Source organism: Dipodomys merriami, unplaced genomic scaffold (assembly GCF_024711535.1).
Source record: "Dipodomys merriami isolate MVZ:Mamm:240054 unplaced genomic scaffold, mDipMer1.0.p SCAF_3, whole genome shotgun sequence".
NCBI classification, from domain to species: Eukaryota; Metazoa; Chordata; class Mammalia; order Rodentia; family Heteromyidae; genus Dipodomys; species Dipodomys merriami.
Window position 1 is genome coordinate 35,552,858 of NW_027204492.1, and position 288,358 is coordinate 35,841,215.

General features: G+C 37.6%; 1 protein-coding gene across 4 annotated transcripts; it reads left to right on the top strand.

Annotated features, from left to right (window-relative positions):
- Positions 1-49,652: 49,652 nt before the first annotated feature.
- On the top strand, positions 49,653-170,912 carry Chrdl1 (chordin like 1). Of its 4 annotated transcripts, none has more exons than XM_070039904.1 (12): positions 49,653-50,054; positions 53,776-53,924; positions 85,469-85,581; positions 88,332-88,425; positions 127,084-127,229; positions 128,471-128,564; positions 145,167-145,234; positions 151,862-152,030; positions 156,107-156,316; positions 162,105-162,272; positions 164,750-164,839; positions 168,439-170,912. In XM_070039904.1, the coding sequence occupies exons 2-12, from the start codon at positions 53,828-53,830 to the stop codon at positions 168,567-168,569; spliced, it is 1,380 nt and encodes a 459-aa protein (XP_069896005.1). In that variant the 5' UTR covers positions 49,653-50,054; positions 53,776-53,827; the 3' UTR covers positions 168,570-170,912. The 4 variants fall into 4 exon arrangements, with proteins under 4 accessions (XP_069896005.1, XP_069896007.1, XP_069896006.1 ...); XM_070039906.1 differs by having other exon boundaries at positions 156,107-156,301; XM_070039905.1 differs by having other exon boundaries at positions 127,087-127,229.
- Positions 170,913-288,358: the final 117,446 nt, after the last annotated feature.

A 288,358-nucleotide genomic window follows, 5' to 3' on the forward strand; every position in this document is an offset into this window, starting at 1 on the left:
GTCTCATCTGTCACCTTCAATCTTATGGGACTGGCTGCTGAAGACTGAGGAAGCTCTGGACTCCTGATCCCCAACACTTGCATCACCACACAGAAGCCCAGAGTAACCCTTATTTCACTTCCGGTGGATATAGGTGCTAGGTAGGTATTCTGTGCTTATTGAGTTCTGGGGCCCAACACAACTAGCTGAGACCTCCATAGTCGGGATGGAGGGTAAATCTTACAGGTCGTGACAACCCCCTCCCATTGTCTTTCTTAAATATGCTGATCAATATAGCTCTATGCTTCACTTATTGTCTCCAGAACCCCCTATAAATGCTGGGGACTTGGTATACATTTCTCTCTTTTTTTGGTCGTGGGGGTTGAACTCTGGGCTTGGGCACTATCCCTCAGCTCTTCAGCTCAGGGCAAGCACTCTACTGCTTTAGCCACAGCGCCACTTCCAGGACTTGGTATACATTTCTAAACCTTATCTGCCACAGGTACTGGGCACCACTAAGTTTTCTGCTAAGCAAGAAGGACCTTAACTGGTAACTCTCTCTATACCCTTGGCTGTGCAGGTTCACATTCATCCTCACCAAGCGTCACCTGGCCAACCAACCTTCTGAGTCCAATAAACTTCTGACAAGGCTATATGTGACTTGGTGTCCACGTGGTCTTCAGGGCTGGAACTTTCAGTTATAGCAGAAGTGACAAAGCATTTGTTTTCTTTTGTGGTTGTTTTTGTTGTTGTTGTTGTTGTTTGTCCTGGGTGCTGTCCCTGAGTCTTTTTGCTCAAAGCTAGTACCACAGCACTTGTACCACTTCTGGCTTTTATGGTTATTAATTGGAGATGAGGCTCACAGACTTTTCTGCCTAAACTGGCTTTGAACTGTCATCCTCAGATCTCAGCGTCCTGAGTTGCTAAGATTACAGGCATGAGCCACTGGTGCTTGGACTCCATCTTTTATTTTTTTGAAGGGAAGAATTTCTTATTTAATTTAAATTATCCTATCATTAGATAATTTTAAATTTAATTTGTATAATTGATATTTAATACTTTCATTTGACATATATTTAATTATATATGTATATATATACACATATATACATATATATGTATATATGTACATGGTACCAATCTTGATAAAAATCCCTACTTTTCATATTCAATATATTAGCCAAGTCGCTTGATTAGTATTGTTTAAAGATATCAATCTTCCTGGGACAATGTTCAATACAATGAAATTATCTGGCCAACAACTTCCTGATTTTTTTCTTAATTCACTGTATTGTTGTTATAGCTGAAGTGACAAAGCATTTGTTTTGAAAACACAAGGATCTGATTTCAATCCTCATTGCTGCCAATGGGGGAAAAAAAAAGAATAAAAGAAAGGTCTGTTTTGCGTGACCTTACATTATTTTTATTTTATTTTATTTTATTTGTGAACATACTGTACAGAGGGGTTACAATTACATGGGCAGGATAATGCGTACATTTCTTACAAGCATTGCAGCCTCCTCCTTTTGTTTGCCCTTCACGTCACTTCCCAGCCTCCCCGCTCCCCCCCAATCCCAATCCTTCTCCTTCCCCCCCATCGCCCCCCCCCAGCACCAACATTGTAAAGCTCCTTTTGGACATGACAACTTGTACTTCTCATTGTTGCAACAGGTCCACCTGTATCCTTAAACAACTGGTTTTTCCCCATCTCCTCCTCAAGTTATACTGACATCAAATATAGTGAAAGCAGGGGTTATACTGTGGGGGAGGGACATACAAAGCAACAAAGAGATAATCTTATAAATGCGTTAGAAACACATGCATGAAAGAAAAAAAACATTAAAATACATATCTAAGGGTTCATTTTCCTGACATCACATTATCTGACCTTTTCCACTTGACTCATGCATATACTAGATATTGCAAATAAGGGAAACCATGGGACCTATGTTTCTTTGGGCCTGGCTTACTTCACTTAATATAATTTTTCCAAGTTTTTCCATTTCCTAACAAATGGGGCAATGTCATTCTTTCTGATGGAGGCATAGAATTCCATTGTGTATATATACCACATTTTCTTGATCCATTCATCTACTGAGGGGCATCTGGGTTGGTTCCAGATCTTAGCTATGGTAAATAATGCTGCAATAAACATTGTTGTGCTGGTAGCTTTAGTGTGGTCTAGTTTGTAAACATTTGGGTAAATGCCCAAAAGTGGGATTGCTGGGTCATAGGGCAGTTCTATGTGAAGTCTTTTCAGGAACCTCCATACTGTTTTCTAAAGTGGTTGAACAAGTTTACATTCCCACCAACAATGAAGTAAGGTTCCTTTCTGTCCACATCCCCTCCAGCATCTGTTGTTGTTAGAGTTCTTGATTTTTGCGGTTCTAACTGGAGTGAGGTGATATCTCAATGTTGTTTTGATTTGCATTTCTTTTATGGCTAGGGATGTTGAACATTTCTTCATGTGTCTATTGGCCATCCTTCTTTCTTCTTCAGAGAAGTTTCTCTTTAAGTCTTTCGCCCACTTATTTATTGGGCAGTTGTTTCTTTGAGGATTTGTTGTTGGGTGGTTTAATTTTTTGAGTTCCAAGTATATTTTAGATATGAGACCATTGTCCGTTGTATGGCTAATAAAGATCTTCTCCCAATGCGTGGGCTTTATATTGATCTTGCTAGCTATGTCATTTGCCCTGCAGAAGCTCTGCAACTTTATGAAATCCCATTTGTCCAACCTTTCTTTGATTTGTTGTGTTTCCGGGTCTCTATTCAAAAAATTTCCGCCTGAGCCAAGGAGACCTAGGGTTTCTCCTATTCCATCCTGTAATGTTTTCAGAGTGTCTGCTTTGACTTCAAGGTCTTTGATCCATTTGGAGTTGATTCTGGTGCAGGGTGATATATAAGGATCTAGCTTTAGTTTTCTACATGTAGTTAACCAATTTTGCCAGCACCATTTACTGAAGAGGCTGTCTTTGTTCCATTCTATTGTTTTAGCTCCCTTATCGAAGATTAGATGGCTATAGGTTTGTAGGTTCATTCTGGGTTTTCAATTCTATTCCATTGGTCCTGAGGTCTGTTCTTATGCCAATACCAAGCTGTTTTGATTACTATGGCTTTATAGTAGAGTTTGAAATTTGGTATTGATATTCCTCCAGCAGTGTTCTTTCCACTGAGGAGCGTTTTTGCTATTCGGGGTCTTTTATTGTTCCATATGAATTTTTGGATTGCCTCTTCTATTTCCTTGAAGAATGAGGGTGGAATTTTGATAGGTATTGGGTTGAATTTGTAGATAGCCTTGGGAAGTATTGCCATTTTCACGATGTTAATCTTGCCAATCCAGGAGCAAGGGAGGCTTTGCTATTTTTTTAGTTCTGTGTTGATTTCCTTTTTCAAGATTTTAAAGTTTTCATCATAGAGGTCCTTCACTTCTTTAGTTAAGTTAATTCCTAGGTATTTTACTTTTTGTGGGGCTATTACAAATGGAGTTGCTTTCCTAATTTCAGCCACACTTTTCTCATTGTTGGCATACAGAAAAGCCATTGATTTTGGGGGTTAATTTTATAACCTGCTACTTTGCCAAAGTTTTGAATCAGCTTGAGTAATTTGGGAGTGGAGTCTATGGGATTCTTTAAGTACAAGATCATGTCATCCGCAAAGAGGGAGAGTTTTACTTCTTCTTTCCCTATTTGGATCCCCTTTATGTCTGCATCTTGTCTTATTGCTGTAGCTAGGCATTCTAATACTAGATTGAAGAGAAGTGGAGAGAGTGGGCATCCTTGTCTTGTTCCTGAGTTAAGAGGAAATGGCTTTAGTTTTTCACCATTGAGTATAATGCTGGCTGTAGGTTTGTCATATACAGCCTTTATTGTATTGAGGAATGTTCCATGGATTCCTAATTTTTCCAAAACCTTCATCATGAAGGGGTGTTGGATCTTGTCGAATGCTTTTTCTGCATCTATTGAGATGACCATGTGGTTCTTATTCTTGCTCCTGTTGATATGATGAATAATATTAATTGATTTGCGTATATTGAACCAGCTTTGCATCCCTGAAATGAGTTCTGTTTGATCGTGGTGTATGATTTTTTTGGATGAATTTTTGAAGTCGATTGGCCAAAATTTTGTTGAGAAGTTTTGCATCAATGTTCATCAAAGAAATGGGTCTATAGTTCTCTTTCTTTGATGAGTCCCTGCCTGGTTTTGGGATGAGGGTTATGATGGCTTCATAGAATGTGTTCGGTAGTGAGCTTTCTCTTTCAATTTCATTGAAGAGTTGGAGGAGTATTGGTGTGAGCTCTGCTTTGAAGGCCTTGTAAAATTCCGCTGTAAAACCATCTGGTCCTGGACTTTTCTTAGCTGGGAGGTCTCTTATTGCTGTTTCTATTTCAGTGCTTGATATGGGCCTGTTAAGATAGTTTAACTCATCTTGGTTTAGTTTTGGCATGTCAATATTTGCTAGGAAGAGGTCCATTTCTGTCAAGTTCTCAAACTTATTAGCATAAAGTTTTGAGAAGTATTCCCTTATAATGTTCTGAATCTTGGTTGTTTCTGTGGTGATGTTTCCATTCTCATCTCTGAGTTTATTAATTTGGGTGTGTTCTCTTCTTTTTCTGATAAGATTTGCTAAGGGTCTGTCAATTTTGTTAAGTTTTTCAAAGAACCAACTCTTTCTTTTGTTGATTCTTTCTATAGTTTTTTGGATTCTAATTCATTTAATTCTGATTTAATTTTGATTATTTCTTTCCGTCTACTGGATTGGGGTTTATCTTGCTGCTCTTTTTCAAGGAGGTTTAGATGTGTCATTAAATTGCTAGTTTCAGATCTCTCCAATTTGTTGATGTAGGAGCTCAGAGCTATAAACTTGCCTCTGAGTACTGCCTTTGCTGTGTCCCAGAGGAGCTGGTAATTTGTGTGTTCATTTTTGTTGAATAGCATGAACATTTGAATTTCCTTTCTAATCTCTTCCATGACCCACTCTTGGTTCAGCAGTGTGTTGTTCAGCCTCCATGTGATACCGGACTTTCTTTGGTGGCTTTTGGTGTTGAGTTCTAATTTTATTCCCTTGTGGTCAGAGAGAATGCAAGGTATAACTTCAATGTTTCTGAGTTTAGACAAGTTTGCTTTGTGGCCTAAAATGTGGTCTATTTTAGAAAACGTTCCATGTGCTGCTGAGAAAAACGTGTATTCTGATGCTGCTGGGTGAAATGTTCGGTAAATGTCTGTTAAGTCTAGTTGATCTATGCAGCTGTTTAGATCTGCGGTTTCTCTGTTGAGTTTTTGCCGAGTTGATCTGTCTAGTGGGGAGAGTGGTGTATTAAAATCCCCAACAATTAATGTCTTTGAATCTATATGGGATTTGAGGGAAAGTAGTGTTTCTTTGATAAATTTGGGTGCTCCATTGTTTGGCGAATAGATATTTAGAAATGTAATATCCTCCTGAAGGAGAGATCCTTTAATTAGTATGTAGCGACCTTCTTTATCTCTTCTCACGATTTTTAATTTGAAGTCTATTTTATCTGATATTAGGATTGCAACTCCCGCCTGTTTATGAGGGCCGTTTGCTTGGTAGATTTTGTTCCAGCCTTTAACTTTGAAAATGTGTTTGTTTTTATGGGCAAGATGTGACTCCTGCAGGCAGCAGATAGAAGGGTCTTGTTTTTTAATCCAACTAGACAGTCTATGTCGCTTAATTGGAGAGTTCAGTCTGTTAACGTTAAGAGATAGGACTGAGAGGTATTTGGGAGTTCCTGCCATGTTATCCACCTTCTTGGGGACTGCAAAAACTGGGTTCTTCCTATGGTTCTTGGATTCTCAGTTTGGGTGCAGTTTCTTGGCCTTTGTTGCGGTCTTCTTGGTTTTCTATGTGTAGGACATCTTTAAGAATCTTTTGTAGGGCTGGTTTGGTGGAGATGTATTGTTTCAATTTTTCTTTGCTATGGAAGGTTTTTATTTGGCCTTCAGTTATGAAGGAGAGTTTAGCTGGGTACAGTATTCTTGGTTGATAGTTGTTTGTTTTTAGGGCATGGCATACATCATTCCAGGCTCTTCTTGCTTTGATTGTCTCTGCTGAGAAATCTGAGGTGATTCTAATTGGTTTCCCTTTGTAGGTGATTACCCTTTTCTCCTTGACAGCTTTAAGGATCTTTTCCTTGTTCTGAATTGATCCTGTGTGGATTATAATGTCACAGTCCTATTCTGGTCTGGTCTATTTGGGGTTCTAAAAGCTTCTTGTATCTGAATAGGCCTATCTTTTTTTATGTTTGGGAAGTTCTCTGCTAGGATCCTGTTAAACAAATTTCCTAGCCCATTAACTTCTGTTTCTAGGTGCTCCTCTACACCCATTATCCTTAGATTAGGCCTTCTGATGGTGTCTTCCAGGTGTTGGATAGATCTATCATATTTCTTGGACTTGTCTTGGATGGTTGTATGTTCTTTCTCTATAATATCTAGGCTGTCTTCAATCCCTGAGATTCGATCTTCTGCATGGTCTAACCTGCTGTCAGGACTCTCTACTTTGTTTTTTATCTCTTTTCCTTCTAGTTGGTCAGCTTTGATGGCTTCAAGTTCTTTGTTGAAGCTTTGTTTTAGGTCTTGTATGAATTTCTTTACTTCCTTAATTTGGTGTTCAGTGTTTGTTCTCAAATCACTTAGTTGATTGGTTATGGTTTCTTTGGACTCCCATTCCTTCTGTTGGGTTCCATTCAGCATTCCCTTTGTGGTCTCCCTAACTTCCTTCAGCTCTTTGTTAATGGATTCCATGAATGCCTTTAGTGATCTTTGTATGTTCTCTACCTGGTCTCTCAATTCCTGTATTACTCTTTGATTAGCTTCTTCCCATTCATGGGATTCCTGTAGTTCTCTTTCCTCTCGTTCGTGGGATTCCTCCAGTTCTCTTTGAGTGTTCTCAGCCTGCTCATGCCATTCCTCCCTTTCTCTTTGAGTATTCTCAAGTTGTTCACGCAAATCCTGTATCAGTTTTTGAGTAGCTTCCTCACGTTTATGATATTCCTGTATAAGCTTTTGGGATGCCTCCGCTCTCTCCCTTTCACGCTCATACAGAGTCCTTTGTAAGTTGTCAAACTTCTCATTTATCATGTTTGCCAGCAGTGTTTGTAGAGCTATTTGAGAACTCTCTTCTGGATTATTCATTATCTGTTCTGACCCCTGATTATCAAGATTGGGACTTGAGATATCCGGATTTGCCATTTTTCTAGTGTTTTTTCGGCTTACTCTGCCCATTTGAGATGAAAATAGCACCAGTTTTGTGCTAGAACACTATCTTAAGGCAACCATCAATCAAAGTTTGCATTTGTACAGTCAATAGTCTACAGATACAATCTAGTTCAACAGATACATCTATTCAACATCAAACAACTATATGTTAATGGGCTTCGAAACGCAGAGAAGAATTTGGAGAACCAGAAATTATTAGGGTTAGGGAGAGATGTGGGTAGAAAATAGGAATAGATTGGTGTGGGGAGGCACAGGGAGAGTTAACTATGTCCTAATCCCAATGCAGGTAATAGGTTGGGTAGGATGCATGTAGAGAGAGAGAGAAAAAGAAGAATGGGAAAGGGAAATGAAAAGAGACCAGAAAAAAAATAGAAACGTAAAAATTAATATTATTATGGAGATTAAAAGACCATCTATTTAGAGAGGAATGTGAGTATATTAATAGAAGGTTAGGGACATAGAGGAGAAGTGAAAAACTTAAAAAAATGCTTAAAATATTATAGAGGCATAAAGAGGTAGTACTGCTATTAAGGAATTTAAGTCTCAGAGGTTTTGAATTGAGTAATAAATTTGTGGATTAAGTGTGTACACAATGGGGGATAGGGTCTACTAGTTAACTACAGGTTTATCTGAGGATGTGCAGGACAAGAGTTAAATCACACACAGAAGATCAAAAGAGAAGAAAAGGTGAAAAGGATTAGAAAGGGAGAAAAAAGATCAGAAGTTCAGTAGAGCTAGACAAAAAAACAAAAAGATAGTTAAGAAAGAAAAAAAAGGAAAAGAAGACAAGAAAAGAAAGGAAAACGCACATTCATGTGTTCCTAAAATAAAAATTATAAGAGGAAAAAAAGTTACTGGAAAACAATTATTTTTTCAAAAAAGGCAAAAATTAAAGATTAATAAAATTTTTAGAAAAGGAAAAAAATTATATATATATATAAGGTACCCAAAAAAAAGAAAAAAAGAAAAAAAATGAAAAGAAGAGGAAGAAAAAAAAAAGTTCTTTGATTTTTTTTTTGATTTTTTTTGGAGGGGTGGGAAGAATCCTGTATCTCCCTTTTGTCTGTAACCAGCCTCTTGTTGGAGTCTCTGGTCAGCTTGTGGTCCTGTGGCTTGATTGGTTTCTTAAGTCAGTTTGTTCGAACAGGCAGAAAAATGCTCTGCTTTACCCAAGATTTTGAGATCCCCCTCCCAGATTAGTTTACTGGGAGGGTGATCTGCTTTGAGAATCACAAAAGAGGGGGATGCAGTGGTGAGGCTAGATTCTGGGTAGAGTTGAGGCCTTTCAACAATCAGTAGTTTTTTTCCTGGGGCTAACACAGAACCCAGCCTGGAGCCGTTCTTAGGGTTTCTGTTTTTCAATTGATTGTGGAGGCTGCTAGAGGGAGGGGCAGCCTCTGGCTCTGGTTACCCAGTGAGGGAAGCCACTCCAATGGCTGGTGCCTGAGCTGGGTGACTTTTCCCTGGATGGAGCCGAGTCTGGCAGGTCACTTCGCCGTTAAGTTCTTGTGACTCGTTTTATTCCAAGGCCTGGGTTGGAGCTGGTAGCTCCTCCGAGCTTTGTCGGTATCCAAGATGGAGATCACCGGTGCTGGGGGGGGCAGGGGTGGCCTTCCCTCCTCTGCTCCCTGAGAAGGAGTGAGGACGTCGGGCTTCTACTCACGTCGAGTCTTGGATCCTGGGTCGTCTCTGGTCTGCGAACTGCAGGATGAAGATGTCCGCTCCTTGTCGGTTCTTGCTGGTGTTGAGTAGAATCCGCTCGCCTGCTGCGTCTGGCTCCTTCATCCCGGACTGTCTGTGTGAGCGCTCAGTTATGGCCTGGGCTGCGGACTCCGCCGCGACCCTGCCGCTCAGATGTGTCTTTTTGCCTTGGCTTCCCCTCTCTTGTCTAACTCTCTGTCCTGTGATGGCACACTTGGTGTGATTCTCTGGCTTAGGACTGTTCACTGGAACTCTAAAACTGCTTTCTATGTGAGAGCTTGTTCAGATTCCAGCTTCTCCTCCGCCATCTTCCCGGAACTCCCCGTGACCTCACATTTTTAATCATAGTTAAGCACTTTATTTGCTTGCTATTCACCAGATGCCATTCTAACTCCTTCACATATAATAAACCATTTAATCATTACCATGATTCTCTGATATAGCCAATATTTCTAACTCCACACAGAAATGAAAAAACAGAAGCACAGAGAAGTAAAGTAATTTGGCAAGGTGAATCGGCTAGTAAATGGTAAGGGTTCCAAACCAGATGCCACCCTCTGGGGCATACACACGGTGGTTCAGTCAGTATGCTGTAGTACTTTGTCATATGATGGCACATATGAGACCCCTTTTAAGTTCTAAAGTATAATTTCTTTTTAAAATTTCATTTGCTCCATGTATTCTGGATAAACAGCTTTCCTACAAAACCCAGCCACTAAGACTATACTCAGACAAAGCTCCAGGAGACTTGGTCGTTTGGTTATCTGCAAGGGATCCAAACACAAGAAGGGTAGAGATGGTGGAAGGATAACCTGGAAGCATGGGCAGTGTCACAGGATTACGACACACAAGTAAAAGATGTCTGACATCAGCTTCTGGTTTTTGGTTTGGATGACTGAGCAGGTCAAAGAGGCACAGGCAACCAAGGAAGGAAGACAACAGGGAGTATAGTAATAATCACCACTAGCCTATACAGTGCATGTGCTGTGAGCCAGCACTTCCTATCATTTCCAGTGTCATTGGTGAGACTACTGTGTGAAGGAGGAAGTGGGTATAAGGTCTGAACAGGGACACCCCCTTACCTCTTGGTTAAGTTTCCGCCCAGTATCTGTTACCTAGGTAACTGGCAGACCTGGAAGCAGTCACCTTCCCCTCCTGCTAGGTCACATCCTGGGCCACCTCTGGTCACATGCCTCCCATCTGACCTTAGGAGGGTCCCAGACCCTGAGGTCACATCCCGATCCAGTGTGGCTACACCTTTCCCCCACCTGGCCACACCTCTTCCTGTCCCTCGCCTAGATAAGTCCTGGCCCAGGGGTGGGTCACCTTTCCTTTTTCAGCCATGCCTCTCCACCATGCACGATGGGGGCAACAGACTGGTAAATAAACTTCTTTTCCTGTCTGAATAGTGCCTTGTGTTATCTTCATCGGCTACCTAATGAAACCTACCTATATAATATACCTTACAGTGGGCACTGACAATATTGTCTGTTTACACATGAAAGGCATGGAGGAGGCTGAGACTGGTACGTGAATGATTCCCACCATCAGCAGCAGAGCCAAGGTTTGAATCCAGGTCTATGTGACTATAATTCCAGCTTGTTCCCAGGTGACTGCAGGTTCCCTGTTTATGTTCAGACTCCCATTCTTTACTCCACTTGTGATTCAATTCTAGTTGTTGTCTGTTGCCATGGCTCCCAATCTGCTTCATTTCCAGAGCTCTAATCTAATTCGAGTCTGGGGGATTGATCCCTCAATGCTTCCACCCAAGCCAGTCTTCAATATTTGTATTCTGTCCTTCCTGCTACTGTCCTCACCAGTCTTCTGGATTCCATTCTACTCCTTCCCTGTATGTCTCACCAGAATCAAAGCATCATGACACCTTCAGGATTATTTTTTGTTGGTCATAGGGCTTGAACTCTGGGTCTGGGCGGTGTCCCTCAGCTCTTCAGCTCAAGGCTAGTGCTCAACCACTTGAGCCACAGCACCACTTCTGGTTTTCTGGTGGTTTATTAGAGATAAGAGTCTCACAGACTTTCCTGGCTTTGAACCTTGATCCTCAGATCTCAGCTTCCTGAGTAGCTAGTATTACATGTGTGAGCCACTGATGCCCAGCAACACCTTCAGGTTTTAAGGCCCTTCTCCATATCCACTCATTGCTCAATGTCCATCCTAGTGTTCTTGTCTTCCATGTTGGCCCTAAAACAAATACTGAGTATCTGAATCTATAGTTTTTGCTTTAAACTTTGTTTCTATATCTATCTAACTCAGTGGTCTTGTACGCACGTAAGTGTATATGAGGCAGAGATTAGTTCTAAAGGTCAGGCAAATACTTAATGGACAAGAGACCTGAGTAGGCTGGATGGCCCCACACAGTGTCCAATCTTTGATACCCCTGCCCAGTTATTCATGCTGTTTAAAAAATCTATTAATAATTATGTGTCCACAATATAATTCTGTTTCACACATAAACACTAAGAATTTTATACTATTTTAGTATATGCTGCAATTTCCAGAAATACAACTACCATGTAAATTGAAGGAAATCTGGGCTTTGTTGTGTTCAGAATTCCCCCAAGAGTTGTTTAACATTTTTGAAGACCACATTACCAACAGCACCACTGAGCATGGTAATTGAGTGGGTAATTAAATATTCTGTGATTGTATTTTTCATGCTTGTGTTCAGGTGTTTCTATATATTTATGCCTATTTCCTTAGGTCTTTTAGTATGGAGGGCCCAGAATCTTTGACAACTCATTATCTTACAAATAATTTCTTCTTATTTCTCACTCCTTATATATTTTTTCACAAAGTACTTATTTAAAAATGTATACTTCCTTAAGTGTCCTCCAGTGTTTGGAAGGCTTTAGGTACGTATCTCACATCATGTCCATGAAGTGTGAAGGAGATCAGTATTATTTTCTCTCTTGTTTTACAGGTGAAGAGTCACAAAGAGGTTAAGTAATTTGCTAATATTCACACCATTTGTGACTGACAGACCAATTGGAATCCAAACCTGTGTAACTACACATGCAAAGCACATTCAAAGCTAGTAATGTTGTTGCTTGTTAGTTACTTTTCATCACCATAACAAAATGTCTAACAGAAACAACCCAATACAGAGAAGACTTATTTTGGTTCTTAGTCTAAGATGTTTCAGTCCAGTTACATGGTCCTATGCACTTGGACAAAATATAATGGAGCTCGATCTTGTGGTGGAGGAGCTTTGTGATTGCATTAGGAGGCTGAAGGAGGGAACAGAGGAAGGCTCCACAGCAAGATACAACCCTAAGGACTACTTCCACACTACTTCCAAATAGACTTCACTTCTTACCTTTCACAATCTGTAATAATGCCATCAAACACTTTATCGTGTCAGGATTCTCGGTCTCTGGAAACACGGTCACACATAATGAGTATTAGATTTTTCTAAACTCCTAGGGCTTTCTCAGGCCAGTCAAGTTCACAATAAAGACTAACGATCATGGTAGGTTGTCTGTAATAATTGTTACTGTTGTTATAACAGAATCAGGAATATTTCAAAGTCAAATAACTCTAAATGTCCTAGCAGAATCTCCAAAAATGTATAGATAACCCCAAGATAACTTAAAACACATAGGTACACAATTGAGTATATTTCTTTAGTATACACAGCCAGTCAATGCCATGAGTCAATTTTAATTATGGCTTATTCCTAAACTGTTTCTTATGCCCAATTAAATTGTACAACGCGTAGAGGTAGATCTAAGCCAACTATGCTTCCCATTTGAAAAATAAGGTGCAATGCTTAACATTGAATGTGATAGTTGAACTACATGAAGCCAATCTAGACTATTCTGGAAAAGCCTTCTTCCCCCATCAGCAACCAGCCACTTCAGTAGGACTTGTTACACATGTTTTATGTGGGGGAAATTGGACATTCATTTTTCCCAGTGTAAGTGCAGCCTCCTGGGTTTCCTCCATGCTCCAAGGAGATAGAACTTCAGTTCCCATGCTCAAGCATTTCTAAATTTTATCACTAGATGGCACTGTTCTCCAAGCTTCTCTCAGCACATAATGGCTAGTTTAGTGCCTTTTTTCTCTTGAGTCAAATCAATCATCTTTCCTTCAAGCAAACGAGTGCCCAGATATTTTCCCTCTTCCCTGTTCATCTCCATTGACTCTCAGTTATTGAATGCCAGACACAAAGAATTAATAATATATAAAACTGAGTGAATGGAGAGTAGATTAGTGAGTGAATACAGTCATATCACTCAGTGTACATCCATGCAAATGAAACTAGGAAACAAGGGGATGGATGAGATTCCGACAGATGTGGGAGAGAATGATGGAGGGAGAAACATTAATTGAGATGTATTATAATTATAAATTGACATTTTGAATTGAAACACCTTTGCACAACTACTTAAAAGTAATTTTTAAATGATTTAAAATTATCTGAAACAAACTTAGTAAGAATGTTAATTCACAAATACTGGGTGATGAGTAATTAGATGACTTTTGTATTATTTGCATTTTACAAGTCTGTTTCCTATACATAGATATGGTCTCTGCATCCTCCTCCTGAATCTTGTGAGGCAACCTTGCAACTCATTGGATGCTATGGCAGTAAGTGTAATTTTTGAAGCTAGATCAGAGAAGGCAATTTCTGTTTCTTCTTTGCTTGTTAGAACACTTTTGCTTAGAGCCCTGTGCCATCATGTAAAGACTCTCAATAACCTGAAGCTACTGGATAGTTGAGGTAGTCAATTGTGTGAAAAGGTCACATGTAGGCATTTGGTTTGATACTTGATATTTCTGGTGCTTGTATCCTCTCAGCCCAGGTACTCAATATGTTCTTGAAGAAACCTTCAGATGACTCTACTCCCCAGCCCTCAGTCAACCCCAGACTTCAAGTGTTCCCAGAGTCAAGACCCACTGTGGAAAAGAAACAACTGTCATCATTGTGCCTATTTTACATTTATGACCCAAGGAATCTATGACCATGGTGAAATCATGGTGGTTTTCAACTATTCAATTGGATGGCCATTTGTAACAGTATCTTTGAAATATTTCAAAATTCCAGGATCACAACCCCATCATTCTACTGCCACCGATTCAAGTTTGGCTCATGTGTGCAAGAGTTGAGATCTGCCTTGTGGCATCATTTAAAGACATTGAATCTCCTAAACACATCACACTTTTTGAAGGTCTACAATCACTCCAATCAAGATTTGTCTGACAGATTTTATTTCTGAAAATCCACTAATATAAATAACCCCTCTCCTCAAATTTATAGAGGTGGGGGAAAAGAAAAAAGGTCATTTGTCCTGGACATCCTATTCATAAAATGTTTTAGCTTTAGCCTTCTGAAATAATCACCAAGTGAATTTTACAACATATAGTTTAAAATAATGCAAAAAAGTTTATCATCATATAGCTTTAAATTTATAACCTGTTCTGTCACCAAGCTAACCATATGTCCTACACTGTAAATTATATATGGTAGAACACTGCCATTGTAGTGAGCTATTTAAATTAGAATTAGTCTATATATAGCGGTCATTGGCCAAACCTGTAATGGCCAAAATAGTCTCTTTTGATACTATATTTGTAATCTCAAAAATCCAGTGACATTGTGCAGCTGCAGTAATACTTACCAGTGGTATTGCTAAAAAAAAGTAACTATTAATAGTTTGTGGAGATAAAAACACACTGAATCAGTGTGTTGGAAGTTCAAGGTGTAATTTTGTCACATATTAATGTTGAAAATATAACATTTTGAATAAGTGTTTTGATATTTAAAATATATATATATATATATATATAGTCTCTTAAAACTGCTCTTATTATCTTTAAATAGTTGTACAAAGGGGTTCTGATTCCTCATGTCAGTTTCTGAGTACAATGCATCTTGATCAGTGTCTTAATACCTACAAATGCCCCTGTGTGTTCAATTCTCTGAGAACTCCCAAGTAAGACTAAAACTGTCATTTTAGAGGGGTATAGTGGATGAAATTTAATGATGGAGTTTTATGCAGGAATATCACTGGAATCCTTTCCAACATTGAAGGGCCTCTGAGGAGAAACATGGGTTTAGGAATGGTAGAGCTATTGATTAATAAATCTCTTATGTCTACTATTCCTCTCTTCAAGTTTTGCCTGAGACTCCCAGGGGAAGGAGAGATAGGGGGCACAGGGAGACTGGATCAGCCTTTTCTGAATGCAAGTGTAATGATGCAAAATTGAGCTCCCCTCTGTGAATTCAAACAGGGTAGCAGCACACAGTTACCATGGCTACTGCTTTATTGTGAAAGTTCTTGTCTGATGCCAGGAAAGGGTGCATGGCAGACTGTAGCCAGCTAACTCCCTTGGAACACTAACACTGTCTGGAAAGCACCCTAATCTCTGCAAGGCTGGCCAGCAAAGGACTGTATGGCCTACTGTTGGAGGCCTCAAAGACAAGCAGAAGGCCTTCACAAAGAGGTGACAGCTACTGTTGTTCCTGTTGTTGCTGCCACCTGTTGTTCTGTGAAGAGGAGGGACCCAATTGTTTCTCAAGTGAACACTACCATCGGAGGGGAAAGGACTCTCCCAAGACATCAGGTAGCTAGCTCAGTAGGCCCAATCTCATTCAGAATTAGCCCTGCATTGTGGATTAGAGGCTAGGCTCTTCTGCTTGCCCTTCTCTTGTGCCCATCTGTGTTTTTCTTGTCACTTTTCCATTCTCTACCCCGCATTGTTCCTCTTCCTCATCTTTCTTCTTTCTCAGTTCTCCTCTCTTTCCCCCCTAGCTTACAACCTGTTGGGTGTTTGATAGTTTTACTAATCTCTGTTCTCCCTCTCTCCTTATTTTCCTCCCCCCTACTCAAGTACTCTTTATCTGATCTTTTGCTCTTTTCCCATTTTAAAAATATCCTGCTTTATCTTCTCTTCTTTCATATCTCTGATCATCATTTATTTCTCTTTATTCCTTTTTTTTATCTTCTCACACAGTCTATCCACTATTGTTTATCTTGAGGTTACAAGCTGGTGACTGGTGAATGAAATTTGGCTGAAAGTTGGATTTTATTTGGTTCACAGCATGGTTTTTCTTAATAAATTATTTGCTAGCTTTAAATCATCAGTACATTTCCTATTTAAAAAGTCTAGTTTTCCAAATTTACTTGAAAATTACAGTCTCTAGTAACCCTGGCTCCTGTTCCCTTCAGGTGATAATCATGCAGAGATCAGCTGGGCTGTGATGAGTCAGGCTTTCTTTGGTGAGGCAAGTTCTTTGCCATGTGCTGCCAGCCCACCAAGTCTCCTTCCCTGATTGTATGCTACCACTTGCTCACCTCCCCATACATTTAAAATCAATGATTCATATTCTCTCTTCAATATCTTTGCTTTCTTCAGTTTGTATCTTGTGATGTTGAGAGGCAGTAAAACCATAGATTAATCTCTTAGTCTCTGAAGTCACTTAGAACTGGGGTCCAATTGTGTTTTTTCAGGCTGGACAACCACAGGTAAATCTCTCAACTAATTTCAAGTTCATTTATGAAATAAGGGCTTGTTAATACCTACCTCATGGGACTCTCGGAGGAATGAAAAAAGATAACGCTTGCAGTATGCTTGCTGCAGTATTTTCACAGAATTGATCCTCCCTTAACACTATGTATTATCTTTCTGCTCTTCCTGACATCTTCTGCACTGCTTTCAAACACTCTTCTTTCCTTCTACCATCTCCCCTTACCTCTTGCCTCTATGCCCAAGTTTGTGCATCTAGGCTGCATTATTCTCCTTTTCTGCTCTTATTTCCTTTCACTGTCTCAATTATTTATTCTAGTATTCACTTTTCTTTTCTTTTTTTCTTTAAATATTTATTTTTTTATTGTGAAACTACTGTACAGAGGAGCTACAATTACATGGGCAAGATAATGAGTACATTTCTTATCAAGCATTGTAACCTCCTCCTTTGTTTCCCCTTCCCATCCCTTCCCTTCCTTCCCTCGCCCCCCCCAATCTAGTATTCACTTTTCTACTAGTGCTTCTTTTGTTGGTTCCTTCTCCCTAGTTCCCTGCCTTGCTCCCTGCCTCCTCATGTACAGTTTTTGTAGGATTGTTTTGTTTTGGTGTTAGTACTGGGGCTTGAACTCAGGGATTCACACTCTCACACTGCTTTTTAAAAATATACCACTAGAACCCCACCTCCACTTCCAGGTTTTTACTAGAGATGAGAGTATCTTGGGCTTTTCTGCCTGAATTGGCTGTGAATTGTGACTCTCAGATCTTGGTCTCCTACGTAGCGTGGATTATAAGCATGAAGCATATGTGCCCAGCTCCTCTTAGGTTTTGAAATCTGGAGCCTCGAAATGAATGCATAAAAGAATATGTAAAGCTAAGTTCCTTTTCAGTGTCAGATCTTAAAATGATTGCAATTGGCTAAAAATGATGTATCTAGTGGTTGTCGTTTATGAAAATTCTAGATTTTTCAAGCCTTAATACAGCAAGCTGATAGGCTGAAGCTTCCCCTCTGCCTAAAATAGTCAAATCCCCAGCAGTTTTTAAAATTGTGAAGGGCTATTGAAATTGCCTTTTATTATGAAACATGAATGATATGTAAAAAGCATATATACCTCCACTATCCTAAGTCTAGGAAAATTGAATATTTAGCAATGCAGTTGGAATCTCCTCAGTGCCTTTCTGTCATCCCACCCCCTGCTTTTCCTCCAGAGGTTACCTCCATCGTAAATGATGTTATTATCATTTCATAGGATTCTTTATTGTTTCTGTAGGTATGTAGCAGCAGGAGTCCTTTCAAAGTCTTTGCCAACTCCCTAGCAGAAGATTCACACTGCTCTGTCACAAGTCATGGAAAAAAAGAGGTTCTGATACTTTTTTTGCACACACAACTTTTAGCTTCATGCTAAGTTGCTAACAGTGTGGTAGTTCAGAACATGGACTCTCCAACTACACTGACTGAGTCTCAATCCTGATAGTGCACTTCTTGACTATTTAACCTTGCAAAATCTTTAGTGCCTGGCATATAGTAAGTGTTCCATAAATGAAAACCTTTTCTGCTTTTTTCCCTTTCTTTGAGACAGTGTCTCCTTATGTAGCTCAACCTCCCTCATCAACTTTTTCACATACCACAGTGATACCAAGCCCCACAACAACAACAACAAAAAGCAGTAAAAAGGAAAAAAAAGAGGGAATGGGCGGGGGGGGGGGGGAAGGAGACAGCAAGGAAAAAGAGAGGAAAATGAAATGAGTAAAAAGGAAAAGAAAAGAAAAAGAGAAGATAGATTCATCCTAGTTTGTTACTACTGAGTCTAAGGCTTAATTGGGGGATCCTGTGACACTCATGGTATCACTGTGGTATGTGAAAAAGTTGATGTGGGAGACTGTTCAGTGGAAGAAGAGTAATTTTTGACACATTAGGTGAAAGTAACCATGAGTTACATAAGCCAAAAAATGTTTATAAGAAACCCTATCAGTATGAAAGTAACAGCTGCATAGGCTAACTGAGCAAATAAAGAAAAGGACACTGGTTCTTCAGTTTTAGGTATTATCAATTGGTCTTCATGGCATGTTGGAATCTGCATTTCAAAAGTATTTAAAGTGACTCTGCTAGTGTTGGTCTTAGTACAGGGCACATTTGGGAAATTTCTTGTCCATGATGTGCAGAAAATGGTAGAGTTTCAGGATGAGGCAAAGGGAAGAAGATCCTGGTGTGATCTTCACCAGTGTTTGTGAACATTCACAATGTTCCACAACATTGTGAGTGCAGAGCAATCTTATGCAATCAGGACTTTAGTTGATAAAAGCATCCAGCCCCTTCCTTCCATGGGGCCCTGGCTGGGAAATAAATCACTTTTCCTTGCATCCTTATATCATCCTTTTCTCATACTTGGATGTTGGCATCTGGCTTGGGGGAGGTGGAGAAGAATCAGTACTATAACACAGGGTATAGCGTGGATGGAAATGGAGAGGGACATGTGGCCAGGGGCGGGGGGTGGGGGGCTCTGTGTTTTGTGCCAAGGTTTCACCATACAACTTGAATTGAGTTACTGTTTTGAGAGACATCAATGGATGACATGGAACAAGAGACTAGTGCTCTAACAATTAAGTTATTAACATAGATAATACGTTATAACTATTACATGAAAGGAAATAATGTGCCAGTCATTTTGTTTATCAGTATGGTCATGTGATCTAGATAATTCAGGCCATTCACTAATGATTAGAATTACCAGCTCCCCATCTCACTTTATGATATTGTATGAATTGTTCTGGTTACCAATTGAGAACCTTTTCTTGCAAATGATCAAGAGAGAAATGAGGCCATCCAGATAAAACAAACTATGTCTAAAGAGTCTCAGAACTGAGCATTGCTGTGAGATTGTAAAATCAATTAAAAAAAAACACTTGGCTTCAGAGATGCATGGAATGGGGGAAGACAGATTGAAGTTGTTTAAAATTCTACAGGGACCAATAAAAACTCCTCCTCTTCTTTGCAATCCACAAACAAGGCTTTACTCAATAAAACCAATAGCAAATAAACACAAAATAAATAAAATGAATAATATTTGTATGTGTGTCACTCCTCTGTGGAAGTCACTACTGTAGGAAGCTGTAAATGGAAGTATATGAACCATGCTTTAAAAATGGATGGGCTAAATTCATCCTTAATTGCATTTGCATCTTTGTCCCAAGTAGCAGAGAATTCATCTTTATACTTTAAGTATAAAGCCCATAACTTGGTAGAATTGGGGAAGATGGAACTTCAGAAAAGACTCTTGGATCCTAGAAAGAACAAATACAGATTTACCAGAGACCAAGGCCTTTTGAAAATTAGTTTGGGTTGGTGTACAAAAGTCTGGATGTATTTTGCTCTCATGTCTTAGAGCCTTTTAACTCTGCTGAGTTCATGATTCATAGGTCTATACAATTTAAACTTCCAATTTCCTTAAAGAGAACCTAGTTTACCTCTGTTATTTTTCAGATGGGAATCAGAGCCAAGAAATAAGTCGCCTAAAGGTTCAAAGCCACTTATGTGCATGCATAAAGGTAGAACTGTACTGGTGCACCTGCATGAACTACAAGGTTATATTCACCCCCCCCCTAAAAAATCATAAGATAAAAAAACACCAGAATATGAAAAAGGCATTGAATACTCTGAGTGTACTGAACATCCACACTTAGCAATACAGTCCCTGCTGAGTCACAGTTGCAATTATGTGGCTGACAGGAGCATGCCTCACTTCATCCTAGGAGAGTATTGTTCCACATATTGTTAGACTGAGAATAAATATAAAATTCACAGTTTCAGTGTGATTTCTACTGAATATATATAACCTTGGTACCATCATTAAGCAGATTTTAGTGATTTATTAGACACTCAAATCACCATAAATCAGACACACTGTCTAATTGAATAGTTATTTGGTGGTACAGAGAAAATGCTCCCATGGTATTCTGAATTGACTAGATCAGTGGTTCTCAGCACCAGCTGCAGACGTGGTATTCAAACCATTTCATAATGGGTACAGTACTGGGCACTGATTAATTAGAATGGAATCTGGCTAACTGCTGAAGCAGCTTCCTGGAGGACTCCTGCTAGGCCAACAATTAACCCTTTAGTCACTGACTAGGCAAGCTCTGGGGGTATTGGTGAGGAAAAGACAATATATCTAGAGCACTTGTATCTCAGGATATTTATTAACTTCACCAAACTATTTCTCCATCCTTTCACTTCGTAGCTACAATGTGTCCTGACTAAAATGTCTACTGGTTTGGCTTGTAGACTAGATTATGTGGAATGTCTTTATAATACATATCAAAGTATAGGCAATTTTAATGCATAGTCAAGATCAGGACCAATTGATTGGATGTTTTGAGCATTATGGAGAGGTGTTTTCTGTTAAGTTTAACTCACAAATATTATTCAGAAACAGGTATAAAATAAGAAAACAGATTGGGCTTCTACTAAGACTATGGGACATAATCTTGTTTCTTATGCAACATTACCATAGGTTGTTGTAGAAGGCCTTCATGACACTGCCTGAGCTCCACTGTCAGTATAAATTATCACTGCAGTACACAGAAGTTATTATATTTGATCTAAGTATAAGGTAATAAAACTTGAGCCCTGTGCTGGTGGCTCATGCCAGTAATCTTACCTACTCAGGAGGCTGAGACCTGAGGATAGAGGTTCAAAGCCAGCCCAGGCAGAAAAATCCCTGTGAGACTCTTATCTCCAATTAATCACTCAAAAGTCAAGAGTAGAATTGTAGCTCAAAGTGGTAGAGTGCTATTCTTGGGCAAAAAAAGAGCTCAGGAACAGTGCCCAGGCTGAGTTCAAGCCCTACAACCAGCAAACAAAAAGAATAAGAAACTCCACACAAGGTCAAGTTGAATTTCATTGTGTGTCCAGTGCAGTTTTCTTTGTATGTTCTGCAAATGATGGGGCCAGACAATAATCTGTGTTGGCAAGAGCAAGTGAGAGATTCTGGAGTCTGGGATAGAAGATTCCATTACATGTGTTGAGTCCCTTGAAGAAGTCTACCAGAGGGACTGACTCCATCCTTTATGAGAATACAATCTGAAAAGGAGTTTGAATGGGGATGGGAGTTATGGGGATACTTAGGACATAAAAGGGGTGAAAAACAAACAATAACTTGGAGAACAAGATAGGAGGTGACATTCATTGGAACCTTGGAGAAAGCAGACATAGGAAAAGCTAAGGAGCACTTCTGAAGGAATGAAAACATTATATTGTTATCTCCATTTTCATCAGTGTTTTCAAACATAGAAAAGTTGAAAGGATTTCACAGTGATCACCCATATACTCAACACCTAGATTTCAGTTTCCAGTTCATCTTACTTTGGATTATCATATGCTTCATTTCTCTATCCCTGTACTCATTTATCAATCCATTTTTCTTTGTTTTTTTTGTTTGTTTTATTGGTGCTAGTTGTGGGGCTTAAACTCAGGGTGTGGGTACTATCTCTGAGCTCATTTGTTCAAAACTAACATGCTACCACAGCTCTCCTCCCAGGCTGGCTATAAACTGTGATCCTCAGATCTCAGTCTCCTTAGTAGCTAGGATTACAAGGATGTAGCTAGGATTACCAGCACTAGCCCATCAATTCATCTTCTTTTTTCTTTTTTTGTGCTGGTTGTCAGGCTGGAACTCAGGGTGTGGGGACTGTCTCTGAGCTTATTTGCTCAAATCTAGTATGCTACCACTTGATATATTTCTAAGGAAATAGATAAAGACTTTTCTTGAAAGATTTCAGCATTACTAAGAGATTTGTAGTACATTTTTTCTTCTGAAATTGTTTACATAAAACAAAATATATAAATTTTAGTTGAACCACAAAAACTTGAAACAAATGAATAGTACAATATATGTAACTCAAACCCTTTCCAAGACATAGTACATTACCTACAATTCAAGTTATTTCTGTCATTTTACAGTGAATCCCAGGCATTACCTCCTGCCTCAGGCAATTACTATTTTCTTTTTTTTTTTTTTTTTACCACAGATTAATGCTGTCTATTTTAGAACTTTATATGAACGGTTTTTTGTGGGATTGAACTCAAAGCCTGTGCTTTCTTGGAAATGAACATAGGAGTGCAGGTGCCTTTACTGTATCCTGATGTGCAGTCTTTTGGATAAATGCCCAAGAGTGGTATTTATCACTGGATCATAAAGTAACTCTATATTTAGGGTTGTTTTGGGAATCTTCCTACTGAATTCTATAGTGGTTAATTTTTTAAAAAGAACTCATACTGAAAAAATGAAATGCTCCCACTACAGATATTATAAGTTAAATTTTGATATTTTTATTGATTTGACAATGCCTTCCACTAAATCTAAATTGAAATATTCAATTAACATTTAATATGAGTATTGATATTGTTACATGACAATATTGTATTCTATTATTTATTTTCTGTTTGTAATTATTATTCCTTCCTTATTGAGTTCTTTGGGGTCATTTCTTTCTTTTTCTAAATTAAGAAGCCACTTTCAGTTCTATATCTTTCCATTACAATTTTAGGGGCTGCTCTAGAGACTGTAATATGCATTCTTAACTTCTTGTTATCTATTAAGGAGTTAGTCAAAAACCTAAAATCCATTGAACATAAAATATGATTTTCTTTTTTATTTTTATTGTAAAAATAGTATACAGAAGGGTTACAGTTACATGAGTAAGATAAGTACATTTCCTATCAAGCATTGTTACCTCCTCCTTTGTTTTTCTCCTACTACCTCTTTCCTCCCTACCTCCCCACCAAGTTGTAAAGTTCATTTTCAACATAGTGTCTTGTACATCTCATTGTTATAATGGGTCAACCTGTATCCTTATTTCAGCATTTTGTTATTTATGTCACTTTACTTCCATTGCATCTACATACTATAATTGTCAGATAAAATTTTATCAAGATACATTTTAAAACTCAAATAATAATGTTATATAGTCTTTACTTTTAAAGTTATATGTATTTTACGAAAATTAAGATGAAATGATTTTAAATTTACTAGACATTTCCCATTTCTTCTTTTCATTTGTTTTGGTAGTACTGGGGATTGAAGTCAAGGTCTCACACCTGCAGGGCAAGTGCTCTTCCATGTGAGTTACACAACCATCCCTGTTTTGCCCTGATGAGTTTTGAAATAAGATCTCATTTTATGTCCTGTCTAATCTAGGTTGCTACCTTCCCACTCATACTTCCCTCTACCACTAGAGATGACAGGTGTGCCTACTGTGCCCAGGTATTTTGCTTTTTCCTTACATGGGATAACAGGCATGTGCTATCATGCCCAGCCATTGGTTGGTATGGATTCTCCAAACTTTAATTCTTGGTCTAACATCAAACCTTAATCCTTGATCTACACCTCCCAAATAGCTACGATTACAGGCTTGAACCACCACACCTGGATATCATTTACCATTTCAGATATTCTTTATTCCTTCCTGAGAATTCTGGTTTTCATCTGGTATAATTTCCCTTCAGTTCAAATAAATCCTTTCTATTATTTTTATAGTACAGATCTGTAGTAGATAATGTTTCTCTGCTTAACTTATAAGTAAAACTATTTTTATTTCACTTTTATTCTTCATGGAAAATTTCTTTCATATAAAATTCTAGGTTAAGAGGGATTTTCCCCTAAAGATATTATTTCACTGTCTTCTGAAGTCCATGTTTCTTTTAATTCTATCATCTGCATTATTTGTAGCTTATTTGAATAATTGTGCAGCTGTATAATATATCATCTTTGGTTTTCCTTAGTTAGACCATGATTTGTCTACATATACTTCAAATCTTACTTGGAGCTCACTGAGATTTTTTTTCCAGTCTGTAAATAATATGTATTTCACCAAATTTATAGTGTTTTCATACATTATACTTTAAAATTTTTCTTTATTTTAGTCTCTCCTTCTGAACCTCCAATCACATACATAATATACCATTTGTATTTCCCTCCTAGTCCCTAAAGTTACCTCAGTCCACTTTTGTTTCAGAATGGGTAATGTGGATGGATTTTTCTTCAAGTTCAGATTGTATTCTTTGTCCTCTGTTTTCTTCAGTTAAGCATAGATGGAATTGCTATTTCTGAAGTTGTCTTTTTGTTCTGTTTTGTCAGATGTAGGTCTTGAACTCAGGCCTAGGCACTGTCCCTGAGTGTTTTGCTCAAGGCTAGTACTCTTCCACTTTGACCAACAGCTCTGCTTCCAGTTTTTAGGTGGTTAACTGAAGATGAGTCTCACACCCTTTTCTGCCTGGGCAGCCTTTGAACCACAATGCTCAGATTTCAGCCTACTGAGTAGCTAGGATTATAGGCATGAGCCACCAGCACCCAACTTGATGTTGTCTTTTGAATGTCTTTTTGTGTGCTTGATGGACTGAGCCTCACATTTTTCTGTGGCTTTCTCATTCAAGACTGGTGCTCGAACCCTTAGATGTGTATTTTAATGTTTTTTTCTTTCATGCATGTGTTTCTAATGCATTTATAAGATTATCTCTTTGTTGCTTTGTATGTCCCTCCCCCACAGTATAACCCCTGCTTTCACTATATTTGATGTCAGTATAACTTGTGGAGGAGATGGGGAAAAACCAGTTGTTTAAGGATACAGGTGGACCTGTTGCAACAATGAGAAGTACAAGTTGTCATGTCCAAAACGAGCTTTACAACGTTGGTGGGGGGGGGGGGGAAGGGGAGGGAGGAGAAGGATTGCGATTGGAATTGGGGGGGAGGGGGGAGGCTGGGAAGGGATGTGAAGGGTAAACAAAGGAGGAGACTGCAATGCTTGGTAAGAAATGTACACATTATCCTGCCCATGTAATTGTAACTCCTCTGTACAGTATGTTCACAAATTAAATTAAATTAAATTTAAAAAAAAGACTGGTGCTCTCTCTACCACTTGATACACACCTCTGCTTCTGGCTTTTTGTTGGTGAGTTGGAGCTAAGATTCTGACAGGTTAACTACCTGGGTTGGCTTTGAACCATGATCTTCAGATCTTAGCCTCCTCAGTAGCTAGAGTTACAGGTGTGAAATACAAGCTTCTGGCTAATCTATTTTATTGTATAGTTTCTTTTACCTCTGAGATTACCAATTTTTACACATTCTTTAAATGTTATTTCTTTCATTGACCATAGTGATAACAGTAATAAGAAATCTCTTGCCTTCTAATTCCAACCTGAGTCATTTCAGACATGGTCTTCAATGAATGTTTTTTTTCTTTTGAGAATGAGTCATATTTTCAGTTGAATCACATTGTTTCCTGCTATATTTCATAGTTTTGGATAATAGTCTGGGCATTGTGAATATTGTTTTGTGGAAACTCTGAGTTCTTTGAATAGTATCAATGTTTTATTTTAGCAGTTAATTAAAATTGGTTGAACTGAAACTGAAATTAGAGGTGATCTGCCATCAGTTCATTCTTTCACCCCTTGTTAAACTGTTTGGAATTTTCTCTGCATATATGAAGTCTAGAGATCAATCAAAGACTGGGAAGATATATATATATATATATATATATATATATATATATATATATATATATAATTTTTGCCTTAACTGGGCACTGGCAACTCATGCCCATAATCCCTGATACTTGGGAGGTAGAAATCAGTAGGATCATGGCTCAAGCAAACATATGAGACTCCTTCTAAGGTAGTACACAGTGGACATTCTAACGCTGTGAATAGTTAAGATCTAGAGGACGAAGGCTTCAGGCCACCTGACAAAACTAAAGTTTGTGTGACTATCTCAATTGAAGAAGCTGGGCATAGTGGTACATTGGTCATGCCAGCTACAAACAGAAGTGTAAGATAGATGGATCATGGTCCAGGAACATACCTGGCAAAAGGGGAGATCCTATCTCAAAACAACCTGTGCAAAAAAGGATTGGAGGCCGGGCTCAGTAGCAGAGCATGTGCCTAATAAGCATGAAACACTGAGTACAAACCCCTGTACTTATTTTTTAAAATGTGCCTCTCTTCTTTGCCACTTTCCTTTCTGAGTATCTCCATTCCCTTCCCAGTATCTGCAGTTGGCCCAAACTCTATTCTTTTGTTACTCAATCATAAAAACTGCCAGTTTTCCATCAGAGAATTAGCTGCTTCCATGGCCTGCCTTCAGGCAAGAAGCTGTAATAAAAGGAAACTTACTCTTTGCTATCTTCTTTGGCCAGCTGTTAACGCTTGCTTTCAGTTGTTTTCCAGACCCTTGAGCATGTAGTTTTTCTAATTTTGCCCAGATTTTATATATTTTATTCCATCTTCAGGAGGACTGATTCAATAGCAACTGGTTGGTTATTACCAGAAGTAGAACACAATTCTTTAAAAAATATTTTATTACAAAAACTATATAGCTATACTTTTTCTATTTTTCTGTAACAACTTTATGGAGGTACAATTTATATAACATGAAATCCATATGTTAACTGTGTACAAGCTAGTGCTTTTTTATATTTATAAGGTTATGTACCCATTAGTGCTATCTAATTTTAGAATGTCTTTGTTAACCCCATAAGAAATCATTAGCAGTCACTTCCCCCTTTGTCCCTTCTCTCCATCCTTAGGCCAATCTACTTTGTGTGGATTTTTCTATTCTACATATTTCATAGAAGGAAGTTACACAATATGTGACCTCTTGTGTCTTACTTTCCTTTGTATAATGTTTCCAGGACTTATATAGCATGTATCAATATACAATACTTCTGGGGGTTTATTTTAGTTTAAAAAAATTTCCTTTTTAAAAATTGAGGGCTGGGAAGATGGCTCAGTAGTAGAGCACTTGCCTTGCATGCATGAGGCCCTGGGTTCAATTCCTCAGCACCACATAAGCAGAAAAAAAAGCCGGAAGTGGTGCTGTGGCTCAAGTGGTAGAGTGCTAGCCTTAAGCTGAAGAGCTGAGGGACAGCGCCCAGGCCCAGAGTTCAGGCCCACGACTGGACCCTCCCCCCAAAAAAATGGGAAGGATGAAGAGGGTGACATTGAATAAGATTCATTGTACTTAAACTGATTTGTTGAATGACAACTCCTTTGTAAAACTCCATAAATATAATAAAAATAGTCAGGTGCTGGTGGCTCATGCCTATAATCCTTACTACTCAGGAGACTGAGATCTGAGGATCACAGTTCAAAGCCAACCTGGGCAGGAATGTCCGTGAGACTCTTATCTCCAATAAATCACCAGAAAATCAGAAATGGCACTGTGGTTCAAGTGGTAGAGTGCTTGCCTTCAGCTGAAGAGCTGAGAGACAGTGCCCAGGCTCAGAGTTCAAGCCCTATGACTGACCAAAAAAAAGATAATAAAAATAAAATTGAATAAATGCATTCTTATTGAAATTTTTCAGGGATTATAGATAGAAAAAAAGTTTCCCTTGGATCACACTGACTCATTCCTGTACCACAAAATAAGCTTTGCTAGTTTGCTCTATCACTCAGATATTTCTGTATGAAATAAAAATATATGTTAATATATACTAATATAAAATCTTTTTTTTAATTGTGAAAATATTGTACAGAGAGGTTACAATTACATGGGCAAGATAATGAGTACATTTCTTATGAAGCATTTTAGCTTCCTCCTTTGTTTCCCCTTCCCATCCCTTCCCATCCTCCCTCTGCCCCCCAATCCTCCCCGCTCTCCCCCCCACCAAAGTTGTAAAGTTCGTTTTCGACATAACGACTTGTACATCTCATTCTTGCAATGGGTCCACCTGTATCCCTATTTAAATTATTTGTTTTTCCCCTTTCCCTCCACAAATTATAACTAATATAAAATCTTGAGGTTTAAAAAATATAAAGGATTTAAGACATATTAAACCATCATTAAATGCTAGAAGTTCAACAAATCTTTTGTTCCTTAATGATATCCTGATTATATATATGAATTTTATTATGCTTCATAGCATTGTGCATCAAGTTTGTCTTGCCCATTATCTTATTGACTTTTAAAAATGCTGACTGAAAACATGTCTCCACATTTTCTTTGTTTTATTATTAAAACCTTGATTAACATCCTAGTATATACTTTTTCATGTGAATAATAGGAAAAGCTTTCCTTTAGGAATACATAACTAGAAGTAAAATCTAGGTTGAATGCATACATACATACATGCATACACACATACATATGTACACATGTCTCAGTTTTATGCAGTGTGTAATAATGCAAATAATAATTCAATTAATACTCAGACTTTATCAACACTGCCATGCTTAAGAACAGCAATTCTCAAGAGATATATGCAAGGTAGGAAAGGTTTAAAAAATCCTGTGTCATTCTGAGTATGAGTAGGAAATTATCTGTTATAACTCATAGGATATGGTACTTCAACAAAGCCACAATAATTAATCCAGTAGTCCTTATTAGTAATAAGGACTTTCATGTGCAGACAGTGGTCTTGAAATAACATTTTATATAGAAAAGGAGCTTTCTTGGAGAAAGTTGTTCTAACAAATTTATTTGGACCAGCAAGCTACCAGGGATATAGCCTTCTCAAGTTTATCACACTAGCACCAGAAAGCAAACTCATCCACACAATAACATTTTTAAGCTTTGTTCCCACAACCTCTGCCAATATTCCAATGGCTAAACTAAGTCTGTGGCCAAGACCAACATCAATAGGACAATATACACTAATAATATACTCAGTCTCTAGTTGAAGAAATGATAAAGTCACATGGAAAATAATATAAATAAATGAATATTCAGAGACAAAATTTAAATACACCTCATTTATTTTAATTTCTCTCTTCCTCCGTTGGTATAAAAATTCACAAAGACATGTTTTGTCCATTGATATAATTCCAAATGCCTACAACAATCCCAGATACCTAATCAGCACTCAACAAGTATTTCTTGAATTGATCTGTGAATAAACTATTACCACAATTAATTATTCCTTCATCTTTCCTTTCTTAGCACTTGGTTTAGATACTCAGCACATGGGGCCTTGTAGGTGGTTTCCTTAGGGACAATATAGGATTGCCATTTGTCTGTTAGTTCATCCAGATTTTCCTTAGCAAGGAGAGAGAAGAAATCTCATGCCTCAGCCTCCTACTCCAGAAGTCATGGGTTTGTGAGAGCAGGTCTTGTTGCATTGCCATATATGCAGCACTCTGCTTGCAATGGCAAGTGAAAAACTAAGGCCATGACAGGCAGCCTGCTGGGAACTTCTGACTCAAAAGAATAACTGTAGTTGTGATAGGGAATCAAAGGAATGAGAAATGCAGAACTGTCCTTTCTACCCCCAAGCAAAAATTTTTATCTATGCCATCTCTTACCTCTGCCAAATCCTCTATTAAGCTAGCTGTCATACTGGCAAAGGTCTGGAACCATTTCCTCTAAGATGTTAATAATTGATAATGGCATATTGTTTGCAACTAAATAGGAGAATAGCTCAACTTTAAGGATCTAAAAGATGGAGAGTTACTAGATGGAGGCAAATGTGACTTTTCTAATGTTCCTGAAATCACCTAGAAGATGATATATTCAATAATAATGATCATCATTCACACCCACATTCTGCTTTAATTGATCTAGAATTTAATATTTTAGAAAAGATATGTTCTAGTAATTCCAACATTGCACATGGTTCAATAAGGTCTGCACAAACTCAAACACTTGGTGGATGAGAACACTAAGAAATTTCTCTCCACTGGACCTTCTCTAATTAACAATAGACTGTAATCTCTCCCATCTTTAAATCAAAATATTCTACTTGATTCTACTTCTCCCTCCAGATATGGTTTTCATTTTCTCTTTAAAAGGATTGCCTGTACTCTTTACTGCCTATTTCTTTCCTCCACCTCTCATTTGAACCCAGTCTAATAAGGTATTGTGTTCCATTACTTAACAACTATTCTTAGTTGACTTAGGTCTGTAATCCTAGCTACACTGGAACCTGAAATCTGAGGAGGCAAGTTTAAAACCAACCCCGGATAAGAAAGTCTGTGAGACTGTTATCTCCAATTAACCACCAAAAAGCCAGAAGTGGAGCTTTGGCTCAAGTGGGAGAGCACTAGGCTTAAGCACAAAAGTTCAAGGACAGTGCCTAGGCCCTCAGTTCAAGCCCAAGGACCAGAATGCACATGCACACAAACAAAAACAAAAGTGTTCTTATTATGATTATAGAAACAACTATATTGTACAGTCCAATGGTTATTTCTCAGTTATGTTTTTATTGTGAAAATACTGTACAGAGGGGTTACAATTACAAGAGCAAGGTAATGAGTACATTTCTTATCAAGCATTATAGCCTCCTCCTTTGTTTCCTCTTCCCATCCCTTCCCATCCTCCTCAGTTATGTTAATAGACCTAAGAGCATACCTTTCTGTAATTAGTCACACCTTCTTCATTTCCTCCCTTGAATTCTGGGATTTTACCATTTCCTATGTGTCCCTTAATTCTATGATTATTTCTTTTCAGTCTCTTTTGCTGGTTTTGCCTCATCTTATCGACTTCTAAGGGTGAAAATGCCCATGGATCGTTCTTCATATCTTTTCTATCTACACTCATTCGTTAGAAGGAGATCTCATGTTGGAACTTAATTTTATACATTATTAGTACAGCAGTCTAACTATCTGGTTAACATCCCACACTTAGATGTCACACATGTTAAATTTGACATGTATAATATTCAGCTCCTGGTTGTCTCCAAATTTGATCCTACTGTAATGTTTCTCACTTTGTTAAAGGTAACTCTATCCTTTATTAAGATCTAAAATCTTGAGTGTATCTAAACTTTGAGCTTATATCTGAGAATGGTGTAAATGTTACTTTAAAGTTGCACTGAGAAACACATTGCTTCTTAACACACCCACTTTCCCCACTGGCCCATGCTACCATCTTGACTTGCATGGAGTACTACAATGGTCTTCAAGAAAATGCTCTTGCTTCTGTCCTGGCCCAGTTTAAATCTGTTTTCAGCACAGAATCTTCTACTCCAAGTTCTCCAACAGCCCACCATGTACATCAAAATTAAAACCAACGTGTGAATTGTGACAAAGTTTTAAATGATCTAGACTTGTAAGGTAGGTCACTGTAACCCAAAATTTAAAACTCCACCTACCCTCATCATATAAACACCCTATTGTCTTTTCTGCTTTGCATAACATAGTATAATAACTTGTTTATATTGTGCTTATTTATCATCTTTATCTGTCTCTTCTATCCCCATAGAAATATATAGCCCCCTGAAGGCAAGAGATTGTTGTCAGCTCTTTTCTATTTTATTAACCAATATTTTTTTTACCATGTAGCTGATACTTAACAAATAAATAAAAACTGCAGATGCATATTTACAGACATAAATTATACCATACTTTCTTGAATAACCTAGCTCAAGTGCAAACTCTTATTTTTTTTCAAGTTAAATCAGTTATCATTGTAGTTGAAGGCTTTGATGATGGAAGGTAATAAATAGTCTGCATTGACAAAGCTGGATGACTTTGGGAAAGTGTCTTAAATTTCTTGACCCTATTTCCTAATAGAAAAGTGAGATTTAAGTGGGACAAGTCAGGGAAGTTGTCAGTTTATCTGGAAAATGTGTCAAAGCATGCATTACAAGTATGAAAAAGCCAATAGCCAAAGTGACTCAAAAACATTAAGACAACAGATTCCCAACTCAGAACTCCAGGTTGAAAATACATTTCTACCCTAACTAGAATGAAATCTGCCAAATGATTCATTAAAATTAAGATTCACTGAGTTCATACATAAAATGAATGGCATTGATTTAGTCATGACATTGATTCAGATATTAATTTCACCATTATAGGATTTTGAATGCTTTGATTGTCTTGTTGGGCTGGCTTCAAGTCTAGATCCTCAGATCTCACCCTCCTGAATAGGTAAGATTAAAGGCAGGAGCCATTGGTGCCCGGGTCTGTAAGGTGATGTTTTGATATAAGTATGTAATGTAAAATGATTGTCTCACTGAGGCTCTTTAACATATCAATCATTTCACATGCTAATCATTTTTGTGGCAATAACATAATATTATTAACTATAGTTGCTATGCTGTAGGTTGAATCTCCAGACCTAATAACTGAAAGTTTGTAACCTTTGACCAAAAATGCTCCCCTGTCATTTGAGACAACTTGGGTTAAATCTGGAGAATAGTTCTTGATGGAGAATTGTACACTTTGATTTGAATGTAATAAAAATTCTGGTTTTTATTAATAAGTATATAAATATCTCTTTGTCTTTTTTCTCTCAAGGGAAATTTCACATATTTTTATCTCATTTGCTCCATCTATCAACTCCTTGAGAAGAATCAAGTAAGTGAAACTTCACTTTCATTCTATAGAATACATATATTCCATATACAGTGATATATACATATATTCCATGTGTCTGTATAAAGTCTGCTTTTATTCTGTAGAATGTATATATTCCATATTTTATACATTCCACAAATATACACATCTATTCCATATATATGGAGACAATACATATAATCCAAAGAGAGAGGAAAAAACTATTTACTGAATTTTAGAAAGCCCTATAGATGTAGTTCAAACTAGAACCGTTTCCTCACTACTGACTCTACACTTGGTCCACTAGACCATGTTCCTTATGCTGTGACTGCTTAACACATTTCTCTGAACTCATCCATCATTGTGATCTTTCTGAAAAGAAAAAAGACTTCTGATGAAATTATCCAAAAATATTGACTCTTTACAGAGCCACCTTAAATTAAAAGCTGCTCTTATTTTTGGTCTCCTACCCTCTTCCATTGCCTACTGTCATTCCTTCAGATACTCATAAAAGCTGCAAAATCGAATAAGTAATGTGCTTTAGGCAGTGAGGGTTTTCTCTCGGGTCTCTCTAATTTGGTGGTTCTCCTCTATTTAAAATATAATTTTCTAAATACAATGTTATATCCTGCATTGAATCCTGGGACAGAAAAAAGATATTAAAGGAAAAACTGGTGAAAGTTTAATAAAAGCCTATGAGTTAATTAAGAACAATGAATCAAGGCTAATCTCTTCTTTTGACATAGTAAAATCATGTAAGAATATATGGAAGAGGAGGGGAGGGAGGTGTTGGGGAGGTGGGGAGAAAAGGGATGGCAGGAGAAAAATAAAGGAGGGTGTAACAATGAAAAAAAATCCTAGTGGATTAGAAGGGAAAAAAAGAATGTATTGGAATTCTATTCCTTGCAACTTTTGTAACTTTCTGTAAATATAAAATTGTATTTGCAAGTATTTTGTAAGTGTAACATTGAACAAAACAAAGGTTTATTAAATATAATTACAAAGTATAGCCACTTTGAAATTATTTTATTATATCTCATACGAACATAGTATTTTCATCATTATCACTATCATATTTGTACTTTCCCCTCATCCTTTTCCCCTCTACTTTTTGTGCAATTCCCAGGTAGGTGGGTGACTGGTAGTAAATTAAAAAAAAACACATTCCCAGAGCAATTTTTTTTACTTATTTTTCTACTTTGAAACAAATATCACAGCTTCCATTAAACATTTCTTCAAGCTGTAAGCCTATGGTGTCTTTTTGAAGAATTGAACTCTGTATTGACCTTGAAGACTCACAGTTGAATTAAAGAAGCAGGAGGCAGTAGCTGACTGCCGACTGGTCTAAGAACTTAACAGTGAGTATCATGAACCTCACTTCCACCTGGCCAAGCTGCTTTATCTGGTTCCCCCATCAGTGTTCATAAGCCTGAAAAATTGAAAGGAAAGAAAGATGTTCAAAGCAAAGTATCTTTAAGTAATTTTGTAAACCATGGAAACCACATCCTTACCTCTTCTAAACATACTTCACACCCAGAATCTCCAGGAAAATTATTTTGTTTTCAGCATTTTACCTCTAAGTGGCACTTGTCAGTATCATGATATAATTAATAGTGACAGAGAAAGAGAAATATGTTAAGAAATCTAGATTTAAATTGCATTGGGCAGTAATGATAGTGTAACTTTAGCAGAGTCAATGTTCTCTCATAAATGAGAGGTAATCTTAAACATGATTGAAAGATGCTAATGGTACTGCTGTGCCAGGAAGCACATTCTTTCTTAACTTTCCCTACCCCACCTATCCTGTTTTCTGAGCAAAACCATCAAGAGACCCAGGAGGAGAAAACAGACTAATTCATGTACTATATTTTTATTATGAAAACATATATGCAAAGAAAAATTTTTGAGGTGGTCTTTCATCCTTGAGCTATATAGAAGGGTGCTATTGTCACTTTTCTCTCCCCAGACACTGCTCCTTTTGCCCAATGAATACCATGCTTAGGGTTTGATTAGGTACATACCCTTTGAGTTTGTATCAGGATAATATTTGACATATTCACAAATATGTGCTTTCATTCCAGCCATTTCCTGTTACTCCATTACCCTTCCCCCAACCAGGCAAATTCATCATAAAACATTCATTGTTCAAAGTAGAACCATTCCAGCATAAATAATGGGAGGGGAAAAAAATGAGTCAATTGCTATCTTTTGAAGTTCAAATATAAACAAACCAAATGCCCATCAATTGAGCCTAAATGAGTAAGCTCTAAAAGCTTCACACAATGGAATAAAATGTTACTATCAAATTGAATGATCTAGAGTTATACAAAACAGTGTGGATGAAGATAGTAATATGACAGTAGGTGCACTAAATGAATACTCTAATAGAATTTAAAACTATGATTTCAAAATGAAGTTTATTTTGTGACTAACATAGATGCTATTAAATGATACAAAAAGAAAGCAAGAGGATGATAAATGTGAAGATTTCAGTATAATCAGGCAGGGTATGGTAGGGGAAAGTAGGGATAAGATGAGCATATGACACATGCTTATCTGTAATTGTTAAGATTCTAAAATTCTGTACTTTTTCTGTATTTTTTCTTAAGACAGAGTTTTACAATGTAGACTAGGCTGGCCTCAAACTTGCTGTGCCCACCAGCTGAACATTAACTCATAATCCTCCACCCTCAGCCCCCTCAGTGAGAAGATTTCAGGCATCCATCGCCACATCTATCTCTAGATTTTGTTTAGGATGAAATGTTTTAGTTGTCAATTAGTAAGAATAAGTTAATCTATACTTAATCATGTATGGTACAGGGATAAGGATATGACTTGAAGCCAGGATTAAATTTAATTCTCTCAGTATATATATGGAACAATTTTAAACACTGAATAACAACAAATAACCTCAACACAGAGAATAAGTTTATTTGATAACAACAGATTTTGAGTTTCCTTAGTCCTTATCCTGTTATTCTGGCCACAGAGTAGCTATGGAGAGAGTCTTCCTCATGCCCACAACAATCTAAAGATCTAAAAGAAGTCAGAAAGTCAGCGAGGAAGGTTGTAGAAAGTGAGTATAGTGACCCATGAGCAGGATTCTTGTCTCTGATTTAAAAATACATAAGGAGACTAATCCTGTGAGCTGGGGAAGGACCAGAACCAGAAGAAATGTCTGCAGATAGGCCTGATTCAATCTTATTGTATTTCCTATAGCTTCAGACAAGTAAGAAGGAAGGATCTTGTGTTCTATGTACTTTCAGGGGCACTCAGAAGTAGACCTGAAGAATCCCTGCGATGGAAGACAAAGGACAATGCACAGTGACATGCTTGAATCCACAGCCAAGGATCAGATGAAATGGGGTCCATTCAAGTAAGATGTCAGTATCCCCTCCCACATCACCCCAACCCCATTCTAGAGAAGCTTTAGAAATTTTCCCAAGTTTGGATAAAACTCTAGAGAAAGGGGAAGGAGCTTAAATTGACCAGAAGTAACCAGGATGGAAAGTATACTACTAGCTTGAAGAAAGTCAAAATATAGAAGTTAGATTTTGCTATGGGAGAATATATTTTATTCCTTACATTACTCAGATAAGTTGTTTGATGGACCCCTAGCATTATCTGAGAATATGACATATGGAGGCTAAATAGATATACTAGCCTTGCTTCAGTAAGTTTCTGGACCTTAGTTCCACCTGCATAAAATTAGGGCTAGAGCCCAGGTGAAATTGTGACCCTGCTCATTGTATGACTTTGGTCACAACTCTTCTCTTCCCCATTTTCTCATCTGTAATACAAAGGGAATGGATGAAACTGACACATTCCTTTTAGTACCAACAATGTATAACTCTGTCTTTTATACTGACAATATGTGCAGTTAATATCCTCTAGGTCATTAACTATTAATATAAAGACAACTTTTATTTTCCTCGGATAAGTTCATTATCAAAATGGGTTGTAGAGAGTCATTTAACCAAATCTATGGCCTGTCACTCAGATGGCCAGAAACAGCTGAGATGTTAATATTTAACCAAGAATAACCAGCAGGATTTCTCTGTAGAGCTAAATACAGACAATTTTTGTTATTTTTGCAAATATTATTGGCTTGGCTGTCTCTGCTTGAGAACAGTTTCTGGGGTCATGAATGTAATCAGACAGCCCTCTTTTCCTAATTCAACCTGAAAACAGAGACGGTGGGTCTATTTATTTTTTTAAGAATCTTTGTTTAATTTTTGGCTTCTGCCTATTTTATTTATTTGCTTATGAAACACTTTGGAAGATGGGAAGGTTTAGGAAATGAAATTTGGTAGACACATGTCTGGTGAGCTAAGAATCTGGTGATATGGAAGCCATAGCTGCCTCTCTCCCTGCACATTCACTGTGGGTCAAGCTGTAGATCAAATATTCTCTGCTCCATTAGGAGTCTGCAGCAAGTATGCATGCCCATGGCTTTGGTGCTGCCTGTATGGGTGAAAAAGAGAAGAGTTGTTGTTCTCATAAAATTATCATGCTGCCACTTTCAGTAACTGTCCTCTCACTATCAACAGCAGTGAAGCTATTTTGAGATGTACTCAGGGTAACATCCAAAATAGTGAACTTCTAGTCCAGCATGGACAATGACATACTAGAAAAAAATACCAGAAAGCCCACTGGAGAAAGGGACGGAAGGCCTTCTGCTACTCTATCCAGTAGGTCTTTCATTGTGGATTGTGGCAAGAACTCTATTTTGTCAGGTGCAATGGAGGGTACAGGGAATACTTGGCGAGGCTTGAGGCAACTAAAATGTCCCCAGAAATGAAGGTATATTTCAGTGTTTTACCAATGGTAAGAAGGGTAAGCTGTGGATATAGTCAGGTAGGTTCAGCCTGGGGCTGCAAAAGGAGCCAGCCAGAACTGAGCCCATTACTATAAAAACTCAAGTGGTAGACAGCTATAGCCAGGCTAGGGTTCTAAGGCAACAAAGCAGGAATTTGAGTCCTCTAAATACTGATAAGTGACCATTTAAAATGATACATTGTTCCCAAAGTCAAGAACTCTTCTGGCTTCCATTGCCTCCATCTTCAAGGTCTGTGATTAGCAAATAACTCAGGAATCATTAGATGTAAAGTACCTAGTGATTGTAGATAAGGTATCATTTGTTGCAATAGATCAAACTAGTATTGCTCTGAATAGAAAGGTAAGGGAAAGGATCTGGTCTGGGGGATACAAGCCACCATTTTAAAAAGTCCAACATTAAGCAAGCATAGAAGATATAGACTTGAATTATTACATCATTCCAAGCTATAATTTTATCCTATCATTGAATTCTATTTTCTTCCATTTTATTAGCATATACTAATTATATAAAGGGGTCTCACAGTGATATTTCTATACAAGCATATGTTGTACTTGGATCAAATTCATCTTCTCCATCTCTTTCTTATCCTCACCATCCTTCTACCTCTCTTTTAAAGTCTTTAGTGGGCTACAGACCATCCTTTCCAAGTGACATTTTGTTATAAAGTCACTTTCCACCTTTCCTCATATATGATAAGGTCCTAAGAAACTACAGAAGCACTGGCTATCCACAAAGACTCTCCAAAGGCATATTTAGACAGTGTTTTGAAAAAAGTAGAGCTTGTCAAATGAGCTGCCTAAAGATGATAATTAAATTAAATGAAATTAATCCAAAGAACTACTATTATGGAACTGGCTGATTACATAGGTAGCTAAGACCCACTAACTATCATTTTCCCTGCTAGACTCAGAAAAGGACATTTTTGTGTTTGTTTAAATAAGTGGTAAGAGCAACACAGCCCTATCCACAGAAGGAACTCTTCTTCATATGCCCAGAAAATCAAGAGTAAGAACAGTCTTCGGGGTGTACACTCTAGCCTGATGGCCTCCCTCCTGAATGCTCCTTGCTGTGCTATGCCATAATTAATCAAGCTTTCTAGGTTTTAGTTAATTTTAGGACCCCAATAAATTGGTTTGTACTGGCACTAGTCCAGCCCTGATAATTTCACAGCCATGTGCTTGGAAACTGCTGCAAGTTTGCACAGGACTTAGCAAGCAGGGAGCTGGGGGAGAAAGCATAAAAGGAGCTCTTGTTTGGCTTAAGTTCCATTAATATTGGAGAAAGCTGAACTCTAAGTGACAGAAAAACATGGTTTAGCACATGGACTTTGTAGCTGGGAGTGGGTTTTTTGAGCTCTTTTAACTCCCTCCCCCTTCAACTCATGGTGGATTTGAAAACAATAAAATTAAATAAACCCAAACCTTTAGTTTGACATTTCTCTTTGTCTGATTGTTCTCAAGTTTTTGTCTCTGATTTCACAAGAGTCCTTGAGGAATAAGCACTGGAGCCCATAATCTAGTAAAAGGTTCATTTGGGTTTATGCTTTTTATTTTTAAAGGTACGATTCTTTGAGATTCTTTTTCATTTTTTTACAAGTTCAGACAGGTTTTTAAAAATGATTTAAGAGGTTATCAGGAAAATTCAAAGGCAGCAAGAAGAGGGGTCCCTAATGAGAATAGATATTTGGGGCTGCCTGTTTATATTCACTGCTGTGGAAATGACTCTGTGAAGAAAGCCTTGCAGCGATTCAGAAGCACATCTTGGGTTCCAGAATTTCCTGTGGCCAGAGAAATATAGATAGAAAAGATCCAACAGACAGTGTAAGGGAGGCATCTGGAACCCAATTTACAACTGAAAATGGGCAAAGCTTGAAGGAATCTGAGGGTCCAATTTTTGCATTTTAAGGATAGAGAAACTTGAGGATCACAGGGAGCAGAAAGTTAGGATATGATCTGTTCAAAGTAAAGACAAAGACAAGAGCCAAAAGTCTTAAATTGTACTTGAAGGATCATTCCAGGTTCAGATGGTGCTTCTCTTGTGGCAAGAACATTATATTTGCTCTAATATGAAAAGGGAAGAAAAAAGACTAGGACACTTCGTTATAGGGGCAATGTGAGACTTACTGTTTAGATTTTCATGTTTTCTTGGCAAAACTCCCTGGACGTGCAGATACTCAGCTAAGTTTTCAAATCATCCAAACACAGAGAAAATTGGAGATGAGTGTTTGACTGTGTCTACACGATGCTTAAACAGACAGTTGATTCAGTCAAAATTATTATTCAGGTTGCTAGTTTGTCAACACAAATTCAGTTGGTGGACTGAATCTTTCACTTTTAACTCTGAATTACAGGAGTAAAAGGCCAGACTGGCTGGGAGAAAACCTGCCATCCTTGTTGTAACCCATATCCCACCCACACCCACAGGCTTTAGTTTCTCCTTGAATAAATTAATCCTAATTAAGCTAAGTTGTCTTAATATCGTTTATAGTTTTTTTTTTAACATTCTAGGGTTCTATACATAATAGTCATTTTATAGTATGGAATGGGTGAAGATGGTGTCCCTCCTTGAAGTCTTTGCTATTGGTGGAGTCACCAGCCCACAGTTCTAGTGTGAGAAGACATTTTCATATGTGATTCACTGCCTGTTTCCAATTCACTCTGAACTTGGCTTCTAAATACACAACTCCTGGCTTACCCCATTTCCCTCCTTTAGTCTAGTCCTCATAAGTGAAAAATGGGTCCAATAACACTATACAGAAAGATCTCAGTAGTATTTTCAGGGGTCCTGTAATTGTCTCCTGACCTCATCATGCTGCGCCAACTTCTTCTCAATCCACACCTCCCTCCCAGATTTCCTGTGCCCAAAGGCTGCATAATTGGCCTGTGGAATTCTAAAAAAGAGGTTAGAGAACAAGAAAGTAGTGTGAATCTAATGATGGGTTCTATGTCAGGTGTTGAATCGAAGTCTTTCTGGTTGATTTCTGACTCCTAGTCTGTGAATAACATCTGGCTCACGTTCCTGACCATTCCATCAGCTTTCTCAAGTTTTCTTGACCTTATTTAAGGCAGTGATGTTTTTTCAAGTTCTCACCAGCTTGTAAGGCAAGAACTCATAACTTTTACCAAGTCCACATTGAGTGACAACAACACTTTGTTAATTGAAAATTGACTGTATTGGGGATATCCACACAACAGAAATTGGAAATGGAGGTTTTTATCTTTCCCTAGAGTGCCAGTTTTAAACTTATCACTATATTCCAGATTTCAGACTCAAAATGCCTCTAGGGACTATCAAGGTAATGAGAATGAGTAAAAGAGGCCTGTAAGTGACAAATGGAGCATAACAGAGAGTGGTGAGGACTGTAGCCATTCGTAAGTAATATGCTTTCAGAAGTTAATTGACATGTTTTCCCACGCAAAGCTATCAGCTCAGTGTTGTCAGTAACTAATTTTTTTTAGAAGAATCCAAGTCAAGGTATAATCTCTCAATAATCAAAATTAAAGATGATTGTTATCTGATTTGTAACCATTTATATTCCAGGTAAACACGTGGGCAGAATCTCCTCAGCGCTTGAGTCAGTATTTTACCATCTTTGCTTTCTGCAATCTTTGGTTCCTGCTTCTGTCCCCCATGTTATAGCTCCCACGTTGAGTTTCTGGCATCTTTCCCAATCATAAACAAGTTTTTCTTCCTTGAAAACAGAAAGAACATGCAAGTGAGATCTGAGCGTATCTAGGTGCATTCTTTTAATTCTATGCTGACTTATGTCTTCTTTTCTAATGCACGTGCCATGAAGCTAAAGGAGAAGATCCTACTTGAATCTATATCTCACACTTTCTGATATTTGCTTGGCACCCTGTGTACCTATATACAATTGTATGATACTTTTCATCTTGGCTTCAGTCTCTTCACTGTTCTACTGGGAGGCATGCTGGCACTCTACTCTCCAGCTCACTCCCTGCTTTGAACTACAGGATGAGAAATTGGGCTTATCATTGGCTTGTCTTCCTGCTTTTTGTTCTCATTTTCTTCTAAAGACAGGCACACAGGAGCTTGAGTCGTTAATAGAGGAGTTCACTGATTCTTGAATAAATAGCTTTCATCTTTAGATTATGTGGCTAGTAGTAGGGAGGGAAGATTGGTAGTGACAAAAAGTAGTTCACACCTACTATGTGCCAGCTACATTTGGCCATTAAATTTCAGTAGCAACATTATCATCATTCTCTTTTACACTCAAAAAAGTTGCATGACTTTTTGGGATTCTAAGCCCAGTGTGTTTGGTCCTGGTATCTTTCTTCTTTGGAGTGCTTCATATTTCTTCCATGAGGAGCACTAGAAACTGTGATTGCAACAACAAAATATTTACTTTCTTGGATCTATTGAAAAATAGTAATGAATTATCTGCTAGCCAGCTCTGGGAATAAATTTGATATACTCAGAGATGTTCATGGTTATTCTAGGGAAATGTACACACCTTGAAGTCCCACAGTAAGCTAGTTAAGAAGCTGTAAATTACTGAAGAGCTTAAGCATTCTATGGCAAGTGTGCTTCTACAGAGGTATTTTCTATTCAACTATATTGTATTTTCCTATGTACAGCAAACACTTGGATATATCCTATCACACATGCTTTTATGATATCCTTCTTTAACAGGTTTGCTTTTTTAACTTTTCAAAGGCAGTTAAAATTTCTAATAAAAAGTGACATATTTTATGCTTTGCCCATGTGATGCATTCATGTAACTATAACTTTGGATGAAGTAAGTCATCTGCTTTTATTGTTTAGATATTTCTTGTAACCCTATACACTACCATACGTTTACCTTGATTTAAGAAATAAATTAGTTCCCTAAATTTCCTGTAAACAAAACCTTACTTTTGCAACAGCCTTTATTATAAACTTGGAGATATGCTTCTTTGGGGAAATAATCATTTTTTTTTTGGTCGGTCGTGGGGCTTGAACTCTGGGCTTGGGTGCTGTCCCTGTGCTCTTCAACTCAAGGCGAGAGCTCTACCGCTTGAGCCACAGCACCACTTCTGGTTTTCTAGTGGTTTCTTGGGGATAAGGGTGTCACGGAAGGGCTGGGAAGGTGGCTCAGTGGTAGCACGCTTGCCTTGCATGCCTGAGGCCCTGGGTTCGATTCCTCAGCACCACATAAGCAAAAAGAAAAAAGCCGGAAGTGGCTCTGTGGCTCAAGTGGTAGAGCGCTAGCCTTGAGCTGAAGAGCTGAGGGACAGCGCCCAGGCCCAGAGTTCAGGCCCCATGACCGGAGCCTCCCCTCCCCCAAAAAAAAGTGTCAGGGACTTTCCTGCCAGGACAGGCTTTGAACCGTGATTCTCAGATTCTCAGATCTCAGCCTCCTGAGTAGCTAGGATTACAGGTGTGAGCCACAGGGCTGGCTGGAAATAATCATTTAAAACCACTTAAATAAATATTCTTCACATACAACACAAAACCCAATCAAAACATATCTTAAGTTGCTTTCCTTTGCTACAAATAAGTGAAAGCCATAAATGGAAACTGGTATAAATACATTGAACCAAAAAGTATCTGATTCTAGGGCTGACCGAAGCTCAGTACAAGAAAATATGCTTAGCTTGTACTAGACCCTGGATTCAAAAAGTACCTGTCTGTATTAACACTGGTTTCAAGATTCCATAAGATACACATTGTATTTATTTTTCTGCTTTTCATAAATTTCCAGGAAACAGAATTATTTTAGGTAGCGATGACAGTAAGGATTGGCTAGGCTAGGCTGCAAAAATAAGCAACCTCCAAATCTCCAAAGTTTAGTACACAAAGATTCCATTACCACTTACTGTACATATCTATTATAAGACTGCTGGGAGTTTTATTTATTTTAGTCACTCAGAAACCTGTACCAATTATTCCTGTGGAAGGAAGAAGGAAACTAGCAAATTGTGCATCTTAAAGTTTGACATCAGTTTCATTAGCCGAAGCAAATCAGATGGCCAAGCTCAAATTGCAAGAGGGAAGAAAGCTGGAAAATTAGAAAGGATTTACACTAATGACAGCTAATCTCTTTTCTAGTACTTTTTAGGAACCATTGATAGAGGAAAATAGAACAGAGACAAAAATTCAGTAATAAAGAATTCATACCAGCAACAATGTAGCCCATTGATACTTAAAAGTGTTAATACTTAATGTTAAAGGTCTTTAAATGAATTATTGTCAACTTCTACATATTGAATATAATATCTGATTATCACACACTTCAGGTTACTTTGATTTTTTCCCCTCTTTTGTGTTAGTATACATTTAATTGTACAAAGGGCTTTCATTGTGATATTTCAATATATGTATATAACATATTTTGATCAAATTCACCCAATTCCCCTTTTCTGATCCTCCTTTTCTGTTTCTGGACAGTTTTTAATTAGTTTCCCTATCCTATTTTCATACATGAATATGAAGTACTTCAATCATATTCAGCCTGATCTGCTTTTTTTGGCTAAAAGAAAACTCATCATAATATATGCATAACTTTATTACAAATCCATTCATTTTTAAAGTTAATAAAATAATCTGATGGTTTCATGTTCCAGTGGGAAAAGATGCATTATAAATGTCCTGGGCACTGATGGTGCACACTGGTAATCCTAGCTGCTCAGAAAGCCCAGATCTGAGAATTATGGTTCAAAGCAAGAAAGGGCAGGAAAGTCAATGAGACTCTCATCTCCAACTATCTACCTAAGAACCCAAAGTGGAGCTGTGGCTCGAAGTGATAGAGCACTAGCCTTGAGCAAACAAGCTCAGGGACAGCACCCAGGCCCTGGGTTCAAGCCTCCAAACTGACATACAAAACAGCTTAAATTTGTGCCATAAGAACATTGTTCAGTAATAATCACTGTAAAATCCATGGAATTCCAATACATAGTAGAAAAGATCAGCACACAACAACAATTTACTAATATACCTTAGCAATGATATCTAGAAAGTTAAATAGAAATGCAAAAGCATTTAAAATTGTTCCAATGAAAATGAACTATGCAGTTATGATTCTAGAAAACTATGGAAAGGATTTGTTTTTACCAGTACTGTGGCTTGAACTCAGGGCCTGGGCACTGTCCCTGAGCTCCTTTTGCTCAAGGCTACTGCTCTACCAATTGAACCACAGCTCCACTTCCAGTTTTTTCTGCTTATGTGGTACTGAAGAATTGAACCTAGGACTTCATGCATGCAAGGCAAGCACTCTACCACTAAGCCACATTCCCAGCACTGGAGAGGATTTTTAAAATTACAAAACAATGATGAAGAAAATAATAAAGACATAAATAATGGGGAGATATATCATTTATTATTTAGAATACCAAACACATTAAAGTTATCAATTCTCCCCAAATTGACGTGTAAATTTGATACAAATCCTATATAAACCCCAGCAGCTTTTTGTAGAAACAGACAGGTTTTCCTAAAGTTTATATGCTAATATATGGGATCCAGGTTAAGGAAAATAGTTTTGAAAAAATGGGAGAAACCACTGAACTTGATATTAAGACCTTGTAGATATCTACAATAATCATGACTGTGTGGTTCTGGTGGAAGAATAGACAAATAAATCAACAGGATATAGAAACCAGAACTCAACCACACAAATGCACGAAACCAAATGACACTAGAGCAAATTAGACATCCATGGAAAAGATATGAACATCAAACACCTTTTATGTAAGAATTAACTGAAAATACATCATAGATTTAAATGTAAAAATTAAGACTGGAATGCTTTCAGGACAAAAACATAGGAGAAAATGTTTTGTATCTGGACCTAGTCAAAGAGATATTAGACTTAATATGAAAATATTATCCATAAAAAGAAATTTTGAGTGCTGGGTGTGGTGGTGCATGCCTATGGTCCCAGCTACTCAGAAACCAAAATAGGAGGATGACAGTTTGAGGACACCTTGAGCAAATAAACTACAAGCAAAACAGTCAGTACCCCTACAAAACCAAAAACAAACTTTGGGAATGGCTCAAGTTGTAGAGTGCTTCCCAGTAAGTGCAAATCCATGAGTTCTATTCCTAGTATCACACAGACAAAAAGACATTTTGAAAATTGGGTATTATCAAATGAAATCCTTATCTTCTGTAGAAGCTCATGATAAGAGGATGAGAAGGTAAACCACAGAATGAGAAAATGGATTGCAAAGGTATACAGAGGATAAATATGTTCATGAGAAGAAGGGAGATATTGTTAGGATGTGGTGTGGTGACTCATGCTTCTTATCCCAGCACTTGGGAGGCTTAATGAAGAGAATTATGAATTTAGGGATAGACTTGTCTACCAAAGCAAGTCTCTATCTCAAAAAGTGGATGAGAAAGAGGGAGGAAAAGGAGGAGGATGAAAATGCAAGAAACAAACAACCAGAAGTTAGGTATTAGGGAAATGTAAACTCAAACCACAGTGAATTATAAGTGTATATCTACCAGAATTATTAAAGTTAAAATATAATAATAACAAATGGTGGCAAAGACATAGAAAATCTGTAGCTCTTGAATATTGGTGACAGGAATACAAATGAATATAATTGTTCTAAAAAGAATAAGTTTAAAATGAAGCACACAACCCAAGAACTGAACGGTTGGACTTTCATCCAAGAGAAATAAAAATGTGTTTATGCAAAAATCTCTAGAAAAATATTCGTTGTAACTTTATTTGTAGTAACCAAAGTAAGGGATAAAGCCTTCAATGGATGACTGGCTAAACACAGCTGTACTATGGATGACCATTTAACAATTAAAAGGAGCATGCTATTAATACCTAGAACAATTTGGATGGTTTTTTTCCCCAGAGGAATATGTTGTGTGAAAAAGCCATTATCCAAAAGTTTCATGCAGGGCTGGGAAGGTGGCTCAGTGGTAGAGCACTTGCCTTGCATGCATGAGGCCCTGGGTTCAATTCCTCAGCACCACATAAGCAAAAAGAAAAAAGCCAGAAGTGGCGCTGTGGCTCAAGTGGTAGAGCGCTAGCCTTGAGCTGAAGAGCTGAGGGACAGCGCCCAGGCCCAGAGTTCAGGCCCCATGACCGGACTCCCCCCAAAAATTACCAAAACAAAAGTTTCATGCAATATAGTTCTGTGCAATATTAAAATGATGGTAAACTGGTGGCTGTCAAGGGTAGAGGAGTAAGGGGAAAATGGGTGTGGCTACAAAAGGCTACTATGGATTCTTGGTGGTGTTATCACATGCTGTGTCTTGATGGGGCGGAGAGCCTACACATGATACAATTATATACATCTCTACACACAAGCAAATGAGTATATTTAAAACTGATGAAATCTGGGTAAGGTAAAGAGATTTTTTATCAATATCAATTACCTAGCTGTGATAATAAGTTTCAGTTATGTATAATGCTCCTTGGGAAAACTGGGTCAAGGGTATTTATTTCTTACAACTTGTGAATTTTTCATTATTCAAAATATTTTTTAAAGTAGCGTGAACAGAGAAAAAAGGCATGATCATCAGTTTTGTTAATATAAGACCTGGTAGGAAGTTAATGTTGGATGTACACAAATTGGATTGTCAATCAAGACTCAGCTAAAAGAGTGACACCATTTACACTAATGGAGGATCTTTCAAAGAATGCCAGCATCCTCCGCTCATATACACCTGCTTGCAAAGCTACAGAAAATCTTTTTTTTTTTTTTTGTCGGTCGTGGGAGCTACAGAAAATCTTAAGCAAGTTTGATTAGACTAATACAATAGAACTAATTGACATTATTAAGTTGCTTTAAGTCACTAGTTTTGGGGATTTCTTATGCAGTACTGTAAGTGTTACATCAACCAATGGGAGTGAGAAGTCATTACTCAAATAGAAAATTGAAGGTTTAAATCTCAATGAGTATTTATTTTAATGCTAGTATCTATGCTTGTCTCAGATTAGTTCTCAAAACTTTTTTTCTGAATATTGTAAGCATGTTGGAAGTGATAATGTGGACTGGGGAAAGCACACACAAAGAGAACTAAACAGCCCGTGTTCTCACAGTTTAGTGAGACAAAATATTAGCACATTAAAGCAGCTGCAAAACAGCTATAAGGCAACAAATCTCCAAGCTCAGACTAATCCATTACAGCCCAAATTGAATGCATATGTCAATGTATGGCTATCTAAGCAGGAGGTAGTTCTTGACATTTTGCCCTGCATACATTTCAGAGAGGCCTTGCTCTCCTTTATGAACAGTGAAATAAACTTCTCCAGCAATGATTGGGCTAGGTGGATGATATTGGACCTTCCGAAGACAGAAACAAGAAGGTAACTTCCAGGGGTTTTTGTTCTTTTCACTTTCCTTTGGTCTCTGCTCCTTAATACAGGATGTGTGTGAGTGTGTGTGTGTGTGGAAGCAGGGGGTGAATCTATAATTTTCTTTTTTTAAAAAAAAATTGTGAAAATACTGTGCAGAGGGTTTACAATTACATGGGCAAGATAATGAGTACATTTCTTATCAAGTATTGTAATCTCCTCCTTTGTTTCCCCTTCCCATCCCTTCCCATTCTCCCCCTGCCCCCACCTTACCAAAGTTGTAAAGTTCCTTTTTCTATATCTCATTGTTGCAATGAGTCTACCTGTATCCCTATTTAAACGATTTGTTTTTTCCCTTCCCCTCCACAAATTATACCAACCTCAAACACAGTGAAGCAGGGGTTAAACCGTGGGGGAGGGACATACAAAGCAACAAAGAAATAATCTTATAAATGTGTTAGAAACAATCACATGAAAGAAAAAACATTTGAATACATATCTTAGGATTCATTTCCCTAACATCAACTTATCTGACCTTTTCTGCTTGACTCAGACATATACTAGTTATTCCAAATAAGGGAAACCATGAGACCTATGTTTCTTTGGGCCTGGCTTACTTCACTTAATATAATTTTTGAATCTACAATTTTCTTGAGCATCAGTATACTGGAAATAGAAAGTAATGGGCTCAAAGCCAGGAAATATGAACTTGTATGTGCAGTCTTTCCTTTAGTAGCTGTGTGACCTGAGATTCATTAGTCCCCACATCCAATTCTCTTTCTGTAAAATAGACTGAGATGAATGGCTTAGAATGTCCCTAGCACCTCACATCTGAGGACACTGACAGTTCAGTTTGTTCTAAGGGTTGGAAAACGAATACAATGTGCTGTTATGAAAATGCTGTATAATTTTATTCACATTTTAGGATGACCAATACCCAGTTCATGTAGAAAAAAAATCATACAGCTCTCTTCAGAGGCTTAAAGTGTTCATGGAGAGTGTCCATAAAGCAAATGCTTTCCTTAGGGAATATTGGGAAATGAAGAGAACCAGGAAAAGGAGGAGGCAGATTTTTAAAAAGGGTAATGGAGATGAATATAATCTAAGTTCTTCTTACACATGTGTAAAAATAAAACCCATTATTCTGTACAAATAATATATTATTTATTTTGTATAGTTACTATGTATACAATTAATATATTTTACTTTTTATATGGACATACAAAAAGTTTTTTTTTTTTAAAAAGATGAAGTGCTATCGTAGGCCTTAGATGACTTTTGATGTTTCTTTGCAAGCATACTTTATGGAATGAACACTTCCTTGGAATAGTCTGTATCACATAAGGCATAAGCAGTGTTGTGATTTTAAGATTGGACTTTATATCAATTTTGAATGTTATGGACCACTAAAACAGTGGTGGGGTGGGAGTATCTTTAGCAGGGTCCATTTCCATGTTGCTTGGGAGCCCTCTTTGTAGCAGAAAATGGATTTGTAAGCCCCCTCCAGCCTCATTTTCCCTAGATTCACCTAGCCCACCAAAGTATTTTCATTTGATATGTTGAGGATATGGCAAATGCCCCTAAATGATACTTGGCGGGTTTATGCTTCATTTACATGCTGCACACAGACCAGGAGAGCAGGGAAAGGTCATTGTCCCACAAAAGAAAGGGTGCAGGGTTTCTGAGCCAGAGAGTCAAGGGAAGGCTTGATCTCCCTGGTGTGCACCAGTGGCAAAGGGCTGTGGGATGCATCCAGTGCAGAGGGGAGGGGCGGGGGACCAGAGCAGCTGTGCGGTCCCTTTAAGACCCCAAGGGTTGCCTAGCCAAAGGAGAGGGGGAGTGGGGGCGCTGTGTGATGGGAAAGTGGCCGGCTGAGCCACACACTTTCTCCTGGTTTTAAACTATCAGGTCGGGGGAGCAGGAATAAAGCTGTATTGTAAGACTGGCCAGGGGTGCGTGCTTGCGGGCTTACCGCCTGCGCAGGGCTGCGCCTCCGGGTTGAAGTGGGGAGCCGGCGGGCTGGCGGATAGGCGGGCAGGTGGCCCCAGGCTGCCGCGCCCGCGCCTAGGCTCTGCCCACTGGAGGGGAGCAAAGAGGGGAAGGGAGGGAGCTGCTACTCCCTCGTGGTGTGAGGGCGGTGATGTTTTTCCTCCCACCCACTTTGGAGTCCCCCCACCTCCTGCGCGCACTCTAACTCCACCACAACCTGCGAGTCTCAGACCTCGGAGGAGCGCCCCGGAGAGTTCAGAGCGCGTGCACGCGTGGCAGACAGAGGCGGCCAGTGATCAGGTCAGTGAGCAAGTGCCCTGCGCCCTCTTCTTCCACTTTCCTTGCCAGCTTTTGCACAGGTGGGGTGTCTTCTGTTGGCCTAAGCAGCTCTGCAAGTTACTCGGGGCTCCTTGAACTCTCTTACACACTATTGCAACCGTTCAAAGCTTCAGCTGCCAGTAACCAGGATGAAGGTAAAGGACAGGGCATTGGGCCTACACAGATTGGGGGCTTTAGATTCGAACCCACTACTGGTCATTCTGCCTGGCCTGTAGTTTTACATACGATCTTATGCTTTAGGAAGCCGATCTATCAACTTACCTAAGGGACTTGGCCTCCTTCCTTTATTACAGCCTGTGTCCAGGAGCCTGTTTTCTCATTAACTGTAGTGCTTTGGACCAGTAGCTGATTAATACGAACTAAAGTTAATGAAACAGGGTGAATGGACCTGAGGCTCCTCTTACCTCTGGGAATCTGCCACATTCTCTGTCCAGACTACTAGGGACACAGTTTGAGACTCAGAAAGTGGTATTGCCAGAACACAAGGCCTGGAAAACCTGCCTCCCACTGCCCCAAGTCTTGCCACTAACTCAACTCATTTGAGTTCTCTCTCCCCTCCCCCACTACCCATTTATTTTGAAGGCATAGTTGTGTGAAATGAAGTGAAATTATAGGTAGGGATGTGTCTTGCAAGTGAAATGCAAAGTGGGCATTGTTTGCCAATCATAAGGGGTGATGAAGGCATTACCTCTGACAAGATATACCTAGTGCTAAAACAGCTATTTTTAGTGACAACCCACCAGGAATTAACTGAGCTTTTCTTGTTGGGTGGTAGTGTGGGGAGAGAATTTGAGCTGATGGACAAGAGCTTGAGACTTCGGTGTCTTCTGTATTGTTCGTCAGAAGGAAATTGCTACTTTAGGGGCTATTGGACAGATGATAGTGAATATGAGATTACAAGGTCAGTCAAGCCTCTGAAGGCTTAAACAGACATCATTGGGTGTGAAGAACTGGCTGACATATGCTCACCCTTTAGCTTTGTTTTGAGATACCGCTGATCCAGTTCTACCCAGGAGAACTGTTCTGAGAGTGGGTGCCTGTCACTTGATGGCTCAGATTGCTTTGCAGTTAAAAAGAGCAGTTGATCTCTTTGCTGGATGCAAAGAAACAACATGAATGTTATTATAGGCATAAGTGAATACCTTTTCCTTGGCATCCAACACATTTCTTGCAAAGCAGAGCACACATGCTCCCATCCAATCCTCACTCCTACTGTTAGTTGCAATTTTGTTTGTTGCTTTTTGGTTCCCAGATCTCCCCCAAAACATGTTGGTGGCTACATTTCTAAGTATCCTGCAAAAGACCTAGCCCAATTTCAATGGTACAATGGCTTGTGTGAAGCAGACAGAGTTAATGCCGAAATAACTCCAGTTAACTGGGTCAAAGTATAATTTGAAAAATTTAGGACAGTTTGGCTCTTTGCAAGAATAGAGTCGGATGTTTCCTGAGCAATGTTTGCAGTGTTTATTGCTGCTGTCCCGACAAATATCTCGAACCACCCCAATGCCCCCGAAATTAAAAGGTAAAGAAGAGAAACTGAAAAATGGTGAGAACTGGGGAAGAAACTCTTTGTGGTTCCTATTTCTGCAAGAATACAAAGGCAGGGCTTCAGAATCTTGTAAATCAAAAAAATGAATATTTATAACATGATTCACTTTCTGATGTTCTCTATCACCACCTAGGAGGCCACACAAATGACAGGAATGCCAAAAGAGATTAATTACTCTAGTCACCAACTTTTCTATTTGCTCATAAAATTAGTAGGGACCCAAGAAAAGCAAAAAAAAAATCTAAGGGCTATTTTCTTGCCAGCTTGAGTTATGAAGCAATGCTACTGTTCACTGAATCGCCCAACCATTGTACAAGAATAACAGTCCTGTTGATCCTGTTGATCTAAAAGCCACCTTGAGATCTATATATGATTGTAATAAATTAGATTTTAGAAGTTAAAAATTCTGTCTTTTAGGGGCTGAGGGAACAACCTTAGTAAAATAATCTCAGGAAGAAAGTTACTGAGGTGGTTAGCTGTGTTAAATTGTTCATGCAAATGCCTTGCTTCAAAGGAATGGTAGCTCTCAGAGCATAGAGACATTCTGAGAGTGGATCACAGACTCACAGAACTGACCAAGCTATCAGAACTCAGGCCTTTGAAAGACTAGGAACATGCACAGGGAGAATCGGATCACTGGTTAAAGTGCCAGGAGATGACAGAGGAAAGAGGAGAAAGAATACTGCCAGGTGCCACAAATTCTCTCTGATAGCACAAATTATCTCTGGGATCAATTTGCCATCAGTTATGTACTCATAATTTTAAACAATTGATTTTGACTGGTCCTGGAAACTTTATGGCATTTAACAAATCGTTTAAATAGGGATATAGGTGGACCCATTGCAGCAATGATATGTGCAAGTCCTTATGTTGAAAAACCAACTTTACAACTTTGGCAGGGAGGGGGGAGGGAGATGGGAAGGGTTAGGAAGGGGAAACAAAGGAGGAGGCAACAATGCTTGATAAGAAATGCTTGATAAGAAATGTACTCATTACTTTGCCCATGTAATTGTAACCCCTCTGTATGGTACTTTCACAATAAAAACATAAATAAATAAATTGAAGCTGTAACATCCACTTCATAGGCAAATGAGAATTCCTTTTCCCAGTTGGGCATCTTCTTTCAAATTCTTGATGTTTGCTGTGTTCCTACCAATTCTTAATTCAGATTGGACTCTGAAAATATCACTGAATTCAGTTCCTGACCCCTGATTGAATGCGGTATTTTTTCAAATATTTAAGAATTTTCCAATCTCTTGTGGGAAGAGCTTTGCAAATCTATGGAAATGACTTGTGTCTAGATACATCATTTGTGTGTGTGTGTGTGTGTGTGTGTGTGTGTGTGTGTGTGTGTGTGTGTGTGTGTGTTCAAGGATCTAAAGGCATAAGATTTTTTCTCCTTAGCCTGCAAATGCCAGTGTTACATTTTAAAGAATTGTAGTTGCTTTAGCAGTCTTTTGCATGGTGGTGTCAGAGAAACAATTTCCATTAAAATAGCTCATTTTAAATTATTTCTCTATGGACTTGACGTAGAGAAGTATGTCTGAACCTTTTCAAGCAATAAAACTTTTCAGGTGTTGAATTACATCCACTTGCTAATTACAGCTATCTTTTATAATATAAGACACATACTGGAAATCCATATAGATCATTGCTAGGACACAGGAGAAACTGATCTCTGACACAATGCATGATGGCAGTAGTGTGAAGCTAGTTGTCTAATTTCTATTTAGACATTACTTTTGGCCTCTATTACTTTTCACTCTGATTGTCAAAATAACCCTTTTGCAAAGTTTAACACCCCCCCCCTCCATCTCTTGAGAAATCAACATTCATTCCCTTAGCAGGGAGGATTTCAAATTTTATTTTTTGTTTTCCTGTTACTTGCTCATAAAGATCTCCCCCTTAGTGTTCAACAGAAATACATAGTCACTCAGTTGAATTTTCTCTTACAATCTTTGCAAGACAGGAGAAGCAGGTCCTTTCTCCTAAGCAGGCAAATAATGCTTGCAAGGAGGATCTCAATTCTCCAGCATTTTTTTCCTAGCAAGTTAGAAGGCTATGTGTCAGTGAGGTCCATCAGTTCCAAGGACTCTTTTTTAATTCTTTTTATTTCTGCTTTTTTTCCAACAGCTTGAGTCCACCATACCTTGAAGGCTCTGAGTTGTGTTTTGCAGTAGCCCAAATGTGGAAAAAGTTCAAAATAGGAGGCATGAAATATATCTTTTCTTTGTTGCTGCTCTTGGTCTTTCTCGAAGGAAGTAAAACAGAGCAAGTGAAACGTAAGTGTCTGAAGTTTCAAAACTGAGAAACTGTCTGCTAATTTCTTTGTAAGTGTGATTATAACCAATAGATATGGTAATTTAACCCAAATATGGCCATGCCATTATGCTGATAAGAAAGTAAATGTTAGTGGTTTATGCATGAGTTGATGGAAGAATGAGAGCTTTGAATTAGACCAGATCAATGTGGAGCTATTTTTCTGATTCTCATACAGTTTTCATATCATAGAACACATACTGCATTAAGCCCATTTCCCCTTTCCTGTTCTAAGCTGCACAACTCTCATTCCATTTTACATAACGCTACAAATATCTGACAGATGAGCTGGATTTTTTCCCAAAATTCAGACTCTTCAGCAAAGTTTTTCGTTTCATGAAAACTGAAGAACAGGGGAAAGAGAAAAAAAAGCAGGTTCTGTCTATTCCCTTATGCACGAAAAAGAAGAAGAAATCTACACATTGACTGGAATCAGATAAATCTTTGAAGAAGTTGAAATTCTGAGGAAAGTTAGCAAATTGAATGCAATTTCTTGAAATGAAGTGTTTGCAAAGCCAAGGAATATTGCTAGAAAGTCACTAATCCGAATGATGGGTTAACACATTGGACAAAGTAGAGAGAAAGGGAGGGAGAGAGTAGTTAACTCTCCTTGCTGCCACATTTGGGAAATTTATGAGTAACGCTTATAATATATGTGCTGATTTTGTACAGTGTGGCCTCATGGGCAGTCCATTCTGAGGAAAATGCTTGTACTAAATTTGAAGGAAAACCCAGAGCTCTAGTTCTCCCTTTGTGGCTACATCAAAAAGAAACACAAAGTGAATTGGTCCAAAAGTTGCATTCTCTGCTCCACTGAACTTATTCATGAGAAGGAGCTGTGAAAATGTTCTTGGTAGGTGCTACAGCAGCATCTGAAGCCCATCACTTGAACATTTATGTTCTTTATCAGCCGAAGTTAAATATATGAGACTGAATACTTGCTGACAAAGAATGAGTTGCCAAGCTGATTCCATTTTCAAGTGTATTTCTGTTTTACTATGGTTTTTTATTGTAAGGTGATTTTTCTTCCCATGAGAAAGAGTAGCTTTAATTAGGTATTTAAGCTTGAATATCTACTATAATTGAGACACAAAAGTTTAGCAGGGCATAGCCACATGAAGCCTTCATCAGCTTCTCTCTTCATATTCCTAATACTACCTCCTTCACCTTCCATTTAAGTATAGTCCATGTTAGCATCCTTATCTTCCAAAAATCCTCCTTGATTTAAATGACTATGGTGGCAATATTTTTTATTCATTCTCAGCTCAACTCACAATCATAGTTATTAAAATGATGAAAGGGGTAGCACTGTATTCATAAACTGCTTTGTTGAATGGCAACTACTTAGTAAAATTACTGTGGAGGAAAGATTGTAACTCTCATTAGACCATCTCTTTTGGGAAGTTTTTCATATTTATGAAGAATTGGGGGATAATTTCCATATAATATCAAACCAAGGGAAAGTGTTTATAGACCAACAAATGTAGACCAAATCTAATATTTGCTAATGTTTCCTGGAGCCTATAAGGGTTTCCCAAACCATTTTAATATTTAATTGATACTACAGTGATTATGTGATGGATGGACCAAGGTACCAGTTCTGGTCTAATATTTCAAGATTATAGTTATTAAGAGATGGAGTAAAGGTTATGGATATTCCCTAATCCATGTTGCCACTCTCCCAAACATGCACAAAATCATCTCCAGTGAAGAAGAAACCTAAAGAATACTTCCTATGTATGTTACCCCCCCCCGCCCCCGCCACGGACACAGTATGCATGTGCAGGTATTTATATTGCAGCTCTAGCAGTGAAAACTTAGAAGCAGTCGCTAGGGGACATGTCAATCCATAGGGCAGTAGTTACATAAATTATCTAAGTACTGTAATATGTTAAAAATACTACTCATTAGCAGGGCGCTGGTGGCTCACGCCTATAATCCTAGCTACTCAGGAGGCTGAGATCTGAGGATCGTGGTTCAAAGCTAGCCTGGGCAGGAAAGTTAGTGAAACTCATATCTCTATCAATAAACTACTAGAAAACCAGAAGTAGCGCTGTGGCTCAAGTGGTAGAGCACTCACCTTGAGCTGAAGAGCCCAGGGACAGACAAGCGCCAAGCCCAGAGTTCAAGAACCACGACTGAACCCCCCACCACAAAAAAGATACTACTCATTGAGCTGGGTACCAGTGGCTCATCCCTTTAATACTAGATACTCAGGAGGCTGAGTTCTGAGAACTGGGGTTCAAAACCAGCCCAGACAGAAAAGCCCAGGAGACTCTTATCTCCAATTAACAAACAATAACCCATTGAGCTGTGGCTCAAGTTTTAAAGTGCTAGACTTGAACACAAAAGCTCAGGGACAAGGCCTAGGCCCTGACTTGAAACCCCACAACCAGCCCCCCAAAATATGCATTGAAAATGAGATAGCCTTGGAAAAATCCTTATATTGACTTATTTTTAAATTCTTAAATAGCAAACTTTGTGTGTGCTTCCAATAGAAAACTATTAAAAGTATTTAGACTTCATAAAGTACACATACCACTTAACTCTTTCACTTTCTAGTAGCTTTTTCTGTGTTCTTCCTATCTTTACTCCGTTACAAAACCATACATACAAGTCTGTACTTTTTATCTTTTTCAAAAATTAAATACTATACACATTTTCCTGTAACTTGTTTTACTCAACAATGTGTCTAAATATCTTTCAGTATAAGAACATTGCATTCTAGCAGTGTTGTTTTCTTTCTAATGTTTTTATACTTACCAGTTGTGTTTAAGTGTGTCAAGTTTTATTTAACCAGTCTTTATTTGTAGATATATAGGATGCTTACAGCTTTTGCTATTACAGGTAAGGGATTAATAAACACCTTTAGATATTAATGAAAGTATTTGTGAGAAAGTGTTAGGCACATCAATTGTCAAAGTATGTTAAGTTTTAATCTTGGTCAATGTTGCCAAATTGCTCTTGAAACGTTATATTAGTTGACTTTCCCACTATGTATGGCTGAATGTCTACTTAAAATTCTTTCACCAAGATTATTTTTAATTCTTGTATTTTGGAATCATATTTCACCTTTGCTTTGATATTTTCTTATTGCCATAGTGTCTTTTAAACTGCATTTTAGTTAAACTGAATTTCTTCTGGATTGTTGATTTTTTTCATTCACATTGCATTTCTTTTTATTTAAAAAAGCTTATTCAATTGGATTTTTTGTGATTCCAAATTTTGCTTTAACTTTATAGAATTTGTGCTTTCATATCCACATTTTACATTTTTTGTAGTTAGGTTGTCATTCACTTTCTTTCTTATATTCTTGCAATGGCTTCTGCTGCTGCCATCATTTAGGAGTTTATCCAGGGTCCTCCATTCCATCTGAAATTTATATTCACATATGGTATGCAATAAGGACTTCATTAAAAAAAAAACTCTACATGATAGGTTTTTGATGTTATTTTTGTTCTTCTTGTGCTCCCTCTATCTAGTCCAAAGTTTTCAAAATTGGCAAGAATTACAATAGGGGAAAAGTCCTTTAAAGTAAAAGGACTTATCATTTCTCATACTTTAACTCTACAAATCTATAGAAAGTTATGATAGTTGATAAATAGAGTTATTTTTAAAATTAAAAAGGAACTGGAAAAATTCAGGAAATGTGAAAATGTAGAAATAATAAACCTTTACATCTCTCCTTACTGCCTGTTTCCATTATCTTTAAGGAAGCTCCAGTTTTTAATATTTCAGGGCTGAATAGAATATAAGATTGTTGGTCAAGAGTGCTGTTCTGTGGCCTATTTGCTCTCCTGTTTGTGGCAACAGGGTGGATTTTCAGTCGTGTCTTTATACTGAAAAAATCCAATCTCAGTTGCTGTAGAAATGTGAAAAAGTCTCACAAAAGTTCTTACTTTCCTCCATGAAATGGTCAAGGTTTGTGCTGCCACTTGCTGCTAGCTAATTAGCCCTAGTTCAGTGCTCTCAAGTAGGAAGACTCTAGGTACAACAAAGGAAGAATGAACAATTTGTTGCATATGCAAACTATCATGCATCAACAAGGTTTGAGATACTTAGCCAGGAAAAGATCTTTCTACAACTCTATTATGTTCCATTGTTCAAGTTGTAGTCAATGGGGCCAAAAGTTCTTTTGAAGTTCAAAAGAGCATAACATTCTCAGCATAATATTCATGCAAATATGGGACAAATGGGCTGGCATTTCCTCGTTTTAGCAGACCTAACTTAGTTAATGAATGATTGATCAAAGTGAAATTGAAGAGTTGAGGTTTTAAGAGTATTTAATTTTTCTCTTCGAGCTGATTTGAAACTTTGGCAAAGTAGCAGGGTATAAAATTAACCCTCACTTATTTAAAAAATTTAACCTTCAAAAATCAATGGCGTTTCTTTTTTTTTTTTTTTTTTGGATCCGGTCATGCGGCCTGAACTCTGGGCCTGGGCACTGTCCCTCAGCTCTTCAGCTCAAGGCTAGCACTCTACCACTTGAGCCACGGTGCCACTTCCAGCTTTTTTCTTTTTGCTTATGTGGTGCTGAGGAATCGAACCCAGGGCCTCAAGCATGCAAGGCAAGCGCTCTACCACTGAGCCACCTTCCCAGCCCTTAATGGCTTTTCTGTATGCCAACAATGAGAAGAGTGCAGCTGAAATCAGGAAAGCAACTCCTTTTGTAATAGCCCCACAAAAAACAAAATACCTAGGAGTTAACTAAAAGAGTGAAGGACCCCTATGATGAAAATTTTAAAAACCTAAAAAAGGAAATTAATGAAGAACTTAGGAAGTGGAAAACTTCCCATGATCCTGGATTGGGAGGATTAACATCGTGAAAATGGCAATACAGCCAAAGGCTATGTAAAAAAATCTGTAATACCTATCAATATCCCAACCTCATTCTTCAATGAACTAGAAGAAGCAATCCAAAAATTTATATGGAACAGTAAAAGACCCCAAAAAGCAAAAACAATCCTTAGCAGAAAGAACATCACTGGAGGAATATCAATTCCACATTTCTAATTCTACTACAAAGCCATAGTAATAAAAACAGCTTGGTACTGGCACAAGAACAGACCTGAGGACAAATGGAATAGGACTGAAGACCCAGAAATGAACCCACAGACCAATAGCCACCTAATGTTTGACAAGGGAGCTAAAATATTGAACGGAAGAAAAACAGCATTTTCAGTAAATGGTGTTTGCAAAATTGGTTAAACACCTGTAGAAAACTAAAGCCTATGGATTGGGAGAAGATCTTCACTAGCCATAAAATGGATAAGGGTCTCATATCTAAAATATACTTAGAACTCAAAAAACCAAATCCCCAACAACAAATCCTCAAAGAAACAACTGCCCAATTAATAATTGGACTAAAGACTTAAAGAAAGACTTCTCTGAAGAGGAAATAAGAATGGCCAATAGACACATGAAATGCTCAACCTCTCTGGTCATAAAAGAAAGGCAAATCAAAACATTGAGATTCCACTTCACCCCAGTTAGAATAACAAACTATAGATGAAGCTAAAACAAAATCACAAAAATATATACTACAGTAATTGACAGCTTTTTGTAGTCCCAGGATCCCGGATCATGAGGATAGCCTTTCTGTTTCTTTTGAAAGCCATGAAATCATTAGCACAAACCTCAAGCAAAAGATCTCCCAAACCTTTCCAAGTGGTAATAATGTGGTTCCTCAAATTAGTTATCTCTCTATGTGCAAAATGCACACACACACACACACACACACACACACACACACACACACACACACACACACACACACACACACACCTCCTCAAGCTTTATCTGGCAAATCAATTTCAGATATGTCTCACAGTATGCTCAATCAATTTCAGATATGTCTCACAGTATGCTCAATTTTAAAATTCATGTCAGCATTCTCATGGTATAGATCTATTTTAATGTATCGTATTTTTTACAATTTAATCAATATATATGACTGATAACTTCTATTACATGGGAGTCATTAAAAAGCAGTCTTCAAATTTTTTCTTTAGTTTTGTTTATTTAGTTTTGTGGCTCCAAATTATCACTATTGTACCATTTCCCTACTCTAAAAGAATCTTTTTCCATGCATTTGGTTTGTCCTATTATTGTAAAATATGTTTTTAACAGCCATAGGTCCAATTAAAATTCAGATGCATGTTGTTTATATATATATATATATATATATATATATATATATATATACATACATACATACATATATTCAAGAAATCTAGTAACCACCGATGCTGGAGAGGATGTTGCCAAAACAGAACCTTGTTCAACCACTTTGGAAAGCAGTATGGAGGTCCCTCAAAAGACTCCATATAGAGCTCCCCTATGACCCAGCAATCCCACTTTTGGGCATTTACCCAAATGATCACAAACAAGGCCACCTAAGACTACCAGCACAACTATGTTTATCGCAGCATTATTTACCAAAGCTAAAATATGGAACCAACCCAGATGCCCCTCAATAGATGAATGGATCAAGAAAATGTGGTATATTTTATACACTGGAATTCTATGTCTCCATCAAAAAGAATGACATCACCCCATTTGTTAGGAAATGGAAAGACTTGGAAAAATGATATTAAATGAAGTAAGCCAGGCCCAAAGAAACATAGGTCCCATGGTTTCATTTATTTGCAATAACTAGTATAAGTCTAGGACAAACAGAAAAGGTAAAAAGCTATGTACATATGACCATATAAGATGTTAAGTGAAATGAACACCAAGATAGAGACACAAGAGGTTTTATCTTTATTGCTGCTATTTTTAATGTATTTATAGTGTACTATGTGATTTTTTGTTTCTTTTGTATGTTCTTCCCCCATTTTATAACCCTTGTTTTCACTGCATTTGATTCTGGTGCCCTGCATGTTGTTTATACATTTTTCTAATTTGGGGAGGGGAAGGGAAATAACAAAATGCTGAATTAAGGATACAGGTTGACACATTGTAACAATAAGATGTACAAGACACTATATTGAAAACGAACTTTACAACTTGGGGAGAGGAGGGAGGAGTTGGGAAGGTAGAGCAGGAAGGGATGGGAGGGGAAAAACAAAGGAGGAGCTAACAATGCTTGGAAGGAAATGTACTCATTACCTTCCTCATGTAACTGTAACCCCTATGCACAGTATTTTTACATTAAAAACATAAAAAGAGCACTTAATTTTTTATTTCCAATGGGTCAGCTTATACCAAGTCTGACAAAGGGTCTGGTCAGAAAAAAAAATGCTCAGGTATCTCATTTGGCCTTCCAAGGTTTCTTAAATGAATCGTCAGTGGACTAGCTCCTCATTTATTTTTCTCCTTAGGATGCAAGCTTCTGACATTCATATTTTGGGAAATGGTTATTAATAGGTAAGTCACCCAAATGTCAAAGAAAAGGAATATGGTACTTGGAAAGTGTGACATATGTGAAGTATAGCCTTACAAACCCACCCAGAACCACCATCTATTGTGAAATCGAGCCAGAAAGGAATGACTCTTCTAGGGTCTTCTTGATATATGATGTAATAGTAAAAAGCATGAAAAAGAATAGACCAATTATAGAAGATTTTGCAGAATAAAGACTACATTAAAATTAGATAGATTTCATGTGGGTACACACCTATAATACAACTACTCAGTAGGCAGAAGTGGGAGGATTGCAGTCTTAGGCCATTCCAGGCCACTGTGAGATTCTGAATAGCAAATGAAAACAGAGGCCTAGGTGGAGCAGGGTTCAAGTGGTAGAATGGTTTTCTAGCAAGTGGTGAAAAACTCTGAGTTCAAACCCTAGTACTACAAAAAAATCCTGAAAACAAAACAGTAACTTATAAGGTTTGGCATGAAGACTATAATTATCCTAAATTCAGAACTCAGCTCCATGAATGTTTTATATTCCTCGGGAATATTTCTTCATCTCTCTACCTTTAATTTTATTATCAGTACAATGGGAGAAATAACAGCATAAACAACACCACCATAATCATTTGAAGATTAAATGAAATTTTATATACTGAATTCTTTTGCACAGTTATATTTTGTATACAAAGCATTTCTTGCACATGGCTGGTGTTCTAATCCAACTTTTGGCTTTTTAATTTGACACAAAATCTAATGAACTTTTGTGTTTGGCCTGACTTTGAACTCCTCTATGTCTCACCCTCCAGAGTAGATAGGAATTACAGGTGTAATCTACTAGTGTCCAGCCCACAGTTAACTTTTAAGAATTATTGCCATTATAGCAACTCTTTCTTATAAACCGAATGATGCAATGTCTTTAAATGAAAATCTGAGACTCCATGAGATTAAATGACTTTGTGGAAAGATAATTCCCAGCTAGAGTCAGAACTAAAGCCCAGGTCTACAAACTCAGCCTTCTGTTCACAACATCAGCTTGCCTCTGGCAGTTCTCTGAGAAATCTAGTTCATTTTCTCGAATAAAAAAAGAGTCTTTTACACATAGAAGCTCCTTAATATGTAAGAGATTGTCCAAGTGAATGAATAAAGAACTTTGTAACAAGAATTTCTAAGGGAGGCAATATAGTATTTGGGTGTTAACAGATTGAGATTAGGATTGAAATTATTCAGAAACCCATACTCACCCAAAGAAAAGTTGTGCAGAAGTTTAAAAATATATACCTCACTGTTTATATTTCTTAGATTTCCCTGACTTCTCAGTAGGATTAGCATAACCTTGTAGTTTAATGGAAAAAGGACTATGCTTAAATTAGGAGTCCTAGTTTTTGGACATTCTTTTCATTCTTTTCTGGGTAACATTGGTTGAGTCATTCATGTTCTCTGAAGTAAGGATTGTTTACATATAAACTGAAAAGAATTATTACTCTCTGGACAGAGATTTAAAGAACAAAGTAGAGGCTAGGTAGATGGAACAAGGAAAACCAAGGCACTGCTTCAGGGTGCTTTGAGCAAACTACCTAGACTTTTACTGTGTTCACAAGGTATTTGCAAAGAGAATTTAACTTATGATTCATCTAGCTGCTTGTAATAAGATTAGAGGCAGGTTAAAGATGAAAGAGTAGGTGTAAGAAAGTGATAATAAAGGTGATATCAGAGGCCATCTGAAGAGATAAGGAAATATATTTAAGGTTTGTTTTGGTATTTACGCTTTAACTTTGGCTTATGTTTCTTGAAAGGATAAAAAGAAAAACTTTGAGGTTGTTGAAAAAGTTAGGTCTTTTTGTTTGTTTGTTTTTGTTGGTCATGGGTCTTGTACTCTGAGCCTGGGCACTGTCCTTCAGTTCTTCAGCTCAAAGCTAGTGCTCTACCCCTTGAACCACAGGGCCACTTCTGGTTTTCTGGTGCTTAATTGGAGATAAGAGTCTCACGGACTTTCCTGCTTAGGTTGGCTTTGAACTGAAATCTTCAGATCTCAGCCTCCTGAGTAGCTAGGGATTACAGGCTTGAACCACCGGCACCCGGTCAAAAAGTTTATCTGTAGAATTTTTCCACCTCACTTCTACTACTGAAGCAATCTGATTGTGACAGATTTGAGTAAAGCACTTGATGTGTAGTACAAGAAGACCATTTGTAATTTTGTTTCATATAAGAACTAATTTTCTATTTTGGTTCTCTTCTTGACTTTTCATAAAGGAAGAGGGCAAATATTAAATTATAACTCAATAAAGGTCTTTCTGTAAGTATTAAGAAAATGTGTTCAAAGTACTTGACATGTGATTGATCTTAGTTAATTGGAAGATAGGACAGAAATGATGAACAAATGGGATATTTAATAGGACTATCATATTGGATTGTCAACTCTCAGATGCCCTAAGTATCCTTTATATTAAAACAGTTTTTTCTGATTTAAGTATGGATGCTCATGGCTAAACATACAGAACATCTATAAATCTCATAAGAAAAGCAAAAATCCTAAGATATCTCAATATATAGGGATAACAATAATTATATCACAAATGTAGCACAATATATGATATGTGAACATAATATATACATACATAGTCTTTTTTCTAAGCTCAAATGTACATACATATTATTTTACAAAATGAGGTATTGTAAGTAATTTATTTTACTATGTCAGTTCACTATTGGATTCTCTAAATCAGTGGACATATAACCCTCATTGTCTGAAGTGAAACTTGGGTGGGATATATTTATTCTATTGTGAAAATTTCAAGATTCTAAACTTGTATTCTAAACTAAATATAAAGAAAATATTTCCATCAAAACAAAAACTCTGCTTTAGTAGATACTTTGAAGCTGAAGTGATGATAGGAAGAATTATTTTAACAAGAGCTTGGATTGTTTCCTCAAGTCCTATGGCATATTACACAGAACAGATTATTTTAGTCAGAAGAAAAGACAGGTCAGTTTTCACCAGCCAAATAGTCTTTCTGCAAAAGGATTTCCCCACAGGCCAGACTAATGAGAATACCATCAATTTCCAGTTATCCATGCTAATACAAAATAGACGGGAACAATGAATTGAAATTTGATGGCAAATCCCCAGTTCTCCTCTTAACCAATGGTGTCACTTTGCTTCACTTTCAAACAGATTTGAACTATAGATCTTTTCATTGGATTTTCCTACCTGCTACTAGAAAACAGAAATATCCACAAAAAGTAATGGGAGGGTCAGGATATTAACACAAACCTCAATATATATTATGGTGAATTAGTTTGGGGTAAATGATCCAGTGAATAAGAATGAGATAGTTCCTGGATAAGGGAGTAAGCTGTACGCACAGAAGGAAAAATTTGACTTCTTCTTGGATTCCTTTTCACTGGTTTTCACAGCCTGGAAATTTTCAAAGTTCTTAGGGAATCTGACAAGTTCTTCGATTCTAGAAACTCCATTTCAGAGACATAAGGAAAAAAAAGTATGTATGTTCTCCTTCATTTTGCCACAAGTTTGATAAATGACAGAAGAGAAGTACTTATTCATTTTTCTCATTGTTCTGGGAGCTTTCTAAGGAAATAATTATAAAGTGATTTGTTTACTTGATGTGCCCACATAATGCAATGAACAGAAAAGGTTCATCTCTCCATTTCTACTGACCATATGTGTTAGGATAAATATAGTAATACTGACATGGTGATGTGTCTACAGTAATAGCTGTTTTCAAAAAGAGTTCATAAGAATGTTTCTTGATTTTGAACTTGGTGATGGAGTTACTGAGTTTTAATCTAATCTTTTTCTTTTTGTGTCAGTCCTGGGGCTGAGCTCAGGGCTAGGCTCTGTCCTTAAGCTTTCATGCTCAAGGCTAGCACACTACCACTTGATCCATAGCTCCACTTCCAGCTTTTTTGGGTGGTTAATTGGAAATGAAAATCTCACATACTTTCCTACCCAGGCTGCCTTTGAACCCTGATCCTCAAATCTCAGCCGCCTGAGTAGGTAGGATTACAGGTGTTGTCTGCCATTTTTGCTTAATCTTGGCAGATGGGGAAAATACCTATGGTGTGGTGACACACTTCTTTGTTGTTGACTTTTTATAATCATTGTTCTATTAACAGGGGCCTCTGAAGCATCAGGGATTTTCACCTCTAATTAAGGCCAGCTGAACCATTTGGAAAATAGCTATGATGATGCAAGTTGAAGGTGCATCTCACATGTTACTAGAATTTCTTGTCAACCAAATTCTATTCTCGGATGCCACTAGGTGATAGTAAGTCATGCATTCTTCAGCTGGGGTCTCTCAGCTATTGGTAAAGAATCCCTTTACCTTTTCTTCCTCATATCTCCTAAACATCACTGCACTATAATTGTTTCAAAAAATTAGACTATTTGGGATTCTTATCCAAGTTGTTATGCTTGGATATTAGGTATGGCTGATTATATGGTGTAGCTCATTAAATTTTCCTGGATGTTGCCAGAATTTTCTTAATAGTTCAAATTTATAAGTAGGTGCATAAATTGACTTTATCATCGATTCTGAAAATTGACAATTATCTAGTGTTTTCATAGAGATAACAGTTTGTGTGCTAACCCTTCCATTTTGGATGGACTTGTTTGCTCAAACATGTCTTAAAGATTATGGTATTTACATTTATTATGCACTTGAAAAATATCAATGTCAGTAATTGCAGAGCCCTGTTTAATAGCATCAATGACATTACTGTTCTTGTCTGCCTCTAGTTCTTGAATTTTACTCATTCAAGGAGTTGTGGATTTCTCTCTGGGGTATAATTGGCTAAATCCCATACTGTGGAGATAATAAGACTAATGTACTTGATGAAAAGCCATTATGTTTGCATTAGGATCAGGTTTCTCTCAGGATTAGAATTTGTAAGATACTTGCCTGCTCAAGAAGCATAGTTTGGAAGACACTGGTACAGTAATGTGGGATCAATGCCACCTGAGCATTGGAGGAAAATGCTGCTATGTTTGAAAAGAATGAAATAAACTTTCACCTGATTTCAAAGCTCTTGGGATCAGGTGTAGTATTCATAGTATTCGTGCTCTGTCATTAACATAGATACAAAAAATGTGAAATCTGCCAAAGAAGTAGTGGTATGGCTCATGTGCTACAGCACCAGTCTTGATTGAAAAAGCCTCTGTCATCTCTGCCGTTTTCTATAGTTTATATTGAATGTGGCCTGACTTTCCTGAAAACAACACCAGCTCTTTGAAAGGTGATTAGAGCTGTGTTTCAAAGGTAGAGTGTAAATTTGAGAAAGGATTAGGGAACAATGTATGGAAAAGTTCACTTTGTGAGTTTTGAAGGTAAATGAATGGCGCCTTATCAACCACATAGCAATAGAGACAAAATGATACAATGATCATAAGTCCTTGGTTTCCACATGAGACTATTCAAGTTTAAATCCCACTTCATACTTGATTGGTAATGTCAACTTGAACAAGTTAAAAAACTGAAACACTCCTTGTCTGTGCTTTATATTTATTTTTCTTCTGTCAATACAGCTAATATTCGTCCATATCTTAGGACTGTTGTTAGAATTTACAGATTTTATATATGTAAAATCTTTAGAACAGAACTTGCCCCACAAAAAATGCTCAAAAGTTGGATGCCTAAGTCAAGTAGAAAGGTGTTAAGCCTTAAGTCAGAGCATTTTTAGTAGTGCTTGAATCCATACAAGCTTATCAGGGGCTTGAGTGTTTTTCAGCAAGCAAGAAGAATCTAGCCTAAGATGACTTCCTTTTTACTCCGAACAACAAGAAATCCTACTATGCTTCTTTATCATTGAGCTGGGAATATTAGCCGTTTTTCTTGAAGTTCTGGCTCCTTGTTTTTACTCTTGTTCCTTATCTCATTTAAGAAGCTCTAATAACAAACTATAAGTGCTTTCACTACTATTATCACCATCATTCTCACTGATTCCATGTATCTAAGACTTGGTTCCCTGGCCACTTCAGTCACTCATCCCTTGTCTTCTGGCCTTGGAGTCAAATTTAGATCAGGAAAATGCATACCGTTCACACTTTGACTAACAATCCTCCTTATTAAGCTGAATTTGGGAAAAGTGGCACCTATCTGCTGAAACTAGTTTGGGTTGTGTCATACATGAATAATGATAAGGTCAGGCGCATTAAATATATTCATTTAATAGTGTCTGAAATATTCTCTGCTATTTCTGAAGAAAAAGCAACTTATTTAAAAGTGACAGACAATATCCTCTTTGTGGCATCGATATATACTTTTTCAAAATAGACTCTCCTACCAGTTAAGATCTTTAACAATTTAAATGAGAGTTTTAAAAATGCATGCACTTGAAACCAACATAATCTATCATAGTTATCTGATTTTAGTGATTGCTTAGCCTTACAGAGGTCTTTATCTTCTTTTACTCCATTTCTTCTTAGACTAAGAAAGGAGTAAATCATCTAGGCATGCAGAATGTATAGCAGATAGCAGTATCTTGTTCAATGTTATTTTTTATTATTATTATAAAGGTGATGTACAGAGGAGTAAGAGTTTCCTAAGTCAGATAATGGATTATTTCCTTTTAGACAATGTCACCCCTTCCTTTGCTACTGCCTAGTTTTTTCTTCCAATCCTCACCCACAAGTTGTTTAGTTCATTTTAAACATACTGTTTAGTGAGTACCACTTCTGCATTTCAGATTTCTTTTTTGTGCCAATATTAAGGCTTGAACTCAGCCACACACTTTCAAATGGCTTTTTTCACTTAAGACCAGTGCTTTACTACTTGAGCCATATTTCCACTTCTGTCTTTTGGTGGTTAATTGGAGATAAGACTCCACATTTTCCTGCCCACTCTAGCTTTGAACTGTGATCCTCAGACGTCAGCCTCCTCAGCAGCTAGGATTACCTGGCCCAATTTCATATTTTAAAGTTGATCTGATGTCAAACACTGAGTAACAATAATTCAAAAAATACAGAATCAAATACATAGTTTACAAGTTCTACAGTGCTTGACAATGTAGACATAAATTTATTAAATAATTTGTTGCTTTACTTCCATTTAAATACTAGTGGTCTGAATCCATATAAATATGACTATTTTTGCTAGCCTAGTAATTCCATTTGAAAACATCACCTTCATGGATTTGCTTCCAATTGTACTTTGGATTCTGTCTGAAATGTTCGAATAAGTTGAGTATGTCAAATGCAAACCACTAAAGTGTTGGACACTGAGACTTTACATTTATTGTCACATACAGTCCCTTTCCTTTCACTCCAAAAGGTAGGGAAAGATGCCTTATTTAGAAATTAGTCTTGGGAAATTCATGATGTCATCAGTTAAATATTTCTTACTCTATCCTTGAATGTTGTGGAATGGAAGTCTAATTTGTATCTGTAAAAGAAAGTTGTATTTTTCAGACTTAGCTAAAGACCACAAAAATTCTGTGTAAAAAAGTACTTTTTAGATTTTTTTATTCTTTCAGATGATAAATGATACTAAATACAAACCCTGAGGAAATATAAGTTAACACAAAATATTAAAGAGAATGAGACTGTCCCCCTTGACAACATCCCAACCCTTTCAAGTCACCAATTCTTGGTGTTTTATTTTGCTGAACTTTTTGGCTTTCTAAGGAATTACATTACTTGAGATCTCACTTTAATTTACCATATTTCAGTCAATACACTTGTGTATACTTGCATACCACCCAAAGTACTTACTTATATATTTATAAACTAATTTTAGCTTCCATATATGAAAGAAAATATGTGATCTTTGGGTCTCTAGTTCTGACTTACTTCGCTTAACATATTTTTTCTAGGTTTTTCCATTTTATTCACAAATGTTACAATATCATTCTTTCTAATTTGAATAAATTTCTGCTATATATATTTATTACATTTTCTTGATCCATTCATCCATTGAGCAGCATCTGGGATGATTCCATACCTTGGCTATTGTGAATAATGCTGCAGTAAACATAGTTGTGCTGGTGGCTTTAATGTATTGTGGTGTGTAATCTTTTGGATAAATGCCCAGGAGTGGAATTGGTGGGTCATAGGGTAGTTCTATGGGTTTTTTTGTTTGTTTGTTTTTTGTTTTTTGGGTCCAGTCGTGGGGCCTGAACTCTGGGCCTGGGAGCTGTCCCTCAGCTCTTCAGCTCAAGGCTAGCCTCTACCACTTGAGCCACAGTGCCACTTCTGGCTTTTTTCTTTTTGCTTATGTGGTACTGAGGAATCGAACCCAGGGCCTCATGCATGCAAGGCAAGCACTCTACCACTGAGCCACTTTCCCAGCCCTATGCTTATTTTTTTGAGGAACCTCCACCCTGCTTTCTACAGTGGTTGAAAAAGTCTAACCCACCAAGAGTGTATGATAGTTCCCTTTTGGTTACATCCTTGCCAGCATCTGTTATCATTTCTCTTTTTTTGATAATGGTCGTTCTAACTGATGCAAGGTAGAATCTCAGTGTTGTTTGGATTTGTGTTTCCTCTATGGCCAGAAATGTTAAGCATTCCTTTATGTGTCTTTTGACCACTTTTATTTCTTCTGAGAAGGCTCTCTAGCTCATTAGGCCATTCCAATACTGCCCAAAGCAATCTACAAATTGAATGCAGTACCCAACAAAATCACAACAATGCTCTTCAATGAGATAGAGAAAGCAATCCAAAAATTTTTATGGAACAATAAAAAGACCTCAAATAGCTAAAACAGTCTTTAACAGACAGAATAGTGCTAGAGAAATAACAATACCAAACGTCAAATTCTATTACAGAGCCAGAATAATGGAAATAGCTTGGTACTGGCACAAAACAATCCTGAAGATCAATGGAGCAGAATGAAACACCCGGAAATAAATGCACAGGCCTATAACCATTTAATATTCAATAAGTGATCCAAAAACATTTGCTGGAAAAAGACAACCTCTTCAAAAAATGTTGCTGGCAAAACTGGATATCCACATGCAGATAATGAATGAAATGCACTATTTTAAGCTGTGTATTACATCTGTAGACTAGTTCATCCTACATAGTAGGTATTTTGTATCATGTGACCTGTGTCTCCCCTTTTTCTCTCTATACCCTATGTTTTATTTTCTTTAGGTATGTGATTTGTTTTGTGTGTGTGTGTGTGTGTGTGTGTGTGATTTGTTTTACTTAGCATAATATGTACAATAGGATAGTCATCTTTAAAATAAGGAGATTTGCCTTTTGCCACAACATATATGGACCTCGAAGACATTATTCTGATTGAAATAGAAGCAAATAAATGGAGAAAGGTATACAGCACTTTTCACTAATCCATAAAAAGCTGGATTTGCTGTATTTATTACAGAGAAGGACTTCAGGGCAAGAAAGCTATTAAAGATAGTAAAATAATGTCAATATTTAAAGGTGACATAATAACGTTTATCATGTACACACCTAAAATTCTCAAAATATGCAAGGCAAAAGTGACAGAAATGTAAGGATAGATAGACAAACGATTAAAGTTAGAGATTTCTACTGCTACCTATTAGCAATGAATAGAGATAACAAGCACAAAAACCAGTAAAGACCTATACAGATTAAACAGAATTATGAGTTAACAGTATCTGATATCTAGATGACAGATAGATAGATAGATAGATAGATAGATAGATAGATAGATAGATAGATAGATAGATAGATAGAGATAGATAGATAGATAGATAGATAGATAGATAGATAGATAGATAGATAGATAGATAGAGAAACTACCAATAGCAGAATACACATACTTCACAAATACTTCACAAGGTTTTATGTGACATTCATCTAAATAAAACACATTGTGGTTCATAGAATGCAATAGTAGGAATCATACAGAGTAAGCTGCCAGCCGATATTGCAATTAAACTAGAAAGCAATAACAATGACAGATGTAAATTCTAAATAGCTCATGGACCAAAGAAGCAGTCTCAGAATAAATCAAGTGAGAATGAAAATACTATGTATCAAAGTTTATGTGTTGCCTTGAAAAATGTAACATAGAGCACCACCTGAGCTTGTTCTACAATCCCTGAACATATCTATCATAGAATTTAGCATTATTCACAATAGCTAAACTAAGAAACGATGACACATATACAAAATAGACTATTATTGAGCTATTAAAAATAAGAAGGACATAATGTTTGCAGGAAAATGGATAGAAATGGAAACTATCATATTAAATAAAATAACCCAGACTGAGAAAGACAACTATCGCATGTCAACCCCTCCCCCCCAGCCCACTCACACACAGAATGAAGACCTGAAAAAGTAAATGATGAGAGTGTCAAATGAGAGGAGTATATGAATATGGAAACCAGTGAAAGAAATAAAGGTAAAGGAAAAAGGTGATTAAAAGTAAATATGAATGAAATACTTCATATACTAATATGAATAATAAAGTAAACAAATTAATGAATCCTGTTACAATTGTTCTAAAAGAGGTGATAACAGGTGGTGATTTTGATTAAATTATATTATACACATATGGAAATATCACAATGAAAGTCCTTTGTACTATTAATATTTTCTAAGAAAAAAAGGTTGCATAGGAATAGAAGTAAAAGCTATATATGACAAAGATATATAGCCACCATCATACTTAATGTGGAAAAGCTGAAACCACTTCCTCCAAAGTCAAGAATAAAACAAGGGTATCCACTCTTCCCACTCTGATTAAACATAGCTCTGGATTTCCTAGTCAACCCAATAATGCAAAATAAAGAACTAAATAAGATACAAATGAGAAGAGTTGAAAAAATATCTCTTTTCTTGCAAATTAAATAGTCTTGTACTAATAATCCCTAAAGACTCCAACAAACATTTCTAGAACACCAATGAATACCAATGTAGCAGGATGTAAAATTAACATATAAAAAACAGTAGTTTTTCTATATAACTACAATGACCAGTCTGAGAACTAAATCAGGAAAATCATTCACAATAGCATCAAAGAGTACATAGGAATAAATCTGTCTAAAGAGGTGAAAAGCATCTAAAATAAAAATTATAAAACACTGAAAAGAAATTGAAAACACTAGAAGATGGAAATATCTCTCATCTTCATGGTCTGGCAAAATAACATTGTGAAAATGGCTGAAAGAAATATAGTGGGAGTTTCAAGTCAATTCTTAAAAATCCCAAGAGTATTTTTACAGAAAGAAAAATCAGTCCTAAAATTCATATGGAAATATTTTTTTTTAAACCCTTAATAGCAAAAGCAGTCTTGAGCCAAAGGATCAATGCTGGAGGTATCACAATTTCAGTCTTCAAGTTGTACTAAAGAGCCATAGTAACAAAATGCATGATACTGACCCCAAGCCGACACATTGATCAATAGAATAGAAGTCCTAGAATAAACCTACCCAGCCACAGCCATCTGATTTTTGACAAAGAAGCTAAAAATATATGTTTCAACAAATGGTGTCAAGAAAACTATTATCCACATGTAGAAAATAGAAACTAAACTTCTATCTCTAAAAATCAATTTAAAATGGATTGGAGATATTAAGGTAAGATATGAATCTTTAATCTTCTACAGAAAACAAAGAATTTCAGGTTATAGGCAACTTTTTCTGAGCACGACTCCAGTTGTCCAGGAAATAAGAGCAAGAAAAGACAAATGTAATCATATCATTAAAAAGTTTTCTGCACATTGAAACAATTACCAGAACCATGAGACAGTTCACAAAGTGGGAGAAAATCTTTGGCAACTATTCAACAAATAATGGATTAATACCTACAATATGCAAAGAGTAAAAAAATTAAATCAAAATGATGCTAATATTTCATTTCTCTCAAATAAGAATGGCTATCCAGAAAAAATTCTGTCCAAGATTCAGAGAAAAAGGAACACTAATACACCATTGGTGAGACTATAAATTACTATAACCACTAAGCAAATCAATATGGAGGTTAATCATAAACCTAAAAATAGAACTACCTTATGACACTTTTATGCCATTCTTGTGGATATATTTAAAGGCTTTTAAGTCAGCATGCAAAAGATACCTTCACATCCATGCTTATTGCAGCACTATTCACAATAGCAAAGTTATAGACCAGGCTAAATAAAAGGATAGAAGTAGTATATATACACAATGGAGTATTATTCAGCAATAAAGACGAATGGATGGAACTGGAGACATGCTGTTGATAAGCTAAGCTAAGCTAAGAGGACAAATATTGTATGTTTTTATTCATATGCACAATGAACACTTAAAATAATAACAATAATAACAATAACAACCATAGGACCTGGACATCATAGGAGAACTATCTAGTGTGTAGTACCAGTCAAGGTACATTATTGTTCAGTCTATGAAGGTTGAATAATGAAAACACTGTGAGCTGGTGGCTCATAGCTGTAATCCTAGCCACTCAGGAGGTTGAGATTTCAGCCCTTACTGAGACTCTTATCTCCTATTAACCACCAGAAAACCAGAAATGATACTGTGGCTCAAAGTGGCAGAGCAATAGCCTTGAGCAAAAGAGCTCAGGGACAACGTCCAGATCCTGTGTTCAAGCCCCACAACCAACAAAAAAAAAAAAAGAAAAGTTTAAGGAGCTGGTTGCCAGTATCTCACAACTGTAATTATAGCTATTCAGGAGGCTGAGATCTTAGGGTCTTGATTCAGAGCAGCCCAAGTAGGAAAAGCCTACAAGACTCTTACCTCCAATTAATCGCCAAAACCAGAAGTGGAAATGTGGCTCAAGTAGCAGAGCATCAATAGTGAATGAAAAAACTAAGAAAGAGTGCCCTGACATTGAGTTCAAGCATTTATACAAGTACAAAGAGAAAAAAAAAAAGATTGCTTGGCTACAGTCAAAGTAGTGCTTAGAGGAAAAAATTATAGAAGAGAACTAATATAGTACAAAAAGAATTACTTAAAGTCAGCAATCTAGACTTGTACCTTACAAAACAAGAAAATGAAGAAAAATCAAATCCAAAGCACATGTTTTCCTTTTAAAAAATTATTGTCAAGGTGATGTACAGAGGGGTTACAGTTCCATAAGTCAGGTACTAAGTATATTTCTTGTTGAACTCAGTTTTCTCCCACTTCCCTTCCCCTCAACCCCCCTCCCCAGTTGTACAGATAATTTCCAACATATTTTCTTATGAGTATTTTCTTGATCCATGCATCCACTGAGGGGGTATCTGAGTTGATTCCATATCTTGACTATGGTACAGAATACTGCAATGAACATGGTTGTGCTGGTAGCTTTAGTGTGGCCTTGTTTATGTTCTATTGGATAAATGCCCAGGAATGGGATTGATGCATCATAGAGAAGCTCTATGTTCAGTCTTGTGAGGAATGTCTATACTAATTTCCAGAATGGTGGAACAAGTTTACAGTCCCACCAACAGTGTAATAGAGTTCCCTTCTGGTCAATCCCCACCAGCATTTGTTATTGTTAATTTTCTTGATAGTGGCCATTCTAACTGGGGGAGGTAGAATCTCAATATTTTGATATGCATTTCTTTTATGGCCAGAGATGTTGAACATTTCTTTATGTGTCTACTTGCCATGCTTACTTCTTCTGAGAAGTTTTTCTAAGTTTTAGGCCATTTATTAAGTGGGTTGTTGTTTCTTCGAGGGTTTATTTTGGGTTGTGTGGTTAGTTTTGTGAGCCCTAAGTATACTTTAGTTATGAGGCCCTTGTCTGATGCATACCTGGTTAAAAATCTTCTCCTAATCTGTAAGCTTTCTGTTTTTGGACTACATCCTCTGTCATGCAGAAACTTCAGTTTTATGCAATCCTATTTATCCAATCTTTCTTTGATTTATGATGATTCTAGATCTTAGGGAGTTTTGACCTGTGCTTATGTGGTATATATAGACAATGAAATTGTAATCATCCATTACAAAGAATTATATTATTCCAGCTGTAAGGAAATGAAAATTCTTTGAAAAAACTATATTAAGTGAAGTAAGCCAGACCTGATGAAACAGGTTGCATAGTTTCTCTCATTTGTGGTAGCTAAAATGTGCCTATAAATCTACAAGTAAACACACTGGATGTTAAAAGAAAAAAAATACACTGGGACATGATAAATTATACATGTCTCTAGGCATTCAAACAGTATAATCAAAGGAGGATATTCTTAGGAGAGAGGAATACAAAGGCGCAAAACATATGTGCATCTCATCATATAAAAATAATATTTATCAAAATGAACTCCAGAAAATGGAAACAAGACGTTTGTTTTTCTTTGTTGCTCTTTTTGTTTTCATTTCCATTTGTCTTGTTTGTTCATTTATCTGTCATTGGGAGGGTAAAGACTAGACAGAAATGGCTGGACAAAGGTGAACAAATGCAGCAGTGATATTTACTAGACACTATGCTGAAAATGAACTATACAATTTGTAGGTTGGGATGGGAGGGAAAAACTGGAAGAGAGTGAGGGAAGAGGTGACATTATTTCAAAAGAAATGTACTCCCTACCTGACTTATATAAATGTGACCCCTCTGTACATCAGTTTTAAAATAACAACAAAACACATTGAGATATATATATGTATTACCTTTAAATATGTGTTAAAAGAGTTGCCATTAAACAAAGCACTTTATGAATACAATGCATCTTGATCAATGGTACCCCTTCCAACATTCTCACACTTCCCTCCCCTAACCATGCCTTCCCTCACTTTTTACTTTTGTCGGTTGTGGGGCCTGAACTCTGGGCACTGCCCCTCAGCTCTTCAGCTCAAGGCTCAAGGCTCTACCACTTGAGTCACAGCACCACTTCTGGCCTTTTCTGTTTATGTGGTACTGAGGAATTGAACCCAGGGCCTCATGCGTGCTAGGCAAGCACTCTACCACTGGGCCACCTTCCCAGCCCTCCCTCCCTTTTCTTAATTTTATGTTATACTTTGAATTTTTAACTGCATTCTCTCCCACTTCTTCCCTTCATTCATCTACTCTCCTCCCATTGAGCCCCATGCTCCTTTAAAGTACTTGCTTTTGGGTTTTTATTTTGTGAACTTTGCCTTTGCCTGTCTAAGGAATTATACTATTTCATTCTCCCCTGAATCTACTATATTTCAGTAAATACATTTGTATATACTTGCATACCATCCAAAGTACTTAATTATATATTTATAATCTAATTGTAGCTTCCACATATGAAAGAAAATATGCAACTTTTATCTCTCTGGGACTGAATTACTTAACATAATTTTCCATGTCCTCCCATTTCTTTAATATTCTTACAATATCATGCTTTCTAAGGGATGAGTAGAGACAGTAAAAAAATCACTGAAAAGGAAACAGTGAGAAAGTCAATGAAATTAATAGCTAGTTATTTGAAAAGTCAATGAAATAATTAACTTTCTGGCCACATAAAGCTAAAAGAAAATATGATTCATAATAAGAATATTAGAAATGAAACAAAGGTCTTAGACTTGGAAATAACAGACAATATTATAAACAGCTCTATGTCCTCAAATCTGGTAACAGACAAAATGGACTAATTTATTGAAAGATATACTTGTTGGACACCAGTGGCTCATGCCTGTAATCCAGCTGCTCAAGAAGGTAAGATCTGAGGATTATGATTTGAAGTCAGACCAACAGGAAAGTCTGGGATACTCTGATCTCCAATTAACTACCAAAAAAAGTCAGAAATGGAGCTGTGACCCAAGTGGTAGAACACTAGACTTGAGCAAAAAAGCTCAATGACAGTGCCCAAGTCTTGAGTTTAAGCCATAGGACCAGCACTAAAAAAATTTAAATATCCTTTTGAAGATACATTTAGGTGAATGGAGAATCACATATGTGTGTCTAAATAACAGACCTGCCTTTGAAATATACTAAGGATTCTTAAAAATAAACAGTAAAAAATGAATAACAATTAATAAACAAAATATCTAAAAAGATATTTCATCAAGGAAGACATACTAATGGTAAATAAGTATATGGCCAACATTATATGACGTTAAGGATTAACAAATCAAAATAAAATGCCTTCACACATTTAGTAGAAAGACCCAAACCAAAACACTGACAATAGCAAATGTTTAGTGACAATATGGATCAACAGAAATTGTCTTTCATTGCTAGGGGACTTGAAAAACAATAACGCTAATTTAGGTCAGTTTGGCAATTGCTTTAGAAGGAAAACATAGCTTTATCAATTAATCCAGCAAGTATACTACTACTTATGACCTAAAGGAGTTCAAATTTTTGTCCACACTAAAAGATGTACTCTAGTGCTTATGGAATCTTTTATTCCATAAACAATTCCAACAAAATGGCCCCCAAATGTTTATCAGGAAAGGAATGGATATACACGCTTTAGTTAACCCATATAATGGGTTAAAAAGAAATGGAACCAGGCACCAGTGGCCATGCCTGTAATCCTAGTATTCAGGAGGCTGAGATCCAGGGATCTCGTTTTAAAGCCTATCTGGGCAGGAAAGCCTGTATCTCCAATAAGCTATCAAAAAATCCAGAAGTAGAGTGACTCATGTAGTAGAGCAATAGACTTGAGCAAAAATGCTCAGGGACAGTGTCCAGGCCCAGAGACCAAGTTCCAGGACTGGCATAAGAAAAAAAATAAGATAGAGAGAGAGAAAAATGGACCCAAGTCATGAAAATACATGTAGGAACCTTAGCACATACGGCTAAGGCTAAGTGAAAGATTATTTTAAAATATTTAAAATGTCTGTGACATTCTGGAAAAGATAAAACTAAAAAGTTAAAAAAGAAATTTGTGGTTGCCAGGAGTAGAGGCAGGGAAAAGAGGAGGGAGGGACATGTAGAGAGCAGAGGAGGGTATTTTTGTTCTTAATATATTTTTTATGGTAAAGATATTGTACAGAGGGGTTACAGTTGTATGAACAAGGTAATGAGTCCATTTCCTATCAAACATTGTTTTACCCTCCTTTATTTTTCCCCTACCATCCCTTTCCTCCCTACCTCCCCAACTCCTCCCTCCCCTCCCCACCACAGTTGTAAAGTTTGTTTTCAACATACTGTCTTGTACATCTCATTGTAACAATGGGTCATCCTGTATTCTTTTTTTTGGGGGGGGTGCTTTATCCTTTTTTATTTTTTTAATTTTTTATTGTGAACATACTGTACAGAGGGGTTACTCATCCTGTATTCTTATTTCAGCATTTTGTTATTTCCCTTTACCTCCCCAAATTAGAAAAATGCATACACAAGATGTAGGATACCAGAATCAAATAGTGTCAACAGGGATTATACCATGGTAGAAGAACATACAAAGAAACAAAGCAAAATCACATAGTACATTATAAGTACATTAAAAAGTTTTCAGTAGTATGAAACTACTCTAGATGACACTTTAATGGTGGGTATTGTCATTATACATTTGCCAAAATGAATGGAAACTATACAACACAGAGTGTTTTTACATTCGTGTATTTTACATTCAGGAAAATTTGACCATAAGAATACAATTTTTTGAGTTTGATAAATGCATGTTGTCATGTAGACACCTCAATAATAAAAATATAGAACTTTCCCATCACTCAAAAATTGACTCTGTCCCTTCATAATCAATTCCTTCCTCCACTTCAGGACGTAGCAACTACCATCTATCATCTGTGTCTATGAATTTGACTTTTCCAGAATGAAATAGCTGCAATTGTGCTGACAATTTTCATTTAGTATAATTTTTGTGAGCATCATGAATGTTTGTATGACCATCTATTCATTATTTTAAGTTGATGACCAATATTCCATTGTCCAGATGGTTACAAATTCATCAGTTAGAGAACATTTGAATTGTTTCCAGTTCCTGATGAGTATAAATTAAGGTACTTTAAGCATTTATGTACAGATTGTTTATTGAATATGCATTTATTTCTCTTGGGTAAATAACTAGGAATGAGACTGATGAAGTATATAGTAAGTATATGTTTAATTTATAAGAACCTGCCAACTTGTCTTCCTGAGTTACTATAGTACCAGCAGAATATGAAAGTTACAGTTGTTTCATATCTTCACTAACACTTGAAATTGTCAAGTTGTTTGAGTTTTTCCATACTAATAGTTGGCTTATTAGGTTAAATTTACATTTACAAAATAACTAATATGTTTGACATTTCTCCATCTTCTTTGGTAAAGGGTTAACTCAAGCTGTATTCTTTTTAAAATGTGGTTGCTTTCCTATATTTGTTCTCATTTCTTTATATACAGACAGTATGTCAATATATAAATTAGGCTGACCTTGAATTCACAATCTACCTTCCTCAGATGCATATGCCACTATACCCTGCTATTATTATTCTTTTAGCACTGTCACATTAAATAGTATTTTTTTCATAGGCCATGCTGTTTGCTTACGGTGATAGTCTCCCATGTATTCTTTTGAAACTTTAAAGTATTAGACTTAATATTAAAGTCTACGATTCATCCTGAGTTCATTTTTGTATGTGGTGTAAGATATGGAGTAAGATTTATTTCATTTTGTGTTGTGCAAGACTATCCAAAAGTTGCAGCAGCATTTGTTGAAACATTATCATTTCTCCATGGAATTGCCTTTGCACCTTTGTGAAAAATCAATTGACCACATATGTGTAGGTCTGTTATTTGATATTCTATCGATCTGTTTATGTAACCTTTTGCCAACATTATAGTGTTTTTGAAATCGTAGTTTTATATTAAGTCTCTAACATCTTTCTTTTTCAAACTTGTTTTGGCTATTCTACTTCCTTAGACTTTCCATATAAATTTTTGATTAGATTACCATTTTTTTTTTTTACAAAATATCCTGCCAATACTTGTATTTGAATTCCATGGAATTTATAATTCACTTTGGGGAGAATTGACATCCTGACAATCTTCTATCTTCTGATCCACAATTATATATATATATATATATATATATATATATATATATATATATATTTCCCCATTTTCTTGGGTCTTCATTATTTCCATCAGTGTTTTGTAGTATTCTGAGTGTAGACTTTTTTGTTAGAATTATACCTCAAGATTTTCATGTATTGAAGGAGCCATTGTAAATGGTGGCTATTACAAATTCATTTTCCAATTATTTGTTATAAAAAAATACAAGTGTGCTTTGTTTCTTTTTAGTTTCTTTTGTAGATTAGATTCTCTCCTGCAATTTTGCTATATTTTCCTACAGTTAATAGTGACATTTTAGTGGATTTTCTTGGATCTTTTGTGTAGAAATCATGACATCCATAAATGGAAATTTTGCTTTTTGCCTTCCAACGTGTCGCCCCTTTTGTTTCTTTTTTGCCTTATGTTACTGGTGGAGATCTTCAGAAGTGGTCAAGCTGATGCCCTTGGCTGAATCCCAGTTTTAGAAAGCATTCAGCTTTTTTTTTATTGTAATGTTAGTTATTGTGTGTGTGTGTGTGTGTGTGTGTGTGTGGAGAGAGAGAGAGAGATGACCTTTATCAAGTTGAGGAAGCTCTATTCCCAGTTTGCTGAGTTTCAGTCTTGAATGAATGTAGAATTTTGTCACATGGTTTTTCTTCATCTATTTGCAGTGACAATGTGGGAATAATTTACAAACTGCATATGGTGCATTGCACTGATGGAATTGGGAATGTTGAATTACCCTGATATTTCCAAGGCAAACCTTGTTTGCTCATAAATTGTTATTTTAATATATCGTTCTATTTAATTTACTAAAATATTGTTGAGAATTTTAGCAACCAAGTTTTTTTTAAAATAAGTATTTTTATTGTGAAAATACTGTACAGAGGGGTTACATGAGCAAGGTAATGAGTACATTTCTTATCCAGTATTATTGCCTCCTCCTTTGTTTTTCCTCTACCATCCCGTCCCTCCCATCTCCTCAGCTACAACCCCCTACCCTGCCTAAACTGTAAAGTTCATTTTTCGACATAACGTCTTGTACAGCTCATTGCTGCAATGGGTCCTGTATCCTTATTTAAACATTTTGTTTTTTCCCTTCCCTTCCCCAAATTATACCAACATCAAATACAGTGAAAACAGGGGTTATACCATGGAAGAGGGACATACAAAGAAACAAAAAAATCACATGGTACCTTATAAATGCGTTAGAAACAATAGCAAGGAAGAAAAACCACGTGTGTCCCTATCTTGGGGTTTGTTTTGCTTAACATCATCTTATCTCAGCTTTTGTGCTTGTCCCAGACATATACTAGTTATTGTAAATAAGGGAAACCATGGGACCTATGTTTCTTTGCGCCTGGCTTACTTCACAATATAATTTTTTCCAAGTCTTTCCATTTCCTAATAAATGGGGAGATGTCATTCTTTCTGATGGAGGCATAGAATTCCATTGTGTATACATACCACATTTTCTTGATCCATTCATCTACTGAGGGGCATCTAGGTTGATTCCATATCTTAGCTATAGCATCCAAGTTTGTGAGGGATACTGTGCAGTTTCTGTTCTTGTAACTTATTTGATTAATTTGGAGATAGCATGATTTTTTCATCAAATTTATCATTGTGAAGCATTTCCTGCTTAAAACTGAAGTAGAATTTTTGCTAGAATGCATCAGTGAATCTACCTAGCCTATTTATTGTGAGCTAGTTTTCAACAAATTCAAATTCTTGAACACTTTCTAAAACTATTCAAGTTATATATTTTTCTAGCTGCTTCTGATGACGTATTTTTGAAAAAATTAATCTCTTTCATGTAAGTAGTTAACTAACTGATCTAATGGTATGCATAACAATTCCTTTTTATTCTTGTATGCCTGTGGATACTAATGAAGTTCTCACTTTTGTCATTAGTATTTATAATTTGCTTATTCTCTTTTATAGCTTTGTTGATCTTACTGGAGTTTTTAAAACCTATTTTTATTAGCACACATGAACAGAAAAGGTGTTATTATGATAATTTCTTAGATGCTAACAATATACTTTGAAGGGAATACTCCACTGTTATATTACTTTAATCCTATCCTTCATCTCTAATTTTTTTTGTGTGTGCTGGTCCTGGGTCTTGAACCCAGCTTTGGGGCTCTGTCCCTGAGCTTTTTTGCTCAAGGCTAGTGTTCTACTACTTGAGTCAGAGCTCCATGTCTGGATTTTTGGGGTGCTTAATTTGAGATAAGAGTCTCATGAACTTTCCTGGCTAAGCTAGTTTCAAATCAAGATCCTCAGCTCTCAACTCATGAGAAACTAAGATTACAGGTGTGAGCCACTGTCACCTGGCTTCCTCCCACATTTAAGACTCCATTTCTTGGGATTCATATGCTATCTTTGTGTGTGTGTGTGTGTGTGTGTGTGTGTGTGTGTGTGTGTGTGTGTGTGTGTGTGTGTGTGTGTGTGTGTGTGTGTGAATGTGTTTATATAATGAATTTCTGTTCTCTTTAGCCCACCCTCTTCATTCTTGTTAGAGGATTATCTACCTTGTTAATCTCCCCCCAAAGAACCAGGGTTTGAATTCAAGTCATTGATTTCTGTTCTTTATTATTATTTCTTTGGTTTTTGATCTGCTTTTCCTGTTTTCTTAAAGTGTTGATTTGAACTTTCTCCACTTATATTGTAAGTTCTTAAATATGAATTTCTTTGAAAAATTATTAGCTGAATACTCAGACATAGTGAGATCAAAAGAAGATGCTCTTAAGGAAGAAACACAAAGGCACAATGCTTAAGTGCCGCTTTATATTTATATATAATAATATATATACTAAAATGAACTCCAGGATACGGAAACAAGAGACTTTTTCTTTCTTTTTTTTTAGTTTTTGATGATTTTGTCTTCTTTACTTTATGTATCTGCGTTCTTCAAGTGTATGTGTTCAGGAGGGTGGAGGGAGTACACAGAATTCGATGGGGAAAAGGATGAAAAAGTGCAGCAGTGGAACTCACTATACACCTCATGGGTGGAATTGAGTGGAAGGGATTGGGAGAGAATGAGAGAACAGAAGACACAGCACAAAAGGAAATGTACTAATTATCTGACTCCTGTAACTATAATCCCTCTGTAATCGCCTCTATAATATAATAAATTAATATTGAAAAGAAAGAAACAGCTGGATTCCACCAATCTGATGTATGGTATCTTCATTTTTATTTGGTATAAAATAGCTTCTAATTTATCTTTGGATTTCTTTAGTCATGGGCTATTTATATGTTATTAGCATGCTAAAAATGGTCATTTCTCATGCTGAGATTATGTACAAGTTTACATACTTTTAATTGCTATTTTTGTGCTTGTATATGTTTTCTAATTTTCTACATTGAACATGTATGTGTCATTTTATAATAGAAAAAAGTAGATGTAAAATATCACTACATTTAAAGCACTTTATAACTTAGAGTTTCATTTAGTCCTACAACACCTGCTTCAGAAACATAATCCAATTTCACAGATGTTGAAAACTGAGATTGAAAGAGTTTAAGTGACTTGTTTAATGTCACACAGCTATAGCTAATTAGGACTCAAATCCAGATTTTGTCTCCCAGCTTATTTTTAAAAAGTTATAAATAAAGATTTGAAAAAGAAATTGGAAGCACAGAAATTGTGGGACAAAGGATGAACCAAATCAGCAGTGATACTCACTTGACACTATGTTGAGAATGTACTATTCAATTTGGGGAGTCAGGCAGGGGAAAACTGGGTGAAAATGAGGTTGGTGGTGATACTGTTCAAAAAGAAATGTACTCATTACCCAATTTACATAATTGTAACCCTTCTGTACATTACCTTTACAATGAAATTTAAATTAAAAAAGAAAACAAAATTGGAATTTGTATCAGGGGCATTTGGAAAGATTTGTAGAATCTATAAATGATGAGAGGCATTTTTCTTAGTATAGATATATTTTATTTCTAGAGAGGTAAAAGCATAATTTCACAGTTGTTCTCTATTCCCATGTCCTTAGGTACTTTTACCATTGGATTTGTTATCATTGCTCTTTGATTCAAAATATTAAAAAATGTTTCAGTACCAATAGCTTATTTATTATTTGTTAAAATTTCTTATCTCGGTTCTTCAATTGCCTGTATTTACTTTGTTCTTTTGATTTTTGTGCTGGTCTTGGGGCTTTACCTCAGGGCCTAAGCACTGTCTTTGAGCTGTTTTTCTAAAGGCTAGTAGTCTACCACTTGAGCAACAGCTCTACTTCTAGCTTTTATAAGTACCTTATAGAGATAAGAGTCTCATGGGCTATTCTGCCTCGGTTGGCTTTGAACCTTGATCCTCAGATCTCAGGCTCCTCAGTAGCTAGAATTAGAGGAATGGGCCACTTGAAACTCATTGTTTGGATTTTAATAATAGAGAAGTGTGTAGTGAAGTGAGGAAAATTAATGGTTTTTGCAAGAAGAACATTGGTTTGTTTTCACTTTGTATAAAAGAGAGGGGACAAAAGAGGATAAGGTTGGAAGATAATCACTTGATTTAGAAATTCAGTTTACCAGAAAATTTGTCAATTGCTTATATTCATTGTCCCAGAGTATGCTGGATTATGTGATGGGAAAGGATAAAGAATAAAAGTTGTCTACATTTTGAGGTTCCTATCAAAGAAATAAGATATGTAAAATGAGGCAAATAATATAGTATGTGCTCAAGTTTAAAATGGTACAGAAAAAGCTATGGCTGCCAAAATTTTTTTGAAATACATGAAATGAGTTAACTGGGATTTGTTCATGAAAGAGAAAATCTGTATATTGAATGGAAGCAGGAAATGTATTAAAAATGTGCTCATCATTTTATTCCTAGTACTTAGCATAGTGCTTGAGAAACAGTAAGTACACAAATATTTGATTGGATAATGTTAACATAAGCAGGCAAAGACACTTATACCCAGAACTAACAAGTTCTACTGTCTATATTTCAGATATTAGCTTAAATTTACAATTAAAGCGAACACATTTGCAAATTAAAGACAAATGGTATGTTCACTTGCCTTTATAACGAAGCAGTAGTTAAAATTTGGGTTTCACTCTCAGCTACTTATTGTTTATACATCTCTTGATTTCCCTCAGTGTATAAATAAGACTAACAGTATTTATGGATCATTGTGAGAATCCAGAAAAGAAATTATGTAAAACACTGAGCCAGTAGTAATGGTTCTATAATTACTCACCATGGTACTAAAGTGGATGGAATCTGTGAACGCATTTGGATTTTGTGAGTTGGCCCAAATTTTCTAACAGACATGTTATTTATTTCCTTCCTTGCAGATTCAGAGACATACTGTATGTTTCAAGACAAGAAGTATAGAGTGGGCGAGAAATGGCATCCTTACCTGGAACCATATGGGTTGGTTTACTGTGTGGGCTGCATCTGCTCAGAGGTACAATTTCTCATGTTTGTTTCTCAGCATGCAGAGTGGCTTTTGATGTTCACATAGCTAGCATAAAATGTAAAAGGAATTAAGACATAAGTTTCGAGGAAAAGCAAATATCTGTCTTGTTTCTTCTATTGCTCTTTGGTTTTGTTTTCATAGGATCTTCGAGCAATTGCTATGGGCAGATAGATACCTGTGATCATTTAGGCTAATGACATAAGATATGTTGGAAGAAGGAAGAACCTGATAATTGGAAAACGTGCCTAGATTTTAAGATCAAATGATTTGTGGAAAATATTTTTAAGCCTGGTCTTTACACAGGAGATTAGGAGAGATTATATACTGGGTTATTGGGAGAGTGTATTTTATGTTGTCTTGGCCAATAACTTTAATTAAGACTAAGGTTCTGAAAGCTTGGCCTTTACCTTGTTAATGATTACAGTTGTCTTGGCTTGATATTGGCTTATATCCAGTCACTCAGAGGCTTTTAAACAGTTTAAATATCATATTTCTTATAAAGTAGGTAGTTCCATCTTCTTTTCATGGTCTTGTCCTAGACCATAGCTGAAGTTTATATTTCTGAATAAGTGCCTATGATCGTGTTAGGCTAGGGTCCCTCCACTTTTGTACTATTGACATTTGCAGACAGAATTTTTGTGATGAGGTCTGTCCTATGTATCGTAAGATATTTAACAGCACTCCTTGTCTCTACCCACTAGATGATAGTAGCAAAAATATCCAGATGTGACAACCCAAAATGTCTTTAGACATAGTTGAGTTCTCAGGAATGAAAAATTACCTTTGATGGAGAACTATTGCATTAAGACAATTGGGAAGGGTAGCTTTGTACTGGACATAAGAATTAAGCATTCTGAGCACAGAAAGACCAGCCTGTTACTCGAGACTTGTGCCAGGACTGCAAATCTTACATCATGCTCAACTATAAAAGGAACTATCATTTACAAGGGTGGATATTTTGCCACTTGAACTGAATTTTGAGTGTTTAGAATTTTGAATATGCAGAAACCTAATTTTCAATTAATGTCAGAAGGTATTAAAAGTCTGTGGGTTCTAGAATGAAGAGAAAACAAGTCTCCTAATTTGGGTTTACCACCTATGAGCCATGTTATGTTAGGCAGGCATGTTACTTGACCTCTGAAAATTCCTTCATCTGCTTTAAATTAAGATGATGAAGGGGCTAGGAAGGTGGTTCAATGGTAGCATGCTTGCCTGCATGCATGAGGTCCTGGGTTTGATTTCTCAGCACCACATACACAGAAAAAGCTAGAAGTGGTTCTGTGGCTCAAGTGGTAGAGCACTAGCCTTGAACTGAAGAGTTGATGGGACAGTGCCCAGGCCCAGAATTCAAGCCCCATGACCAGCAAAAAAAAAATGACAATATCACCAGTTTCATAGAATTGTGGCAAAGATTAAATTCACTAATCTAAGTCACTGAAAACAAGCTTGGTCATGGTAAACATTGAAAAAAATTAACTGCTATTATTGTTGCCATCTCCATCAGTAGCACTATGATTATCACAATTATTATCTCTTAACTCTATAATGGATTTAGTACACAGCATTTGAGATTCATTTTAGCAGTCAGACAGGCGTAGTTTGATTTCTGATAATCTTCAATTATTCTATTTCCAGATGATACTTACTGGCTCTAAGCACTGTGATATAAAAGGAGCCCCTGTGGTATTTCCAAATGCTGCACACCAATAATTTATTCTAGAAAGCAAACTAGAAAAGGAAAGAGGATGTGGTAAGATAATTCCGATTTGGAAAAAAAGAAGCCTGCCTCTTTAAACAGCTAGAGTACGTATCACATGCAGCATCTGGGAACTGATTAGCTTATTAATTATGGCATTATTTTGTCAAATTCTTACCTGACACATTGGAGATAGACAGCCAACTCTTGGAGGCTGAGCTTTGATGTCTGCATGGCAATGTAAATGTTAATATGATTTCAACACCAACAGCTCACACACTAGGCATCTTTTCTTTCTCCATGTGTTTCATCACCCTCTTCCCCCAAAAAAGGCTGACAGATACAAGTAGCCTTTGCTTCAAAGGAATTAAGGATGAGAAATGTAAATAAAATTGTATTTCCAAAATCATACTTTGTTCTAACAATGACTAGGAGCTGTCAGAGCTAGGCATCATCTAACCAAGAATCAAGCAGGAACCTAGTTGCCCCATCCAAGAATACTAGCTGATCAGCTCAATTCTCAACTTTTAACTTGTTCTCAGCAGAAAAAAAATGTTGGCTGAAATGGGAAATGAGGAGAAGAGTCACTCAGTCTACTGGACCAAGGCAGAGTTATATAGAATCCAAGATTCGTGTGCTAGTGATGCCTTCTTGCACAGGGGTGGGTAGCAGCTCAGGGGACCCATTATTCATTATCCCTTGCCTTCCATGGCATCAAGCAGATGATTACAAAATCAGAGTAGGCTCTTGGAAAAGACATGCAGTGAGTACAGGGGAAGGGTAGCAATGCCACAGAGACATGCCAGAGTAAGCCTCCCACAATTAAGATAAGGCTTTGAAAGTAGAACAGCCATGATCCCAGCCATAGAATAACATGCCAATAAGCTTTCAATCCATCTAGCAGTGATGCTGGTGATGGGAAATGAAAAAGTGCTTGTTGTATTCAGTTTCTTGGGTGAGCCCCTGAATGACTCCCAAACTGGCATGATCCCAGTGACCTTTGAAAGACATTTCTGTTTATTTGGTGTCTTTGCTCTTTCAGAATGGGAATGTGCTTTGCAGCCGAATCAGATGTCCAAATCTTCATTGCCTCTCTCCTGTGCATATACCTCAGCTGTGCTGCCCTCGCTGCCCAGGTAAATTGAGTTCTCATTTTTCTCTTCACCCAACCCATCCTAACTCCTCAAAAGGGAAACTTCCATACAGCAATAACTATAGGACAGTTTTAGGCAGCCCAAATTGGGCCATCAATACAGTTTATAGCCCAAGTGGGGCATACATAGACAGTAATAAGTTACTTGGTAACTAGCAACAAATTTTCGCTGGGCCTTTAATCATTTAACAGGGGAGGTCAATTGTGGACTGGGGACTTGTGGCCATAAACAGCCTCTTCTTGCCATGGACAGCAAGGGGCACCAGGGGAGTTGTACCATTGTGGCACGTGTCCTATGCAATTAGTGCTGAAATTGCATTCAAGCATAGCTTGGAAATGATGAGGAGCTGTGCATAAATCAAATAAACTGACCCAGAGAGGTTTATGACAGTATAAAGCTGCCTGCCAGCTGAATAGTGGACTGCTTCAGACTGCACAGTTATTACGTTAAGAGTAACTCTGGGGGGAGCCAGGCAGAAACATTTTCACATGGCTGCTAGGATGTTACCTTTCACAATTTGTGGTTAGGGTAATTTTCTGAGGCAGAGGTTCTCTCAATGACACTTTGTTCCCTCCAAGTGAAGCCTGGTTCCCACAGCAAAGGCATGGAGACATGGAATGCTTCAGAGAATGCCTGTCAGCCCAACCCAAGTCCTAGAGAAAGCTATGTGACCTTGTTGGGATCTGTAAACTAGAAGTCTTGTCATCCTATAGGATGATTCTATTTTTCTCTGACAGATTTCTTGAGTTAAGGGTTCCTGGGTGGGATTTAGGAAGTCAGAGAACCCCCTGAAATTAATAGCATTTTTTGCATACCTATGAACAGAAGTAAATTCTTTTAAAGATCGATAGCTTTTCTTGTCTTTCTTTATAAGGAACACATTTGTGTATCAATAAATACCATCAAACAAAGGCAAGCAATTCTTTTGCAGATGACAAAAGGTCATACCATATCACCAATGGGTCATTCTGATCCCTGGTGATGATAGAATATGCTTCAGTAACTGAGAGATGTGGGCATATAACCAATCTGAAATTTGTTTTTGTAATAAATTCTGAGGCTTACTGGGATTGCACGTTATTTACTTCTATTTAAATTGAATTACAAAGGCATGACATGTGGGGAACTCATGTAAATAGGGCAGTATTTGTGGTAAAATGACAACTGCAAAGAAATTTTTAAGCTGCCAGGTAACCTGTTAAATCACTTCATAAAATCTATCTTTCCCAGAAGTCTCCAGAAATGTTTTAATGTAATAGGAATTTATCTAACCACTAGGTAAAGATTGTTCTTCCATGGGAAGGAGGTTGAGGCACATCTCACACACAGAAAGCAGTGTGGCTCTCGAGTATCCCAGCTGCCTAGAAAGCAGCTGATAAAAGGCAGTATTGAGGGGGAAAAGTGGAAAGTATAGGCTTGCAATTATTTTAAAGGAAAAAGTGTTGGACAATTGGGATCATAAATCGCAGATAAAATTGAAAGGAATAAGTACCATAGTGTTTAAAACTTTAAAAGTTTATTTTATTGAATATAGAAGTGTTTGCTTTTTCTTTTCTTTCTTGTTCTTGCAGCTTGTTTATTTTTTGGGCTATTTTTCTTCTTGTTAACTATTCAAGTGCTCTCTGTGGGTAATAATGCTAAAGTTCTTGAATCTTTATACACAAAATAAATTTGCCCTAATTCTTGGAGACAATTTGGCTGGTTATAAAATTATAGGTGCATCTTCATTTTCCTTCAAGACTTTGAAGATATTACCAAATGGTTTGGTGGCTTTTTGTATGTGGATAAGAAAGTCTGCTGTTTGATCATAGTTCTTTTCTAAGTCCTTTTGTTTTCTCCTTTTAGCTTTTAAGATTTTCTCTTTCTTCTTTGATGACCACAATGAGATGTGGAGATGGGTGATCTATGTTTCTGCAGCCTGCTTAGCATGGTGTTTTCAGTAAAAGGACTTAAATATCTCTTCAATTTTTAGTCATTTTTCTGAAAATTACCTTTTCCTCATCTATCTTTTTTCTCCCTGGCAAAATTGTCTTTGATGTATGTTTTTTTTTATCTCATTTAATTTATTCTCTACGTCTCTTAATTTTTCCTTAGGTTTTCATTTGTGGCATATATACCATAATGATATTACTTCATCTCTATCCTTGTGGCATATAAACCATAATGATATTACTTTATCTCTATCCTTCAAGTCACAAATTCTTTTCATGCATACTATTTAGGACACGTGTTGGGTTTTGTCTGTTTTATCTTCAATACTATATTTTCTCCCAACTTTGCAATTTTAAAAGTCTGCATGTTGCTATCTTGTAATCTGTTATCATTTCTTAGGATCTTAGTCTCTTTGTTTCTTTGAAATGTTCAGTGTTATTTAAAACACACATTAGATTGTTCATATATCTATATTTTTCTAATATAAATTCTGATCTTTTTCTTAACAGCAGTTTTAGTTTTGAATTTTTCTTGATTTTCTAGATTTTATTTTAAAAGCACATTATCCATTGAGATTGTGTCTTGCATGAGTCTTCTGTTCCTTCTGTAATGGTTGATCATTTTAGGCCTTGGAACACAATTACTCTATGTCATTTATCAGTACCTAAGCTTAGATTACTCATGCTTTATTCTCTGTTTCTGTTCTCTTGTACAATACTAGTCTGTGATAATGACCTTGAACTAGAACTTAAGCTACAGCTTAGAAACAGTATTGGGTGTGCAGAGCTGTTGGTACCATTTCTATGTGAGGAATATGACTCTAGTCCCCAGATGTGTTACTTAGCTTTTAGTCATCATGGCAATATATACTGAGTAAATAAATCTAAAGGAGGAAAGATTTCTTTTGGCTCCTGGTTTCAGAGATTTCTGTTTGTGGTTGTTTGGCACTGTTGCCTTTAGGCCTGAGGTGACACAGCACATCATAGTGAGAGTGTGTGGCAGAGGAAGATGCTCACATCATAGTAGCCAGGAAGGAATGGGAAGGGAGGAGAGGGAGGGGTCAAATCCAACTTACCTGAATGTAGTCCCAGCTACCATTGGACCATATAGCTTGGGCCCCAGTTTATTACTATACTTCACTCATATATTTTACTTCACAAAATACTACTTTTAATATTTGTTAGTTTAAAATTTCATTCATTTATCTTTCTAGTTTTGCATGTTATTACTCTTCTTTGTTTAGAAAATTATGTACTTGCCATATTGAACCAGAATTGAACCAGTTATTCTTTCTTTCTATTAAAACTAAAAGGAAACAAATGAGTTAAACCATAGCAGAGAGTAAAATGGGGTTGCATAAAAGGAAGAACTTTGGGCCACAATCCCAATATCCTAAATCCTACAATACATGATTAAGGAGTATGTTAGTCTCTTTACTGAACACTTATAGAAACAAAACATACTCATCCATCTGAACTAGAGCTGACATAGTCCTGCTTTGAGACAGGGAATGGATGTGATGACTCTTCTGTATTTTTTCCAGCCCGGTGATTGTTAGGCATGAAGAAACTCTTGCCTTCAGGGCCACAGAAATATTTTGTCAAAGGAAGGGGCTCTGGTTTTCTGTCTTAATCCAATAGAAGGCACTATAATGAAAATAAGATGATGTTAAGCGAAATGAACCCCAAAATAAGAAAACAAGTATTTTTTCTTTCTTGCTATTGTTTCTAATGTATTTATAAGGTACCATGTGAATTTTTTGTTGCTTTCTATGTCCCTCCCTCATGGTATAACCCCTGTTTTCATTGTATTTGATGTCGGTATAATTTGGGGAGGGGAAGGGAAAAAACAAAATGTTTAAATAGGGATACAGGTTGACCCATTGCAACAATGAGATGTACAAGATGTTATGTTGAAAAACAAACTTTCCTATTTAGGTGGGGTGAGGAGTGGGGGGAGTTGAGGGGAGAGGAGGGTAGGGGAAACAAAGGAGGAGGCAACAATGCTTAATAAGAAATGTGCTCATTACCTTGCTCATGTTATTGTTACCCCTCTGCACAGTATTTTCACAATAAAAAAACTTACTAAAAAAAGAAAATACCATACTTAAAATAGAATATATCATCATATTGATGATGAACAAACTCTACACCAAAAAAGAGAAAACAAGTAAGAAATGTATTGAAGGTAGTGCTTTCACACACTGTTCGACAACAATGTAACACAGGGAAGCATTTAGCTAGATAGTCACAAACTCTTGCTTAAAAGTCATTTTCCTTGAAAAACACAGAGGCACCCTTTTTCCAATTTATCTCTGAGTTTTTCTTAGCTCTTACTTTCTAAATTCCTTACCTGTGAATTTTCCAAGGTCTTTTGTATATTTTAATATGTTTTCTGAAATTCCTGCTACACTTTAGAAATCATTATATGCCTACTACTTTTTCTAGAATTCCCAGAAAGGTATCTATATAAGTTCCCATGAATAGCAAATAAAAATTTGTTGTCAGCAACACTTGTCTTAATGTCCATGGCATAGATCAAGTCTTGGCCATATACACAGAGATCTGTTGGGCCCATGGTACTGGTACTACATGAAAACTGGAACATTCTTTTTTTTTTTTTTTTTGGTCAGTCATGGGGCTTGACCTCTAGGCCTGGCGCTGTCCTTGTGCTCTTCAGCTCAAGGCGAGCACTCTACCAATTGAGCTACAGCACCACTTCCAGTTTTCTGGTGGTTTATTGGAGATAAGAGTCTCGCCAACTTTCCTGCCCAGGCTGGCTTTGAACCGTGATCCTCAGATCTCATCCTCCTGAGTAGCTAGGATTACAGGCACGAGCTTGAAAACTGGAACATTCTTCAACGAAATTTTTAAAAAATGCACAGGATTCTTGCAGGTCATCACTTTCTTCCTGGTCTTTAAGCAAGACATTGTGTGGTCCTTGATAATCAGAGATTTGTAGGAATTAAATAGCAAAAGGAGAAGAGGTAGAGAAACAATCTAACTTCTTTCTTTTTTGTTTTAATATATAATTTTATCACCAAAGGAAGATTTTTCTACTGAGAAGGAAACTAAATCATGATACTGTCTTTAAAATGGTCATTCCACTGAGGATTTGCTATTCAGAATTAATAAATTCGGGTTCCCTGGGAGGAATTCCAGCATTCCTGGGTTATTAAAGAGCTGTTATAAATTTGCCAAAATAACTGATTTGATCTGGTTACCAGAGACCTAATCCACAGTTTCTTTTTGGTTAGGTGTGAAAAAGTTTGGCTCTATGAAATGGTTTTATTAGAGATAGTGACATGTGGTTTTGCCAGGAGAGGCACTCCTTACCAAGTCTTTTAAATTCCAGATACGTTAAGAAATTAAATTTTCCAGTGGTGCTGCATAGCTGAAAAGCCCTATGTCACTTACCTTTCAGTGTTAGTTTGTGAGTAAATTAATAAACACGCATTTTTTTTTACCATTATGCATTTCTAAAAATCCCTATGCTCTGCTCAACTGTATACTGAAAAAATATAAGACTTTAAAAAAATGAGTCTGCAGTAAAAGCACTAAATCTTGGGGAAGTTTGCCACTAGAATACTAGCAAAACAGTTACTAAAAAAAAGACTATTACAGGGCATTGGTGCCTCATGCCTGCAATCCTAGGAATTCAGGAGGCTGAGATCTGAGGATCACAGTTCAAAGCCAGCCCAGGCAGGGAAGTCCATGAGAGTCTTATCTCCCATAAGCCACTCAGAAAGAGCCAGAAATAGCACTGTGGCTCAAGTGGCAGAGCTTAAAAGAAGCTTTGGGACAGTAACCAGACCCTGAGCTAAAGCCCCAGGACTGGCCAAAAACAAAACAAAACAAAAGAATATTATAGGATGCTCAGTGTATACTATAATTCTAGCTACTCCAGGGTTGAATTCAAAGGATCATAGTTCAAAGCCAGCTCAGGCAAAAAAGTCTTTGAGAATTTATGTCCAATCAACCAGCCAAAAAGTAAGATTGGCGGCCTGACTCAAGTGGTAAGAACACCAGCCATGAGAGAAAAAAAATGCTGTGAGAACATTAGGGTCTGAACTCCACCCTCACTATATACACCCACCCCCACACACACCCCCTCCACACACACACATCCCACAAAAAATATTACAGAAAAATATAGGCTTCACCTTATAAATGGTGACATTGGCTTGAAGGAAGGACTGAGGCTGCTGAGTTAATAGAAACAAGTCAAAAACGTGAACATAAGAGAATCATGAACTAAACACTGAAGAAACAGAGAATGTGGCCAAATTATGCCAAGAAGAATTAAAGGAGAAAAATAATAGGACCAAGTACTATTATTTCTTCATAGATTTCTGATTTGTGTTGAGTTATTGTCATTCAGATACTGTTCAGTAGCATAAAATATTAATGTGCTGGGAAAATTGTGTATGAATGAAAGTGGTTTCCTTTTTTTATCAGCCTCATTACTTTGTCTCTCTCTCTCTCTCTCTCTCTCTCTCTCTCTCTCTCTCTCTCTCTCTCTCTCACACACACACACACACACACACACACACACACACACACAGCTCTACATAGTACAAATCCATACTGTAGCAGAACAGGCTACAAAAGACAAGGTTAGAGCTGGATACTAGTGGCTCATACCTATAACCATAGCTACTCAGGAGGCTGAGGTCTGTGAATTGTGGTTTGAAGCCAGACCAAGCAGACAAATCCAACAGATTCTTATCTGTAAATAACCAGCCTTGAGCTAGAGTACAAGGCCCATTCTTTGAGTTCTAGTACCAGAAACAAAAGTTAGATATATGTAATTTTACCTTTGACAATTTTTCACAACATTAGGGAAGCTTTATTTCCATCTGGCTAATATAATATAGCTGACTTATCTGTGGCTGCTAAAAAGAGAAGATACCTTTGACAGTTTTTTTTTGGGGGGGAAAGGGGGGTCCGGTGGTGGGGCCTGAACTCTGGGCCTGGGTGCTTTCCCTCAGCTCTTCAGCTCAAGGCTAGCACTCTACCACTTGAGCCACAGCACCACTTCTGGCTTTTTTTCTTTTTGCTTATGTAATGCTGAGGAATCGAACCCAGGACCTCATGCACGCAAGGCAAGCACTGTACCACTGAGCCACCTTCCCAGCCCACCTTTGACAGTTTTGAGATAGAGAGTTGAAGATCACTCGACCATTTTCAGTCTGGTTTTTGGTCTTTCAACACTGACCTTGAGTATATTGTCTTTCTTCACTCCACCCCATGCATTTGTCTAAAAAGAGGTTCTCGTTTTATGGTTGGTTGTGTCTGTGATTTCAAGTATTACAATAATTAAGATGAGAGGCATTATTATTGCTCCCTCCAGTTTTTTAGGGCAAAGGTTCAAGAGGAATTATTTGCTTTTTTGTGGTAAAGTACATATAACATAAAAATTCAAAATTTAAATGTGTAGAACTCAATGACATTAGTAAAATTTACAAAGTTTTTCAACCATCACCACTAATTTAGTTCCTAAAGAATTTCACCATCCTAAAAGGATGCCCTGTGCACATTACACAGTCACCTCTTATTCTCCTTTTCCCTCAGCTCCTAGCAACCATTAATTTACTGTCTCTGTAGATTTGCCAACTTGGATTCACACAAATGAAATCAAATAGCAGTTAGTCTATTTTTTTCTGGCTTCATTTACTTGCCATAACGTTTTCAAATCTCTTCTATATGTTGTAGCATATACCAGTATTTCAATCTTTTTCATGGCTGAATAATAATCCATTGTATGATTATATACCACTTTTATTTATTAATTCATCAGATTTGTGTCCACTCTTTTCTGTGAATAAATCTGCTACAAGCATTTAGATATAACTTTCATATAACATGTACTTTTAGTTCTTCTGGGTATATAATTAGGTGTGGAATTTCTGGTACATGTGGTAAATCTATGTTTAAGGTATCAAAAATATCTCCCATATTTTAAGCTTGCCTTGTCTTCTGGTCCATTCTGTTATCACCTGCCTGCCATTATCGTTGTTACTGACTTATTGCTGTTACCAACTTACTGCTGTTGACATTATGCCTGTCTTATCTCCACCCTTTTCACCTCTCATATTCTATTTCATTCTTTGCTAAATTCTATGACCACCCGCTATTTGGGTTTTATTGAAAATGTCAATAATTTGTAAACAATAACAGCCAGTTAACTTGTCCTTTTTCTTTAACAACCATAGTATAAAGATAATACTTGATCAGCAGTCATTGCTTTGCCTGCAAAAGATTTACAGGAGTTTAAAAGAAATGACATGAAGTAAAAATCCTTGCCAAGTATAATTGTACATGTTTTGTAATCCCACTATTTGGGAGGATGAGACAGGAGGATCATGAATCTGAGGGCAGAATGGTTTCTACGGTAAGACATATCTTCAAATAAAGCAACAACAACAACAACAAAACATTCTGATCCAAATCTTTCCAAAAGTCTCACAATTCTGAAATGGTATTCACTGGATAGGAGAGGTTTTATGATTACTATTGCTGTTTTATCATTGTTATCATTCTTATAGTGTATGTTGCTAAGAGTTGCTAGAGATGAGGTCTACCACTGATTACTACAGCCTCTGTATCTATACACAAAGCTCTCTCAGACCACTTTAAATTTCTTCCAAAGTTTGTATCCATTATTTTTTCTCATATACTTGTCTTTGAACACAATAAAGAATGAAGGGTCAAAACTAATTTTTTTAAAGAATGTGATTTTTCTATTAATATGTCAGAAGTCCTGGGTTATATGAAAATAAGACGTAAGAAAAATGTGGCTTTCTATCATGGTAGAGAACGTTTCATATTCACGAAACTTTCAATATTATAACTATTTTTTTTCAGTTAATGTGTTCAAAGTTTGCTCTAAGGAAAACAGTTTTATAGGATGGTAATAGTGTTTCCTAGGGAAAATACTTATATGGTCAAGTAAATTTGAGTTTCCAAATCAGAAAAACTTAAACTTTCGATATAGAACTTCCTAGACCCTTTAACATGTTGCTACACTTTATTAATATACTCATAAATACAAAAGAATGCAAAGTTTCTCAGCTATAGGACTCGAGTTTATTATTTGTACTTCGACTGAACTCAGTACCTCACACATGCTAGGCAAGCTCTGTGTCACTTGAATCATGCCTCCAGGTCAGTACTTGTTTTTGTAGAGCACTTTGCAAGATTCATGTTCTTTAATTTATGCTTTAAGAAGTGTTAGACCCGCATTTATAAGATTATCTCTTTGTTGCTCTGTATGTCCCTCCCCCACAGTATAACCCCTGCTTTCACTATATTTGATGTCAGTATAACTTGAAGAGGAGATGGGGAAAAAACAGTTGTTTAAGGATACAGGTGGACCTGTTGCAACAATGAGAAGTACAAATTGTCATGTCCAAAACGAGCTTTACAACGTCGGTGCGGGGGGGGGGGGGAAGGGGGGGAAGGAGAAGGATTGGGATTGGGGGGGAGGGGGGAGGCTGGGAAGGGATGTGAAGGGTAAACAAAGGAGGAGGCTGCAATGCTTGGTAAGAAATGTACGCATTATCCTGCCCATGTAATTGTAACTCCTCTGTACAGTATGTTCACAAATAAAATAAAAAAAATTACCAATAAAAAAAGAGGAATCTATATGGTGTATATGAAAATGTTTTAAAATAATTGGCAAAGAACATGCATTAAAAAGTTAGTAACTGGCCACTGATGTCTAAAAAAAAAAAGAAAAAAAGAAGTGTTAGACCATACCATTCAGTTCCCAGAATTTATTCATATTAATAATACCTTGGTTTGGAGGAGTTCATTAGGTCTTAAACTACTGCTAAGTGCTACTCAAATTTTAACATTGTTAAGAACAATGCTTGATAAAATGATGACTCCCAGTCCCTACATTAAAAATTAAAAATTCTGATTCAGTTGGATTACACTGATTATCATACATTTAAAACAAGCATCCTATTATTTCTGATCACTTGGACTGAGGAATGCACTAAAGTAATAGGGCCCAAGAGAGACTTTGAGAAAGGAGTTCAGAAGATTCTAGAAAGCAGTCCTGGGTAAGACCTTGGAAAATAGGGAGGGCCCTGTGAATCTGCAAAGGGCTGTGGGCAACATGACAACATTGTTTCTCTGATAATGGAGAGGATAGGCACCCTGGAAGCATTTTGTATGTGTGGCATTTGCCAAAGACCAACTGTGCAGTAGTAACATGTGCAGCATGCCATCTGGCCTCTCTCCCCTGCTTTCCCAGCATTCCCAACCAAAGCTTTTCTCTTCTGCCATCATGCACATTCAGGGCCACTGGCCATCATATCCACAAAGCAAGACCCTCCGTGGGGAGCACCCCCCTCTACCCCACCCATTGTTCATGACTTGTTGTTGGCCAGAAATGAATGGCATTTCTCGGAATTGGCCCAGGAATTTCTGCTGATAAACAAATGAAACTCTCAAAGGAAAAGCAATCAACATAGTTTGAAATAAAATCAGTGTTTTCAGCTTAGTCTGTTTTCAACTTCATTTGAAATAAGACATATCTAGGGTATTTTAAGGAAAGGATTAGTAAAATGTCCTTTACTGGGCTTTCATCCTAGATATAGAGCTAACTCTTGAACTAGAGTTCTACTTGAGTGAACAGAGGAGGTGACAGGTACCTTGATTTCCTGTGATCTGTGATTATAAGGCCTGTTGAGCTAGTAGATCAGCCTGGCTCACCACCATCCCTGCTTGCCTGCCAAGCTGCCTGACACCTGAAATTCAATTACAGCTTTACATCTTACATATCAACTTTGAATCTTGATATGTTCATTTGTCTGTCTTTGAAAGTGGTAAACTTAACTCTTGATAATCATAGTTAATCTAATCAGAACACGAGCTCTAGAAAACAGAATTTGATTATAGAGTAGAAAGGCTGTGTTGGGGGGGGGGGGACATCCCAAGGTAAGTAGCTAAGCTTGGTACCTGGGCAAGTTATGGGCATGCGGAGCATGAAAGAGGAGCCTGGGAAGTCAAGCCAGCCCTTCTTCACAGTACTGTGAAGCAACAGACCGCCCCCAAAGTTAGTTCTCTACTTATGGCACAGAACACACTTGTTTCTAGGATGAGTTATCAACTCTCCAAATTTTGACTCTGAAATTGTTGATTTTAAACTGATATGTTCTCAAAGTAACCAGATATCTTTATCTATTGCCTAGAGCCAAAGAAGTTCACTTCAGCATTTTGTAAGTAAAATAGCTATGACCAAAAGATTTGCCAGATTATTTGCTGCCACTAAGATAAATAACAGTTCTTACTAGAATGTTTTTTATTGGAATTTTGTATTTAACTTTTTACAGTCAGATATTCACTAAAATTATTTTAGAAACTGACAGGCTTGGGATATTGATTATTGAAATCTGTTCCAAAATCTACCTCTTCATGGGGATCCTTTTTTGGCCATCCAAGTAGTGTATTTTACAAATGGCTTAATGTGTTTGTCATCCCTTATCTTTGCCATATACACACTAAGACCCAGAGAATGGGAAGTAGTTCAGCATTTTTTTTCTGTGTCTTTTTCAAAATGTTTTTCAAGAGTTTTACTCCCAGAATTGGAGACAGGCTATGAAGTATACAGTTCTGCAACTTTAAGAAAGAATTCTTTTTTTTTTTTTTTTTTGTCTGTCATGGGCTTGAAATCTGGGCCTGGGCGCTGTCCCTCAGCTCTTCAGCTCAAGGCTAGTGCTCTACCACTTGAGCCATAGTGCCACTTCCAGCGTTTTCTGTTTATGTGGTACTGAGGAATTGAACCCAGAGCCTCATGCATGCAAGGCAAGCACTATACCACTGAGCCACCTTCCCAGCCTCAAGAAAGAATTCTAAATCCAAATTGCTTTCCAGAGGTACAAGTTGGATTATATTTGAGGTGAAAGAGAGTAGAGAATTTTTAGACATGAACGTAAATATCCCCACAACATCTGTTTTCTTTCCTTTAACAAATCCATGCAACTCTGATTTCCCCACATTCACAAATCATGCCCCCAGAAATCTAAGACCAAATGAGAGTCCACAGACAGCACTACACTGGGGTTTTTGTTTTTTTGTTTTTGTTGGTTGTTGGGCTTGAAGTCTGGGCCAGGGCGCTGTCCCTGAGCTCTTCAGCTCAAAGCCAGTGCTCTACCCTTTGAGCCATAGTGCAATTTCGGGTTTTCTAGTGGTTTATTGGAGATAAGAGTCTCACGGACATTCCTGCCTGGGGTGGCTTTGCATTGTGATCCTCAGATCTCAACCTCCTGTGTAGCTAGGATTACAGGCATGAGCCACCAGCTCCTTGCTCAAGTTTTAATAGAAGACAAATAGAGGTTAAGAAATAGAAACCAGGGAAATATGACTTTGTTTCTACCTTGCTTTCTTCATACTCTCTCTCCTTTCTTCCATCTTTTCTTCTTTTCCTCCTTCCTTTTAATTTCATCTTTCTTTTTCTATTTAAAATTTTATCATGGTAAAATATACATAATGTAAAACAACCCTTTAAGCCATTTTAAGTGTACATTCAATAGCATCATGAACATATACGTTATCGTACTACCATCAACACCTCCGAAGAGTCAACTTCCAGGATTTCTGGTCTTCCCAGTCTGAAACTCTACCAACTAAACATTAATTCTTTACTTCTTTCCCTCATCTCAACTTTTGATAGCATCAATCAATCTTCTGTCTATGAATTTGAATACTTGAATTACCTCATGTTAGTGGAATCATACACTATTTGACCTTTGGGGACTGACTTTGTTTCCTGTAGCTTTGTCTTCAAGGTTACTCTATGATGATGTGTTCCTTTTCATTATAAATTGAGAAGAGGGTTGTGAACACATTAGAGAAGAGGTTGATGACAAATGTGAGGAAGTAAAATCAAGGGGCCACCAAGGAGTATCAAAGAAAACTAGCACATGTTGGTTTTCAGAGGACATGTTTCAAAGGATGAGGAAGATTCCAGAGACCACGTTCTCTTTGACAATGAATGGAATAACAAGTAGTAACTAGCATTACTGGTTGTATAAAAGTCTGCTTCAAAATATAGACCTACTTCTTAATAATGTTTTCTAGGGAACTTCAATGAGTATCCTCCATTAGCAGCTGTTTACCAGCACCATAGTCATAGAAAGATGTCCCTGCTTTCCTTTAAGTGGAAAGTACACTTCTGAAAGGGCCTCCTCTAGCATTAATGTTAGAGAGAAATCAGGTCTGGAGCCATTCAATATGATTTTATTATATGCTGCATGTGAGGTGGCTCATGCCTGTAATCCCATCCTTAAGAGGCTGAGGTCTGAGGATTGTGGTTTGAAGACAGCCTGGGCAGGAAAGTCCATCACCAATTAATCAGCAAAAAAAATCTGGAAGTAGAGCTGTGGCTCCAGTTGTAGTGTGCTAGCCTTGAGCACAAAAGCTCAAGGAAAGTGCCCAGGCCCAGAGTTCAACACCCCCGCCCTCCCCAGCATGACACACAAAAAGAGATGATTTTACCCCAGAAAGACTATTAAAGGATTAGAGTTTCTAACCTATGAGGCAATGTTGAAGGAAAATGTAATTACTGAGCCTGGTGAAAGAAATACAGAGGAGACTTCAGTCAGTTTCAGAAAGATAAAATGACTTTTTCATTCCATTTCCAAAAGGGAGAATGGTCAGAGATGAATTTCAGCATAAGAAAACCAGTCATAAGGAGGTATTTCTGGCATGAATAAGAGGAACAAAGTCATTTAAAAGTAATTTAAAATTACATTGCAAGCTTAATTTTGATTAAAAGCAAAACAGAAAAATGTACAAATGCATGCAAAATAATTCCATTAGTAGAAATGGGCAAAATAAACTCTCATGTAGAGATGAATATGAATATAAATGTGATGAAAACACTTTACAAAGAATAAGTAGGTACATTATATAAGTAAGAGAGTATTCCTTAGTGGAAAGGAGGAACTGAAATCCTATCCCCTCTGCCTTTCTTTCCATTGTCTCCTGATATATTCTTAAGGCACCTTGAGTAACTGTGCTGCTCAACAATGCTGACATTTAAAGATGAACAATCCTTTAACACAAATATGGGGCAATGCTGAGATTGTACTCACAGACAAGATGAAAAGTCTCTAACCTGCCTTGAAACCTTGAAGGGACTATTGTTTTTGGCTAGGCTTGAGTACTTCCCCTTCATCAATCATAAAAACAGTGAGCAGGGTTTGCTGTCCTCTCATGTGCTCATTAGCAGCCATCATTCTGTGCATACAGGCCAGAACTGCTTTTCTCTCCTTTCTTACTAATTTATGCATTGGTTGGAGCCTGTCATCCAGCACCTTTTGGAGGAGCACCACATGACCCTGTTGCAGAGGACCGCTCCAACCACTGAGATCAGGGAAACAGCTATTACTGTAGGGCTGCTTTCAAACCAAGGAGGACCACCCCTGAACCAGTTCACCCAGAGCTTTGGAACTGTTTTGATTATCACAGTGATGTGATAGGGCATAGCACTGGCATTTAGTGGGCAGTAACTAGAGATGCTAAATGTTCCACAAAGAGTAGGAGCACAATGCAGTGAAGAAGTGTCCCACACAAAATTCCAGTGGTAACCCTGTCGCCCTATGTGTGGATAGACAACAGCTTTATGCACAGAATCCCAGGAAAAGGAATTGCCTAACTAGAATTTAGTGATAAGAATCCCCTTATTTCTTCTCTCACACCATCATTCACTAATTTCACAAACATTACAGACTGCAAGCTTTGTACTAGGTATCAGATATATTTGAGAGTCCCTAAGGAGCCTACACTGTAATATGGACAGCAAACATAACAAAAATGGTTAAAACAAAATTTGATGAGCACACTGGTATAGAAGTGTGGACAAGGCCTGCACAAACAAAGAAGAGAAAGACACAAGCTATAGGTGTCAGAAATCCAGACAAAGTCTCGGGTAGAAGTTGACATTCAAGCTGAGTTCTGACAGACAAATGGGACTTTTCCACTTGGAGATGGTGAAGGTGGGGAAGACATATACAAAGCCATATGTATGACCTATGACTGCAGTTGAATGTAGTTTGTGCAGGAAGAAGGGGGTTGGAAATGTCAGTGACAGAGGCCCAGTCTCAGAGGACCTTCTTTGTATGTTCTATCACTGGACATTATTTTGTAGCGCCAGCTCACCACAAAAGTGAGAGAAGTTCAAGTTTATGTTTTTTTATTCTTAATATATATTTCTATTTTAAAGATACTATACAGAGGGGTTACAGTTACATTCTAATTTGGGGAGGGGAATTGTAATGAGTCCATTTCCTATGGAGCATTGTTTCACCATCCTTTGTTTTCCCCTACCATCCCTTCCCTCCCCACCTGCCCAACTCCTACCTCCCCTCTCCCGTCTACAAAGTTGTAAAGTTTTCAACATACAGTCTTGTACATCTCATTATTACAATGGGTCATCCTGTATCCTTATTTCAGCATTTTGTTATTTCTCTTCCCCTCCGCAAATTAGAAAAATGTATATACAAGATGCAGGACACTGAATGTTCCCAGACATCATTCTTGTCCCTGCCCTCCTTTACTCTCTTGAGGTTCCTCTCAGCTTTGCCTATCTATATTCAGCCACTCAGATAGTCTGTAATAACTTACAGGAATGAGGCTAGTTTACTCCTTTCAGAAAAGTTTTGTCAGTTATCAGCAAAAAGAACAATGCTGAACTATAAAAAATTCCATGTCAATGGGAGAAAATTTGAATTTGAGGAGGCTACTGAAAGGATCTACAGAAAAGAGGCCTCATTTATTTTATGCTAACTGGATTTGTGAGTGGATGTGAGTTTGTGTGAGTGTGTGTGTGTGGTGTGGTGTGGTGTGGTGTGTGTGTGTGTGTGTGTGTGTGTGTGTGTGTGTGTGTGTGTGTGTGTGTGTGTGTGTGTGTGTATGAGAGAGAACGAGAGAGAATAAACCATAACAGGATTGTGAGGATGACTGAATTAAGGAATGTAAGTTGTTTGACACATAGCCTAGTCCATAGTAAACCTTCAATGAATTTAAGCTCTTCTTAGCTTCTGGCTCACACTTATAATCCTAGCTACTAAAGAGGTTGAGATCTGAGGATCGAGGTTCAAAGTCCACCTGGGCAGGGAAGTCTATGACCTATCAATAAAAGCCAAAACTGGAGCTGTGGCTCAAGTGTCTAGGTGGCCTTGAGCAAAATAAACTGATAAATAACCTCCAGGCTCTGAGTTCAAGCCCCAGAATGGGCACATACACACACATAAAATTAAGCTATTCTTTTATTATTTCTGTGTGAAGTGGACCAGATGGAGGTGTAAATTTTATGCTAAGACTTGATGACCATGTCTGGCTAGTTTTAAGTATGTGAGTAGGCCCATATCCTAACACTAGGACAATAAATTTTCAGTATGTTAGCTTATCAAAATTTTTAAGTTCCTATGTGGAACCATGGCATTATTTTGTGTATGTTTGAGTATTTTGAGTCTTGAACACATGGCAAGTAGGAAACTATTATTTTACTAAGTATCAATACACCATATGGAATGGTGCCATATACTTGTAATCTCAGTACTTTGGAGGCAAAGAGCAAGAAGAACAAGTATTCAAGGCCAGTTTGGTCTACATATAAGTTCAGGGAGAGTTTGAGATCTATAATAAGACCCTGTTCCATAAAACTATGTTATAGTTATAGTTCAATGGGAAACTGCTTAGCATACATAAAGGCCCTGGGTTCTAGTCCCTAGCAGTGAAAAAATTCCAGTGCAGATCTTCCTTGAAGCCCAGTTCACAAGTCTGCCCTTATATATGAGAACACAAAACAGAAGAATCACAGTACTGGAGCGAGAGCCAGGGAGATGCATTAGAAAGAAATTAACTTGGGAGGGGCTGGATTAGGAACAAAAGTCTTAGCTTGAGAAAGAAGGAAAGAGCAAAAGGAGTGGAAAAAAAGTGGGAAGGACAGGATACATAAGATCATCCAGCTGCCCCCAAATTGAACTTACAATGTTTTCTGTGTTCTCTTTGCAAGAGGGGTTGGCTTGTCCGGCATTCAATGGAAACTTGTTGATTGACATTGAGTTGGGCACAAGTTCAGTGTGAGTGTGCCTTCAGCTATTTATTTGATTTTTAAAACTTGCATCCTTTGCAGTAAGACTGTTTAGTTTCTCCTGGCGCCCTGGGGCAGTAAGTTTAGATTGTTAAAATAACAGTCATTAACACTGTGTTATGACACTGTCCTCTCTGCCCCCTTTAGAGGGATCAGGAATGAGATTGTTAGACAAAAGTTAAATGTTCTTCTCCACTTCCACCAAAAGAAAACTGACAAAAACAGACTCCTCCACATCAGTTTGCCTGGCCTGTAGATCTGCCTCCCCAGCCCCCATCTCACTCATATAACTCATGTACACTGAAGCACATGCCCTTGCATATATTCTCCTACTTACCCACACCCATCCCACAAGCTAGAGGTACCCTGGGGAGTCCTTGTGCTTGTCTTGCTGTTCTTTTGTTTTGCTTTCCTTTATTTGCTTTGTTTTGATTTGAAATCAGTCTTCAGGATGACATTGGATATTTTTCATGTTATTAATAGTGCTGTAGAGAGAGCATGTAAGGACTTTCTCCTCAGTCCTGTTCATGATTGTTTCTCCAAAATAATAAGTATTAGATTGACTTTGATTGATCAAGCTGATCTTTGTGGGACTTTGCATATAATAAGTCTTGAGCAAACAGCCCAGGGAGCTCTAAAAGATGCATGAATTCCTGGATTATCTAGATTATTCATAGTTTTGCTTAAAAGGGAATTTTTCATGAGATGATTCGATGGCTATGGCTTTCCCATAGGCCCTGGGGAAAGATCAAAGTGACAGAGACAATGGGGAGTGTGGAGTTACTCAGCTCCCTGAGCAAGGCAGAGCTAAAAGCAGAGCTCATCACTAGAAGCAAAGCTAGAAGCAGAGCTAGAAGCAGAGCTCATCACTCTGGTTACAACTGAACATCCAGCAAGACCTCAGGCCTAGGAGGAACAAAGGGGAAAGAAGTTCTGTGTTCTCTGGGCATCTCTGGAGCATGTTGTCTTTACTACTACAGTAGCCAATAGCACATGTGACCACAGGACTCACCATGAATGCTGTGAGATAAATGAACTACATTTTAAATTGCATTTAATGGTATTTAAGTGTGAATTGACACCATTGACCAAAGGTTTTTACTATAGTAAATGGCACAACCAGATCCCATTCATTGAATACTTTTATGCGGAATTAAATTTAACAATGAATTTAATTTCATATTGTCTATGCATTTGTTTGTAGTCCTGAAACTAGATCATAAACTTCCTTTTTCATGTTTTTTGGAAAATTTATTTCATCAAAGATTATGTATTACTAAAAGTACAACATTTAAAGTGTTTTTACTTTTGTACTAGCAGTTGAATTCAAGGCTTCCTTCTTGTTAACCAGGTAGAACACCTGAGCCACAACCACAAACTTTTTTTATTTTAGTTGTTTTTTAGGTAGTATTTTTCATTTTGTTTGGGGTCCAGCCTCAGACTATAATCCTCCTTTCTATGGCCTCTCATAGTTGAGATCAGAGATAGCTGCCACCAACCCTGACTTGTTGTATTAGATAATAGCCCACAATTTTGGTGGATAAACTTAACATGATTCTCCAAATATTGGAAATGAGAAAGTAACAAAAGCATGATTACTTATTTAGAAAATCTTAAAGAATATAAAGAGTAATTCATAAAATAGATCATAATTTTCTTCAGAGCAAAACTCATATATTCTGCAGCTACAGAAAATTTTACCTTAGATTGATATTTTGTCTGTGAACAAATTTACCTTCCCATCAGTCTTGATTTCCTTAGTTTATCTGAAAGCTGAAATTGCTTAAAGTATATTGTGTGTCCATGTAGAAATAGTGCAATGAAACTCCTTTGTGTGATTAATTTACACTAATGTATTAAAAGATAGTTTTTCTAATCACCTTCCTCTGATTTTGACTACTTAGCTTTGGGAAACTGAGAAACTTAACCAGAAACCAGAAACCACAATGCTCTTTAATAACATTTGCAAGCCTGGGACCCAGGTTCCCCATTCTCCTAGATTATACTTTTACTGCATCTCTTGACCAATTTTAAAAGACTAAAAACACTCTTTGTGTCCACTGTCATTACTACTCAGAGCTGAGATTTATCCCCTTACATTTGGAAATAATTTGGAACCTTCTCATAGGCCAAAGCAGAAAGTAGGCTCTGCACAAATGCGTGTGGGGTGAATTCATTCTCTAAGGCCATTCTATTATCCTTTATGGTATATTTTTCAAGATGGTCTTGTTTCTGTCTTACTGCCTATGAGTCAGTTAGAGTTCATAGTGTCTTGAGGCATGGCCTTTATTATAGACCTAGCCCAGGCCAGTGTTCAAGTATATACTAGAGAACCATGAGAAGCTTCTCTGCACTCTGATGGAAAGACTGCAGTAGCACTTTGGCCTCTGGGACCCATTAAAGTTTAAATTTTCTGTCACCATCCAGGTGATTTAAATATCCTTTCATCTTTCCTCTCATGTGTTTCCTACACCAGGCCTTTGCCCCCAACCTGGAGCCAACTAACAGTAACTCAGCAGTAGTCAAATTGAAAAACCTGTTAATATCTGGGCAGCTGACTCTTCCAGACAGCCCTGCCAAGAGCCAGGCCAAGGCAAGGAGGCAAATAGCCTGTGGCCCGTGTGCTGTGGAATGGCCAGTTTGTTTTCTGGTACCACCTAATGAAGGAGTGATCTGGTACTGAGATAGAAGGCTTCCAGGGACCCACCCAGTCCTAAAACTCTGAAGCCCAATATAGACATTGGATGCCAAGGACACTAGAGAAAGTCTTTGGAGCATGTAGAACACCAAGCCAATTACAGAGTCTGCTAAGCCAGCCCAGGATTCCTAGCATTCCAGCCACACCATATCCCCCCCACCCTTGGAGGGCAGCCAGTGGCCACAAGACAGGACATCCAATGGGTTAAGACCCTCGTCAAACCCTCCAAGAACCAGTGCCTGTACTTCTTGCCTGCCTGCTTGCCCTGGGCTGAGTTCAGGGAGATGGACAATCTGTAACACCCAGTTTAGCCTAAGAATGTGACTTGCCACAGGCTTTCTGGGCAGTGAATCATTTCAAGCAAGCCCTTAAGCAACTTTCCACTGAGTCATCCTGAGGACTGTCAGGTTCACTAATCCTGACATATACTGTGTATATCCTTTGTTCAGATCCTGTCCCTATCCTGATACTGGGGTAGCTAGGGTATAAACAACAAAACTTTAACAATGTGCTCCTTGGAAATTATTGTATTAGGGCTTCCTTTAACTCTGTGTCTCCAAAAAGGCCTGAAGCGCAAAGAAAAAAACCCTGCCAGTACCAACTCTTTATCTGTGTATGCTTTTGGCTACAAGAATATGTACTTTTTACTTAAAGTGGCACTGCATATTCAATTTCTTTTCCAGACCCTCCATGGATTTATTTTCATTTGGCTTCTTTTAGGCCGGAGACTAGCAAATTTTTTTTTCTTATAAAGAGCCACATAATAAATATTTTAGCATTTGCAGGCAACTCCTGCCACAATTCTTCTAGTGCAGTGTGAACATAGCCATAGATGACATGTGAATGAGCAGACATGGCTTCACTTCCATAAAACTTAATTTATGACAAGTAACAGGTCAAATTTGGCTCATACCCTTCTTTTAGACATACAATGGCATAACTCAGTAGGTGAGATATCATTTCAACTGCTTACAGTGCCTACAAGGATCACTTCCAGAATGGTACCACTCTTATCCTGACTTCTGAAGTTAGAGATATAGAAATTATATAGTAATACTTTCACTCCATTTTGAATATCAAAATTCATTTCTCATAAAGTACTAGATGACATATAATGATTAGAATTAACTAGATTGTGCTGTATTAGAACCCACAAACCTCAGAACCTAAAACAATAATAAAGACTTGTTACATCCTCATGTCCACATATGGTTGGCTCATTATTCTCCCACAAGTATGCTGCTGGACAGATTGTACCACTTGCAATTTAGTTCCATGGATATGAGAAGGAAACCACAAATGGTGCCCTGATTCTTAAAAACTTTTGTCCAGAAGTGGCTCTGATTATTTCTGTTCATATGTCATTGACAAGAGGAAATCACATGGCCAGGACCTGCCTTCAAAAGCACCCAGAAATGCAGTAGTACTCAGTTCTTGGACAGGGAAATATTGATGAATAGCCCTAATAAACACATACTCTATATGAACTATTTCCTACTTCTAGACTTTTTCTCTCTGTACTTCCTTGCTTAGCCTTTAGATTAATCTAGCCTAATTTTCTGTTTTGCCTGAGCCTGCCTGGCTTTTCTCAGTGTGTCATTGACATTGACACACAGGAACATAGCTGAGGGACTAACGCATTGGGACAATAAGCATTCTTTAAAATACTACGTGGACCTGTCACGAACATGAAGTCAGGCCTGTGAGCCAGGTCCTATGCACCATTGAATCCAAGGATTGATTGCCATTGGGCAGCATGCCTAAGAACAATTGGACCTCCCATGTCTCTGGTTTTGATTTCACTTTTATTTACTTTTGATTGGAATTTGAATCAGAAAGAGAATTCTAAGCACATTGACTCTAGGCAATTTTTACTCTTAACTGCTGTGGAGGGCACTTGTCAAGATAGAAAAGGGCTATGGAAAGTGAAAAGTAGAAAGTATTAGTGATAGTAATGCAGTGTTATGTACTGAAGTGAAACTTTGAGCCTGTGATTTTAGTCTATTGGAAAAGACAACACCAACACCATGCCGTATATCTCCATGTCTGTGTCCTATTTACCTGTCTCCTTCCTCTTCTCTGATCACATTCCCACTTCAGCTCTCCATTGGAGCTGAATTGGTTTGTTGGTATTGTTTTTGTTCTTTCTTTCTTTCCTCCTTTGCCTTCATGGCTCAATTTCGTAGCAATGTTCAATGCATTTGCTGGCTGCTGGTATTTGAGACAGGATTTACCATGCAGTTGCTTGCCTTTTTAGTAAAGTCTCCAAGATTTGACCTCTCAAAAATAAAAAAGAAAGAAAAAGAAAAGACAATACCAAATTATTAATGGGACACTGCAAAGGAGTATTTGCCCTATGCATTCACCAGGAACTCACATATTTTTCATTTTAGTGACCTCTTCTTACTCTAGTGCCTTTGGATCCTCAGCCTGTATCTCCAAGTGTAGGGGGAGGAAGATTGTATAGAACATGTTTCTAAGGTGTGGCTGTCATATCTCACCACATTTCCAGTAGAACTCATTCATGTGGTTCCACCTAGCTTCAAGTAAGGGTGTGATATGCAGTATATCTGGGTGACCTATACTACATTCAATTTGGTGAGTGCAAAGCATGGAGTGTACTACTGTATAATAATGGAAATAAAGGTAAATTGTTGAGAAAGAGATTAAACTGGCCAAGACAGACTGAAGCTCTCACCAACATACTCTCCATATTGAAAGATAGATTGGCTACTCAGGGAGCATTGGTGAAGTAAAAAAAAAAAAAACTAGCCCTGTTCTCAGGGGCATTTTATTATAATGACATAAAATAAATGTAATTTCCCATACCATCAGTACATACTTCATGGTATGGACTGTTATCACAAAAAGGAGAAGACCTACAGATACGATTTTTCTTATTTAATACTAAGTTTGAAGACCAATATTAGTGAAAATATTTTTATATGTGTGTTGTGACTTCTTGAGTAATTGATTTCATGTGGTGTGATTTTAGAAAAGAATTATAGGTGGAAGAAAAGTTCAAAAGAGAACACCACTCCTTCCAGGGCTACTAGAGCTTTAGTGTCTAACTTAAAGCTATAAAAGCCTCTTAAGTCGCCTGTCTCCTTAGCTTTGTTTTAAATATTTAGACAACTTATCATTTGCATCTATTATTTCCTATAGTCTAGAGTTTGTCACTGATTTGAGGGTTCAAAAATTCTTTGTTGTGAGGGGTAATCCTTTGTACTGTAGGATGTTTACCAGTTTCCCACTAGATGCTATCAATACCCTCCACTTGAGAAAACCCTGGCATTGCTAAAAATCTCTGGAAGGACAAACTACTGACAGTTGAGAACTATGTTTTAGTCCTAAAGGAGTTTCTTTTTTAATTTTTGATGAATTCCTTCACTTTCCCCCAATCCTGGTGTGTAATTAAATGCATTTAGCCATTTCTCATAGAGATGGGAGTTGGACAGTTATAGGTGGCAGGAAACTCAGCTCTAAGAGTGCCTGTGCTTGGACCTCAGTGCAGTAAAGGATTAGGTTGTGTGGTCCAAACACTCCATATCTATGTCCATAACTGGGAGCATAATGGCTTCTTGACATTCAGTCTTTGAGAAGCTGAAGGTTGAGATGAGTTTGAAGCCCAAATGAGTACCAGTTATCAAACTTGAACATGCATGTGAATCAAAGTAGGACCTATAGAAGTTTAAGCAATGGTTCAGCAGACCTGAAGGGAAGTATGTGGCTCTTCATTTCTAACTAGCTCCTAGGTGACAGCAATGTGGCTGGTCTCCACAGCACACATTTTTGCAGGGAATAATGCTGGGCTCTAAAAAGTCAAATTTGCCATCAAGACACCACTTCCAGGTTCTATAAAGGAAATTATTTCCTTCTAAGATCATTCTACTGGCCTAGTAACCAGGGAATGTATAGTTGCTCAACCTTGCTCCTACTATAGCTCTCAACAAGGTACAAACCAAATTGATAGCTCCCTCTCCTCTCCACAATTTAAGGCTCACTGGTAACAGATAATCAGTTTCTTCCTATCAGTCCCTCTATATATTTTTGACTGTGTGTGTGTGTGTGTGTGTGTGTGTGTGTGTGTGTGTGTGTGTGTGCGCGCGCGCGAGCGCGCATGAGAGAGAGAGAGAGAGAGAGAGAGAGAGAGAGGTTTCTTTTTGAAAGTAAATAGATAAAACAGGAAAAGCCATTAGAGTGACAGAAGAGATCTGTGTATATAGTTCCTTCAGTCTAGCTCTGCTTTCAGATTAATTCAACTTCCATCCCTAGAACTCCACTTCTGGGATCCTAGGTGTTGGTTCCAATTCTTTCACAGGCCTTGGTTCTAATTCTTATTTGACTGCTTCCTAACTTTAGTTTCCTCATGTGTAACAGGAAATAACAGTATTACTTTGCTCAGAGGGTGGAAACAGTGAGACAGGACTTACTGAATATGAGCTTAAAGATTTAAGCATAGAGCCTGCTCAGTATAAGCACAAATCTATCCATCTATCTATCTATCTATCTATTATTACTTGTTAATATTACTGGTGTGATTACTGTATTAGAACCTTGTCTTTCAGATTCCTTTCTGTGTCTGTGCTATTTGTATATATTGCATTCTTTTTTTAAATTATTTTTTATTGTGAAAATACTGTACAGAGGGGTTATAATTGCATGGGCAAGATAATGAGTACATTTCTTATCAAGCATTGTAGCCTCCACCTTTGTTTCCCCTTCCCATCCTCCCTCCGCTCCCCTCCACCAAAGTTGTAAAGTTCGTTTTCGACATGACAACTTGTACTTCTCATTGTTGCAACGGGTCCAGGTGGCTTAGTGGTAGAGCGCTTGCCTTGCATGCCTGAGGCCCTGGGTTTGATTCCTTAGCACCACCTAAGCAAAAAGAATAAAGCCAGAAGTGGCGCTGTGGCTCAAGTGTTAGAGTGTTAGCCTTAGCTGAAGAGCTGAGGGATAGCTCCCAGGCCCAGACCCCACGACTGGACCCCCCCCCAAAAAAAAGAAAGAAAAAAGAAAAAGAAAGTATATATTGCATTCTTATCAGTAATGTTTCTCATTATGAGAAGTGATTTTCAAATCAAAGATGAAATGATCTTTGGAGTTTGAAACCACTCCCATCAGAGATTCTGGTTTCCTTGCTCTTGCTTTGAGAATTACTGGTCAAAAACAATAATTGGACCTCACTATTTTTCCAACCATGGTAAATACAAAGATGGCAACACACTTTATTTACTTGCCTAATCTGTGAGCTCTACATCAACTTTTCTTCTAATAACTTTATGTTAATATGAGAATAAAGCATCATGGTAGAAGCATCTGTGCATAAAGAAGAATCATAGTTTCAAACTGGAAATTTTCAATAATCTCTGAAGTTTCTGTATCCTTGATACATCTTTCCCAAGGAAAGAATTTCCATGGCAATCAATAGTGGAGCTCTTTTCAATTGAGATTCCCTAATAACTTTTCTTTCCTTTCTCTATATTGTGTACTCTAGCCTCAATTATCTTCCCTCCACAAGGGATTTTGGCTCTGATTTTAAAGGAATTTCTTAAGAAGAGAAAGTTAATGATTTTAATTTTCCCTCTTAGTAGTTCCATAAAATGGCAGAGGAATTCCCTTCTTTTGTCTCTAGGAAAAGTCAACCTGTTCCAGTAAGCTAAAGCCCAAGTTTTATCTGCCATTCCCTTCCCAGTAGCCTTCTTCCTCCTAGCCTTCAGAGATCACTTTCTTTCTGAAGCCTAAATCCAACACTTTTATAAATACGACAAAACTCATGTTTTGGGATACATTTTCTCCATTAATCTTCAAATACAAAGTCTTTCCCTTCTTTCCTTTTCTTCCTTCATCCTCTCCTCTCTTCCTTTCTTCCTTTCCTCCATATGTAATGTCATAGTAGTAGGCTCTTTCAGTCTTCTGCCACATACTCCTTTCAATTTTATTGTCTCTATACCAGTCATCTCAGAACACTCTCACAAATTCAGTGTCTTCCCGAGTCACTTCACTGCTTAAATCATATTACTGGCTTCTCATCATCTACAGGAAAACCTTGGACTTAACTTTTTTGTATCCACAACTACCTAATATCATTTGACTAAGTACCAATATATGTGGTTCCACTTCTTAGCAATATACTTCATTTTATGAAGGTGGGGGTTTTTTATATACAATGCTTGCTAAGAAAAAGGAAAGGAAAAGAAAGGAAAGGAAAGGAGAGGAGAGGTGAGGTGAGGAGAGGAGAGGAGAGGAGAGGAAAGGAAAGGAAAGGAAAGGAAAGGAAAGGAAAGGAAAGGAAAGGAAAGGAAAAGAAAGGAAAGGAAAGGAAAGGAAAGGAAAGGAAAGGAAAGGAAAGGAAAGGAAAGGAAAGGAGAGAAGGGTATGGAAAAGCAGATCACATGATCTCCCTCATCTGTAAGAACTAGAATATGTAGAAGATACTCTAAATAGAGGATTTCAAAACCCCAAATGCTTAGTGCAAATGACTATATATAACAAAGTATATTAACATGAACTCCAACATTTGGAAAAAAGAGGCTCTCATTAGACCCTCTATACAGTTTGTTCTTTTTCTCTATTGTTAATGTTTTTCCCATAGTTTCCCTAATTTGCAATAAGTAGTATACATCTAGGATAATTTTATCAAATAAGTAGAAAAGCTCAAAAGCTATGTATAGATGACCATATAAGATGATGCTAAGCGAAATGAACCCCAAGATATGGACACAAGTGGTTCTTCTTCATTGTTGTTGCTTTTAATGTACTATGAGATTGTTTTGTTTCCTTTGTATGTTCTTCCCCAATGGTATATCTCCTGTTTACACTGTACTTGATATTGGTACCCTGCATCTTATATATACATTTGTCTAATTTGGGGAGAGGAGGAGAATAACAAAATGCTGAAACAAGGACACAGGATGACCCATTGCAACAATGATACCCACAAGACAGAATATTGGAAATGAAGTTTACCACTTGGGGAAGGGAAGAGAGGGAGGGAATGGATAGTGGGAGAACAACAAAGGAGGGAGCAACAATTCTTGACCAGAAATGTGCTCATTACCTTACTCATGTAACTGTAACCCCTCTGTACAGCATCTTTACAATAAAATAAAATTTAAAAGAAAAGGAAAAGAAAGGTAGAAGAAAGGAAAGGAGAGGAGATAAGAGGAGAGGAGACCTGAGAATGAGAAGGGAGGGGTGGAGAACGAAGAGGAGGAAGATGTGGACTCTGCTGTGTCAGTTGAAATTTGGATGACTGAGAGAGAAGAGTTTGAAATTCATTAGCTAATAGTGTCCATGATATGATAAATATCCAGCTCCTCAAAGTATCAAAGCATTAGAAATGGTACATGGCAGTGCTTTCCAAAGGGTTTGCCTAGGATGTTCATACTAATTACCCAGGTAAAATAACAAGATCTTAGTGGTTCAAAGAAAATGTTCAGTTGTCATTAAACAAGTGTCATACTGTGGGCTTTCTCAGTTCTCTTAACATGACAAGAGTGACAATGTGAACTTCAATTATGGATCTTTACCTCACTTTTATTGAAGTTCAGAATTTTGTTTTCACAGAGCATCTTGCAGACTAGCACTGCTCTGCAGAGCAGCCTTGGGAAATGCTGGTGTAGGCAATACAAAGGAATGCTTGACTGAACTCCCCACTGTCCCATCCAGATGCCTCACATTGTTTCTGTAAATGCTGCTTGAGGGGAGTGACTAATTTGTCCATTTCAAAGGGTCATTGGCCTTCAAAGAAGCCTAGTTCTCAAAGGATTAGAACTAACCAAGTAATTGTAGAACTCATTCTTAATTTATTTAAGAAGAGGAAGTCAGTGAATGACACATGTTACCACAAAATCTGTCATTAACAATTAGGCATCATACAGAATAATAGATTTAACATTTCTATTGCAACCACAAGTCCATTTGTTATACCTTTTGGTAATTAGAAAAGTTTAAAAAAAAACCAGTATAGTCACAAAGGAGTAATAAACACAATCAGACCCATTTTGGAAAGGCTTCTTTTCGTTCAGATGAAGATCTGAGATTGAGGAATTAGCTTCTGAAAACAAGGATTTTTTTTGTTTGTTCCTCAGTTATTGAACAGGACTTCCATGGTCTTGTCTACACTTCATATTTTGTAGTTCTAGGTAAAATCAAGAGACCTAAGTTCAAATCCTTGTTTTGATATTAAATAACAGTGTCTTCTTTGTACCTTGTAGGCTCATTTTTGTCTATCCAAAAAGAAGTCCATTTCTGGTTTATCTTAAGAGATATACATAAGAAGCCCTAGGAAGCTTCTGTAATGTGTTTGGAATGGTCTATGAGCTGAATAATGCTGCTGATGATAAACTTGCTCAGTAAAGTGGAAAGAATTTGGGCAGGGAAGAATGTAGAAGTTCCCTCCAATGACTAGATTATGAGAAAGATCTACCAGTAAGTACTTTCATCACACACACACACACACACACACACACACACACACACACACACACACACACACACACACACACTGAAAATTAGTGTGCACAACTCCAGAGCCATACAATGTAGACAGAGTTGGATGCAGAGATCTGGTACTGTTGAAATATCACAGATACCCTGGTTTGGTATTGTAATAACGATGACACAGCTATTGCATTTTAAAACACTTAAGAGAAACTGGTACAATCTGACCAGGAGATACAGAAGTATAAGACAGTAGAAGGCCCTAACTCTTTTGAACCTACTAATCACTTAGAAAGTGGTATAGAGACAGACCATTTGAGTTGCTACAAGAAATCAGAGTGTGCTTGGCATACCCTGAGGCTGAAGATGATGTGAGTAAGCAAAAGGTAGTATGCACAAAGGGGCCAAGGACCAGGCAGTAGAGCATTCTTCAGTACAATGTTAAATCCCCGAGGTGCCTTTGAGATACTCTTCATGCCCATGTTCGACCATACTGCGATGCTGCTGTGTCCATTTAGCTTCACCCTGGGAGGCTCACAAGCATAGTTGGCTGCCACTGTAAGGGTAAACCTGTTACCTGAAAGGCAGCAAATGACAAACTGAGGGATGTTTGCTGAGTTGCCAGAACCTGAAAAGGATGTAGTCAACTGTGAACATTGGACTTCCAGAGCAGACACAATCCTAAATCGCTTTCTGTCTCAGATGGAAGCCTATTGGGAAGCTTGAGTCCACCTGTATATTAATTCTTCACTCCCTGATCCTTTCCCAAAATTAGTTGTGTTTGTCCTCATTATATCACCAGGAAGTAGAAGCAAGTGAAATGATTAGTCCCCACAAGCACATATACATACAGTTCTTTAGCAAACGAGACCCAGGTATGCAAAAGAACACCTTATCACAAAGCAGGTCAGCAACACAACCCAGCCAAAGACACATGCTTTTCTTCCCTAAATTCCTCAAGTCTACACTACAAACACGTCTTGCTTCGCAATGATGTGGGCTCTTTTCAGATAAGTCCTCTCCACCAGCCAGCTCTCGTAGCCATCTGCCTGGCAAAATGGCACATTACCAGGTAGGGTCAGCTACTAACAACAGCTGAGACAATCATGAAAGTGGGATGGAAAAAAGCCTATGGGGGCTGGGAAGGTGGCTCAGTGGTAGAGCGCTTGCCTTGCATGCATGAGGCCCAGGGTTCCATTCCTCAGCAACATATAAGCAAAAAGAAAAAAAGCCGGAAGTGACGCTGTGGCTCAAGTGGTAGAGTACTAGCCTTGAGCTGAAGAGCTGAGGGACAGTGCCCAGGCCCAGAGTTCAGGCCCCACGACCAGACCAAAAAAAAAAAAGCCTATGGATGGGGGCCAGATGAGGAGAGGAGAACTGAAATTAATCAAGTGTTAGCTTGCTGCACCCTCTTCTACTCTCCAGCTGGAGTAACAAATGACTATTTTCTTTCATTCGGGACCTTCATGGTTGAGACAGAGTGTTTTGTCTCTATGTCTAACTGCAGAGTGATCTGCTGAATCTGCTACAAGAATTTCCTGGCCTGGGACCCCACTGAGGGTTGGGTAGGAGTATGGAAGCCACTAATATTGTTGACAATGTGGGCCACAGAATCTTCTTGAAAATTCTAAGATGGAAAGTTTGTCCCACATCAGTCCTTTGCTTTAGCTCAGGCAAACCCATCCCATCTCCCAAGGTGGATGCCCCATGGCCAAGGGGCAATGCATAGCCAGGGGCACTGGGAAAAGCAATTATTTGGGATTGCCTTTCTCTTCTCCTTTATGGTTCTTCATTTCTTTTCATGTACAGTTCCTTCCTTCACCTGCCTTCCCATCTCTAGCATATGAGACATCTTTATTGTGGAGGCCTGCCTCATTCTCCTAACCAGCCTTTATGCCTGTGTTGTAGGATATTTTTCACATAAGTTTATCAGGTACCACCTTCATAGAGATATCAATCACATGCTATAAAATTCACCCTATTAAAGTGTATGGTCTAGTAAAGTTTTGTATAATCACAAGATATTGAAACTTGTTATGTATCACTAAATAAATATTTTTTAATTTAACTTTTATTGTAAAGGTGATGTTCAGAGGGATCACAGTTACCTAAATCAGGTAATGAGTACATTTCTTTTTGAACAGTGTTACCTCCTCCCTCATTGTCCTCCACTCTTCCCCAACTCACCTCCACCCAAAATTGCTAAGTTCATTTCCAACATAGTGGCTAGTGAGTATCACAGTTGAATTGGTTCACCCTTTGTCCCACCATTTCTGTGATTCCCCTTCCCCTCCCCAAATCAGCTAAGACAAAGGGTACAGAAATTTAAAAAAAAAAAAACAGTGACAATAGGGAATACACCAAAGGGGGAAAACGAAAAAAAAATAAACTAAAAACACTCGTTTCCATTTTTTTGGAGTTCATTTCAATAAACATCATTTTATGTGGTCATATGCACATAGCTATTGAGCCATTGTGATCCTCTCCTACGAATATCCTCATATGTTCTCCCTGTGCAGTGCTTAGAGTTCTGTTTAATCATGTCCAAGTGTAATTCTTTGTCTTTTGCTATCCATTGCATTAAGACTTACAGACATATTCTAGTTATACTTAACTAGTAGTCACCTCAATTCCTGGTATCCACTAGTCTATTTTCTGTCTCTACAGACTTAGGTATTCTGATATTGTGACTATTCACATAGCATGTTTTTAAGGTTCATAAGATATAACTGAATATTACTGCACTGAATACATATACCTTATTTTGTCAATTCTTTTTTCACATTGATTGTATGCAGTAAGGAATTTCATTTTGACATTCCCATAACATGCATACAATGCATTTTGATCATATTCATTTGCTCTTCCTCTCATATTTCTCCTCTTTTCCATTTTCTTTTTATCTCTCTAGTAGTAATCTCTCCATTTTTTATTTCCTTGTTTTTGTTGTTTCCCACCCTAAGTTCTACAAATAGGAGCAAGAATATGGTACTTTAAGCGGAATCATCAATTCTTTTGTTTTTGGCATTGTTGTGGTTTCATGTTTGCTAGTCAAGACCTCTGCCACTTGAGCCATTTGCTTTAGGTTATTTTTTAAATGATGGTACAATTTTTGCTGACCTCAGATCACAATTTTACTTATAATCCCCTTTTTGCTTAGGCTGACCTCAAACTCTATCCTCCTTTTTCTCTACCTCCTGAGTAGCTGGAAATACAGGCATGAGCCACTCTGTCTGGCCTAGCATGACTGATTCTTGTGGTAAGTCTATGCATCATTTTTTGAGAAACTGCCAGACTTTTCGTAATGGAGCAGGAACATTTTACCTTTTTACATTCACACAAGCAGTATATTATGGGTCTAGTTTCTTTACATTCATGATAACATTTGTCATTACTATTGTCTTTTTATTATAGTCATTCTAGAGAGTACAAAATGGAATCTCATCATTTTGTTCCCATCTCCCATGGTCTTATTCTCTATTAGTGAATTTCCCCAGTCTTGACTATGAACTTTTACAAATCTAGAAAGATGAGATCCACATCTAAGTCATGCCTGAACCTGGGGACACATCAAGCATTTTGGGAGAGCAGAGGAAAATCAAGTTAGAGACAGAGTCAAGTTTGGAAGTTCTACCATGGCAGCAACCATCTGCTCTTGTTTTCCCTTCCCCCAAACAAGATAAAGTGCAGAAGTAGGTAAAGCTTTCTTGAGGAGGTGAGACTAAAGCTGGGCCATGAAGGGAAGCAGGAAAGTGGAAGAAGGAAGAAATGGAGAGAATCCTGAACTGTAAATTAAGTTGCTCTCTCTGAAAGGCAACTCAGATACTGACCCAAAACAAAAATGAATCTTTAGCCAATGGACAGTCACTTTTGTTCAGTTACTTCCTGAAGGAGTAAAGCATACAGCAGGTGACATTGGGAATAATGGCTGAAATGCAATGGAGCTGTTGGCTGAGGAGCTCAATTCTCGTTTTCTTTCTTGGATTTAGAATCATCAACATAAGGTCACAGTAGTGAGCTTTCTGACACATAAATCCACTTGTATGAGCCCTGAGGAAATCCAAAGCAGAATCTATTATATGGGTTTGGTTAATGGCTCTGGCCTGAGCACAAATGCTAAACCTAACAAGCAACACCTGGTATTGTCCCTGAACCCTCACTCCTGCTGAGGTAGGGGACAGGGTAGATGGTATCAGCTAACAGCTGGACCATCATGCAGTGCCCTGGCACACATGAATGTAAGGAGAACTGTCAGGATCTGGCAATTTCTGAGACAATTCTATAGAGCAGTGAAACAATATTTCACTCTATTGGAGGGAGTAAAAACAAAGCTTGTCACTGTGTTGCTGGTGCTGAGAATTTCTAACGCAATACATAGTATCGGCTGGAGACTGTTGTTGAAAGATGAATTCAGTTGGGAATCCAGTCAGGAGAAAACAGAGAAGCCACACTTTGAGAGGTCAAATTGGGAGTCTTTATTGGAGGCCTGTGTCTGCAGATGTGACTGCAGATTGTGACTCCTGTCACAAATATCTGCAACCCAGAGCAGAGCTTAGACAAAGCTTTTAAAGACTAAAACCACATGCTAGTGGTGGAGCACTCAAGCCCAACAAAAGCAAATCATATTCGGACATACTCAGGTACAAGTTCAAGTACCAGAAGAATTTTTCCATCTAGGGAATATAGACCTCAACCTTCCATATAGGAGATACTTAAGGGCTACTCAGAGGCAGTGATTCAAGACATTTAGGGAGTCAATCAATGCAGAATCAGAGCACTCTATATGCAAAGCTTTCCTAAGGCTATGACATTTGCATTTCTCTGAAGCAGAGCCCCCCCTAGCTCACCTTGAGCAGGCATCTGCATTCAGTGAATGGCCTCTCTCACCTCTAGGCTTTTCAGCACTGGGTGTAGAGATCCCTTCACCCAGCAAGAGGCACCCAGACAATAGGGGGGTTGTCAATCCTTCAGTATCATTGTGACAGAGACCATATTAGCACCTTTATTTATCTTCTTTTTTCCTATTTACATGAAGGTTTAAAAGCCATCCCAAATTTACACAGTGGCTTAACATATTTTGAAAAGCAATTTAACAGCCCCCACTTTCCTCAGGGATACCAAAAAACTCCAGTAGGAGAGACCCCCCCTTTGTGAAATAAGATCAATAACAGAATCATAGTTAGTATCTGTCCCATTAGAAGGAATAGGGCTCCAAACACTAGCTCCATAGAATTGATTATGTAGCATTAGAGGGACCCAAAGTGGCCATTAAGTCTAGCTCATCACTTTTCATGTAAAAGTTTCTCAACTATGATATTCAAAATTCAGGTTTTTTTAGTGGTGCTGGAGAATGAACCCAGAGCCCAATGCTTGTTAGGCAGGCATCCTACCACATGAGCCACTCCATTAGTCCTTTGAATTAATTTACATAATTTAAGAATATAAATGCATATGTAAGTTCATGTATATGTGATTATATATGTATGCATATATATAGAACATTATTCAGTAAAGTATCTAATTTACCTCTATCCCACAACTGCACAGTTTTTTAAATCACACACACATATACACACACAGTATGTATTTTCTCCATAATTCTTAGTATTTTCTTCCATATCTTTCCAGATTTTCTTCAGGAAAATATAGAAATATGAATATATGCTCTTCTTTTATACATAAAATGTAGTATATTGTGTAAATCACTTTATGCCTTATTACTGTCTTCATTGACTAACATATCTTTTTATATCATCATAAAGAGATTTCCCATTAATATCTAAAACTACATAACCTATCAATGTATTAATATATCTCCAGTGTCCACTGACAGGTCTCTGGCAAGGCACTAATCTTTGAGAGTAGAATCCTCATAACCTAAACGTTCTGAGAATGTTCTGTATCTTCCTATGAACTTTTTAGGGGCTAGAATTTCAACTTATGACTTTAAGAGAAAACAAACAACTAAATCACAGCATTTGGAATCCCAAAGACCAGGCTTAATTCTTTTCTCTGTCATCATCATGACATACAGGGTTAAGAAAAGCATGGTTTGCAAACAGAGCCCTATATTAGGTCCCTCTTTTTGCTCTTTTTCCATTCTACTCCCTCCTATTTCTGACAATATAACCATTTGGATTCTACAGAACAAAACCCCTTTCATCACCATCACTATCTTTACCTTCATCTCCATCACTATCTTCTCTCTATCACAGTGTTCCAGGTGGCCTGACAATATTCTGGTTTTCTATCAGTGTAATATCAAAGAATCAGATAAAAGTTAGATGCAGGCTCAGCCATACAAAGTAAAGTAGAAATCAAAGTAATGGTAGCAATGCTAAGAGAAGGGATGGCATATTCAATAGCAAAATTAGCAGCGGATCCTTGAATACTCTGGGGAGTTTTACAATTATATTCTACACTGGGAGCTGGTTGGTCCCCTGGCATTCATACTGCTTTGTTGTGACTAGTAAAGAACTGCTCTAACAACATTGCCAAGCCAGTGCTCATGCCTGTAATCCTAGCTATTCAGGAGCCTGGGATCTGAGGATCACGGTTCAAAGCCAGCCCAGGGCAGGAAAGTCTGTGAGACTCTTATCTCCAATTACCCACCAGAAAACTGGAAGTGGCACTGTGGCTCAAGTGGTAGAGCACTCTCCTTGAACTGAAGAGCTCAGGGACAGTGCCCAGGCCCAGGGGTGTAAGACCCATGCCCAACCAAAGAAAAAAAAGAACATTTCAACTTGAGGATAGGGAGAGTGGGGAAAAGAACAACCAGCATGAATACTTTGGGGCTCCAAAGAGTAGGAAAAAAAGGTAGTGGCAGGCATGGAAAGAATGGTGCACCAAAGGAAGTGGGGTAAGACCACAGACTTATTAGTATAATTTACTAGGCACTACGAAGCGGGCGGGGGTGGGGGGGACATGATGTTAGTGACAGTGGGTAGTTTTTCATGAACATCTTGGGATTGCAAAATCTGATTGCAACATGGCAACCATTTAACCTAAAGGGATGCATCTATACTCGATGCATTTCAAGAAGTAGCCTAAGAGGAAAAAGTGGTAAGAGACATTTAGGATAGGGGTATTTTCTGAGCACCTTTAGTTCTGTATATATGTACACACACACACACACACACACACACACACACACACACACACACACACACACACACACAGAGGAATATATGTACTGATTATCCTTCACAGGGGGAGAAAAGAAAACTGCTTCTTTCCCATCCTGTCTGTATGAAATGGCTTAGTGCTCTTCTGTTTCCCTTATGATGTCCTTCCCCCTTCCACTTAGTTGTTAGTACTTTGCAAGACTGTGACTAGAAATGGGAGGGGGAAGGGAGGTTAGAAGAAATGTGCCTGGTCATTTTTGTCATAGTATTTATTCTCCCGTGGGGTCCTGGAGCCAGCTTGGCTTTAGAATGATTTTCTGCCAGTATTGGGCCAGTAACACCAAATGAGTTCCAAGGATAGTTGGTTAGAAGCCCAGCCAACTTGGACAATCTGGGAAGGGAGAGGATAGCGGAGGGTAGACTGACTGAGGTGGTTTTCCTTGCTTCTGTGGTTTGCAAACATACTGTATAGCCCTCTAAAGATTCAGGGGAGATCTGAGACCCATACACCATTCTTAGAAAAAATGAATCCCCAGTGAGGTAAAAGAACTTGTTACAAGGTTAGGGGGAGTTAGTATCTGAGCTAGCTAACTCAGTGATCCCTTCTGTGAAAACAACACATACTTGTAGACAGAAAAACCATATTTCTGAGTTGGCTCTCCAATTGAGGAGTTATTTGATAAGGGAGAAATATTTTGTGGTATCAGTAGCCTTGTTTTCACAATTCTTTCCTCTACACTATTAGGGATGTTAAAAGAATAAAATAATAAATGAGATGCTAAGATAATTTTAGTGCTTAAAAGTAGCTGTAAGCTTGACCATTATTGCTGTCTTTCTCTTTGATTCTCCTTTGTCTTCTTGTTTTTTGCTTACTACTGTTTTCTGTTGAGTAGATTAACAAACTCCAGTGTGAGGATACTCAGAAGAAAGGCTCTTAAGGTCATGCTCCTATCAGAAAACCTCATACCATTGATACTTTAATGGAAAGCCAGTTCAAAAATCAATCTACATTCTTCTGAGGCAAAATATTCCCAAACATTTTTTATTACAAAGATCTGCCAGCTCCTGTAAGAGCCATGACAAATATTATTTTGTATGGCATTGTATTTTTCCTTTACCACAAAATGCTGAAATTTGGAATAATTAGAGCCCAGGGGGCAAATGGCCCTGGCTCCAGTACTATCTCTGATGAGTGTCACTCATTTCTACCAGCTGATGGGCAGGGGCATGGACTCCCAGCCCAGACAAAGGTTCAATTAATATGAGTAAAACTCTTTCTTGGACTGAAGGCTTCTCCTTTCTAAAGTAAAATTATTTAATGTTATATGTGTCATAAGGTCATGAATAGGTAAAGTGTAAAAAGTGAGTTACTTGGAAATTAACTATAGGTCAACTTATATAACAATGTACTATTAAAGTTAGAAAAAAATGCATTGACTTTTTCTAGGTGTTTTAGGCAACAGCATTCTAATTTTTTTTTACCATTCTAATTTAGAAATTTTTTGTTGCTCATAGATATTGAACTCTGGGCCTGGCTGCTGTCCCTCAGCTCTTCAGCTCAAGGCTAGTGCTCTACCACTTTAACCACAGTGCCACTTCCCCTTTTCTGGTGGATTATTGGAAATAAGAGTCTCACAGACTTTCCTGCCTGGGCTAGCTTTGAACTGAGATCTTCAGATCTCAGCCTCCTGGGTAGCTAAGATTACAGGCTTGAGCCACCAGCGCCCAGCAGAAAAATAGTTGTTTTTTTTTTTAACAATTGTGTTTTTCCAACATCTGCTAATATCTGTTGTTATTTCAGTCTTAGGACATGTTCACTGTTATATGTTATGGATAAGTTTATGTATGCATGCGTATATGTATGTGTGTAGGTGTGTATACATGTACTCACATGCAGCATGTCCTTAAGGAAACCCATTGAAAAGTTTTCTTTTTTTAAATTGTGAAAATACTGTACAGAGGGGTTACAATTACATGGGCAAGATAATGAGTACATTTCTTATCAAGCATTGTTGCTTCTTCCTTTGTTTCCCCTTCCCATCCCTTCCCATCTCCCACTCCCCCTCCCCCCTGCCAAAGTTGTAAAGTTAGTTTTTCGACATAATGTTTTGTACGTCTCATTGTTGCCATGGGTCCACCTGTATCCCTATTTAAATAATTTGTTTTTGCCCTTCCCCTCCACAAATTATACCAACATCAAATACAATGAAAGCAGGGGTTATACCGTGTTGGAGGGACATACAAAGCAACAAAGAAATCATGATCATTCCCAGCATTAACTCACTGAATGCTGTGACATGTTTTGCTGTACAGTAACCCTTGTGTTACATTCCATTGAGTGAAGAGACATGGAGAGTTCTAATTACCAAACACACACACACACACACACACACACACATATATATATATACATACATACATACATATGCATAAATATATGGCCAGAAATTGAAGTTTGGAGCCAGAAGACCAGATTCTGATTCCCTTTCTTCATCATTTCCTAGCTCTCTGAGTTCATATAAGTCACTCAATATAATTGCTTCCTTCAAATGAAAAATGAAGGAAAGAATCTACCCTAATTGATTTGTAGGGCTTTTAAGAATCTCCATTGTAATAACATATGCGAAGTCTTTTGTAGTTTACTAGGCTAGTATAATTCACAAATGTGTGTTCCTATAATATTCAAGTGCTAGATTTGTATTCTTCTGACATGAGATGCCTTAAGACATCCAGATCATAGGCTGGAAATTATTACAGATAATTTGTAGAGGAAAGGAGATGTGAGCTGAGCCTTAATCACATAGTACTTCAACAGGTGAGAATGAGGAGGGAGGGACAATCTTGGGGGCAGGACTAAGAATAAGCAAAAATTCCACAGACGAAAACAAACATGCAAGCATATGACAAGTGATTTCAATATGAATGAGTACAAAGCCTTCTAGGATAGTTTAATACATAGTCAACAGTCCCTTTTTTAAGGGAATCAAAGAAAGACTCAATAGAAACAGTATGGACTCCATTCTTCTAGCATGTTAGTAACATCCATCTGGGACTATTAGCTCTACTAAGACAAAAGCCTTGTTCTCCCTTCTCTCTCTAATGCTTATTACAGTACCTGCTACACAGTAGGTGCTCAATAATCCTCCACAAATGAAAGGTGGGTAGATGGTAATTTCAGCTGCTGTTCTCTGACTGATGTTATCTAAAATCATTGGCCAGGATTGTCTTTTAACTCTCTCATGTAGTGCAGCCCCATCTGCTGTTGGGATTTATGAAATTCTTTGCAATGATGAAAAATAATACTTGGTATGTGTTTTGTACACCTTGTTCCAGAAGACTCCTTACCCCCAGTGAACAATAAAGTGGCCAGTAAGTCATGTGACTACAATGGAACCACTTACCAACATGGAGAGTTGTTCGTGGCTGAAGGGCTCTTTCAGAACCGACAACCCAATCAGTGCACCCAGTGCAGCTGTTCGGTAAGTTCCTGTGTCTTAACATCTCTATTAGTTGCTACCCAAATAAGAGAGCTTTCTCTGTGCTTACATTTTCTGTGAGCTTGCACTGTAAGGTGTTTGAATGAAAAATGATTTGCATTTAAGTCATAAGCATCCCTGCTAATCCAAACTCCCTCATCTCCACCAACTTTGAAAACCTCTATTGGAAAGTTTGAACTCAGGGCTCAAAGCTGTAAAGAATGCTTAAATGCACATGATGAGCTGTTTGAATTGATTTGGACTCTTTTTCATAATAGTTACACCACCCATTCCTTTATTGAAAGGCCTCATATGATTATTTGAAGTCTTGGTATTGCTGTGGATAGACATTTCACTGTCATTCTAGGGCCAATTGATCCAATTCACAAGAAAATGAGATATCAGTTGGTTCCCATCTCTGAAAGTTCTACTAACCTGGTATCCTGTAATGAGAAAATTCTCATGACAATACTTGTCAAATAAACTGGGCATACTCCACAAATAAAGTATACCAAATTATATCTTTCCTTTTGTGCAGTCTAAAGAATATTTTAGGTAGAACCAGATCAAAATGAAACATGAAGGAACGAAGTTAGGTAGAAAAACAACTTTTCTACTTATAAGGTGCATTAAACACTGGTTTGTCAGGGGAAGTTAGAGAATTTTTTCTTAGAATTTTAGAAAAATATGGTATGTCAATCATTTTGAAGAATTTTGATATGGCCTAGTTTTCCTTCTAGCTCTAGAAAGATTTACTTCTGAGAAGTAAGGGCGGGTTTAGGGAATAACATTTTAAAGGCAGACTTTCAGGGAGTGGAAATTATTGCAAGGACAGATAAAACCCCCAGTAAAATGAGTCTTCTTCCTTACCCTGCACTGGATTGAGCTAGGCAAATCAGAATTGAGCTATGAATATCTTGAATAATTTTGTATTACTGCAAAGAAAGCCTGTCTCTTTGGTTTAGGGCAAGCAAAGAGCAGTGAACGGAAAAGAGAGAAGCAAAACTATACTTAGTAGTTCAAAGGTCAGTGACAGCCTTCACAGAATATTTTCTCCCACATTGGACCAGAAGAACTGACTGGGATTGCTAACACTTCTGGCATGGAAAAAAATGTAAATAAGAGAAAACAAAGCATCATAAAATAGACTGAAGTACCAAAACTGATTATGAAAGAGTAGTATCTATCTCAGGTATTGTTAACCTATCGAAGATCATTCTGATTATTGTGTTTTTCTTTGCCAGGAGGGGAATGTGTATTGTGGTCTCAAGACTTGCCCCAAATTGACCTGTGCTTTCCCAGTCTCAGTTCCAGATTCCTGCTGCAGAGTATGCAGAGGTATGTGTCCAACATCCTATTTATGGATTTTTCTATCCTGATTGCTGTACTTAGGAAGAATTCTTAGAGAAAATGAATTTTGTGTGATTGGCTAGTCTGTGATATTTAGAAATATTTTCATTAACAGAAAGAAACAAAGCATAACTTTTTAAGGGCCATGACCTTAAAGAAACTGCTTAGAGTAAGTCAGAAAATGATGGGTAAAATCCATTGAGTACGAAAATGATTTTATCTCTTCTTCCTTAACTCCTTGTATCTTGGCTACAAATGATTATATCATAAAATACAGAAAACTTCTATACAACAGTTTAAATAACAATGGACCTTGCAAATTATTAACAAAGTATTAATCTGAGGGCTTTGAACACTATGTGAGGCAAATTTAGATCTAATTTTAATGATCACACCAAAATGATGACATGTGCAATAAAAGCAAAATGAAGACATCAGCCTTTCAAATTACATACCAAATGAAATTGTCATCTTCTCAAATGAGCCTTGTCTTCTCTTAATTCATTTGTCTCAGTAATGGCACCATTTCCCCTTGTAGATTCCTAAGAGCAGACCTAATCACCTTGAATTTTTTCTCTGTTGGTTCTAATTACCATGGCTATAGGCTGTCTTCCATATCCCTCTATTCTACCATAGACAATATCTTAATATTGTTTTCTTAAATCCAATAAACATTTTTTGAACATCTATCTGTTCAATAGTGTGTTAAAAGCTGAGTTATCTACCAGTCAAGAAAGTACACATACAAGACACTGCTAGAGGATATGGAGTCCTTATGTGAATCATGAAAAGGAACCCCTTAAAGCACTTAAACTGTCCTTTGCCAGAAAAACCTTGTGGATGCATCCCTTTACTTGTAGCACTTTTGTAAGGTATATTCTACACACACACACACACACACACACACACACACACACACACACACACACATACACACACACACACACACACACACACACACACACTGGAAAAGATATGTTCCTTTTTCTTATAGATCACACATTCTACCAGAAAAGACAGAAAAAATAAGTGAATAAATATCTAAATATAAGCAATAGAAGTACTATAAGATAAACAGAAGACTGAAATAGAAAATATGAACTTAAAAAAAATCTTGAGTGATCAGGAATGCCTCTGAGAAGGTGACCTCTTAAACTTCAATCTAACAGATGAAAAGGAGCCATCCATGCAAAGAGCCTGTGGAAGAACATTCCAGACAGAGAGAAAAGTTCAAAGGCCCCAGGCAGGGAAGAGCTTGGAGCATTACAGGAGTCTAAGGAGCAATATGGCTGCACTATGATGGTTGTGGTTGAAACTGGCAAAAGATGAGATGAGGCTGAGGAGGTGAGCAGGAGTCAGACTATACAGGGCTCTGAAGACCATGGGAAGGAGTTGGGATTTTAGTTTTTAGGGCATTGGGAAACCAGTGGAAATTTGTGAGCAAAGCAGGATAAGCTCTATTTGTGAGAACTCACTGGGTCTTGGATGGAGGAAATAACACCAAAGGAGAAACCTTGAATAAAATTACTATCATAACCTCTCTAGAGTGAGAGGCCTGGCTTGAACCAGAGTCACAGTAAAGACCACGTGTTGTGAGAACAGCCTCTGAAGCCACACTGCCTCAATTTGAATGTTAGCTCTGGAAAATTTGAGTTGGATGACTTCCCTTCAACTTTGTAACACTCTTTAAAGATAATGTTTGTCAGTTTTAAGTGAAATGATAAAAGAAAGGATCTACCACAATATATTGAATATAGTGAACACTCAAAAATGGCCTGCATGTAGAACATTGGTTCTCATTGGAATTGTGATGAGTTTATACCTAGAGCAAGAAGAGGAGAGGCAACTTTAATATGCATCCAAGAATAATACTGAGATAGAGGGATAGATAATGCCTATGTATTACTGTCATCTTATTCAAAAACCATAATCTTAATCTCTGTATACCGCTGTCAAAAATACTTTACACTGAGACATATTGTACTTACCATATTCTAATCCCAATTCCAAGAACTTTTCATATATGAACTCATTTAATCTCCTGACGACCCTATGAGGTGAGTGCTGTTACTATCCTATTTCATGCATGAGGAAACTAATGCAAAGTTCAGAATGCAGTGAGCCCAGGAGCTAAGATTTGTATCCTGGCAGCATAGCTCTAGACTCCAGGTTCAGAACCATGGCACTTTGCCACTTACAGGAATGGTCCTTGTTGCCACTAGTATATGAGTCAACATTCTGACTCTAACAGTGAGGCCTCTTATGGCTTGCCTTCTTTTCAGGCTGATATTCTTACATTCACACACTTCACATTTCACCCACATTGCTCCTGGGCTCTTACCCATGAATTTTGTTCTCTCCTTTCCCTCTCAGTGTTTCTCAGTTTCCTAGAGAATGTGTTGAAATTCATATATCTGGACCACACTTACAAATATTCCAATGTAGTGTCCTTGGAGTTGGTCCCAGAGCCTGCATTTTAACTGACCCAGTAATTCTGTCTCATGCAGAATGGTGTTGTGTGCCCCACCACTTTGAGAAAACATTCCAAGAATCATTTGGCCAACTGATGAAAGCCTGGAATGGTGGTTTTACATCTATCTTTAGTTCACTAAAACTAAACATATTACCAAAACCTGAATAAAGTAATACAAAATTAATCCATTTCAATCTCTATTGGGCTAAACTATCTAATTCCAATCATTTGACCACCATTTTTGAGGTGAGAGAATAGCAGCCATTTCATGATAATTAAGAGGAACAAAAGGCAAAATAGCTGCCTTGTGTGAAGTTTGGGAAACAGACATCACAATTATATCTTATTTAAATACTAGAGTTCCTAATTTACAAAATGCTAACTTGTTTTTTGCTCACCATTCCACTTTAGGACACCATAATTGTACTTTTTGGAAAGTACTGCCTTTATTTTGACTACCATTTAATATACTTTCAGCATTATTCCTTTTTATATGCTATTTGTCCAAGCCCTATGAGTAAACATGAATTGTTGCAGGACAATTTGACTTATGCTTCAGTAAGGCCCTGGATCCTTCTAAATCTATTTCTCACCATGTACATCTGTATATTTACCACAGGGAAGTTATTACATTTCAATAAGGAAAAATAGATATTTTGTCTCTCACCTCCCTTCTCATCTTTACCCCAACTTAACTGGAACTTACTCTGAGCAGAAATGTACATGTGGTTACTAATACAGCCAGCTGGGATCTGTAATCCACTTGTTAGGCCAAGACAGTGTTATTTGGAGAAAGGCTTATATGAAATCTAAACTAAAGAACAATTAATAAAAGCAAAGAAAGGAAATCATGAAAAGACAGAATGTTATATTCTCAAGGCCATGGAAGAGGAGAACGTGGGCTGTGAAGCCAGGATGCTGGTTTCACATTGCAAGGCTCTGATCTTCCTGTGTCATTGCATTGGACAAACTACTTCACCTCTCAGAACCTTTGCATTCTCAGCTGTAAAAATGGAGATTATAGTCACCACCCAAAATAGTTGGGAAGATGAACTGAGATGGCACAGAGTTGTAGGAGAGGGACGGGGTAGAGTGATTGCTTAAGAAACAGTCACTATCCTAAAGTTAGGTAGAACTGAACCTTCTCCTCTGTCTCCAATCATTTTGCCTTTTTATTTACCTAATCTCCACAGACAGAGCTTTATTTCTAGTCCTTCTTGTAGTAACAGGTCCTGTAGCTAACTGTCTTAAATTCTCTTGTCACAATTTAAATTTCTCTTATTTTACCAAGTGCTCAGAAGCAGCACATGAAAGTTAATTATTACTGATCGCCTATTGTCCCTTCAGACACTTGACAATTCACTAAATTCTTTGCCATCTCTTCTCCCACTTAAATATAACATTTTCTTTCATCTTTCTTTATAAAGACTAAACCCTACACTATTATAAAGTTGTTTGTTCTGTCTTCAATTTCTTTACATCTTTCAGTTGTATGTAATGTGCTTGAAACTCCTTTGAAGTTCTCATTTCTGAAGCACCTAGTTGTTTTATTCTGTAGAAATGATGCTTTCACAAATGTGTATCTTGTATAAGCATATTACCCAACCAGCAGGGAACTCAGACACTTCTCCCCTGTGCTGACCACCCTAACTGAAGGCCAAATACTGAAGAGAAAAAATAAGCTTTTCAGTGCTGAACTTGCAAACCTCCATATAAAGGGCCCCATTGAAGCAACCTGTCCACACTGTCACCAAACACATATTTGCACCTTTCTACCTGGGTCAGACAGAAATTCTCAGTGCAGACTGAATGTGAGCCTCAGTCTCTGTTGTTTAGACATGTCTACAAAGCTGGGATAGTCGACAGAGTGCTGGCAGGGTGCATGTCATTGCTGGCTCTTCGGCAAACCTCATCTGGAAGGCCAGCCCCAACAGCCACTAGAACCTGAAGGGTGACTTTATCATAAGAAAAAAAATCTCTTTGGAAAGTGTGCTACTGCTATTTTCTAAATGGGCAGGCCTGAAGACAAACCCACACTCATCTTCCCTCCACCATTTGTCTCCTGTTTATCTTGCCAGAGCAAAGGGGAAGACTACTTGGACTGTGAACAAGGTCCAAGTATTTGGGGTAAGCTATTGACTGTATTGAAAGCCAAGTATGTAGTTGATAGATTTGATAGATGGTATATGTATATATATCCATACCATTATATGTGTATGATATGTATATGATATATAAACATAACTACATGATATATCTATAACATTTGTATTTATATACATCTGTCTATTATCTATATCACTCTGTTCTAGGCTGTGTAAACATTTACATGAATAATAACGCAATTGATCCTTGCAATGATCATAAAAAACTCTTTTATCTCCAGTCTACAGATGGGGAAAAGAAGGCAGAGAAGTTAAGTGACCTTCCCAGAAACACACAGTAGTAAATGGCAGAACTGAAAATTGAACCTAGTTTCTCTGACTGCAAAGTCCCAAATTATTTTTTAATTTAATTTTTAAAATTTTTATTAGAATAAATTAATTGTTCCAAGGATTTTCATTGTAATATTTACAATATGCATGTAATACACTTTGATCAAATTTATCCTGTCTTTATTATTCTTACCCACTCAGCCTCTTCACTCATTTTTCAGTTTTAATAGGGTCCATTGTGCTATTTTTATACATATATATGTACTTCTATCATACTGATCCTCAGTTACTCTCTCTTCCCCTTCTTCTCTCCTCTTACCAACTAATTACCTCACCCCTAAAAGCCTTTCTCTTACATTCATGTTTATTAAAATCTTTAGGCTCTGATGCCACATATAAGCACATATATTTGACTTTCTGAATCTGGAGTATCTTGTTTCACATGGTGATCTTCAGTTCCATCCATTTTCTTTCAAATGACATAACTTCATTCTTTATGGATAAGTAATATTCTTCAGTGTGTATATACCACATTTTCTTTAACCATTCAAATACTGATGGGCACTTAGACTAATTCCATAATATTTATCCAGTGTGAATAGTAATTCAACAAAAATAGATGTGCAGGTTATCTATATTGTATGCTAACTTACATCCCTTAAAATATATGTCCAGGAGTACTACAGCAGCACAGGTAGTAGTCCCATTTTTAGCTTTTTGAGAAACCTCTATGCTGGTTTCCATACAGGCTGTACTAATTAACATTAGTGTGTAATGATGTACATGGATTCCTTTTCCCTTGTCCTCAGGAACATTTGTTATCTGTTTTCATGATGAGGTGAGATGGAATCTTAGTGTAGTTTTGCTTTGCATTTCCTTAACCCAGAATGTAACTACTAACTATACTTCTTCTTTTGAAAACTTTGATTTTCAGTCCATTGATTAATTGTATAACTTATTATATAATTTGAGGAGCTTTTTTGTGTTTTGTTTTTTGAGTTCTTTATTCTGTATATTAATCCCTTGCCAGATGAATAGCAGGCATTTTCCCCATTCTGTGAGTTAATTTCTTACTCTGATAATTGTTTAGATATGCTGATGATTTTTAACTTGATATAAACTCAATTGGCAATACTTGATCTTATTTCCTGTTGGAAATTTAATAAATTATCTTAACAAATTCCTTCCTATTAGAACTATTGGAGTCTTATTCAGAAAGTTCTTGCCTGTGCTTATATCTTCTAATGCTTTCTCTGTGTTTTCCTCTAGTACTTTCAAAGTTTCAGGTTTTCCCTTATCTTTGATCCACTTTGAATTTATTTTTGCACAAGGTAAAAGATAAGGTTCTGGTTTCAGTCTGTCACAATTGGATATCTAATTTCCCATACACCATTTGTTGAAGAGGTTATTGTTTATTTTTTAACATATATTTCTGATGCTTTTGTCCACAATCAGATTACCATAACTGCAAATCTGCACCTCTTGCAACAGTCCTGTCTGATCACTGTAGTCCTCAGTGATCATCTCCTTTAAATATTTTGGGATACACTAGTTCACACATATCTTCGTGCATTTTTGTTACTCTAACAAAATACAAGATACTTGGCATTTGTTTAGCTCAGAGTTCTTTAGATTGGAAATACAACATTGAGCTATTTTATTTGCTGAGCTTCTGGTGAGGCCCATGGGTTACTTCATGCATGTAAAAAAATTGAAAGGGAAGTGACTGTTATCAGAGGAACTAAACTAATCTCCCAAGAAACTTGTTAATGCCTCTTAAAGACCCTATCTCCAAATACCACTGTAACTGGCAATCAAAATTTTATGAGTTTCAGTAAGCACAAACCACCAGTAAACTATAGCAAGAGTTCATCATTGAAAAATAAATTTGTGTGTTGTTCATTGTTTTATATATCTTCATTTCTCATTTTGGAAAATCTACAAGTTTAAGAGCTCTATTTTATACCTGTGTCTCCTCTCTTCTACATATTATTAATGGTATATATTGATGATAGATTTCTTAACATAGAAGAGAGTGACAATCACTAAAAGCACTTGCAGGCCTCCAAAATCCGACCTTGCTAGGGAAGCAGAAGAAATGACTAAACTTGCAATTTTTTTCAACACAAGCTCATGTGTTCATCATGAACATTCATTCATCATTCATTTTTCCACCTTGACAAAGCTGAATTCTCTCTTCATGAAATTGAAATATTAATGTAACTACTTCAAGGTAACTGAAACTGGAAGCACCTGCTTAAACGTATTTTTCTTCATTCAAGACAACTTCCACTGTATTTAATGCTTCATTTTCTTACCAAAAAGCAGCAAAATTGCACTTCAGATGTCACCTTGGTTTGTTTGGGAATCATGTGGATAATAGTGGATAAAATAGTTCATTTTTTTCCTAAACATCATTAAACATTAGCAAAATTCTCTAAGTTCTCAAAATCAAAGAAAACTGGAGAAAATAGCATGTCTAACTATAGATCTTCACATATCAGTCTTGAGTTGTTTTTGTACTGGTCCACATCTTCTACAGAAACATCACTATCTCCTGGTCATGATGTTATAACCAAAGGAAAGATTAGCAATACAAAGCATAACTTAAAAATAAGAATCTGATCAAGATGATATTATTCATAAACTGCTTTGTTAAATAGCACCTCTTTTGTAGAACTATTTAAAGATAATAAAAAATTAAAATCTAAAATACTACTGTAAAATATTGAAGAATAAAAAAAAAGACTATCTTGCATAACTGAAACTTTATGCCTGATGACTAACAACTTTGTTTCTGGTGAACATTGTTCTTATACTTAATAAAATTGAATTATACACTTAACATATAACATCTTAAATATTCTTACCACTGTAAAAGAAAACTCTTAAAACTGAATTAATACTTTTTAATTAGTACTTTCTCATCCATAATTCAAAATGTAATAAAATACACTGATTTTTTCAAAGGTATAAAATCCCTGGTCCCCATTTGGGTTCCTTTTATAATGAATCCCCTCAATATAGGGGAACCTTTTAGAAAATTTTTCCATCATTGCCTACCTTTCTTCTAAACCCCAACTAGAATCTTTCTTCTTGCACAGAAACTTTCCAGGTTGTTTTTGTTCTTGCTATATTCCTTGTGCTCAGACTTCATCTCCATAGGTTTAATATCTATTCTAGAACCTTCACCCTTATAAGGTCATTGTGTTCTTTCTTGGAATGTTTTGTGGCTTCAATAGTTCCTTGTAAAAAGATAATCCTTTGGAGAGTGGATAGTCAAGACAAGACAGCATTGACTTTCATATTAAGCTTAACAAATGAATAACCATGGATTTTAATTGACCATCTGTGCTATCCTGTAAGGGTCAATAATTCGCTAACTTTCTGTGGAGCTGGGTTGAGCTTTTTCTATCTGTGAGTCTGGTTCTATGATAAAAATAAAGATTTCCCAGTGAAACATTTTGTAGCCATTCTTTCTTCATGGCTGGTGAAAACCACGATTCCTCAACTTGTATTCTTTCTAACTACTTCAAGGAATGTTACGGCTTCCCAGAACCAAGTCACTGAATGTGCCCATTGCTCATATCAGAACAATTTTCATGAGTTTTATTTCCAACACTTATAGGACTCACTCTGATTTAATGATTAGCATTATAAACAAAAGGCTGAGGTATAGGTCAGGTAGTAGAATACCTTCCTAGCAATTACAAGACCCTCCGTTGAATTCCTACTATCACAAAAAAGACAATGATTTGGTCCTGATAGCTCCTGGTCCTATGTTCCTCTACTTGGGAGATAGAGATCAGGAGGACAGTGATTCCAGGCAAGGCCAATATGGGCAAAAAGTTCCCAAACTCTTATTGCAATAATAAAAACCAGTCATCACAACTATAGCACGACACAAAAATAAAAAGAACGCAGTCCAAGTCAGCTCCAGAATAAATGTAAACCTCTATTAGAAAATGAATGAACGTGGATAGGGCTGGGGATAGAGCCAATACCACTACCACACATACACACACACACACACACACACACACACACACACACACACACACACACACACACACACACACACACACACACACACACACACACACACACACACACAGAACAAACTCAGGTCAGGGACAGCAGTCACATTTGAATATTACCTACCTTGTAACTGTTAAGAGTTCAGGCAAATTGGAGAGTGGGCAAAAGACTCAGGATGACTGCATCCACTTAAAGCTTTGCTTTACCTATTAAAATCAGATCCATTGTCCACCACTTCCACTGGTAGCCCACACTTGTTTGGGTAACTAGAAAGCCAAAGTGGTGTTAATTTAAAGAAATAGGACCTCAGTGCTTCTCATTTCCAGTTTGACCAGTAAATAAACATGAATAAATCATTGAGTATCCATTGCCTTTTTAAAATTTTAATTCATAATGTGGTGACACAGGATTCTATGTAATAAATGGAACTTCTAAACAATCTATTAACTATAAAAATTAGACTTCTTTCAAATGAAGCTGACATCTATCCCTTTTACATTCATTTCCACCAAATAAGAAAATGTGTTTTTATTAAGATGCAAACTTCTTCCCTCCTTTCCCCTCCTCACTTTTTCTTTTTCTCTTTCTTTTTTTCTTTTTCTTCCTTCCTTCCTTCCTTTTTTCTTTCTTTTTTTCTTCCTTCCTTTCTTTTTCTGCCTGCCTGCCTGCCTGCCTGCCTTCCTTCCTTCCTTCCTTCCTTCCTTCCTTCCTTCCTTCCTTCCTTCCTTCCTTCCTTCCTTCCTTTCTTTCTTTCTTCCTTTCTTTCTTTCTTCCTTTCTTTCTTTCTTTCTTTCTTTCTTTCTTTCTTTCTTTCTCTTTCTTTCTCTCTCTCTCCTTCCTTCCTTCCCTCATTCTTTCTTCCCTTCCTCTTCCCCTTTCCCTCTCCCCTTCCCTGTTACCTTCCTTTCTTTCTTTTAAATGAAGTGACCCTTAAACTTACTGTCCTGGTGCCTTAACCTCCCCAGTGCTTGGATTACAGACATGAAACACCACACCTGGCTGCAAATATTTTTACTAAAGAAATTAAATTAAGAGAGGACTGGCATAATTACGAAAGTATCTAAGCTAATTTAGAAGGCCTGAGCTGAAGAAAGAATCTGTTGCCATTTGAGAGAGAGAGAGAGAGAGAGAGAGAGAGAGAGAGAGAGAGAGAGAGAGAGAGAGAGAGAGAGAGAGAGAGAGAGAGAGAGAGAGAGAGAGAGAGAGGAGAGGCTCTCCTGCATGTGCACATGCGTCCAAGACCTTGGATTCGGATAATTTAAAAACAAATGAGTCCCCTACTATAAGAAGCCATACATTTTCTCTTTGCTAGCGGTTTGCTTGTTTAATCCTCTTCTGTAAAACACACACTTGTGAGAGACCCTTAAACTTGGTTTCCCCATGTTTCATGCTTGGAAGAAAGGTAGAGAAAGATTTGGAGGGAAATAAAAGGATGGGGGAAAAGGTAAGGGGAAATTATACACAATGCTTACATAATAATTTCCATGTACTAGGCACTGTTCCACACACTTGGTATAGGCTGATTCATTTAATCTTCACAATTCTATGAAGTAGGCATTGCCTTGTTATAACAATAAGAAAACTGTGACACAAAGAAATTAATTTGTTCCCAAATCACACAGGCAGGAAAAATATAGGCAGGATTTGAATCAAGGCTGTCTACTTCCAGTTTGTTCCCTTAACAATTGTTAAACTATACTATCAATTTATTGATATAAAGCAACACAGGGAACTCTGTTATCTTGGAGACTATTTGGAGTGGCAGAGCTTGTGATGATCATGTTCTCAGGGACGAGGTATGGTAGCAATCCAGCAGACAATTGGGAAGCAAAGATTCCCATTTCTAATGATGAACTTGGATCTGTTTAATCACATCTTATTTGAAAATACAGAGTGTAAGTCCTAGGCATTATCTAGTGAATAGTTGATTTATCTCCTATCTCCTGATTCTTCTTAAGAAACTCATAGACTTCTACAGTACACTTTTTAAAAGTACTTTTCATTTCTTCAGATAAGTCCTTTTGTACTCTTCAGATTTTGCTTGTTACTATTGGCAGGAAGTTCCCTGTTGTCTGTGTCTTTATAGTTTGCAAGGACATATTTTCTTTAAAATGCTAAGAGCCTGTATGGACAGCTCAAACAATAAAGTGCTTTATTTGACATAAAGTATTTTCTAAAGAAAACACAGAAACAAAAACAAAAAATCCAAATGATTATCCAAGACACTGGAAGACTTCTACTACAATTAGCTTATCATGTTTTGGAAACTCAAGTGTTTATCAGTAGGGAAACCTTATGCTTCCTTCAAATTTCAGCACACTTGCTTCCTCACTGAATCTGACGAATTAAATGTTTGGTAGATGTTCCTTAAAGTTATCTTCTTCTACCTGCTCCTTCATCTGCAGCTTGATTACTGAGTACTGGTAATTAAGTGCTTTGTATAGAGGCTGGTAAATAGTAGGTAAAGATTTCACCTACACTCTCCTGCTTTCTCTCAGAAGCCATTTCACTATTTGCCCAAGTCCTGCTGGTTTCAACTCATTGTTCTGAAAATATAAAGATCACTTCCTCTCGGGGATTCATTTCATTTCTATTTGCCTTCTGATTAGAGTGACTATATCATTTACCATCTCAAGCCACTTTTGGAAACAAAAGGGGGAAATCGTGATAATTATCCATGCCAGAAAAGAATACACAATAAAATTACATTATCCCAGATAAATTGGACCCTATAGCCACCCTATTTCTGATGTCTTGTGTGGTTCAGAAGTGGCCACATGCTGGCGTAGTTTTGCTGTCTGATACTTATCTTTGTGGGTATCTCAGAGTCTCCTTGTACACTTAGTCTTTTGAGAAAATAGGATTTACTTCTCTGACCTGCTCAAGCCAACTGAGATTAATGGAAGCCTTGAAAGTTATAAACAGTCTGAATTTCAGCCTAACTTTTGACCATTTTTCAAATACTTGTTCTCCATTTCTCCCATTACCAGAAAGCCAAGCCATTTTGGCTCCATAGGGTACCACTCAGAGTATAATTGAGGTTTGAATAAACAACACATGTGGCTTTTAAGGTTAAATGAACATTGTTTGACATACAGTACACCAGAATTGTTTTTCATTTTGGTTTAAAAAATTGGTTAAAATTACATCTTGTTGCTTCTCGGAATTAACTACAATCCATCTGTCTCCATTAGAATCACTGGATTTTCTTTTTACACAAAAAACCTTGGCTGAAAGAAAAAGGCTCCATATCACTCAAGATAAATTGTCCAGTGAGTCAGGAAAAAAGGCAAAGTAATAGCTTTTTAGGGTATTTGCTGCCTATTTTTCTCAGGATATAATATCTAAGATTATAAATTGATATACTGTATGTATTTTTAGTTATACAGACATATGCCTTTTTAGTCTGAAAACTATTCATACCAATTCAAAGATCCTTTCAGACTAATTGTGGTTTAGATTAAATAAGGTAACTAAAATTTTAATTTTAGATAGTCATTCTGATGACTTTGAAAGCTCAAAAGCAAAAGAAATACTAACAGTTCTCAGTATTTATCTATTTTCATATAGTATATTATAAATTATTTATAACTTTAGTGCATATGCATACATCCATGTATATGTGTACATACTTAGAAGGAATGGCTCAAGTAGATTTCAGTGAAGGAAAATAGTTACAATTTAGGTACTCATCTGTCTACAAGTGATCAGGTTTTCACATATAGGTTGTGACACATTCATCTGAACTTGGGTTCCAGGGGATTAATCTTCTATTGTCATGCTTGACACCGCCTTGCCTCATTGGTTTGCCATTTTACCACTTTGCTTATTTGTAACAGGGACTGTATGCTTCTACACCTCCATGTTCTGACTGGCCTCCTTAATTAGAAGCGTCTTTAAACTCCAGTGCCTAAATGCACATTGCACTTCTGAGAAGATCATGTTAATGAAGCACTTTCTGTTAATGCCAATCACAAAATCTTTTTAAAAAAAGATACTTAATGAAAGGAGACGTTCTATGACTTTCATTTGTAATTTGTTTTCTCTTTGAGCTACTTAGATCCAAACAGAAGCCATATCCTTTGAATTTTGCACTTCATTTTGCCAATTGCTGGGGAATCTTTCTCTTTTCTAATCTGCTTTCTAGTCAATTTTCATTTGACTTAAACCTACCATTGCCAACTAACACAAGACAAGAGAATCTTAAGTTTCTTGGTCACTGTTAACATCATCCTGCAGTTCTTAAGATCGGGAGCCTAATGCCCATTTACATTGTTTTCTTCTCTGCTTTCAATCATGATTTAATCATCCAGCAGTCTTGCCATTTGCTTCATATTTTGCAGTAGTTTTTTTTTTTTTTTGGTTTTGGTTTTGGTTTTTGTTTTTTACCTAGGTGATCTATCACTTATCACCACAGCTGCCTCCTGCTTGGCCTCACAGCTTCCAGTTGTTCTCTGGCTACTCTACATTCTGTTGCCAGAAAGAAGCTTCCATAAATACCATATAGACCCCCTACATCAAAATTCGTAACAGAATCACTTGCAAATTCTTCTGCCTGTTTTTGAAGTCCAGAGGGTATTCCTATTCCTGTTTACCTTAACAGCTCATTCACCCACTCTTCCTTTTCTTCCTTCCTCTCCCCCTTTCCCCCACCCTCCCTCTCTCTCCTCATGAAATTACTAGCCCCAATTCTCTTTTTTCTACATCTGAAGTTGTTCATCAAGCCACATCTTGCTTTCTGCCTCCAGAGTGTGACTTGCTTCCAAAGCTCTGGGTCTTAACAAATGCCGCTTCCTTCCATTCAGATTTTCTCTGCTCACATCACTGTCTGCTTATATCCTGTAGCATCTATCTCTAAAAATGGCACTCAGTTCTCTTAGGAATCTCCCCATGATTACATCTGACTGCTTACTTCTCCCATTCAGTATCTCCTAAGCATGCATATTCCATTTGTATTTTGAAAGGTTGATCTGCATATAGTCTTATGTTTGAAATAAGATTTTTGTTATACCTCCGCCAGGGAGCAAATATTCTGAGTTCAGGAGTCCAGTCTTGTTTTCGCTCTTCTTACTGTGTCATATTGGTGTTAAATACCAAGTTAAATACCAAGATTCATTCAGATACATTTTTAAGTTTGAAGTACTGAGCCTGAACACGAGATCTTATGCTTGCTTGGCAAGTGGCTCTACTGTATTTAGCTACATCCTAGCTCTATTCTAATGCTGAATCTTGGACATTATTTCCTAGTCACAGCCAAAGAAGAAATAATCCTCCCTCTTTCAGTAGTCAGAGTTCCCATAGGTATTCATGCATCTTCCCTCAGGTGCAGAATAAACAGAAAGAGGAGAGTGTACTGGCTGAATACTTTATTCTGTATTTTAATGTAGTTTAATTTAGTACATGTATTGACCACCTGATATGTATTCAGCAATCTGCCAAGTGGCCCAACCCAATTATTCCCAAACTTCTCTGTTCATTAAAAACCCCTGGAGAGCTCATCAATCCCATCCAACTAGTCTTCCTCTCAGAGTTTGTGATTTAGTAGGTCAAGGGTAGAGTTTGAAATTTTGCAAGTCTAACAAATTCCCAGATGATACTAATGCTGTTATTTATGGGCCATATTTTTAGAAATAGTTATTGAAAAGATACAAAGGTAGTCTAAGACATAGTCTCTCATTTCAGGGGATTTTTCAGTCTGTCCAGGTAGATAAACAGGCTAACAATCATTTAACAGCAGAAAATATAATGTCTTACTTTTCATTCATTTATCAAATATGCCCATCACTGTTCTAGGTACTGGGTTACTACAGTGAATAGAACAGACAAAAACCTTTGTTTTTTGGTGGAAATTGTGTATTAGAGGGAAGCAGCCAATGAAAAAATAAGTAAAGCATAAAAATATAAGCTAATGATATATGCTGAGGGATAAAATCAGAAAGAAAAAAAATATTAAAGGAGAGCTGAAATTTTATAGGATGGTCAGATGTTCCCAATTCCATCTTTGGTAAATAGTTATCGAGTAACTACTATGCGTTGAGAACTGTTATAAATGATGATGATATAGTCATGAATAACACAAAGAATAAACCTTGCCCATACAACATGGACACATTTGTTTGGGAACCAAGAAACCTGGATTTTTTGGTGTTAATCTTCACATGCTTATTTTTTGTATTAATATATTTAGTTATTTTTTAATTGTCAAGGTGTACAGTGGGGTTACAGTTACAGAGGTAGGGTAATGAGTAGATTCCTTGTCATTTGACTATGACAAGGGCCTCGGTTTCTTCATCTGTTCAGTGGAACAGTTAGACAAAGTTATGCCTAAAGTTTTCTACATTTTAAGGCTATGGGATACTAAATCCTTTAGGCCATCAGAAAGAAGAGTATTTGGGGAATACTTCTAAGGAAGGAAAACTCTAAATTACCTAGAGGTAATTTCAAAAGAAAAATATCATATGCTGAAGCAAGGAAGCAATAATGGGGGCTCAGTGCAGAGGAAGGAGAGCAATAGGTTCATAATCAAACTGATGTTTTAAGATTACACCCGTAAAACTCCTCATTCAAAGATGCTCTTTGAGTCATGAAGAGTTAAAGCCATGCTTTGTTATAAGTAGCTGTCCCATTCAAATATTGCTATCAAACTAATTTCAAATGTTTTCAAGCCCTAAAAGATAATGGTATTATGTAATATCCTCTGAAGTTATTAACACATGCTTGAACTAGTAACATGTTACTATTTAGTTTTAAGTATTTGAAAGTTTGGAAGATCTATTGAAGTGTAAAACACTTTATTCTTTCATAGCTCATAAAATATCTAGTTGAATGTTGTGTTTATCTGCAGAGAGAGAAAGAGAGACAGAGAGAGAGAGATTAAATAGTATTCATTTCGAGTGCTGCATATATCTCAAAGACCAGGCTTCTTTTCCCCTCTGCTTGCTTGAACATAGGTAACAAAATGGTCTTGGAAAGTATCCTATTGTTCTTGGGTTTTAATCAGCTAAGAAATATCCATAAGTTCTGTGTTTCTTACTCCAAAGGCTTCACATATAATCTTCCTTTTAAAAGATTCTGGAAGATAGCAGTGATAAGGGTTTGCTGTCTGAAGAGTGGGTGATATAGACCTAAAGAGGGGTGTGTCAGGCAAGAATAACAGTGAATATCTTGGATATTTGTGGAGAGCTTTACCTTTACTATCAGATCAGGTCATAACATCTCAGAGATATCATAGTGAACATAACAAATAGTGACAAATCAAATCTTCAAAATTCATTGTTTAATGATACTTTTAAACATGAGTTAAATATGATCTGCAAAATAATTGTCACCAGAATCAAATAATCAAAAATGACAATGATTACTCTATTAAGGTGAGAAGTGATTATTTCCCCCTTTATATTTCACATTCTGGATAATGTTACCAGATGATCTGTTGAGAAAGTGAGAAGTTTCTTCAGAGTTATTTTGAAGCCTGAGGCCCACCTAGAGATTTAGTCAGAGCTGTTTCTTGAAGGGCAGCCACAAGAGATAAGGCATCTTGAGAATTTTAGAATCACAGTTCCAAAAATGTGGCTGGATCATAAGGGTGATAGTTTTCCCTTCTATGTATGTATGATTCTTTCTTTATTCCTTTTTAATAAACAGGAGATGGAGAATTATCGTGGGAACATTCTGATGGTGATATCTTCCGGCAACCTGCCAACAGAGAAGCTGTAAGTGTGAATAGCTCAAATAATTCAGCACTCCACAGCATCAGGCCAAGCTTTCTTCTTCCCATGGCTACTATCCCAGCAAATCCAAAAAAGGGCCCATTTTTCTTTCCCTTAATCAGAAAGTTAAATGACATCATCACTAACCTATAACCATTTAAATGCATAATTGGTAAATAGGGCAGGAATACACACACACACATACACACACAACACACACACAGACACACACACACACACACACACACACACACACACACACACACACACACACACACACACTAACTGTAGCCCTTCATGTAGATGATTTGCCAAATCTTTGTCTTCTGTAAGGAATACCTTTTTGTGCGATTGTGCTACTCTTTAAGTAACATTTGATTGACACCTTGGACATGTCCACATGTTTCTCATAAGCTTTAAAGCTCTTTGGTCATGTTGTGATCAGGTTATCTTCCCTTCATTCTGCTATATCTCAGTTCTGTAGAAGCATAAATCTCAGAATAAGCTTGATGTATGGCCATATTGCTACTTACAGTAGTAGTGGGTTTGTTCCTTTGTATCTTGACGTAATAAACATAACAGAGCCCCTCTTTAAAAGCACATGCCTAAGAAGAGTTATTCTTCAAATATATTAGAGTATGAAAAGGAATTGTCCCATTTCAATGAAAGAAAAATATTAAAGGACTTAGGAAATATTCACTTATGTTCAAAAGTGTTTGCTGTTCATAAACAGGTGTTCATTATATACTTACTTACAGAAGCTTTGTTAAATATACCAAATCTATAAGACCTTTTGCAGTTGTTGAAACTTTGTGTGCATATATATGTGAATGTGTGTGAATGTATGTGTGCAAATGTATGTGTGTATATACACATAATCTAGAAGGTCACATACCAGTGTGTTAAGAATGGTAATCTTGGAGTGGTAGAAATGGACAAGAGGAAACTTTACTTTCTCTTGTATTATTTGAGGTTTGTATTGACTTTACTTTCTCTTGTATTATTTGATGTTTTTCCATGAACCTGAGTTCATTTTATGATAAGTAAAATTAAAGTGATTTTGTAAAGCCTTAGGAACAAATTTTCAGCAAACATTGCAGATAAGATAGGGCTTGAGAAATTATAAAGCAGGCCTCAGGATAGTGAGGATGTGAGGAAGGGGTTCATAGGGCTTGTGATTGAGTAATTTAGACATGACAGTGCTGCTTAGACTTGGCTTCCCAATCATCACTTGGGCCAGTCTGGCCTGCATACCCCCTGCTTGCCAACACCCAGCCAAAGCTTCACGGGATGAAGTACTTCCTATTTGCTTTAGTTACTAGTAGTATTGCTTTTTAGACGTTGCTTTTTCTAAATGAATGTAGGAGGGTTGTGTGTGGAGTAGAGACTAGTATCCTGAATGAACATCTCACAATAACAGATCCATCACATAAGAGACAGTGTATATCTCATTTGCTGGTTAATATAGACACTGAGGGAAGATTTTCTCCATTCAACTTTGTCTAATTTATAGTGGGATTACTTCCAGGTCCTGACAGGTGATGATATCAGTCTTAGTTTTCTGTAGCATGAGTTTCTTCTTTTGCTCAGCCCCAGCTTGTCATTGTGGTGATGGTGTATAAGAATTTGACAGTTGCTAAATTAGTGGTTGTCAATTAGCTGTGATTCCCAAGAAAATTTAGATCTCAATCACTTTAAGATATTTGGCCTCCATAGTAAGCACTATGCTACCTCAGAGATCTTGCTGATAATACCAGTAAGTAGCCTTTCTTCTTGACTTAATTTTATGCTGCCCACAAACCTCATCTCTTGACTTACAGCTCTATTATTCTTTCTAAACTATCCATGGGGAAGGACTTACTTGAAGACTTTTGTAGCAAAAGACATTAGGTACACAATACAGGACCTTGAGATAGTGACTGATTTTCAAAGGACTCCAAAAATCCTATCTTTAGAAACAAACATTTGGGACTGGTGGAGCAAAATGACCAGATGGTTTCACTTTATTGTAAGTAAATGTTTTCCTTTGTTCTGAAAAGGATAGATATTGTGGGATATGATTTGAATAATACATACCATCTGTAGTCAAGGAAAAATATGTACCTGGCACATAGTAGGCACCCAATAAATAAATACATGTTGAATGAATGGGCATAGAATATACAGTAAAGTATGTGTGGGGATGGAGGTTAGGGGGAGCTTTGCATTAGTTTTAATAACAAGAGTTTTTCTCAGGAAGAAATTCTTCAGTTTTCTTTTTTAATAAGTTTTTTTTATTGTGATAATACTGTACAGAGGGGTTACAGTTACATGAGCAAGACAATGAGTACATTTCTTATCAAGCATTGTTGCCTTCTTTGTTTTTCCCCTACTTTCCCTTCCCTCCCACCTCCTCAACTACACTCTCCCACCCCCGCCTAAATTGTAAAAGTTCAATTTTTTGTTTCCTGAAAAGTCTAAAGTGAGAAGATAAAAAGAGAATCCCTCCTAAATACTCTTTTTGGGCTTAACTTCTATATGGGAATAAAAGTCAGACCTTATCCACTAGTCTGTTCCTATTTGCAAGAAACATTTAAAACTCCACTTCTACAGAAACATAACTGATTGGTGTATTTTGCCAAGTGGGGTGAATGCTATCAGCTTACTAATTTTGTAAAGCAAATAAGAAAGAGAAACAATGGCTTAATTGTATCACCTTTGTATAAACCTAAGACATTTTAATTTCCAGGTCATAATTCCACACACAAATCATTCCTTGTGTGTGTGTGTGTGTGTGTGTGTGTGTGTGTGTGTGTGTGTGTGTGTGTGTGTGTGTGTGTGTGTGTGTGTGTAAAAGCTAAGCAAGCATGGAAGCAAGCATACATGATTTTGTTTGGGACAACAACCAGGTTCTGATATTTTTCCCCGACCCCAGTAAATTACATTGAATTTAACCATTAGAGAAATGAAAGAGTCTGAGATTGAAACATATGAAAAGGTTTTAAAGGTTCATGTCTTATTCATGCTGTCAGAATAGTGGTTTGGGAAAGAAACTTGCTTTAAAAGTCTTCCAACCAGGGATAGCTACATCTTAGTAGTGATTGATGTTTTCATGGCTGCCTGGATGAGAACAGATTCTGAAGGCGCAAATGAAACTTCTTTCTGCAATGCTAAGGGTGGATCTTAAGGACTTTTGCATGCTAGTCAAACACTCTCGCACTCAGCTACATGCCTAGCCCTTAAACTTTTTAAATTTTGAGATAACTCTAGATTCACTTGGAATTTTAAAAAATATTAAAAAGACTCTTATGCCCTTTTTTTGCCCAGTCTCTCCAATGCCAACATCTTGTGAATTCATAATACAATATTATAATCATTAAAGGTCCTTTTATAGCTCTTGCCATACTCTGGTTTCCAGTTTCTGCCAATAAAATCCTTAAACCTTTTTGAAAAAGATAATTGATATGAAAATTGAAAAGTTATACTTATTAATGAGGTACATGTGATGTTTCAATAAAGTCTGTATTCTGTCATATTAAATATACCTATCACATCATTTTTAATGTAAACTTTCAAAATTTTTCTCTGGCTTTATGAAATATACAGTTCATGAATGTTATCTATAATCAACCTGCAGTGCAAGACTATACCAACAATTTTTGTTCATATCTAACTTGGTAGCCATTGACTAACTTTTCCCACTCTCTCCCTCCCTGTATACTAACAGACTCTGATAACCACTATTCTACTCTCAATTTCTATGGCATTGACTTTTAAAAATTCTGCACATGAGAAAGGACACACAAACCCTTATATCTTAAACCTGAGAACAAATAAGGAAGTAGTATATACATTGGAGAGGATATTTCAATATATTTTTGGAGAGGATTTTTGACAATAGAAAAGCAATATTTGTAGAACCACCTTAAAGTCCTGAAATATTTTTCAGTCCTTTAAGACAGAAAATTATGAATAGCAAAATAATGAACAAAATAAAATACAGCATAGCATTCTGGTCATTTCTAAGAAACTGATTTTGACCTGTACTCTCAAGTAGCCTATTTGCAACTAGTTTTTAAGATAGCTTTAATTTCACATTCAAAAAGTTGGCTACAATCTCTTGCTCAAAGTTTTAAACTCAAAATGGCTCCTGATAAGTCTTTCTTATTTGTTTAGTGCTAATGACTCAAAAAGTCATTATCCCCAAGTCAAAATCACACACCATCATATCCCACTCCTCAAACAGAAGATCATTGATATCAGTGATTTTCCATGTTGGCTTTAAATTACAGACATCTGGAGAATAGAGAAAATCCTGATGCCCAGATTTCTTCCCATACCAATTACATCAGAACCTCTAAGAATAGGACCCAGTTATTAGCTTTGTGATGGCTCCCAAGATGATTATCATGAGTGGCACAATGGAGAGCCAGTAGTATATAACGCTGTAGCTGAGAGAACTTTTATGTCTAAAAAAATAACCCTTCAAAGCAGCTTTCAGCCAAGTGTTTGTAGATCACTCTTTCTGCTCTTCCTCTTCTTTCTTTCTCACATCCCTTACTACTCAGTGTCTCCCCAAACTCAACCTTCATTGCATTTTGAATAAAGTACTTCTCCCATCTGGTCTTATTTTCTAATTCTGTACAACAAAGATTGACAAGGTAAAGTCCTGAGATGGTGCTCAGCTGTGGGAGGGGGGCACTCATCTACAGGACAGCCTCTTATCAAAACCCTTAAGGCTTTTATTTTTAATTTTTTGTCTTGAATCATTTTCTGAAATACCAGTTCCTGGTGCTGAAGAACAGCTTTTCATTTTGTGCTCACCATCATGAATCAGAGAACTTCTTGTACTTGCAACTTATCCTGGGTCAGTGACTCTAATTCTGTCCCTTTCAACATCAATGGGACACCTACCAGGCAAACTATCTTTTCTGTGTTCCTTTGGAAAACTTCACCAAACTCCAGAAAGGACAGAACAATCTGTAATGGCCTGTGTGGAATGTGAGTGCTTATGGCAGAAAAAAAAGACATCTGAGCCATTGTGGGAATGAAAAATATTTGTACTGAGAATCTTGTCCATATGCACTTTAAAAAAATGAGGAAAATTGTATTTGTGTGAATTCTTATGGCAGTGCACCAGGAAGGGCATATAGAGAATGTTTTCTTTCAAAAGACTAAAAAAGGTCTACTTATTCCAGCTTCTATTCACTCTCCTTCCTCCAGAGAGAGCAATATTAGCTCTCAAAGCTAAATTAAATGTTTGACTCTTTTTCAAATGTTCTCTACTATTTCTGTCACTAAATATAAGAACCTTCCAATTTCCTATGAAAATTTATAATGGATTTCCCCTCTTCACCCCTAACAGTTACCCCCTAAAATGGTTAACATTCTTTTGCTTTTCCCATTCACTTCATCCTCTTCTATCAGGAATCTACTTCAGCTTTTACAAGAGAGGTAGGGAGCAGAATGGTTTGTTGATTTAGGTGTCTTGAACCCTTGCTGAAAGAATAATGCCTTATTTATACTGCACATTTTTTAGCTTTCCTTTAAAATGGCAGTTTCATTGATTTAACAATTATTAATGAGACTATTGTACATGTTAGGGACTCTTCTTTGCACTGAGAATAGAGCAGAGAACAGTACAAATGCCAGGGCTCTTTGGAGGTTATAGTCTAATACTGTTATTTCCTTCCTATGCAATAGTTACCTATGGAATGCTTACTTATGATTTTATACCATTGCCAGTATTTAAGTTCATCTTGTCAATACTATACTTGACACTTGACTCTCTTCTTTTCCTCTTCTCCAGTTCGCCATAGACACCATAAGGGTTCAGTACTTTGAAAGAGTCCTAATTAGGTCTCTATTATTAAAAAAAATCTCCCACATACCCACTTCTTTGGCTTACCAAATAAAGTGTTCACTCCTTAGCTTGTCATGTAAAGTCTTCTATGATCTGGCTCTAATCCTCTTTTGGAATGTTATCCTTCAACTGTTCCCTTTTATGGACTCTATGTTCTCTGCTACACCTTCTCAGCTTGGAAACCTCTGCTTGGAATATTCCCCACAAAATGCCTGTAAAAAGCATACCCACTTTTCACAGCCCAGGCCACCATCCCTCTCTGATTAGCAGCTCTCTTTCTTCTCCTGATTTACACAACATTTGAAATTTCTCCTGTGTACTCTGTCACCTTCAGCCTTGTGTGGTAGACTGCTGTCTAAATTCTTAGAAAGTATGAGAGTCTGAGAGCAAGAAGCACACTTTTGCCTTTCTAGTTATTTTCTTCCTGAGGAGTTTGACTATGAATCTTTTCATCAAGGGAAGAGAAAAGCCTCAGCAAGTTACAGTGCTGCCTTCACACCTTATTTCCATTGGTGTAAGGATGTGATAAGGTGGAAATGCAGTTAGAATCAGAGTTCATCTTTTTTTCTTAATTTTATTTTATTGTAAAGATGCTGTACAGAGGGGTTACAGTTAATAAGTACATTTCTATTCAAGCATTTTACCCCCTCCTTTGTTTTTCTCCTGAGTTCATCTTTTTAAAAAATCAAAATTATCAAAGAAACCAGTAACTTTAAATGTATGTAACTCAACCTCTGCCATCTAATTGGTGGATATTTTGGTCTGAATTTGATCTTGTCCTCTTCTAGAGACATTCTTATCCCCGTTCTCACTATGATCCCCCACCAAGTCGACAAGCTGGAGGTCTGCCTCGCTTCCCTGGGGCCAGAAGTCACCGGGGAGCTCTTATAGATTCTCAGCAAGCATCGGGGACTATTGTGCAGATTGTCATCAATAACAAACATAAACATGGACAAGGTAAGAAGTATCTTTTTGTCCTCCTCAGGACCTCAGCATCACAGGTCTTGGGAGGGCTGATGTTGAAAATGTACCCTTTCCCCGACATATAGTGCATATTGACATCTGCATCATTCAAGGTCAATTGTACAAAGTGGGTATGAACAAATAACTCCAGGGGACTTTTAAGACCTCCTTTGGCTAAATACTCAACCACCACCCCCTTTGTGTTTATGAAGACCCGCCAGCACTTTTTCCATTATCCCTCAGGGCTGTAGGTCATTTTGTAAAATTTCTTGAGTTTTTTTTAGCAAATCAGACACCCCAAATTAAAAAGTACTCAATGCCAAATTTTTCTGAAGTGTCTATGTATACCTATGTCTTTCTCACCCTTCAGGCACTTCAGATTCTCTTGGAGTTCTTGTTAGATATCTCTGTCCTCATGTATAGATTATGGTTCAGTGTGTAGCAAATGAGAGTGTCTTTAGCAATAAGAAGTCCAGCTAGAAATCCAGAAAACACCTGGCCAAGCACCAGGACAATGATCAGGTTAGCACTGACCTTTAGCCCATTCCGCTCATGGACAGGCTGCAGTAAGCATCTCACACATATCCGTGGCCCAATTTTCTCCTCCATACAACTGTGGCCTCCACCCTTTCAACCCTGGAAGCAGAGGTGAGAGGAGGAGGGAATTCAATGAAATAATGGACTACTACTTATTTTTTAGACACTGTCAATCAGCTCTTTGATACAAGAGCTTAGCTGGTTCCTTTTTTATGAAACCACAAACAAGTTTTGTTTACTTTAGAGAGAAAAAACAAATCAAGGCAGTTTTCTAAATGGGTTAAAAATAATAAATTATTAAACCATATGATTGAATAACAGGGCTGAAAAACAATCTGTTACAAAGAACTCCTACTATAAATTTCAACAAATTTTGTTAAGCCAAAGCTAGTTGATCACATCTGTTACTAGTTAGATGTAAATTTCAGATTACAGATTAAAAAAATGAAATTGCTTTTGAAACCTACAGGCTTAAAAGAAGATTCTAAACATAACTTAATGAAATGGTATATTAAAGTCATTAAAATATTATTGATTTGTTGGATTTGAAATTTATTATTTTTAAATTCCAAGGCTTTATGACACAAGTTCATGAAATAAAGAGGAAGTAGTTAAAAGATTCAATTTTACAATTTGAAATTACCCACAATATAACCCATTTACTCAGAAAAGTATTTCAAAGCCTTCAAAAGAGTGGTGAAATGGACTTTGAAAATCCTAAATCCCATCATTTCCATAAAGGCGTCTTCATTTCCAGGGGAAACTCTCATCCTTCAATGTTTCCATATCCTACAAGAGCTCCAGCTGGAAACCACTTATTCATCTTCCTTATCGATCTGGATGCAGCACTTCTTTTCTGACATTTATATCGTATCATTTATATCTGACATATATCGTTTATATCCTTGTCTCCACCCCAACTCCACAGCTATATGATTCAAAATCATCTTAAGAATTTGTAAAGAATTGACTTTACCATATTCCACTGCAGAGTGTGGGCTCTCACCTAACCTGGATGCTTCCCTTATTCCAAAGGCTTTGAGGGGAGAGAGAATGTAGATGTATAACATTATGATTCCTGCCCTCCATGTTCCAACATGGCTCACCTTTCTTCTCAGATTCCTTCCAATGATATGGTCCATCTTTTGGCTCCTTGTTAAAGTCAAAGAGCAATAGGATTCTACTGTTTTGAAGTTTAATACAGCCCAAATTTTCCTGAAGCAGACTATGGGCCCACTTGATCACATTGAGTAGAAGGGAGTGTTACTGTCTGAGGAGAAGAGTAAACAACATATTTGACCTGTTTTATGTGATCCTGCCCACAGTTTTGAATCTCACAGTGTTAATATCTCTTCTGACTCATTAAGACTGGGAGCCTCTCCAGTTTAGGTTCTTGGAAATCTTTACATGAACTGATCTGTTAAGACTGTCCAGTACTTTAGCAGCTCTTGCAAAGGACAGTAAAAGGAAGCCAATATCATTCATAGTTCTTAATATGACCCAGTGGACTTGATGAGAAAGAAATAGCCCAGTGAGTCATCGTGAGCCTGTTGTCTTGCAGCCAAATCAGTTTATTCCTAAAAATGCCCCAAGTGGAGCTACTTCATCCACCCAGCCCTGCCTAAACCAATATATCCTACCATAGAAATGTTGTTGATTGGGATGCCTAGGATGCCAACAGGTCTCCTTATGTGTGATGAGGTGATATTAATAAATATGTTAACAATAAATATGTTAATAAGTGATAACTATACCCAGACCTGATCAGGGCTTGAAATATCCACAGTCTGAGCACTCTCAAAAAGGGAAAAATTTATTGTTAGTCTTCCCCATTCATAGCTCTGCACATTTGTTATCCCATAATCTATTTCTGTGTCTTTTTTTTTTTTTTTGTCGGTCGTGGGGCTTGAACTCTGGGCCTGGGCGTTGTCCCTTAGCTCTTCAGCTCAAGGCGAGCGCTCTACCACTTGAGCTACAGCGCCACTTCCGGTTTTCTGGTGGTTTTTTTTTATTGGAGATAGGAGTCTCACGGTCTCTCCTGCCCAGGCTGGCTTTGAACCGCGATCCTCAGATCTCAGCCTCCTGAGTAGCTAGGATTACAGGCGTGAGCCACCAGCGCCCGGCTTATTTCTGTGTCTTAAAATAAGAGCCTAATAAGTTTTAGACTGATTTATATGGAAAAGTGCCCTTCACCTTCATAGGCCACGGGCCTACAGTCCAGATGTTTGGTCTTTCAAAGCCCCGAGAAAAGACTTCCCAATCAACAAATGCAGAGTTCCAAAAGATAACTGTGGAGCAATCAATGATTCACTATAGCAAAATAATCTACTAACATGACAAGGTAGGAGAGTATATAAGTGGCCTGAAGATTAGAGGTATGAAAGGTTAGCCCTTGACAAGTTACTAAAGAGTCACAGGTCCCTTGCCTCTCAGTCTTGTCTTAGTACATCCCTGCGGACACCAGAAAGTAGACCAACAGCATTAAGCTCCCCTGTACAATTGTGCAGGTGGATCAGTCCCAGAGAATTTAATATTCTATACAGATTTGCTTCAGCATTTGAGATTGGCCATTTGGAAAGAGCAGTAGAATGTCTGTCTAGGAAGTGTTCATGCATGCATAGGAGTATATCTTTTTGGCCTGGGTTCCTAGCTTTTTCACTCAAAGCTAATGCTCTGCCACTTTGAGCTACAGCCCACTTCCAGTTTTCTAGTGGTTAATTAGAGATAAGAGTCATAGACTTTCCTTCCCAGGCTTGCTTTGAATTTCAATCCTCAAATCTTAGCCTCCTGAGTAGCTAGGATTACAAGCATAAGCCACTGGCACCTGGCTGTATATGAACTTTTATGGCATTGAAGATAATGAAATTGCTAAATTCTACTAGAGATATTCTTTATCAGGTGCTCGGAACAGACAGAACTCTACTTTCTGTGGTTTCTTTTATTATCATTTTGTTGTTGTTATTATTACTTGCCAGTACTGAGGCTTGAACTCAGGGCCCAAGACTGTCCCTTAGCTTGTCCTCTCAAGACTGATGCTCAAATAGTTGAGCCACACCTTCACTTCTGGCTTTTTGGTGGTAAGTTGGAGATAAGAGTTTCACTGACTTTTCTGCCGAGGCTGGCTTCCTTAGATCTCAGCCTCCTGACTAGCTAGCATAACTGATATGATCCACCAGCACCAGGCTTTGTTTCTATTTTGTTGGTGGCTTTAACATTGAGTCCAGGGTCTCATACATTCTAGGCAAGCAGTCAGCCACTTGAGATTTTACCTGGTCCTGTTTTTATTTTGTTTTATAAACAAGGTTTCACTTACTTTGCCCAAACTAGATTTGAATTCTGGATCTTCCTATCTCCACCTTCCAAGGAGTTGGGGTTACAGGTGTGCACTGCTACTCCTGGGATTAGAATTACCAGTTTTACATGCACCTCTATATACATGACAAAAACAAAGACTATTAAGCATCCAGGGCATAGATTCTAAGCATAGAAAGCCATCTTAGCTCTGTTACCATTAATCCTGTATTCTCTTGCAGTCTGTGTTTCCAATGGAAAGACCTATTCCCATGGCGAGTCCTGGCATCCAAATCTCCGGGCATTTGGCATTGTAGAGTGTGTACTATGCACTTGTAATGTCACCAAGCAAGAGTGTAAGAAAATCCACTGCCCCAACCGATATCCCTGCAAGTATCCTCAAAAAATAGATGGAAAGTGCTGCAAGGTGTGTCCAGGTAAAAAGACAAAAGGTGCGTTGGTTGGAGGCCCTGCCTTTAGTTGATTGACCTAGTCCTCAACTTTATTTGGTTATGAGAAATAACTGATCTTTGATTGAATAACACTTCTTACAAGAATTCATGTCATTCTTTCCTCTCTTAAGTGATTTATAAGTGATTTATGGCTTCAGAGCTATAATGAGGCTTTTGTATGTCTACCACTTCCCACATAGTCACACTGCTGAACTCGCCCTTTTCTAAAAGTAAAGACTTTACATCAACATGATTATTAGAAGGAAAAACAATCATATCTTTCATTTTCTCACTAACACATCCATAGCCCTTTTCTGAGAGGAGGAGAGATAGGTAAGTTATAGTAGAAGGAGACTAGGTTCTAATCGAAATATAAATCTTGTGAGACCTTAAAAACATGCCATAGCAACTCTGGGCCTTATCAGCCTCTTTTGAAAAAGTTAAAGTGATCTCCAAGCTCACATTTACTAGATTTTCCCCATTTTCTTTTTTTAATTTGTAAAACAAAATATTTGCATATATTTATGGGGTACAGTGTGATAATTTGGGATACATATATAAGATCCAATTATTAATGCAGAGTAATTATCATTTCTGTCTCTTCCAACATCATTTTTGTGTGTTGGGAACCTTCAAACTCTCAATAATTATTTTGAAATACATTATAAATTGTTGTTGACTCTAGTTACCCTACTTTGCACCAGATCTAATTCCTTTAACAATGTTTTATGTACCTCTTTACCCACTCACCTATTTCACTTTCTAACCTTTAACAATATTAAAAATATTTATTTTTATCTTTTTTCTTTTTTGCTAGTACTGGGGGTACTAGCCTCATGGTTACTTGACTTTTGGCTAGTTATTTTGGCAACAGAGTCTCTCAGACTTTTCTGTGTAGTTTGACTTCAAACCCACAATCCTCCAGATCTCAGCCTCCTGCATAGCTTGGGTTACTTGTGTGAGACACTAGCATATTACTTAACCTTTCAAAATAAGAAAATTGACTTGTTCAGAGCCATAAAATTAATTGATAAAACAAAGCCCAGAACTTAGCTTACCTCCAGGCCATTGTCTTTTCCAGAAAAAAAACATTTACTGATTCTTTTAAAGGTACATTATTTAAATATTGGTTTTAAGATAAGAGCTAAATCAAAAAATAGTCTGCAGTGGCAAAATAAACATGGGTAATTATGCATCCTAATCATATGTGGACAAATATCTCATAAGTTTATTCTTTGAGCTTTAATTTGTTGTTTTTTACATCTTTCTTAGCATATATTAGTTGTATAGGGGGATTTCATTATTTTAGTTCCATATTGAATATAATGTACCATGATCAATGTCACCCACTCACTCATTCTCCCTTATCTTCACCACCTTTGCAAAAACCATTTCAACTGGTTTCATTGTTCTAGCTGGTTATAACAGCCGATTTCCTACATTCTATAGTAAGTGAATTGGCTACTCCCACGTACATGAATCTGTCATTACTGATACCTTCTGTTTGAATTTATGTAAACATAGATGAAAAGCCAAACATTTTTAAATGTAGGCAGAGAGCTAAACTATTTAGTCCTTCAATTTCAGGAATCTTTCCTGAGAAACAGGGCAAACATGTACTTAGTCTATGTATATTTATTGAGCATTTTTATGTGGGCCAGTGATTCTGAAGTGTCCACACATTGGAATCATCTAAGTTTCTAAAACCACCTGTGTCCCAGACTTAGCGATTAACACTTAGTTGATTTGAAATGTGTCCTGGGTCTTGAACTTTTAAAAACATTCCTCAGGCTATATTAGTATGCAGTAAAGTTTGGGACACCAAGCATTAGTGACTCACATCTATAATCCTAGCTAGTCAGGAGGTTAAGACTGCAGGATCACAGTTCAAAGCAGCTTAGGCAGGAAAGGCTGTGAGACCTTTATCTGCAATTAATACTAAAATGACAAAAATGGAGCTGTGGCTCAAGTGTTCAAGCACAAACTTTGAGCAAAAAAGCTAAGGGAGAGTGCTCAGGTCCTGAATTCAATCCCTAGTGCCAACAAGAAAGGGAAAAAAGATATATACATATATATATACATATATGTGTGTGTGTGTGTGTGTGTGTGTGTGTGTGTATATATATATATATATATATATATATATATATATATACAGAGAGAGAGAAAGAGAGAGAGAGAAGGAAAGGAAAAGGAAAAGGGGAAGGGGAAGGGGAAGAGAAAGGGAAAGGGAAAGGAAAAGGAAAAGGGAAGATTGGGCACCACTGCTGTAGGCCCAAATGCTGATTCTCAGGAACCCACTGTAACCCACTGTATTAGAATCTGTGTTTTAACAAGCTCCTCAGATGATTCCAATACATTACAGTTGGAAAGCACTAGTTCAAGTCCAAAAAATCTTCTGCAATATATTGGTCTCCCTCTTCCAGAGAAAATGGAGCAGAGTATGGCTGGTAAAGACAAGAACTAATAATAAGCAGAGGGAGAGGCTTTGAAATTCACAAGGAAATTTGCTTATTAGAGATAGGAAATGGGCACATTCTAAAGATATGGGTATCACAGACCCCCAAACATGACCTTTTATAACATCAAAGTCTGTGATCTCACTGGATCCCTAAATCTCCTAGCATCACTCAGTCATAATTTCACCAATATAATTTTCTGACAAGGGTCTAACACCTAATGCAGGGTAACTTCATATAAAAGCTAATACTTAAACTGTACCTTCTGACCAAATTCCATTTCATATGTGCTGGTAATTTTATTGATACAGGTGATTCAAATAAAAGTGGAAAGAATTGTGAAAATAAGACCAGATCAGGCATTGTTTTTAAATGATTTCCTTCTCAGATTGGTAATGTTAATCAAAACATTCAGATATGCATTTTCACTCTTAAATAGCCTAAGAAAGAAATCAGAGATACATTGAAAGATACGGTTGCTACAGAACTGTTTATGTTTGTGGAAAATCAGAGACAATTGTAATTCCACAAGTATGGGAGCAGCTAAACTATGGCACAGATGTACTATGTAGTATTACACAGCCATGGAAATCATTGTAGTCTAAGATTAGGTAGCCTGGAAGGATATTTGCAATGTATTAAGTATGAAAAATGATATATCAACCTGTGCATATTTTGATCAATTTTTGTATTAAAACAGAAAGTGCTTACATATTCTTTAGAATAAAAAAGGAAATTGGAAGTGGCACTATAGCTCAAGTGGTAGAGTGCTCAGCTTGAACTGAAGAGCTGAGGGACAGCACCCAGGCCTAGAGTTCAAGCCCCATAACCGACAAAAAAAGAAAAAAAAAAAGAAAAGACTGGAAAGGAATCAGGCAGAATGTTTGCAGTGACAAATGATTGCTGACTCCTCCAGTGACCAAACAGGATCACATTCCTTTGCTCTGGTAGAGGCCAGCCTTACCTTGTACATCAGGACTGGGTAAGACTTCTGCTTCCTGAAAGTTCCCCAACTAACCTCTTCAACCTCCTATACCACCAAAATTCCTTGAATCTCCTACACATTTCCATTGGGTTTTCTCATGAAAATGCCCCTGTTAAGACTTAAAAGTTTCTTGGGCAAGAAAGGTGCATCTACTTCATCAATCATGATCACTTTCATAAAGACTGGTTTCTTAGTTTGTTCTAACAGAATCAGGACAGGAGCATTCTCATGAGAAATGGCAATATCCAGAAATGACTAGGGGCCTGGCCTGCCATCATGGAAAGAAAGAAGAGTAGGTGAGCATAGAGTGATCAGAAATCACATTGAAGTATGGAATGAGGAAAGTGGAAGATATTGCTGAGTAGGCCCTACTGAAGATAAACTTGGCCTCTTTTCATGTTTTCAAGTGCCAGCCATGTCTGACTCACTAATGGCTTTTGTTGTTTGTACATCTTTTAAGTCTAGCAAATTCAACACATGGAGAAGAGAGAGGTGATGGTTCTAGAGGACTCTCCAAAAGCCTGGCAGGACTTTGAACCTATTAATCCAATGCCATCTTGGACTCAGTTTTATGTCAGTTAGAGCCTCAACCAACATTAAGGTAGTGAGTAAAATTTAACAAGTGAGCTCAGATCCAATTCTAGAGGTGACAATTGAATATGGAGAAGTCCTTGTACACTCAGTGACCTGCTCCTCCTCATTTGAACAGTGTTAGCACATATCCCTTAATTGCCTAACATCACCAAGAACTGTCCTGCCAAGTAATTAGTTTTTTTTTAAGACAAAAGTAGAAAGGAAGCTTGATTCTAGAATAATCCGCAAATTGAGTAATCCAACCTGGAATTGTCAGGAGAACATGATGTTTTTGTTCTTCCAGTGCCAAATGGTGGGAGGGGGGAACTAATCAAGTCAGCAAGAGACATACAATAGCAATTTGATTATAACTTCTAGTCCAACTGTGTGTGATTGGCTGACAGTGAGTCTCCCCAATTAGAGTCACAGATCCAAAACACACAGCACTCCAGCAGTTTCATCCTCAACCATTGAGATATTCTTACCAATGGTTTCTGCGCATACTCAAAGTGTTCAGGGAGTCTAAGGTTTCTGTCTCTCGTTCTTGACACAGTGCACACTTTAAATACACAGCTGAAGAGGGCGCTGATTGCAAAGGTAGAAAAGCAAAACTTAATGTATTGTTAATCACAGCAAGGAAACTTTTGGTTGGGGGCTGAGGAAAAGGAAGGGTGGAGTAGAATGATGTAGTAAGACACTGGTACTTTTATTAAGCCAGGAAGCTGAAATCCAAGTTTAGTTTACACATTAAATGATCCCTGGTTGAGGGATTTGACCAATTTTTTGTGTCTCCCAAGCATTCATTTTGGCATAGCATACATATGACTAATCTGACATCTAGGTTTTGGCACTGGTTTTGATCCGGTATTATCATTTCCCTTACAAACAAATCAAAGAGCATTCAGAAATGTCAAGGCAATTTGGATAGATTCAATGGGCAAGTATATGCACATAAATGAGTGTCATGAATGTTTTCTAAGTATACCTAAAAGATGTCAGAAAAGTTAACCAAAGCCCTCTTTCAACCCATTCCCTGGGCCTCTCTTGGCAACAACTGGGCCGGAGAGAGCATGAATCTGACACAGTATGGAAAATATTGTGTTCCCTTAAGCAACTAAGGAGTTTGTATCTGTCTACATTCTTCCTCATCATGAATGGCTACTTCTCAGCAGTGATAGTGGGGAGATTTAGTTTAATGTAGTCTGCACAGCTATGGGTTCTCTCATTATGTGAGCTTCAATGAGAGGTTATACATCTATTTATGATTTGGTGGCTGTTGCAAAGGCAACCTGAGCTGACCTTATAAGGATAGGATTTTAGGCTGAGTGTGGTGGCACAGGCTTGTACTGTAACCCATGCCATTTGGTACTGGAAGAATAACATTTTGAGGATAGCCCTGGAAAAAAATTAGCAATATTGCATCTCAAAAAAAATGAGTAGGGTGTGGTGGGCAAAACTGCAATCCCAGCTATGATGGGGATCATAATTTAAGGCTAGACCCAAGAAAAGTGCTCAGAAAAATGACTGAAACCAAGAAAAGTGGCTGATGGTTTAGCCCAAGATGTACAATGCTTGCCTAACTAGAATGAGGACCTGAATTCAAACCCTAGTACTACAAAAAAATGGAACTTCTATTTCTGTAAGAATGTTCTTGTTGGTTATGCCCTTGTGATAAGTAGAAGGTGTTATGAACAATGAGATAGCTAATTACAGAAATTCACTTCTATTTTTTGGAAATCATTCCAAAATTCTACTTGTTACCTAACTTCAGAAGAACTTCCAAGCCCAAACTTTGACAGCAAAGGCTACTTTTGTGGAGAAGAAACGATGCCTGTGTATGAGTCTGTTTTCATGGAGGATGGGGAGACAACGAGAAAAATAGCACTGGAGACCGAGAGACCACCTCAGGTAGAGGTCCACGTTTGGACTATTCGGAAGGGTGAGCAAGACATTAATTTTTTATCTTTTATCTTTGTAAGGAGGAGAAGACTCAGCTTAATTTGGTTTTAACATGTACCTGTGTTTAGGTCAGAACTTCTCCTTTTTACTGAGAAACTGATACATGTCTTATAGAGTTGTTATTATGGCCTTGCAAATTAAACATGACTATTTTTATTAAACACGTCTCAGTTAAGTATTAACCTTTGGGGTTCTAGAAATTGTCTTTTCACACCACCAAAAAGTGGAAGAGGTGTTCTTAACTCTGGGGGTATGTCACAATCACCTGTGTGATTTTTTTTGTTCGGGGATTTCTGCTTGTTTGTTTCTTTAATACCAAATGTCTGGGCTTTACACCTAGTCTGGTTAATTGGTCTGAGCAGAGCATTGGTCTAAGCAGAGCCTGTCCATAATTGTATGTTGGTAAAGCTCCACAGATTCAACCAAGTTTACAAACTAGAATGGTATACTATTTTTCTTATATTTCTAACTTAAAGCTTGATAAGCAGGTAAACTTCATTCATTTGGAATGAAGCTAAGGACTAGAATAATGCTCTGGACTCTGGGATATAAAAAACTGAAAACCTCATCTTTGTCTTCAAGTTTATCGTTTTATTGGAGAAACAATCCAAGTCATGATGCACAACACTTTTGTACAAGAGTAGTGTTAATTAGTCAAGTTTTCTAGGAATCCAAGCATAAAGGTGAGATTTTACTTGAACATAACACACATTTTTCTACTGGCTCCCACAAAAGGCTCCAGATGCTCAAACTTCCATGTGTTTCACCCTTTACAGACAGTTACCTGTCCCTAAGCCAGAAATTTGAATTCAGTAAAAATTGGTAGGATATAAATATTTACATATTTAAGTTGTGGCCAGCTGAAACTAACAGAGGTGGTACTTGGACTATACTTTCATAAATACTGCTGCAGAATTGCTAAGGCTTTTGTCTCTCTCTTACCCAATAACCCCTCTTTCTCTAAAAAATATGTTCCTCCATACCTCTTAAAAATTTGGAATGTACATATATTTTTTTTACCCATGGTTGTTGGCTTTCTATCTAGGCATGTTTGTTTTCCATCTTTAACCTCATAGCTCATCTGCGATTGGTCTTATGACTCAACACTGGTCTGATGCTTCCCAAGTTGTGAGCCTAGTATTCCTTACCCCTCATCTCTCACCCCAGAGGTGACTTGTTAGTGGAGCATCTAAATAGCTTCCTTGTCAACATTTGCAGGGTCATCAAGGTCTGTGCATAGTGCGGTTAAAGAGGCTGATAGCATATTGCTTGTTAAGTACTGGACAATTTTCAGTTGTTTACCTTTTATTCTAATTAAAACTACACAGGCAAGGTTGAGACTGTGTAGACCATTCTATTTTAACTCTCCTCATTCTTTTCTTTTTTAAAATTTTTATTGTGAAAATACCATACAGGGTTACAATTACATGGGCAAGGTAATGAGTACATTTCTTATCAAGCATTGTTGCTTCCTCCTTTGTTTCCCCTTCCCATCCCTTCCCATCTCTCCCTCCTCCTCCTGCCCCACCCAGCCAAAGTTGAACAGTTCGTTTTTCAACATAACGACTTGTACATCTCACTGTTGCAATGAGTCCACCTGTATCCCTATTTAAACAATTTGTTTTTGCCCTTCCCCTCCACAAATTATACCAACATCAAATACAATGAAAGCAGGGGTTATACCATGGGGGAGAGACATACAAAGCAACAAGGAAATCATCTTATAAATATGTTAGAAACAATCACAACAAAGAAAACAATTGAATACTTATCTTAAGGCTTGGAAAAAATTATATTGAGTGAAGTAAGCGAGGCCCAAAGAAACATAGGTCCCATGGTTTCCCTTATTTGCAATAACTAGTATATGTCTGAGACAAGCAGAAAAGGTCATATAAGTTGACGTTCGGTGAAATGAATCCCCATTATTTTCAATAAGAGAAATCTAAAGGACCTGTGAATATTTCATGAAGAATAATATACTCTTCAGTGAGTTTAGTAACTGGGGTAGCTTCTACCTTACACAAATCATGTGGTCCTACTGCTAACATCCTTGTTTAGCCAAGAGGCAGCCCAGTGGTTTGGCAGGGATGTAGTCTATGAAGATTTTGGGCAAAGACAGGATTCCTACTAATACTGCCTGTGGCTACAGAAGCTCCAACCAGCACCCATGCTTGATTCCATGTGGTTTTCCCTAAGAGAGAATCCCGTGGCCCACAGTACTATCTCCCTTATCTCAATTCCCCGGAGAAGCTAAGGGGAGGTCAGTGAGCCAAGGAAACAAATGGGGTCAATTAAAACCCTGGAGTTCCTGGTTAAATACATTATACAACCCAGCTCAATACTCCTAAGCCCCAGTAATGACATGATATGTCCAGCCCAAGCAATAAAAAGAGTTGGTGGTTCCAGAAAGAGATGGAGTGTTCCTGATCTCCTGCCCTACTTTCTGCTTGGCCCCAGGCATCCTCCAGCACTTCCACATTGAGAAGATATCCAAGAGGATGTTTGAGGAACTTCATCACTTCAAGTTGGTAACCAGAACAACCCTGAGTAAGTGGTACCTCTTTTTACTGCTCCTTGGAAAAATATGTCTTGTTTTTCAATATATCATAGCCACAACTGAAGTCAATCTACATTAGCAATGCTCAATATAAACATCACATTACAGGATATTCTACTCTCCTCTAGGGGACTTAGCAGTAAATAGGTGGCTGAATTTGAACTGAAAAGCCTGAGCATGATGAATACAAACCCAGACATTGTCCAAGCATTACCTATCTCTAGTCAAGGATTTCTGAGTGTCTTTTTTTTTAAGTATTTTTTTATTGTGAAAATACTGTACAGAGGGGTTACAATTACATGGGCAAGATAATGAGTACATTTCTTATCAAGCATTGTAGCCTCCTCCTTTGTTTCCCCTTCCCATCCCTTCCCATCCTCCCCCCCCCACCCAATCCTCCCCGCCCCTGCATACCGCACCAAAGTTGTAAAGTTCGTATTCCACATAACGACTAGTACATCTCATTGTTGCAATGGGTCCACCTGTATCCCTATTTAAACGATTTGTTTTTCCCCTTCCCCTCCACAAATTATACCGACATCAAATACAGTGAAAGCAGGGGTTATACTGTGGGGGAGGGACATACAAAGCAACAAAGAAATAATCTTATAAATGTGTTAGAAACAATAGCTTGAAAGAAAAAAAAAACACTTGAATACATATCTTACGGTTCATTTCCCTAACATCATCTTATCTGACCTTTTCTGCTTGACTCAGACAAATACTAGATATTGCAAATAAGGGAAACCATGGGAACTATGTTTCTTTGGGCCTGGCTTACTTCACTTAATATAATTTTTTCCAAGCCTTTCCATTTCCTAACAAATGGGGCAATGTCATTCTTTCTGATGGAAGCATAGAATTCCATTTTGTATATATACCACATTTTCTTGATCCATTCATCTACTGAGGGACATCTGGGTTGGTTCCATATCTTAGCTATAGTAAATAATGTTGCAATAAACATAGTCGTGCTGGTAGCTTTAGTGTGGTCTTGTTTGTAAACATTTGGGTAAATGCCCAAAAGTGGGTACTTCTCTGAAGAGGAAAGAAGGATGGCCAATAGACAAATGAAGAAATACTCAACCTCCCTAGCAAAAGAAATGCAAATCAAAACAACATTGAGATACCACCTCACTCCAGTTAGAATGGCTAAAATCAAGAACTCTAATAACGACAGATGCTGGAGGGGATGTGGACAGAAGGGAACCTTATTTCATTGTTGGTGGGAGTGTAAACTTGTTCAACCACTTTGGAAAGTAGTATGGAGGTTCCTCAAAAGACTCCACATAGAGCTCCCCTCTGAGTGTCTTTTATGAAACTACTAAGCCAAGTAACAGGAGGGTTTGAAGAAAGCTTCACAGGATTCCAAGTCTAATCGTGGAGACTTATTATCTGGAAGGCCACGGGTTCTGATGGTGGGAATGAAATTCAGAGAGCAAAGGCACATTTATTAGTTCCTGTGTTGAACTATCCCCCCACCACTCCCAGTGGTCATGTTTTTGTTTTTTTATCTTCAAAGTTCTCAAGCATTCACTCATAGCTGCAACTCTCCCACTTTCTACGCTAGATGGAGCCTAGGGACTAGATACTGCAGGGCCCTGAGATGGCAGTGATGGTAGGGGTGGGGAATTACTTTTAATGAAACAAAAAGCACAACATTTCTATCCGCAGGGAATTCTAATGGGCGAGACCGAACATGAAAATGCCTTTGGTATGAATTAGTATACTTTTGGAGGACTTAAATACCTAAAGTGCTCAGAGGAATCTGCAAAGAACAATGAGTTAAGAGCCAGGTGGGCTTAGTCGGGGAAGGCTTCGGGGAGGAGGTGCGTTTTGAAAGAGAAGGGTGTGACTGGGCACCAGGTCAAAAACTCAGTCCAGGAAGAGGGTGCAGCCTAAGAGAAGACTCAGACAGGAGCAAACAAGAAATGTAGGTGTGAGTGCGGAATGATCACAAAGCCTGCATAGGGTGCACTGAAAAGAAGAGTTGGTAGCAAGTAGTCAAAAGGACCAAAAGAAGCCAGTGAAAAGTTCACATCATTTAGATAACACTGGGAGTTGCTCAAAAATTACAAACAACATCCCAACAACACAAGGGTGCTTTGGAAAGATGTCTCTGGGCTTTTTGTTTTGTGCTAGCCCTGGGGCTTAAACTCAGGGCCTAGGTGCTGATTTTTCCTGAGCTTTTTTTGTTCAAGACCAGTGCTCTGCCACTTGAGCCACAGCTCCACTTCCAGCTTCTGGTGGTTAATTGGAGTCTTATGGACTTTCTTGCCCAGGATAGCTTTGAATCACAATCCTCAGATCTCAGCCTCCTGAATAACTAGGATTGTAGGCATGAGATACTGGCACCTGGAGTCTGGGCTATTGAATAGATTTATTCAGCAACTATTTTGATGCAGCCGGCTTATGAATAGTCTAGTTTGCTAAGCTAAGAAATTGGATATGATCACAAGGCCAGAAAATCACAGGGGAAAATTTCAAGCACGTGAATGGTATATTCAGATGTTAAGAGGAGGTGCTTGCTAGGGGGAGGGATAGAGTGGTGGGATATTAGCAATAGTATGAACTAGGATGTTACTATGCTATACTAAATTAATGAGAAACTGGAAAAAGTCACTGTGTGACTGGTAAAATCAGCAAGAAGGATGTTGAGAGAAATGAGTCTGAAATCATTGGGTGAGTAAGAACACCATTTATCAGTGGGAAACTGAAGATCAAGCAGGTATTAGAAAAAAACAAAAGAACTTCACCTGGAATGTTGTTCAGATTATGATGCCTGAGGGCCATCTGAGAAGAATTAATGAATAGACACCTAGAAATAGAGTTGATGAGGTCAATTATTTGTCTTCCACAGGACGGATAGAAAATAAAATATACACTATGAAAACTACAAGGTGTTAAGAGTCCTTACACGTTAGCTAATGAGGGCCTGGGATTAAAGGAAGTAGACTCTAGGACTCCAGGGTCAATGATGTAACTAATGAAATTATTATTACCCTCAAAAATATATTGTAGCTAATACCATGAGCAAGTCATCATGTCAGGCTTCATAGGACCTGAAAGATGATTTAGACATACTCTATACCCATAGAAGTTAGGATTTGGAACGTACAGTGGAAGTAGGTACTATGTACTTTACACTCTGCAGCCAGAGGAAGTAAAAAAGGAGAGATCCAGTGGGGTAACCTGGATGGACCAATGTGCTAACCCACACCATCATGTGGGGCCCCTACAAGATCAGACAGTGCTCCAGTAATATATTAAGTAATCATATACAGTGCCCTTTTTGACCTGATGTCAAGTGAGCCACCTAAATAGCAAACAAAAATGCTTAGGTTTGACTCTTAAGAAGCCATGTGTTATTCTTGGGATTCTTACCAATGCCAAGTTTTGAAGTGTAAACTTCATCTGCTCCCAGCAATGTGTTTCAGAGGCTATTTCACTGAAACCACCTGGCATTGGTATTTCTAACCCTATATTGGGTCCATGAATAAGTGGGAAAGGATGAAGTGCATTGATTCTGTTCCTAATTTACTCTGCTCTCCTCTTACACTCTGTTGGCCATTTTGTTTTTGCCTTATAGGCCAATGGAAGATCTTCACTGAAGGAGAATCTCAGATCAGCCAGATGTGTTCAAGTCGTGTGTGCCGAACAGAGCTGGAAGATTTGGTCAAAGTTTTGTACCTAGAGAGGTCTGAAAAGGGCCATTGCTAAGCAAGACTGACAAGATTGGATAGTGTTAAGCAAGAAAACTCAAGCTGCAGCTGGACTGCCAGCTTATTTTGCTTAAGTCAACAGTGCCCTAAAACCCCAAACACAAATGCAGTCAATTATTCACGCCATGCACAGTGTAATTTGCTCCTCTATGTGCAGTGGTGTGTCAGCCTTTAGACATCTCCTGTAGACAGACTAGAAGACTCATGAATGATTTTTGGGAAGAGGAGGTATAGAATACCACAATGTACCTCTAGTTTACTGGAGAATCACATTTATTTGCAGGTTAAAAAGAAAAAAACAATGTTTGTATCTAGACAGTTACTCGATGAAAAGAGAAAGGAATTGCTTAATAAGAGTTTGGAGTACAGAGAAATTAATTGGCTCTGAATGTTAGTGTGTCTTTTGTTCTGTAAAAAAGGAATGGAAACTAATTCTGGGGCTGTGGATACTTTTCAGTAGTAGAGCACTACATAGCATGCTTGAAGCCCTGGTCTCCATACCCAGCACTGCAGCAAACATTAAGTCCCCATCCCCAGACACAGACATCATACCCACACACATGCACACATGAAACTACTGCCTGTATTTTGGTGTTATTTAGCTCCCAAGGATGTTGGTAGCCAGGAAAATACAGAATTATAAGCAGAGGCTTTTCCTTTAAGCCTTTGAGGTGGGTGTTGTAGTCATTAAATATAATGGCAGAGTGAAGAATAGGCACATCATTTTGTAGCCTTATTCACTTGGAAATGATAAACAATTTTTCCCTAAGCACCCCCTTTCTCTTGTGTCTTGATACTTGTGACTCCATACGGATGTTAGAAATGAGTAAAGTACAAAGGAACTTGAAGACAGGAAATAATAAAAATCAATCAGGCTATGGTTTCGTTGTCACAGCAAAAAACTTACCAACTAGTAGATGGATACTCAATAGTTTTCTTGAGGATATATTTGTCTAGACAATATATTGAATTATTAAATCTAGAAGCTCCTTTAAAGGACAGTTTTCCTCCTCCAAATATAGGAGTTGTTTTTCTGTTTGTTTGTTTGTTCTGGGGGTGTATTGCTTTGCAAAGAAACTCAGTCTTGATGAGCTTCTGAATGTTGGCTGAAGAGCTAAGAGTTATTGTCCATTTAAGAAGGAGAGAATTGTGATAAAGATTTTTCTCTAAACCTTACTTCCAACCTTGCATTCTCCACCAACCATGGATTTGAATTGGAGATCCTAGCGAAGGCTTTTCTTGTAATGTCTTTTACAGTCCAAATACCACAGCATAAATGACCTACTCTGAGGCCTGGCTTTAGAAATCATTTTTGTGTGAAAACAGTAAATTCCTTTTTATTTAATTTTATTGTAAAGGTTATGTACAGAGGGGTTACAGTTACATAAGCCAGGGAATGAGTACATTTCTTTTTGAACAGTGTCACCCCCTCCTTCAAACAATAAATTCTTTAGAGCAAAAGTAATTAAGCCTGTCTCCTGGATTTGTCCCCTATGAAGGACATGAATGAACTCTAGTGAATATTTAGATGTATTAAGAAGTCAGAAATACCATATTTCCCACTCCAAGACCACCAGTATGATAACATGTTTTTCTGTAGTGTATTTGACATGAATTGGGAGAAATGTAAGAAATCCACCCATTACAGCCACAGTTTCCATTAAAGAGACATAGGGGTCTTGTTACCAGAATAAGCCTCTCACTGGCTCATCACACACATTCTCCTCAGGAGAAGAAAATAGGACATCCTGGGCTGTAAAGATACAGAGAATTATTGTGGGGGAGAAGGTTACATGGCCTCCCTATCAAAGTTGTTAGTATTGCTGTAGTGTGGAGACCAGCAAGCAGATCTCTGAAGCAAAGTGGTGATTTCCCTTTTGGATGATTCACCCCAAATCCTTCCCACCCAGGTGCTCTCTGAAAGCTCAGCCTTAAGGGAACACCCAGAGAACTTCCCTAGATAGCAGATAGTCTCTGTCTCTAGGTGCTGGGACATGCCTTTCCAAAGTGCTGTGGAAGCAGGAACCAGGAAACTGAGTAAAGTCAATGTAGAAACCCTCCAGTATTCGGTGTTGTGTCAGGAGTAGGATATAGCAAAAAGAGGCTAATCCACCTGTAGTTAGTAGAGATGAATGGATATGGTTCTTATTGTGTATTTATTTGTATCACAAACACAGTTGAGACAACAAGACCATAGCACCATTTCACAGTTGTAGCCACTTTCTACTTAGCTCATATAAAAAAGTAAGAGTAACATATAACAGTATTACCCTTTCACTGTTCTTACTGGACATGTACCAGTCGATGGTACTTATTTATGTAGTCACTGTGTTTCTGGATCTCTAAATTAATAAAATTGTAATTTTGAAAACTCTGTCTTAAGCAAGTCATATATGAGTGCTTGAATCTCTCTCTGTTCCATAATGGCACATGGGAAGGACCTCTCACACTATAGCATAGTGCTTCATATTCCCTGGATTTTCAAGCCAGCTCTTATCCTAAAAACTATGTTTGTCTATCTCTCCAACTATAAAATGGGATGATCATGGTACTATTGCCCTTGACTTCAATCTTGCAGGAAAGTTTAATTTTTTCAACATCTATAAAGTCATTAGAATAGTGTCTGGTACATAGTGAGCATCAATATGGACAGCTAGGCACTGAAATTCACCACTGGTTTCTAGCCTCCTTTTAATGTATTGATAGTTTTCAACAGGACCACCATTTTTATCTTTTGTTTACAAATTCTGTTTTTAGTTGTTTTTTTATTTTGAAAACACTGTACAAAGGAAGGGTTATAGTTACATGAGCAAGGTAGTGAGTACATTTCTTATCAAGAATTGTTGCCTCCTCCTTTGTTTTTCCCCTACCATCCCTTCCCTCTCACCTCTTCAGCTACACCCTCCCTCCCCCACCTAAATTGTAAAGTTTGGTTTTCAACATAGCGTCTCGTACATCTCATTGTTGCAATGGGTCAATCTGTATCCCTATTTAAACAAATTGTTTTTTCCCTTCCCCTCCCCAAATTATACCAACATCAGATACAGTGAAAACAGGGGTTATGCCATGGGCAGGGACATACAAAGCAACAAAAATAATCACATGGTACCTTATAAATATGTTAGAAACAATAGCAAGGAAGAAAAAAAAACACTTGTCCCTATCTTGGGGTTCATTTTGCTTAACATCATCTTATCTGACCTTTTCTGCTTGTCCCAGACAAATTGTTAAGCAAGAATTTGTATAGATTGTAGGGTTGTGTATAAAATAAGAGTTTTGTCATGCATGTTGATCCAGACAAATCTTTCAAACCTGCAATAACAATCTTAATGTGTGCTATTACAGAAGTCAAAATATGAGAGGGCTTCAAGAGAGTAATCAAAAGTTTCAAGTTAGATGTCAAATAATGTAAAGACAGAAAAGCATTCATTGGAGTTGGCAACACGGAAGAATAGCAGTATGTGACCAGACCAGTGGATTGTAAAGAAAGAGAGAGAGTAGCAGTTCAAGACAACTTACTAGAGAAGCTCCTGCAGAATGCAGAGATATAGTGAAGGGAGTAGCTCATGTCCATCCACTGCCTCTACCTCCACACATCTCTTGACAATCACTAACGCTGCCAACTGTTGTATTTCTGGTGGAGTTCATTGCACTAGTCCAAAAGTATTACCATAGTAATGGCACTTGAAATCAATCCTCTGTGTTCTCCAGAAACAGTGTCCTGTGCACAAGTAGAGAGAATAATCTTCTACCTTTTCACTGGGTTGTTACTTTGTCACCTTAAATTAAAACATTCACATTAGCTAGGTACCAGTGGCTCATACCTGTAATCCTAGCTACCCAGGAAACTGAGATCTGAGTATCAAAATCCAAAACCAGCCCAGGGACAGAAAGTCTGTGAGAGTCTTATCTCCAAATAACTCTGGGGGAAAAAAGCTAAAAGTGTAGCTATGGCTCATGTGGTAAAGTGCTAGAGCAAAACAGCTCAGGGACAGCACCCAAGCTTATTGAGTGTATTATATGTGCACAAAAAGAAAATCTTGTGTCCCAGTATATCACAGAGGGTTCCCTAAGAACGAGTCCTCTAGGTTCTACTTTCAGCCCTTTTATGAAGCCTAAAGTCTCTGTGCAGAATACTAGCCTCCAAGACACAGATAAAATGTCCTCCAACCAATGGAATAGAACTGAAGAACCAGAAATGAACCCACAGACCTATAGTCATCTAATCTTTGATATGGGAGCTAAAAAATCAGAATGGAAGAAAGACAGCCTCTTCAGTAAATAGTGCTGGCAAAACTGGTTAATCACTTGTAGAAAACTAAAGCTAGATCCTTATATAGCACCCTGCACCAGAATCAACTCCAAATGGATCAAAGACCTTGAAATAAAGTCAGACACCCTGAAAACATTACAGGAAAGAATAGGAGAAACTCTAGGGCTCGTTGGAACAGGTCAAAATTTTCTTAATAAAGACCCAGAAACACAACAAATCAAAGAAACGTTGGATAGACGGGATTGCATGAAACAGCAGAGATTCTTCATGGCAAAGGATATAGCAAGATCAATAAAAAGCCCACAGATTGGGAGAAAAGCTTCACTAGACATACAACAGAGAAAGGCCTCATATCTAAAATATACTTGGAACTCAAAAAATTAAATCCCCTAACAATAAATCCTCAAAGAAACAACCGCCCAATTAATAATTGAGCTAAAGACTTAAAGAGAAACTTCTCTGAAGAGGAAATAAAAATGGCCAATAGACACATGAAGAAATGGTCAACTTCTCTATCCACAAAAGAAATGCAAATCAAAACAACATTGAGATTCCACTTCACTCCAGTTAGAAGGATTATAATCAAGAACTCTAATAACAACAGATGCTGGAGGGGATGTGACCAAAAGGGAACTCTATTGTATTGTTGGTGGGAGTATAAACTTGTTCAACCACTTTGGAAAGCAGTATGGAAGTTCCTCAAAAGACTCCACATAGAGCTCCCCTATGACGCAGCAATCCCACTTTTGGGCATTTACCCAAAAGATCACAAACAAGACCATACTAAAGCTACCAGCACAACTATGTTTATCGCAGCATTATTTACCATAGCTAAGATATGGAACCAACCCAGATGCCCCTCAGTAGATGAATGGATCAAGAAAATATGGTATATATACACAATGAAATTCTATGCCTCCATCAGGAAGAATGACATAGACCCATTTGTTAAGAAATGAAAAGATTTGAAAAAATTATATTTAGTGAAATAAGCCAGGCCCAAAGAAACATAGGTCCTATGGTTTCCCTTATTTGCAATAATAGTGTATGTTTAGGACAAGCAGAAAAGGTCAAAAGCTATGTACCTATGACCATATAAGATGATGCAAAGTGAAATGAACCCCAAGATAGGGACACAAGAAGTTTTATCTTTCTTGCTGTTGTTTTTAATGTACTTATAATGTACTATGTGATTTTTTTGTTTCTTTTTTTTATTGTGAAAATACTGTACAGAGGGGTTACAATTACATGGGCAAGATAATGAGTACATTTCTTATCAAGCATTGTAGCCTCCTCCTTTGTTTCCCCTTCCCATCCCTTCCCTTCCTCCCCCCCCGCACCCCCAATCCTTCCCACTTATCCCCCCACCAAAGTTTTGTTTCTTTAATATGTTCTTCCCCCATGGTATAACCCCTGTTTTTACTGCATTTGATTCTGGTGCCCTGCATCTTGTTTATACATTTTTCTAATTTGGAGAGGGGAAGGGAAATAACAAAATGCTGAAATAAGAATACAGGATGACCTATTGTAACAATGACATGTATGAGTCACTATGTTGAAAACAAACTTTCCAACTTCCTGGGGGGGGAGGGGAGAAGTTGGGGAAATGGGGAGGGAAGAGATGGTAGGGAGAAAACAAAGGAGGAAGTAACAATGCTCCATAGGAAACGTACTCATTCCCTTACTCATGTAACTGTAACCCCTCAGTACACTATCTTTACAATAAAAATATGTACTAAAAAAACTGTCTTCCAAATTTCTTTCCCTTTTAGGGCACATGCACTGCTTTGATTTCCTCCTTCAACCCCTCCTTGAAATTGACTTCAGGGTCCAGCAATCATACTTGAAATTCTCAGACATATTTTAAAGCTCCAATGAGAGAGTGTCCTCTTTTTTTTTTCTTCTCATTTTTTTTATTTTTTTTAATTGCAAAAATACCTTACCCTCATCCCAAAACCAGGCAGGGACTCATCAAAGAAAGAGAACTATAGACCCATTTCTTTGATGAACATTGATGCAAAACTTCTCAACAAAATTTTGGCCAATTGACTTCAACAATTCATCCAAAAAATTATACACTACAATCAAACAGGATTTATTTCAAGGATGCAAAGCTGGTTCAATATATGCAAATCAATTAATATAATTCATCACATCAACAAGAGCAAGGATAAGAACGACATGGTTATCTCAATAATGTAGAAAAAGCATTTGAGAAGACCCAACACCCCTTTATGATGAAGCCTCTGGAAAAACTAGGAATCCAGGGAACATTCCTCAATACAATAAAGGCTGTATGTGACAAACTCACAGTCACCATTATACTTAATGATGAGAGTGTCCTCTTGAATCTAAGGCTCCAGCCACATCATTCAGTTATCCTTAAATATTTCAAACACCTTTGTAACTTTGTGCCTTTGACTATGGTTCTACCACCAGAATGTTCTTCCCTCTTGTTTGGCTGAACAAAACACAGACCCAATCCCTAACATTAAGTTCCTGATGGAGTCTTACCTGATCCTCTCCTAGTTTTACAGCCCTTCCCCTTGTGTACTAAGTCCTCCAACCATGGTAAGGTACTCCATGTTGCCTCAAGTTTTTAACCAATTATGAACTAACTGTGTATATGACACTCATCCTATAAGATTATCTTGGAGCTGGAAAACTCTTACCACTTCATGGCATTATACCTATTTTAATGTGACAGTGTGGAACATTATCCTTTCTTATTTCTTTTTAAAATTTTTATTTTGTATTTTTATTATAAAGATGATGTACAGAAGAGTTATAGTTATGTAAGTCAGGAAATGAGTATATTTCTTTTTAGACAATATCACCCTTCCCTCACTTATTCTTGTTTGTGGAGCTGCTACTGTTAAAAAAAAATCCCTACTGCACAGTAGGGCCATCCAGCCCTCAGATCTTCAAAATTATTTGAAACATGATGGGAAAAATATATAATGCTTATCGTTGGTAGCCTGAGGCCCACTGCCTGTATTGATAATCCATATGACTCTTGAATGTTGTTATAAATATCCAAATGGCCCCTGGCAGAAAGAAATATTCCCCACACCTGGAAAGATAACAATATATTTTTGTGCCATACATAATACTTTATAATGATAACAAATGACTATATTATTGGACAATATATTTATGTTTTTATTGTTATTTTATATTTTTATTGTTATTTTAAAATAATTCTTACAAAAACAGGGGTCTGGGAATGTAGATCAGTGGTAGGCTCTGGGTTCAATTGCTAGCACCAAAAACACCCAACAACTTTAAAATAGCCTCATGAGTTATTTCTGGAAAAAGGTACCATTATCATCATCTGAGGTGGTAGCTCCCCATGTGTTACTGTCCCCAAAGACTGTCCAGTGGGATAAGATGTGGAGGTGGAAGACAGTGATAATCATGCTCCTATCTCTGTAAAGTCTTACAGGAAAAAAAAATTCTATAGCTGTACAATGTGCATGCACATAAGAGTTATTACATGTCAAAATATAAGAAAAATAGAAGCTTCTAAAGTAATAAAGTGACAGTAAGCAGGGTTACTTAGTACTAAAGAAATCATTATTTTAGTATAGTCTAGTATAGTGTGGGTTCTAGAATAGTGCTTTGCCACATACTTGTCACTTAATTTCTCTAAGCAACTCCCAGTCGTGCCTACTCCAGTCATGGTTAAGTATCCTGTACATGTGCACCATATTTTCTTTTAGAGTCTTTTTTGTTTTCTTTCTATATTTGGTTATGTTTAAATACACAGATACCATCGTGTTTCTGTTTCCTACAATATTTAGTACAGTAATATGCCAGTCAGGTTTGTAACCTAGAGGCAATGGGCTATACCATATAACATTGAAATAAGCTATACGACCTAAGTTTGTGTAAGTATAGTGAATGATGTATAAAATTTGGCAGACTCATGTACTAATACATTTGAATCTATTCAAGTCACTAAGAAACACATGACTGTATATGTAAAAACTTTAAAATATTTGTCCACCCACAGTCTTCCTAATTAGATTGGAGATATTGAAGAAGGCAGGGACTCAGTGCTCAGCACTTTACAGTAAATATTTGCAAAGTGAAGACAATATCTAACGAGATTCTTTCTCTAGTAGGAAAAAAAGCAGCTTGTGGAATGCTTAAAAATGTATAAGGACATTTCATTTGTCTTCTACTCTAGAAAACCCAACAAAATATAGGTTGAGAAATATAAATTTAAAAATACTTGCTTTTCTTGCAAAATGATTTTGCCATAAGATCAATAACTGATAAATATTGGATTTATACTTTTTTTAAATTCTAGCTCACATTCTGCATTTGTATCATAGGTCTCTTAGCAATATTCATTTGTAAAGGGTTTTTGCTATAATTTCAATATTGTAGATGAGGATGTGAGTGTGATGACACACATTTATATTCTCAGCATTGAAGGGGCTGAGGAAAGAGAACTGCAAGTTTGAGGCCATCCTGAGCTAGAGGCATAGTTTAAGTGGTAGAGTACTTTCCTAGCCTGGGTTCAAATCCAAGTATTGCCAAAAGTAAAAAGAAAAATATGATTTTGTGGATGAGACATGATTATCTCTGCTTTTACGTATACTGTTTATATTGTATTACTGTATTTTTAAAATAGCTACAACACAAATTACAATACTTACATATCTCTATACTTTCCCTCTGTGTATATCTGTGTGTGTGTTTGTGTAAATAGTGCTATGGTTTGAATATAAAATATCCCCTACAAGATTGTCTTTTGAAGCCTCATTCCCTAGCTGGTGGCCCTATTTTTGGAAATCATAGAAACCTTAGCAAGAGGGGCCTAACTGGAAAATGTAGGTAAGTGGGGGCATATCCATGGAGGCTGTCTGTTGTCTTGGCCTCTCTGTGTATTCTTTTTGTTTCCTATCCACCCTGATGTGAGTTGTTTTGCTCCACCACATGCTCTCACCATCCTTGTCTCAGGCCCAAAGGCAACAGAACCAGCCAACCAAAGATAGAAATCGCTGAAACCGTGAGACAAATAAATCTTTCCCTTTAAGTTGTTTTCGAAGATATTTTGTCACAGTGACAAAAGTCAAAGAGGCTCCAATCATGCTTTGGAGCATTTATAAATCAACCCATGTAGGAGACCTGAGGCCTGAATTCAAGTTAATGTACACAAGTTATTTATAAGTAGTGCCTCATCTAGGAATGGAGTATTGCCCAAACATTTAGAAGCTGGAATGCGATTACTTATTGAAACCCTTTCTATTTGCTACTGAGATTCCCAGGCCAGCCCACACAAGCCTCTTGAACCCTAAATGTAGCCAAGTTGTATACAGTACTAATTAGCACCTGCTTAATCCTTGTCCTGGGGGCAGGAGCAGGTAGTAAGGAGAAGAGTTTTGTGGAGAATTTCCTCTCACATTTCTGGGTGGGATGGGTGGAAAGTGGTAAAAAGAAAGCTCTAAGCAAAAATCTCAGGTAAGAGATGGGTTTTTTCCCTGACAGCTCCCTCTCTCCCTCCACCTCATCACACACTCTCCAATTTGGATCCAGCTACCCAACTTACTTTGCTCTACTAACAAACCTCAGGCACCACCAGTATTAATCACCTGGCTCAACAACCAGACTGTGAATCTTCAGGACAGCTGTCTGGCAGGAGGAAGGAAGCAAGTTTAGTGAATTAAATGATCATTGCTTTAAATGCCAGATATTGTTCGCTTGTAAATTCTTTAGTATTCTCTATTACCATCAAAATAAATTCTATAACTACAAAATTACAGAGGGCTGAAGGAAATTAAATCCTTTGGATAGTGGAGGCAACAGAAAAATGTGTATGGGGGTGAGATTTGGGAGGATGGGAGAAGTATGTAGCACCTAGCTGGCCTTATGGGTCAATCCTAAGCAATCTGCTGTGCCAAATCCATCCCTTGTAAAGATTATTACTGTCATTCCTACTTTTCTGGTTTCTCCTTTCAATTGTGAGCCTGCTACTTCTCTAAAATGCCCAGGTTGGAGGGTTGTTTATAGTGAGAAGTAGCAGCAGCCATAGCAAGAGATGCTAGTCAAGAGGATAAGCAGCTGATCTCCATGGGTTCTGAGACCTATAGTCTGTTCATTACTTTGTTAGTATTTTCCTGAGTGTGTTCCTGTGCTAGTGCTAGGAGGGATTAGTGGGAAAGGAATTCTAAAGCTTGAGATTGCATCCATGTAGTCCCTGCATCAGGAGCTAAGCAAGGTAAAGGAAACACCGCATAAAGGCTTTAACCAATTTCACTCCTGTAATCAAGGTCTTCCCTTGTGTCTAAGGACTCGTCGAAATTAATAAGGAAATACAAAGTTGGGGCCAAACTGATGAGGAGTCCATTCTGATGAGGAAAGTAGAAGACAGAGTTGATACATGTGAACAATTCACATTTCTACATGATTTCTACATCTCTTCACATCCTGATGTTATTGTAAGGGTTAAATAGCATTGTATAAAGTCCTTATGACAGTGACTGGCAAGACTGCAAGTGCACAGTGAATTCTGTTTTAAAAAACATTAAGTGAACCAATTATTTTCAAACTCTAGTAGCTCAGAAAAGGAGGAAAGCAGTTTCAGTATGGGTTCACTTTAGACACAAAATGGAACTTGAGCATGGCTTTGAAGAAAGTGCCAACCTGGCAGAGCTCCCAAAGAGAAACCTTTTGAGGGTCCTACTGCAGAAAAAGAAGACTGTTCCCACGGGACTTCATTCAGGACTTAATAAGGACAAGAACCTGGGCTGGACACTGATGACTCATACCTGTAATCCTAGCAACTCGGGAGATTGAGATCGGAAAATCATGATTTGAAACCAGCCAAGGCAGAAAAGTCCTAGAGACTCTTATCTCCAATTAATCCCTCAAAACCCGGAAATGGGAGCATGGCTTAAGTGGTTGTGGGCCAGCTATGAGTGGAAAAAGCCAAGTGAGAGCCAGATGCTCCAGTAGTGTAACCACTGCATTTAGTTTCAAAATGGAATCCCACAACTTCAAGGTAGGAAAACCTGGTTAACCACATTTTTTTCCCGAAAAACTAACTTAGGAATTGCTAACTATAGTATCAATAAAAGCCTGCATGGGTGATGGCTATTTCCAATATTCCTTTACTTTCAGGTTGTAATGATAGGAGAGCTTCTATTCATTCATCAGCTATCTCTTGATCACCTCCAGTGGGCCGGGCTCTAGTTTTGGCTCTGGGATTCTAATGGTGATTTGATGTTGGTATAATTTGTGGAGGGGAAGGGCAAAAACAAACCGTTTAAATAGGGATACAGGTGGACCCATTGCAACAATGAGATGTACAAGACGTTATGTGGAAAAACGAACTTTACAACTTTGGCTGGGCGGGGGCGGGGCGGGGGGGGGATGGGAAGGGATGGGAAGGAGAAACAAAGGAGGAGGTAACAATGTTTGATAAGAAATATACTCATTACCTTGCCCATGTAATTGTGACCCCTCTGTACGGTATTTTCACAATAAAAATTTAAAAAAATAAAATATAAAAAAATAAGATAGATGTAGTACCTACTTACACATGGGTGACAATCAATCAGGGAAACACACCAAAAATGTAGAGTAGATCATAGGGATTTATCCTCTGTAGAAGGGCAAGGAAGATTTTCCAGAAGAAATGAAAATAAGATGAAACTTAGAGTTAAGAGTTGGAGATTCTGTATCATCCTTTATTTGAACAGAGCCTCACTGTATTAAAAGAGTTGGAAAATAAAACCCTCTCACACAAAAGCATTGATTCTTCAGGTGACTCCTATTACAGCACAAGTGCCCCTATAGAGAAAACCTGAGTACTTACTATAAACCATCCCTATAAAGAAATTCTACTAAGGAGAATAAAGAACAGAGCCCTAAGGATCTGGAACACAAGACAGAGATATTTTCATGGGGAGGTTATTAGTTGGCTTTCCCACACTGTAACAAAATACCTGAGGGAAATCAACTTAAAGGATAAAAGGTTTTTTCTGGCTCATGATTTTAGAGGTTTAGGTCTGTGGTTACTTAGCCCACTTGCTTTTATGCCTGTATTGAGGTAGAACAGGCATGGTGGATGAATTTGGCAGAGGAAATCTGCTCAATACATATTAGTCAGAAACATAGCTAGATAAAGCAAAGCCCTTGTCCCCAAGTCCATTAAGTGATTTATTTCATTGATGAACTCAACACCTCAATCCCCTCCCAAAGGTCTTACCCTGAAGATTGCTGCATTGAGACACAGCCTTTAACATAGAAACTTTGCAGGGATTTTTAAAATGCAAGCTACACAGAGGGGAAATGTTCTACATCTAAACTATTATCTGAAAAGTCAAGCTTAAATGTGGCACTCCATAAGTGACAGGAAAACAATGTGGGTCAGGGAGGAGGCAGTGTTGCATTAAAGTGAGAATTATTTTATCACTAATACTATTGATAATAGCAAGTACATGCTAATAAAGTTGGACCGATTTCTAGTTGGTTTTAACATTGCTTTTAAACTTATCAGCAATACACCCTGTTACTGAGGGCACCTTGTAGGAGCACTTCCACCCCCACTCACCTATGCCACTAGGTGGCAGTCAGACAGAGGTTGGAGAAAGGCACATTTTTCAGCCCCGTCCTTAGGAGCCTTTTGCTCCACAATTTTAAGAAAATCAGCAATCTGGAGTATCTCTTGGGATATGGCCTCTTTTCTAGCAGCTGAAGTCATCATTGTACACTTGCTGTGTTAGTGCTGGGGAAAGTAGCCACTTATGGCCCTGAGGTCAAGTCAGACAGAAGGAAGAATTGAGGCAATCAGCCAGTTGTCAGGCAACCGAAAACCCCCTTCTGCAAATGTCCCTTGTGCGTTGGCTAGTGAAGACCCAGTCTGAGTGTGATTACTCTCCTGGATCTGAAACAAAAGGATAATCATATAGGGTGGATTGGAAAGGACCAGCTATTAACCCCAAGACACAGTTGGGGGCATGGGCGGTGCCTGGAGCAAGATAAGAGGCTTGGGAGGGCTCTGGGGCAATGTTCACTAGGAACAGGGCGGGGGCTAGTTTGAAATGAAAAAGTCAGTGTGCATTTGAAGTCAACACTGTGGCCTATGGAGTGCTCTGAAGTTTCAGAATCTAAGGAAAAACTCCAAGAATATTGGGGCAGTCTGGTAACTTTGGAGAGGAACCCCTTCAGAAAAGCACAGACAATTCAAGTTGATTGAAAGGCTTTCGATAGAAAATGGGCCTCCGGGTTGATGAGATGAGGAAGGCTTGTAGAAAAAAAGTAACACAAAGAAAGAATAACCTCAAAAGGAAAGGAAGTTAAATCATTTTCTATAGATTGTAATCTCCCAAAGTTTTGGAGTACACAATGTATTTAGAATCCCTCAATCCTGGTGCTCAGCACTGTCTTATTTCCTCTAGAATATTTTCCAGCATTAATGAAGGTGAGCCTTTTGGGTTTGGTGCCTTTCCAAGGCACCAAACAATCGATGTATTGAAATTAGACTATCAAAAATTTTAAAAAATCATGTATACATACACCTAGGCACCACAAAAGCTGACTTCTATATTCTACTACACTTATTTGAGGCCCTTTCTGATCCTTACTCTGTTTGTGGGATGAAATTGTTCAATGTCCTGCCCTGTACTAAGCAACTATGTTAATGACTGCTAATGTGTAGGTGCTTTGCCAAGTGAAGAAATTATATCCAGTAAACAAAGATTTTTGTTTTCTTCCAAAAATGAATTGTTTATTTTACTTAGAACTCTAACAACATCTAATAACTTGGAATTAGATTTCTTTTTATTGTTTTTTTTTTTCTGTTCAAAACAGTTTATCTTATTTTATTTTTTTGTCAGACAAACACATTGATTTCTGGACCACAGTAGAGGATGGAAACCTTTCACAAACTTATTTATTTGAAAATACAAATATAAAATTATACTTTCCAAATCTGTGATGTGAGAGACTGCCATCGACATACTAATTTTTTTTACAACAGGGCTTTAAGTAAGCCACACACAAAGACCTGAAAGATGCTTGATATATATATATATATATATATATATATATATATATATATATATATATATATCACTACCAAAGTTCTCATCAATTTCATACTAAAATATAAAAGTAAGGGTGAGGTCAGCCACAGTGCTAGGGAAAGTTTTATTTAGATACATTTATGTCCACATGAATTGTAACATTTTCATACAGGTACTTTAATCAAAGTCACAACCTCTAGTATTACTCTTTGTTAGCTTTCTCTTATTCCTAGTTGTTTTCATTATGCTATTCTCATATACCTATATATCCTTTCCACATAACTCTCTTCCTTTCACCCTTTTTCAGCTAGTTCCCCTAACTTTCTTTAATCCAATATTTTCTTAACTTTTTCTATCTAAGTGACTTTCACATGACATTAGAAGTACAATAGAACTACAAGGAGTTGTACTTCTAATGTCTGCTAATTGAGAAATTAAGTAATGAAAACTTCCTAAGAATTTAGTCACATGTTTAAAAAGTTTTATGTTTTACTAATCATAAATATGCTTGAGAAAATAACCTCTTATTCACAGATTTTTCAGGTCTTTCACATTAACTGTGGCTCCCATGAGATTTGTAGACCCACATTAAGACCATTTGTCAGAACCAGAAGAAATGACTGAAACAGTCGGCTTCAATATTGTTAGAATTTTTGAAAGTTTTTTTTTGCTGCAGATGTTTTGTGTCCATGGGGCAGAGTGAAAGCTCTTTCTTATACCTTACATGTGGATTTTTCTTTAGGAAGTCTGGATAGGGCTATGTATCAGTGACAAAAAGAACAAATTCTTGGGCCTGGAAAGGTGATTCAGTGGTAGAGTGCTTGCCTTCCATGCATGAGGCCCTGTGTTTGATTTCTCAGCACCACATAAGCAGGGGGAAAAAAGCTGGAAGTGGCACTGTCGCTCAAGTGGTAGGATGCTAGCCTTGAGCTGAAGAGCTGAGGGACAGCATCCAGGCCAAAAAAGAAAGAAAGAAAGAAGAAGAAGGAGAAGGAGAAGAAGGAGGAGGAGGAGGAAGAGGAGGAAGAAGACGAAGAAGACGAAGAAGACGAAGAAGACGAAGAAGAAGAAGAAGACGAAGAAGAAGAAGAAGGAAGAAGAAGAAGAAGAAGAAGAAGAAGAAGAAGAAGAAGAAGAAGAAGAAGAAGAAGAAGAAGAAGAAGAAGAAGAAGAAGAAGAAGAAGAAGGAAGAAGAAGAAGAAGGAAGAAGAAGAAGAAGAAGAAGAAGAAGAAGAAGAAGAAGAAGAAGAAGAAGAAGAAGAAGAAGAAGAAGAAGAAGAAGAAGAAGAAGAAGAAGAAGAAGAAGAAGAAGAAGAAGAAGAAGAAGAAGAAGAAGAAGAAGAAGAAGAAGAAGAAGAAGAAGAAGAAATTCTCAGACTTCCAAAAGCCACATTACATGTACATGTAAGTAACTACAATGGTGACAAATGCTAGAACTTTTGGTGGTAGAAATTCCCAAACTACTGATGAAAGTTTGTCAGCTATTAAAAAAAACAAAAGACTCACTCTCCCCAGAATTAATGGAGAAGAACCACACAACTCTGTGAATATACTGAAACCTATTGTACCCTTTAAAGGGGTGCAATTTATAGTATGTGAATTGTAACTCAAAGTGCTATAAAAATAAAATTCACTAAGTGCCATTAGATGTTTTGAATTGTATATAGTTGTCCTCTTAAGTTCCTAGTATCTGAGCTCCTTGAATGTCCATTATCCAAGGCCTGTGAACTTAAACTGCCATCAGTTTCACGGTAGGCTAGTGTATCTATATTGAGAGGAGACAATGACTTAAGACATGAAGTACCAATGTGATGTGACTGAAACAGTGGCATTGAAATCAGACAGCCTGGGTTTCCATGCTTGCTGTCTGAATTTGGGTGAGATATTTAATCTGTTTTCGGGCCTCTTATTACTGTTATCATATTCATTGCTTTTGCCTCCTAGCATTGCTTTGACAGATAATAAGTTAATGGACATAAAATACTTAGCATAATACCTATCTGATTCAAACTTCCCTAAGGCCATTTAGAAATGTGAATCTCTTATTTAGTAAATAATGATAGCTGGCAATGGTGTTTGAAGTGGTGAGGTCTCTCCACTCTCCAGTATTATCCCTACCAGAATACCGTAAAAACAGGGCTTAAATAAAATGTTGCCTCCTACAGACATTTATTCATTAGCAAAGTAAGCACAACAAATCATAAAACCATTTCATAAGCTTGGTGAAGCCTGAAATGGCTTCTTTTTAAGTAGTTGGAACACATTTTCTGAAAAAAGTATCTAGTGTTAGAGGAGTGAACCATCAGTGCCCTGCAAATTCTAGAATGTTGAGTAAGATGCTGATGGCAGAGAGCTTTACAGTACTCTATAGTAGAATCTTTTCTAATAGTCTCTCTAGCCACTCTGGACCATATATTCCTAACTGTATACTTGAATTCTTGAATTCTTTAGTACTTGGAGGACAATTCCAGTACCCCTTTCTCCAAATTGTGCGTAGAAAGCTTTTTTGTGATATTCCCTTTCATTTGCATACTTAAATGTTTTTTAATGATGTCCTCCCTTTCATTACTACCTTTCATTCTCTCTTTTTTCTGTAATCAATCTAGCCAGAGGTTGTCCATGATACTGATCTTTTCAGAAAACCAGCTTTTGATTTAATTGATTTTCTGTTTTTAGTTTCATTAATTTTAGGTCTTATTTTTACAATTTATTTACTCTTACTTTGGGTATAAAATGCTATTCTTTCGCTAGTTTATTTTTTTCTTTTTTCTTTTTCTTTTTAATTTTTTATTTTGAAAATACCATACATAGGAGTTACAATTACATGGGCAAGATAAGGAGTACGTTTCCTATCAAGCATTGTTGCCTCCTCTTTGCTAGTTTATTTCTAAGCATTACATATTGTAAACCTGCATTCAGAAGAGGAAGGAGACCAAAGTGAGGAGAAACAAAAGGAGGACAAAAGAAGGTAGAAGTGAGAATTGGAATGATCAAAATACAGCATGTATATGGACAGAAATGTCACTGAGAAAACCATTAACTAACCCACTAGTGTGCATTGACAATCTAATAAAAACAAAAATCATAGCAAATACTTTTTAAAATATTAAATAATCAGGGGCTGGGAAGGTGGCTCAGTGGTAGAGCGCTTGCCTTGCATGCATGAGGCCCTGGGTTCGATTCCTCAGCACCACATAAGCAAAAAGAAAAAAGCCGGAAGTGGCGCTGTGGCTCAAATGGTAGAGTGCTAGCCTTGAGCTGAAGAGCTGAGGGACAGCGCCCAGGCCCAGAGTTCAGGCCCACGACCGGACCCAAAAAAAAAAAAATTAAATAATCAACAATACCAATACCACTATATTGCTTAAGAAAAATATCAAAAACTAAGTTTTTCTCTAAATGTTACATCACACAAGTCTGCCATGTGGTATTTTTGCCTTCATTAAACTGAAAATACTTTTAATTTCCTTAATACTTAATATTTGATCCATGAGTTACATAGAAGTGTGTTCTTTCATTTCTGAACATTTGAGTATTTTGTTAGTGTCTTTAGTATGATTCTTTTGAGATTATTGTATGATTTCTATTCGTTCAGTTTCTTAATGTTTGTTTTATATTCCAGAATATGCACTCTGTTCTGTATATTAAAATTTGTGTCCTGTTGTTGTTGAGGGAAATATTTTATACATGGCACCTCAGTCAATTTGGTGATATATTATCCTAGTTTTCTATATCCTTACTGATTTTTCTGTACTTCCTGTTCTATCAGTTTTTAAGAGAAAAATATTGAAGGATCACCAAAATTTGTAGACTTGTTCATTTCTCTTATTTTTTTTAAAATCCGGTTTTGCTTACATTATTGAATATCTATTGTCACATGCATTCATATTTAACATTGTTGTATTTTGAAAGTGAACAAACTCTTTTAAAGCTATGTAATATCTCAGTAGCATTGTTAATATTCATTCTTCTGAACTGACTTCATTTAATACTAATATTTAGGCATACAGTATCTGGCCTCATACTCATCATTATTTTTCTGTTGAGAACATTTAAGATCTAACATCTTAATTTTCAATTGTACAAAATATATTATTATTATTAATAGTCGCAATGCTATACATTAAATCTCTATAACATTAATTTTCTCTAACTGAAATGTTTCACCTGTTGACCAACATCAGCCCATATACCCCATATTCCATCCATCCTGACAACTACACTAGATCCTGCTTCTATGAGTTTTTTATTCTAGATGTAAATGAGGTTATGGAACATAATCTGTGCCTGTCATTTTCACTTAGAATATTATCTTCCAAGGTCATTCATATTGTCACAAACAATAGGCTTTCCTTTTTTAAAGCCAAATTGCAAACCTGGGCACTGGTTGCTCACACCTATAATCCTAGTTGCTCAGGAAGCTGAGATCTTAGGATCACAGTTCTAAACTAGCTCTGGCAGGAATTCTGTAAGGCTCTTATCTCCAATTAACTACCAAAACAGCTAGAAGTGAAGTGGTAGAGCACTAGTATTGCGCATAAAAGCTCATGGACAGTGCCTAGGCCCTGAGTTCAAGCCCCAGGACCAACAAAAAAAAAAGCCAAATTATATTTCACTGCGTAATAACACAGTAGAAATGTGTCCCTCAGAAATTCATGTATTATAAACTTAATACCTAAATTCATATGTAAGGGTATTTGAAAGTACAGCCTTTGGGAAGTAATTAAGGCTATATAAAATCATGAGGGTGAGCTCTCCCACACATACATGGCATTAGTTGCTTTATAAAAGGAATAAGCTGGCATACTTCCTGTGTCTCACCAAATGATGCCCATACACTTGGATTTCATAGCCTCTACAAATGTAAGCAAAACTTCCATTTAAAAAAATAAATTGTCCATTCTGGAGGATTTTGTTATAATGACAGAAAATGGACTGACATATTGTGTAACCATCACATTTTCTTTGTTCATTCATCTATTGTAATGGCCTAGGCCATTATATATAATGTTGCAATGGGCATGAATATGCAGATATTTCATCAACATATAAATTTTGTTTATTTGGATGTGTATTCAGAAGTGAGATTACTGAGTCATGTAATTCTTTTTTAATTTTTAATAACCACCATGCTGTAATAATTGTATTTTCATCACCCAAAGACAGGGATTGTATTTTCTCTATATCTAACCAACATTTGCTAACTTTTGTCTTTTTGATCTAAATCATTTTATCAGGTGTGAAATGATAGCACAATTTAGTTTTGACTTGCATTTACCTGTTGATTAATGACAGTAAGCATTTTAATATAACATTTGTATGTTTTTGTTCAGAAATGCCTCTTCAGATTCTTTGCCCATTTTAAAATCAGTCTATTTTCTTGCTAATGAGTTGTTTTGAGTTCCATATGTGGATAGTAATTACTTATTAGATGCATCCTATGAGAAAATTTTATCTTATTCTATGAGTTATCTCTTCACTATGTCGATTTTTCTGTGTGTGGGAACTGCTCAGTTTGTTACAACCCCTTTTTATCTATTTTTACTTTTGTTACCTTTGCTTTTGTTGTCATACCCAAGAAGTCAATGCTTAATCTGATGTAAAAAAATCTTTTCCTCTTTTTCTAGTGGTTTTACACTTTAGGGTCCTGTATGGAGCCTATTAAATGTGTATGTATATGTAGGTACATATACATATATATGTGTGTGCAGAGATGGTAAATGAAGATGAGTGTTCAAAATATTTATGTATTTTGTGAAAATGGCACAGTGAAATTTGTTGAAATTAGTGTTTAGGGAAGGGGAAGGGGGCTGAGGGAGAGTGATTAAGGAGGTGAGTCTGGTCAAAGATGCATTATATTCATATACAGAAACAAAACCTCCTTGTACTACTAAATGATATTAATAAAATGTGGAGGAGTAGTAAAAAGAAGCCCATTAATACTATATTTTTGTTTACAACCATTATAATATATTTTTAAAACTTGAAAAGAAAAATTATTCTATTTACTCAGTTAACATTTCTTTTTTGTATATATTTTTATTGTAAAAATACTGTACATAGGGGTTACAGTTATATGAGTAAGGTAATTAAGGTAATGGGTACATTTCCTATCGAGCATTGTTACCTCCTCCTTTGTTTTCCCCCTAATAACCCTTCCCTCCCCCACCTCCCCAATTCCTCCCTCCCCCTAAATAATTGTAAAAAAATTGTACAATTGTCTTGTACATCTCATGATTACAATGGGTCAACCTGTGTCCTTATTTCAGGATTCTGTTATTTACTTCCCCTCTCCAAATTATAAAAATATATATACAAGATGCAGGGCACCAGAATCAAATATAGTGAAAACAGGGGGTATACCATGGGAGAAGAGCATACAAAAGAAACAAAAAAATCACATAGTACACTATAAATACATTACAAACAACAGCAAGAAAGATAAAATCACTTGTGTCCCTATCTTGGGGTTCATTTCACTTAGCATCATTTTATATAGTCATAGGTACATAGCTTTTGACCTTTTTTGCTTGTCCTAGACATATACTAGTTATTGCAAATAAGGGAAACCATGGGACCTATGTTTCTTTGGGTCTGGCTTACTTCGCTTAATATTTTTTCCAAGTCTCCATTTCCTATCAAATGGGGCAGTGTCATTCTTTCTGATGGAGGCATAGAATTTTTATATATATATATATATATATATATATATATATATATATATATATATATATATATATATATATATCACATTTTCTTGATCCATTCATCTACTGAGGGGCATCTGGGTTGGTTCCATATCTTAGCTATGGTAAATAATGCTGCAATAAACATCGTTGCTCTGGTAGCTTTAGTATGGCCTTGTTTGTGATCATTTGGGTAAATGCCCAAAAGTGGGATTACTGGGTCATAGGGGAGCTCTGTAAGTCTTTCTCTTTCCTACTTTTTTAATGTGTGTGCCAATACTGGGGTTGAACACAAAGCTTTGTACTCTCTGATTAGAGATGGAGCCTTAGTCACTTTTCTGCCCAAGCTAGATTTGAACCCCAGTCCTCAGGTCTAGGCTTCCTGAGTAGCTACGTTATAGACAGAAGTTACAAGTACCTGGTTTGTTGCTCTTTCTTCATTTTTGAAAATTCCATTTTCCCTCTTGTATCATTTTCTGTCCAACTTAAGATGTAGTCCTTGGTTTTCAGAAATAACTCTGATGTATCTGTGCATAGGTTTCTTCAGATTTAACCTACTTAGGGTTTATTGAGCTTCTTTCACCAAATTTTGGGTGATTTTAGCCATTATAACCTCAATATTTTCCACCCATTTTTCTCTTTTTAAAACTCTAATCACACTCATATTTAAAAAATTAAGTTATTATCTTGCAGACTCTTTATACTTTGTACAGATCTTTCAACCTTATCTCTATCTGTCCTTTATGTGTGATCATTTTTATTGTTTTATCTTCTAATTTACTGATTCTTTCTTCTGTCATATCTACTCTGCTATTAAGCCTATCCACTCTGTCTTTATTTCACATGTAGTATTCTTGAATTCTAAATGTCCATTTTTTTCTGTTTAAAAAGAGAGAACATGAGAGAGGTCCAATTCAATTAAAATATAATATATGCACATTGGAAATACCATGGCAAATCTCCCTTGTACAATTAATGATCACACAAAAAAATGACAAGAAAGTAAAACAGGTGCTGTGGGGGATGGATACCAGCAGGTAGGAGGAAGGCGAACAGGGATGGCAAATGTGGTACTTTGTATGCATGTATGAAAACATAATGTTGAACTATGTTAAAATTGTTTTAAGAAGGGAGAGAGGAAGGAAACGGAGGAGGGTAAGTTTGATTGGGGTACATTGTGTGCATGTATGGGAATGTCATAATGAAAGGCCCTTGTACAACTACTATATGCTAATAAAATGCAAAAAATTCCCCTTTAATGCTGATATTTGCTATCATTTCATTGATTATAAACATATTTTTCAGTAAACATAGTGTTGTAATAGATGCTTTGTATTTTCTGTTCATTGTCTTAGTCACCTTAAACTACTACGAAGACAGCTTATAAACAAAAGAAATTTGATTCTCACAGTTCTGGAGATTAAGAAGCTGAAGTTTAAGTTGTTGAAATTTTCAGGGTCTGGTGAATGCCTACATTCTGGATCATAAATAATATCTTTCAGCTGTGTATTCACATGTTGAGCTCTCTTAGCATACTAATAACACTATACTCATGATTAGTTACTTCCATAAGGATCAACCTCCAGATACCATCACAATGGAGACCAAACTTCATCTATGAATTTGAGAAAGATTTCAGCATGCAGACTATAATTTCCCCCCTGGTTCTTCATATGTCCAGAAATGTAACTAGTTATAGAGGCTCTGAAATTCTCACGTAGGCCTCTGAAGGGCATTGAAATTTTTCTTTTAGCAGTAAATTAATTTGATTGGACTCAATCTGTCAACTCTGATTATTGAGCTCAGTTGCCTTACATGTACCTTGTACATACAAAGTTCATAGTCACTTTAGAAAGTAGTATGGAGGTTTCTCAAAAGACTCCACATAGAGCTCCCCTATGACCCAGCAATCCCACCTTTGGACATTTACCCAAATGATCACAAACAAGACCACACTAAAGCTACCAGCGCATCTATGTTTATTGCAGCATTATTTACCACAGCTAAGATATAGAACCAAGCCAGATGTCTCTCAGTAGATGAATGCATCAAGAAAATGTGGTATATATACACAATGGAATTCTATGCCTCCACAGAAAGAATGGCATTGCCCCATTTGTTAGGAAATGGAAAGACTTGGAAAAAATTATATTAAGTGAAGTAAGCCAGGCCCAAAGAAACATAGGTCCCACAGTTTCCCTTATTTGCAATAACTAGTATATGTCTGAGTCAAGCAGAAAAGGTCAGATAAATTGATGTTAGGTGAAATGAACTCCAAGATAAGTATTCAAATGTTTTTTCTTTCTTGCGATTGTTTCTAACATATTTATAAGATGATTTCTTTGTTGCTTTGTATGACTCTCCCCCCATGGTACAACCCCTGCTCTCACTGTACTTGATGTTGGTATAATTTGTGGAGGGGAAGGGCAAAAAAAATTGTTTAAATAGGTATACAGGTGGACCCATTGCAACAAGGAGATGTACAAGACGTTATGCCGAAAAAAGAACTTTACAACTTTGGGGGGGGGGGGGGATGGCAAGGGATGAAAGGGGAAACAAAGGAGGAAGCAACAATGCTTGATAAGAAATGTATTCATTATCTTGCCCATGTAATTGTAACCCCTCTGTACAGTATTTTCACAATTAAAAAAATTAAAAAAAAATTTCATGGTCAGATTTATGGTCCACTCCTTGAAGTTTGTCCTCTATGGAATTATATCCACACTGCTGAGCCTCTGTAGTTGCCCAGAACTATGTCCTCTGGCACTTCAGGCCAAGGAGACTACTAACTTTCTATCCATACTAGATGCCTCATTCAATCCAAAAAATGTAAAAAAAATAGGGAATTCACTTTCTGCCTTCTATTTTCCAGGTTTCCACATATGTGTTGCAATTTATTGTAAAGCAGGCAGTGATTATCTTATCTGTAAAGGCCAGATAATAAATATTGTAAATTTTATGGGTCATGCATTCTGTCATAAGCAATCACTTCTGTCATGGCAATATAAAAGCAAAGATAGGCAATATATAAACAAATGGATGTGGTTATGTTCCAATAAAGACTTATTTACCAAAGTTCAATTTGGTCTATGGACCATAGTTGGCTAAATTTTCATCTGCTGTTTTCAAAAGTGTTGAGTCTATTAGAAAACACCAGTACTGTATATAACATATACAGTAAAATGTGTTTTTAGCTCATTGGTTTCAAGCATTTCTACAATAATTCACTAAATAAAAATTTAAAGTAGTCAAACTTAAGTCAGAAGGAATTGGCAGCTAGTCAAAGTGACCAGAGCCTGTCATTCCTGCTACTTGGAATGCTGAGATCATTGTTCTAGGCCAGCCCAAACAACAGACTCCTCAACAGAAGAAGCTGAGTGTGGTACTATATGCCTATCATGCCAGATACAGTGGGAAGTGTAAATGAGGAGTGTTGCTGTCCAGACACAGGCATGGGTAAATTTAAGCAACATCGTATTTCAAAATAACAAGGGCTAAAAAGAGCTGGAGATATAGCTCATTAGTAAAGTACCTGACTATCCTACATGAGTATCTGAGTTTCAACTCCAGTACTGTTAAAAATAACACATAAAATGAAGAATATCAAAATAATTACACAGAGGGTTATAATTATCTTCTCATATGTGAGACATAATGAATATGAGTTACAGACTAATGTGAGATTATGAGATTATTTTGAATTTATTTCTTTTAGAGTTACAAATGGCCAGATCCATAATTCATTCAATAAATATTTTTATGTCAGGCTGTGGTAAGTGCTGAGGACCTAATGGCAAGCAAAGCAACATAGCATAATCGTTGAGCATATGGACTCTGAAACCAGACTCCCAGAGTTTGAATCTTGGCCCTGTCTCTTGTTAATTTGGTGGGCTGGACAAAGATACTCTGCTCTGTATCTCAGTACCTTCCATACACATGACAATAATCATGCTGTATGGAACCACAACTAGAAATAAATAAGATAGTATTTATAAACTGCTGAGAAATTGCCTGATAGTAAAACTTGGATTAGTGTTGTTAAACAATAAATACATAAACTACCCATGTCTCCCAGGAATGTAGAATCTAGTGGGGAAAATGGCTTTAATTTACAAAAATAGAAAAAAATGTTAAGTACAAGTGTAGGCAGTGGTGCAAGCACATTTATGTAGGGCTATAGGGTTATGACCAGAGAAGGTATCTCTAAGAAGGTGATATTTTAGAATAGATAGGAATGTAATAGACAAAAACACAGTTGTAAAGTTAGTTTTTCAACATAATGTCTTGTACATTTCATTTTTGCAATGGGTCCACCTGTATCCCTACTTAAACAATTTGTTTTTTCCCTTCCCCTACCCAAATTATGCCAACATCAAATACAGTGAAAACAGGGGTTACACTGTGGGGGAGGGACATACAAAGACATTATGTAGAAAAACAAACTTTACAACTTTGTTGGGTCAAGGGGGAGGGGAGGGCTGGAGCCGCTGGGAGGGCAGGGATGGTAAGGGGAAACTAAGGAGGAGGCAACAATGCTTGATAAGAAATGTACTCATTAGCTTGCACATATAATTGAAACCCCTCTGTACGGTATTTTCACAATAATAAAAACATATTAATATAAAAAACACATTTTGAGAAGGCTCTTGATGAGTAACACTTTATTTCCTGTCTTGCTAGCTAAGCACTGTTTAATGAGGGCATAGCCCAGATCCCAAACATCTGTATTCTTCATTATGCATGGTGGTAAGTATGGGAATGATCCATGATAAGTGTCCAGGATAAATTTGATGATGTTTGTAGTAAGCAAGACCTGCCATTATACCACTAGGGAGGCTTATTCTCCTTCCTGACTGTCCCAAATCTGAGAAAATCTTCACAAACCAACTGTAGAAAGAATGTTTGGGGGTTTTAAAATAGTCAATCAAGAAATCAAGGCCACTGGAGGGAAGCAGCAGTTTGAATGATAAATGTAAGTGCCTTTGTTAGGGTTTTGGCTGCTGTATTGTTTCAAGAGCATTTGTTCTACAGGTTCAGCCTTGGGACTTGAAGAATCTGTGCAAAGAAGGGAACACGGTGGACTGAGGTCCCTCAGGCTTCCTCATTGTGCTCAATTCTGAAACCCATGATCCTCTAGAGGGGCATTCTTTACAAACCAAAGTCTCCATTTCATCATATGTACTAATGGAGCAGAAACATCAGCCACCTGCAATGATTTTATTTCCAGGGTTCTTTCTCTTGTCAGCTACAGATGAGGAAACAAATGTATGAAAGCAGATATCTTTTTCCTCTTCAAAATAGAAGCAGCTGACATCATTTGCAGTACAGAACTGCTGAAACTCTTGAACAATTCGTTTCAGGGCACTTCCTTAGCAGGATTTCCATCCTGTGGAGAGATGTATACTAATGCAACCTCAGGATTCACTCATTCTGCTTAAGTTTTGTGTATTTGAAAGGATTTTTTACTCCGTTGTAAGCAATCCGATAAAAAAATCTAGGCCTAGGAACATCAAAGTGCACAAAATAGGCAAAACAAAAATAACAACATGAATGCAAAATGAGAACTATTGGGGAGATACCAGTAGGAGGGTAGAGTGTAAAAAGAGAGGAGGCGTGTGAGTGTGATTGAAGAAATACATTAAAATATTCAAATAAAAATGTAAAATAATACCAATTATTCTGTTAGGACAAGATTATTTGTAATCCACTGAACATCTGTCCCCAATTTTTCTAGACTTAAAAAGAAACATATTGCTCAATGTACATGTATAGCTCAGGGAGAAACCTATACTCGGGTGAGCTCAATTCTGTTTACCCAGTCTCATGTTCTCTTTCCTTGTTGCTCAGACTACTTCTTTGCTAATGACTCCATTGTTAGGTAAATTATTCCTTCTTGATCCAAGACATTTGACTGCTATATACAAGACCACATTTTAACTCATTCATGTCAAATGAGGAAAAATATTTTTCGCCAGTATTCTCAGCCAAAGTCGTGAGATTCAGTCTGATATAACAGCTGGGATCATATGGCTATCCTAAACCAAGTACTGTACACAGGAGATAAAATGAGTCGCTAGCTTATTTTTGTCTATGTGTTCTGAGTACTTGGGTCATCTATCTAAAAACTACATGTACTCCCCAATTGGAATCATCATTCTTGGGAAGGGAGTAAGTAGACATGGCAAACAAAAAATGTGCATTCTCCACAATGATAAAACATCTACATTATTATATATGGTATTTTAAGTAGGTATTAAATAAGTATTTTCACCTGAAATTTATTTAAGTCCTTTCATATTCATTAGAATATTAGAGCCTTACCTCAAACCTGTCAAGAGCCTCATTTTACAACTGAGAATAATAAAGCCCAGATGACTTCAATGAATTGTCTACATCTTCACTGTTTCAGAATGCCAGAGACATTGATTATAAGGTTGTAGAAATCTAGACTTTCTAAAGGTCAAATCTACATATTGCATTTTATTCATCTTATCACATTCCCATACATAAAAGTTTATTTAAATACTACTTTTTATTTAGAAATCTTCACTGCCAACAACAGAAATGAACTTAAAACCCCAGATGTAACATGATTGGACATGATTATAAAAAGACTGCTCTTTGTGTTCTATGAAAATGGATTGTGGCAGGTACTGGGAGATCATGGCTGAAAACCCTAGGACCTAAATTCTGAGTATCATGGTTCAAAGGAAGGGAGGAAGGGAGGAAAGGAGGGAGGGAGGGAGGGAGGGAGGGAGGGAGGGAAGGAGGGAGGGAGGGAAGGAGGGAGGGAGGGAGGAGAAAATGGATTATGAAAGACAAGACTGGAGGAAAGGAATTCAGGAATATACTGAGTGTATCTAGATGAAGGAAGATGGTAGATTAGACCTGGGGAAGCGGCAATAATGGTGGAAGGAAGAGAATAAAATAATTTTTTAAAAAACCGTTTAAGAGAGAGAACCTCGAAATGAACCCCAAGATAAGGACTCAAATTTTTTTTTCTTTCTTGCAATTGTTTCTAATATATTTATAAGATGATTTCTTTGTTGCTTTGTATGTCCCTCCCCCATGGTATAACCCCTGTTTTCACTGTATTTGATGTTGGTATAATTTGTGGAGGGGAAGGGAAAGAACAAATTGTTTAAATAGGGATACAGGTGGGCCCATTGCAACAATGAGATGTACAAGACATTATGTTGAAAAACAAACTTTACAACTTTGGCGGGGGCGGGGGAAGGTGGGGGAAAGGATGGGAAGGAAAAGATGGAAAAAAACAAAAATGGAGGAAGCAACAATGTTTGATAAGAAATGTACTCATTACCTTGCTCATGTAATTGTAACCCCTCTGTGCAGTATTTTCACACAAAAAATAGAGAGAATCCACAAACATGTTGGCAAACTGATTGTGGGGAGAGAGGGAGGGAAGGCATCAATAGTGACTGTGGCTTCTGCTTTGGGAAAAATATTGGCCACATTCACAAATGTGGGTAGAACAGGAGAGATGAGTTGGGGGAGAACATAGTGAGCTCAATTTCAAACATTTTAATTGTAATTTTCCCACATTACTACAAAAGAAGGAAAGATCTGAGCAGAGTCATATCAGTTCAAGAAATCCCACCTTTACAACTTAGTAGCTATGAAAACTTGAGTAGCAAGTCAGTTTAATGACTGAATCCTCAGTTATCTCCTCTGTAAAAGAAACTAACAATAATATTCAGCTTTGAGCTTCTGGATTTTTGTCAAATGTAAACATTTATGTGAGAATGTTTCATAAAATCTACAATGCCACACAAATTGCAAGTGGCGCTAACGAATATTTTCATGGGCAATGGAACAGATGTGAGGAAGAAGGGAAATTTTCCAGGGAACATTAAGGAATTCTTTGCCTTACAGAGTTACGGCAGAGTTCCAATTCATGGTGGCATCACTATGGACAGTCTAATCGCTGGGAAAGTTATCCCTGCAAAAAAACTTTTCCAGTGGCTTAATGTTATGGCAATTTAACTGACATTGGCTGGGGCTTAGACAAACTGGATGGAAGCTGCTTAATCCTAGTCAGTGAGAAATTGGGATGAGGCCAATGCAAATGTGGCAAGCTAGGAAACATTCTTGCAGACAGAAAGCATTCTTGAAGACTTTTATTGTGGTAAAAAAAACATAACTTTGAATGTGTCGCTACCGCCTCGACCAGCAAGGAGACGCGACACCGGACTCTTCTCTCTGCCGTTTATTCAGGACCTTTTTTTTTAATCTTGTGACCCCAACCCCGGGGAGAATTCCCCACAGCCTTAAGTACCCGCTGGGTAGCCAACCCTGATACGCCACGTGGGAACCACCAATAGGTTCAGGTGCGCGGAAGCAAGCCAGATTCTTTGCCTTAGCCATATCAGGAGTTGTTTACCACGAGAGCACTCGCCATCGGGAAGGCGGAGGGCGGAAGCCGGCACCATCTTCCAGGTGCGGCCTCTCGCAGCTCTCTACATGAATGTATCATTTTAATTATTTAAACTGTACAGTTCAGTATCACTGAGAGCATTTACTTTGTTGTGCAATTATCACCATCATTAATCTCCATAATATTTCCTTTACCCCACACTGAATCCATGTACTCCTAAAACAACTCCCTGATTCCCTCTTCCAGCCACTAGCAGCCACCATTCTCCTTTGTCTTTATGACTTGACTCTTCTAGGTTGCTTGGTATATAGCTCAACTCACACAATGTATTTTAATTATTTTTATTGTAAAGGTTATGGACTGTGGGGTTACAATTATGTAAGCCAGGCAATGAGTGATTTCTTATTGAACATTGTCACTTCTTCCCTCATTTTCTCCCAGTTTTTCCTTCCCACACAAGTTGTATAGTTCATTTTCAACACAGTATCTAGTGAGTGTCACTGCTGCATTTGTTCACCTTTGTTCCATCATTTCTGTGCTCCCTCTTACCCTGCACAAAACAGATAAGATTACATACAAGACAAAAGGTACAGAAATCAAAAACAGCTACAAAGGGAAAAACTACAAAAACATAAAGTAAAATAGAAAAACTCCATTTCCTGGAATTCATTTGATATGTATCATTTTGTATGATCATATGCACATAGTTATTTTTAATTGTGAAAATACTGTACAGAGGGGTTACAATTGCATGGGCAAGATAATGAGTACATTTCTAATCAAGCATTATAGCCTCCTCCTTTGTTTCCCCTTCCCATCCCTTCCCATCCTCCCCCCACACCAAATCCTCCTCCTCCTCCCCCCTGTCCCCCCGCCTCACTAAAGTTGTAAAGTTCGTTTTTCAACATAATGACTTGTAATTCTCATTGTTGCAACGGGTCCACCTGTATCCTTAAATGACTTGTTTTTCCCCTTCTCCTTCACAAATTATACCGACATCAAATATAGTGAAAGCAGGGGTTATACTGTGGGGGAGGGACATACAGAGCAACAAAGAGATAATCTTATAAATGCATTAGAAACAAATGAATGAAAGAAAAAACATTTAAATACATATCTAAGGGTTCATTTTCCTAACATCACATTACCTGATCTTTTCTGCTTGACTCATACATATACTAGATATTGCAAATAAGGGAAACCATAGGACCTATGTTTCTTTGGGCCTGGCTTACTTCACTTAATATAATTTTTCCCCTTTTTTAAAATTTTATTTTATTTTATTTGTGAACATATTGTACAGAGTGGTTACAATTACATGGGCAGGATAATGCGTACATTTCTTACCAAGCATTGCAGCCTCCTCCTTTGTTTACCCTTCACATCCCTTCCCAGCCTCCCCCCTCCCCCCAATCCCAATCCTTCTCCTTCCCCCCCTTCCGCCCCCCCCCCGCACCCACGTTGTAAAGCTCGTTTTGGACATGACAATTTGTACTTCTCATTGTTGCAACAGGTCCACCTGTATCCTTAAACAACTGGTTTTTCCCCATCTCCTCCACAAGTTATACTGACATCAAATATAGTGAAAGCAGGGGTTATACTGTGGGGGAGGGACATACAAAGCAACAAAGAGATAATCTTATAAATGCATTAGAAACACATGCATGAAAGAAAAAAATTAAAATACATATCTAAGGGTTCATTTTCCTGACATCACAGTATCTGACCTTTTCCGCTTGACTCATACATATACTAGATATTGCAAATAAGGGAAACCATGGGACCTATGTTTCTTTGGGCCTGGCTTACTTCACTTAATATAATTTTTCCCAAGCCTTTGCATTTCCTAACAAATGGGGCAATGTTATTCTTTCTGATGGAGGCATAGAATTCCATTGTGTATATATACCACATTTTCTTGATCCATTCATCTACTGAGGGCCATCTGGGTTGGTTCCATATCTTAGCTATGGTAAATAATGCTGCAATAAACATAGTTGTGCTGGGAGCTTTAGTGTGGTCTTGTTTGTAAACATTTGGGTAAATGCCCAAAAGTGGGACTGCTGGGTCATAGAGGAACTCTATGTGGAGTCTTTTGAGGAACCTCCATACTGCTTTCCAAAGTGGTTGAACAAGTTTACACTCCCACCAAAAATGAAGTAAGGTTCCCTTCTGTCCACATCCCCTCCAGCATCTGTTGTTGTTAGAGTCCTTGATTTTTGCCATTCTAACTGAGGTGAGTTGGTATCGCAATGTTGTTTTGATTTGCATTTCTTTTGTGGCTAGGGAGGTTGAGCATTTCTTCATGTGTCTATTGGCCATCCTTCTTTCTTCTTCAGAGAAGTTTCTCTTTAAGTCTTTAGCCCACTTATTTATTGGGCAGTTGTTTCTTTGAGGATTTGTTGTTGGGGGATTTAATTTTTTGAATTCCAAGTATATTTTAGATATGAGACCCTTGTCCATTGTATGGCTAGTGAAGATCTTCTCCCAATCGGTGGGCTTTTTATTGATCTTGCTAGCTATGTCCTTTGCCATGCAGAAGCTCTGCAACTTCATGCAATCCCATTTGTCCAACCTTTCTTCGATTTGTTGTGTTTCCGGGTCTCTATTAAGAAAATTTCGGCCTGCTCCAAGGAGACCTAGGGTTTCTCCTATTCCATCCTGTAATGTTTTCAGAGTGTCTGCTTTGACTCTGAGGTCTTTGATCCATTTGGAGTTGATTCTGATGCAGGGTGATATATAAGGATCTAGCTTTAGTTTTCTACAGGTAGTTAACCAATTTTGCCAGCACTATTTACTGAAGAGGCTGTCTTTCTTCCATTCTATTGTTTTAGCTCCCTTATCGAAGATTAGATGGCTATAGGTCTGTAAGTTCATTTCTGGGTTTTCAATTCTATTCCATTGGTCCTGAGGTCTGTTCTTGTGCCAGTACCAAGCTGTTTTGGTTACTAACAATTTCATTTCTTAAGACTGAATAATATTCTATTGTATGTCTAGACTATAGTTTATTGATGGACATCCGGGCTGTTTTCATTTTGACTACTTTAAATAATGTTACTATGAACAATGATTTCCAAATAGTCTCAGCTTCCAATACTTTTGAGTATGTAACTCAAAATTTTTTTAATTACTTGGTTTTATGATTCTTTTCCTTTTTTGCCAGTTTTTTGGGCTTGAACTCAGGACCTGGGCACTGTCCCTGAGCTTCTTTTGCTCAAGGCTAGCACTCTACCACAGTGCCACAGCACCAATTCTCAATTTTTCTGTTTGTGTGGTACTGAGGAATTGTACCCAGGGCTTCATGCATGCTAGACAAACGCTCTATCACTAAGCCACATTCCAAGTCCGAAGTGTTTTTCATTTTACAATGAAATTATCAGACATTTATGGTGGTAATAGTAGTAGTAGTAGTAGTAGTAGTAGTAGTAGTAATAGTAGTAGTTGTTGTTGTTGTATAGGACCTTGCCCTTCCTATGCTGGTGGGATACTGCAGAGCTACACCCTGGTTTTCACAGATTATTTTTAGGATATCTTCTTGCATCCCATCAGGGGGTGTGCCTTATCCATGATCTGCTTGCTTTGAGGGTTCTCACTGTCACTGAGATCACAGGCATAGACTACTGCATCCAGCTTTCCTTCCATGGAGATTGAATGGTGTAGATTCTTCTGCCTGGCACTATAACTCTCCCAATCCCAGTCTTCCAAATGGCTCTGGATAACAAGTGTTCATCACTGCACCAACAATAGTTCAGAGGGATCTCACAAACTATCCTGCTTTGAGCCATGACACCTCTGCTCTCAGCCTCCTCAGTAGCTAGTGGTATGAGGCACCAATGTTCAATTAGCACATTTTAAAAACTAGGCCAACCTATGCTTTGATAAGGGAGCTGAAAATATACAATGGAAGAAAGACAGCCTCTTCAGTAAATGGTGCTGGAAAATTGGTTATTCACCTGTAGAAAACTAAAGCTAGATCCCTATATATCACCCTGTACCAGAATCAACTCCAAATGGTTCAAAGGCCTCAATGTCAAAGCAGACACCCTGAAAACATTACAGGAAGGAATAGGAGAAACCCTAGGTCTCCTAGACACAGGCCAAAATTTTCTCAACAGAGACCCAGACACACAACAAATCAAAGAAAGGTTGGACAAATGGGATTGCATGAAGCTGCAGAGTTTCTGCATGGTAAAGGACATAGCTAGCAAGATCAATAGAAAGCCTACGGACTGCAAGAAGATCTTCATTAGACATATAATAGATAAGGGTCTCATATCTAAAATATACTTGGAACTCAAAAAAATAAATCCCCCCAAAACAAATCTTCAAAAAAACAACTGCCCAATAAATAAGTGGGCTAAAGACTTAAAGAGAAACTTCTCTGAAGAGGAAAGAAGGATGGCCAATAGACATATGAAGAAATGCTCAACCTCCCTAGCCGCAAAAGAAATGCTAATCAAAACAACTTTGAGATACCACCTCACCTCAGTTAGAATGGCAAAAATCAAGAACTCTATCAACAACAGATGCTGGAGGGGATGTGGACAGAAGGGAACCTTACTGCATTGTTGGTGGGAGTGTAAACTTGTTCAACCACTTTGGAAAGCAGTATGGAGGTTCCTCAAAAGACTCCACATAGAGTTCCCCTATGACCCAGCAGTCCCACTTTTGGGCATTTACCCAAATGATCACAAACAAGGCCAGACTAAAGCTCCCAGCACAACTATGTTGATTGCAGCATTATTTATCATAGCTAAGATATGGAACCAACCCAGATGCCCCTCAGTAGATGAATGGATCAAGAAAATGTGGTATATATACACAATGGAATTCTATGCCTCCATCAGAAAGAATGACATTGCCCCATTTGTTAGGAAATGGAAAGCCTTGGAAAAAATTCTATTGAGTGAAGTAAGCCAGGCCCAAAGAAACATAGGTCCCATGGTTTCCCTTATTTGCAATAACTAGTATATGTCTGAGTCAAGCAGAAAAGGTCAGATAAGTTGATGTTAGGGAAATGAACCCTAAGATATGTATTCAAATGTTTTTTTTCTTTCATAGAACTGTTTCTAACACATTTATAAGATTATTTCTTTGTTGCTTTGTATGTCCCTCCCCCATGGTATAACCCCTGCTTCACTGTGTTTGAGGTTGGTATAATTTGTGGAGGGGAAGGGGAAAAACAAGTCATTTAAGGATACAGGTGGACCCGTTGCAACAATGAGAAGTACAAGTCATTATGTGGAAAAACGAATTTTACAACTTTGGTGGGGTGGGGAGGAGGATTGGGTTTGGGATGGGGGAAGATGGGAAGGGATGGGAAGGGGAAACAAAGGAGGAGGCTACAATGCTTGATAAGAAATGTACTCATTATCTTGCCCATGTAATTGTAACCCCTCTGTACAGTATTTTCACAATAAAAAAAAGAAATGCTCAACCTCTCTAGCCATAAAAGAAATGCAAATCAAAACAACATTGAGATACCACCTCACCCCAGTTAGAATGGATATAATTTAGAACTCTAATAAACAACAGATGCTGGAGTGGATGTGGCCAAAAGGGAAGCCTATTGCATTGTTGGTGGGAGTGTAAACTTGTTCAACCACTTTGGAAAGCAGTATGGAGGTTCCTCAAAAGACTCCACATAGAGCTCCCCTATGACCCAGCAATCCCACTTTTGGGCATTTACTCAAAAGATCACAAAGAAGACCATACTAAAGCTCCCAGCACAACTATGTTTATTGCAACATTATTTACCATAGCTAAGATATGGAACCAACCCAGATGCCCCTCAGTAGATGAATGGATGAAGAAAAAGTGATATATATATATATATATATATATATATATATATATACATAGACACACACACACACACACACACACACACACACTAGGATTCTATGCCTCCATTAGAAAGAATGACATTGCCCCGTTTGTTAGGAAATGGAAAGACTTGGAAAAAATTATATTAAGTGAAGTAAGCCAGGCCCAATGAAGCGTAGGTCTGATTGTTTCCCTTATTTACAATAACTATGTATGTCTGGGACAAGCAGAAAAGGTCAAAAGCTATGTACATATGACCAGATAAGACGATGTTAAGCAAAATGAACCCCAAGATAGGGACACAAGTGGTTTTTTCTTTCTTGCTATTGTTCCTAATATATTTATAATGTACCATGTGATTGTTTTTGTTTCTTTCTATGTTCCTCCCCCACGGTATAACCCCTGTTTTCACTGTATTTAGTGTCTGTGCCCTCCATCTTGTATATACACTTCTCTAGCTTGGGGAGAGGAAGGGAAAAAACAAAGTGCTTAAATAGGAATACAGGTTGACCCATTGTAACAATGAGATGTACAATACACTATGTTGAAAAACTAACTTTACAATTTAGGCAGGGAGGGGGGGAAGTGTAGTTGTGGAGGTAGGAGGGAAGTGAAGATAGGGGAAAAACAAAGGAGGAGGTAACAATGCTTGATAGGAAATGTACTGATTACCTTGCTCATGTAACTGTAGCCCTCTGTACAGTATTTTTACAATAAAAAACGTTTTTTAAAAAACTGGCTGGAGGGGATGTGGACAGAAAGGAACCTTACTTCATTGTTGGTGGGAATGTAAACTTGTTCAACCACTTTGGAAAGCAGTATGGAGGTTCCTCAAAAGACTTCACATAGAACTCCCCTATGACCCAGCAGTCCCACTTTTGGGCATTTACCCAAATGTTTACAAACAAGACCACACTAAAGCTACTAGCACAACTATGTTTATTGCAGCATTGTTTACCATAGCTAAGATATGGAACCAACCCAGATGGCCCTCAGTAGATGAATGGATCAAGAAAATGTGGTATATATACACAATGGAATTCTATGCCTCCATCAGAAAGAATGACATTGCCCATTTGTTAGGAAATGGAAAAACTTGGAAAAAATTATATTAAGTGAAGTAAGCCAGGCCCAAAGAAACATAGGTCCCATGGTTTCCCTTATTTGCAATATCTAGTATATGTATGAGTCAAGCGGAAAAGGTCAGATAATGTGATGTCAGGAAAATGAACCCTTAGATATGTATTTTAATGTTTTTTTCTTACATGCATGTGTTTCTAATGCATTTATAAGATTATCTCTTTGTTGCTTTGTATGTCCCTCCCCCACAGTATAACCCCTGCTTTCACTATATTTGATGTCAGTATAACTTGTGGAGGAGATGGGGAAAAACCAGTTGTTTAAGGATACAGGTGGACCTGTTGCAACAATGAGAAGTACAAGTTGTCATGTCCAAAACGAGCTTTACAACGTGGGTGCGGGGGGGGGAAGGGGGGGGAAGGAGAAGGATTGGGATTGGGGGGCAGGGGGAGGCTGGGAAGGGATGTGAAGGGTAAACAAAGGAGGAGGCTGCAATCTTGGTAAGAAATGTACGCATTATCCTTCCCATGTAATTGTAACCCCTCTGTACAGTATGTTCACAAATAAAATTAAATTAAATTAAAAAATAAAAATAAAAAAACTGGGCCATTGTTTTTACATTCTCTAATTAGATATATGATTTTAAATTATCTTCTTTCATTCAATGGTTTGTCTTTTCACTCTGTTGCTTCAATACAAAGTTTTAAATTTTTGATGGATTCCATGTTGTATTGTTTCTTTTGATTTCAGTCAAAACACATAGCCAAGTCCAATACAATGGTATTTTCCTCTACATTTTCTTCTAACAGTTGTATAACTTAGTTTCTTTTTTTAAATGTTTTTTATTGTGAAAATACTGTACAGAAGGTTTACAATCACATGAGCAAGGTAATGAGTACATTTCTTATCAAGGATTACCCCCTCCTTTGTTTTTCCCCTACCATCCCTTCCCTTCCACATCCACAACTACATTCCCTCCTCTCCCCCCCCCACCTAAATTGTAAAACAAATTGTTTAAATAGGAATACAGGTTGACCCATTGCAACAATGAGATGTACAAGACGCTATGTTGAAATATAGCTTAGTTTCTATGTCAAGGTCTTTGATGCATTTTAAGTTCATTTTTAATATGGTATAAAGTGAGCTGAGAGGATGGTTTAGTGGTAGAGTGCTTGCCTAGTATGCATGAAAACATGCATTCAATTCTTCAGTACCACATAAACAGAAAAGGCCAAAAGTGGTGCTATGGCTCAAGTGGTAGAATGCTAGCATTGAGCAAAAGAAGATCAGGAATAGTGCTCTAGCCCTGAGTTCAAGGCCTAGGACTGGCCAAAAACTATGGTGTAAATTAAGGCTCTGTATTTTTTTTCAGGTGGATATTCAGTTTCCCTAGTACCATTTTCTGAAGAGAGTATCTTTCTCTCCATTCAATTCTCTTTGTATCCTTGTGAAAACTATTTTGGCCATGTATGCAGGGGTTTATTTCTAGGATCTCTTTTCTATTTCATGTGTCTATGTGTCTGTCCTTGTGCCAATGCTGTTTTGATTGCTGTAGTTTTTTAGACAAAGGGTACAAATATCAAATGCTCAAAGGTAGAGGCAATTACTGATATATAATAAGCATTCAATAAATGTTTGTTGAATGACTTAATTACTAAACAAATAAAATGTGCCCATCTGGATGACATAAAAACAAGGGTTCAGGGCTGTGAAGGTGGCTCAATGGTAGAGTGCTTGCCTTGCATGCATGAGGCATGGGTTCGGTTCCTCAGCGTACCACATAAGCAGAAAAAGTGTGAAGTGGAGCTGTGGCTCAAGTGGTAGAGCACTATCCTTTAGCTGAAAAGCTGAGAGACGGAGTCCAGGCCTAGAGTTCATTCCCCACAACTGACAAAAAAAAGGGTTTAGATTCTCTGCTAAAGTAAGTGTATACAAAATGGAATACCTTTGTCACCTTGACTTTAAGTCATAATTGTCATTTAACAAGGTTCACGGTTTAGGCTTTTAGTTGTGCTATTCACATACTTGGAGGCAACTGCATACAGGCTTTGAGAAGAATGTAGAGTACATTTGCAGACTTATTTCTAATAAGATTGAAATTCTTGTTATTGCAGGACCAGAGAGCTTTAACACAGAAATAGAATGCGTTAGAAATCACGACTGCAAAAGTTTTGTTAATTATTTTGCTTTCCTTTTATTAGCATATATTGTAGAAAATAATGGGTTTCATTATGACATTTTCATATGGTTTAGACATTTTTAGTAATACTGAATACTGGCAATTTTACCCATCTAGATTTTCCTTAGTCTGGAAGCTAAAGAAGTGTTAGCATGGAATCTTGATATCTTCAGGTTCCCAGTGGTCTGAGACATGATTCTCCCATATTAATCTTCTAACAAAGTATATGGAAGATGAACTTTGCACCAGAAAACCTTAACAGAGAGAGGAGCCCAATGCTTTGGAGAATCTCCTATACAGAGCTTTTACATGTGAAATGAATCATTCCTGAATGGCAAAGCCAGTTCTGAGATGGAAAAGGGTGAGCAGACCTTTTGTGCCCATCTGGCCTACTCATTCTCCCAGGACCCTTTTAAAGGATGAAATGGTGAAAGGGCCTACTTGCCACAACTTAATTATTCAGGCTGATAAGAGGAACAAAGAGACAACTGTCTCCATGGAGTTGGCAACCAATGAGTGAGGGCTTCAAGCTGGATTTGCTCCAGCATCCCAGGGCTGCTGAAAGATTAGATCATTAAGACTTATGGTCTCACAAAGCTATTTTAAGCCTGTTCCATCCCTCAATGCTAGCCTCAACTTCCAGCTTCCACAGACTATTTTGTCCCCACAAACTGTGGCTTGAGGTAAACAAAAGGGAGACTGATCCTTTGGAGGGAGAGAAGCCAGGGGCTGAAAACGGGAGTGGCAGTGAAAGAGTTTATTATACATAATAATAAGCCTGTGCTGCTGTGACTACCGGTGCCACAACAGCTGCACAAATATAGGCAGCTCAGATGGAATCAGAAGAGAGAAGCAGCTCCATGCAAGTGGCTCACAACTATAATCCTAGCTACTCAGGAAGCTGAGATCTGAGGATTACAGTTCGATGCCAGCCCAGGCAGGAAAAGCCTGTGAGACTCTTATCCACAATTAAGCATCAAAAATGCTGGAAGTAGAGCTGTAATTCAAGTGGTAGAGCACTCGTCTTGAGCAGAAAAGCTCAATGATACCACCCAGGCCCTGAGTTCAAGCACAAGGACTGGCACAAAAAAACCAAAAAAAGAAGAAAGAATCAATTCAAATCTATCCTGAATAAGGCACAATGTACCAAATAAGTAAACTGAGGCCTACATTCTTCCTCCTTGCTTTCAGCAAAGCAGAGTAGAGAAGAAGGAAAACAAGACTCTTCTAAAAGCTAAGTGAAACATAATGCCAGAGACCACCATGACTTAGGCCCAAAAGACGCAAATCTTGGAATTTTCTTTTGGGGTACTCTCTTCTAGAGATGGGTAGGACAAGAAACTATATTGGAAGGTAGTGTTCCTAATTTTTTTCATATTATAGTTCTTTAATTTTGAATAAAAGGGTCTATAAAAACATCAGATTCTTATGGTCATCTTCTGTAATATACTTGACATATCTAGAAAGCATAATATCATAGACTTTATAACTCAGACCATCATTTATTGGCTCTATAAGACAAATAAGTTTTTCCCCCTTGTGCCAGTACTGGGACTTTAACTCAGGGCCATGGTACTCTCCCTTAGCTTTTTTGCTCAATAATGGTGCTCTGCCACTTGAGCCACATCTCTACTTCTGTTTTTTTGGTGGTTACCTGGAGATGAGAGTCTCATAGACTTGCTTGCCTATGCTAGCCTTTTTTGTACATTTTTTTATTGTAAAAATGCTATACAGAGGGATTACAGTAACATGAGCATGGTAATCAGTACATTTCCTAGTGAGCATTGTTGCCTCCTTCTTTGTTTTCCCTACCATCCCTTCCCTCCCACCTCCACAATTACCTCCCCCAGCCAAACATGTAAGGTTCATTTTCAACACAGTGTTTTTTACATCTGATTGTAACAATGGGTCAACCTGTATCCTTATTTAAGAATTTTGTTTTTTCCGTTCCCCTCCCTGAATTAGAGAAGTGTATATACAAGATGCAAGATACCTACATCAAATAAAGTGAAAATAGGGATTATACCATTGGGGGTGGGACATACAAAGAAACAAAAAAATCACATGGTACATTATAAATATATTAGAAACAATAGCAAGAAAGAAAAAAGATATTTGTGTCCCTGTCTTGGGGTTCATTTTGCTTAACATCATCTTATATGGTCATATGTACATAGCTTTTGGCCGATTCTGCTTGTCCTACCCATGTACTAGTTATTCCAAATAAGGGAAACCATGGGACCTATGTTTCTTTGGGCCTGGCTTACTTCACTTAATATAATTTTTCCAAGTCTTTCCATTTCCTAACAAATGGGACAATGTCATTCTTAACTTAAGAAGTGTAGGACCTCTACGATGAAAACTTTAAAAACCTGAAAAAGGAAATCAAAGCAGAATTTAAGAAGTGGAAAAACCTCCCATGCTTCTGGATTGGAAGGATGAACATCGTGAAAATGGCAATACTTCCAAAGGCTATCTACAAATTTAATGTGATACCTATCAATATTCCAACCACATTCTTCAATGAAATAGAAAAAGCAATCCAAATATTTATGTGGAATAATAAAAGACCCTGAATAGAAAAAACAATCCTTAACAGAAAGAACAGTGCTGGAGGAATATCAATACCAAATTTAAAACTCTACTACAAAGCCATAGTAATCAAAACAGCTTGGTACTGGCACAAGAACAGACCTCAAGACCAATGGAATAGAACTGAAAACCCAGAAATGAACCCACAGACCTATAGCCACCTAATCTTCGATGAGGGAGCTAAAAAAATAGAATGGAAGAAAGACAACCTCTTCAGTAAATGGTACTGGAAAACTGGTTATTCACCTGTAGAAAACTAAAGCTAGATCCCTATACATCACCTTGTACCAGAATCAACTCCAAATGGATCAAAGACCTCAATGTCAAAGCAGACACTCTGAAAACATTACAGGAAGGAATAGGAGAAACCCTAGGTCTCCTAGGCACAGGCCAAAATTTTCTCAACAGAGACCCAGAAACACAACAAATCAAAGAAAGGTTGGACAAATGGGATTGCATGAAGCTGCAGAGTTTCTGCATGGCAAAGGACATAGCTAGAAAGCCCACAGATTGGGAGAAGATCTTCACTAGCCATATAATGGACAAGAGTCTCATATCTAAAATATACCTGGAACTCAAAAAATTAAATTCCCCAACATCAAATCCTCAAAGAAACAACTGCCCGATAAACAAGTAGGCTAAAGACTTAAAGAGAAACTTCTCTGAAGTGGAACTAAGAATGACCAATAGACACATGAAGAAATGCTCAACCACTCTAGCCATAAAAGAATGCAAATCAAAACAACATTGAGATTCCACCTCACCCCAGTTAGAATGGTTATAATCATGGGATGGGAAGGGGAAACAAAGGAGAAGGCTACAATACTTGATATGAAATGTACTCATTATATTGCCCATGTAATTGTAACCCCTCTGTACAGTATTTTCACAATAAAAAAAGAACTCTAATAAGAACAGATGCTGGAGGGGATGTGGCCAAAAGGGAACCCTACTGCATTGTTGGTGGGAGTGTAAAGTTGTTCAACCACTTTGGAAAAGAGTATGGAGGTTTCTCAAAAGACTTCACATAGAGTTCCCCTATGACCCAGCAACCCCCTTTTGGGCATTTACCCAAATGATCACAAACAAGGCCATACTAAGGCTACTAGTGTTCTTAATTTTTTTTCAAAATCTCTTAAGATTTTCAAGAGAAACTGGTACCTAATCACTCATTCAACAAATATTTTTGAATGCCTACTATACCCCAAATAGAACTAATTCAGTTCAGTGAACATGGCAGGAAAACATTTCTACATTCTATGAATTTATTGATTAATAAGGGGTTGTAGATCATAAGACAATTTAGTAAATACAGTATCAAATGAAGGATTACCTTAAAATAAAGCAGAGCTATAAAGACTAGGAAGTCCTAAGCTTAGTGATAGAGATTGATCATTTTAAAATTTGTATTTATTTATTGCTTGATTGATTCTTTCTGGTCCTGGGGCTTGAACTCAGGTCCTTGTGCTTGTTCATTCAGTTTGTGCTGTATTATTTAAGCCACACCTCCAGACCAGCATTTTGCTAATTATACATAGAGTCTCCAGAACTTTTATGCCTGGACTAGCTTTGAACGTCAGTCCTCTGCATTTCAGCCCCCTGGGTAGCAAGGATAATGATGTTAGCCAGCAGTATTCATTTAGGATTTATGATTTTTATATGTCAAGAAAGATGTCATGGAGAAAGTGATGCTGAACAGAGACTTAAAGTCAATGAGAGAACGAGTCACATGAAAGCCATGGAAAGAGTGTTTTGGGCAACAGGAAAGTCATGTGGTAAGGCCTCATATGATAGAATAGTATCAAGGTTGAAATGATGTAGAAGAATTGGATTGAAGAGGGGCAGTCAGTATAGTGTCATAAACTGAGGATTTGATTTTTCTTATGAGTGGGATTGGAAGGCTTTCAGCAAAGGACTTACATAATGTTATTTATGATCTGGAAGGATTTTTCTGGCTGCCACTTGGAGGGTAGACTGTAAGAAACATGGAAAGACAATTAGGAAGAGTTACAGTAATCCAGAAAAGAGAGTATGATTATTTGGAATAGGAAGTTCATATGAAATAGAAAAGTGGTCAAATACTGGTACACACAAAAGCAGACCTAACTAGATTTTTTTTTGGTAGTTGAACTCGGGGCCTGGGTGCTGTCACTGAGCCTCTTTGTGCTTAAGACTAGTGCTCTACCACTTGAACCACAGTGCCAATTCCAGTTTTTGAGTGAATAATTGGAGGTAAGAGTCTCACAGGGACTTTTCTGCCAAGGCTAGCATTGAACCACGATCTTCAGATCTCAACCTCCTTAGTAGCTAGGATTACAGGAGTGAGCTACAGGCACCCAGCTCTAACTGAATTTGTTAATAAATTGGTTGTGTTCGATGAAAAGAAAATTAAGAGTAAACAGATCATTAAAACTTATTAATCTACTTGAAACTTTGTCTTCCTATTCCCCAACACTACCTTGTCCTCTTACCTTCTGATAACCACCTTTCTACTCTTGTTTTTTAGACTCTTCATATAAGCAAAAACATGCAATAGTTTTCCTTCATTTAACATATTGATCTTCAGTTCTATCAATATTGTCACAAATGACAGGATTTCATCTTTCTATTTGGTTGTACAGTATTCTATACATACAACATGTGTTCTTTATTCATTCATCAGTTGATGGAAACTAAGATTGTTTCTGTTTCTTGACTCTTTAGCTGATAGTCAAGAGTAAATATCTCAATTGGACAGGAGATGTTTGTTTTTCCTATGAGACACAGATGTATTAGTTAATACTTCCATCTCACATTCATATACCATAACATCGTTCCATAAATATTTACAATTCATAATTAAAACTTAAATTTAAAAAGAATGCTTGAAGTCAAGAATACCTGCAAGACTTTTTGCCTAAACAATTTGAAAACTTGAATTGCTTTCATCTGAAGTGAAGATGAGTAGAGGAGCAGATATGAGAATTGTGTGTTAATTGAAATTAGATAATTAATGGATTCGTTTTTGGCTGGATTTGGGCACACAATAAGAAGTAACAGGTTGAGGCTGCACTGAATTTTGAGGCTGCACTGAATGGGCAATGGAACAATTTCAGAATAACTGCAGATAGAGTAGTTGGTGGTAAATGGGAGAAACAAATCAACTTAGATCTGAATTGCCTTTCCTCAGCTTCTTCTCCCTTCTCCTGCCTAGAACCACTCCACTGTCCCATACAGCTTTGGCATATTGCTTAGTCCCTTGACTCAAGTTTAGATGTTGGTACATTTTTGTAACGAGACATATGGCAAAGATTTTTTAATTTTATGGGCCACTTGTTCTGTCTCACAGCTACTTAACTTTGCCATTAAGATGCAAAAGCAGCCATAGACAATATATAACCAATGAGTATGGCTGTATTCCAGAGACTTTTCACACACACCCACCTCCCACACACACACAAACACATGCATAAAAACAGAACTTGACCTGATTTAGTCCATGAATTATAGTTTGCCACTCCCTGATCTAGACTGGTGATTAGATTAGCTGCCCACCAAAAATAGGCCTCATATAGCCAATCAACCTTGTTACATGCTTGCAATCTAATTTGAGGATGGAACATGAGAAAATCATCTCTGGTTACTACCCTTCAAACCTGACTGGTACAAATATTTTATTGACAGGACCATTTTACACGGTAGATAATTCAAAAGTTGGAACTCAATAATCTTTTATTTCAGACAAGGGGGAATGTTGTCTAATTCGCATTTTAATTCTTTTTTTTTTTTTTTTTTTTTTTTTTTTTTTAAACTTTTTAAAATAAGTTTTTATTGTGAAAATACTGTACAGAGGGGTTACAATCACATGAGTAAGGTAATGAGTCGCATTTTAATTCTATCTGATTTGACCCTCATTAGAAAGAAAATCTATTGGCCACAACTTTACAACTATCTCTGTTCTCAAACGAACCAACATAGTCTCAGTCTTCTGGTCTTTTTTCTTGGTTCCATGACTGTCTAATCGATTTATAAAGTGTTAATAGCTTTCATAGTTCAGAAAGTTTACAATCCAAAGCTCACTTTTGAAAGTATAACACTAAATGGCCTGCCCTTTCAGGAATCAACACAGATCTATAGCTGTTTACAACATCTAGTTCCATATTATGAAATAGTTCAGTCCATGTGATCAGCCACTGGAAGTAGACGGATTTCTGTCAAATAGGCGGATCCAATATACAGATTTGATTTAATGCTTTTAATGCTGAATTTAATGCTTTTAATTTATTAATAATAGTAGATATATTGAAAAGATACAGAGTAAAATATAATGAACCCTTATGTGCTATTATATAGGTTATTTAAATATCATCATTTATTTTACTTTTGCTTCATATGAATGTATATGCACATATACATCTCTAAACAATAGACAGTATTGCTGTACAATTATGTTAACATCTATGTTAATGATGCAATGTGGTAATGCATTTTTAATTTAGATCCATAGTTTATTCTTATAACTCAAGCTCATTCCTTCGGGCTGGGAAGGTGGTTCCATGGTAGAGTGCTTGCCTTGCATGCCTGAGGCCCTGGGTTCGATTCCTCAGCACCACATAAGCAAAAAGAAAAAAAAAAGCCATAAGTGGTGCTGTGGATCAAGTGGTAAAGTGCTAGCCTTGAGCTGAAGAACTGAGGGACAGCGCCCAGGCCCAGAGTTCAGGCCCCAGGACCGGACCTCCCAAAAAAAGATCATTCCTTTGCCCTACAGGTATAGTATTCCATTATAATAATATACCTCTCATTCATTCTCCCATTGAGAACCCAATTTTACAATATTTCAACCACAGTATATTGAACATACTGGTATCAGAGCTAAGGGGTAAATCTTGCTTTATTTCTGAGTTACTTGACCATGCATAAAAGAGTGGTCCATATGTTATGACAAAATCCCCTTCTGGGGACTTATGATTTAGTGGACAAAACAGTCTTCAGAATTCATTTGTCTCATTATGGACCTAAACCAAAACAACTGAGTCAGGAGAAGATGGAATGGCAAGGTCAAGTTTTCCTTCTCTCTTGATTCTTAGTTAAACATTGTGGTCCCTTAGAAGCAACAAAAAATATTCAGGCCCAACATAGGCCCCATGCTTTCCCTTATTTGCAATATCTAGTATATGTATGAGTCAAGCGGAAAAGGACAGATAATGTGATGTTAGGAAAATGAACACTTAGGTATGTATTTTAACGTTTTTTTTCTTTCATGCATGTGTTTCTAACGCATTTATAAGATTATTTCTTTGTTGCTTTGTATGTCCCTCCCCCACAGTATAACCCCTGCTTTCACTATATTTGATGTCAGTATAACTTGTGGAGGAGATGGGGAAAAACAAGTCGTTTAAAGATATAGGTGGACCTGTTGCAACAATGAGAAGTACAAGTTGTCATGTCGAAAACGAGCTTTACAACGTCGGTGGGGGGGGGGGGGGAGGGGGAGAGGATTGGGGGGGAGGGGGAGGCTGGGAAGGGATGTGAAGGGTAAACAAAGGAGGAGGCTGCAATGCTTGGTAAGAAATGTATGCATTATCCTGCCAATGTAATTGTAACCCCTCTGTACAGTATGCTCTCAAATAAAATAAAATTAAATTAAAAAAAAAGAAATGTATGCATTATCCTGCCCATGTAATTGTAACCCCTCTGTACAATATGTTCACAAATAAAATAAAATAAAATATTCAGGCCCAAAGAAACATAGGTCCTATGGTTTCCCTTATTTGCAATATCTAGTATATGTCTGAGCCAAGCAGAAAAGGTCAAATAAGGTGATGTTATGGAAATGAACCCTAAGATATGTATTCAAATGTTTTTTTTTCTTTTATGGGATTGTTTCTAACACATTTATAAGATTATTTCTTTGTTGCTATGTATGTCCCTCCCCCACAGTATAACCCCTGCTTTCACTGTATTTGATGTTGGTATAATTTGTGGAGGGGAAGGGAAAAGCAAATCGTTTAAATAGGGATACAGGTGGACCCATTGCAACAATGAGATGTATACGCCGTTATGCCGAAAACGAACTTTACAACATTAGTGGAGGGGGAGGGGGACGGGGAGGATTGGGGTGGGCGGAGGGAGGATGGGAAGGGATGGGAAGGGAAAACAAAGGAGGAGGCTACAATGCTTGATAAGAAATGTACTCATTATCTTGCCCATGTAATTGTAACCCCTCTGTACAGTATTTTCACAATAAAAAAAGTATTCATCTTTGGCCTCGGATACTTCTTGCTGGGTATGTTCGATCTTGTGCTTCCATGATGGAGGGAGAGACTTAGTCAATAAGAATCAGATTTGCCGTGTTTTTCCATCAAATGCCATATGTAGTAAAAGACTTCCACATAGTAAAGTCAAACCCAAGCTTCCTTGCAGGGTAAAGGCAGAAGGTAATCGAGTAAGGAACTAACCCTTGGATTGCCAAGTTGTTGTCCAGGTCTTTCCAGGTGTTGCCCTGTTATTGAGCTGGAAAAAGAGCATTTGGTGGTTGTAAGTTTTACTAAGGAAGACTTGAAGACTTGAAAGTTCAGGCAGTCAGTCATGTGTATACTTTCTCTCTCTTTCTTCCCCCTACCCCATGTGTGTTTTATCATACTTCTGAAAAGATTTTTAAGGTGTGCATATATGCCAAAATTGGTATCTGCTCCTAGAGACCATCAATTGTCCATATCTGCAAGAAACAAGAAGAAATTTTTGAAGCATCAGTGAATATACCTCAAGTTATAATGGAGGTATCTTGTACCTTTATGCATCTCCATTACTCATTATATCCCAGTGAGTCAAGGCAACTCTGCTATCAACAAATAGCAGCACTGTATTGTGACTAGTCTAAACAAACTTATAGTTTAAATTCTAACATTCTTAGATGAAGCCATTTACTGATACTACATCATTCTCTGTGAGCTCCCTTTATATATAGCCTAAAACCTAGGAACCCCCTCCCCAGTCTACCTTAGTAACTCTTAGGCCCTGTTGCTCACATAAAATCTGTTTCTGACTTCTGTATTACGTGCTTTTTCATGAAAAAGAAATAAAATATAGTAACATGAAACAACTTCTAAATGAAACTAAATCAAAGATGTTGATTAAAACTGTGTTGATTTAAAAATCACATGATTTCATGAAAAAGTACAAATACATTTATTTCAATTATGGACAAAAATTCCTGTAACATGTAGTATTTATTATCACCAGTAAATGCAAAGGGAAAGCTAGTAAACAAACTAACTAAAAATCTTTTAGCTGGGCACTGGTGGCTCAAGCTTCTAACCCTAGCTAATTATAAGGCTGAGGTTTAAGGATCATGATTCAAAGCCATCCTGGGCAGACAAAGCTACCAAAATCTTATCTCCAATTAACCATGGCAAAAACAAGAAGTGGAGGTATGGCTCAAGTGATAGCGCACCAGTTGTGAGTGGGAAATAGCCAGGGGGTTGTAGAAGTTCCTGAGTTAAATCCCAGTATTGGAAAAGAAAAAAATATTTTAAAATATGTGTATATTTATTTTAGCATGTATTTGAAAGATAAAATTCATTTCAAACCAATTATTTCAAAAAATATTATTTAGAATGAGGCTACAACTTTTTTATTTCAGAGCTGAGGACCAAATTCAGGGTCTTGCACTTACCAGGCAAATGCTTTTCAACTGAGCTAAATCCCCAACCCCGAGCACACACTTTCAATTACTAAAAATTATATATATATGTATATATATATATATATATATATGGTTTACAACATGGTGTTTTGATTTATGCATATATTGGGGGATGGTCAAACCAAGCTAATAAAAATATGTTGCAAATATTTTTAAATTTTATTTTATTTTGTTAAGGTAGTATACAGAGGGGTTACAATTACATACCTAAGGTATGTTCAACAAGAAATGTTGCAAATATTTTTATGCTAACAACACTTAAAATCTGTTTTTTAGACATTTCTGTTTGTAATACATTTTTAACTATATGTATTATAGAGTGAATCTCTTGACAGGATGCAATTATAAAATGAATTCATTTAATAAAACAATAAGTTAATATAACACACTGTGTATACATATAGCAAAACTATTAATGATGGTATGCAAATGATGATGCTTGACAAACACTGACAAAGTAACTGGTTTTGTTTCCTTGTAAGAATTCTGAAGAAATGGTATAGGTTAATTTTAGAATTTGTCTATTACTGACAAATATTTGTAAATAATTGAATTTTTAATTTTTTAAAGTTTTAATTGTGAAAATTCTGTACAGAGGGGTTACAGTTACATAAGCAAGGTAATGAGTACATTTCCTATCAAGCATTGTTGCCTCTTCCTTTGTTTTTTCCCAATAATTGTTTTTCCCCAATAATTGAATTTGATTGGCTAATCAACTACCTACCTTCCACTGCTACTCTTCCTCAAGTCTTCGTAAAGTTTAGTGACAGGGGCCCAGTCAGAGGGCGAAGAATTAAATGAGTAAGAGCATAATAAGGTTAGGCCCAGTCAGTCATACCTGGTATTAAAGGAATCAGTTCTTTCATTCATTCACTGGACAAAAGCTATTTGTCAGGTTCTATGTGAGGTGATACAAGTCAAACACAGGCATAGTCTCTGTCTGGGCAAGTTTCCTTGGTTCTGTAAATTTTCATTTGTATACTTCTAAAATTGAGTTGGTATGAGTTTTTAAACTACATGTATACTGGCTAGTCACAGGTGGCTCACACTTGTTATCCTAGCTACACAGGAAGCTGAGATCTGAGAACTGCAGTTTGAAGTGAACCCAGGTAGGAAAGTCTGTGAGACTCTTAGCTCTAGTTAAACATGAACAAGCCAGAGGGGGAAGTGTTGTTCAAGTGTCAGAGTGCTAGCCTTAAGGGGAAAAATACTAAGGGACAGCACACAAGCCCTGAATTCGAGCCCCAATACTGGCATACACACACACACACACACACACACACACACACACACACACACACACACACACACACACACACACACACACACACACACACACACACACACACAGGAAAAAAAACCATACAGGTATATTTACCTGAAATATTTTGCAGATTTTATATTAAAAATATGATTTTATTTTGCTATTTAAAACCTTATACATGTTTTCAAACCTTACACATGTTCCAAGCAAAGTCATATATTTGGGGAACTAAGGCAAAAAGAAGTGCAGCAATTGTGTCTAGGCTGTAGAATCAGTCTATAGGATCTTGTGTCTGGATGTCAACCTGTGAATTTGGTCAGACTGTGCCCAGGGATTTATTGACCCAGTTCATTAGGGATCTGCAGTGTCACAAATCTAGCTGCTTTGGGCACTGATGAAATTCTACCCCAATTATTTGTGTCTGCTTGACTTTTTTTCTGGGACTAGTTCTCAAACTCAGGCCCTTACACTCCCTCAGCTTGCTTGATTGCTTATAAGAAGTTGAACCATGTCACCAATCTGGATTTTTGCTGACTTTTAGCTGATTTTTATTTCTACGCTGACTTTAAATTGAGATCATCCAGACTTCAGCCTTCCGAGTAGCTAAAATTATAGGTGTAAGCCATTGGCACTCATCTTTTCCTGATTGAATTATGGCCTTATTTGCATTATAACTACATTAAAGCACTCTTTGGCTCCTCTTAGAAAGCTAAATACCAGTGGTGTTTTTCCAAAGACAAGGGATCCTTCACTCACAAGGCCATTAAAACTCCTAGACATTGGGCTGGGAATATGGCTTAGTGGTAGAGTGCTTGCCTAGCGTACATGAAGCCCTGAGTTCGATTCCTCAGTACCACATCAACAGAAAAAGCTGGAAGTGGCGCTGTGGCTCAAGTAGTAGAGCACTAGCCTTGAGCAAAAGAAGCTCAAGGACAGTGCCCAGGCCCTGAGTTCAAGCCCCAGGACTGGTAAAAATAAAATCTCTTAGACATAGACTGAGAAATATCCTCTTTACCTCAGGCCCCCTTGTATTCTTGAGTATACATGTTAGGGATCATCCTGCAATCTGGCTTAAGAGAGCCGATATCTTTGCTGGCTTATTACACCCTAGGGAAGAAAAAAATTACATTACATGCTATGTTTAAATTTAAGACTAGCAGTTATCTTTATAAATATACAGATAGTTGGTAACAGAAACCTGAACATTAGTGATCTATCAGTATTTTGAATATGTCTGATTTTTTCGTCAGTCATGGGGTTTGAACTTAAGGCCTGGGTGCTGTCCCTGAGCTCTTTTTCTCAAGACTAGCACTCTATTTGTTGAGCTATAATTCTATTTACAGTTTTTAAGTGATTAATTGGAGCTAGGAGGCTCACAGGGACTTTTCTGCCTGGGCGGACAGCCTCCTGAGTAGCTAAGATTATAGGCATGAGCCACTGGTGCCTGACTTATGTTTTATTTTTATGTTTGAAGAAGACTGAACTGCTATCTTGGTGGAATTATGTACTGATGCATTACATAGACTATGGAATTATACTGGAGGATTTTGTGGAGCCACAGTCTTTGGTATAATTTCATAAAGTACATAAAGTACCCATATACATTAGGGCTGAAAAGCAATACTGGTTAGTTTGGTAGGAAACTCACTTTAAGCAAGGTACCCAACAGAACAGAATCTGGAGTTAGAATGGCTCATACTGTAATTCTCAGATCTCAGCTTCCTGATTAGCTGGGATTATAGGTGTGAGCCAACTGCAACTGGCCAGTATACATGTAGTTTAAAAATGCATACCAACTCAATTTTAGAAATATACTAGTGAAAATTTATAGAGCCAAGGAAACTTGTCCAGAGATTATGCCTGTGTTTGACTTGTATCACCTCACATAGAGCCTGACAAATAGTTTTTGACCAGTGAATAAATGAGTGAATGAATGAATGAATAAGAAAGAACTGATTCCTTTAATACCAGGCCTAACTAACTAGGCCTAACCTTATTATGCTCTCACTCATTTAATTCTTCACTCTCTGACTGGGCCCCTGTCACCAAACTTTACTAAGACTTGAGGAAGAGTAGCAGTGGAAGGTAGGTGGTTGATTAGCCAATCAAATTCAAATTCTTTGAATTCAAATTCCCATATTTGCATTAAAGAGCAGGCAAAGTAATGCAGCCCCAGAGAAAGCAGTTCTTAGGGGAAATGTTTTCCCAACATGGGCCTCATGTTTCTAAATACAGTTTACACAGGCCTCATTTTTTTTGTGATGCAATTTTCATTCCCCATCAAAACAATGCAGTCTTAAAAGGGCACCATTCTGTATTAAAGATTTTGTTCTTGATTTCCAGCCATCAATGGAATTAACCACATTTTGGCCTTAGAGAGATTGCATTCCTGATTCTCTCTGCCATCTCACTTATAAAGACAGAGGAGGGAAGCAGGGTGCCAGGGAGAAAGCATCAGCTTGGCATCCTGGCATAACCACTTGGGAAATTCCATTCTCTTGCCTGTAGGTCCTATGGCTAGGGCCCATAAATAAGGACAAAGGCCACAAAGCTGCTCTGGCTTTGGCCCCTTCCCCTACCATCATCAAGGACAGAAAATTTCCCAGACATCCAAGGAGACTAGCGTTTTGTGCTTAAAAACTTCTTCCCCCAAAACTTTAAGGATAAGAGGAACTTTTCTTTGTTTGGACTGAATCCTGACACACAAACTCTTCTTCCTTTGCCATACTAAGAAGTTGATTGTTGAAAGTTTTAGCCTAGAAACAGCTGCTGTTCCTTACTTGATTTGTCTTTCTGTATGTGTACCTGTGTATGTGAATTGAAAAAAGGGGAAATCAAAGAAGAGAGTTGGGGTTCATTGTAGTTGAGACAAGTGGCCGAGTCTTATGGATAGTTAACAGCCACGGAATGTGTGGAAGAGCTGAATGGTGAATGGCTCAGCAAGCTGCTGGGTCCTGTAGATTTTTAGCAGAGTTGATTCACTTGCTCATTCATTTGAGACAGAGTTATAGAGTGCCTCCCATATGGCAGGCTAGCTCCTAAGAGACAAAGGTAAACTGAAACACACTTCTTAATCTCAATGTGTGTAGGGCCTGGTGCTGAAAACAGATATGAAAACAAAGCAGTGGCTATAAATAATAAAAAGGCTATAATTTTAACACTTTTTAGCAGACATATCTTTAATTTGCTGGAAGCCTTGATGCTGTAAATTTCACCGAATTTGTGGGTTTCTATTCTTCAGAGAAAGATGCATACCAAGTCAATGTTTAGTGTTGAATGACAGATTAGATATTCAGTATAGTCTACTGGTGAGTGTGTTATTTATTGTTTTTTTAAGAAAAATATGGGATCCAAAGTTAAGGTACACAAAGGACAATGTAGATCCTAATTTTCTATAATCTCTCTTATTTATATTCACTTTATATTCATTTATACCCATTTTGAATGTGTATACAAAAAACTACAGGAAAGCCACATGAATAAATGAAGAGGTGGAAAATCCAACAACAGGTACCTTTTAACAACAGGTGCAACCATTGACATCCCTAAAACATAAATGAGAACATTCCATATCACTCCTTTTTTATTGTTATTTTCGTGGTAGTGGTACTGATGCTTGACCTCAGGACCTTATATTTGCTAGGCTGGCAAAATCCTCCTGGGCCAGACCTTCAGCCCTATATTTTACTGGTTATTTTTAGGACATGGTCTTGCTTCCTGCCAGGAAATGAGCCTGAGCCTCAATTTGCCTACTTTTAGGCTTCCCTTTGTCACTAGGATCACAGGCATCCAACACCACATCCAGTTTCTCTTCCTTGCAGATATAGTCTGGTGAACTCTTCTGCCTTAGCTGGCTTAGTACCTCAGTTCTCCCAATCTCAGCCTCCTATAAAGCTTTTGAAAATATAGGCACATGCCACTGTACCAGAGTATGGATTGAGAAGGAGACTTGCAAAGTTCTGTGCCTGTACTGGCTTCAAACCATGATCTTCCCATTCCCAGGCTCTTTAGTAGCCAGGATTACAAGTAGAAGCCACTGGTTTGAAGCTTACACATCACTGTTCCCAGAGATGTGGAGGTTTTTCCAGATCAGCCACCCAAAAGAATAAGCATAAATGCAAGACTGCATTCTTCCCATGTCCACAGCCCCTAGACAACCTATTTTATAAGAACAGAGGAAGTCAAGTAAAAACATACATGACTCAACATTTATCCACAGAGACAGATTCTTTCTTTTTTTTTTTTTTTTTGTCGGCCGTGGGGCTTGAACTCTGGGCCTGGGCACTGTCTCTCAGCTCTTCAGCTCAAGGCGAGCGCTCTACCACTTGAGCTACAGCGCCACTTCCGGTTTTCTGGTGGTTTATTGGAGATAGGAGTCTCACGGTCTCTCCTGCCCGGGCTGGCTTTGAACCGCAATCCTCAGATCTCAGCCTCCTGAGTAGCTAGGATTACAGGCGTGAGCCACCAGCGCCCGGCTGACAGATTCTTTCTATTGGCACTTGTGTATCTGCACTGTCTCTCCCCTTTGCAGCAGAGTAAAAAATGCTTGGGGTAGTTTAATTCAATTCTAGAGAACATTTTGAACATATCAGTTGCTGAGAGTACATTCCAGTCCTGCTGTAAGTATTTTGGTGCTGATAGAGAGGCTAATTCAGAGTCCTAAAGACAGTGGGCAAAGAGTTCAGTTTCATGAGGGAGTAGGATGTGAGATAGATTTATCAGAAGAGGATTCATTGCCAAGGGAATGCTAGTCTGTGCCTTGCAAAATGAGGACTTCTCTTACACACACACTCTCTCTCAGTTTGAAAAGTACCAGGTAGGACCTTTAATGCTCCCAAATGATCTCCCAGAAAATTATCATCCAAAAGCTCTTCTTTTGGTCTTTAATAGCATCTAGACCATTGTCTGTCAAACTGTAATGAGTATATAAACCACTCATACATCTTGTTAAGGTACAGGTCTTGATTAACTAGGTCTGGATTGAGACATTAGATTCTGAATGTTTTTGTTGACATAAATTAAATTATATGGATCAAGTGGGTTCATCATGATATTTCCATACATGGATAGAAGGTACTTTGCATCTATTCATCTGAGATTCTGCATTTCTAATGATCTCCCAGGGGATGCTGATGCTACTGGTTCCTGGCCCATGGACCATACGTTAAATAAGTAAGATACTAGTGTAATTTAATACACGTAGCTAGTAAGTAACATTTACCATGTCCTTATTTTGTGGCAGACATTGTGCAAAGTCCTTCAAATACAATCATCATTTGATCTTCATGAAATCTTAAGCAGAAACAGAATTTCTAGTAATTAGATTCAGAGAACTTGGTAATTTGACCTAGGAGTCACTGTAGTTAAGATACTGGGACAGAATACTAATGGCCTTATTTAGGATCATAACAATTTAAGGTAACAAGTTGAGCTCTGTTTTAATGTTTTTTAAAAGCTTTTGGTCAAATATAATTGAACTGTTTACAGGGCTAGAACACCCAAAGCCTATTTGTTCAGTTACCCCATTCATCTGTCATACAATCCCCACAGCACCATCACAGACCCCTGGGGTTCTAAGATGTTCAACGAAAGCCTGCTGCTTTGACATGTTAAGAATTACCCTTTCTGGGGACATTAATGGGTAGTTCATTGAGAGGGAGCAGCATCTAGATGGAGATACCATCAGGGACATTGGGAACAAAGGGACACCGAAAGGGGAATGGTAGGTTAAAAACACGGCTATATCTCTGTTGGCTCAGTTTCTTCTATCTTGATAATGCTTTCTCTGAACTTTATCTGAGTTTAGCTGGTTTCTCTTCCTCCTTGTTCCTAACAAGTCTTTGAAAGTAGACTCATGGATTTAAAATTTTTTTCCTGTGGAACCTAGATCTCCTTGACCCTTCAGTCACAGTATTGGGTGGGGTGAGGGCAGGGAGGAAGAGGTGAGAGGGTTAACTAGTATGGACTAGTGACTTAGCCATCACAAAAGCAGAGCCTGATCCCCTAAGGAGTTAAGAGTGCCAGCTGCTGATTTTTGTTCCTCACATGGGCATTCCAATTCTCCTCTGCTAGCTCTATGTAGACTAATGCTATATCTCTTAGTTTCTGATATGATTTGTGGAATGTTTCTGACTGCTTTCCCTATCCTGATCATCACTCCTTAGTCAAGGGAACCTCTCTATTCTGAAGCTTACCAAACCCAGAAATCAACACTGAACAATAGATTCCTTGTATGCATTATATTTCATTATGCATTTCAACTCTAGGATTGTCTCTGCCCTTGCAGAGAATGCCCATGCATTCAGCTAGGTCCAAATATTATGTCCTTAGAGAGATTGTCCCTGATTGTTCTATCTAAATAAGCACTCCTTTACCCTACTTGTTTTTCCTCACAGCACTTGTCACTGCCTGCCATTATGTCCTTATTGTTTCTCTCCACTATAAGTGGTAGGCTGTAGATTACTACTGTTGCTTGCAGGAACTAAATTATTGCCTGGGATGCAATAGATGTTCAATATTTATTCAATGAATTGGTGGGTGAACAAACACAATCCCCACTAAACAACACACTCATTAATTAGATTTCTGGAGTTCCTCTTTCCATACAAAGATATATACTATGAGCTTGTATATTTTCTCAATATATTAGTGGCTCAATATCTAACAATGAAAGAAATACGATGATGGAGAGAGATGTTTAGTTTGATAATTTTTGTTCACTGTGTGAGGGCTTTGTGAACACCTACTCCAAGAAAGTAGAATGTCAAAATCAAACTAATTTAAAAAGCTTTAAAGCACTGCATGCAGGTGGCCCAAGCCTGTTACTCTAGACATTTGAGACATTGAGGTAAAGGGGATTAAGCTTTGAAATCAGCCCATACATGTGTGACCCTTCTCAACCCATAGCTAGGGATAATAGCATATGCCTGTTATTCTAGCAACTTAGGAGGCTAGAATTGAGATGATGGTGGTTCCAAGGTAACATAGGCACAAAACTCTGCCAGATTCCATCTTCATAGGGAAAGATGGGTGTAGTGGCATGTAACTGTCATCCCAGCTATAACCAGAAGCAAAAAAAAAAAAAAATAGAAGGACCATGGCCCAGGAAGTGAGCCAGTGGCTCACTCCTGTAATCTTAGCTACTCAGGAGGCTGAGATCTGAGGATCACAATTTGGAGTCAGAACTGGCAGAAAATTCTGGGAGCCTCTTATCTGTAATTAATCACCAAAAACCAGAAGTAGAGCTATAATTCAAGTGATAGAGCACAACCTTGAGCAAAAAAGTTCAGGGACAGTACCTAGGCCCTCTGAGTTCAATCCCTGGGACTGGCACAAAAATAAGTAAATAAATAGATAAGTAAATAGTACAAAAAGTACTGGAGATGTGACAGCATTAGAGCTCCTGGTGAGCAATTTTAAGACTATGAGTTCAAAGTCTAGTACCAACAAAAAAGAAAAGAGAAAAAGCTCTAATGTATGCTTCATACATTCATGCCAAATATATAGCTTACATTTATGTCATTTACAAGTGTAAACAATTTTCAAAGGAAAATGTGAAAAAAGGTCATGTTCTTGATATGAACTACAGAAAGGATATCGGCTTTTTGTTTATGAGAATGTCCGCAAGAACTGTGACAGTTGCAGATAACACTGAACTGGAAATCCCTAGAGGCACCTCACACTAGAATATTCTGTGATTCTATGCCATGACATGTGATCTGGCTGTCTACTATCTCTTCCTAAGGAGTACCTCTCATGAAAGAAAATGTTGCTCCAATTGTAAAAAAAAAAAAAAAGTCATGGAAATTACCAAGCCACAAGGGAGCTGCAGTCAAAACAAACTTAAATGAGCTATAACAAGAAGAGGGTGCCATGAAACAAAGGCAAATGTTCCCTCTCCCTCTACTCCTCACTCCACTCCCCCTCTATGCTAATCACATTCTATTTTTCAAAATTATGGCACCTACCCAGCTAACTAGTAGGGCATTTCATTTATGCAAATCTACCACAGTTCATAGCTAGAACTGCAGCTGAAGGCAGACCTTTATGTTCTAATTGAAATTCCAACCCTCTTCAGGAGGTTGTGGAGAATGTAAAGTAGTCCAGATACAACCTGGGCTACATCTGTTAGTGTAAAAGCCAGTTGCCAGGTGGGCTGGTGCAGTCATTGACAGGCTTTGACTTTATAAAATCACTCTTGAAAAATACACAAATAACATCTATCTGAAACATTTCTATATTTTACACTTAATCCCTTTCCAAGGTTCTATGTGTAAGTACTGTGGTGCCCACTTTATGAACTGTTGTAAAGATAGAAGAAAATGTGATATAACATATATGTATATATAATAGAATTTTATTCATGTATCAGGAAGAATGATACTATTTCATTTATAGGGAAGTGGGTAGACCAGGAAAAATTGTGTTATATGAATTAAGTCAAGCTCAGAGAGACAAGACATATATTTTGTCAGACACAGGTGGCTCATGTTTGTAATCTTAGCTACTCAGGGAGCTAAGATCTACAGATTGCGGTTCAAGTCAGCCCAGGCAGGAAAGTCTGTGAGACTCTTAGCTCCAAGTAATCATAAAGTCAAAAGTGGAGTGCATATTGAGCACAAAAGCTCATGGAGAATGCCCAGGCCCTGAGTTCAAGACCCAGAACCCCTCTCACTCTGTGCTCATGCATGCACATGCACAAGCAAAAGCACAAGTACACACACACACACACACACATACACACACACACAGAATCCATGTTTTATCTCATATGTGGAAATTAGATCTAATTTATTTTTTTTAATTGTATTTTATTTTATTTGAGAACATACTGTACAGAGGGGCTACAATTACATGGGCAGGATAATGCATACATTTCTTACCAAGCATTGCAGCCTCCTCCTTTGTTTACCCTTAGATCTAATTTATAAACATATATGTAAACATATACCCAGTCATATGCATACATATGTGAACATATTAACTAAAGTATGGTATATATTCTGAGGAGAATTCTAGTGGTGTAATGCCTTTGAACAACTCTCAGTTTAACAAAATGAATACCTAGGAGCTAGAACAGGTGTTATTAGGGAAGGGTGTGGTAAAGAGCATAGGGGTCAGACAAATAGAGAAAGGAAGGATGGGTGAATGCAGTCATAATATTCAATATACACTGTTGAAAATGGAACAAGGTAAATTGAGGGAATAGGTGGGGTTGGGAGAAATGGGGGAACGTGATGAATGTATTGACATTGATCAAGATGCTGATATTATATTGATAGACTGATACTTCACATTGAAATTATTTTTTGGTTCCATATCTTAGCTATAGTAAATAATGCTGCAATAAACATAGTTGTGCTGGGAGCTTTAGTATGGTCTTGTTTGTGATCTTTTGGGTAAATGCCCAAAAGTGGGATTGCTGGGTCATAGGGGAGCTCTATGTGGAGTCTTTTGAGGAACCTCCATACTGCTTTCCAAAGAGGCTGAGCAAGTTTACACTCCCACCAACAATGCAGTAAGGTTCCCTTACGTCTACATCCCCTCCAGCATCTGTTGTTATTAGAGTTCTTGACCATAGCCATTCTAACTGGGGTGAGGTGGTATCTCAATGTTGTTTTGATTTTCATTTCTTTTATGGCTAGGGAGGTTGAGCATTTCTTCATGTGTCTATTGGCCATCCTTCTTTCCTTTTCAGAGAAGTTTCTCTTTAAGTCTTTAGCCCACTTATTTATTGGGCAGTTGTTTCTTTGAAGATTTGTTGTTGGGGGATTTAATTTTTTGAGTTCCAGGTATATTTTAGATATAAGACCCTTGTCCATTGTATGGCTAGTGAAGATCTTCTCCCAATCTGTGGGCTTTCTATTGATCTTATTAGCTATGTCCTTTGCCATGCAGAAACTCTGCAATTTCATGCAATCCCATTTGTCGAACCTTTCTTTGATTTCTTGTGTTTCTGGGTCTCTATTAAGAAAATTTCCACCTGTGCCAACAAGACCTAGGGTTTCTCCTATTCCATCCTGTAGTATTTTCAGAATGTCTGCTTTGACTCCGAGGTCTTTGATCCATTTGGAGTTGATTCTGGTGTAGGGTGATATATAAGGATCTAGCTTTAGTTTTCTACAAGTAGTTAACCAATTTTGCCAGCACCGTTTACTGAAGAGGCTGTCTTTCTTCCATTCTATTTTTTTAGTTCCCTTAGCGAAGATTAGATGGTTATAGATCTGTAGGTTCAATAGATGAATGGATCAAGAAAATGTGGTATAAATAAATACACAATGGAATTCTATGCCTCCATCGGAAAGAATGATATTGCTCCATTTGTTAGGAAATGGAAAGGCTTGGAAAAAATTATAGTAAGTGAAGTAAGCCAGGCCCAAAGAAACATAGGTCCCATGGTTTCCCTTATTTGTAATATCTAGTATATGTCTGAGTCGAGCTGAAAAAGTCAGATAAGTTGATGTTAGGGAAATGAACCCTAAGATATGTATTCAAATGTTTTTTTTTCTTTCATGTGATTGTTTTTAACACATTTATAAGATTATTTCTTTGTTGCTTTGTATGTCCCTCCCCCACAGTATAACCCCTGCTTTCACTGTATTTGATGTCAGTATAATTTGTGGAGGGGAAGGGGAAAAACAAATCGTTTAAATAGGGATACAGGTGGACCCATTGCAACAATGAGATGTACAAGTCGTTATGTCGAAAATGAACTTTACAACTTTGGTGAGGGGGGGAGGATTGGGAGGGGGGCAGGGGGAGGATGGGAAGGGATGGGAAGGGGAAACAAAGGAGGAGGCTACAATGCTTGATAAGAAATGTACTCATTATCTTGCCCATGTAATTGTAACCCCTCTGTACAGTATTTTCACAATAAAAAAAGAAATTATTTGTATTTAATAATTATTATTTAATAATAACTTTTAAATGATACAAGTAACTAGTTAAGGTTGCAGAGCTAGAGTTCAGAATAGAATTGAGGCCATAATCTATTATCTTAATTACTACATTACCTTTATAATTTTAATTATTTTAAATCAAAGTTTAATTGAAAGCCATTTTATAAGACAACAGAGGCTCAGCTTTAGTACCAGTGACAATGTGACAAAAATGCATTCTTGTTTGGACAGTGCAATTTTCATTGGCAAAAGACACACCCCGTAGCATCAAATGTCTCCTGAACCTGTCACCTAACTTTGCATTCACTTTTTAAGTGCAAATGTTTGCAAGCAGGTGGCATTAGAAGTTCACTAGTGTTGAGATGATTCTGCTTCCTATGGCTTCTCATGATGAAGGGTACAGGGAGGTGATAGCTTATGAATATGATTCTCCCCTCCAGTTTGTCTACTGCAGCAGTTTAAACTCCATCCCTGTTCAGAAGAGCAGGAGGACCTAGACATGGTGGACCTGGATCTGCATCTTGATTTCAGAAATAGAAATCATTTGATTAAGTTACTTAACTCTATAGATCATTCACTGTATTGAGAAGAAGAAGAGGATAAAATGGCACCTAATTCACTCATATATTTTGTAAGATGAAATAAGGGTATAAAAACACTTAGAGGTCTGGGAAGGTAGCTCAGTGGTAGAGCGCTTGCCTTGCATGCATGAGGCCATGGGTTCAATTCCTAATACCACATAAGCAGGAAAAAAAAAGCTGGAAGTGGCACTGTGGCTCAAGTGGTAGAGTGCTAGCCTTTAGGTGAAGAGCTCAGGGACAGCGCCCAGGCCCAGAGTTCAGGCCCCACGACCGGACCCAAAAAACAAAAAATGAAAAAATCCACTTAGAGACCGACACCTATTGCCTCTTTGTCAAGAGCACAAACTTAAGAGTCCAAAACTATTTGGCTCAAATATTGACTCTGACCATTTTACTTATGTAAGCTTGGGCAATGTGGTTCTATTCTCTGGGTCTGCTTCCTCTTCTGAAATGTGAGATACCTATGTCATCGTGTTTGTATGAAAACTCAATAAGTTAATTTCTATAAAATGTATAAAACAATGCCTGATACATAGTAAATGTCAGCTATTCATATTGCTGTTGATGATATTATTAAAGTACTATCAGTCTTACTTTAACATAAAGTGAGGATGTGGAGAAACTGGAAAATTTATTCATTATTTGATGGCAATATAAAATGCTAGAGTCACTGTGGAAAAACTGTTGGTTCTTGAATGTTTCTTCAATATAATTACCACAGGAACCAGCGAATTTTACTTGTAGTATATACCAAAAAGAATTGAGAAGTGGCTATTTAAGTTAAAACTTGTACACAAAGGTTAATTATACCATTATTTACAATAGGTATAATCAACTCAAGTGTCCATCAGCAAACAAATGGACAAGTAAAATATGTTATATACAAAGAGGGGGATTTTATTTGGTCATAAAAATTAACACATTACCAATACATATTACAACATGGATAAAAATTTAAAACATGCTGAGTAAAACAAGCCAGTCACTAAGGATTACACAGTATATGATTCCATTTATGTGGACTGTCTGGACTAAGTCTTTAGGGACAAGAAGTAAATTAGTGGTTTCCTGGGTCTGGAGCTGGGAAAGAAGGAGAACTAGGATGCAATGACTGCTGTTTTGTTTATGCAGTTTGGAGGCTAATGAAAGTATTCAAGCCAGACATGGTAACTCATGCTTGTAATCCTAGCTACACAGGAGACAGATCAGGAGACTGGTTCAAGCCCAACACAGGCAAAACAGGTAGCACAACCCCTTTTTAACACACACAAAAAAAGAAGTTTTGCTGGCATGTACCTGTCATCATGCTCTGTGGGAACTCTAAAAGTAGGAGAGTCCCTGTCCAAGCTGACACTGTACCTTAAGCAATAACTAAGGCAAAAAGGACTGAAAGCATGATTTAAGTGTTGAAACATCTCTCTGCCTACCAAGTGGGTAGCCAAAGGCCCTATGTTCAAATCCTTGCACCACCAAAAAGAAAAGTTTTCAAAATGTTTATTGTAGTAATGGCTGTAAAACTCTGAATATACTAACAAAAAGGCATTGGATTATATGCTTAGAATAAATGATTTTTACAGTGGGTATCTCATATCCTAATAAATTTTTGTTTTACAGATTTATATAGGTGAAAAGGATAAAGTTCTCGTCATACCACTCTGCTGTAAATGAGATGGCATCTTTATGTGGTTCTAACAAGTGATCATTGGTCCTTTTTTTTCTGAACAGTGATAACCAAACTATATTAAGCCCACTGAGAGATTTGTAATCAAGGCATAATACATTTTGAATGTTATTACAGATATTGCGATGTTTAATATCAAGGCTATATATCCAGGATAATTTCATCCTATAAATGAACAATAATGGAGACCAAGAACCTTCTATGTCTTATTTTCCATGATGTCTGTCTGACACATTCAATATCTGATGAATAAGTTGATGCATATCTCCACTTCTTATTAAATATACAACATTCAGCAAATCATTGTGATGACTTCAAATTCACTTTCTAGTTTTTAAACTCACTTAAATCATTTAATAATCTTCTTTTGATAAAGATCTTTTCTCAAAACATAAAAACCCTAGAAATTCATCACTTTATGAGGAAATAGATGTAATTATTGCCATGTAATATTATTTAAGTGTCAAAATATATTAATTTATTGAGGCATGGCAATATACAAGAGTATTTCATATTTTTTTTTATTTTTGAAGGTCATGGAGCCTGAACTCTGGGCCTGGGCACTGTCCTTAAGCTCTTCAGCTCAGGGCTATCGCTCTACCACTTGAGTCACAGCATCACTTCTGGCTTTTTCTGGTTATATGCTGCTGAGGAATCGAACTCAGGGCCTCATGCATGCAAGGCAAGCACTCTACCACTGAGCCGCCTTCCCAGCCCCTACAAGAATATTTCAAAGAACACAAAATTAGATTTCCTGCCTATTGAGTGTCCCATCATAATTCAACAGACAGATACAACTTAATACACTAAAGCTATTCTAAATCTATCACCAAAACCTTACTAGTGATTATCTTTTTTTAAATGTATTAATATTTGTCTACCATATAAACCTGATGTTCAGGCCTTTTAATTTAGATTGCTTAATGAGAAAATTGTGTATATTTTTCATCAAAGGTCATTAAGTATAAATTTAAGCAAGGATAACAGTAATTTTGTTGTCCAAAAATGTTCAGGGAGAAAAGGAGGTTCAACTTAATAGGTGTCTCCTTTCTGTCATATGCTCAACCAAGTGATATTTTGAACTGTAAGGGAAGCATGGGTACTATCAAAACATCATTGTTAGGATGTAGAAGACATCATCCTGCTCCATTTCAGTCAGGGTCATGGTACTTCTGGGTGATGACAGACTCTGGAAAGCAGTATGGAGGTTCCTCAAAAGACTACACATAGAGCTCCCCTATGACCCACCAATCCACTTCTGGGCATTTACCCAAATGACCACAAACAAGGCCATACTAAAACTACTACCAGCACAACTATGTTTATCACAGCATTATTCACCATAGCTAATAACAGAACCAACTCAGATGCCCCTCAGTTGATGAATGGATCAAGAAAATGTGGTATATATACATACAATGGAATCCTATGCTTCTATCAGAAAGAATGACACGACCCCATTTGTAAGGAAATGGAAAGACTTGGAAAGCATTGTATTAAGTGAAGTAACCCAGACCCCAAAAACATAGGTCCCATGGGTTTCCCTTATTTTCAATAATAAGTATACTAGTATACATCAAGGATAATCTTAGCAGATGAGCATGATAGCTCAATAGCTACGTACATATGGCCATATAAGATGATGCTAAGCGAAATGAACTCCAAGACATAGACACAAGAGATTTTTCTTTGTTATTGTTGTTTTAAATGTACTATGTGATTTTTTGTTTCTTTTATATATTCTTCCTCCTATGGTAGATCCTCTGTTGTTACTGTTGGTACTTTATTATATATATATTATATATATTATATATATTATATATATTATATATATTATATATATATGTATTAGAATTAGAGAAGGGAAGAGGAACAACAGATTGGTGAGACAAAGGACAAGGGGGAACCAATGCAACAGCGATATACACAAGTCAATATGTTGGAATCCATCTGTACAAATTGGGGGGTTGAGGGGAGAAGTAGGAGAAAATTGAGGGAAGGAGTAACAAGGTTGACAAGAAACGTACTCATTACCTCACTTGTGTAACTGAAACCCCTCTGTACATCACCTTGAAAATAAAAAAGGTTAAAAATATAAATAATTTTTGTGAACCCTTAGATAGGTATTTTAATGTTTTTTTCTTTCATGCATGTGTTTCTAACGCATTTATAAGATTATTTCTTTGTTGCTTTGTATGTCCCTCCCCCACAGTATAACCCCCGCTTTCACTATATTTGATGTCAGTATAACTTGTGGAGGAGATGGGGAAAAACAAGTCATTTAAGGATTCAGGTGGACCTGTTGCAACAATGAGTACAAATTGTCATGTCGAAAACGAGCTTTACAATGTCGGTGGGGGGGAGGGGGGAAGGATTGGGTGGGGGGGAGGGGGGAGGCCGGGAAGGGAGGTGAAGGGTAAACAAAGGAGGAGGCTGCAATGCTTGGTAAGAAATGTACTCATTATCCTGCCCATGTAATTGTAACCCCTCTGTACAGTATGTTCACAAATAAAATTAAAAAAAGAAAAAATATAAATAATTTTTTAAAATCACCTTTTTATATTTACAACTTGAAATGATAAATGGGATGGAGTTATATTTATAAGGCACAGTCCTCAAGAGTTAAGGAGTAAGAGAGCTTGCGGTTTTGAGCACTTTCTGATGCTATGTGTTGTGCTGCTTTACTCCTTTAATCCTAATCACATTCTACAAAGGAGAAACCATATTCCCATTTATAAATAAAGAAATTTTATCAATAATGCTCAAATAGTAGTATAATAACTGCTAAAGTTTACCAGGACATTGTGAAGGTAAAATTTAAATCTAGATCTAGCCGTTTCTCAGTTTCTACATTTTACTTCAAAGTCTTGTACTTACCAGGCAGGCACTATGCCACTAGTGCCATGCTTCTAGTCCTGTTTGATTTGGTTAATTTTTAGATAGAATCTCCTATTTAGTCCCAGGCTGTCCTGGACCACAATTCTCCTATTTACACTTCCTGCATAGCTGGGATGACAGATGTGTACTGCCATCCCAAGCTTTTTATTCGTTGTTGGGGGTCTTGAAAAGTCTATGTGGGCTCATCTTCAACCAGTACCCTCCTGAGGAGTTAGGATTACAAAGTATAAACCATTGCACCTGGCTCAATTTCTAAGACACAAAGAAAATAGTATCTCCTTTATAGGTGTAAGTTTAACCAAGATAATACATGTTATATAATGATACAATAAATGTTAGTCCTCTTCCATTTTCTTCCACAAAACTCTGCAGGACTAGAGAGTTCATTGCTGATAAACAGATTTGTGTTTAAGTACTGGGGTGGCAATAAACATGAGATACTTTCCTAAGCATAAACTCAGTGTCATGTGATATCTGTCTTCGGTCATGGAAGCTGGCAATGAAATTTGAACCCATAAAATGCCAGAATTTGCAAGGCTCTTAGTAATAAAGAATCTTCAGATGCTGCCACATTAGTGGGCTGTTGACTAGGGCTTAATAAAATGAATGGACAACGAAAAATCTGGCCAGGCAGGTGGCAGACATCTGGGGGATGGTCAGTGAGAAATTCCAGGAGTGATTCATTGTTCTCATTCCTGGAAAAGTCCCGTATGGTGTTGGACAGCTTGATCACCATGTATGTATTTGTACAGGGTGAAGCAAAGGTTACTGTCCCAGAGAGAACTGCTAGAGGAACAGGTGTTGATCTTCACTCTTCTAAATATATTAGTTAAGGTAGAATGTCCACAGCAGGGGAAAAAAAGAAGCAAAGCACCATATCTATCAGGTTCTATTTACACTTAAATGTTAAGGACCAAATTCCAGGTTCTGCGTTAAATTGGAGACCTAATCTGCTTATGAAGAAGAGAATATAAACTTGTTCCCTGATCTCCCATAAAATAGTAAGCAATTAAAAGAGACAAATGCCTTTATTAGAGGTTGAATCGTGAAGCAAATTGTAGCCAATGAAAGCAATAATAGGTTCATTTGGAGAGTAAGAATGATAATTTGTTAACTTCTTTTCCATAGTTGATAATGTCAAGTGTGACATATGTATCTATCGTAAAGAGAAAACGTATTCAAGGAACTCATCTATTTATAAAACACAAAGGAACATCAAGGGTGATGCTGGAAACCTAAGGAGGGAAAACAACATTGTGAGGCAGTGGAGCTGGTGGTTGAGCACAGGCTTATTTTTCACTCAAGGTCAAGGGTAGGCTGCTGCATCAAGTGATCCAAAATCATATTAACACACACATACACACTGCCTAACACACTCACACATATGCACACCACACCACACACATACCACATTTCACACTCTACATACCACACGTGAATTATGCATACACAACACACACCAAACATACAGATCATACAGATCACATGCAAACACACACATCACACAGAACACATATGCATGGTATATTACACACACCACATACACAGAACTTACAAACTCATAAGTCAAATGCCACACATAAACACTCTACACACCACACACACCATACATACCATACAAACACACCCCCCACATACATACCACACCACTCATACCACACAGACAACACACATTACACATAGCACATACATACCCCCACACACAAAAACCACACCAGAAATTCATGCATGAAGAAATGCCTGATATTGTATAAAAGTATACTTAAGCTTGAAAGCAAAAAAGGAAATATTCAGGTACCAGAAATATTTTAAATGGTGTTTATTCAATATTTTAAATGGTGGTCTAAAGCTTCAAAGTGCTCCTTGCCATTTCCATGGAGTTCTGAACATTCAGAGAGTGCATTTCCTTACAAAATGATGTCATACCATCCTTTGGGATTTCTGTGGAAAAGTAGACTCAAGTCACCACCACCACCTTTTTATTTGTATTCTCTGGTGCCATAGAAGTAAGACAGGTTTGTGTCACAGACTTTTGAGTAGAAAATGTCTTGTACCTGCTGTACAATGTATAGTAGTGCTTGTGCTGATCAGAGCTGCTCTTAGTGATGTTGTTCTGCAATATTTTCTTTCTAGGTGATGATTAATTACAAAACTAACCAAAACCAGTGGCGCCACTTACCACAACAGCACCAGAAATTTGTTGTTTTCTGGTGTTAACCTTTCTTTGGAATATGCTGGATCTCTAGAATTTTGTTCAAGTGACTGTATAACATAGAAATGCAGTTGCTTCTATTGATGCAGAAACTTCTATTATTATATCTTTTTCTATAAATGTAAACATAGAAGCATCTTGGACGATTCCATATCTTGACTTTTGTGATTAGTACTGCAATGAACATGCTTGTGCTGATGGCTTTACAATAACCTAGTTTGTGATTTTTTTGGATAAACACCCAAGAGCAGGATTGCTGGATCATAGGGTAGTTCTATGTTTGGTTTTTGGAGGAAATTCCATACAGCTTTCCAGAGAGGTTGAACAAGCTTACCAGCCCACCAACAGCAAGTTAGGGCTCCATTTTGGCCCCCTTCTGGCCCCATCCTTGCCAGCATCTGTTATTGATTGTTTTCTTCATAATGATCATTCAAACTGTGGCAATGTGAAACCCCAGTGCTGTTTTCATTTGCATTTCCTTTATGGCCAGATATGTTCAGCATTTCTTCATGTGTTTATTGGCAATTTTTACTTCTTTAGAGAAGTCTTTCTTTAAGTTATTAGCCCATTTATTAATTGAGTTGTTGCTTCATTGCAGCCAAGATATGGAATCAGCCCTCAATGGATGGATTGATCAAGGAAATGTGGTGTATATATACACAATGAAATTTCATTCATCCATTAGAACAAATGATATAGTACCATTTGTAAAGAAATGGTAAGACCTAGAAAAAGTATATTAAGTAAAGTAAGTCAAGTGCAGAGAAACAAAGATTGCATGGTATCCCTCATATGTAGAAGCTAGAATTAGCCTATAAATCTGTAAGTAAACACTTTGGATGGGATGCAAGTGGTTATGAATGTATTATCTGAAATATCTTAGATTTAAGGGAGAACTCAAATAGTTTAATTCTTTATAAAGGCAAAGGAAAAGCCAAACAAAATCTGCACCAGGATACAGGTACTTGCAAGAGTAACACTTAAAATTCTAGCTACTGTACAGGCTGAGATAGCAACAACATAACACTTTCATAAACACTTTGTCCATTCCTTACCCCAAAGAAGGAAGCACAATACTTACAAGAGTTCTTTGGGTTCTACCATAACCCATATACCAGGTAACAGATAAAGTCAATTTTGAGAAAAAGTAGAAGAAAAACAGATTTCTATAGCAAATCAAAGGTATGGTATCAGCAGCTGTTTTGTGTAAGGTGATGGAAATGCCAGTGGTGTGAAAAAATGCAGTTTTAACTAAATGACAAATTCCAGTGACAAAGTCATAGTGCGTATTTCTAAGGCTCTGGTCTGTGCCATATATCTTTGGAGAATCATCTCTTACTGAGCCTCTTAGACACCAAGTGATGATAGTTGTTTATCTAGAACTGCTTACGAACAGCTAAGTTTTGCCACACTTAGGGAGTATATATTCAGTCAGGCCCAACAGTCATACTCCATGTTCAAGATAAAACAAGGGGAAGATACCACTACCTGCAGATAGACTAGAGTCCTACTCCCCATCTCCCAGTTTGTGTTACTAGAGCCACATTAATACTCTTCCCTCGTCTTCAGTCTATAGATTTTGGGGTATAGTTTGGTTATTGGTTCTAAATAATGAATAGACCATAATATGTAGAAAATCTCTATACTTTTAAGAACTTAAAAGAATACCCTCCCAAAAATTGAGACAAGTAATGTGACATTTTTCAACACGCATCCTTAAAGTGAATCAGTGCTCAACAAAACCCCAATAAGTATTATTTTGCACAACTTGGCAAACTGATTCTAACATTTGTATTGAAAAACAAAAGTCCAATATAGGTGGACCCATTGCAACATTGAGATGTTCAAGACGTTATGTCAAAAAACGAACTTCACAACTTTAGCGCGGGGGATGAAGTGGGGATGTAGGAGGGGTTGGAGATGGGAAGGGATGGGAAGGGGAAACAAAGGAGGAGGCAACAATGCTTGATAAGAAATGTACTCATTACCTCTGCACAGTATTTTCACAATAAAAAAAGAAAAACAAAAGTCCAGAAATAGCCAAGGAAAGTCTATAATAATGAATAAGAACTTATCTGCCAAATAACATGGATTTTTATAAAACCATAACAATTTAAACAATGTACCATTGGCAAGCGAATAGTCAAATTGAGCAGTAGAATAGAAAATAAAGTCCAATATTAGATCCATGTGTATAAAAGAATTGCATGTATAACATAGTAGCTTTCCATATCATTAAGGAAAGGATACGCCTGTTAGTAAATGGAATTGGGATAGATGGATTTACATAAGGCAAAAACAATTAGACTCCTTTCTTTTGCCATACAGAAAAGTAAATTCTATCTATATTAAAAGCTAAAATATAAACAAATGAAATTTAAAATTATTTTAAAAACACATAGATGACTTTTTGTATAATCTAAGCATTTCTAAAACAAAATAAAAATGCAAATCAGAAAAAGATGGTCAGTTTATATTTAAAACCTATACTTAGTAATACACAGCACATACAAAATAAAAAGTCAGTCTGGTGACAGTGCCTGTGAATTGTGCATGTAATCCTAGCTTCTCAGGAAGCTAAGATCTGAGAGTCACAGTTTGAATCCAGCCAGGCAGAAAAGTCTGTAAGACTCTTACTTTCATTAACCAGTGAAAGGCTGGAAGTGGACCTATGGTTCAACTGATAGAATACTAGCCCTGAGGGAAATAAATCCTCAGGAACCGCATTCAGGCCCTGAGTTCAAGCCCCAAGATCAGCACAAATATATGTCAAATAGGAAAAGGTAGTTGAAATATATATAATGGTAAGTAAAGAAATTCAAATAGAAAAATTATAGGTTTAACAAAGAAAATTCACTTAAGAAAAATCCTGACTGGCAAAATGAAGGAAGAGAAGGAGGCAGAGGCCAAAGAAGAGAAGGAAGAGGGGGACAGAGAGGAGGAGTTTCATATTTATGGGGCTTCAGATAATTTTTTTTTCAATTGTGAGAATCAAACCAAGAGATATAATTATCCTATGGCAAGGGCATTAACACTGAGATACATTCCTAGTTCTTAGTATTTTGTTTATTTTGGGTTTTTTGTTTGTTTGAGATAGCTTGTTCTATATACCTCCATGCTGGCATTAAGCTCTCTATACTACTGCTTCCAAATCTCAAGTTTAGGTATTACAGGCATGTATTACCACACGTTTTTAAAATGAGGGATCCTGGGGCTGGGAAGGTGGCTCAGTGGTAGACTGCTTGCCTTGCATGCATGAGGCCCTGGATTCGATTCCTCAGCACCACATAAGCAAAAAAGAAAAAAAGCCAGAAGTGGCGCTGTGGCTCAAGTGGTAGAGCGCTAGACTTGAGCTGAAGAGCTGAGGGACAGCGCCCAGGCCGGGAGTTCAGGCCCCATGACCAGACCCAAAAAATAAAAATAAAAACAAATAAATAAAATAAAATAAAATGAGGGATCCTTTGGCATATATCACACATACCTATGTGTGTATATTAGTACAGATACTTTGGAAAACATTTTAACAGTTAAAATGTACTAGGATAGCTGGGTCATATGGCAGTCATAGCTACACTCATTTATGATCCACCACCAGTGAAACCAGTGAATAAAGGTTTATTTTTCTCTATATCCTCTCCAACACACAAATATAAATAAATAAATAAATATGTATGTACATATATACATACATATACGTACATACATATATGTGTGTGTATGTATATACTTGTTTTATGAAAGTTTTAAAAATTTTTGTCAGTCATAGGGCTTGAACTCAGGGTGTAGGTGCTGTGTCCCCGAGCTCTTTTTTTGTGTGTGTGTGTGAGGCCTGAACTCTGGGCCTGGGCGCTGTCCCCCAGCTCTTCAGCTGTAGACCAGCGCTCTACCACCTGAGCCTCAGCCCCACTTCCGGTTTTTCTGCTTATGTGGTGCTGAGGAATCAAACCAAGGGCCTCATGCAAGCAAGGCAAGCACTCTACCACTGAGCCACCTTCCCAGCCCCATCCCTGAGCTTTTTTGCTCAAGGTTAGTGCTCTACAACTTTCAGCCACAGTGCTGCTTCCAGTTTTCTGGTTATTTGGAAATAACAATCTCACAGACTTTTCTTCCTTGAAACAGCAATCCTCAGATCTCAGCCTCTTGAGTAGATAGGATTACAGGTGTAAGCCACTAGTGCCTGGCTTTATTTTTTTTTCTTTTTGACTAAAAGCTATTGTAATTAGAGTGGCATAATATCGCCTTGTGATTCTAATTTGATTTTCATAATGTCAGATATTGCTATAACTTCTCTTCAGAAATATCTATGCAAATTTTTTCTCCCTCTCTGTGGTTTGTCTTCACTCTGCTGTTTAGGATGCTGAAGCTTTTTGGTTTGGTAAATCTCTTTTATCTGTTTTTATTTTCATTGCTTGTGCTTTGTGGGTCATAGTTTTAAAAATCATTTCCTATACTGACATAAATGGAGTCTCCTCTTGAATTTTCTTCTGGTAGTTTTATATTTCAGGTTTTGCACTTAAGACTTTTATTCATTTGACTTGACTATTGTATATAGTGGGGAATAAAGCCCCAGCTTCATTGTTGGGCATGTAGATATCCAGCTTTTTTAATGCTACTTATTGAGGAGATAGTCCTTTCCCCGTGTGTGTTCTTGGCATCTTTCTCAAAAAAACATTTCACCGTAAATTTGTGGTTTTGTTTCTGGCTCTCTACCCTGTCCATTGCTTGATGGGTCTATTTTTAAGGCACGGAGGAATCTTAAATGCATATTACTAAGTGAAAGAAAACAATCTGAAAAGACTGTAGACTGTGTAATTCTAATTGTAAATCATCTAGAGAAGACCAACCTATGGAGACAGTGATAATCAGGGGTGGGAGGAAGGAGACTGAGGAAATATGAAAAAGAAGAGCCCAGAGTGTTTTTAATGTTTAATGTTTAGTGTTTTGCTATAATGGTGGGTATATGTCACTATATATTTACTTTAGAAAGTAAAACTGGGCACCGGTGGCTTATGCCTATAATCCTAGTAACTCAGGAAGCTGAGATCTGAGGATTGTGGTTCAAATCCCACTCTTATCTCCAATTAACCACCAAAAAGCCAGAGCTAGAGCTATGCCTCAGAGTAGTAGAGCACTAGTTTTGAGCCCAAAAGCTCAAAGACATCACCCAGGCCCCAAGTTCAAGCCCCAGGACTGACACCAAAAATATAGCATCAAAAGTCAACCTATTGTAAACTAGAGACTTGGGTGACAATTAGGTAAGTAAGTATAGTTACATTCTGGTATACATGCAGATGTAGCAAGAGAAGTTGTGCTTTACCCCCTAGTTGATACTTGGGGTTAAAGAGCTATTAATGTATATTCTGTTCTTTCTGATCAATTTCTCTATGAAGCTAAAACTGCTCAAAATGAAGTTATTTTAACATTTAAAATACAAGCTATAAAGTCATATACTATAAAGTCATATAGGCCTATACTTGTAGGTTTGAGTAATTCTAACTACATAATGTAGGGCACTTTGATTAACTTAATTGAGCCTCAGATTTATTATTTTGTAAATGTGGATACCTCTGGGTGCTGAAGTGAGAAATAAATAAGATAGTATCAAGACAGCCATGATAGCATGTATCTGTAATCCCAGCGTTTGGGAGATAAAGGCAGGAGGATTGTGAATTCCAAACCAGCCTTAGCTGTATACTGAGCCCCTGTCTCAAAAATAAATCAAACAAAACAAGTAAAGACAGTATCAACAGTGTAAAACATAATGTAATCATAGCTCTCATTATTATCAAAGATCCACAGAGGTTGGTATCTGGTGATTCATGCCTGTAATTCTAGCATCTCAGGAGGATGAGATCTCATGATCACAGTTTACAGCCAGCTCAGGCATACAAATTCAAGAGATGTTTATCTACAGTTAACCAGCATAAAGTCTGGAAGTTGTGGTGTGGCTCAAGTGGTAGTAGCCTTGAACAAAATTCCTAAGGGATAGTACAAGGCCCTGAGTTCAATCCCTACCATTATCACAGAAAAAAATTGATTCTCAGAGTTCAAATTGTGCAGGCTTCTTTGCAACATCTTATTTTCATATAATTATGTTCATATAATTTCATATAATTATGTTTCTATCAATAATAATTAAACCTGCCTAGTCTAGCTTGGATGATTGTAAAACTCAAGAACAAGGTTCACATACTTGTATTAATACTTAAGAACCATTGGAGAGGAATATACAGCACTGAGTTATAGTCTAGTTCTACAACTATAACTGTACAACTCACTCATTTTTTTCTTGCTGCCTATAAGAGACAAGAAATCATTCCTACCCTACCCAAATTATGAGTATTGTGAAGGACAGTATAAAATTCTACACCTGGTTTGAGTGTCAACATTTAAAAGACTAGACAAACATGAGGGATTAATGTTACTTGAGGAAATATATTGAGGTCTAATTAGTCCTTACTACCTCTATATTCATATATTCCACAAATGGGAATCAAAGGCCAATTTTGTTTCAAGCATACTGTTAGGTCTGGAGGAAGAACGATAAACAGGTGCCCATCACAAAGAAGCATAAACTTTAATGGGCAAATAAATGTAAACTATCAATTTTTATAGTATGAAAGTCTAATAGAGAAAAAAGCATAAAAAATCTACATTTATCATACAATGTATATGTGAGGATAGATAGATGCACAGAGACACACACATATGCATACCGACATGTATGTTACAGGATCATAGATAAATAGGGAATCATGTATTATAGATGATGCCATAGAGGCTTCACAGAGAAACTAGTATTACTTCTGGACACTGAAAGATGAACAGCAAATTTCCAGATGGAGAAGACAACATTTTATGCTAAAAATAAAGCATGAAAAAATTCATGAAAAAAGAAAAACTCAGCTATGTATGGTGACAATGGTATTTACACATGATGGGAAATGAAGCAAGTAAAGTAGACTAACAAAGTGGAAATAGTAAACTATGTTTGGAAAATGTTGGTTTTACATATAGTAGAACATCTTTTTGAGTATAATAAACCCCTGGGAGCACAGTTATGGAGAGATTGATTGTAAGCAGTACTAGCTAGGTATGATGAGGGAGAGAATGATTTTGAATAATATTTGCACTTCTTGTTAGGGCAACCAGGTAGATGAGGTAGCACACATAAAACGAGGTGCTGCAGAGGGAGTAGGAGATCATATAGTCTTTTGGGTATGTTGATATTTAGATACCCACCAGCACCCAAATAAGGATGATTTCTTTGGTGAGGCAAACATACCATAGATGTAGCTAAAGTAACAGAAATGGGTGAAATTGTTCAAGGATAGTATGAGCATGAGATGAGACAACAGTATAATTGGGTATGGTGACACACATTGTCAATCCCAGCCCCTTTACAGGTAGAGGAAGAAAGATGAAGAGTTCAAGGTGAACCCAATCAAACTTAATGCGCTCCTATGTCCCCAAACAAAATTCAAACAAAAGGACTGGGACATGAGTCACATACCAGAGAATTGGCCTAGTGTGCATGAGGCCCTGGCTTCAATATCCGGCATTTTACTGACTAGATGGAGAAGAAGGATTCAACAAATGACGTCAAGTAGAAATTATGGAACTATGATGAGCACTCAGAGAGAGGGAAGGGATAGGACTATTTCAGGGAGGGAGTCATCAACTGTACAAAATGCAGAAGGCTTAAAAGATTATGTGAAAGAAGGACTGACAAGTGTCCAATGAATATTGTATAGTTTCCACTTGCAATTTTCTTGATACAAAGTACTCTGAAAATATCAAAGTTGAAAGCTAGGAAAAGGGCTGGCAGTCTGGGTCTTGTTTTCCATGCATCTGGTGTGGCCCTTTCCATAAGAACTTTCCAAGTTCACCAATTACTGTGTGCTCCAACAGCTTGGTTTCCCCTGTGTCCCTGAGCTGCCCAGACAAGGAAATCACCTGGATACTTGTTGCAACACTTGCTGTCAATTTTAGCAAAGAAAAAAAATGAAAAACTCGGCCTCTAATGGAACTGACCATACAGGCATCCCCAGGGTATAGAGGTTTATGTGCTGTGCCTGGACTATGTTAAGAAAATTAAAACTGGATTTGTAACAAAAGGGCCAAAGTGTCAAATCACTGAAAGCAGAAAATTCCACTTGCAGCGCAGATGCCAACTCTCACACTGGTTTATGATGAGAGAAAGTGAAGATTTACAATATGCTTTCCATAAAGTCAGGACAGCCACTGAACTTGGACCTCACGAGGCCAGCTCAAAGGTTCTACCTCATTACCCAAAGAAAGGGTGTTTAGTCACAGAAGAGCCTTTGTCTTTAAGAGCAAGCACCACATCTTGCACCTAGACTTCTTGAGCTCTGTGACTTGAGTATTTCCAATATTTATTACAGAATCACACAAAAAGTAAGTTGGTTCCTCAGCTCAAGCTCAAAATTGTTATCAAGTATTAGCTGCTTATAATCAGTCTTCTGGCATTTTTAGAAGTCAATGAAGCTCAGACAAGCTAGGTTGTGCTACAGGAGGAAGCAATCTCAAAATTTTAATGGTTGTCAGTCATGATGACATACCTGTAATCCCAGCTACTCAGGAGTTAGAGTCAGACAAATTGTGAGTTGAAAGTCATCCCAGAGATTTGTTTGATTGGTTCGTTGGTTTTTTAGTGGTACTAGAGTTTGAAATCAAGGACTCACTCTTATTAAGCAGATACTCTACCACCAAGTTGAATGATCATCTCTATTTTTGCTTGTTACTTTTTGAGGTCCTTGCTTTCTTCTCAAGTACCACATGGACCAAAATCTGCCTATTTAAGGGTTTCCTTTACACTGCTGGGATGCCACTACGTCCAGCTTCTCTCTGCTGACATGATTTTTCTGCCCATATTTTCTTGATACCACTATCCTTTCAATGTCAGTCTTCCACCTAGTTTAGTATAGCAGGAGTACACCACTGTGTCAAGCTATAAATTGAGATAAGGTCTCATGAACCTTTCTGCCCATGCTAGACTTGCATTCCTTTTCTCCTCTACTTAGCCTGTCTGAGTATCTAGGATTAAAGTCATGAGCCACTAAGCATCTAGCATCAAGATTGCTGGGGGCATAGGTCAAACAGCAGAGAACTTTGTCTAATATACATAAGGCTTTAGATTTTATCACCAGTATTGTAAAAAATATTATAATAAATGTAAGTTCATTTATTTATTTATTCATTCATTCATTCATTTATTACTACCTGGCCAGCATAATTTGCCAGTAAGGCAATGGGGGTATCTACTCAGAGTAGATCTTATTGGCCTCACTCTGAGGCTCTGGCTGTGGAAGTCACATGGCTGTTAACTGTCAACACCATCTATGGAAAAAAGGAAGTGATGAGCAGGCACTGTTTCTTCCCACTTCTACTTAGGTGTGACACATCCCACTTTCCCTCATCTTTCAATTAAGTCATAAGTCTTAGCCTTATGAAAAAGGCATATGTACCAGGCACTGTACAGGCTCATGCCTGTAATCCTAGCTACCCAGGAAGCTGAGATCTGGTTTATCAAGGTTTGAAACCAGTCTGGGCAGGAAAGTCCTTAAATCTTTTGTCTCCAATTAGCCACCAAAAGCCAGAAGTGGAGCTATGGGCCAAACAGAAGAACACCAGCCTAGAGCAAAAAAGCTCAGGGACAGTGCCCAGACCCTGAATTCAAGTTCCAGGACTTGAACACACACACACAAAAAAAACAAGTTCTATAATCCTTTTATAGGTAGAGATGTTATGTAATGTAGGTATATGATATAAAAGTCTAGTAAGGAAACTATAAAAATATATGTTAAACTTCAATTAGATGACATAACTGAAGCTCTCTGTATGTGAATGTCTGGGTAACTTCTGAAAATCTCCACTATCTCCTAGCTGCCTGTTGTGCTTTGAAATGTACACTTCAAAATTTACTGCATGGTACTTGTAGTACCCGAAGTCATTGGCTGCCAATAATTGAATGCTTAGGATGCAACAAAATAGTAATCATATGATATTAATATAATATTCCTGTTAGTTGTCCTACAGTAGTCTATGATAATTGAAAGCAGGGAACATATCCCTGAAGCATTTCATTTTCTAACTAATACATGCCAGACGTTATGTAGCCACTTCATATAGTTTATCTTGCTTTCTCCTACTGCAAATATAATTTTTTTTGGTCAGTCGTGGGGCTTGAACTCTGGGATTGGGCACTGTCCCTGAGCTCTTCGCGAGCACTCTACCACTTGAGCTACAGCGCCACTTCCGGTTTTCTGGTGGTTTGTTGGAGATAAGAGTTTCACGGACTTTTCTGCCCTGGCTGGCTTTGAACCACGATCCTCAGATCTCAGCCTCCTGAGTAGCTAGGATTACAGGCATGAGCCACCAGCACCCAGCAGCAAATATAATTTTTAAAAGAAAAAAATGTGGTGTATACATGTTTTTAAAAAAATCCAGTTTCACTAGTATGGAGGTTCCTCAAAAGACTCCACATAGAACTCCCCTATGACCCAGCAATCCCACTATTGGGCATTTACCCAAATGTTCACAAACAAGACCACACTAAAGCTACCAGCACAACTATGTTTATTGCAGTATTATTTACTATAGCTAAGATATGGAACCAACCCAGATGCCCCTCAGTAGATGAATGGATCAAGAAAATGTGGTATATATACACAATGGAATTCTATGCCTCCATCAGAAAGAATGACATTGCCTCATTTGTTAGGAAATGGAAAGACTTGGAAAAAATTATATTGTGAAGTAAGCCAAGCCCAAAGAAACATAGGTCCCAGGTTTCCCTTATTTGCAATATCTAGTATATGTATGAGTCAAGCAGAAAAGGTCAGATAAGGTGATGTTAGGAAAATGAACCCTAAGATATGTATTTAAATGTTTTTTTCTTTCATGCATTTGTTTCTAATGCATTTATAAGATTATTTCTTAGTTGCTTTGTATGTCCCTCCCCCACAGTATAACCCCTGCTTTCACTGTATTTGATGTCGGTATAATTTGTGGAGGGGAAGGGGAAAACAAGTCGTTTAAATAAGGATACAGGTAGACCCGTTGCAACAATGAGAAGTACACGTTGTCATGTCGAAAACGAACTTTACAGCTTTGGGGGGGGGGGGGATTGGGTGGGGGCGGGGCTAGGCTGGGAAGGGATGGGAAGGGGAAACAAAGGAGGAGGCTACAATGCTTGATAAGAAATGTACTCATTAGGGGCTGGGAAGGTGGCTCAGTGGTAGAGCGCTTGCCTAGCATGCTTGAGGCCCTGGGTTCGATTCCTCAGCACCACATAAGCAAAAAGAAAGAAGCCGGAAGTGGCACTGTGGCTCAAGTGGTAGAGCGCTAGCCTTGAGCTGAAGAGCTGAGGGACAGCGCCCAGGCCCAGAGTTCAGGCCCCACGACCAGACCAAAAAAAAAAAAAAAAAGAAATGTACTCATTATCTTGCCCATGTAATTGTAACCCCTCTGTACAGTATTTTCACAATAAAAAATAAATTTAAAAATCAGGAAAAATAAAAGAATGAGGCAAAAAAAATCCAGTTTCAAAATAAAGCAAAAGGTCATGAGTTGGCACAAACTCTGGCATCCATGACTGGCCCTGTTTCCCAGCCCCAGACATATATTTACAAGGAGATTCTGAGTTTTGGCTAATTACTTTGCCTGTAACATGGTGTTCTCCTTGAATGGCTACTGGGAAACTGATTGCTACTTCCCTTATTCCTCTCTACCGCACCAAGCTGATGCTGGCAGGCAGAAGAAAACTTGAGACCTGCAAAAGAAAGAGGAAGTCTCAGTGAAAGAGCAAACTCTATTGAAGCTATTGAGCTTTCTCTTTAACTGAGGCTTTGAGAGCGCTGTGCTTTACAGCCCAGACACATACAACTACATATTCAGAGTGAGCCAGAAAAGCTAACAACCCCATTGCTCAGACAGACTGGGTACCAATCAATAAAAGTTGTGGAACAGACATAGTGATAGGGAGTCTCAACTAGACTCACATCTTCAATGGAAGTAGTTGGATCATGCCAGTCTAAGGAGTATCATATAGTAGATGATCTCCAAGTGTTAACATACCTTAAAGGACAATTTTTCTGAGAAGGGTGGTGAATGAAGTCCAAGAATGTTTGTATATCTTTAGCTTGTGTAGTAGCCTTAGCCATGGGACCTAAGTTTCTTCACTTAATATAATTTTTTCCAAGTCTTTCCATTTCCTAACAAATGGCGCAATGTCATTCTTTCTGATGGAGGTATAGAATTCCATTGCATGTGTGTGTTTGTGTGTATATGTATGTGTGTGTATATGTATATGTATATATATATATATATACATATATATATAAACATTTTCTTGATGCATTTATCTACTGAGGGGCATCTGGGTTGGTTCCATATATTAGCTATAGTGAATAATGCTGTGATAAACATAGTTGTGTTGGTAGCTTTAGTATAGTCTTGTTTGTGATCATTTGGGTAAATGCCCCAAAGTGGGATTGCTGGGTCATAGGGGAGCTCTATGTGGAGTCTTTTGAGGAACCTCCATACTGCTTTACAAAGTGTTTGAACAAATTTACACTCCCACCAACAATGCAATAGGGTTCCCTTTTGGCCACATCCCCTCCAGCATCCATTGTTCTTAGATTTCTTGATTATAGCCATTCTAACTGGGGTAAGATGGAATCTCAATGATGTTTTAATTTGCATTTCTTTTATGCCTAGAGAAGTTGAGCATTTCTTCATGTGCCTATTGGCCATTTTTATTTCCTCTTTAGAGAAGTTTCTCTTTCAGTCTTTAGCCCACTTATTTATCAGCAGTTGTTTCTTTGAGGATTTGTTGTTGGGGGATTTAGTTTTTGGAGTTCTAAGTATATTTTAGATATGGGACCTTTGTCAGATGTATGACTAGTGAAGATCTTTTCCCAGTTCATGGGTTTTCTATTGATCTTGTTAGCTATGTCCTTAGCCATGCAAAAACTCTGCAATTTCATGCAGTCCCATTTGTCCAACCTTTCTTTGATTGTTGTGTTTCTGGGTCTTTATTTAAAAAATTTCATCCTGTGCCAAGGAGCCCTAGAGCTTCTCCTATTGCTTCCTGTAATGTTTTCAGAGTGTCTGCTTTGACATTGAGGTCTTTGATCAATTTGGAGTTGGGAGGATTAACATCGTGAAAATGGAAATACTGCCAAAGGCTATATACAAATTCAATGCGATACCTATCAATATTCCAACCTCTTTCAATGAAATAGAAGAAGCAACCCAAAAATTCATATGGAACAATAAAAGACCCCGAATAGTAAAAACAATTCTTAGCAGAAAGAACAGTGCTGAAGGAATATCAATACCAAATTCTGAACTCTACTACAAAGCCATAGTAATCAAAACAGCTTGGTACTGGCACAAGAACAGACCTGAACACCAATGGAATAGAACTGAAGACCCAGAAGTGGACCCAAAGACCTATAGCCGCCTAATCAATAGGGAACTAAAATGTAGAATGGAAAAAAGACAGCCTCTTCAGTAAATGGTGCTGGCAAAATTGTTTCAACACCTGTAGAAAACTAAAGCTAGATCCCCATGTATCACCCTGGGATTCATTTTTTGTGGATGAGTATTAGAGGCAAACTGATTGCACAGAGGAATCCTTTGTAGGACTATCTCCAGTAAGCTAGAGAAATTCCTTCCAGACACCAGTCAGTGGCATCTGCCCACAAATAAATCAATCTCTGTCAATGGCTGTTGGTACCCTTGCAATGATTATGTGGTTTTGAATCTTCAGATACGTGAACACACTATGTATATGCATATATTTAGCTGTTGTTGCCATGTTGGGTTACAGATGTATTTTTAATTTTGCTTTATAATATTATAGCTAGTAATTACTGAACACTTGTACCTTTATCTCTTTGAACTTTATAATAACCATATAAGATAGGCACTATTACCATTAGCCTAATTGTATATATGAAAGCAAAAAAGAAATTCAGAGAAATTAAGCAACTTAGTTATATAATAAGGAGTATATCTGGGAATTAAATCTAAGACTTATTCATGTGATTGCATAGGTCTTCACACACTGCTTGCTTCCCTTTGGGTACGGATCAAAAATCCTTACCATAGGAGCTTCTAAAATTGTGTAAATAGAGGACCTTGACTATATTAAGTAGGGTCTTCACAGAGACAAGAATCTTGTCTCTCCCCTTGTTCTTAAACTCGTATAACAGCCTCTTTCCTGGAAATCTTCAATGCAGATATTGATCTTGAAAATGCCTTCTTGGGAAGCATGAGGTGGAGGTGGATGGGGGGATAAGAGAAGCCATGATTAAACTCAATCACATCACTTTCTGAGATTAGTTATGGTGGCTGAGAGAGGCTCTCATCCTGAAGACTACTGCCTACCAGTTGGCCCCAAAAAGGGCTTTGTGTGTGCAAAATCCAACTGACATACTCCCTTTGTGACAAGCTGGAATCATGGACCCTTTGGTGATTCAGAAGAGGCTTTCACAGCAAAGTAGGAAAAGCTACTTCATATAATTGTTTTGCCCAAATGATTGAATTAAGTATATTTCCCTTTCAATTGGAATTTTCTTTCCCTTATTTCAAATTAAAAACCCCAGCATTTTTTCTAGTCTCCTTAATACTATACCACAGAAAAATGAGACATTTGACACAAACACTTTTGAGAGCAGAACTTACAATATTATTAGATTTCCTTTTGTTTTCTTAGTTCATCCAAATAAACAATTCCCTCCTCTTTTAAAGGAAAAAAGTATCTGGGGCCAACTTGGTTAGATTCTCTCTCTCTCTCTCTCTCTCTCTCTCTCTCTCTCTCTCTCTCTCTCTCTCTCTCTCGTCTCTCTCTCTCTCTCTCTCTCTCTCTCTCTTTCTCATCCAACTGGAGCCCCCATCTTGCATCTCTTAGTTTTGCATTGTCTCCAAAAGCTCTATTTTCCTTACTGGATACATTTTTTGTTTCACTTTTGGGGAGAAATTTCAGAGAAAGTCATGGTTTCAGCTTCTCCAGTTCTTATTTATCTGAAAATGGCCCCAATCTCTATACTTCATGCTATTCTGGTCAATGTGCTCAAGTTTTGCACATATCTTCCTTCCCCTCAAGAACCATAACCTACATCAGTCCATAGGCACTACATGGCCATTGCCCCTGCAAGATATCAGAGGAGGTAATTTGTATTTTTTTCCTGTCCTTTCTTTATAAGGTAATTTCTTGACCTTTCCCCCCAGTGAGTCAAAAATCAGAAATTCCTTTACTTAATTTTATGGGCTTCCTTCAGTTATATCTCCCCTTTTTAGCTCTGATAAAGAGCTTCTGTTGGTTGAAAAACTTCTCATATACTCATCTAAAGTAGAAGGAGGAAAAATAAGTAAGTCAGACTAGTTGTCTGTAATCCAAATTCTGTGGTAGTAAAAGAACCCTTTCTGGAAAACAACTGAGTCAAGCCAGAACTGCCAGTCAGCATTGGCGAAGTGGACAGCTTCCTCCTGAGATCTAATAACCACTCCTCTTCCCTTACTCCCTGAGTCATGACATTGGATCCCTTTTTTCCTAGTCAAAGAAGGAAAAGGCCTGTGAGGCATGTTGATGGTCGTTTTCCCAGGGAAGGAAGTAATTTGACCAGAAGTAGCCGAAGAGAGTAACAGAGAGTTCTGAGGGCCCCAAGGCCATGGGCTTGAAGAGGATGGATGCAAAAACACCTTTTAGCAAAAAGAAAATCTCAGGGCAGGAAGGCTGCTCACAGACTAACAGTGGCTCTACTGCAAACTTTTTCTTCTGTCTCTTTGGGTTTAGCCATAGTCTAACCCTGACACTCTTGTCCTTTTTGGCTAAATGCCCAGCCCTATTGAGTTTAGGTAATTTTCTAGATATTTTGAGAAGTGTTAATATTTTCTAACTATGCTGTACATTCTATTTCTGTGATCGACAAAAAATTCCCCTAAAGAACAATAATGTGCAACCAAGTAGACTTTTAAGGTTCTGATAGCTGCAGGATAAGAATATATTTTCAAGCCACCATTAATCAATGTCCCATTGTGATTCTTTTTTGTGTGTGTGTCCCATTGTGATTCTAGAATGTTCCTCTAAATAACAAAATATGCCAACTGGCCAAAACAAAGCAGTTAATTTGGATTAAGCTAGTTTGGAAAAGATACAAATCTTTTGAGGTATTTATAACTGTAATGACATAACATCTTCATGTAGGTTTATTAGAAAGGAGAGGAAAAGGAAAAGAAATAAGATAAGCCTTTACATAGGAAGAGGCTCAGGCCTCCACAAAATGTCTCAATCTAGACAAGAACTGGCAGTTTAAGTTCCAAGAAGTCTGAGGAACAGATAAGACTGGTAATTGGATAAACGTGGGCCAAGCAAGTTTTGTTTGGATCAAACAAAACAGGAGCATTCTGAAAGGTTGAAGAAGCAGTCTGATCAAAGACTACCTTTTAAGAAATGACTTGTCCCGTAAAAGTGTTCCAATTCTTTGAAGTAGGACAGGAATAACCCTTGGATAGAACAATTGCAATAATCATCAACTAACATTTATGTAGTATATGTTTGATAAGGGCAGGAAGATAGTAAAGTATGAGTTTATGGCCCAGTGGTAAAATTTCAATCACAATCCAAGGCAGTCACCATATCACATTTACTACATTCAATCTTGGATATTCAACAGCATGGCTTCTAGAGATAGCTTTGTGTTCTCTGAAATCTTTTCCCTCTTTTCTCAAGCACACAACTAGACTATATTTCTCAGCCTTCTTTTTCAGTTTTATGTGGTTATATGATTGAGTTCTAGCCAACAGAAAATGAGCAGAAGTCATATATGTCACTTACTGACCTGTCCTACTAAGAAAACCACCAAAAGTGTCTTTTCCCTATTTTCCTATTAGTAAGCTGGATATGGATTACTTAGGCAATCTTGGGAGCTACATTTTAGCTGATAGTACCTTGATCAAATGGGTCTTCATTGACTTCCTGGAGCAGAAAACATAGTCCCACTATCTACTCCCTTCATCATCACCTAAATTTTATATAAGTGAAATGCAACTTTTACTTTGTGAAACCACTGAAATAACTGGATTTATCTCTTAGTGAATTGGTCCTGGGTATTTTGTAAATACTGCAGCCTAGTAGCTATAGTATAAATAACTTTCCAGAATCATGTGAAAGCATAATTATCATTTTTGTCTAGGAAAAGAGAACACTGTGAATTTGAGATGAATCTAGAAAGTGAAAGATTTCTCCCAAATGACAATAAGTTAAACAAGGCTAAAGCATATACAAATAGCTTCAACTTTCTACAGTTCAAGGCAAGTATGACTGGATATCAGAAGGCAACAAAGTGGAAGAGACTTAAGTGCCTATGGAGATATAAGCCCTGATGAGAAATAAGAATTACCAGGTCACTGAGTGGACATATGTCTATGTGGCCCTACACATCAACATATTTGAAAATATCTGGAGGTTGAGGTAGGTCCACATAAGACATTCTTTTGTATCCTCTTACAAGAAAACAAGGGGCCAAGAAATGAAAGCTGTGATCTCCACTTTTTTTACTTAAATTATTCATAAATAATAAAACAACACAAATTGAAATATGAATTTTAATACTTTGTTGAATGACTATTCTATAATTCTCTGCATTCTGTCTTTTGGTTTCATGATCTACTAAAATGATCTCCATTTTTGCTGTTGGTAAATCTGTAGTCTCTCTCTCTCTCTCTGATCAAAACCCTGAGCCCTTTTCCTCAACGCTATTGCCCCTATTCACCCAGAAAGAATTCTAGTGGATGGTCTTACCCTCACCCCTCCCATTCACAGAGGTTGCTCTTCTGGGCAGCCATCCACAAGCTGCACTCTGCAGCTGTGGCCTGTGAATACCTTCCAGGATACAGGCTCCCAGGGGCTAGGAGTCGAAGGGAAAGAGCAGCCACCTGCATGTTCTGTGTGTCTGATTAATTTCAAACCAATATTCCAGTGCTTCAGATGTTCCTGGACAGCTCTCCAACATCCTGCAATTAACCTAAAAGATGTGCTACATGCAGGAAGATGGAATGGGAGTGAGTATGATCTGAAAGGTAAAGAAGAATAAGTAAAACCATAGCATGCACTTTGAGATCACCCCAGATCAAATGCCTTGTATAGCAGATGAGAAAACTGAGGTTCAGGAAGGGGTCGTGGTTTGTCTTACGTCAGAATGAGTCAGTAGCATAAACAGGGCCTCCACGTCTCAATTCCCAACTCAGTACTCTTTTCACTATACTAATCAAGCATCTCAACCACTTGGAAGAAGTATGCTGAAAGCTACTGATGAAGGAAATAGTGAATAGTTCCAAGTCAGGGAAGTTCAGCACGCAGCCAAAATGTTACAGACAAGGGTCAGTCACATGCTTTCTGTTTATAGTCTTTCCACTGGGCTGTGTATGTCTGGGAACAACAGCCCGAGGAAAAATTAATTTGACCCCTGCCTGGACTCCATTGTAAAGGAAAGAATAGTCACTTTTCCAATCTGACTTTTGGGGTGCTTAGGAGGGTCTTCTTCCCCATCAGCCTGCTGTTTCAGGTAAGCATTGCTGTTCCTGGAGGCTGCTTTCAAATGAACTGTGGATAGAAAATAGTGTACATGCTTTCTAGACACTCAATCATGCATTCAGTGTATTTTAATTTTCAGTGGTACATTCCATCTATATAGATAAATCACCAAATGATATAAGCCAGGAATCTGACTTGGTCATGAGATGCTTAAAACGCTCTTGCTTGGGAGATTACTTACAGCCCAGAGCTCTAAATGGGACTTAAAAATCCAAGCTGCCTCATGTTACAAGCTTCAAGAATCTCTATTGTGTGCCCATTTTAATCCTAATCACTGCAATCTGGAGATCTCAGTGGCCTTGCCCTTGCACTCACCAACACAAGAAGTCTTTCCTTACCTGCTCCTGCATCTGTGCGCTCCCTCCCCCCCCCTCTCTCTCATAAAGCAGGTGATCCCAGGTTCCTTGGCTTAGAAAAATAAAATGCATAAAGTCATGAAAGAAACAGAAGTCATTGTTAAGGCAAACTGGAACCCAAGCATGTTTTTTCTATTTCAAAAGCCATGTCCTCCTTCTTCTTCTATTCCCCAAAGTGTCCTCCTCCATAGAGCACAGGTTTATTGATTCCATGATCTAAGCATTTGCTTCTTTTTCAACTCCCCTTGTGGTGATTCACTAGGCACATAAGCATGTCAGAGGCTTTGAAAAGTAACCTGTTTGACCCAAAGTTTCAAGAAGGTCATGAAAAACGCAAAGGACTAATATATCAATTGGGCACTTAGTAAGCCTGTGGGAAGTACTTTATGTTTATTAGCTTATTATGTCCTCCAATCTTATGTTCTTCATACTTGCTTAGTCCTACTTTACCAAGGAGAAAATCAAAGCTCTGTAAGACTAGGCAACTTGCCCAAGTTCACACAGTAAGACTGAACAGCAACGTCCTCAATGAAACTCAGTATTCTGACCCTATGCAATATTTGCCCACCTACATGTTCTGCCTGTGTACCCTCTTAATAGCCCACATAGTCTGTATTTGCAGATGCAAATTTGGGAACTATAGTCCCCCAAATACAAACTGCTTCACAACAATCTTGCTTTGTTCTTCATGTCTCATCTCTCAGTTACCAAAATCACTCCAAAACAGTGTTACTTTCAATGGCTGAGCAATAAACCACAAGCTGGAACATAAGTCTATAGGGAAAAAAATGAATGGAGGTCATGAACACTGTGTGCCAAGAAGACCTTCAGACACTAGGGGCTCAGAAGGATGAAATTAGAAGACATCACATGCTCATTTGACAACTTTACCCATCATGTTCAAAGGCACAGTTCTAAGTGAGCTCTCAGTTGAATTAAGCAAGCCCATCTCCTCTTTACCCAAAAGGGTAGCTAGAGTGATACACACCACTATGCAGGATGGTGGAGATTGCAAAGGGAGAGTAAATGGATGGAGGCTGAACACTTAAACAAAAAGTAGTGATTTAATCTACTGTGTATGGTCTTGCCACTGAGCAAGAGCACACATATAAGCAAGCACATGTGGATACACACATATGTACACATAAGTCCATGCAGATCCACAGTGGTATGGTTAATTTAAAGAAGTAATCCATTCAGTAAAGAGGAAAAAAATCAAGGGAAAGAAGATGCTGTGGTTGATTCAACACAGTCACTCAGCAGAAAAGCTCTAATAGACATGTCTTTACAGAAACAGACAACTGTAATGAAGCACAGAACCCAGGGAAAGAAGTGAATTGGAAAAAAAAACTCTAGGTTAAACATTAGGGAAATAGATTTTTGACAACACAGGAATGTCTATATGTCTCCTTCAAATGCAATTTCATAAGCAAAATAATAGGAAATTTCAATAGAAAATAAACTGAAATCAATATTGTAGCATATAGGACATAGTAGATGTTAAGACCTTTGTATTTTTAATGCTATTATAATTTGATATGGAAAACGGTAATATATTCAATAGGAAAATGTCAAAGATTATAAACATGTGAACTAGTATAGAAAATCTCTATCTACTAACTGAAAGTCACCATACAAAATCTCTGAGTACAAATGGCCAAGGTAGATAAGACAATAAAAGCTCTTCAAGTTTAGTAAGGTTAGGGAGATGCAAATTAATATACTATTAATATATTAAAATACTACTGATATACATGGAAATAGTTTTTACTCTTCAGACCATAAAGGTAAAACCTGTAAAATCAACAGTATTCTAACATCAATGAGTACGGTACCTTTATAACCTACTTGTAGAATTGTGTGTTTCTTCAAATTTTTCTGTTATGGCAGTATGGTAGTTACAAAAATCTTAAGTCTACATAACCTTTGATTCAGCATCTCATTGTGAGGAATATATTAGCAGAATTAAAACTATAAATATCTCAGGATGCTATATTCATAAGAAATGTGAATCAGCATTGCATATAGTGGCTACAGAAAATTAGAACAATGGGGCATAACTCAAATGTTGAGCATCTGATTAATAAGTGAAGGTTCAGGGTTCAAATCCTAGAACCAGTAAAAAAAACATACTATTAATAAACAGATGATAAGTTAAGCTATACCCATTTAGCAGAATAATATACTTCAAGTATTTTAATGGATCAGATCTATGATATTAACCTAGAGGAATATATGACCTGATTGCATATTTCTTGGCACTACTGGGATTTTGAACTCATAGTTTCATATTCATTCAATTTGCTTATTTGTCTGGTGATCAACCACTTGAACCATGCATGCCTCCAGCCTGGGTTTTTGTTGGTTGTTTTGTAGATAGAGTATTTCAGATTTTTTTGCCTTTCTAAATCAAACCATGATTCTCAAGATCTCAGCCTCCTGAGTAACCCTAGGATTACAGGCATGATCCATTGGTGCCTGGATATGATCTGGCAAATTGAAAAAGGTAAAGGCAGGTATCTTTGTGTGTGTACAAAACACATGGAAATGCATGCATGAAGTTCATGATTTTGTTGTCTTGGATGAACAGAACTATTTTTTCTATCTTCCATTTCTTTTTGTTGTAACTTTTATTTGTTTGAAAGTAGAAAATAGGAGCAATTTTATTAAATCCAGAATAAATGTCACCTGGGTGGTTATCAAAATAAAGTAAAAATACTTAAAAGCATCTTGAACTTTTCAAACACTTGATCCCACCATGAGTTCTAACAAGAAACAACATATGGCACTTTCCCACTCCAGAACCATTCTGAATAAATCCAACAGAAAGAATCCTTTCTCCATAGAAAGTCTGCTCCAGTGGAAGCTGGGCTTTTGGAAACTATGTTGTGGAATCAGGGCCAAAGGCCAGTACTGACATCAGGGGTCAGATGACAGAGGGTATGTTCATCACACAGGGTGTGTATCACTTCAACTAAAATATGAAGAACCTTCTTTCTTATGTGGCTCATAAACCAGTTCTAAAGACATTTCTGAAAAAAAAAGCCAAAATGTTTGGGCAATAGCAGCTACTTTAGCGTAGACATTTTTCCCCAAGGTTGCTATTTGGAAGGACCACACTCAACCACTTCAAAGTGGTTCTAGTGTGTTGATGTAAAAACACTCTGGTCTTTTGATATAAAAAACACAAAAAAAAAGCTGCCTCATTTAATAGCTACACCAATTCTGATGAGTACAATAACAACCTAAAGATCAGGCTTTTAATTCAACCTTTGATTGTTCCAGAAGACTTTGCAACTTGCTTTTGCAGAGCTGTCCTGTTGTCACTCAAGTCCCTAGGCACTGAACCCTGCACGGTAAAAAGTGACCTCAGGTAAAAAGTCCAAAAAGTGCTGGGCTTACTGCCTCTGTTACTACCACTCTACTGAGAAGCCTGTTATTGTTGAGTTATATTCACTAAGATTCCTAGGTGTCCTGTGACAAAAAAATTTAGTTGCTAGATTAAGTAATTTGCCTTTGACCACACACACACACCACTTATGATTTGGAGCTAGAAACTGAAACCCGTCTAATTCCAATGCTTTTTGCTCTTAATGCCTCTTAATTTCTCTAAACAACCACAATAGTTCATTAGCTTCAGCTCTCATTCCAACTTACTCATTCATACACAAATAACATTCATTCAAATTTCCTGAGTACCTACTATATATATGCTGGAGATACACAAAAAAGACAACATTCCTACTCTTGAGACACATATACAGTGGTAGAGAAGATGTATGACTATATGCTATAAAGCAGTGAAGATAACATGTTCCAATGGGCAAGCAAATGTCAGGTCTCTGTTTGTATAAAATGTGCTGCAGTCCCAGCAGACAAGTGGGTCCCACAGCCAATCCCAGCATCATTATGGGAGGAGCGAGTCCCAGAGCACGGAACTAGAGGATGGGAACTGAGAAGAGAACATTATAGCATCAGTTTATCACAAGGCCCAAAGGTAAATCAGAAAATGGGATGTGTAACAACTGAATAAGCTAAATTTTAATCATGAGAGGACTTTTCTCCTGTGTGAGTACTTTCTACCATGTAAGTACTGTGTGATCTCTTTTGGTGAGAACACTGAGAAGAACATGGAGAGGCATGCATCACAAGAGGGCTAAGGGATTTTACCCACCATGATTTCTCCTCTAGGAAAAGCTGAGCATCCTTACTAATGAGCAAAAGCAACATTAACTCTTTTCCCTAGCTGTACAAACATCATTTCACCATTAAATATAAGAGCTACTTCTGCCTGAAACTCAATTTTTCCCCTAACTCTGTACCCCATTGCATTACAACTTACCATAATCCAATTTGGTTCCAGGTAGAATGCAGAAATGTCTGGATATATTCTACTCTAACTGCATCTCCAAAATTTGCTATCTCAGTCCAAAAATGTATGTGAAATTTGTAACCTAATACATCCAACCACATGGTCACAAATCTGTCAGCATGCAACTCTATGACCATTTTCTCCATGAGGAAAGATTATTTGATCCCTTCTTGCGAACTCTGAAGAGTAGAGTTCCAAGGAGTATGTATCTTGCCTGTTTGAAATGTTCAATTGAACATTGACAACACTGACATATGCAAGCAACAACAGAAAGAATTTCAAGACTGTACTTCCCATCACCTTACTTATATAATGTGCATGTTTACCCCTACCTAAACAAGCTATGTAGAGGGTTATACTGGAAAAATATCAGCAGTTTTGGGTGCTTATTCTTCCCTGGAAATCATTCCAGCAGCTGTGAGAGGTTCATTGTCACATGGTAGAAGCAGAAAACACATTATTCACTGGCAAGGTGACCTGACTGCATTTGCTCCATTGAGTTATTCCCCAAGCAGATCATCAGAACATAGCTGTTGGGGCAATCATAGAAGACATAGTCAGAAACATTCAAGATGGTCACCTTCAGATGAAAGACCATTCAACTAAGGCAGAGCCGATTTGTGAATCAGCACTAGAGTCCTGTTTAAAGAAAAAACATTAGCTTGACAAAGGATCTGAAGCAGTAATGAAACCAACAGAGGAACCAAAAACAAAAATCCTGCTCCAGATCTTACACCACACCCAACTTGCCCAAGAGATGGAACAGTTCTAGCAAGAGCCAGTTCATATTCTAAAACACTAGGTATTTTCCTGCCATTATTTGTTTATTTAGACCTTTCCATTCTAATATCTGAAATTTATTTTCCAAATCATTGGCATACAAGAAATCATTGACCTATAAGCAACACAAAACTTGTTTACTAACTTTTAAGAAGTACAATTTTATTTTTAAACTGCCTTATGTATATTTAATGTAAATTTTATTGTCAAGGTGATGTACAAAGGGATACAGTTACATGAGTCAGATAATGGGTATATTTCTTTTTGAACAGTGTTACCCCTCCATTGTTTTCTCCCACTTACCCTTCCAATTCCTCCCCCCCAAGTCATTATTTGGAAGAAATGTTTCCTTTTCAGTGAATTTTTATTGTAAATGAGAAAGATAAATAGATCCTTTCATAACTCAAGGAAATTAACTTCACCATACGAAGTTTCCGAACTATTTTCATGACCTTTCCAATGATCCCCAATAACATTGCTCATTGCCGTACTCTTGGGTACTCACAATAATTTAGTAGGTTTTTTCTTTTTGGTCGGTAGTGGGGCCTGAACTCTGGGCCTTGGTGCTGTCCCTCAGCTCTTCAGCTCAAGGCTAGTGCTCTACCACTTGAGCCACAGCACCACTTCTGGCTTTTTTTCTTTTAGCTTATGTGGTACTGAGGAATTGAACCCAGGGCCTCATGCATGCAAGGCAAACACTCTACCACTTGAGCCACAGCACCACTTCCTAGCCTCAAACCATGACCCTCCTACCGTCACCTCCTGTGTGACGAGATTACAGGTATAACTATCATGCCCGAATTGTTTTTTGACATAGGGTCTCACTAACATTTTTAGCTGATTGTCCTTGAACTATCATCCTTCTATCTCTACTTCCAATGTAGCTGGGATACAAAAACATACATGGCTGCATGGCCAGCCCAATTGATAAAATTCTGAAATGCAATTGATTTTTGTCACTTTCCACTGGTATGGAGTAAAGTGGCTCCATTAAGATATTGCAATTCATGGGGATAATAGTATTTATTTACACTTTGGAAAAATAAAAATGATTATATCATACCATATAAGGGTATGTAAGTAGGGTTAGAATATTAGTTAAGAATTTGGCTGAACTTATCCCACTCAAGCATACTCTGTTCCCCATTCATAATTATTTTCTCAATGACCCCTTTAATTCATATGTTTTTCACTCCTGTACTTCCTGCACTTTTCTTTAGCAAGAAATGTTTTCTTCTGTTTCCTTTATCTAATATCTCTAAGTCTTAATGCTTGTTATTTATCCTGATGACCATTTGAAATACTTCTGTAGGTAGATAAGCTCTTAATGAGAGAAAATGTCTCAGAATTTTTTTGAGATAAACTTGAGGAAACAAACTAAGTCAAATTGCTTCCCAAACCTATACATCATATTCCAGCAAAAGTCACAAAACTGGTTGGTGTACATGGAGAATGTATTTATAGAGAGGTGGCTACTTTCAGGAAGGATAATATCTTCTAGTTTCTTTATCTACAGGTACATATAATCATTTTAGTTGAATGATCAGTTAAGAGAAAATGGTGTAAGGACCATTGTTTTCTGTTTTTTGACTAATGGTTATAATGTCAAATGGATAGAAAACCTCCATGGTGAGGGATCCATAAGAGTCAAGTTAGCTTGGTAAAATGTCAGTTGGGATGGCAGCATGAGAGCAATAGAACCTGAACTGTGGAGTCAGGAAAGCCAAGTTAAAGTTTAGTGGTTGGACTACAGGAGATTGATGTGTTTGTCACTTCACCTCTTCAAATCCAATTTCTTATCTATAAAAACAATCAATAGGTCAAAGACTAACATGATACTGAATTCTTGCTTCTTGAAGCAAGCTAAGACATATCTGAGAGGCAGACAGCTGATTATTTTCTCTACCAGTGTGGGCTGTTCCATAGCCACAACCCATCAGGTGTAGCTGGCAGGCACTGGGAATAATATTGTAAGGTTTGTAGATCTGAGAAAGCCAGGCACACTGTGCCTTCTGAACCCATGTTGGTTGAAAGCCAAGTCAGTGCTTAGCATAATTCTCAGTAGATTGTCATGTCATCCAAGTCTTCATAGAAATGGATATTCTTTAAGAATTATATTTATTTGACAGAAATATAAGCTGCCATTTCATCACAAAGTTTTGGGGTTTGACATTGCTTAACATACATTGTAAGAGAAAAATTCAAATTGCTTTTAATTGCATCAGCTATGTTTTCTAATAAATTAATCATGTGTTAGGAGAATAAAGACATTACCAACAGTTACTTTGGTCAGATGAGGACTGGAAAAAAATAAGCACTATCAAATGTTAGATAATGTTAGATCATGTTAACTAGATTTAGACAGTGGACTGCAGTTAACTGCCCCCACTACTCTAGACCCTGAAATAATATGTGAGTTTATCATTAGAAGCAGCTCCTAGGTAACAGTCCAAAGAGATTGTAAGCAACTCAGCAATCAAGTTTGGAGTGAAAGAGTTCAAACACGAGTAAGCAGGAAAAGGGGAGTCTTCAGGCCTAACTATTGCAAAGAAAAAAAGTGATCTCAAAATGAAGATCTGCCTCTAGAAGTGACACTAAAGTTAATAAGAGGCAAACCTTGTGTGAGACTCTCTGGTCAGTGCTTTATATGGTACCTCTCAAAGCAAAGCACACAAATACATCTTTTACTTGCCCATAACTCTAGAAAGAAAAGCATGAATGTGAAAGAAAATCAAGATAATTAAGTGAACCCAAGTCAGATTTGAAACAAAGAATTCTGATTTCCCCTTACAAAAACAACTTGTACAAACATAAAGAAGTCTGAAAATGCCCAGGATGTGCTACCATAGGGCATTGAGACCTAGAAGGAGATTTGAAAATGTAGGTCATAATTATAATAGCCAAATCAGTAACTAGAAATCAAAAGAACTTTTTTGAGGTCTGATTTGGAATGTTGAATTTTCTTAAATTACTTTGAGTGCATTAACATTACAGTTTGTCCTGTACAACTCCGAAGGGCAAACAAGTATGCAGACCAAAGCCAAACCGTGCTTAAAATGCAATGGCATAAGTGTAATGCCACTGAAGAAACATGTCCATATGATCTTCTGGGACATTTCCTCAACTCTGCTCCACAAATAACAACACCAAGCCAAATTTTATATACTTCAACAGTAGTATTCACAGGGACAAAAACTTTCATATTACATCTTCTGATATCTAGAGGATACTCAAAGGTGAGGGCCCTTAGAAGCCAAAACACTTGCTATACCAAGGAAAAAGAGTCACAATGGGCTGACAACCCCAACCTTAGTCAGCTCCAGGTCAAAATGATCTGCTCCTGCTTCTTCTGAACTATCTCCAGAAAGAGAGAGAAAGGCACACCCTGTGTGCCTTTCAAGCTTAGTCACAACTGTAGGATAAGCCAAGTAACTTAGGGGGAGAGGAGAAGGGGAGTTTACCAAAACACATTTTCAAGCATGTACATCCACTCAAAAGCCAAAAAGAATCTGAAGAGGAAACAACTTTCTCATTTTCCACTTGCTTTATCATTAAGTTTTCTTTCTTTTGTTGTATGAGCAGAAGACAGTATCCTTGGTGAAAATAAAGACTTTAAACAGAATCTATACAGAGCTCATGAATCAGGCTTGATGGAAAACTGGTGACTCCAATTCATTAACCCAGGTTAATTAACCCTTAGTGGCAGGGAAGTAGAAATGCTATTCTGTTAGTTTATGGAGCCATCTGAATAAGCTGGGACAACTTAGAAGCACCAAAGCTTCTCAAATATATCCTACTCAATCATGTACCGATAGGCTTGACCCTAATCTAAATAGATTCGATCTATAGCAAGATTGTTTACACAGAGACATGTTCCTCTGTTATGAGCCATGCTGCACACTTGTATGTGATGTAGCTTTTTCATTCACTGTTACATCTTTGTAATTTTCAGTGTCTGGCATATAATATCCTTTCACTAAATATCAGTTGAACTAAAATACATATTCATCCATAGTGTTTCCCTTCATTCTTTCATTCCTTTTTTTCCTTTCTCCCTCTCTTCTTTCCTTCCACCTTACCTTCCTTCCTTGCTTCCTTTTTTTCTTTCCCCCAAGATCAAATACACAAAAATGACCAACTGTTTTGACTAAATAGACCAGAGACAACTTACATCTGTTCTATAACTGACCAGGAAAGTAAATGATCCTATTTTGTGGCAAGAACAATTTCATATTCAGAACAAAATGTCCTACATTATCCTTGTGTTTATCAAATACAATTGGTTAACAATTGACTTAAAATCTGGGTAGACATACTTGGGTTCCATCCAAGATCTACTATTCATTTCCCTACATAAACATAGGTAAAGGTCTAGGATGTAGCTCAGTGGTAAAGTATTTGCCTAGCAAGTTCGATGTCCTGGGTTCAATCCCCATCACCAAAAACCATAGTATACAACGCTAATTTAGTTGATGTCATAAACATGCACAAGTCACTTAGGCCTCTAATTCTTGAATTCTCCATGTATGAATTGTGATAGTAACTATTTTTATTTTTGTCTAAAAGGATAGAGATTGCCTAAGTAATGTATTCCAAACAAGAAACAGTATGAAGCCTTTTCATAAGGGCAAGGGCAAGGCCTAATGAAAATTTTCAATTAAACACTCTCTTGAAAACTACATAGTGTTTCTCTCCATATGTAATTCAAAATTAAAGCAAATAATAAGAAAGTACCGCTAAGTTTTGAATTTCTTTCAGGAATTAATAAACACACATGCTTATGGTATTGGAGAATTTTTGTTGTAAGCACTTTACGTTTTGTTAATTTGTTTAATAATCTAAAATGGATACCATTATTTCCTACTTTTCAGATTAAAAAGTCTAGGTTACATAGAAATTAAATAACTTGCCAGGTCACAGAGATGAGACTTTTGAATCCAGTTTATGTTCTCAGTTTCTATGTTAAACAGTCTCTTCAAGATGTTGCTTGCTTTCTCCCTCCCTTCTTTCCTCCCTCCCTCCCTTCCTTCTAATTTTTCTCCTGGATAAACAAATATCAGAAATTTGTCCTTTGTGGCTGATGTTCTTAAATACAACTTTGGACTGTAATGTCTTCATGCTTCTTGGACTATGATATATGTGGCTATATTATGAGAGTATATGAAGTCAGAGGCTAGACAAGGCCTATCTTTTTAGGATATCAATTTTAGTCAAGCATATGTGGTTATATAAAGTGGAAATATAGGGAATACTTAATATGAGTAGGCATTTAAGCCTCAAAAAAACCCCTATGAAATAGGCAATATTATTACTCCCATTTTAGTGGTGAAAACACTGGAACTTATAGAAATGAAGTAACTTGTCCACGGTAGCATAAATAGTAAACAGTATGTAACTTTAACTGATACTAAGCTCTCTTACTGTGCCAAAGCATAGATACCTAGAAGAAAATCTTTACACATCACAGTTTTAGAAATATCAAACTTCTATTCAGCTCCTATATATATTATAAAAATTCCCAGTCCTCCATTGCTGTGGTTATGGTTGCAGGAAAAATGACAACTATGAAAAATATAGATAATTACAACTGGGTAAGACTAGTGGGCCCCATTCATGTTGACTAATGGGCACTGTCTTGCCATCATCTGATCCAGTTGCCCTATGTGTCAGGGTCTCAAATAGAAACATATGACACTTTTAAATTAGGAGAATATGAGAGAGGTTCAATTAAACACCTATTTATCTTAAAGTGGATAAGATATAGGGAGAAATGAGCAGTATAATAACTTAGAGCTAGTAGCAGAAAATCTGCTACCAGCCCTAGACTTGAAGAGATAAGGAGAATAATGATTAATGAGAGGCAGGAAGAACTGGTAGGAAAAGGCTGACTTGAAAGAAGCAGTAACATTTGGTGGAGGGACATAGCCATTCCAGGAAAATTTCATAGTGAAGAGCCAATGAAATCAATATTCTGACCTTATTCTCCTCTCTCCTTCTGACCTCCTATGGGAGTTATTAGCCACATTCAGACATGCCAGAGGGCAAGGGAGCTAGCTGATGTAATCCATATAGTTCTGATTATGGAGGGTAGAGAGCAGGGAAGAAAAGGGCAGTGAGTAGATTTACAAAGGGCAAATAGAAGACATTCAGCACTGGTCCCTTATGAGATTCCTATAGCAGCAGAAACCTACCAAAAGGTCCTGCTATCACTGTGTCAGTAAGCTGATACCATACAGATTCAATGATCCACAAGATCATTCAAGAACACAGATACTAAGTCTTATACTGTATACATTAAGCTATTGCTAGATACTCCAATAAATAAATTTTAAACTCCCAGTATTATAATAGTAATGTATTAATAGGATTATACAGTTCAATGTGAATGTTTTGATTCATTGACAATCAAAATGGGCACCAATGACCCCAACGTTTCTATTTTATGCCTCTGACCTTCACTGAGGCCCTAGAATTCTCTTCACTCAGTAAGTGGAGAGGAAAATACCCTAAAGTTACTGCAATCCAATTATTCAATTAGTGACAACCAGTCATCTAACCCTACTTTAATGTGAGGGGAATAGGAACAGGCAGTTCTTAGCTAGATGGCCACTTCCAACCACTATCACATGATATGGAATGGGAGCAGGAATCTGTTTCTTCACCTTTTTATCAGCATCACTTATTTGCATGGGAGGTTTTAAGATATACTTATATGCATATTCATATGTGCACCTGATCAGATTCCTTCCATCATCTTGGATCACCCCTGTCCACCTTCCCAAACCAATCTCAGCAAGTTTCATTGTTCCATTTTCACACATATACATAAAGTATTTTGACCACATTGATCCTCCTTCTCCCTCTTCCTTTGTCCTCTCCCTTCCTACCAGTACTCACATGATATAGGTTGAAGTTCTTTATACTGAATTACAATATCCAATTATTCATTTAATAATTTATTGCAGGCACTATGTGGAAAAGACAGAAGCTTTCAAGCATTGTAACTTCCCATAAAGTATTTACAGAAGCATCTAGCTAAAATAGTTAAAAACTGAATAAAGTACTGAGATGTTTCCTAGTATGCCTGATACCATGGAAACATAAATATATGAATGGCTTATTTAATTCTTTTTCCAATTAGATATTTTCAAACTTTCCACGCAAATTCAAATAATTCTATTATTCTGAGTAAAATCTGTCCATCACTAGCCATCAGTAGCTAATTGTTTATCCAGAAACTAAAGCTACATACTTTGTAATTGTTGCAACAGCCTTAGGTCCCCGAATCACTACAGACTAGCCTTCCTATCCCCATTTCATATCCTAATTCTATTTAATCCCAAGAATTAGTTAGCAAGAAGCCTAATTTTAATATCTCATGAAAAGAAAAAATTTCAATTAGTATGTGTCACTTTACTCTAAGGTTCCAAGCTTTAATTCCACTTCTACTGAATTTGGCTTTTCCTTTTTGGTCTTTTATATGTCTTTTTAAGAGCACCTTAGTTATTTTATTCTTTAAGATTGGATTTTGTTTAAAAGGGCACTGACACATAGGTCAGGTTTGGTTTGTAAAAGTCAAATGCTGCCTGGCAAAACAATTAGCAAGGGAACTGTGAGAAAGGTTGAAAGCCATAGATACAAGTAAATACCTACATTCCTGACATGCCAATCCCATGTTTTGCTAGAGGAAAAGTTACATCTAGTCATATGAATATGTGACATTTTTCTTCTTCAGATTGAGAACGGGTTCTAATGAGTTTTTAAATAAAGCATCAGCTACTGCACTGCCAGCCAAAGAAGACATGGCACAAAATTTCTGGAGCTTGCATAATCAAATCCCACAGATGCTTTGCAAAATGAGTCTGCCATTTTTAACCTCCTCTAAATAAGAACTGCCCGCCCCCACAAACACACAGACCAGCACCTTCAAATTCCATCTCCTTTTCTCAGCTATTATGGATTCATGAGTTGGACACTTTATCCCCATGCCACAACATTAAGAGGCGGAACTTGTCAGACCTGTCAATGGATTAATGGATTAATGCTGTCATTGTGGGAGTCCCTTGAGTATCACAAGAATTTGGATGGTGATATTATAAGAAAAAAAAGATCTTGAAGCTGAGTAGCTTTCAGATTGTCCTTTCTATTCCATCCAATTATCTGTGGATTAAAGAAAATAGTAAGTGCACTGTGAATCTTAAAGTCCTACTAGAACTAACTATGGTGTTTAGATTTAACATAATGTATGATGTGACTTAAAACGATTTATTTTACCTTTCCTGCTTGGGTTTAAATTACTATTTTCACTTGTGTCTGTCTTCCCTTGAAGGAAATTCTCAACTATAAAAATTGTGACTCCTCCTCCTCTCTCTTTGCTTGGAATTCTTATTAAATAAACTTTGTAACTTCTCCTTGAATCTATGTATTTCTCATATTTTATTCTTTAGTTCTCTGTCCTGAATTCTCAGTTATTTATTTATTGAGTGATCTTACCCAGGGACCATTTAGTAATTCTCCCTTTAGTGATGTCAATTAAAGTTAGTCACTTCATAATATTTTTTGAATTTATTGAAGTATAATGTACCTTCAATGTGCTCATTTAAATGTGTGATTACATGACAACTATATGTACTTACGTACACATGTACCCCAATTAAGGTTCAAAGCATTTTATCATACCAAAAATTTTTCATATTCCCTTGCATTCCAACTTCCATATTTTTCTAAGTAGTGGAAGAAAATCACATGCTGCTCCAACTCTGATGCAAATTCCTTCTTTGTCCAGTACACCCATGCTATTACTCGTTAGTCACTTCTTATTTGTTGTGGTTATTGGAACTACTATTGTGACATCACAGTCTTTTGTTCAAGTAGCCTTTATGTCATAGCCTAATGCTGCATCACAATGCCCACCTCATTCACACATCATAGGCTACTTTGGGGTGATCTAGACTGAAATATTCATGAGAGGAAATACTGAATTTGGTTTCTTTTGTTTCACATACCACTTTTGAGATTCACACATGCTGTTGAGAATATCAGATTCTACATTGAGTAGTATTTCCTGTGTAGATAAGTCATCATTTACCTATTTATCAGGTAATAAACATTTAGATTGTACTCAACTTTTAGCTATTATGAATAAAGTTGCTATGAACATTTGCATTCAAGTCTTTGGGAGAAAAATAAGATTCATTTCCACGAGGTAAAAGCTTCCCAGTAGAATTTCTGCCCTTGTACTTAGTTTTATGTGAAACTACTAGCTACTGTTCTGTAAAGTAGTTGTAGCCTTTTAATACACTCTGATAATATATATCAGTCCAGTTGCTCTCAATCCTAAATTGTACTTTTTATTATCAATCTCTTGTAGTACTTTTTATTATCAATCCCTTGTAGTTATGATATGTTGTCTTGTGATATTAATTTGTGTTGACTTAATTATGACTATTTTAGGTACCTTTCTATGTATTCTTTGGCCAGGTGGCTGTTCATATACATTTTTGATTAGATATTTTTTAATGAAGTATCTATTTACCAATTTTTCTAAATTGTGTTATTTAGCTATTTAGTATGGATTCTTAAGAGTCTTTTATAATGCTGAATAAAAATATCTCAGAGTATTTTCTCTTGGTATATCATGTCTTTCTATGGCCTGAACAGTGAGAAGCAAGTTTTTGAATGTTTAGTGCAGCACTACAATGATTGGTGTAATGTGCCAATTTGATTGTCTCACAAGATAACCAGACATTTCACCAAATATTGTTCCAGCGTGTTTCTGGATAAGGTTAACATTAACAAGCAGATTGGGCAGAGCATGTTACTTCCCCAATGTGAGTGAGCTCATCTAGTCATTTGAAGGCCAGAGTCTGAGCAAGAGGGAACTCCTTTGCCTGTCTAAGCTCTTAAATATTAGTTACTTTCCTTCCTTCAGACTCCAGCTGATACATGAACTCTTCTAGTCTTTCAACTTGCTAGACTTTAGACTACTACTGTATCATTAGCTCTTCTTTGTCTCTAGTTAGCTAGCTACAGACCTTGGGTCTTGTAATTTTCCTTAATTGTATGTGCCAATTCATATGTACATATGTACATTTACCAATATTATACAATTATATGTGTGTGTGTGTGTTCATGTATGTCTCCATCCTATTCATTCTTTTTTCTTCTTTTTTTTTAATTGTGAAAATACCATACAGAGGGGTTACAATTGCATGGGCAAGATAATGAGTACATTTCTTATCAAGAATTGTTGACTCCTCCTTTGTTTCCCCTTCCTATCCCTTCCCATCTCCGCTGCCACCTTCCCCAGCCCTACCCCCCCCCAAAGTTGTAAAGTTTGTTTTTCGACATAACGACTTGTACATCTCATTGTTGCAATGGGTCCACCTGTATCCCTATTTAAACGATTTGTTTTTCCCCTTCCCCTCCAAAAATTATACCAACATCAAATACAGTGACAGCAGGGGTTATACCGTGGGGGAGGGACATACAAAGCAACAAAGAAATCATCTTATAAATATGTTAGAAACAATCGCATGAAACAATCGCATGAAAGAAAAAACACTTGAGTACTTATCTTGGGGTTCATTTCACCTAACATCAACTTATCTGACCTTTTCTGCTTGTCTCAGACACATACTAGTTATTGCAAATAAGGGAAACCATGGGACCTATATTTCTTTGGGCCTGGCTTACTTCACTTGGTGGTAGTGGGTCTTGAACTCTTGGCCTGGGTGCTGTCCCTGAGTGTTTCAGCTCAAGGCTAGTGCTCTACCACTTGAGCTACAGCACCATTTACAGTTTTCTGGTGGTTAATTGGAAATAAGAGTCTCATGGATGTTCCTTTCAGGGCTGGCTTTGAACCGGGATCCTCAGATCTCAGCTTCCTGAGTAGCTAGAATTATAGGCATGAGCCACAAGCTCCTGGCTCATTCTATTTTGATGAAGCATTCTAACTAATGCAAGTAAAACTTGTGATTATAAAATATAATTGGTTCTTTCTTTTTTTTTTTTTTTTTTTTTTTTTTTTTTTTTTTTCTCCCTACCATCCCCTCCCTCCCTCCCTTCCCCAAGGTTCTTTTTTTTTTTTTTTTTTTGATTGTGATTAAGTGATTACTTAATTTCCGGAAATTCACAGTATTGTGGAATAATGATGCTCATTTAAAGTCACACGTTCATTCTTTCTTTATATATAACTAAAAACCTTTCTTTACCACAAAACCATGAAGGTGTATAGCCTATACTTCCTCTAGAATTTCTGCATTTAGCTTTTCCATTTAGATTCATGATTCATGTTTTAGTTAGCTTTCTCACTGATGTGACAGAATACTTGACAAACACAATTTAAAGCAGGATTTAGTTTTTTACTCAAACTTAAAGAGGTTTTCATCCATACTTCTTGCCTGTGTTGATTCAGTATCTGTGGTGGAGCAGAACGTCATGGCATTGGAAGCCTGTCATGGTACACAGAAGCAAAAAGAATGCTTGAGCTAGTGAACTTTCTGCATGTTCTCTTTTTATCCATCTAGGCTCCTTTCCAATTCATGATGTCATTATCATTCAACATGGTTCTTCCAACCTTCCTTAATCTTGTCTGTAATGTTTTCTTGAAGATTAGTGTAGTTATGTCCATGTAATTTTCCCTTCTTATAATGATTTTGTGTTAGGGTAATGCTGACCTCACAACATTTGTTAATCACCATTTCTTCTGCTTTTATTTTCTTTTTCCACAATATAAAGAAGACTTTCTACTATATGTTCTAGAACTTTTAAACATAAATTTTATATTTATGCCCATGATTCATTTTAAACTAATTTTGTGTGTGAAGTGAGGTAGGTACTATTCGAGGTGTTTGGTTGTCTGGGACTTTTTTGTCTCTATTAGGTTGTCTAAGTTACATGTTGGGGAACTCTATTTCTAGGTTTTAGAATATTTTATTATTCTGTGTATCTATCATTTTGGGGGGGAGGGGGTCCGGTCATGGGGCCTGAACTCTGGGCCTGGGCGCTGTCCCTTAGCTCTTCAGCTCAAGGCTAGCGCTCTATCACTTGAGCCACAGCACCACTTCTGGCTTTTTTCTTTTTGCTTATGTGGTGCTGAGGAATCGAACCCAAGGCATCATGCATGCAAGGTAAGCGCTCTACCACTGAGCTACCTTCCCAGCCCCCACATAAGCACTGAAAGACATTATGTTAAATGAAATAAGTACAGGAATTACACAGATTTTTTTTAAGTGCAAACAATTCTGAATTTCTGAGATAAACCACATTTCTACGGTTTATTTCTTACATTTCTGGGTTTGTTAATATTGCCTTGAGGATGTTTTTGCCTACATTCATGAAGGATATTGGTCTTCAAATTTCTTCTTTTGTATTAATCTAATTAAATTTTAATTTTATGCCTTTAATAAATGAATATCTAGATCTAATAGAGACCCATTACATAGTTCTATTTCTCTTCTGTTTAATTTTACTAAATTGCATATTTTAAGAAAATTTCGTATTTCATCTGTGTTGTTCAATTTATCTTCCTATATTTACTCATGACATTCCCTTAATATCATTTTAGTGTCTAGATTTTTAGTAGTATCCCTTATTTTTCTTAATAGCTCTAAATGTAATTTTCTTTTTTTCTACTTGATCCTTGTGTAAGTTTGTTATATTAACCATTGCAAAAAACAGCCATTTTGCTTTATTATTATTTATCTTATTTCTTTTTTCATTTTGAAAATACTGTACAGAGGGATTACAATTACATGGACAAGATAATGAGTACATTTCTTATCAAGCATTGTAGCCTCCTCCTTTGTTTCCCCTTCCCATCCCTTCCCATACCCTCCACCCCCCCACCCAATCCTCCTCCCCCCCCACCAAAGTTGTCAAGTTTGTTTACCACATAATGACTTGTACATCACATTGTTGCAGTGGATCCGCCTATATCCCTATTTAAACAATTGTTTTTTCCCTTCCCCTACACAAATTATACCAACATCAAACACAGTGAAAGCAGGGATTATACCATAGGGGAGAGACATACAAAGCAACAAAGAAATAATCTTATAAATGTATTAGAAACAATCACCTGAAAGAAAAAATCATGTGAATATATATCTTAGGGTTCATTTCCCTAACATCAATTTATCTGCCCTTTTCTACTTGACTCAGACATATACTAGTTATTGCAAATAAGGGAAACCATGGGACCTAAGTTTCTTCACTTAATATAATTTTTTCCAAGTTTTACCATTTCCTAACAAATGCGGGAATGTCATTCTTTCTGATGGAGGCATAGAATTCCATTGTGTATATATACCACATTTGCTTGATACATTCATCTACTGAGGGGCATCTGGGTTGGTTCCATATCTTAGCTATGGTAAATAATGCTGCAATAAACATAGTCGTGCTGGTAGCTTTAGTGTGGCCTTGTTTGTGATTATTTGGGTAAAGGCCCAAAAGTGGGATTGCTGGGTCGTAGGGGAGCTCTATATGGAGTCTTTTGAGGAACCTCCATACTGCTTTCCAAAGTGGTTGAACAAGTTTACACTCCCACCAACAATGCAGTAACGTTCCCTTCTGTCCACATCCCCTCCAGCATCTGTTGTTATTAGAGTTCTTGACCATAGCCATTCTAACTGGGGTGAGGTGGTATCTCCATGTTGTTTTGATTTGCATTGCTTTTATAGCTAGAGAGGTTGAGCATTTCTTCATGTGTCTATTAGCCATCCTTCTTTCCTCTTCAGAGAAGTTTCTCTTTAAGTGTTTAGCGCACTTATTTATTGGGCAGTTGTTTCTTTGAAGATTTGTTGTTGGAAGATTTAATTTTTTGAGTTCCAGGTATATTTTAGATATGAGACCCTTGTCCATTGTATGGCTAGTGAAGATCTTCTCCCAATCTGTGGGCTTTCTATTGATCTTGTTAGCTGTGTCCTTTGCCATGCAGAAGCTCTGCAATTTCATGCAATCCTGTTTGTCCAACCTTTCTTTGATTTGTTGTGTTTCTGGGTCTCTATTAAGAAAATTTCAGCCTGTGCCTAGGAGAGCAATGGTTTCTCCTATTATATCCTGTAATGTTTTCAGAGTGTCTGCTTTCACTCCGAGGTCTTTGATCCATTTGGAGTTGATTCTGGTGCAGGGTGATAGGTAAGGATCTAGCTTTAGTTTTCGACAAGTAGTTAACCCATTTTGCCAGCCCCATTTACTGAAGAGGTTGTCTTTCTTCCATTCTATTTTTTAGCTCCCTTATCGAAGAATAGATGGCAATAGGTCTGTAGTTCATTTCTGGGTTTTCAATTCTATTCCATTGGTCCTGAGGTCTGTTCTTGTGCCAGTACTGAGCTGTTTTGATTACTACGGCTTTGTAGTAGAGTTTGAAATTTGGTATTGATATTCCTCCAGCAGTGTTCTTTCTGTTGAGGATCGTTTTAGCTATTTGGGGTCTTTTATTGTTCCATATGAATTTTTGGATTGCCTCTTCTATTTCCTTGAAGAATGAGGATGGAATATTGATAGCTATCGCATTGAATTTGTAGATAGCCTTGGGAAGTATTGCCATTTTCACAAGGTGGATCTTTCCAATCCAGGAGCATGGGAGTTTTTGACACTTTCTAAGTTCTGTTTTGATTTCCTTTTTCAAGTTTTTAAAGTTTTCATCGTAAAGGTCCTTCACTTCTTTGGTTAAGTTAATTCCGAGGTATTTTATTTTTTGTGGGGCTATTATGAATGGAGTTCCTTTCCTAATTTCAGCCACACTTTTCTCATTGTTGGCATACAGAAAAGCCATTGATTTTTGAGGGTTAATTTTATACCCTGCTACTTTGCCAAAGTTTTGAATCAGCTTGAGTAATTTGGGAGTGGAGTCTGTGGGATTCTTTAAATAGAAGATCATGCCATCTGCAAAGAGGGAGAGTTTTATTTCTTCTTTCCCTAATTGGATCCCCTTTATGTTTGCATCTTGTCTTATTGCTGTAGCTAGGCATTCTAATACTAGGTTGAAGAGCAGTGGAGAGAGTGGACACCCTTGTCTTGTTCCTGAGTTAAGAGCAAATGGCTTTAGTTTTTCACCATTAAGTACAATGCTAGCTGTAAGTTTGTCATATACAGCCTTTATTGTATTGATGAATGTTCCATGGATTCCTAATTTTTCCAGAACATTCATCATAAAGGGGTGTTGGATCTTGTCAAATGCTTTTTCTGCATCTATTGAGATAACCATGTGGTTCTTATCCTTGCTCCTGTTGATGTGATGTGTTAAGACCACCTCGACCAGCAAGGAGGACACAACACCGAGCTCTTCTCTCAGCAGTTTATTCAGGACCTTTGAGCAATCTTCTGACCCCGGGGACAATCCCACACAGCCTTAAGTACCTGCTGTGTAGCCAACCCTGATACGCCACGCCACGTGGGAACCACCAATAGGTCCAGGTACCAGAAGCAAGCCAGAGTCTTTGCCTTAGCCAAATAAGGAGTTGTTTACCACAGAGAGCACTCGCCATCGGGAAGGCGGAGGGCAGAAGCGGGCGCCATCTTTAAGGTGTGGCTGCACGCAGCTCTCTACAGTGATGAATTATATTAATTAATTTGTGCATATTGAACCACTTTTGCATCCCTGAAATGAATCCTGTTTGATTGTGGTGTATGATTTTTTGGATGAATTGTTGAAGTCGATTTGCCAGAATTCTGTTGAGAAGTTTTGGATCAATGTTCAACAAAGAAACGGGTCTGTAGTTCTCTTTCTTTGATGAGTCCCTGCCTGGTTTTGGGATGAGGCTTATGATGGCTTCATAGAAAGAGTTTGGTAGTGAACTTTCTCTTTCAATTTCATTGAAGAGTTGGAGGAGTATTGGTGTGAGCTCTGCTTTGAAGACCTTGTAGAATGCCACGGTAAAACCATCTGGTCCTGGGCTTTTCTTAGATGGGAGGTCTTTTATTGCAGTTTCTATTTCAATACTTGATATGGGCTTGTTAAGATGGTTTAACTCATCTTGGTTTAGTTTCAGCATGTCAATATTTGCTAGGAAAAGGTCCATTTCTGCCAAGTTCTCAAACTTATTAGCATAAAGTTTTGAGAAGTATTCCTTTATAATGTTCTGAATCTTGGTTGTTTCTGTGGTGATGTTTCCATTCTCATCTCTGAGTTTATTTGGATGTGGTCTCTTTTCCTGATAAGATTTGCTAAGGGTCTGTCAATTTTGTTAATTTTTTTGAAGAACCAACTCTTTGTTTTATTGATTCTTTCTATGGTTTTTTTTATTCTAATTCATTTAATCCTGATTTAATTTTAATTATTTCTTTCCATCTACTGGATTGGGGTTTATCTTGATGCTCTTTTTCAAGGAGACTCAGATGTCTCATTAAATTGTTGGTTTCAGGTCTCTCCAATTTATTGATGTAGGAACTCAGAGCTATAAACTTGCCCCTGAGTACTGCCTTTGCAGTCCCAGAGGAGCTGGTAGTTTGTATGTTCATTTTTGTTGAATAACATGAACATTTGAATTTCCTTTCTAATCTCTTCCATGACCCACTCGTGATTCAGCAGTGTGTTGTTCATCCTCCACGTGTTACAGGACTTTCTTTGATGGCTTTTGGTGTTGAGTTCTAATTTTATTCCCTTGTGGTCAGAGAGAATGCAAGGTATAACTTCAATGTTTTTGAATTTGGACAAGTTTGCTTTGTGGCCTAAAATGTAGTCTATTTTGGGAAATGTTCTATGTGCTGCTGAGAAAAACGTATATTCTGATGCTGTTGCTTTTCCCTGAGGGACTAGCTTGTGAGACACTCACAGAGCCCAGCCTGGAGCCATTCTCAGGCTTTATGTTTACTGAATTTCAATTGATTGTCAAGGCTGCTGTAGGGAGGGGCAGCCTCTGGCTCTGTTTACCCAGTGAAGAAAGCCACTCCTGGGGCTGGCAGCATGAGCTGGGTGACTTTTCTCTGGGTGGAGCTGAGTCTGGCAGGTCAGCTTAGGTTCTTGTGACCTGCTAAATGACTCTAATTTTCTTCCAAGGCCTGAGTTGGAACTAGCAGCTCAGCGAGGCCTTTGTCAGTATCAAAGATGGAGATCTCTGGTAGTGTGGGAGAGGGGGTGGCCTTCCCTCCTCTGCTCCCTAAGAAGGAGTGAGGATGTAAGCTTCTACTTATGCCGAGTCTTGGTTCCTGGGTCATCTCTGGTCTGCGAACTGCAGGATTAAGTTGTCTGCTCCTTGTCGATTCTTGCTGGTGTTTAGAAGAATCCGCTGGCCTGCCGAGCCTGGCTCCTTTGTCCTAGACTCTCTGTGTTGCAGGTATGGTGGAAAGCAGTATGGAGATTCCTCAAAAGACTCCACATAGAGCTCCCCTATGACCAAGCAATCCCACTTTTGAGCATTCACCATAACAACCACAAACAAGGTTATACTAAATCTACCAGCACAACTATTTTTATCACAGCATTATTTATGGGCAAGGTGTAACTACTGAAGGCAGGAGATAGAAAGATCTTGCTTTTTAATCCAACTAGACAGTCTATGTCGCTTAATTGACGAGTTAAGCCCGTTAATGTTGAGAGTTAGGACTGAGAGGTGTTTGGTAGTTCTTGCCATGTTATCTGCCTTCTTGGGGGCTGTGAACTGGTTCTTCCTATGATTCTTGGATTCTCAGTTTGGATGGGGTTTCTTGGCATTTATTGTGGTCTTGTTGGTTTTCTGTGTGTAGGACATCTTTATCTTTTGTAAGGCTGGTTTGGTGGAGATATATTGTGTCAGTTTTTCTTTGCTATGGAAGGTTTTTATTTGACCTTCGGTTATGAAGGAGAGTTTAGCTGGGTACAGTATTCTTGTTTGATAATTGTTTGTCCTTAGGGCATGGCATACATCATTCCAGCCTCTTCTTGCTTTAATTGTCTCTGAGAAATCTGAGGTAATTCTAATTGGTTTCCCTTTATAGGTGATTGATGTTTTCTCCTTGACAGCTTTAAGCATCCTTTCCTTGGGCGAATTGATCCTGTGCAGGTTATAATGTGACAATGGGATGTCCTGTTCTGGTCTGGTCTCTTTGGGGTTCTAAAAGCTTCTTGTTTCTGAATAGGCCTATCTTTTTGCATGTTTGGGAAGTTCTCTGCTAGGATCTTGTTAAATCAATTTCCTAGATCATTAACTTCTGTCTCTAGGTGCTCCTCTACCCATTATCCTCAGATTAGGCCTTCTGATGGTGTCTTCCAAGTGTTGCATAGATCTATCATATATCTTGGATTTGTCTTGGATGGTTGTATGTTCTTTCTCTACAATATCTAGGCTGTCTTCAATCCCAGGGTTTTTATCTTCTGCATGGTCTAACCTACTGTCAAGGCTTTCTACTTTGTTTTTATTTCTTTTCCTTCTAATTGGTCAGCTTTGATGACTTCAAATTCATTGTTGGAGCTTTGTTTTAGATCTTTTATGAACTGCTTTACTTCCTTAACTTGGTGTTCAGTGTTTATTCTCAAATCCCTTAGTTGATTGGTTATGGTTTCCTTGGACTCCCATTCCTACTGTTAGGCTCCATTCAGCATTTCCTTCGTGGTCTCTCTGACTTCTTTCAGCTGTCTGTTTATGGATTCCATGAATGCCTTTATTGAACGTTGTCTATTCTCATCCTGTTCTTGGAATTTTTCTATTACTCTTTGATTAGCTTCCTCACCCAAGCAATTCCTGTAATTCTTTTTGACTATTCTCAGCTTGTTCACACAATTTTCTGTTTCTCTTTGACTGCTCTCAGCCTGCTCACACAATTCGTTCAGTTATTTGACTGTTCTCAGCCTGCTCATGCAATTCCTGTATTAATCTTTGAGTAGCTTCCTCACTCTCAAGAGATTCCTGTATTAATCTTTGGCTTGCCTCCTCTCACTCCTTATCATGCTCACACTGAGTCCTTTGCAGGTTTTCAATCTTTTCATTCACCATGTTTACCAGTAGTATTTGTAGAGCTTTTTGGGAACTCTCCTCTGGATTATTCATTGTGTTCTGTCACCTGATTATCATGAGTGGGAGTTGAGATATCTGGACTTGCCATTTTTCTTGTGTTTCTCCGGCTTGTTCTGCTCATTTGGTATGAAAGTAACTCCAATTTTGTGCTGGAACACTATTTTAAGGCAAACAACCAGAGTCCTGTAGTTTCACAGTCAAAGTGGCTGCAGATACAATCTATTTCAACAGATACAATCTATTCAACATCAAACAACTATGAATTAATGGGCTAAGAACAGCAAAGAAATTTTTGGCAAACCAGAAATTATTTGGTTTAGGGAGAAATGTGGGGGGAAATAGGATTAGAGGGATGTGGAGAGGTAAAAGGAAAGTGAATTTAACCAAGTTCTAATCTCAGAGAGGGAAATGGATTGGACAGAATGATGAGATAGATTTTTTTTAAAAAAAGAACAAGAAAAAAATGGAAAAACAAGAATTTTAATTTAAAAAGTGAAACACTTAAAAATTATGTAAGCATAAAGAAATGATATTAAGAGAAAAAAAAGGATAGGATGAAAGGAGGGGAGGAATAGAAAGGAAACATGAAAAACTAAAAAATAAAAATTCTTAAAATTGGTTACTTGAAAATGATATAGGTATAAAGAGATAATACTGCTATTAAAGAAATTAAGCCTAAGAGTTTGTGAAAAATTTCTGGTTTAAATATGCAATGCAGGATATGGTCTAGTAATCAACAATGGGTATATATCTGGGGATAAGCAGAACAGCAATTAAGTCACAAAAAAAAGAAAGAGGGGAAAAATGAAAAGAATATTTTATAAAAGGACCAAAAGGTCAAAAGAAATTTTTAAAAAAGCATACACACATATATACACCTCAAATAAAAATTATGAGAGAAATAAAAGATTAATAGAAAACCATTTTTAAAAAGGTAGAAGAAAGAGTTATTTGATTTTTGTGCGGGGGTGAGGGGCAATGGGAAGATCCTGTATCTCCCCTGTGTCCATAACCAGTCTCTTGGTGGAGTCTCTGGTCTGCTTGTGGTGTTTGGTTTTCCTGTGACTTGATTGGTGTCTTAACTCAGTTTGTTTGAGCAGGCAGAGAAATGCTCTGTGTTACCCAGGATTTTGTGATCTTCCTCCCAGGATAATTCAGTAGGAGGGAGATCTTCTTTGAGTATCACAAAAGAGGGAGATGGCTGTTTCCTCTAGTTTGGAGATGCTGTGATGAGCCTAGGTTCTGGGTAGGGTTGAGGCCTTTCAGCAAACAGTAGCTTTTCCCTGAGGGGCTAGCTCCTGAGACACTCACAAAGCCCAGCCTGGAGCCGTTCTCAGGGTTTATGTTTACTGAGTTTCAATTGTTTGTCTAGGCTGCTGTAGGGAGGGGCAGCCTCTGGCTTTGTTTACCCAGTGAGGAAAGTCACTCCTCTGGGGGTGGAGCTTTCTCTGCCTGGGCAGGTGACTTTCCCCTGGGTGGAGCTGAGCATGGCAGGCCAAGTCAGGTCCTGTGACCTACTAAATGACTCTTTTTTTTTCTTCCAAGGCTTAAGTTGGAGCTAGCTGATCCATGGGGCCTTTGTCAGTACCAAAGATGGATATCTCCGGTGGTGGGTGAGGGGCAGCCTTCCCTCCTCTGCTCCCTGAGAATAAGTGAGGGTGTCAGGTTTCTACTCACACCAGAGTCTTGGTTCCTGGGCAGTCTCTGGTCTGCTATCCACAGGATATATGCTCTTTGTCAGTTCTTGCTGGTGTAGAGTAGAATCCGCTCGCCAGCCATGTCTGATGCCTTTGTCCCAGACTCTCTCTGTAGATATGGCGGCTATGGCCCCGCCACTGCCGCTGCAGCTGCGGCTACCAGCAAGTGCTCAGATCTGTCTCCTTGCCTGGATTTTCCCACTGTTGCCAAACTCTCTGTACTGTGATGGCACACTTGGTGTGATTCTCTAGGCTAGGATTGTTCACTGGAACACTAAAACTGCTTTCTATATGACAGCTTGTTTAGCCTCCCGCTTCTTCTCTCCATCTTCTTCCGAATCCTTAATTGCACATCTCTTAATGTGGTGTAGGTTTCAAGCTAATGGTCTCTGTGAGACCCTGAACTCCAGTAGTCCCAAAACAGTATTTAGTTGGGGGAAATAAGAGCAAAAGTAACACTTGAAAGGCTCAAAAGAAAGAAAGAAAGAAAAAGCTGTTAAACCAAGTTGGCTAAAGCTAGCTATCCAAAAGAGGATTTGTATGAATTAGAAGAATCATATTTCTCTCATAAGCTGACTACATTTCTTTGATTTCTGGTGTTTCTAACTTACTACTAAAAAGACACTAGTGAAAAATTAGAACTGATCATTTCTTAAGGCCCCTTGAGTTGAGAAGTGCTATATAAGGATATTATATGAGTATGATTTTTGAAATAACACTAGCTATTTCTGAAACATCTCAAAGCTACCTTCAATTTTGCCTGTAATTCCTCCTCACTCTAAAAGCTTGAATTACAAGCATGGTTGTAGGCTTTCTTTGAAACCCAACTGGTAAGTATTTTATTTGTTCTCCAGGTTTCTGTTAATTCACTTTGGTTGTTCAGAGTTTGAGTGCTCTCAAAAATTAAGTGTAATTGAACTTACTCTTATCTCTTTCTTTGGTTACTTTTGGCTCCCTGAGAAATAGGGTCATTAAAAAAACGAAGATGTTGGGCTGGGACGGTGGCTCAGTGGTAGTTTGCCTTGTATGTCTGAGGCCCTGGGTTCGATTCCTCAGCACCACATAAGCAAAAAGAAAAAAGCCAGAAATGGCGCTGTGGCTCAAGTGGTAGAGTCCTAGCCTTGAGCTGAAGAGCTGAGGGACAGCGCCCAGGCCCAGAATTCAGGCCCCATGACAGGACCAGAAAAAAAAAAATGAAGATGTAAAAGTGTTTTTGTTTTTGTTTTTTCTATTCTGCTATCATGAAACTGGAATGTAACGCTGCATTTTTTTTACAGGATAGATGTTTATTTTACTTAATATTTTCATTTATAAACAAATCTCTCTATGGCTCCTAACATCTTGTTGAAACAGCAATGTAAATAGTAATAACTAAACCAATAATAAACCAAACTAATATTAATAACAACCCATTTCAAATAGAGTATCCAACAATCAAAAGTAAATTCTTTAATGTTTTAGTCTACCTATTAGTGATATCATTATGATAATTATATGATTAACTCTCTTTTAGATTATAACATACAGAGAAATCTCACCTAGTTCCTTCTTACAACACAGATTCATCCTGTATTATTCTCAGCTTTCTCCATCTTTCTTTGGCAATCCTTGCTCAGGTGTATTCTTTGGGTCTTAAACACTGTCAATACATAGACTGTATACCCAAAGCATTTGAAAGGGAGGAATGGAGACAAGTTGAATCCAACATGCTATCAGTGTTGCCTATTAAGTACTGGTAGGTCTTGTGTATGAATGGAGGAACAAAAATTGGGAGTAGTGGGAATCTGTGAAAGATGAACAGAGCATCAGGAGTCAGGTTTAAAACATTTACCACAAGTTAGTGTGTACAATTTGCACAAAAGTAGAGCATTACTCAAAAACTATTTGAATACCAACCATGTGTAAAGTGCATGTTTGGGATCCAGCCTTGAACAAAACAGACAAAGATTTCTGCTGTCTTCTAGCTTGCATTCTATTGCCATTCTGAAGCCATTCCCTGTCTGATTTAACACCTAAATTCTTTTTTTTTACTAATTATTTGTGTATGCTAGTATTGGGGCTTCAACTCAAAGCCTTCCACTATCACATGACAATTTTTTTTGGTCTAGGCTGGCATTCTACCATTTGTGCTACACCTCTAGTTCCTAGCATCTAAATTCTTTGACTTGGTCCTTCTTTATTCTCACTGTCATCATACCAGATTTTTTTTCAAATTCTTTCATGCGGACTGTAGTAATTGCCTCCTAAACAGGTTCCAATTTAACACCTTGAAGCCCATACTCATAACTGCCAATAAAATCGTCTTTCTAGGACACATTCCTAAACATGTTATTCTTCTGCTCCAAAACTTTCAATAGTTTCCTGTTATTTTGAATCAATTCTAAAACATGTATATTTGCATTTAACACCATTCAAATGGTTCAACCTAAACTTTCAGCTCTGTTCTCTGATCCAGATTACCCTAAGACCCTTTAGACACCTTGGTGTTCTCAGATCCACTCCTTTGCCTACTTAATTGCTTTCTACTTGAATTTATTTCTCCCCACACTCTCCCATGTCTGAATCATTCTTGGGCTTTAAGGTCCAGCTGGCCCTAAAGAGGATAATCACAGATAGTCTGAATATTTTCTTTCTCAGTGATATCCTCTTCTCCTCCATAGACCAATCTTATCAGTTTCTTCCTTCCCCAAGACTGCATTCCAGTCCAGAAGTTTGGCCTTCCATAGTAGGTGGACAGACTTGCTTTATCATATCTTAGCTGACTTCCAAGTACCACCGAGCCCAGTACTCTACAACATCCTAGTAAAACTTCTGGGTTCTGCTTACCTCGCCTTTCTTGTTTAACAAATGTAGTGTCACAATCAGAATGTTTATGCCACTACAATTCACATGTTAAATTTCTACTCCTACCCCATATGTGATGGATAATATTAGGAAGTGGACCATTAGGGAGGGAATTAGGTGGTGAAAAAAAAAGACTTCATGAATGGAATCCAAGAGGCTAGAGGACAACCACTAGACCTTTTTCAAGTGAGGACACATGAGAAGATACCATCTATGAGAAAGAGGACGCTCATCACATACTGCCATCACTTAGATGTTGGACTTTCAAGCCTCCAGAACTATGAGAATCAATTTCTCTGATTTATAAGTGACTCATCAAAAATGGATGAGACATGTAGTTACCAAGACATTTCATATATTTTTACCCAGACTCCAAAAAACAATGATGACCTTCGTTTCATACACTAATTCTAATACTTTTCATCCACTCTGGCTTGTTGGGTAGTTGTTAAAAATTATTAAATGCATAGGACTACACTCAGGTGATTCTCTGAATAGAAAGACAGTAATAGTCCATACATAGATTCACCTTTAATACCAAGACTTAGAAAATTCAGATAGTCCACTTATGCCTCCCTTGCTCTCCTAATTTTCCCAGGAAGAAATCTGAATTCACACACTCTACAATAGATTCAGAATGTATCAGTAAGTAGATGTGTGATGTCACATGTAGATGTATGGCTCCATAAAAGTGATTTATGGTTGCTGCCCTGTGGATAGCCTAACACTAGCCTCCATTACTCCCACCACCAATTTCAATCCAAGTCCTAAAACCACAATAGATTTTTTCCAGTGAAAATAAAGTACTCATAATATAATAACAAATGTCAATATTGATATTTCCATAATAACAACCATAATAAACAAGTCATTATTAGTTTTCTATATGGCAGACATCATGCCAAATATTTAGGCTGTACGAGCTCAATTTTTACAGCAGTCCTAGGAGACTGTGTTTTGTTTTGTCCCATGTTACAAATTAAAGAAGCAAAGCAGAGATATAGTAACTTGGGAAAAGTTACACAGAAAGTAAGTAACAGAAACCTTAACGTTAACCTCTGCTGATTATATTCTTATGGTTATTACTCCCTGGAATATCAACTCCAAATGCCTTTTTCTTACTTTTAGGGCCTTTGACTAGCTAAATTGTTCTTATTATAATTTATTAGTGCTGAACAAGGACACAACACTTTAACCAAAGTAATTATTACCATTTAGAAAAATAATATTTCTTCTATTTGAGAGGCCTTTTATTCCTTTTCTGTATTACTCTAAGTTAATATTCTTTTTTATTGTAAAGGTGGTATACAGAGGGTTACATAAGTCAGGGAATGAGAACACTTCTTTTTGAACAGTGTCATCCCTTCCCTCATTTTGTCCCAGGTTATTCCCTCTTGACCCACTTCCCCCACAAGTTGTATAGTTCATTTTCAACATCGTGTCTACTGAGTATCACTGTTGAATGAGTTCATCTTTGCCCCACCATTGCTTCCCCTTCCCTTTCCCAAATCATATAAAATTACATACAAGACAAAAGTTATTGAAATCAAAAGCAGCAACAAAACGGGAAAAACAGATATACAAAAAGTGAAATAAAAAACTTGTATTCATAAATCTACAAATAAACCCAATGGATAGTAGACTAAAAATTACACTTGAAGATGTTAAATTAAACAGGACTCTAAACATTCACACAGTGAGACCAAAGGCAAATATTCTTGGGAGAGGATCACAAGGGTTCAACATCTATGTGCATATAAAATGATGCTTATCAAAAGGGCCTTTGTCCTTTTCAAAACACAATTCTAAACTTACTTTTCCAAGAAGGTTTATATTTACATATCCAACTATCACTGTGACACAATACCTGAGATTAAAAAACAAAAATTTATAATATGGAAAGGTTTCTTTTCATTCATGGTTTTATAGGTTTAAGTCCATGGTCAGTTGACACCATTGAATTTAGGCCAGTAACAAAGTAATGCATCATTGTAAAGAGCACGTGGTGGAGGAAACTACTTCATAACAGCTGCTAAGCAAAAAAAAAAAAAAGATGGCAGAAAGGGGGTGAGAAAACACAATGTCCCTCAAAAGCACGTCACAGTAACCTAACATCTTTGTACTAGACCCCACCTCTTCCCAGGAGCACCAAGTTGAGAGTCAACCAAATCTTTGTAAGGTATTCCAGGTCTAAACTATAGTACCTTATCTGTGTGTTTCTTTTCTATTTTTTTCTTTTCTTTTTTTTCTTTTTTTTTTTTTTTTGTTGTTGTTGTGGTGTTTGAACTCTGGACCTGGGCGCTGTCCCTCAGCTCTTCAACTCAAAGAAAGAAAGTGCTCTATCACTTGAGCCACAGCACCACTTCCAGTTTTCTGGTGGTTTATTGGAGACTTTCACAGACTTTCCTGCCTGGGATGGCTTTGAACCATGATCCTTAGATCTCAGTCTCCTGAGTAGCTAGGATTACAGATGTGAGCTACTGGCGCCTGGCTTATAGCACTTTACCTGATCAACTCTATGTATGATATAGAGTAGATAAACATACCTCAAAAGTCCATGTGTAAAATTTAGTTACTTCTCAATTAGGTTCTACTGGGAGGCACCATAAAAAAGTGTGTCCTAGTGGAATGAAGTTAGGCCAATTGAGGTGATTCCTTAAAGGAGATGTTGGGACCTCAGCCCTGTTCTCACTCTGCTTTCCTTCCCACCATCATTAGATGAGAAGCTTTCAGCACCATGTATTCCTTGCCATGGTACTCTGTCTTGCTCCAGCTCCAAGACAAAAGGGCAAAGTGACCATATGCTGAAAGCTCTGAAATTGTGGATCAAAATAAGCTTTTTAAAATGAAAACATAAGCTTTTTCTCTTTGTCAAAGTGATAGGAAGCTACCATAATTTCTATTGGTAAGCCCTCCAAAATCCTAAAGCATCAAAGCATCAAAATATCAGTAAGCAGTACAAAATACTCTTCAAAGAGCTTCCCTTCCAAGGAGGGCTCTCTAAATTCATTCACCTCAAGGTATTTACTAGAAGTTTTCTCTGTATGAAATCAAATTTTCAGCTTTGAGGATACCACAGTGAGCCATTTTTGCTCCTAGAGGGCTTATTCCCTCTAGGAGCAATAGACAAAAAAATTAGTCAATATTAGCTAAATGATATCAGATGACAATGAATGTTAAAGAGAAGAAGAAAGTGTTTTACAAGACAAACAGTTGTAGTTTTATGTTTTGGAGTGCTTTTGTTTGATTTGGGTTTTTGTTTTGTTTTGTTTTTTTGTTGTGGGGGGGAGAGGGTAGGCTGGTGCCAATCCTGGGGCTTTAACTCAAGGCCTGGTCACTGTCCCTGAGATTTTTGTGCTCAAGACTACCACTCTACCACTTAAGCCACAACTCTACTTCTGGCTTTTTTATTTTGGTAGTTTACTAGAAATAAAAGTTTATGGACTCTCCTGCCCAGGTTGGCATTGAACCATGATAGTTAGATCTCAGCATCCTGAGTTGTAGGGTCTTCGTCCATCCCACGGAAGAGGACGGGGTCTGAGGAAAGGTAAGTGTGCAGCTCGCCGATTCCCCAGCCTCCCTTAGCCCCAGAGACAATCAGACGCAGCAGGGAGTCAAGTCAAGCACGAACTCGTTTATTACCACACAGCAAGCACTTTTTAAAGCAAAAGACTGCATGGCATGGGAGGGGAGGAAGAGGAACCAACCAATCACTGTAAAGGTCACCCTATCATGTGCCTAAGCTTTCTGTACTTTCCCTGCTGTCCAGGAGCTGTTCACGCACTGACATCACTTTGCCTGATTGTGGTATCCAATCAGATTTTAACGTAAACAACTCGGGCTCTGCCCACTCAACTCCCTCTCATCTCCATCTTTGCTGCCCATGTGC

Bases quoted from the DNA above. Each gene is read 5' to 3' on its own strand.
- Chrdl1 (XM_070039904.1), top strand. From the start codon at position 53,828: ATGTGGAAAAAGTTCAAAATAGGAGGCATGAAATATATCTTTTCTTTG. The intron at 53,925-85,468 runs GTAAGTGTCTGA...CCTTCCTTGCAG, and splicing joins TAAAACAGAGCAAGTGAAAC to ATTCAGAGACATACTGTATG. The intron at 88,426-127,083 runs GTAAATTGAGTT...ACCTTGTTCCAG, and splicing joins GTGCTGCCCTCGCTGCCCAG to AAGACTCCTTACCCCCAGTG.